We start from the raw sequence: 243,793 nt of genomic DNA, 5'->3' as shown, positions 1-243,793 counted from the left end.
GTCTGAACCGCACCAAACCCAAAACCCACAATAGTTGCCAATATTTCAACCCAAACACACCCAATTCAGGGGGTTTGGGTCAACCTGCACATCACTATTTCTAACAGAAAATATAAAATGTTTATCAAGGTCACTGACTCCAGCAAGCAAAAACAGCTTGAATGTGAACCTTTAGTTTTTTGGAGTTTTTTTGCTTAGAATTCTGTTTTGCCCATCTACCATTTGTCTTCCAATCAGATTTCCTAGCTGCTGCCTGGTTGCTACGGTATTTGAGACTTACCAACCAAATAGCTGTTTGAATTCAAAGCCACAAATAATATGGAATGAATATAAATAGCAAATTGTGTTGCGTAAACGACCCCTTTAAACATGCACCAAAGTTGATTAAAAGCTTAATAATCTAATTAGAACTTTACAATATTTTAGTCTTGCTTATAAATGAGAAATCTTGTCTATAATTGTTCAATATGTGTTTTGTGCATCCTGCAGAAAGAGCCTTATTTTGTTCATATTTGACTTTATTGCTACTTTTACTAAATAAAATTAGATCAAGAACTTGTATCATGCTTTCAAGTAATTTACATTTTGTTTTTAATTACAACAAAGGACACTTATAAATGAGTCATGACCATAGCAAAGTACTGGTACACAAATGTAGTACCTTATTTATTTTTGTCCATAATTTATTAATAAAGCGCTAACAGTTCCCACACAGCTGTACAATCTGAAATGTTTACACCATGAAAGACCAACTATATTAAAAACGCTTGAACGTCCCCAACAAAAAATATATTTTCTTTAGAGAATTTATTCCCATACTCCAGCATTAGGTAGATCTCTAAGCAACACATCCAAAGCTGGCAAACATCAACAAGATTATGGCTTTTTTAACAATAGGTCAAAACAATATGGTGGCATGACTATGTAACAAAATAATTTGTTAAAAACAGCTTAAAACATTAAGTACAACATTCATCAAAACATTTATTTAGTGTGTAAGCAGCTTATATATATATGGCATATGTATTGGTATAATATAAAAGTATGGGTTTGAGAGATACTGCTATTGGTGCAGTTTCAAAGCCTAAAGAATGCTGAACAAGCACACTTCAGCACAATGTGGACGGACCATGAACTTTTGGTTGGAAGGAGGAAGAATCTTAAAGACTTCTTTCTCCGAAATTGTTGTGTTCTTCAAGGAGTGGTATTAGGCTGAGATCTGTACCATATAATATAAAAAGTCCACACATCAACAACTATAGGTTCTAATGATCCACAAAACACCCACCCAACATATTTCGGCACAGTGTTAAGCATAACATGATGGGCAAACCTCAAACTTTTGATTGAGAAAAGGAGGAATCAAAGTCACTCAACTCCTGTGACCTGTGTGGTCTTGCAATCTTGGAATCTCTACCATGTGATAAACACAGCCCACACATGAAAAAGTAATGATTTTCTTAACCCACCCCAGATTAGGAAGTGTTGAGCTTGTTTTCCTTCTGTCAATGAAAAGTAGAAAGTGTACCCAGCTAGTTTAGATTGACATCATTGAACTGGTAATGCACAGCATGTTAGGAGCAGTTCCTGCCCTGTAAAGGGATGGAGACAAAGCACTATCTATAAAATTATGAGATTTTTTTTTAAGTTACATTTTACATCACATTTTTGAATACCATCTTCTCAAAATAGACTTATATCTATATATTGCATAGGGGTATCAGGCGCACTTTAAGTGTCACCAGTCACCTATCCTTCTCAGTTGTATGATAAAATAAATGTTAGTAGCAATTCAGTAATTTCAAATCACTCATCCAGGTTAAAAAAAAAAAGTGGCAAGTTGTTAAATTCCATACTATTTAGAGCTGAAGAAGGAGTCTTCATTTTGCAACTATAAACTGAAGCTTCCAGGAACCATAAATTAGCCTTAAAGGAGAAGGAAAGGAAAAAACTAAGTTAGCTTTATCAGAAAGGTCTATGTAAATACAACCATAAGAACTCACAAAAAAGCTGCACTCAAAAGACACACATTATTTCTTGTCTACTTTTTTGTTAACATGATGTTTGGGTGTCTGACTTCCTCTTTTAGAAAAATCCTTAATTCCCTGGGCCAGAGTCTGTGCAGCTCTCTCCTGCTCCCCCTCCCACAAGAATGCTAACAAATCCCTCCCTCCTCCCTTAGGAATGTGTGATCTGAGCTATAAGGGCTAAAGCTGCCACAGGAAGCTATGGAAAATGGAGGAAATGGCAACTGCTGTCTTAAGCAAACAGATAAAGCTTCTAGGGCTCTTTACTCAGGTATGGTAATACTTTCTGCAGAATAAATATATTGTTCTAGGTGGCACTAATGTGGCAGTAAAATGCCAAAATGACTTTCCTTTTCCTTTAAAGGCTCATGAATCCTTTATTATTTTACAGTATAATTTGAATTATATGGAATTAAGTCAATTGGAATGGAATTAATCAGTCAAATGATAACTATAGCCATACATGTTACAATAGAAGAATTGTGTTGTTTGAAATATTGAGCTTCTTTTGGTTAGTGTTGCCACTGGAAAACAAAAAAACAAACACAGACCTTAACTCCACTTTATTCCTGACTTTTAAAAAATAGATGTTTTTTATTGCTTGTGCTGAAGTATATATTCACAATGCTACACTGCTAATGAACAAAAGTGTTGCATTTTGAGTATATTAACCTTTGACCTTAATAAATAATTTTAAGGTGTGAAACACTGTATAGCTTAGTACAGGGATGTCCAACCTGCAGCCTCACTGTTATTTGACTGTGTACGCTGGGAATTGAAGTTTAGGAACAGCAGCAAAGCAGTTTGGACGAGCTAGGCAAACACTATCTGTATCACTATAGTAGACAACACATACTAAATTCAGAACCATTTAAAATGAAGAATGCACTAGGGTAAACATTTAAGTGGCTGGTAAAACAAACACCTTGCTGGAAGTTTTGCAACAGAATGTACCTTTTGAACAGTATATTCTAAATAAATCCATTATCCCTTATGGAAAAGAAAGCACTGCCAACATTAACTGTGTCACTTATATTAAAAAACTGTTCTTGTTGCAAGCCCCACTCTCCTTCATCATCATCTTCTGGCTCTGCTTCAGAGCAATTGTGTGTGTTTTCATATAAAAATATCTGCTCATCCACATGAGCAGGAGCTAATCTATTTCTTTTTGAATTTACAACATTGGCTGATGAATTGAACAGACGTTCAGGGAAGACTCGGGTAGGTCTTATACACCAGTACTTTTGAAGTACCTTTGGTAAAAGTGGAAACAATGTCAAACGATCAGACCACCACTTAAGCGGATCTTCATTTAGACCAAGAACCTTTTGTGACTTAAAATTACTCAGTTCTTCGACAACCTGGGCATGCCATTCCTCCTGGTCTTCAGATGATCCCGACTGGCAAAAAATCTCAGCCAACATACTGTTGATGCTGCTAGTAGGGGGCGGGGTAGAAGAAGCCATTTTTTTCATAGGGGGCTCTTCTGAAATTGTGAAAACTTTTTCTTCATTTTTAATGTTCTCTTTTCCTTTGTCTATGAAACATTTTGCCTCCTCTATCACTCTGTTCTCAACTTGTGCACGCTCAAATGCAGACAGAAAAGGCAGTTTTTTATATCGCGGATCTAAAAAAGTTGCAACATTTAGAAACATGTCTATTTCTGGTGTCTGCTGATAAGTGGAGGATAGAACTTTAGCAATCACTTCTTTAGCCATACTTATTTCTTTTGGGTCTGTCTCTTTGATGTTTAATGATGTATTTAGCAGCATATGGAGAAGGGGTTTGACCATACTAATTGTTGGATATTTTGACACTGACAACATCTCAGCGACTTGCTTGAACGGCTGTAGGAGGTCCACCAAACCTTCAATTGTATTCCACTCACTAGCTTCTAACATCAGATGATGGTTATTGCTATCTTCCACCAAAACACCTGCAATCGTAAATTGCTGTTCTTTAAGCCGTTGCAGCATCACAAGTGTGCTGCCCCACCAGGAAACACGGTCGCTTATGAGCATGCAGGGAAAGAGATTTTGTTGTTTCTGTTTCTCACAGAGCATGTACATTGCAATGGAGGACTGCTGAAAATACTCAACAAGTTTGCGACATCTGGAAAGCAAGCTAGACAGCTTTGGAAGTTGAAAAGCTTGCTGTATTCCCATATCAAATGTCTGTCCTAAACAAGGCATGTCTACAGGAATATCAAGAAGTGAACATGCCTTAACAATGTCTTTGCTAAAATCAGTTGTAGCTCCAAAAACTTTCGCACTGATTCCCCACTCAATGAAGGTTTCATACAGTACACGTGTAATAGTCTCTGCTTTGTTTTCCTCTGGCACTTCGAATGTTTTTAAACAGCGGGAGTTTACAGATAAACAATTAGAGGGACCAGTAGACATAAAGTAGACTGAGAGGGTCACATATGACCTGTTTTGAGTTACACTCTTCCACATATCTGTGGATATCCCACACCACAAGATATCATTCAGATCTTTCAAAACCATCTCCCGAATAGCATTATATTTCTCTGGCAATACCCTGCTACATATATACTTCCTCATAGGAACTTCATACCTTGGTTCTGCTGTTTTTAAAAGGTTTTTAAATGTAGGTTCATCTAATATAGAAGCAGGGTACATTCCCTCACAAATCAGGCTGATAACAGAAGATGTTAGCTCCAGGTGTTTTTTATTCTCAAAGCTATGGGTGTTTTTCATTATTAAAGTTTCCTGTACAACTTGCTGGGATGATTCTGGCTTTAATTTGGAAAAGGCTGTTGCAAATGCTTCTCTCATTTGTTCAGTATTGCTCTTTACAAATTCACAAAACTCATCTGGGTGGTTTTTCTCAAGGTGATAAGAAAGGTTTGAGGTGTTTCCAGAATAGGCAATTTGGGCCATACAAATGCGGCAGTATATCTTCTTCCACTGCAATATACATCCCTCTGCGTTGGTGTCAAACCCAAAGTACTTCCATACCTTGCTCTTTGCTCTCGGGTGGGCAACTAGTTTAAGGTCAGGTTGCAAACCTTCTGCATTTTTATTCTCCATTGTGTTAAAGCAGCTGTTACGTCAGGTAATCCTTCACTCATTAATGAGTACCTGCTAGAGGCAGGAAGACAGATTAGAGATAATGAGAAAGTAAAAGTTTGGACAGAAAAGTTCAGAGATTTAACAGATATACATTAAAGTATGGTGTATATGGGATTAAAATGGCTTTTATTAAAAACATATAAAATATTTTAGGTGGAAACAGAAAATGGAGATTGCAGGGATGTAGGTGAGATTGTAACATGGAATTTAGATACATTTAGTACAATTTGATTTCCTAAAATGAAAAATATTTGCAGGAAAATCATTAGTCAATTCTGTAATTTAATTGCGAAAGCAATTAAAGATTTGAAAAAAGCTAAATCCCCAGGACTGGATGGATTCTCAGGCCTTTCTTATATAAAAACAGGCAACTCTCCTAACCCCACACCTAACAAATATGTTTAATGCTATCAGATCAGGAGAAACATGTAAGGAGGAATCACTAAAGGCCCAACTATCATTTATACCAAAACCCCGAAAAGATCACCTAGACTGTGCAAACTATAGACCTATATGAGTAATGAATATTGATATTAAACTATTATCAAAGATTCTAGCATTATGCCTCAACATGTTCTTCCCTGGCCTGATCAATTTAGACCAAACAGGCTTCATCCTCAATAGACAAACTACTGATAATATAAGAACTTTACAACTCATACATTATTTACAAACTACAAAACAACAGGGAATCTTATTATCTATTGATATTCACAAGGCTTTCGACTCTATCTCATGGGATTATTTATACTTTATATTAAATAAATGGGGCATTGGACCTTATTTCACCACAATCTTAAAATCTTTATATTGTTTCCCTAAAACTATCCCAAAATGGGGCCCATACCGAGGAAATTTGATTATAACAGAGAGGGGAACTAGAAAAGGGTGCCCTTTATGTCCCATCCTGTTCATCTTTGCAATTGAACCATTAGCTGAACTCATCAGACAAGATAAGAATATCTCAGGCCCCCAAATTGGACAATTAATGCACAAACAGTGCCTTTATGCAGATGATATCTTAATGACTATAACCACACCATTAACCTCCTTACCTAACCTAATTCACCTTTTAGACGCCTTTGGGAACATTTCAGGACTAACTATAAACCATAATAAATCGGAAGCTCTAAACATAACCCTACCACAGCATACCGTTAAACTATTGAAACTAAACTTCAACTTTAAATGGCAAAACTCAGCCATACATTACTTAGGAGTTAACATTCCAAACCAAATAACTACCCTATACCAAAATAACTATACACAACTATGGAAAATGGCGAGAGAAAACCTACAATCATGGTCCAAAATGGACTTATCCTGGTTTGGAATAATCCACGCCTTTAAAATGAACCTTTTACCTAAGATTCTCTACTTGTTTAGAACATTACCAATCCCTATCACAGACCAAGATCTTAAGCCATGCAGAGAAAAGTATTTAAATTTATTTGGGCGGATAAACATCCCAGAATTACCCGACAAACCATGCATACAACTAAACATCAAGGAGGACTGGGTGTCCCGCAACTACAAAACTACTATATAGCAGCAAAACTGATTCCACTAGTTTATATGCATGCCCTAAATGGGTCAATATATTAAAACACCAACTATATCCGATCTACCCCTGTGCACTACTGTGGTCCCCTCCCCTAACCCGCCCCATATACCCAGACCCATTTTTGACTCATTCGATGACAGTCTGGGATAAACATTCTGCCAAACTTATGTCACCAACTCTCCCAGCAGCACCACTTTTGGGCAACCCACTTTTCCCTCCAGGACTTACTCCTGCTTCCTTCCAATGGTGGATGTTACATGGCTTTAACTTTATTTATCATTTTTATTCTCTCTCAGGGCTCAAAACCTGGCCAATAATTCAAAATACCTATATCCCACCTGCTTTGGAAGCCTTTCACTACCAACAGATAAACCATTTTATCCATACAACCAATAAGGATAAATCCACCCTAACCCCCACTTACTTTGAATCAGTTTGCATTAAATATCCGTATTCAAAGAAGTTAATCTCTAATTTGTATAATTTATTATTGAATGTACATTCAAAAAAACCTTTACCTTATATCCAGGCATGGCATATATACCTTAATACTGAGATGACCGAAGAAAAATGGACCCAGATATGGCAAACCACAGCTAACTGTTCCCGAAATACCTCACTACTAGAAACCACATACAAGGTCATAATGCGCTGGTTCCCTCCCGCCTACATAGAATAAACCCTCAACTCAGCAGAGACTGTTTTAGGAGATGCGGCCAGATTGGCTCAATGATGCATATATGGTGGGATTGCCTGAATGTTCAAAGATTTTGGTCTAGATTTAGAATATATAACATTATCTACTCGGTAACACAAATCTGAGGAAAGACCCTCAGAATGCCTTACTGAATGTGAAAATACCAAATGAAATAACCATACCAGATCATTAATAACCTTCATCTTTCTGACAGCCAAGATAACAATTGCTAAGTACTGGAAAACGACCCAAATTCCAATCTTTCACTTTTAAAATAAAATGAATTGGGTTATGGTTAACGAAAGGCTAACTAGCGTACTTACAGATAAACATGAAAAAGTTATGAAGGTTTGGGAACCCTGGTGTACTTATTCCTTTCCAAATGTAAACAATTTATTTTCATTTACGTCCTAGACCAAATGACAAAATAATACTCAAGACGCAAATGAACCAAAGTAAAGTTTATTTGGGTTATATTTGAACAACACTTGCACAGATGTTAACCCCTTTAAATTTTACTTTTATATAATATGGGACCTAAAAGGCAATATTAGTTAAGGATAATTAGTTTTTATCATTAAGAAAACCGTAACTGTTTTTTTTTATATTAGTCTTTCTCTCTTTTTATTCACCCTTTGGCCCCATTATCCACTAAAATGGGACCCCTCTTTCTCTTCTCTATTCCTTTCTTTTTCTTCCCTTTAAAGATATATGCTGTTCATCAGGAAACTTCTTGATATCTAACCTGTAAAAGTTAAAATGCAAATAAAAATTATTGAAATAAAATGCCAAAATGACTTTCCTTGTCCTTTAAAGGCTCCTGAATCTTTTATTATTTTACAGTATAATTTGAATTATATGGCATTAAATCAGTCAATTGATAACTATAGTCATACATGTTACAATAGAAGAATTCTGTTGTTTGAAATATTGAGATTTTTTTGGTTAGTGTTGCCACTGGAAAACAAAAAACCAAACACAGACCTTAACTCCACTTTATTTCTGACTTTTCACAAATTGATGCTTTTTATTGCTTGTGCTGAAGTATATATTCACAATGCTACACTGCTAATGAACAAAAGTGTTGCATTTTGAGTATATTAACCTTTGACCTTAATAAATAATTTTAAGGTGTTAAACACTGTATAGCTTAGTACAGGGATGTCCAACCTGCAGCCTCACTGTTATTTGACTGTGTACGCTGGGAATTGAAGTTTAGGAACAGCAGCAAAGCAGTTTGGACGGGCTAGGCAAACACTATCTGTATCACTATAGTAGACAACACATACTAATTTCAGAACCATTTTAAATGAAGAATGCACTAGGGTAAAATTTTAAGTGGCTGGTAAAACAAACACCTTGCTGGAAGTTTTACAGTAGAATGTACCTTTTGAACAGTATGTTCTAAATAAATCCATTATCCCTTATGGAAAAGAAAGCACTGCAAACATTAGCAGTGTAGCCCAGCTGGTTTCCTTGAAAATAAGCTTATTTTCCTGCTTTATTCTGATTTTTACTGTTGATATAAGGACTGCAGCAGTATTTATAGTAAAAGGAATGAAGGGACTACAGATCCCAGAAGAGGGAGAACGGAGGAAGTGGATCTGAGGACCTGAGGGGTGGAGAGCTGCTAGAGATCTCTGCTAAAGGCCAGAGTATGTGTGGATGCTGCATGGAAGACAGTGACAGAGATCCCCCCTGCGCAGTGTGGGAAGCTGACTGAAATCCTGCCAGCGCCATTCCTAGTCACCAGCTCAGCACTGAGAGGAGACCTGCGGTCCCAAACACGTTGCCTGTCTCACATCCCAGTAGTAAGTGTGCCACAGTACTGAGATACAGGTAGCTAACATATATACATATATATCTAACTGGTGCAGCAGCAGTAACACTGGGACAGCCTGTACAATATAGTTGCCTCACACAGACTCTACAGAAGGAACATGACAAGGGGACTCCTCAATTGCCCTTCGCCTTCAGCCATCCCTCTGAACCCCATTGTTACATACATTAATAAAACACCAGGAGCCGGAAATGGGTTAAAAAGAGGCCACAGCATTTATTCACATTTTATCAAATAAATAGGACCTTGCCAGCCTCACCCCAAGGCAATATTCAAAGCCAGAATTCCATAAGAGATCGCTACTATGATCTGCTGTTCCTTACTAAAGACTTGAGATCAGCACTATGTCATTATATCCACCACTGAGAATTAGGCTGCCTCTACCTACGGAGAGGATGGCCCCAAACTCTGCTACCAGCAGGAGCTGCATCTCCCACCATGAGAGAAGTTCAGCAGCCCTGCTGCCGGTCCTGAATCTGCAGTGCCTCGATGATAGGAAATCCAAGCAAGCTGTCACCTAGCACAAGCAGTAGTAGAGTCTGTATAATCAACCCACAGTGCAGTCAAAGGAGAGAAGCTCCTTTCTCCCTCTTCTAAAATTTCCTGTGCAGTACTCTGGCAAGGTCCTACCGCCACAACGAGCCCAACTGAAAACCTTCAGTTGGGTTCGTCCCCACCATAAATTTATAACTATGTTATAAAACATTTCTTTTTGTATCACACATACTGTACCACAGGATAGAATAAAATTGACCATTAGCTCTATGGTATAAATATATATAATTTTTTTTTTTTTTTAAATATCATATGTATGCAAAACATAAATAAATACTTTCCTTTATTGAAATACCTTTAAATCCATGACCATGTGCAATTACCAACATGGCCAGCTATGGATGTATATTTTTTGGACACGTTACAGCAAGGCAAAACTTCCCATTAGGATGCCTGGCATATCAGCCCAAATAGTTCTCAGCTAGAAGACTTGATGAGCACAAAAAACAAAACCACTGGAGCATTCTATTGGCCAAGAGACTAAAAATTTGTAGCATTAATTTGCTGCAAATTACAATGTATTCTGCCCATATGGTAGACTTGGATGCAAACATGGCTTTTCAAAGGTAATCTGATTCCATCCTGGATACCAAACTTTCACTTCTATTAGTAACAATGGAGCACAAGTCAACCAACCACTTACCATGCCCTCCAGCTGTACACGCCTAGCTCAGAGGGTAAGATCAACCAACCACTTACCCAGCTGCTCTCATAGCTGCCTGTCCTCTCTGTGGAGACCTCCCTCCGGCTGTACTTGCCTCGCTCAGAGGGTAAGGTCATCCAACCACTTTGCCATACTGGTCCAGTAGCTGCCCATCCATACTGTGAAGACCCAGCTCAGAGACCCCAGCTCTGAGGGTAAGGCCAACCACCACTACACCATGCTGCTTCCATAGCAGCCCTTCCACACCTGTGGAGACCCAGCTCAGAGACCCCAGCTCTGAGGATAAGGTCAACCACCACTCCACCATGCTGCTTCCATAGCAGCCCTTCCACACCTGTGGAGACCCAGCTCAGAGACCCCAGCTCTGAGGATAAGGTCAACCACCACTCCACCATGCTGCTTCCATAGCAGCCCTTCCACACATGTGGAGACCCAGCTCAGAGACCCCAGCTCTGAGGGTAAGGCAACCAACCACTCCACCATGCTGCTTCCGTAGCAGCCCTTCCACACATATGGAGACCCAGCTCAGAGACCCCAGCTCCGAGGGTAAGGCCAAACTGCTCCTGTCACTGCTCCTGTCGCTGCTCCCATACACTGCTGCTCCTGTACACACTACCGCAGCTCTGAGGGTAAGGCCAACCAACCACTCCACCATGCTGCTCCGTAGCAGTCCTCCACGTGTGGATGCCAGCTTTGAGGGTAAGGCCAAAACTGCTCCTGTCGCTGCTCCCGTACACACTACTGTGCTTTTGCCACAGCCCATCCCTTGTGTAGAGACTTCCATGCAGCCGTTTGCAAGCCTAGCTCATAAGGCCTCAGCTTAAGTGCCACTCACGACCGCGATATGTATCGTACGAAACCTAGTTTCGTACGATAATCGGTGCGGTGTATGGATGTCAGCGGAGCCAACCGATACTCGCAGGAAGCTGCCTGATATCGGTCGACTCGCCGATCGGCCAGTCAGGTTAGAAATTTTGATCGGGCGCCATAGAAGGCGCCTGACCCAAATTCTCCCTTCAGAGCTGAATCGGCAGAAGCGAGGTAGAATCTATTGTTTCTACCTCCTTACCTGCGATTCAGCCCTGAATGGTTGTGTGGCGGATTCTGACGTGTTTCGTGCGACCGACGGGTCGTACGAAACATCATGAGATCGCCACTGTGGTATGGCCAGCTTTAGGGAAAAGGCCAGTCCAACCACTTTTCTTAGGGCTTGATATTAAAGTCACTGTAGTGACAACTAGCCACAGAAAGAAAGAATAATACCACGTTGAGCCATTGGGGCTTAGTTTCTTGCCTGCTTGTATGCTTACTCCTTTATCGCCCTCCCCCCCAGGGTGAACAAATCATATACTGACAATGGGGAACTGCTTTCTGCCCAGAAAATTTAAAAATAAGTTCTATTGAATTAAAGGCTAGCATTCGTTGCCAGGGAGCTAAGTGATCAGCTTAAATATATATATATACATATATATATATACTCACAATAAACCTATGTCTACCCCCCTGCGCAAATTGAAGCTACAGTAAGCAGGCCTCTATGATATAACTTTGGGGTTGCTAATTCTATATAATTGCACAGATATGGTGAAATTGTATCTACCCCTCAATTGCAAGCTGAGTGCCCTGAAACTGCAAGCGACATTGTGCTAAGCGTATGGTATTTTCACAGGTGCTGTGGCTTTCTTATACAAACCTTTTTTCAGAGGGAATGCTTGCCAGTAATCAACCACCATCCGCCTTCATGGACTACCTGGCATGCCAGCCACCCAACCGCTAGGGATTGGGTGGGCAACTGTAACCAGGCAGCCAATTGTCATAACTCCTGCGGGACCCATGCCCATCAAGCACCTGCCTCGCTAACAGTCGGCTGCATCCCAGCTAAGCTACAATAGGCAGGCTCTGTTTTATATACTTACCCATCGGTATCTGGACTCCTACTAGACTTACTAATAGAGGATTATACTATATGTAGGTTCTGTCTGCAGTAGCAGCAGATTGTCCTCTGAGCATTACCTGAAATCTGTGACTCAATAAATTAGAGGTAAGGATCCTACTAAAGGCTGCTAAATCGAGAACTATATCTATAGAAATACCATGCAATGTACAGACTTATTAAACCAAAGCCTGGGAAAGTTACTGTATTCAGGCTTTGCCCTATTCCTGACTAAGCTCCTCTCTGTAAACTCAAACTACTGCTCTCTGTGTACTTTGATGAGTTGCAGTAGCAGCAGCTCAGTGTCACAGCCTGAATTTCTATATTTAATAGAGAGGATGCCTTTTTGGACCCAGGCTGACTCCCCTGCTGCCCAAGTGACTACAGTGCAATTAACTGCTGTAACAAACACAAGGAAACGACTATTGAGCAGCCTGCCCAAATAGTTCTACCCCCAATGCTAGCAGTATAATGAAGAGTAAATTTGTATATAGTGCAACTAATAACATTATGTAAAAGAGAGAGGTCTGTACATGGTCCATGATACACTCACAGGGGAAATTGTACTGTAATCCCCTCCTCCCTCACTCACTCTCTCTCTCTCTCTATATATATATATCTATATGTGTGTGTCGAAACACAGTAGAATTACTTCTGCCCTAGGTACACAGCCTGAGTGACAAAGTGTAGCCTCTACAGGAATGGCTGTGCAAGATGGCTATCTGGCACATTCTGTATGGGTTAATAATATATAGATAGATGACATCCGCAACTGGATAAGGCCCAGTAAAATTAGAGGTCAAACTCCGACAGCAGGCTGCTGAATCAGATGACTATATCTATAGCACTACTGTATAATACGGTAGTGTTAGTAAAGCAAAGCCCAGGAAAGTTACTGAATTCGGGCTTTGCCTTATTATCAACTGAGCCCCACCTTCAGCTACAGCTCTTTGTATACTCCAACTATAGCTCTCTGTATATTCCAACTATAGTTCTCTGTATACTCCAACTACAGCTCTTTGTATACTCCAACTATAGCTCTCTGTATATTCCAACTATAGTTCTCTGTATACTCCAACTACAGCTCTTTGTATACTCCAACTATAGCTCTCCGTATACTCCAACTATAGCTCTCTGTTTACTCCAACTACAGCTCTCTGTTTACTCCAACTATAGCTCTCTGTATACTCCAACTATAGCTCTCTGTATACTCCAACTATAGCTCTCTCTGTATACTCCCACTATAGCTCTCTGTATACTCCCACTACAGCTCTCTCTGTATACTTCAACTACAGCTCTCTGTATACTCCAACTATAGCTCTCTCTGTATACTTCACCTACAGCTCTCTGTATACTCCAACTATAGCTCTCTCTGTATACTTCAACTATAGCTCTCTGTATATTCCAACTACAGCTCTCCGTATACTCCAACTATAGCTCTCTGTTTACTCCAACTACAGCTCTCTGTTTACTCCAACTATAGCTCTCTGTATACTCCAACTATAGCTCTCTGTATACTCCAACTATAGCTCTCTCTGTATACTCCCACTATAGCTCTCTGTATACTCCAACTATAGCTCTCTGTATATTCCAACTACAGCTCTCCGTATACTCCAACTATAGCTCTCTGTTTACTCCAACTACAGCTCTCTGTTTACTCCAACTATAGCTCTCTGTATACTCCAACTATAGCTCTCTGTATACTCCAACTATAGCTCTCTCTGTATACTCCCACTATAGCTCTCTGTATACTCCAACTATAGCTCTCTGTATACTCCCACTACAGCTCTCTCTGTATACTCCAACTATAGCTCTCTCTGTATACTCCAACTATAGCTCTCTCTGTATACTTCAACTATAGCTCTCTCTGTATACTCCCACTATAGCTCTCTGTATACTCCAACTATAGCTCTCTGTATACTCCAACTATAGGTCTCTGTATACTCCAACTATAGCTCTCTGTATACTCCCACTACAGCTCTCTCTGTATACTCCCACTACAGCTCTCTCTGTATACTTCAACTACAGCTCTCTGTATACTGTAATGAGTTGCAGTAGCTGCAGCTCAATGTCACAGCCTGGATTCCTATATAATAGAGAGGGTACATTTTTGGGCCCAGGCTGACTTCCATGCTGCCTGAGTGACTACAGTGAGATTAATTGCTGTAAAGCTGCAAACAAACAGCAAGAGACTAACAAACAGTCTGCCCAAATAGTTCTACCCCCAAAGCCAGCAGTATAGTGAGGAGTTAGTGTGTATATACTGCAGCTAATAACATTATATTAAAGAGAGAGCCCTGCCTCATGTTTCTACCTGTTCAGAAGATAGGAAGTGAACTCCTTTTGTGACATCACATCCCTATCCTTCTCCACCCCCAGCCCAGCTTTCCCCCTCCTTAACTTATTGCTTCTCACCCAATCACAGCTGCATCTGATTTTTCCAATCTTTAAACATAAACCAGTGTAATCTGGCTGCTGGTCATTCGGATCCCTTGTCATGCAGCCCCTGCGTTTATAGCTTCAGGGCTTCCTATCTGTGTCAGTTGTCACAGGAGATACAGACTGCACCCAGCCCCTGTGGGACTATTAGTACTGACCAACACAAGTGGATTACAGCGAAAACACTACTTAGAATCACAGATAGTTGTGACAGTATACATTTGAAACTAATAAAAAGTTCAAGCGTCCTGGATGTAAATTGTTGTTTAAGGGCCCCAACGCTGCTGGCTTATAGGACATTAGGGGAGCTCCCAAACACCCACATTTTGAATTTTAGGTGTTTATTTACTTTGTTGTTAGAACTTAACTGCTAGTGCAGTTTACATTGCATTGCACTGTAATTGCCATTTCTGCCTGTTTATACTTTCTGCATTTATCTGCATTTAATTTCTCTAACTCATTTTCAGCCCAGTTCCTGTGTAATAAATCTGGGTTTACTTCCTATTTGTGTTGGTATTTACTGGGAATCTTTGGGGTGTCACCACAGTCACAACTACAGTACATCAAGCCATACCCTAGGTTGGGCTACAGCAGCATCACAAGTGTGCTGCCCCACCAGGAAACACGGTTTTAAAATATACAAATGGTTGCATCGTTTATCCTACAAAATGTAATGCTTGTTTCCAGTGGAGTAACTAGTTGCTACTGGGCCCCACAGCAAAACATTGATAAATTGACCTATACTGCCAATATATACAGAAATTGCTCATTAATTATGGCCTCACTGGGCCCTCTACACTCCTGCTCCCCCACCCCCACAACCACAGGGTCTGCTTCCTCCGTAGTTATGCCCCTGCTTGTTTCCCTTATATGTAATGGGCTAAAAACTGCTGAATCTATATTATTCAAAAGCACACAGGTATACTGGGCAGCCTATGTCATATTTTTTACTTATTAGTTCACTGACAAATGCCTAGAAATACCTTTCCATATGTGTTAGTGTTTACTGTTGGCGATTCATACCAGACACCAGTGGAAGTATTTTCAGACCTTTTGTTGCCAATGCTGAAGAAGTTTAGACACGGACAAATCACATTATAGGGTTTTTGTAATAAAATGCACTGTTTGTCTAGGAGCAGTAGTATATGGCAACCAATCAGCAGGTAGCCTTTATTGGTCACCAATTTAAAAGAAAACATATTGGCTTGGTTGCAGTTAGTTACTGCACTTTAACAAACTTTGTGCCTTTTATTACCTACATCAGTGCTGTCCAACTGGCGTCCCGCGTCCCCCCTCTGTGTGGCCCCCCACCTGTCTGGCTGCTTTGATGGTTTACCCTTGTGTAAACTTTAAATGGTCTCAGTACTGTGATTAACTTCAGATTCAGGCTGTAATCCCTCTGTATTGTTTAAATATGTAATCCCCTGTGTAATCCCCTTTTAATCTATGCATTGTTCACCCCCTGCAGTGTTCACACCTCAGACTCAGGCTGTAATCACCCACATTGTTTGTCTGTTCACACCTCAGACATTGTATGTACTGCCTGGCCTATGCTGTCTGTGAGTATGGCACATAGGCAGCATAGGGCAGGGAGGGTATGGCACAAACAGGCAGCATAGGACAGGGAGAGTATGGCACACACAGGCAGCATTTGGCAGCCACAGGCATCATAGGGCAGGCAGAGTATGGCACACACAGGCATCATAGGGAAGGCAGAGTATGGCACACACAGGCAGCATATGGCAGACACAGGCATCATAGGGCAGGCAGAGTATGGCACACACAAGTAGGTGCCTGTGGGAGGTGAACCTGGCAGGGGTTTGTTCTGGGAGTTTGTTAGCAGTTGGAAATAGCCATTAAATGGTCCCTAAGGTGTGTAATTATATGCTGGGGGTTGCTGTGCTATCCACAGGGGAGGAGGAGTCATATGGATTTTAGGGTATGTCTTAATATGACATAATATAATTCTTTCACATATGAATGATGGTTGATATCCCTGCAGTGAGGACCAAGCATTTGAGTTTTTGCTGCACTACCACCATTGTGATAAAATGGGTGTGGTTTGAAGTGGGTGTGGTTTAAAAGGGGGAGTGGTCAAAACTGGCTTCCATTAGCGGCCCTCCACCATGTATGCGCGAGAAATTCCGGCCCTCGGCACCGCAGAAGTTGGACAGCACTGACCTACATAGCTCAGGGGTATAGGTTTCCTTTAAGGTAGAAAAGTGTAGTGCAGATAATGTATGATCCAAACTGTGCGCTGCTGCATGCACACAAAAATGTTAATGCCAGTACAACACACAAATCTGTACATATTGGCCCCAACCACTGCCCTGTGTATGGCGTTTGGTGAATAATGGATTCTTTTACAGGTAAGGGAAAAACCGTAAACTAAGAGAACTTGCCTTCATATCATGTAACACTTATGTGTGTAAGTAGGATGGAAATGAATTCCATGTTACGTAGGGAACTTACAACGCTGAGTTGTAAGCACTGACAATATGAACTACATGCTAGGAGGAGTTGCGAATATTTTTTTCAACACTTTTTCTCTTCTGCCTTGATTGATTTGTAGAGGCGCTAAGAGAAATTTAGTGACCACAAGCTCAGCAGCAGGAGGAGGATGCCATGGCTGCTTTAAGAGGCTTGCCTTAAAATTAGCTTTTGGCTTGGCATTTTTTTTCTGAAATTGTAATTACCAGGTTGCTAGGGCTAGGCTACTCTAGGAACTAGAGAACAAGTTTGATATTGATAAGGAAGATGAATTATAGAGGGTCTGACAAAAATAAGCAATAAAAAAGAATTACAATATAATTACATCTGCAGTGTATTTTTGTTGTGCAGGTCAATGACCCAGACAACCAGACATCATTTTCAGCTGCAGGCTGAAAGGAACCGAATACAAAGGGTAATAATTCATAAGCCATACAAAATAAATCAGGCCAATTAAAAAGCTACTTAGAATAGATCCATCATAATAAAATTTGAAGTAAAAGTGATGGGCAGATAATAATGGAGGTGAAGCACACACTGCCTCCTGCAAAATGTCAGCAGCTGCAACAGCATGATAAGTGAATAAGCCAAAGGGTTAAATTCTCATCCTTAACTGAACCATGACTTCAGAACTGAGATCAGACAAACGTCATGCCAAAGGACTATTTATAAACTTAAAAACCAATTTTACTAGCCACACTCCAAGAACACTAAAGGCTGGTGGCAAATGGGTTGTTTGACTGCCACTACCGTTCACTGCCCTTAATGGTTTTTTTAATGACTATAGATATGCTATAGTGAACAATAGCTTGAGCATTTTTGGTGCAAAGGTCTGCCTGTCACCAATCTACATGCTATAGGTAGGGCCCTTGCTATTAAAAAACATTAATAATAACGTAGATGGCGTTTTTTTCACATCTGTTTTTCCACTGGGTGGCAATAGTGGACAAAACACTCCATGTGCTATGATACTACCTTAAAATGCTGCAGTTGCCAATACCAGCCGGTGCCATACAGAGAGCCTTCCCCACAGCATAGTTGGCTAATAGTGGCCAAAGCAGTTAAACCCTGCATTGCTGGGAAAAAGAAATATCTAGAATCTCACAAATTTCTTTGTATCATTAGCCTTATATAGTTACAATAACAGAAAACCAAATCAACAGGTTGTGTTATAGATAAGGTAAGAATACATATGTTAGGGGTTAGCATAGATATGAGTAAGTGAGATGTCAATAAGGAGGTCATGGAGAAAGCTGAAAATGAAGCAGATGTCAGCGTGGGAGATTTGACTATAAAATGGGCACGTTTGCACAATTTTAAACTAAAGCTGAATAAGTGATATTGCCAAGAAAATAATGATTTCAACAATTCTATGGTGTAAAAGTATTTGGGAGAATAGCTACAGAATATCAGGGATTCTATGTGTTACCTCAGAGTATTTTTTAGGGATGCACCGAACCCAGTTTTTTGGGTTTGGCCGAACCCCCGAATCCATCCCAAGGGATTCAGCCAAATACCGAACCGAATCCTAATCCTAATTAGGATCCGGAAGGGGTAAAACTCGCCACACGCGCAGCGCACGGAGAAAATGTTGTCACTTCCGTGTTCACACAGACATTTAACCCTTCCAAATCCTAATTAGCATATGCAAATTTATGTGAATTCAGATTTGGTTCGGCCAGGTCCATGGAATCGGCTGAATCTGAATCCTGCCGAAAAGGCTGAATCCTAGCCAAATACCGAACCGAATCCTGGATTTGGTGCATCCCTTTTTGTTCAAGAGGCATCCTGCTTCCAGTAAACTACAAGAAGAGAATCAACCTATCTATGGAGATCTTCGTACTTGATCCAATAAAGAAGAGCTAAAGCTTAACAGACGTAGGGTGCTAAACATTTATGTTTTGGGCTTCTATACAGCTTAACAGAAGTAGGGTAGAAATGCTAAACATTTATGTTTTAGGGTTCTGTACCAGCCCACAGCAACTGCAGGCTAGCAGGGAAGATCTGTGCCACCAAAGATGCCCCAGTAGCTCCCCATATTCTTTTCTACTGATTCACTCAGGGTCGGACTGGGGGGTACAGGGCCCACTGGGGCTGCCGCCCCAGGGGCCCCCACACCCCTTGCCGCACCTCGAGGAAAGGAGGCCTGCTGCCTGTTTTTTTTTCCCAGTGCCCCACAAGCATAGTTTTACCCTGGATTCACTGCACATGCTCTGTGCTGCTGCCAGTTACCTGAGGTTAGAGACTGACTCACAATATACTGTATATATAAATTATACAGTGGAGGAAATAATTATTTGACCCCTCACTGATTTTGTAAGTTTGTCCAATGACAAAGAAATGAAAAGTCTCAGAACAGTATCATTTCAATGGTAGGTTTATTTTAACAGTGGCAGATAGCACATCAAAAGGAAAATCGAAAAAATAACTTTAAATAAAAGATAGCAACTGATTTGCATTTCATTGAGTGAAATAAGTTTTTGAACCCTCTAACAAAAAAAGACTTAATACTTAGTGGAAAAACCCTTGTTTGCAAGCACAGAGGTCAAACGTTTCTTGTCATTGATGACCAAGTTTGCGCACATTTTAGGAGGAATGTTGGTCCACTCCTCTTTGCAGATCATCTCTAAATCCCTAAGGTTTCGAGGCTGTCTCTGTGCAACTCTGAGCTTGAACTCCCTCCATAGGTTTTCTATTGGATTAAGGTCCGGAGACTATCACCTATGATGAAGTGCCCCAAACGCACGAAACGCGTCAGGCTTTTGTTTTTAAACATGTTGGAATAAAGTATAAGTTTTTATAGATCCCTCTGAGTCTGGAATGCTTGTCGTCCTTTTTTGAAATTTGGTGAAAATCTCCCTACAGCTGCGGGTTCGGGGCTGCAAGCACCCGGACCACTACAGGACTCTGGTGAGCATTTGTTGATTTCTCTGCTTCCGAATTATTTGCTGATTATATCCAGATCTTAAGCGATTGACTCGGGGTTTCCACACCCGGGTCGGATTAACCGTTTGGTATTTATTCCATTTTCTACTCATTAAATAGGTGGATACATTTAGCCCTGTGGCCAGATTGTGCTAATTATAGCCTAACTGGCTAGCTGGTAATTTATATATTAGCTTAATATATCAGCGACATTTCTTTACTTAGTTTTCGGTAGTTGAGAAACTCAACTTAAGTTTACGCTCTTAGAGCGTTTACAATATTGTCCGGAGACTGACTAGGCCACTCCATGACCTTAATGTGCTTCTTCTTGAGCCACTCCTTTGTTGCCTTTGCTGTATGTTTTGGGTCATTGTCGTGCTGGAACACCCATCCACGACCCATTTTCAGTTTCCTGGCAGAGGGAAGGAGGTTGTCGTTCAGGATTTCACGATACATGGCTCCGTCCATTTTCCCGTTAATGCGAATAAGTTGTCCTGTGCCCTTAGCAGAAAAACACCCCCAAAGCAAAATGTTTCCACCCCCATGCTTGACGGTGGGGACGGTGTTTTGGGGGTCATAGGCAGCATTTTTCTTCCTCCAAACACAGCGAGTTGAGTTAATGCCAAAGAGCTCTAGTTTGGTCTCATCAGACCACAGCACCTTCTCCCAGTCACTCACAGAATCATTCAGGTGTTCATTGGCAAACTTCAGACGGGCCTGCACATGTGCCTTCTTGAGCAGGGGGACCTTGCGAGCCCTGCAGGATTTTAATCCATTACGGTGTAATGTGTTTCCAATGGTTTTCTTGGTGACTGTGGTCCCTGCTAATTTGAGGTCATTAACTAATTCTTCCCGTGTAGTTCTAGGATGCTTTTTCACCTTTCTCAGAATCATTGACACCCCACGAGGTGAGATCTTGCGTGGAGCCCCAGAGCGAGGTCGATTAATGGTCATTTTGTGCTCCTTCCATTTTCGAACAATCGCACCAACAGTTGTCACCTTCTCTCCCAGCTTCTTGCTAATGGTTTTGTAGCCCATTCCAGCCTTGTGCAGGTCTACAATTTTGTCTCTGACATCCTTGGACAGCTCTTTGGTCTTTCCCATGTTGGAGAGTTTGGAGTCTGCTTGATTGATTGATTCTGTGGACAGGTGTCTTTTATACAGGTGACTAGTTAAGACAGGTGTCCTTAATGAGGTTGACTAATTGAGTAGAAGTGTCTAACCACTCTGTGGGAGCCAGAACTCTTAATGGTTGGTAGGGGTTCAAAAACTTATTTCACTCAATGAAATGCAAATCAGTTGCTATCTTTTATTTAAAGTTATTTTTTCCATTTTCCTTTTGATGTGCTATCTGCCACTGTTAAAATAAACCTACCATTGAAATGATACTGTTCTGAGACTTTTCATTTCTTTGTCATTGGACAAACTTACAAAATCAGTGAGGGGTCAAATAATTATTTCCTCCACTGTAAATGTAATAATTCAAGGCTTATTAATAGTTAATTTAGATTCACACCTTAAGATTGGTCAATAAATTTAGTATGTATAGAAAAAGAAAGGCAGAACAAAACCAATGTACCACAGTATGTATAGAAAATGTAAAGTTGGGTATGTTTAGAAGTTTCCCCACATGATAGGGCTTTTCTACCCTTTCAAATAAATGGACATGTTTACAAATATGTGGGAAAGTGCAAAAAAAAAAAAACAATGGATGCAACCAGGCATTGGACAGGGGAGAAGCATAGAAAGGGTTAGGGGGTGAAGCCATAGTAGATAGGGATCTTTTGAGGTTGCTTCTACTCCTTCATAAATGGGCTCTACAGTGTCATAGAGGCTATGCAAGTTAATCCAGTCACAAAGACCAAACTGACCTAAAAAAAGTTTAAAAGGAGGAATGTGTGATTTTTTTGATAGTTTTGCTCTCCCTCCTAGTTCATAGTGTTTGTATATTATCTTTTACTTATTAGGCTTATTGATGCCACTACAACTTGCAGCGCAGCAGCAGAGTGACTGAAGTTTATAAGAGCACAAGTGACATGGCTGAGGGCTGTAGGGAAACTAAGAATATGTAATAAATAGGTTTCAGAAAGGGAATCTATCAGTAATATCCCACTGATAAGTCCTGAATCAAATATAAGAATAAATTGCAAAAGTTTTCAGCGGAATAAAAACAACAACATTTATTGGCTCAAATAAATATGAACATAAACATAACTCATAACAAAAGCATACTATACCAAAACATGACCAGGTGCATCCTAATCTCCTAACGCGTTTCGCACCATGTGGCGCTTCATCAGAGGAGGTCCTTCATCCTCTGATGAAACGCGTTAGGAGATTAGGATGCACCTGGTCATGTTTTGGTATAGTATGCTTTTGTTATGAGTTATGTTTATGTTCATATTTATTTGAGCCAATAAATGTTGTTGTTTTTATTCCACTGAAAACTTTTGCAATTTAAACTAAGAATATGTCTAGACCCACATTAAGTTTCAAAATTAATTATAAAAAAATCTTTTCTTTTAAAAAATGGATTTCAGTGTAGCTAGATTTAGATTTAGAACGCTATTAAAAGATGCATTTTGTAAAAATACATGTTTTTCCATGACAGAATCCCTTTAACATTTTACTCTTTTCCCTGTGCACTGATAGTCATCTTGTAGAGCTTTTGCTGTGTAGCTTCTAGCTGTTGAGGTCTCTGTAGAAACATAGTGCTAGTATGGCTTACTAGCCCTACTTTATCTGGTATATCTAATAATAACTAAGAAAGCACTATTGGATGATAACTAATTAAAGTGGGCACAAAATGACATTAAATGCATTATCTCATTATACATAAAGCTTACCGTATTTTTAGCTCCATTTGCGTCTTTCACCTTCAGCAATGCAAATCCCATGAATTCTTTGATCCTAATCTTTGTGAGAAAGGAAATAAGCAAAGTAAAAAAAATCATTAGCTAAATAAGATTAAACAAAGAACTAATGAACCATTCATTTGAACATGATAGCAATGCTACTCTAGAAGACTCTAGTCCCTCAAACATTCCACTGGCAGAGTATCTATGATAATATTTAATTTAAAGAACTACTGGAGATCTGTCTTCATTTACGAGCTACACATATTTAAAGAGTGCATATAAAATGTGTAGGGTTGGATTTATTAACTAGAATATCTTACTACAGGTTTTTAATTCACGTAGCATCCAGTTTTACACGAGGAATATCTTTACTCTAAAAAAAAATAGATTTCTTTTTCTAACGAATCAGGAACCTTAATTCCTTGGCAGGAAAATAGAAATTCTGCTCTTAAAGTCACCAGGTGTGGCTTTCTGCTGCCCATGATAAAATGCCACCTGAAGACTAAGGCAAGGTTCTCACAATAGTTGTGAAAGCATTCTTAGTGGACTTTATTCTTAGTGGGTTTATCTCATCTGAATTTTTTTTTTAACTTTGGCAAAAGTGATTGTCTGGCAACCTTACATTATTGTAATATTTCAAAAGAAAGGGGGCAGTCCCAATGGAAGATTGGGTTGACAGACTTTCTTACCCTGAAAGAAATTGAAATGATGAAAGATCTACAGTACAAAGCCACTAGTCACCTTTTGGGGCACTGGGCAATCCAGCTCTAAGGTGATATAACAATGCATAGAACAGTATTCAAGCAATAGGCTCCTTTACATGGAGCCACATCCTTTGCCACGCCACATGAATGCAACATATATACACTGACTAATTTCCATATTATTGTACAGTTTTGTTATACAAGTGGATGGCCTAATAGCTCTGATTTCACTGATAATCTTGTCAGCCATTAAAATATTGATCCATTTTCAGCAGTAGCCTTGTGCTCTTTCTTGTTGGCCAATAACCCTCTTACATGTTATAGTGGAAGTTATCAGCAAAGCTATCTGTCCATTTTGGCATATCAAATATGTTGCAATCATACCATTATGCAGTCACCCCAAACATATACACTGACTTCCTATATTGTGGAAACTGACTGAATGGAATGTCTTGAGCCTTTTACTATAGTTGATAGGACTCAATATTATTCAACCAACTAACAATATATCCTTGAAATTACCTGCTCTTGGCACAGTATTTTTTCCTAGCTGACGTTTTATTTTTATTTCTTATATAACAGTTTGAAATCTGTGCAGCACTATGTACAGAAATTTTCAGGTACAATTAGTATTTCCCCAAATAGCTTATATTTCTGTGCTGGGGCTGAGCTACTGAATTTGTGCTTGGCATTCTTGCTTTTCTTCTGTCCTCACAGTATCCAGTCCTTCATTCTCAAAGACATTAACCTATTCATAGTCTCGTTGTCTTGTTGTCTCTGTTTCATTCTACTTTGATAGTCCTAGAGGGTTGCTTCCAATATAAATATTAAACACACTGATCTTAAAACAGGCCAGACGATTAGGTATAGCGTCATTTAGTCATTTATGCAGATGGTCAAACATCATTTTTCCATTGATTTCGGCCAATGGCCTGAGTAAATGGATTATTTATGGCAGGTTACATTATCAGACTTATTGTGATCCTATTGGATTACAGGATGTTTTGTCAAAATGACCCCACTAAGGCAGAGTGAAAGGTGTAGGAGGGTTTCTTAGTCAAGTTCAGGCTTTACCTGGGCAAAAGTATTGGGTAAAATGGACCTGTTTTGGTGTAACTTCTTTGCTATAGTTGAAAAATAGTTGAACCCAAACTTCAATAATGCCATCACTTTCTGTCTTGCTTCAACTAGAGGTATGGGACTATTACTACAACTTGGTGATGTGTATTGATATAGGCTAATCACCAAAATGGAGCATGCAGAGTTGAATCCAGGTCTTGAACTGCACAAGCTCCCATGGCAAAGATTTCAGTGAAGAGAACACAGTCGCACAAGCTGGCACCCACCAACACCACGGTGCTACCATGTATTTTTCAGCCAAGAAAAGATAGAAGCTGTTTGGCGAGTGGAGCAGTTCAGGATGGGGGTGGGAGACCAGTGGAGAGGGCTGGGGTTGTCAGCAGGCCTTTATTCTCCTTTATTATGAATACACCATAACTGTGGTGTATTATGGATCAGTATTCCTAGTGAAGGGCAATAACTAGTACAAATAGGTAACAATGCAATGGCACTTGTGATCTTGTAACATGCTGATGTAATAAAAGGATTCCCACTTCAAATGCTTCTTGTGCTATCCCTCCCAAAAAAAAACTTAACCCATTAATGGTGTGCACCAAAGAAGCCTCTAAACAACAGTAGTCTATGCTGTATAAGGCACATAAAGGAGCTCAAGGAAATTAAAACATAACTGGGCTCCGACAAAGTGCACACATCCTAACATTTATTGCACAAAGTGCAGCTGCACAAGAACTTGCTAAGTGTTAACACCTTAAGGTATTGTCTGTTTTTACTGTGCCTCTTCTATACACCTATTTTGATTGGGGTTCCTGTGTATGTCATTAAAGGGGTTCTTAATAGTTTTTCTCCCTATAACACATTGCTACCTCGAGGCAGCCCCAATAATTCTTGAATAAATTGGCTGTGCAAATCCAAAACTGACAAGTTATTGTGGAATTATAGGTAAAAGAAAAATAATCTCTTAACCTATAGAATACAGATGTGACAGGTATTTTTTTAGCCTACATTTATTGTAGAAAAGCAGTGCTGTGGCACTACAGCTACCAACATCTATCTTCAGTGTCGAAATAGGGTGTCGGGCCCACCGGCGCTACCACCTTTAGGGCACCTGACCCCAGCCATGGAGATCCCCATCATGTACGTACTAACTGCACCCTCTAGTTTCCCTTTCCTCTGTCTGCACCCACCGCATCCCTATCTCACTACTGGGTAAGCAGCAGGTCTGGGCTGGTGGGGCTCACGATGGCCAGGGCCCACCGGGTTTTTTCCTGGTGCAGCACCAGTCCAGTCTGACGTAGTCTATGTTTTATTGAAGTTACGGGGGGATGCTAGTATTTTTTTCAACATTACACCCTTGACGTATTTTTCAACCCCCTTCTGCAAAACAACTTTTGCACTATATAACACCACCACTTTTCTAACTAGAAATGATAAAGTGTAATATACGAAGTCAGCTGATTAAAACAGATGAGCCATAGTTGAATTAATCCCTCCTCATTATGTTGTGTACAAAAATACATTAAACACACAAGCAAAAAAATAGAGGCTTTCTTTTGTGTGATAATTTAAAAATGATAATTTATTAAGGAGATTGGCTTAGGTATTGTAAACAGCCAGTCCAGTAGCTAGAGCAGTGTTTTAAATACAATCAGTTGTTCCTTGTTCACTGATTCATACACTAACCCTGATATGTTAAAAGATGCTAAGTTTGCCCTGGAGCAATAATGCAGAGCAACCAATAAGATGTATGCTTTAAACAGGTGACCAGTATGCTACTTCCTGATTGGTTGCTATGGGTTACTGCACCTGGGCAAACTTAGTACCTTTTATTACATGACCTCCCATTATGAAATATTCCTCTGTTTTTGGTCTTTTTGGCTGCAGTTGGAGTCCACTGTATTAGTTATCGCCTCACATGGTTTTCTGTATATGTGTGGCTTTACACCTTGGAATGGAGCCTAATGGATCGGAAACAGATAGAACACGTTATGATAACTGGAAAATGAAATGTTTGGCACAGATTCTAATGCTCCTAGATCTGGTGCTATTAATATAAAGCAGACGTGGCGAGTATTAAGAATGGACGTAATAATTAAACAGGGTATCACCAAACACTCAAGTAAAAGAAGATAAGTGACTCTCCTGCATTTACTTCTCTAGACAGCAGATTTATTAGGTAAGAAAAACATTTTGGTTAGCGACCAACTTTTTATTCTAAACATAGGAGTAGGTGACTGCTGTTCTTTGGAAATTTTATAAAAACTATTTCATAGATGACATAACATACCCATGATAGCAACAGTCATAGAGCAACTATGTGTCCATATAAAGCCACAGGCTACATACTGAGTAAAAAGCAGTAAAACTGACTGCTAAATGTATTCTGGGTAATGCTGCTACAATATTTTGGGGGTCATATCGCTTCTGGGAATTAATTATATTTTAAGTACTAATTATTTTTTTATGAATTTTACCCCTAATTTAAATTAAACTGTATCTCAGTTGGTCCTAAATGAGGTGATGTGAAACTGGCCTAATAGCTGAGACATAGAAAGAGAGAGGGACTGAGGGACTGGCCAGACCGGGGAATGACATTGACGTAGTTGGCCAGCTTGAATATATTGCAACAATCCCTGTTTTAAAGGGGAGGAGATTTTTGGTAGCTGAATGTGCAATATATTTGTATATATAATGTAAATGTCACAATACAAGGCTAATTAGTAAGTAATTAATTCAACCAAAACACCTCTATATGAGACACTTGTTATATAATTAAAACATCTTGATAAGTGTCAAATTTCAAATACACTACAGCTCACTGTAAGAAAGTTTTATCTGTTCATAGTCCTTCTAAACTCAGTTTATGACACATAAAAACATAGAATGCTTATGATTTCTTACCTGTCACATGAGTGAAATGAACTGAATTTCACTCTGTGAGACCCAAGACCAGTACAATATGTAATTATCTCTAAGGGACATGGGTTTATTTACAGTTTGTGCTACCCGGGCACTCTTGATTGATGATGCCCCCCACCCCCCAGGTTTGACATTGTTTCCTGCTATGAACCTACAGTACAGTCACCAGAGTGAAACCTGGGGATGGGGGGTAAGAATTTTGTGTGCCATGGCACAATTTTTAGGCCCTGCCCACTTTGGGAGACACGCCTTCAATAAACCACTCCCCATATTACAAAAGATACTATATGCGCTGCCACCCTAGGCACAGGCCCTTAAGTGCCTTACAGTAGATCATACTGGTCTGTTAAGGAGGCGTACCAGTAGCTGATAATTTATGTGAAATTTGTGTACAAATATGTAAGATAGCTACAGATAAAAATAAACACCAGTGTTGTAACAAATACATCATTAGAATAAAACAAACAAACATTACAAATCATCCATGTAGCTGGGAAAACTGACAAAGGACTGACAAGTTGAATTTTTGCAGCAGTTGGTTTGTGCCTTGCACAAGAGTCTTTATGATATAAATACATTTTTCTGGTGTTATCAATAGCATTTTTATTTTCCAGCTGTATTTTCACTGAATTATATGCTCTAGTAAGTTCAGCTTGGAGCTATTTTAGTTGTAAATACAAATATTCACCCATGAGATAAAGGTCTTGGGATTCAGCTAGGAGAGTCAGTGCAATGTCAATGGTGTATATTTTCTGCACAGCATATTTTGCAATGGCTTTCCCATTGGCATGTATAAATAAGCACAATATAATAAGAATATAGCAGTTACAAAACCTTACACGTATCAGTCTAAAATAATGCCATGGGTCCATTAGCTATACTGATTGAAACTAAAGCCGATAGCACACCAGTTCATTGATATTTAGGTAAAATCAATCAAATTTCCCGTCTAGGGAAACATTCTCTCTCATTTCTTTTAAAAACCTGTGTGTGAAAGCTCAAGGGTACAATGGTCTGGAGCAATGTTCTCTCTAAGCTGTGCGCTAGTACACACGCACACAGATTTTGAGGCCAACGCACACAACAAATTGAGGTGCCCACAAAGAATTTTGTATGAAAACACTTAGGGGCAGATTTACTAATCCGCAAACGGACAGAAAGCATCCGAACGCGTTTCTTCGTAATGATTGGTATATTTGGGACTTTTTCTTCGCCGCTGCGACTTTTTCGTATGTCCCGCGATTTTTTCGACGCCGTTACAACTTTATCGCGAAAAAATCAAATTGGTTTTTCCGGCATTTACAATTGCTCAATACGAAAAAATCGCGACAGCGACGAAAAAGTCGCGCAAAATACGATAAAGTCATGACGGCGACGAAACAATCGTACAAAATACGAAAAAAACCGACGGCGACGAAAAAGTCGCAAAATTTTCGTTTCCAATCCGATTTTTTCCCATTCGGGATTCGTGCATTAGTAAATTTGCCCCTTAGGGACCCATTTATCAATGTACAATTGTATCATCATACAAGTGTATGATTAGACAAAATTCGTATTGTTCCTAACTTTAGAAATGTGCGTCTTTTCTGTGATTTTTTTTCTTTAATTTCTGCAACTTTTTCATGCTTTGCGACAATTTGTGCAACAAAAACGTATTAAAGTTTCGGAATTCATTCAAGCTTCAGTATTGTGACTTTCTTTTGGCCAGGTTGGAGCTGCAGAGTGCCATTGAACCCTATGGGAGACTTTCCTTGGGCCAGGTTGGAGCTGCAGAGTGCCATTGAGCCCTATGGGAGACTTTCCTTGGGCCAGGTTGGAGCTGCAGAGTGCCATTGAGCCCTATGGGAGACTTTCCTTGGGCCAGGTTGGAGCTGCAGAGTGCCATTGAGCCCTATGGGAGACTTTCCTTGGGCCAGGTTGGAGCTGCAGAGTGCCATTGAGCCCTATGGGAGACTTTCCTTGGGCCAGGTTGGAGCTGCAGAGTGCCATTGAGCCCTATGGGAGACTTTCCTTGGGCCAGGTTTGGAGCTGCAGAGTGCCATTGAGACCCCTATGGGAGACTTTCCTTGGGCCAGGTTTGGAGCTGCCAGGAGTGCCATTGAGCCCTATGGGAGACTTTCCTTGGGCCAGGTTGGAGCTGCAGAGTGGCCATTGAGCCCTATGGGAGACTTTCCTTGGGCCGGGTTGGAGCTGGCAGAGTGCCATTGAGCCCTATGGGAGACTTTCCTTGGGCCAGGTTGGAGCTGCAGAGTGCCATTGAGCCCTATGGGAGACTTTCCTTGGGCCAGGTTGGAGCTGCAGAGTGCCATTGAGCCCTATGGGAGACTTTCCTTGGGCCAGGTTGGAGCTGCAGAGTGCCATTGAGCCCTATGGGAGACTTTCCTTGGGCCAGGTTGGAGCTGCAGAGTGCCATTGAGTCCTATGGAAAGTTTCAAAGTCAGAAAGGGTTTCGTGCCATTTACGATTGTTGGGATATGAAAATTTTGTGACTTCGGATCGCCAATATGTATTTGATCGTTTCAATATGAAAATTTCTGAACTTTTGGAAATTTTCGTATTGAAACAAAAAGAATTTTCGTGACATTTTCAATCACCAGAAAGGATCGTGTTTCAGATTCGTGCTTCAGTGAATGGGCCCCTTAATATTGCATTTCTTATGACCTGAGCACACAGTTCTTAAAAATGCACACACAAGTTTTAAATGTGTGCACTAAAGAAGTTTTTTGTGCACATAGCCGAGAAGGAATCAGAGGTCTGGAGAGACCCCAATCATGGTCAACACCAATTTTGTTGAAGGAAAGGTACAAATGTTAGGCACCCCCAAATCATTGTAATCACTTACCTTATACCCAGGGATGTTGCTGTTGTTAGGAGAAAACTGCACCAGCCCGGGGTAACTGTGAAGAAGTGATTTTTACCTTTTCTTTTCTGTTAAACAATAATTCAAAATAATAATTTCTCAGTAACTATAACTGCTCCTTTTAAAGGGGTTCTCTGTTACTGAGCTGCAGCCAATAATATTCTAAGATAACTTGCAATTGGTCTTTTTTATTATTTGTGTTTTTTCAATGATTTATTTTTTGTTCTGCATCTCTCCATTTTGTAATTTCAGCCAGTATCCGGTTGCTAGAGGATAAATTACCCTAGCAACCAGGGCAGTGGTTTAAATGAGAGACTGGAATATAAATATGAAGGGGCTGAATAGAAGAATTCCCATTTGGAATTTTAGAATCTATTGGGTTGCTAGGGTCCAAATGACCCCAGATACCAATGATTTGAATGAAAGCCTGGAATATGATTAGGAGGGGTCTGAACAGAAAGATAAGTAATATCTGTGCAGCCTCACAAAGCAATCATTTTTTATTTTTGCTGTTGGGGTCATTGACCCCCATTTGAAAGCTGGAAAGAAAAATAATCAATTATAAATTTAAAAAAAAAATATAAAGTAATGGTTACCAATTTAAAAGTAATGCTTATTCTGCATGCTTATTCTAGTACAGCAAAAAAAACCAATGATTTAGATAATGTGTATATGTTCAGAGTTAGGAAAGTGCTTCCATCGAATAGCTGCCTACAATAAGAAATGACATCTCGATTTTACATTAAAGCCCCTATTATATTCTATGGAATGTCAGCCATTGGCCACTTATCTTGGCATATAGAGCATATATATATGGAAGATTGAAGCCAGAGCTTGCCAGAGTGAAATTTCACAGCTCTCTATTCACTGCTATGGGATACTGACATGATTTCCCTCAATCACTGGAATTGTGCCAGTGTCATCATGAAGAATTAGCCATTTTCATTTCTGTAAAAATCAACCCATTACCTATCCATCAGCCCAGGATTTCTGAGCTGTTTGACACTCAGCAATTTCTTACAAAAATACAGCTAAGCTGCTATAGGACAAAGACCTCTGGTAATACAGGTATGGGACCTGTTATCCAGAATGCCTGGGACCGTGGGTTTTCCAGATAAGGAGTCTGTAATTTGGATATTTATTTTCTTATTGGCCTATGATTAAGTGCCCAGATGGGGCACAAAACACATAGGGCTTTGATGTACTTTGCATTAAGTTCTCAATAAATAGTGATTTTAAGCTGCATATTTCTACTTTAGTCTGGTTTTGTGCCAGCCTGTTTCTATCTACAAAGATTCTGTGGTTACTCCCCTAAGCTGAAGGTCTGGGGCACTCAGACCCATTGTTCCAAATGGTGAGTTTTATTAAAACGGGATTGAATTTGTTATATGCATATCTCCATTTCTTCTAGTATTGTTTTGTCTTAAAGGAAAAGTAACACTAAAAACTTTTAAGTACAAAATCTATTCTACCCTGCCTCAATATTGCCCTATCCTGCACACCATCTGCATCGCCTTATTTCAAATGATCAGAAACCATGTTTTAGCAGGTATTTTCTAATAAAGCATTCAAAATAATGAATGGTGTGCAGGATAGGGCAATTATTGGGGCAGGGTAGAATAGATTTTTTACTTAAAATTTTTAGTGTTACTTTTCCTTTAAATGAGGATGAATTTTATCTAAGTTAGGATCAAGTTTAGGATCAAGTTAGTTATGATCAAGTTAGGATAGTTAGGATCAAGTTCTAGTTAGGATCAAGATCAAGGATCAAAGATCAAAGATCAAGGATCAAGGATCTAGTTAGGATCAAGAGGATTCAATATACAATATATGAGGCATTTTTATCTTACTGAGTACAAAATACTTTGATAATATCTTTGTTAAATAGCCTACGTAATATGTTTCTGTGTAATGCTTGTGCCTATTTTATTTCTGTGAACTAGTCAAAAGTTCATTTTGGGTAAACCATTTGTATGGACGAGTATCCAGCACTGATATTTATATCTCTTGGTTGGCATTCCTGAGGGAAACTGGAAAGAATGCTTCTGTTTTAAGACATAGCAATGTAAAGAAATTGAAGTTCATTTAAAAAGTTAATATTATATCAATAGTACCCAAAAGCCAAAAATAATGTAATATGTGTATATGCTAAGGGACCTGACCTGATGTACTATTGAAACACCATGCTTTGAACAGATAGGCAAGTCTCAAGTCTTTTTCTTTAGGGTTGTCACAGTTATACCATAACAGCATAGCACTACATGGACTTCCTTTAGATATAGGGTTAAGTGAAGAAATATGAAACAAATACATGTTTGAGCTTATTGGCCAGGCATGGGGAACAGGGCTGTTTTGTGCCAACAATTTCTGTAGAATGGACCATCATATGAAATAAATATGGATAAAATACAACTTAAAAGAGAAGTAAACCCATGCTTTCATTGCACAGGTCTCCATCTCCCCTAGCACACCAGTCAGACACCTAATAACAGCCCTGTTCAGCACAGCTGGCTGCCACCATAATCTGCTAGCTAGTGATCTACTGGTCAAAACCCTAACCTGCCATAACTCAGCTTGAGCCCAGCCCCTTGATCCTCACTAATTTATTTAGCAGAACAGTAGTAAGCCATGTTGGCTAGCAGATGTTGGGTTGGGACACAATGGGGGGGGGGGTTGGCTGAGGTGGTGATGAATATGGCCTACACATTTACAAGCCAATGCAGGGGGCAATTGGCCTAGAACTGCAGGTATCTGGCCAACCCATGCATCACTACTGCTAGCATCACTACCTGTCTTTGGCTTCCTGGAACTTATGGCCAAACTGAAGCATGTTCAGAGGAAGAGCCTATCTGTTTCTTGATTCCAGTGCCAAGCTACCAGTCCCTAATGAATACAGGCCAGGGAAGTGATGCAGAAAGACATGGCCAACCCCTTTGCACAACTCTGCCCGTTCATATAAAGTGAAGCATGGTTGTTCTGGGTGTCATTTTGGTGTGGTTGCAGAAAGGAGAGCCTGTACAGGGGCCCCATGATCAAAGTGTGAACTTTTTTTTTTATTATTATACAGGAATAAGACCTGTTATCCAGAATGAACTGGTTTTCTGCATAAGGGATCTTCCAGTAATCTGCATCGCCATACCTTTAGTCTATAAAAATCATTTAAACATTAAACAAACCCAATAGGATTGTTTTTCCTCCAATAAAGGTTAATTATATCTTAGTTGGGATCAAGTACAAGGTGCTGTTTTATTGTTACAGAGAATAAGGAAATTTAAAAACCAAACGAATTATTTGAGATCAAAATACTATTTGTAAAAGGATTTTTAGCCCTAACTTCATTTGAGAGTGCAGAGCCATTATTCAAATTGATATATTTTTACAACACGTTTATATTTGTTCATGATGTCATTTTAACCTTATCGTAAGTGCCAGCACCTGGAAACTGCAGAACACTTTGCATTTTGTTTAAATATAGATTTGCTGAGAATGTTTCTATTTTGTGCTGGTTTTTATTAGGATAGTTGCAGTTTGACCAGATGCTCTTCAAACGCACCTTCTCATCATTTTTTTGTATCTCCAAAACACTTAACAGAGGTTCAAATTAAGCTGACATTTAGCTTTGATAGAGCAATGTACTCCGGCCAGCTAAGAAGACCACACAAATACCAATTGTCAGTCAACACATATTTTTTTGTTCCTTGGAAATGTTCCAATGCTACAAAAAACTTCCATTACCCTTTCGGGAAACAGGACGGTTATCTCTTGATATCTACGTCTTCTGACATGGTACACAGTATGTGAAGCATCATTATATTTCATAAAATCCTTTAAGCTTTCAACCCAAAAAGCTCACCACTAAAACTGAATATTAATATTCATCAGGCACTCGCTTTGACCATTAAGAGGATCAGAATTTTGCTTTTAGAATGTATGGAATTCTGCAAGTGTATTGCAAATACTGGCCCAGCTGGGGGTTTTACCCCCTATGGCTGGGCATGGGAGTGTGGCATGAAGCTGGCTTCCTGAGTTTGGTCTGGTGGGCTGTGTGGACAGTATTAGTGAAGTTATAGGGAACATTGGGCTCCCACTTGATTGGTCCACACAGCCCACCTGACAGTCAGCAGACACAAGGTTATTTAAGGTGCTTACCCAGGCTAGCTGTGCAGTCTGGTCAGCACCGGGTGTGGAAATCCCCATCCCACCCACCCCCTTTTTTCGTAGTATATAAAAAAATATATATATTATGTCGCAGCTGTGTATTCTTCTCGGTTGGCCGTAAGTAAATATTAGTTCTGGCTGTGGTCATGGCAGAACTTTTCAGCATGGCGGGCACTGAAAGTACAGTACCTGGCTAAGAAGGTTTATTATAAAATATAATTTACATACGAGATGTTGATATCTGATTTTGGTTATTGAAACTTTGATTTATGAATAAATAAACACCTGCGGCCTTTCTCCACGCATTTCCAAAGTCTGGTGTCGGTTATTGTGTATGATTCATTTATTCTTCAGTAATTATTTGGTGATAGGGTAGACAAGTAAGTATATGTATAAATCTGGTACTCTATGATACATGCCTACTACTCCCATGCTGGTGTCATGGTACTAATAAATTAGTTATTATCCCTTAATAATACAAGTCATTATCAGCTGCCACTTATTTACAAGCTGACTTTCATTGGAGTGCATTGGTCTTCATGTGAAGAACCACTTAGCTTGCCTTAAACGGTAAAAACTTGCCGTTTATTTTCATCACTACAAAACGTACAGTGTTTCCTAACTAAACATCAGAGGCTTAGCACCACAGGGACTCCCATGTTATGTTCTATTGTCAATCACAAGTTACTTTATAAAAGACAAATTAATATTTTATAAAACTCCAGAGGCTAATATAGTGGGAATATATAGCTGTATATATAGAGAAGTGTAAGAATAATACACCACAAAAATGACTTCATTATTTCCAAATAAATTTGGGGGTGTTTCTGTCCACTCTGCTACATAAGTATGCAGACCCCCATGCTGCCCTTGTCACCTCCCTGCTAACCTTTCCTTAAGGTCCCCATACACGGGCCGATTATAGCTGCCGATATCGGTCCCGATTCGGCAGCTTATCGGCCCGTGTAGGGGCAGAACCGAGGGGCCTGGCCGACCAATATCTGGCCTGAAATTGGCCAGATATTGATCGGCCAGGTTAGAAAATCCAGTCGGATCGGGGACCGCATGTGGTCCCCGAACCGACTGCACCATTGTCGCGTGTAGAATTCGATCATTTGGCCCCAGGGTATCGGGTGAAGATCCCCTCGCTTGGCAACATTGCGGGTGAGGGGCATTTGACTGTATGTATTTGGGTGGACATGTTAAACATATAGCAGAGATAGCAACCTGCCTTGCAACTTGCAATCTTGTTACAGTAAAAATCAACAGCATGTAAGCCTTAAGAAAGGGCAAGAGAAGGCCCGAAACGTTGGCTGGTCTTTGACCTAGATCAGGGGTGGGCAAACTTTTTGGCTCACGGGCCACATTTACTCACCCCCGGGCCAGACCAGGCCAGGGCGGGCAGGGCCAGGCCAGCGTTACGGCCCCGTTCGTCTCTTTAATTCCGGCACGCCAATGACACCAAGTCTCGCGTGATGAGACTTGGCGTCGGCGGCGGGCCGGATTAAAAAGGCCAAGGGGCCGGATGTTGCCTGCGGGCCGTAGTTTGCCCACCCCTGACCTAGATAAAGGATCACCTTTTTCACGTTTGCAAATGAAAGTGCCGCAGCATTATTCTTTCTATATGCTCTTTTACCCCTTGCAAGGGTCCCAGCTGCTTGAGCACCCATCCAATAAGTATAAGCCAAGATGGTTGTTGCTCTCTTGACTACTAATATGGTAAGCATGCCTACTGACCAGACACACAGAGGTAAATGCCAAATAATGTCCAAAGCGAGAACGCAGAGGCTTTACGATGAACACAAAGTCCTCATTCAGTTACACAGAAAAGAAGATTTGCCAATAGCGTGATATAGTTTTATTAAAATAAAATCCCCTGCTAAATGCAGGCTACCCACAAACTTCTGAAGCATCACAAAGCATATAATAAATTCAAGTTGGTAACTCAGTCCAAATCTGCAGCACTGTGCGTTTCGTGTGTTGTGCGTCACACTTCCTCAGGAGCTGCAAGCAATTTAATCAGCTGCTTGGACTGATACTCACAGAAAGACCACATGCAACGCTGATAGACTTTCTATATGGTATTTTCTGTCCATTGATGGGTACCTTTAGGTTAATGGTAAATGTAGTTGGTTTCATGTGTAATGTGATCTTAGAGACAGTTCTTACAGTATATTGTAGCAATGTTGCGTAGCTAGGAAAATACCCCATGAAAATGCCATACGTGACCATATAGGTTAGTGTCATATCTTATTTTATATTCCTTTCTTTCCTGCTAAGAGTCAATACCACCTGCTCACTTACTCTCTGAATCTGTCCTCAGAGCTAAATTAATCACACAGGTTGTAAACAGGGTTCTTTAGATAGAACCATAGCATCAGTCATGGATTCCGCTGAGAATAGAAAGGATGGGGGTCTTCAACTGCCTTTGTCTTAACGCATGGCAGATAAGAATTAAGTTATATATTGCTGCAAACAGGGACAACTTTAAGGGGGCATTTACTAATGCTCAGAATTTTTTAGCGCTAAAAGTCACAGGAAAAAAGTCTCATATTTTTTTTAGATTTACTGTGCGACAAATCAGCTAAAACATTTGCAACATACGCCAGCTAAAACTTGCCGAGATCATGTAGAAGTGAATGGCAGTTGTCCCTTCCCTGGAGGATCCTTCTTTGCTTTTTGACACTGGTTTTTTGTGTGACAATTTATTGCAACTTTTTCCCACATGGACCTTTTCAGTTCAGACTTTTTATGTCATGAATGTCAGACATTCAAAATGATTTATTTATATTATTAATAATGACCCTGAGCATTAGTGCAAGAGCACTAAGGGGTGCAAGAGAGTGCCTGTTACTGCATATGCCAAGGTCAGCAGCCAGGTCTAGCTGCACTCTACAATTTCCACTAGATAAAATATTGCACATTTTTTACAGCTGATAAATCTCCTCATTTGTCATTACCTAAAGGTTCCTGTTGGTAACACAAGAAAAGAAGTCCCTTCACCTATATAAACAGCATTTTCAACATTTAATCTTTTAAATTAGCCAAAGGTTTTTCATGTATAGCTTCACTCAAGAAGACAAATTTGCACCACAAACATCTATCTACCCTAATAGATAGTAAGCCAAATCTGTGATAAATTTTACAGTTTATGCGATCTTCTGGCCATTTACCTAAATCATTAACGAAAATTAGGCATAATAATTTTGGCAAATGAAATATGTACGTTTTGTAATGATAAAGTCATATATTCTTTGCAATCATTTTTCCTAGATATTAGGGCTAAAGAAACCTACAGAGTGTCACACTCAGCTGAAAGTATCCCTGTATCTGTTTGATATACTGTATTGGCCAGTTAATGCACAGCCGACAATATATTTTATTTTCTGGACCCAACTGAGCTGTAAATTGTGCAAAGGACGCAGGGAGCCAAAATGAGTACAGGCTAATGAAAAAAATGTTCAGAAAGCTTCACGCCATATTTATGGAACATTTTGTACTGTTAATGCTTCTGCCTCTTCTGGCGGCTAGGAATCTGTCCAAATGATTCGTGAAATCGGCAGAATTTATAAATTGCAGAAGACTTTGCCACCTTCAACCAGGGAATAAAAAAGCAAAGAGGTAGATGAAATAAAAACGGTTAACTATGTACAATACAAAGCATTCCCCCTTGCTGTAGCTTTCCTCTAATAAACTGACTCATCAGGCAGCAGAAACAATTGCACATTTTCTAGTTTGTTCCAATGCGTTTCAATTTCTTACAGGATAAAAAGCATGCCACCTTCCAACAGGTATGTACGAAAGCACTGTGAGCAGTTATAATTCACGGTGTTTATAACCACAGAATGTGCATTTTCATTCATAATTTTGTAAATCTGAATTCTGCTTATAACTTTTATTCCATAACCCTCCATGTAACACAACAAATTATCTAGAACAGTGCTGTACAACTTCTGTGGTACCAAGGGCCAGAATTTTTCTGGTCTACATGGTGGAGGGCCAATAATGGAAGACAGTTTTGACCACTCCCTTTTTTTCAACCAAACCCACTTCAAACTACACCCATGTTATCATCAGTTTTTAAGACCATACCCACATTAATGGTGGTAGCGCAGCAAACACCCAAATGGTTGGTGCTCACTTCAGGGATATCACCCTTCATTTATATGTGAGAAGAAGTGTATTGTGTCATATTAAGACATATTTAAATCCATATGCCTCCTTAGGGACCATATAATATCTTTTTCCAAATGCTAACAAACTCCTGCCAGGTTCACCTCCCATAGGTAGCATAGGGCAGGCAGAGTATTGGCACACACAGGCAGCATAGGGCAGGCAGAGTATGGCACACAGGCAGGGTAGGGCAGGCAGAGCATGGCACACACAGGCAGCATAGGGCAGGCAGAGTGTGGTACACACAGGCAGCATAGGACAGGCAGAGTATGGCACACACAGGCAGCATATGTCAGGCAAAGTATGGCACACAGGCAGGGTAGGGCAGGCAGAGCATGGCACACACAGGCAGCATAGGGCAGGCAGAGTATGGCACATACAGGTAGCATAGGGCAGGCAGAGTATGGCACACACAGGCAGCATAGGGCAGGTAGAGTATGGCACACACAGGCAGCATAGGGTAGGCTGAGTATTGGCACACACAGGCAGCATAAGGCAGGCAGAGTATGGCACACACAGGCAGCATAGGGCAGGCAAAGTATTGGCACGCACAGGCAGCATGGGGCAGGCAGAGTATGGCACACACAGGCAGCATAGGGCAGGCAGTACATCCATTGACACAATGCCAGCACTGCTCCCATAGTTTGTGAACAGGTGAACAATGTGGGCACTTACAGCCTGAGCTGTGAACAATGCAGGAACTAAAAGGTGTGAAAAATAAAGTGGGTTACAGGTGTAAACAATGCAGGGGTTTACAGCCTGAATCTGAGTAGTGAACAATGCAGGGGGCCAGTTCTCAGTACTGATACCATTTAAAGCTTACACAAAGGTAAGCAGTCACAGCAGCCTTACAAGTGAGGGGCCACACGAGGGGGGGGGTGCAGGCCACTAGTTGGATGACACTGATCTAGAACATCTTGTTGTACATAACCAATGCCTACAGGGATTAATGATAATGCAACACTTAAAATGCATACCTTCCTTCATTGAATAAATTACAGAGGGATGTTGCCCTTGGTATAAAGTATATTATACCTTTGGGAGAGTCTTCCTTGGAATGAGTTAAATACAAGTCACATCACCATAATCTTGTTAGTAGCTGTGTGTGAAAGACGTACATGCTAGTAATGACTAAGATACTTAATATGCACGGTAAACAAAAAAACAGTCAAACCAAAATGGGACCACAAATAAAGAATGCATATTACCATAGACTTCACCTCCAGTTGGATAAATATGAGAAAGGATGGTGCTACTTATGCCAATTCTTACAGAAACAAACCAATCCAAATCTCCTAGTCAAACATCTTTCCAATTAAGTTCAATATGTTACATAGCTTGGATACTGACAATACCACAATATTCAGCTGGCTGCTCCTATTGATTATGCAATATATTGGTACTCTGTAGTACAAGTAATTCTGATGTAATGGTGTAAGCAGAGTTAATGATTACCTATTTTATCATGCATATCCAGCCAATAACTAAGAACAAATCAACTAATTGGTCAATTATAATGTAATTAGAAGAATGGTTAAAATGGGCAGGTCAGTGGATGTCGGTAATTGGGCTGTCCTTGCTTCTTTACACTCTTCACATTAATCGGCAGTATATTTAATGTGTCTTGGAACCACAATATGGCATTTCATGCTTCTGCCACTTTCACTTACTGTCATTTTGCAGCAGCAGGCATGGATGCCATGGAGCTTGCAGATAGAGACTAGTACAATACATATATCCAACCTCGGTGTTTGTAGAACTCTGCAGGTATAGAAAACTTCTTTAAGAAATGAAGAGACAGGGTTCAGGCATTGGTTCTGTACCGCATACCTGTCATACATTCATTGTACACTGGCAAGTGTAGGTCCCTGGTAAGGCCTCACCTTAAATATGCAGTGCAATAGTGGGCTCCAGTCTTTATTGAGCTGGAGAGAGTACAGAGATGTGCAACTAAACTGGTTAAGGGGATGGAAGATTTAAACTATGAGGTTAGACTGTCAGGGTTGGGGTTGTTTTCTCTGGAAAAGAGGGGACATGATTACTCTGTACATTAGAGGGGATTATAGACAGTTTTCCCATAAAAACTATTAAGATTAGAGGAACAGAACTTCCATTTGAAGCAGCGTAGGGGGTTTTCACGGTGAGGGCAGTGAGGTTGGGGAATGCCCTTCCTAGTGATGTTGTAATGGCAGATCCTGTTAAAGCCTTTAAGAGTGTTTTTTTTTTAACAAACATAATATCCAAGGCTTATGTGATAATTAGTTTAGATACTGATAAGTATTATATAAGCTTGGTATGAGTGTTGTATATATGTGCACTGGGGTTCGTTTGGAGGGGTTGAATTTGAAGGACTTTGCTATTTTTTCAACCCAACTTAACTATGTTATGCAGCAAACATATCGTTAGAGCACCCTGAAAAAGCTGGAATCAATCTTTTTGCTGCATAACACCAAGGTATTGGCTCCCATTTTGTTCATATATGACTCCATTACCATGTGTGGTTCACTTTTTTCTCAGGGCCCCCATACAAAAAGTGAGATTAGAGAACAACACAGCAAAAAAATCATCCACTTTCTATTCATTCCAATGGAATTTTTAGAAGCATATTTATCAATGAGTTCACCATTTGACGAATACGATTCTAAAAATCCTGCAGGAACAGTGTCGGCCTGGTCTATTGGGATACTAGGTGGGCCTCACCTTGGTGGGCCCTTTGCCTTTTCTGGAGTACAAAATGTTAACTCTTTTTTACCCTTTCCAGGTTCTGCTTGTGTTCCTTTTTCCTGGCTGTGACAAACATAGGAAATAGTTAGTTTAGGAGTCTGTGATGGCCAAATTTATTGGCACAGATAATCAGGATGTTCCAATGAGGCCATTAATTGCATAGAGCTGGCGGGCGGGGGGGTTTCATAGAAAAAAATTGCACAGTGTAAATGGGAGAGCAAGAACTAATAGATTCCTCAACAACTAAATAATCTGGGCTCTAAACAGCACAGGGACAGAGATGTTCCCCCAGCACACTGTCTGTTTGCATTCACTGTGTTGTCTGTGCTCTTACACAGCTTGTACAGCAATAATGCAACAAACAGAACACACAGGAGAGAACAGCTGCGACATAGAATACATCCTGAATATGCCTTTCTGGAAACTGCCACTCTGGTTGCTTTGATTTTTCTATGTATAAAATGTTTCCCATAGACTTGACTAAACTGGAATGTAAAGGGCAAAAAACAGTGCCTTTTAGGCTATATTTATCAGTGGCATTAAAAAAAAAAATACACATCTCAAACAGGGAGTTTTTTAGGGCTCCAGCTGGTGGGCCATGATATGAGGTTTTCTGGTGTGCCCTTGGTGTCCCAGTCCAACACTGCATAGGAATCACTAGGAAGTGGGTGAATTTTCCTGTGGTGAGCTCTAATCTGCTACCCTGACCATGCAAATAACGTTAGATATTCATATTACAAAGACTGTTATTGATAATATTGTATATCATCACAATAACAGACATGGAAACCATTTATCATTCATTGTATTAATAACATATATTGAGCACTGAATGTTTACAGTCATATTCTAGCAGATTAATTAGGCCATAAATAATGTACATTTTAGGTTGGCATCCTTACATCAGACTTTTCATACAGGCATTGAGCTAGCTTATACAGTATGAAAAATAAAAGAAATAATAAGAATAATCAAAGTTTTGCCTATATACATAAAGAAGGGTCACTGTTTGAACACCTGTTTGGAATGTCTGTTTGCAATCAAATACTGATTCCATTCAGCTCTGAAGATGGCTAATAAGAGTGGAACTTTAGTCTGCAGATGGTGTCTGATTCAGCATACACACTAGCCTTGTATGGATGAATTTGCTGAAAATTGTTACAGCCAAAGGAACATATAACAATATCTGCAAAGTATCATTTTCTTGTAGAAATGAATTGGGCACTCTGCTCTCCATGGCTCACGTGGCTTTAGTATCAAACCATATTCAGTTGGCTAGTAAGAAATCCTATTGTATACTGATAATGCAGCCACAGTTTCCCAAGCAAATAGGTTTCCTTTAATTCCCTTTGGGTTAGCATTGACATATTTTTTCACATTGCTAATGATGATTACCATTTGGTAACAATTATATATGTGGTATAATATAGATACAGGTATAGGAACCATTATCCAGAATGCCCAGGACCAAGGGTATTCCGGATAAGGGGTCTTTCCGTAATTTGGATCTCCATACCTCAAGTCTACTAAAAAAACAATAAAACATTATTTAAACCCAACAGGATTGTTTTGCACCCAATAAGGATTATTTATATCTTAGTTGGGATCAATTACAAGGTACTGTTTTATTACTACAGAGAAAAAGGAAATCAGTTTTAAAATTCAGAATTATTTCATTAAAATGGAGTCTATGGGAGACGGGCTTTCCGTAATTCAGAGCTTTCTGGATAATGGGTTTCCGGATAAGGGATCCCATATCTGTATAGGATCCATTATCCAAAAAAAACATTTTTCATAAAGCACTGAAATATGGGAAGGCCATCTCCCATAGACTCCATTTTAATCAAATAATATGACAATTATTCCGTTTTTCTCTGTATTAATAAAGCAATACATTGTACTTGATTCCAACTAAGACATGATTAATCGTTATTGGAGGCAAAACAATCCTATTGAGTTTATTTAATATTTTAATTATTTCTTAGTGGCCTTTAGGTATGGAGATCAAAATTACAGAAAGACCCAGGTCCCAAGCATTCTGCACAACAGGTCCCATACCTGTATTAGATCTCAAAGGGACAGAATGGAGTCTGATGTTGTTATTGTTGTGGTTGATTAATCAAACAAACATATTCTAATGATGTGATGCTTTCATGAATGTGCTAAATTCTTAAAACACATATTCCGCCTGAGGATTGGCAAATTTCTTCAATTTTCCCCTTTCATTGATTTGGTATAACTTTACTAATATAAACTTCCTAATGTTATTCATTTGGGCTGGGCTGGCGACTCGACTGGTGTTGTGAAAAAAGTGAAAGATATAAACAAATTAATTTCACTATTAACAGGCATAAGCAGCAAAATAAAAACTTTTTTTAACCAACGATATTGCTCTCACAGACCCCAGCCAACTGTGAATCTAGATAAAGGGCAGACTGCATTCCTATTCCAGATGGAGTCAGACTGAACCTAGGCAGTAAAGGGTTCCTGGGGTAAGAAGTAAGATACAATTCTATCACAATATATATAATACAATATATTACCAAAGATATTGCAGTTTTCCAACCGATAAACAAGGGTGCCAAATCCTCCCTGGCATTAGGATTTAAAAAGTATAGAGAGTGGGTTAGGAGACCCCACAGTGCACTGTAATGTTTATGTTACAGATACTGACATTTACCAAGCTCCTTTTTTGTATGGCTGCCTTTTGTCAGTTACTAAACTTTTAAGTTTAGGAACTGAGAAATGTATTCATTAAATCAATCCTTATCCTCCTTTTTCCTTACACATTTATACTTATAAAGCTGCTAAACCACCATACCATGGCATCATGTCAAGGTAAATCCCATGTGGTGCTTCTGTTTACCTGTGGTTGTATTCTTTATAGTCTGGCACCAACCTGTTTAGTTGTATATATCATGTGTATATATCATATTAAAAGTTTATATACATTTGTTAATAATGCCACTGTGCAATATGACAGTCCTGTGGTGTGAGGCATCACAGAATGACCGCACTTAATGAAAACCCTGCTCAAATGATGCCTTTTCCTATTCCAGGTACATGTACCATTAGCGTAGTTGTTCTCACTCATACTTGAGTCAATATGGTCAATCAATAGAACTCAATAATTAGATCGTTTGAGCAGTCAAATGTTATATCTAATGTCTTTTAACTAATGCACTTGAAAATGAAGGGTGCCTCTTGCTGTAGAACAGTCTTTAAGAAGAACATCTGAGGGGGTGCATAGAAACTATTGTATATATCAGATAGACATCTTAAGGATAGCTAAATAAAATAGGGCCATACTGGCCTTTGTTGCTCATGCTGACCTGGCCTTGCAAGGCCATTCAGTTCATTAATTACGAGTCCTGTTATTACACTATCTGCAAGTTAGGCTGAAGTCACACGGAGCTACAGGTATCGGATCCCTTATCCGGAAACCCATTATCCAGAAAGCTCTAAATTCTGGAAAGCCCGTCTCCCATAGAATAATGGGAAATAATACAGAATTTTAAAACGTATTTCCTTTGTCTGTGTAGTAATAAAACAGTACCTTGTAATTGATCCCAACTAAGGTTTAATTAATCCTTATTGGATGCAAAACATTCCTATTGGGTTTAATTAATGTTTTGTCGATTTTTTAGTAGACTTAAGGTATGGAGATCCAAATTACAGAAAGACCCCTTATCCGGAATACCCTTGGTCCCGAGCATTCTAAAAAACGGGTCCTATACCTGTACTAATAGCAGCTACTTGTTATGGCTGTAAAAATAGACAATACTGATCATTTACTGGTAATTGCCTATACATGTGTTTTGGCAGAGGCAATTCTCAGTATTGTCTATGGCAGGGGAATTTTCTGGTGTTTAGTAGCTGTGACAAGTAGCTGCTACTAAGTTGCTCCATGTGTCTTCACCCTTATATGTGATCTGAGTGGTAAATTTCTGGCTTGTACATTTTCCAAACATTGTCATATCTAAATATGGCTGTGTAGGTGGCCAAAGGGACAGGCAAAAACCAAGCTAAGTTAGCTTATAAGGATGCACCAAATCCACTATTTTAGTGGAATCCTTTGTGAAAGATTTGGCAGAATACTAAACTGAATCCTAATTTGCTTATGCAAATCAGGACAAGGAAGGGTTAAAGAGAACCTCCGTCAACTTCTGTGTTTATGTGACAAAAAGTCACATGATTTCAAGGATTAGGATTGGTTTGGCTAGAATCCTGTTGAAAAAGGCAGAATCCTTAACCAAACCCTAGATTTGTTGCATTCCTATTTGTTTGTCATAAAATAAGATTGGTTTGTACAATATAATTTTGTAATTAGCAAGAAATGACTAGACAAGAACAAAAAAAAATCATAAGAGGTTGATTAATCTTACAGAGGGAAAGACAGTGTAGAATAAAAGAGTAAAACATGTTGTAAAGCTTCAGTTTATCTAGAATAGCAGAATGTTAAGAAATTATACACTTAACACATAAGTGAAAAGGGAAATGGCAGTGACATATTGGTCAATGGAAAAAGTGCTTCCCTTGGGAAAACAAAGGCAAAAAAGGTTAAAGAGAGTCGGAGAAGAACGTTAGACATTGTGGGAAGGTAAAATTCACAGAGGATTTCAGCAGTAATAACTGGATGTCTGTGATGGGATAAAAAGTCATTTTAGATTACTAAAAGGAGATTACAAACTCATCGTAAGAGAAAACTGGAATTGAAATATAAGGGGGCACGTAGACAATAATGAGTGTATAGGCCTAACTCCTCCAATTCTAAAAAGTGGTTATGTGTGGCATTCTGTGTCTTTTTCTCTCATAAATGCAATATGTTTCCCACTGTTGGATATAAATATGCAAAATATGCTTATGGCTTGTGAAATATGTGGTAGGAATGGTAGCTGGCTTTCCAACAAACTGAATCTTGTACAGTCACATCTTTCTGCTAAATATTTACTAAAATATTGTGAATCAGCTTCCCCCCTTGCTTTCTCACTAGATTACAGCAGCTTCCAGTCTGAAAAAAACCCCCACTTAGGCTGCACGGATAGAGAAGGTCAATTTATAAGGCTAAATTGGATTCCAGAGAAAGTATGAATATATTTCTGATGTTATTGTATTAGTTCAGTGCACAGATTGTATAATGCATGCTTATTATGCTAGTGTAAGATATGTTTGCTGCACTCTGCACTTGAAGTCTAATATTTTATGTAAATGTAAGTATCTGAAAGCACTCCTATTGGTAGAAAAGCTCAGGATACATTCATACATTTATGTAATTAAATATATATTATTACTTTTCCATATAAAGCAGCTCTAAATGTCTAAAATAATGGGCTTTATGGACTTAATTTGTTACAGCTACTAAAAAATTGCACAGATATTCCATCTTCATTCATTATTGAGTAGAATTTCTTACAAACCAATTTTAGAGTTTCCCCAGTCAAGATGTCACACTTACAGGTCTGCAGTTTCCTGGCTGAGATCGCTTGCATTGAGATTTTGTAGGACTTGGAGATATTTGCTTTTAAGAATCACAAATTTTGCATGAATATAAATTACAAATAGTTTAGTTATCAGTGTTTTTCAGAAATCTAAGGGTCTGATTTATTGATACTTGTGTTTAATTTTACCGCAATTCCAGTTTTTTGCGCCAAAACACGGAATTATAGCATCAAACCAAGAATTTATTAAACTAAAAAAACTTGAACTTTTTTTGAGCTTGTAAACTAACCCAAGGAATTCAAGTTTATTCAATTTTATTTAATCAAGTCTTTTATATTTGGATTTTTTAATAAATAAGCAAATTCTCGTTTTTTTTAAATATTTTTTTATTTTGGGTTTATTCGAAGTAGAAAAATATTTAAACCTCACAATTTGAATTTTGATATACAGTATAGGCCTCTATAGTCTCTATAATATTGTATGTTACGGACAACTCAGTAACAGTAACATTTTTTATACTGAATTGTATGGCATACAGTACATTATCCATCTATCTGCAAACCACTTTTCTTTGCATAACTACAGAATATATGTTATGCAAACACTGCAAGGGAAAATGTTTCTGTTTTCTCACCGTCGCTTATGTCAGAATTTCAAACCTTGTTAATAAACTCCTTGCTTTTTCAATTACAATTTTCTTAGTATCCCAAGGGTTTCTTTTCATCATCTCTTTGAAAGAGCTGATATTATCTCTTGCATACGAATGCAGGGTGCAAAGCATCCTCAAGCTTCTGTCCTTTTCTGTCTCTTTTAATATTGCAAGACAAAACAAATCAGTCTTATACTGCAGTGTAGGCTTTCAGTGCACACACGCGTAACACAACTTTAACAACCCCCCGGCCCCCGAGAATTGAAATAGTAGAATCTTTGCAATGTTAACACTATTGGCCAGTGTTTAAATTCTACATCAAAATATATATATATATCATATAAACACACATTCATAGCAAGAGATGGTGAGACTAATTTTAAATGACTGGCTTTTAAGAACTATTATTTAAATTGTGGGGAGAGTCAATTATTTTGCTTATAGATTATTTTGCAAGAAATATATGAATACACAATCAAAACAGCCAAAAGTTGTATAATGCACAAGTCTCCATATTGAGTAAACATACAACTGTTGCCTCTTGTAACCTCCAACCCTCCTCAAAGACTGATCAATACTCCAGCGCTTTGGGCTCTGAATCTCATGATGACTATAACTTGTCATTCATGTCAAGTCTGGGTCTAGTGGAATCAGGCTAAGATAGGTCCTGCTCGGAAAAATAAATAGTCTTGGAGTTCCCTGATAGTAAAGGAGCCACATACAGCATCAGGTATTCTGTCTCATGGAGAGAATCATTTTGTGCTCAATCAGGGTAAAAATATTGGGTAAAGCACACATTTTAACAGTGCTGTTTGGCTGTATTTCCTAATAAATATTGTATTTATTCACATATATGCTAATATTTTTATGTTCTATGAGAATTTTACTGAAACAGATTTTTACCCCCAGAGCTTACAATCTAATTTTAATAATGTGATCCCTAAATACCCTTCATATGGCAACAAATTTTGTAATCTTTGACTGTGAAGATGACTTACCAGGTCACCCTGAGTTCTGAAGGTCAGCTTCAGGTCTTGGCTTTTATACAGTGGCAAGTGAATGGTCCATTTTTTTTTTCACCTTGCGTGGAAAACCCCCTTTCTTACTCTATTGCCCAACATGCTAAATCAAATCCCATGGTCGCAATCCACATCACGGCAGATATACCATAGAATCACATACAGGATCAGCAGAATGGCAAAAATGAACAAAGCTACCAGAATAGCTTTGGTCACAGGAGATATGAGGGACTGCATGTCATCTAGGGGTTCAGACGGAAAAGATTACTTGGCAATTAGTGAAACAATGGCCAAAGCAATTGTCTCCGGTGCCAACATCCAACTGCTGTAGTCAAAGACACAAACTAAAACCTGTGGAGCATCTGCATTGCTTCGTGCCAAGTTGATAGAGATGCAGAAATGGTGTTTTATGCTGGTGAGAAGCAGAAGCTGATGACAGCCGGTCGGTACACAGATTCAAAATATGCTCTGCACACGTCCATCTGAATCTCAGGCACAGAGGATCAAAGCTTCAGCTGGAGCAAAGGAAAGGACAGCGCGAATGAAACTTAATGATGCCAATAATCCTGCCATGGGGGCAGAGCTGATCCTCTTGACTTCTTTTGTTCAGAGCAGCAGCAGCAGCAGGGACTCTGTCACACGTTCAAAGTTGATGACAAAAACAAGTGAGGAAAGCGGCAAGAAGTAATCTGTGGCAGTTCCACAAAAATACGTTAGCGGAAAATACAATGAGGGTGACAGGCAGAAATGGAAAAAAGTGGCAAAGTTGGAGCAAGCAAAAGCATAGAAGGTCAAAGGTGTAAACATTCACCTATGACTTTACCCCCCAATGGGAAGACTGCTAAGGCAGCTATGCTGGTGAGATCTGTGCCATGTTCTCTGATGGTAGCAGGCAGTCATTCAGAATGTGTGATGGAGAGAGAGCTTTAGCATGTGCTGTGTTTGAGACTCCAGGGTATATATATGTATGTGTGTGTGTGTGTGTGTATGTCTGCAGCCAGGCTGCTGCAGACTGTGAACTAGGTTGATTAGTATTCCACCCAGCAAAGTCTCTCCCTCCCTCTACCACCTCAATATCTCACTCCGTCCTCCTCCTTTCTCACTGCAAAACTCCTCCTCTGCTTCTTTATCGTTCTGTAACTGAACGGCACACTCCTAATGGCTGGGTGTCATTACTGTGTTGTGTTTGGGCAGCGTGTTGCACGCTACAATATAAACAAACAAAACACGGCACAGGGATGGCCGGAAAATTCTTACAGCCAAAAAAACATGCAAATCCCAATGAGATATAACCGAGAGATAATTTCATCTGTAGCGGCTGAATAAAGTTCCCTACACTGCCTTTAACCTTGCCCTTAACTCTATAAGCTTTAAGAAGCTTTAAATTTTAATTCCTGATAGTTCAGCAATGCCAAAGAGAGAAGACTGATCTTGATTCTGTGTTTCCATATTCTCACTTTTTCAGTTGCCCCTCTGATATCATTGGCTGCACTCAGAAGCGTATATGAAAGCTCAGTCTGCTGTGGCTCTCAGATAAGCTTGACGTTATATTATGAATGTAACTACCCCCCCACACACACACATCTATACCATGTAAAATTGTAGTTTCCTATTTATAACATATTCATCAAAGTATTCACTATTCTTTAGTTAGTATGTTATTCATTTACCATTTCTAGTGTTACCCGTTCCTTCGATCTTCAAGTATCTTTAAATATTTTCATGGGATGATAGGGGATAGTGGCAATACATATATTTGGAAGCTCATTGGAAATCAAGATAATTGGGCAATGCAGCCCCAGAATAATATTTTTACATCTTCAGAGATTAGAGTAGACGTTGATAGGCTCGGAAATCTGTGCACTTCAAAAGTTATATTTTCCAATTATGTAGACTATATCATTGTACATTGTATATCATTCATTCACTATTTTATGTTATATTTCATTTTATTGTGGTGCTTAAGTTGTCACTGTTTAACTGCTGTCTGGTTCTTAGGGTCTGTCATCATAGCAACCAGGTTTTGAATGATAGACTAGACAATGAAGAGGGCCTGAACTTTAAGATTAAGAATAAATTAAAAATTTAAACAAAACTCTAATTCTTTTTTTTGACTTAAGCAACAAGATAATGTTTGAAATTCCAGGTACAGAGCCACGCAGGGCAATAAACAGTTTTCTGTCCATTTATTGGCTGATGTTACCTAGTATGTTGGTGCCTTTGGTTTGTGTGTGAAATCGAATGGTACGCAGTATTAGAAAAATGTTTTCTTTGAGAGACTGTATTTACACAAAATAATGCTTTAAATATAGGCTGTTTTATGTGACCTGTAATGTTCAATGCTACAGTTTTCCCTGATGCCCAGCACCCTAGGGCAGCATCAGAACCTTGTTGTTCCCTAAGCTACAATTAGCTGTTCTTTAGGGATTACCACATGCAGCATTCCACACTGGATTCTCAGATGAAAATCACTTATCTGGATGCAGCAGGCAGAACCTGAAAGGCATGTCATTTCCCCCATGCCCTTGGAAAGTGTAGGCCTATGGGCACTGATGCATAGATTCAGATGAGCGTTGGTAGTGCTGCAATACTTTGCAGTGCAGCTTTATGCTCCGAGACTCCTTCCTAACATTGCTTGGCAGGTCTAGACTGGGATTCAAAATAGGCCCTGGCAGGCCCAAACAGCACCCACCTGCCCAATAAATGTGTATGACATCTTACAGCAGTCCCTCTGGAAAGGTGCTAAGAAGATGGAGTCGCGTTGACCAACCTAGTCACCCATGTTACCCAACCCATAAGAGTAGAAGAAACACTGGGTAAAACTTTTGAATCCAATCCTGTTAAAAGGAGAAAAAAATGCACTCACATATTACTGATACTAGCCAGTTATTAAATATACAAACCTGTACTGTACCGCTGGCTGCAGAAAAAGAGCCCAAACATCTATAATGGATATTAGGATAACATGATGGGACGACTAAGTCAACTCTGGTGCTTCCATTGTCATTAATGGCATTGCATTGTTTTGTTATTGTATTTTTTGCATCTACAATACAAGCTGTATAAGAGGTAGAAAAAAAATCAGCAGCATTTGTGTATAGATTAACCCGCACATTTCCATTTTACGCTGACTGGAGGACAGAGGCATTACTAAGCAGAACTACAGGCACCAGCATGCACAGCACTTTTCCGCATATAATACCTAGTGCAAAACTGCATAGGCTGACCTTGGAATCAGCTGACTTCTACTTCCCCCTACTCACCTTACTGAGATGCTTTATTGCAGCAGTCCTACTCCTGTATAATGTGCATTCTCCCAAGGTGTCAATGGTTCAACTGGGGAACCACACATCTATATTCTGCGTTTCTAATACACTGATACTGCGCACACAATGCCCGCTTCTAAGTCATTCATACACTTATAAAATCAGAGAGATAGGTAATAATATAATATTGTCTGTACATAATCAGCCTATTATCTATCCATGACATGCAGAAAGAGAATTCACAAGACCAACAGAACCTAATGTACAGTTATCATTTGTGTAACTCTATACAATATCTACCTAGACCACATATAATACATCATTACTTCATATAATGTTGTCTAAAGGTTTTTGTATTTATTTATTATCTGTTATAAATGATAAGTAGGTTTCAGAAAGGGAATCTATCAGTAATATCCCACTGATAAGTCCTGAATTAAATATAAGAATAAATTGCAAAAGTTTTCAGTGGAATAAAAACAACAACATTTATTGGCTCAAAAAAATATGCTTTTGTTATGAGTTATGTTTATGTTCATATTTATTTGAGCCAATAAATGTTGTTGTTTTTATTCCACTGAAAACTTTTGCAATTTATTCTTTCATTTATTATCTGTTATTTATATAGCATCTTATTTTTGCAGTGCTTTACAGAGACTTCACCTTCCCCCTACTCACCTTACTGAGATGCTGCAGTGTAGCAATCCTACTCCTGTATAATGTGCATTCTCCCAAGGTGTCAGCCAACGGTTCAACAGGGGAACCACACATCCATATTCTATGCTTTTTAATTATAATTATTTTATTTTTTTGCAGGATTTTTTCATAAATAATTCTTGTCTCTGTGATCAATAAAAACATTATGGTCCTGAGGCTTTATAGAGTTGTGCGGTGTATGGACAATACACTAGCAGATGGGCTCATACAGAACTGGAGCTGCTTGTGAAAAACTGACAATGTAGCACTGCCTGCTCTAGGAAAAAAACATGTCAAATATGGATAATTTTCTTTTGTTTTTACTGACAAGGTCCTATTTATTGATATTAATTGTTTAATAATATTTATTATTTGTATACAAATGATCATTTACTAATAAGGTTGATAAACTGCACCTAGTGCAACCAGCATTGAGCCTTGAACAGCCTATTAAATGTTAGAAAATGATTAGTTAGTCATGATTGATTGCTATGGGTAACCACACTGGGGCAATTTAGCACCTATGTTGGCAAAATAGTCCCATAGCATAAAACAAAACTGTCAGGTGGGATGACCACAAGATGAAGGGTCAATTGATTATTTCCCCTGTCATGGAAGTACCCAATAGGTTGCTATGGGTAACTGCCTTGAGGTCAGGTTTCTCCCAGTATATCTAGTGGCGAGAGGGGACCTGTGCTGGGCCATACAAGCAGGCCGGATGAGCAGGAGGTAGGCTGTGTTTCAGGAGTAATCAGGCAGAAAGCAAATGGAGTGCAAAGTTCAAAGGCACCAATAGGTGTTTAACCCTTTCCCTGCCAAAGTGACAGCCAGGGCACATAGTATAATAGGTTTGTTTATGATCACAAGCCCCAAAGTATCATTTTGATGCTACAATCACAATTACGGGAGCTCGCATTCACACTATTTAGAAAGATATTTATGAATAAATAGACAAAGACCCAATACAATAAAACCGGCAAACCCTCAAAGTCCCACTTCCAAAACTCACTATGGCAGCATTTGGCTTCCTTCCTATTACTGAGATAAAACGTAAATTTACATTTTTACGTTTAGCACGGTACACATTTTTAACACAGACACACCAGACTCATTAAAAGAATAGATAGGTTGCTTAGCTAGGTTGATATTTATTAAACTTTTCTGGGCCATGAATAAAAAACTGCATATTCAGTACCAAATCTGGTTGTATTATAAACTGGGTAAGCCTTAGCCACTCCCAATTCTTCCCACAGACACGCTTCATTTACCCCTATACCCACATCTCCCTGCTCTGCATGTTTTAATGGCGACAGGTGGGTGAATACAGTAGCTATTATTGCTGGTGACTCCCAGGTTGACTCCCACAAAATTAGTCACTGGGAATGGGAGTTGTACCAAAGTATTGTTGTGCTATTTTGATCCAAGCATCTTCAGGGTGCCAATGACCAAGCACCACCCTCGGACAACAGTTACACATTAACTACTCTCTGAATGTATACTCTAAAGCAGTGCTGTCCAACTGGCGGCCCGCGACCCCTCTCTGTGTGGCCCCCCACCTGTCTGGCTGCTTTAATGGCTTACCTTTGTATAAGATTTAAATGGTATCAGTACTGAGATTAACTGGCCCCCTGCATGGTTCACACCTCAGATTCAGGCTGTAATCCCCCTGTATTGTTTAAACATGTAATCCCCTGTATTGTTCACACCTTTTAATCTCTGTATTGTTCACACTTCAGGTTCAGACTGTATGCACCCACATTGTTCACACCTCATACAGACTGGCACACTCAGGCAGCATAGGCAGGCAGAGTATGGCACACACAGGCAGCATATGGCAGGCAGAGTATGGCACACACAGGCAGCATAGGGCAGGCAGAGTATGGCACACACAGGCAGCATAGGGCAGGCAGAGTATGGCACAATCATGCAGCATAGGGCAGGCAGAGTATGGCACACACAGGCAGTATAGGGCAGGCAGAGTATGGCACACTCAGGCAGCATAGGGCAGACATACTCTGACTACCACCATTGTGATAACATGGGTGTGGTTTGAAGTGGGTGTGGTTTAAAAAGGGGAGTGGTCAAAACTGGCTTCCATTAGTGGCCCTTCTCTAGTTTTTCAGCTTTCTGTTACATACTCATTGTAAGATTTTAGCTCGACTGCAGGGTTTTAGAAGATGTAAAGTGCTTATATTGCTGTTGTACAAACTTCTCTTTAATTATTTCAGAAATATTATGAATATTTGAATGTGACCTGGCCTTTTCTGTTAAAAAGGAACATCAGGAACCTGGAGACGACCCAACAGGGATGCACTGACCTTTGCTGCTTGTGCATATCCAAACAATAAGCTCCAGGCTATCTGTTCTGCCTTTAGAGGTAACATCATGGAGATAAAAAACTGCAGTTAAATATTTTGGTTATATGCTATGAATAATAATATTCAAAATTACATGAAAATTATCTGAAAACCCATTATCCAGAAAGCTCCAAACTACAGAATGGACATCTCCCATGGACTTCATTTTAAGCAAATAATTCTAACTTTCAAAAATGATATTCTTTTTTTTCTGTAATAATAAAACAGTACCTTGTACTTGATCCCAACTAAGATATAATTAATCCTTATTGGGGGCAGAACAGTCCTATTGGGTTTATTTAATGGTTAAATGATTCCCTTTTCTCTGTAATAATAAAACAGTACCTGTACTTGATCCCAACTAAGCCGCATGAATCCATATTGGTGGCAAAGCAATCCTATTGGATTTATTTAACGTTAAATGACTTTTAGCAGACTTAAGGTATAGAGATGCAAATTACATAGTTACGTTGGGTAAAAAAAAGACCAAAGTCAACCAAATTCAACACCGACACACACACACAAACCTATACTGACCTATCTATACACCCACATACATAAACCATATATACCAACATTAATACTAACTGAAGATATTAGTATCACAATAGCCTTGGATAATATGCTTGTTCAGGAACTCAACCAGGCCCCTCTTAAAGGCATTAATAGAATCTGCTATTACAACATCACTAGGAAGGGCATTCCCTAACCTCACTGCCCTCACCGTGAAAAACCCCCTACTCTGCTTCAAATGGAAGCTCCGTTCCTCTAATCTAAAGGGGTGGCCTCTGGTGCGCTGATCATTTTTATGGAAAAAAGAACATCCCCCATCTGCCTATAATCCCCTCTAATGTACTTGTACAAAGTAATCATGTCCCCTCGCAAGATCCTTTTTTTCAGAGAATACAACCCCAACCTTGACAGTCTAATCTCAAAATGTAATCTCCCATCCCCTTTACCAGTTTAGTAGCAGTCTCTGCACTTTCTCCAGCTCATTAATATCCTTCTTAAGGACTGGAGCCCAAAACTGCACTGCATACTCAAGGTGAGGCCTTACCAGGGACCTATAAAGGGGCAAAATTATGTTTTCATCCCTTGAGTTAATGCCTTTTTTTTTATACAAGACAGCACTACTATTTAGTGTGCACCTCGCATTTAGGAATCCCCTCCTTCCCCAGAATCCTATTAGCAGAACATCACTCCAATGTTCAGTGCAGCAGTAAAGAGAGAAACTGGGGGCACCATGGAAACTAAGAATATGTCTAGTCCAACATCAAAATGAAGTATAAAATAATTTGTTTGCTCTTTTGAAAAAAGAGATTTCAATGCATGATTCTGCAGAAGTAGCACTATTAACTACTTTATTTTGTAAAAAAAAAACATGTTCTTTCCTTAACAGAAGCCCATTCATTTTAAGATATTGCACCTTCCTTAACTATAGCATGTACTTTCTAAATCTAAATCTAATCTAAATTTGTACTGGTTTTTGACCTTCTACAACATAACCTAAAATATTAATATCATAAGTTATATGATCATTGATAGGTACCCACATTTTGCCTATCATGCTGTTACAAATAGACTAAAAATAGTATTGAACAGCTGACTTGCTCTTTTCTAAACTCTGTCCATGTATAGCAATGCAAGTGTCAATATTTGTTTAAAAAAATAAAAAGTAAAATTGCATGGGAATCCCTGAAATAGCTAAGATGAATTTAAATACATCTGTGTATATTATTCATTAACAGCTTAATCAGTATATTAATTCTATTATTAATAACACTTAAATATATATTGATCTTTAGAAGAGCCCGGCACAATAGTAATATAGAGATTTCTCCCACAGTATTTCTAGCTAAGCACTAACACCACCTACTGGGATAATGCTGTAATAGCAAATGCTCTCCACTAATCCTGATCTAAATCATTATAAAGCTCATATGATATACACACAGTAATATGTTGTTTTACAGAGAACAAAACAAGATCTTTGATACGGAAGAATATGTTGTTATGTTTTATGGTAAAATTTTATTTTAAGTTGATCATGTGTGCAAATGCAAGTGACATATACACACATAAGGGCTTATTGATGTGTGCAAAGTGCAATTTCAAGACCATATTTTTCCCATATTGCAGCTTTTTTTCCCCAGAATTCCAGCATTGTTTCGGTCACAAGGGGGAGTTGTGTCTAACACAATACATCAAAGTTAGTGCAATTGTACTTGCACTTTGTAGCAAATGTGGCATAATCACAGAATATTTTCAAAGTCCAGTTGGGGTTATTTCTGGTATTTGGCATGTGAGGGATGCATGTGCCCCATTCTTTAGACACAAGTGTGCTGCGCCCATTGGCACACAAGGCACTAAGGGAACCCAGGAGCTACCGCCTGAGCCTACTGCAGCATCGCTCAATTCAGAACAGGAAGGCAGGGTCTGCGACTGAACAATATGGAGGTACAAGGAAGGTATAAGTACCTTATAAATGGTGTTTTATGTCCAACTAACTGTGAGGAAATTTGCAAAAGGCAACTGCGTAGTAAGATGTGTAGTAAAAATATCAGTTTGACATTCTTCTGTTTCCAACAAGGATGGGCACCCTTGATAATGCCCATGGTAACATTCTCCCCTGACGGCCCCCCTGCCACTAGTCTCCTAACACAGCTGCAACCCTGGCCTCGCTAGTGATCTTTTCCTTTCCCCCCTACTGCACTTGCAACATGGACAAGGAAAGGCCAGAAAGAGAGGTAGGCAGGCAGAAAATGCGCCTAGCGCTCCCCTGATATAGTACCCTAGGCACGTGCCTCATAGTTCTGACCCTGGTATCGCTTCATTTACATGTTTTATGTGAGCAGGCCACATAATCTTTACATTTATGCGCTGCCTTCCCCAGGAGAAAATAGCTTGCCTCCTAGGCTACCAATTAGACAGTTCTGCTGAATGGAATTGAAAAGGAATACACTATGCTATAACCAACACAGAAAATAGGTCCAGAAAGTGAATTTCCCAAAAGAGTACAAAGGCCAAAACCCAGAAAAAAAAAACTCAAAGGCAGAATTAGAATGGATGGTAATGAAAAAGTCACCAAGGAGAGAACAATAATTATGACCAATTGTTAACGGTCGGTAGGCAGTATATATACACTGTATATAGCTTCTATTGTATGTCTCTATGGTGTTTGATGCTGTATATAAAGATTAAAGTTTATTATAAGAGTAGGCAGGTGCTAGAACCAAGATATGCTCTTACATTTTAATAATTAAACGGCAGAACTAAATAACTTGCTGAATCACATTGGCACACGCAGTAAAGAGTTCAGCAAGCCAAAAAATACATTCTTTTATGCCTAATGAAAGAAAATGAGATTCTAAGTAACTCAAAGAGGCAGTATTAACAATCATCATTATTAATTGAAAGCAGCTTCTGTCTCTTTCTTCACTGCTGGTCTGATTCTCGTAACAGCGTAGTAATAATTGACTCTCCTCCAGCCAAGACTACTGTAGAGCTGTGAAACCTCTGGGCTGGTACAGTAAGTTCTTTATATATAATACAGTATTTCTAGCCATTATCTTTTTTAGATCGTCTTGTTTAAGCTGGTCACATACCCATCAGTAAAATCATAAGAAATGTATGTGTATGCTCGTCGACCATGTACAAAATGTGCTATAAAAGTGTAAAATCACCATAAACTTAATATGAGCAGATAAATCTTTCCAAAATGCAAATTTTACCCAAAGTATTTTTACAATTTCCTTAATTCTCCTATCACTGATTGGTTAGCTATCTGAAAATGTTCATTTGTAGGAGAAAGAGCAAAGCCTTGAGTAAAAGTAAAAGAATAAGTAAGTAAAAGAATGCAGCAAGCTCTGTTAGAAAAGGAAAAGCTTAGGACTCCCAAATACAGAAAATATTTTGGGCATGTCAGCTGATTTATTTCACTTGGTGCCTTTGTTTAGAGGCGAGGGAACACTGTGCAAGGAGCTTAGAATGTTCTATATGCTCATGAAAACAAATGTTAAGTAAAACATTGTGCATAGCATAGGCAAATAACATCAATAACACCCAAACTAATGTTACTTTTGAAAAAAATTCTAAAGTGCTTCCAACTCCAAAATATGAGTTAAAATGAAAATCCCCCAGTGTTTCGGGGATATATAACGTGGGTAGTTTGCATTAATCCTGGAAGTTAAAATATGGGGGAAAATGGTAATAGAGATATTATAGAATATTTGTTCATTCTTCAAACTAAAGAAACAATTTAATTTAAAAATGTTATAGGCTTTTTTAAATATTTTAAAAAGGAGTATTATGAAATATATATATATAGCTGCGAGTCAGGCCACACGACTGATTGGCCCTAGAGGAAGGTTGCAGGCCATATTTGCTGCCAGGCCAATTATTCCCTAACCTCTCTGAGCTGTTTTAGGCCTACTTTTTGTATATACTGACACTTGTCCCACCCCTTTCAATGACTTCAGAAGAGGTGGGTTGGGCATGGGTATATAAATTGGCATAATGGGCCCGATCAGGCTTGTGTTGGATTAGGGTCAACTCTGTGTTGAAAAATCTTCAACCAGCGCATTCCTACTAAAAAACTAAAATATTTTGCACCCCAAAGTATGTGGCATATAGGCCATAAATGAAAATAGAAGGAGACTTGGACAATCAACTTTAAAGAAAAAAAGGTAAAGAAAAAAAGTTTAAAGAAAAAATGGAGAATAGAACTCATTAGAAAGGATGGTAACTATTACAGGCATGACTGGTGTACAAGCAATGGCATTGTGGATGCAAGGGAAAAGGAGTTTTTTTTCTGGGGTCATAATAGGAGGATTCAGTTGGTTCAATAATGAAAAAAATTGAGAAAAAACATAAAAACTTTTGGTAGGTACCTATTTTGTACAGTGCTTGCTTGCATAATAAGGGACTAATGTACCCTCAGTGGATTTTATGAACCTTGAGCTATCATGGGGTGCATGCTGGGCTTTTCATAAAGATTGGCTGAGTTTAACAGAAATTAATGTTTGCACATCCTCAATTAGGTTCAGTGCAGCCTCATGTAATAACTTATAATAATTAGGCACATTTTGTCCTTGCACTTCCCAAAACACGTCATGGGACAAATAAAGATAATTTTGCACTTTAATCTGCATTCGGAGTGCTCCGAGTTCTCCAAGCTATAAACTAGAAGTCATTACTAATATGCAGAATGTAATAAAAACACAAAAACATAAATAAAATCAATTAAAGCAATAAAATTTCATGATGAACTTGGTGGTAAAAATTCCAGTTCCGCTATTCCCACTGCACAGTTTTTGTTTTACAGGCAGAGACAAACTAAACTTTTAATGCATTATTGTCAGGTTATGTAGAATACTAAATCACAGACACCACAATTCAAAGAGAAGGGTAAACCCCCCCTACTATTTAAAGGAACAGTAACATCAAAAAATTAAAGTGTTTTAAAGTAATTAAAATATAATGTGCTGTTGCTCTGCAAAAAAACTGGTGTTTTTGCTACAGAAAAGCTACTATATAAATAGGCTGCTGTGTAGCCATGGGGGCAGCCATTCAAGCTGGAAAAAAGGAGAAAAGGCACAGGTTACATAGCAGATAACTAGTAGATAAGACCCATATAATGGGGGTTTGTCTGTTATCTGCTAAGTAGCCTGTGCCTTTTCTCCTTTGAATGGCTGCCCCCATGGCTACATAGCAGCTTACTTATATAAACTATTGTAGTCTTTCTGAGGCAAACACACCAGTTGTAGCAATGCAGGACAACAGTACATTATATTGTTATTACTTTTATACACTTTCATTTTTTGGTGTTACTGTTTCTTTAAGCCTTTCTGGGATGCGAATTAGCATATGCTAATTTATGCTAATTCAGATTAGATTCGGCAAAATCCATCGAAAAAAGGCTCGATTCGGCCCGAATCCGGGATTTGGTGCATCCCTAGAAATAATGGATATCCCTTAATTTGTGCACATTGGGATGAATATCAACAAGAGAAATGAAACCTGAAGCAAATGTGGTGTTTGGAAAGGGAAAACTTTTAAACCCTTCTACCAACTAATTAAAGGTTGCAGTTTAATTGCGCTGCTATTTGATATCCATGTGTGTCTTGATATCCAGCAACCCATTTTTTTATCCATTTTTTCTTCTGCCATTACATATGTAAAATAATGTCAAATCTGGAGTTCGGATGGCGAAATTCGCTTTTACACATTTTTTTGGTGAATTTTGATTAACACAGCATAATAAATAGGCCCCAGAAGCTACATAAATAAGGCTATGTTTATTCCGTTATTCATTACTCTAAACACATATAGAACACAGGTAGAATTTGTACCTGCCTTTAGCTTTGTGATCAGGGTTATGTGGAACAGCAACACATATTTTTGCTATGCTTATGTCCTGCGTATGAGTTATAATATCTTGGATCTCAGTTCTGTGCCAACTGTGTGCCATCTCGCACCACTGATCATTAAGCAATATCAGCATCAGACTATAAGTTTCTGCACAGTAAAAATCTTATAGCAGTTATTTCTACTCTGTGCAGTGATCACACCTATGCCCCAGTTAAGGGCAGGCATCTTTCACACATAGCTGAATAATTCCTCGCACAAATACTTTTGCCACACCTAGAGTTATGTTCAGGCCACTGTCCTAGTTGCATTTGTCTCCGATTCATCAGCTATTAACGTTACAGTTGGAATGGGCTTGAGCTAGTAATGTTCTTTATTATGTTAGTAATATCTTATGTAAAATAACAATTGTAGGCAAAAACATCAACTTGAAAGAGAGATATTTGTATTTTGCAGGGCTGCAGAAAATAGTTCAGCTGGAATGTACTATCTTTATTAAACCCTAATGGACTTAAACCCTATTGTACAGAGTGATAATCTAAGACAATTTGCAGTTGGTCTTCATTTTTTATTATGTATGGTTTTTGAATGATTAAGCATGCTATTCAGCACCTTTACAGTTTGAAATTTAAGCAGCTATAATTGCAAGGGTCCAAATTACCCTAGCAACCACACAGTTGTATGAGTGAGCCATTAGCAAATAAATAGGAAAGGCCTGCACAGAAGGATAAGTAATAAATAGTAACAGTAAGGGTAAAGACACACAGAGCTACTAGTAGCAGCTACTTGTTGTGGCTACTAAAATTGATAGTGCTGATCATTTACTGATAATTGTCTCTGCGTGTGTTTTAGCAGTGGCAATTGTCAGTATTGTGTATGGCAGGGTATTTTCTGGTGTTTAGTAGCTGTGACAAGTAGCTGCTACTAAGTAGCTCTGTATGTCTTCACCCTAACAATAAAATTGTATCCTCACAGAGAAATAGTTTTTTTGGGGGTCATTGACCCCCTTTTAAAAACTGGAAAAAGTTGTAAGAACAAGGCAAATAATTCAAAAACTATAAAAAATGAAGACCATTTGAAAAGTTGCTAAGAATTGCTCATTATATATACTAAAAGATAACTTCTCCTGGCACTTTGTCACCCCCAGAGGATTCCCTTCTTTGTAGGACCTAGTTAAGTTCTAAGCCTGCCTTTCAGTATTTCTCTAATAAAGCCTAATTATATTGTCTATTAAATACATGTTCCGCTTAGTGAATGTACTGAACATGTGCGAGAACTAAATATAAGGGTAATTTGCAAATATTACTACTATATCCTGTACTTTAAGTATTTATAAACTTTCCTAATTTTTAATTTTGACTTCTTTGAATACTTAACTCTTTCTAACTCTTTTCCAAAGGGCCCACTGCCACAGTTAGGGCAAATTAATCCAACATCAATGAAATGACAAATATACTCCTAGACAGGGCCGGAACTAGGGGTAGACAGAAGAGGTACCTGCCTGACCCCCCCCCCCCCCAATCGTTGTGCCCAAGGCAGCTGCCTCTTTTGCCTACCCCTAGTTCCGGCCCTGCCTAGGAGTATAATTGTCATTTTAGTGATGTTAATTTGCCCAAACTGTGGCAGTGGGCCCTTTGGAAAAGAGTTAGAAAAAGTTAGACTCCCTGACAAAAATCTGTGCAAGTGACTTCAAACTTCAAACTTAGTTTGCTACAGCATTGGTTGCTTCCCGGGGGTAATTGTATAAAAGCTGAGGCTACTGTGAGGTCAGACAGGCAAACCTACATGTGTTTTGCTGTATATAAAGAACTTTCAATTCTGGTTGCCTGCTTGTGAATAAAACAAAGGCACTTTTCAGCATGACTTTTACCTAATTTCCCTGCCTTTTATCTATAGAAAAATTCCTGCTGCTACTACCAAATGAGTGATTCCCTTAGGAAGGCAATAAGAAGTATATATATATATATATATATATATATATACATATAATAGAAATAGAAAAAAGAATCAGAAAGAAAAATATAACCTTTTTCTGCCCCCCCCCACTCCAATTAACTCTGTATTAATAAAAGGTGCAACATTGGGCTTCACAATCATCTGGCAAGCTGCCAGTGGTGTATATATTTATCCACTTTCCGCCAGGTACCTGTTTTCCAGGTCTAAGCATAGTTTATAACTACAGAATAAGTTTGAGAATATAAATGCATGTATAAAACTAAACAAACACTATGAGGAGTCTGGCCTTTGCTACACCAGAATAGGAAACCTCATATAATGTACTGTATCATCTGAGAGGCTTGAAAGATCCCATTGATGGAAGCTGAACATTATACATTTAGGGGCGTATTTATTATGCTGTGTAAAACTAATTTGCCGAAAAAACAGAGTAAAAAGCTGTGTAAAATAAATGGAAATGATCGCCATCTGAACGCCGGATATTACGCCGTTACTTTCCATAAGTTCCGGTGGAAGAAAAAACGCGTAAAACAATTACGCCATTTTTACGCCATTTTTATACGCCGATGCCTGGCGATGTGTGGCGAATTTTCTCGCCGTTTTTTACACAGCATAATAAATATGTCCCTCAGTGTATAAGGACCTCTTGGTGTTTTCTTGTCTACCTACCAAGATTGCAGCAGAGCCTATGGCCAAGCAAGGCATTACTGAAGAGAAAGATATTTGTAAGTGGGTGTTGCTGGGCACCAACGTCAGACTGGGGTGTGCAAGGCCCACTAAGGCTATTAACACAGGGGCCTCTACAAACCCTCAGTGGGCCCAGCCATCCATATGAATGCTTACCCACCCATCACCATCCCCTTTCCCCCTTGCACACACTTACTTTGTTGCAATCAGGGAAGGGGGGTCAGTGGGTGAGCACCAATATTGCCCCAGGACCAAACGATCAAATTACCCTGGATTCTCCTGATATCGCCCACCCGTAGGTGGGGGATATCGGGAGAAGATCCTCTGCCAGCGTATGGGGACCATAACATAAACATAAACGTTTGAAATCAGATACTGGCACTGTATCAGATACTGTATTGCCTTCCTAAGAACCAAAAGACACCAATCAGATATCTGGTTGATTGATATGGGTTACCAGCCATAAAAACATGTCTCTGTTTCTGCTTGATTCCTATGATGGTATCTCCAGTGCATTCCTTGCTTCCCAATGTACCTATTGCAGTGGTTTGCCTTTGCCATAAAAAGGTGGATTTTGAAAGCTGTTTAATAGATCTGGTTCTAAACATGAGCATTGTCAGTATTTATTAACCCACATGGACCATCAATCAGGAGGATAAAAACCATGCGCAAATCCTATTACCTTAATAACACTGTCAGAGTTTAATTTTTTTTTATAAGCGAATAAAATAGAGTGCCGTTTGAAATGCGTGTTACAATCTCTTCTTGATTTATAAAAACTGATCTAAGCACTCGCAGATCTTTTATGGTGTGCTATTCCTGTTCAGCCTTCCTGCGCATTAATGGGAACAAGGTACATAAAACTACATTACGCATCACAGAACATAGCATCTGGTTGGAAGAGGGCGGTGTGTCCTTGACCTAACCATTGTGACAAAACAGTCTTTTTAAGACAAGAGTAAAGCAATAGTGCATAAAGCTTGCATAAAACAGAAGCTGGGAAAAGGCAACATTAACATATTCAATACTAAATTAAACACATTGTGGTTTCTTACACACTATTAAAGGGATACTGTAATAAAATGAAAACTTTTTATTAGTGCATAGAAACAAATGTGTAATGTGCCAAAACAAAGTTAAGCTGACCATACATTATAATATACGCTTGTTTGGCAAGGCCATGATAAGAGCAAATTTTTCCTCGATATGTCCACCTAAGGTTGTGGATATCGGGCTGATCTGATTGCTTGATCCCTAGGGTCTAGTGATGGGGATACAGGCCATCAGGGCAAGGACATCAATGAGCCAATGCAATCTGCAATCCGATGGGAAAATTAAACTTTACCGATTAGTATCTAGGTGATTTTTGGCCACCTTTAGCTGGGGCTTACAGGCTGTCCTGCTAGTCTTACTAAAGGCTCCCTTGATGGAGAAGATAGGTATATAGGGAGCAGTAGTTCTGGGGAAAGTAAAAGAAAATGTACACTCCTGGGCCATAGGGGGTAGAAATAGAAAGAATGTCAGCTGAAGTGAATATGAGAGAGAGGGCAATGGCTGTGGAGGGGAGATAGATGGGATGCACTTGTGTTTAGTATTATTATGGCCAGAGAGAGACTGAATGTGTAAGGTAAACCACGGAGTATGCCTGGCTATGGAGGGGTAAAGTTTTAGAAAAAAAAGCAACTTAACATTCTGTTACTAGGTTTAACTTAACATTCAGATACTAGGTTTAAGGGTTTAGGGTCTTGATTTGGTTCAGGGGACTGGTTTTATGGTCTTACTACAGATTACAGTTTACTACAAGTTAACTTTAAGCTGTACTTTATAATCACTTCAATAATTTACTATAGTAACCCGAAAGAAATAAAGTCCATTAGGTTTAAAGCGGACCTGTCACCTTAAGAAATAATTTCAAATTGTTTTCTATTGTGTTTGGCAAGCAAAATAAACTTTCAGTTACACTATATAAATTATTTTAATCTTATTTTCTTCAGCCTTGGAATTCACAATTGCAGCAAGCAGGCAGGGGCCATTTTGTGGACACTGTTATCAAAGCAGGCATTGCATCCTGTCAAAATCTTTTTTCTGTTCCAGTATGGGGGACCTGATGTCCATGCACTGGTTACACAATTAGATGGTGAGGATGGAGGAATGTGAGGAGAGCAGCAACATCTAGAAGTTCTGAATTGAAAGTGAAAGTAACTGTCTGCCCCATCTCTATGCCTAAGGCATAGAGGCGGGGCAGGCATTATATGATTGATATGAAATTCTTTTATAATGGGTTTGGATGTGGTAATAAAAAAAATATTTTTGTTTAATTTGAAAAGGACTTTTATTATACAGCTTTTTATGTCTGGGTGACAGGTCCACTTTAAGGCTAGTAACTATATAATTTATTTTCAGCTTAAATTTGTCTTATAGCAATAAAATAAATGTAAAAATTGGTATTTTTCACCCTTCTACAAAGCTGATACTGGCTAAGCTTTAGCTGTAATTAGTTGTAGCTAAGTTGTAATTAGCTGTAATTGTCGCCTTGCCTAGGCCACCATTTTGTTTCAGGCCGGCTCACTACAACCTTTCCTATCACAGCCAATGTTTATTTTCTGTTATAATCAGCTAACATGAAGATTGGGTTACCTTGAACCCTGTGGGTATAGTTTGGCACCATTAGGGAGTGGGTCCAACTGAAAGGGGCAGTTTATAAAGCTCTCCATTACTGAGACAACTTAGGAGGTTTTCCCATAGCCTTTACAGAGCAATATGATAAATATATGTGAGTACTGCTACTACCTTGTACTAGGTTTAATGCTATAGGAGAGTCTGAGAGTATAGTGAATTCACCATCGCTCCTTTTCCTGTACAATCGGTAGTAGTATAGTTCTGCCTGAATGTAAAGGTGCTGAAAGAATTATATATTTCATGTGAACGAATTATGTGCAGGATATGAATAACCAGTTTGGTTGAGTAATGTATGCATTGTATGCATTTGTTTACATTGCTTCCCTAGCAACATTGGTTTGCAACACAGCATTACATACCAACCTTTTTTTCTTTTGGGCACAATAACAGTATATCAGCATTAACAATTTATAATCCTGTATTACTTCTGTCACATGTCAGTGCCCATGCATTGTGCTCCCAAGCATTTGCACTCATGTGTGACCCAATGTAGTACTGCTTAGTAATAGGGGTGAGCAAATCAGATGCAGATTCACAGAAAAATTTGGATTTTATCAATGGCAAAAAATCATGTTTTTTTTCTTGCAGGAACCCCCCCCCCCCAAAAAAAAGACATCCCCTGAGTGCATTTGCTGTGATTAAAAAAAAACCTTTGACACTAATGCATTTGGGGTGAAAAAAATGCCATTTTGTACAAATTTCACCATTTTGAGAATATTTCCACGGTTTCAGAAATTTCCCAGCTATTCGAAATGGGGTTGTTTCACTCATCACTGCTTAGTATGTCACAATAGGCCCCAAATCATACCCTTGTAGAAGGCCCTATAGGAAAACCTAAGTGACCAGCCTGGTACTGCTGATGTCATTGAACATTTTTCACTTACATTGAATAATGGAAAACTTTGACTGGAGACAAATATAATTATAGCTCAGTTTATGAATCATCATTGTTTTTTTCTATGGTATAATTTTACTTTCTTTTGCTATAAAATTAAGATAAAAGCTATTATAGAGCTATATAATATATTATATTTATAGAGACCACTTTAAAGACGCTGCTTGTATCAGGTGGTGATATTTCACACATACACTGTAAATACAATGGTATTTGTATTCTAACCTCTAAGTGTGTGACACTCGCTTTCCATATTACAGAAAGCAGCACGAAGCTCTGCAAGAAGCAGGCAAATGTCTCATAATTGCTGTTTTTTTTTTGTGAATAGAGGGCATGCTGTGCTATGGATAGCCCTGTAATTCAGTTGTTTTCCAACAAACCAAACAGCAAACTGCAGAATAGGGCTTTTTAGTTGGGAAATTAGCACCCTTCATACAACTGACCTGCTGACAACTGATTGTGGGTGCTGTAGTTCAGAGCTTTCAAAGCCAGGAGCTTTGTTTAATTTACAACTGAGCTTGGTCAGCTAAGTATGTGAACCAGTGCCGGCCAGGGCAAAGATATATACAGATCGGTCTGTATGTCACAGTTTTCTGATATTTGAGCGGATTCCTAGATCCGACAGAGAAGTCAAGCCTGCCTGATCAACATCTGGCCAATTTTTAGCCAGGTATCAGTTGAGCGGGTCTGCCGGAGGGCCCCATACATGGACAGATAAGCTGCCTAATCAGTCTGAGGGGGCTTAAATCAACAGCTTAAATCTGCCCATGTAAGACCACTTTAACTTTAAGGGCTGAGGTACACGAGGAGATTAGTCGCCTGCGACAAATCTCCCTTGTTGCAGGCTACTAATCTCCCTGAAATGCCATCCCACCGGCGACAATGTAAATCGCTGGTGGGATGGCATACGCGGCGCCGCGATTTCCCCAAAAGTTGCCTCGCGAGGCATTTTTGCGATTTGTCGAAATCGCCTGCGCAGCGTGTGCCATCCCACCAACGACTTACATTTTCGCGGGTGGGATGGTAGTTCCGGGAGATTAGTTGCCCGTGACAAGGGAGATTTGTCGCGGGCGACTAATCTCCCCATGTGCCAGAGCCCTTAGAGAGAACAAAAGATGGCAAAAGTTAAAAATCACAGATTCACCTATCAGAGAAAAAAAGGGACTGTTCGAAAAAGGTATATTGTCCTTACATTATCACATCTACTGTACATTGCTTGTAACTAAAAACACGCTCTAAGGCTAATGCCAGACGAGGCATAGGGCGGAAAAGCGCTTGCCGAAAATACCGCCCTACGCCTACGCCTGTATGGAATACGCTCGGGTGCAGGCACATGTAGCCGTAATACACATAAAAAAGCGAAACTTTCAAACTCACACATTTTTATGCGTATTTCCATTACACGTGCCTGCACCCGAGCGTTATCTATTAATTCGGGTGCAGGCACAAGTAGGAGGCGTAGGGCGGAATTTTCGGCAAGTGTTTCTCCGCTTGCCAAAAATATCCGCCCTACGCCTCGTCTGACATCAGCCTTACAACCATACTCACCCTTAGGCTAATATCCTACGGAGCGAGTTAGTCGCCTGCAATAGATCTCTGCTACCGTGGGCGACTAAGATCTCCAAAATGCCTTTCCACTGGCACCAATAGGAGTCGCTTCAGCTTTCCGAAGTCGCACAAACTTGCCAGCAGGAGGAAACTTCACGTGATATTGGAAAGCCAAAAGGGGTGCATAAACCTTTGCACTGGCGACTTCTATTATTGCCAGTGGAAAGGCATTTCGGAGCAATTATTCATCCGCAGTAGCAGAGATCTATCACAGGTAACTAAAGGTCCCCATACACGGGCTGATTCTAGCTGCCGATATCGGTCCCTTAGAACGATTCGGCAGCTAATCGGCCCGTGTATGGGCACTACCGACGGGCCTGATCGGGCAGGTTAAAAAATCTAGTCGGATCGGGTACCGCATCGGCTCGATGCGGTCCCCAGACCGACTTTGCCTATACCCGCCGTAATAATTCGATCGTTTGGCCCCAGGCCTGGATTCTCCCGATATCGCCCCCCGTAGGTGGGGGATATTGGGAGAAGATTGCCAAGCGAGCGGATCTTAAGGTGTATGGGCACTTAACTCACTCCGTGGGACATTATCCTTAGGCCCATGCCCGTGATAAATGTTCTCTACAGCTGGCATTTCCAAAATGCTTTCCCACTGGCAATGAAGTAAATCACTGATGGAAAGAAGATTCATGGGCAGATTCAGAAACCTTATGTTTGGATTGCCACTGTGTAAAGACTGTTATCTTATCTAGACAGCTTATACAAGTTATTGATAAAACCTATAATGCTTATCAGAAGCTTTCTTAAGCAAACAGAAACCTCAGGCAACATTCAGCTTGCTCCGGCCAAAAATGATATAAGGTAAGTGTTCTGATTAAAAGTTTTTTTGTGGAAGCAATGGAGGTGCTAGGCTGCACTCAGATATACAGATAAATGCAGATTCCACATGACTGCCTTTAGGGCTGTGGCACACAGGGAGATTAGTCACTGCGCTGGTGGGATGGCATACGCAGTGCCGTTATAGACAATTTCGGAAAATCGCCATGGCACGTATACCATCCCACCGGTGATTTACATTTTAGCCGGTGGGATGGCATTTCGGGAGATTAGTCGCCCGTGACAAGGGAGATTTGTTGCGTGCCGAATAATCCCCCTGTGTGCCACAGCCCTAAAATGGTCTGTTCACTTTTAAATTAACTTTAAGTATGATGTAGAGCAGTGATCCCCAACTAGTTGCTCGGGGGCAACATGTTGCTCACCAACCCCTTGGATGTTGCTCTCAGTGCCCCCAAACCAGGTAGTTATTTTTGAATTCCTGACTTGGTGGCAAGTTTTGGTTGAATAAAAACAAGATTTACTACCAAATAAAGCCCCCTGTAAGCTGATAGTGTGCATAGAGGCTGCCTAATAGCCAATCTTAGCCCTTATTTGGCACCTCCATGAACATTTATGATGCTTGTGTTGCTCTCCAAGTTTTTACATTTGACTGTGAATCACGAGTAAGAGGGGATCCCTGATGTAGAGAATGCTATTCTGAGACAATTTGTAATGGGACTTTATTTATTATTATTTATGGTTTTGAAGTTATTTAGTTCTGCAGCTCTCCAGTTTGGAATTTCAAAAAGTTATCTGGTTCGTACAGTCCAATTTAGCCTCACAGAGCAATTGTTTTTTGGTTGCTGGTGTTTGAAATTTGAAATTTCATTTTACATTTGAAAGCTGGAAAGAAGCAGAGAAGGAAGGCAAATAACTGAAAAGTTGCTATAGAAGGCCATTCTATAACATACCAAAAGTTAACAAAAGCAAAAAATACGAAAAAGTTGCAAAATGTTCGTTTCCAATCCGATTTTTTCCCATTCGGATTTGTGGATTAGTAAATCAGCCCCCTAGTCTAAGATGTGTTACACCTGCCACCGCAGGTCACCACACTCCCTGCTATGATGTCATTGCGCATGCGTATGCAAACATGCGCAGTGAGAAAGGTAGGGCCCAAGGTGATGGCCAGGTTGCCTAAGGCAAATGCCCGCCTTGGCCCGCCTCTGATAATTATACAACCTTTACCTTGTTCCATTCTAATGTCAGGGAGTCATTCTGGGGCTTGAAATCTCCCTGCTTTCCATGGTGGGCCCAGAAATGATTCTGGCACATCAATTCCCAGAATCCATGATTTCAACATGGAACAAGGCAAGGGAGTGGATAAATCAGTGTGCAGGCCTTAGGCAGGTAGGAGAAATGATCCGTGCAAATCAGAAGCAGACTAGACTATGGTTTCCTCTCAAGCTCTGTAATAATGGATATTTGTGTAAAATATAATAAATTATACATTCTTCTTTTAGCAGTTCAGAAAGTGTTTATGCACTTTTTTTTTTTTTTTAACTGGCCCAACTGAATGAGGTTTGGTCAAAAAAGGGGAGTACTTGTTAACTTGTTGGTCAGATATTTTCCAATTTGGCCAGCAGTAAGCCCTTTGTTCGGCTAAAGTACACGAGAAAGTAACAGAATGTAACACAGCTCTGTTTATAGGGGTGTATGTTAAAAGTGACATTGGATTCTAAAAATGTGCGGCCATTATGTGATGTCAGTATGACTTTAATATCCTGTGCCTTTGCTCCCAGACTGTCAACAGCTGCAGAGCTGAAATGTGTGTTTCCTCTTATTTCCAGTGCTGCTGATGGACAAACCTAACAGGAATATACAATATATATTATGATACTAGTATGTGCTTCCAAGTGAGGAAAGAGGAAGAGCATACGGGAAGTATTTCATCATTAAAGATAAGAAAAAATGGAAAAGAAAGAAATGTAAGCCCAGACAATGGTTTTCATTTGTTTGCACCATAGTTTATGTTTTGCATTAGAGTGCAGGAAATTATCATTTTTAATTTAACTGCTATGAAGCCCTGTGTTTTGCTGCTGTTGCAGATTGTGCCACCAGATGTACAGAGAGAGGAGCATCCTGTTCCTGAGAGTTTTTCCACCCAAGCACCTCTAGGATGCTGGAAAAGTAGCAGTCAGTTTTTTTAAAAAGTGGAGCCTTTTAATTCTGGAAATCGGGCCCTTTGAGCCTGCCTGTTTAAATGCACTTAGGGTCTAGTAAAGTCTTAGGGGCTGATTTACTAAGACACGAATTCCGACCGAATTGGAAAAATTCCGATTGGAAAACGAACATTTTGCGACTTTTTCGTATTTTTTGCGATTTTTTCGGCGCCTTTACGACTTTTCGGAAATTATCGCGACTTTTTCGTTACCAATACGATTTGCGCGGTTGCGCGAAAAAACGCGAGTTTTTCGTAGCCATTCCGAAAGTTGCGATTTTTTCGTAGCGTTAAAACTTGCGCGAAAAGTTGCGCTTTTTTCGTAGCATTAAAACTTAAAAGGCGCGACGTTTTGCGCAAGTTTTAACACTACGAAAAAATCGCAACTTTTTGCACAAGTTTTAACGCTACCAAAAAATCGCAACTTTCGGAATGGCTACGAAAAATTCGCGTTTTTCCGCAAAAATCGTATTGGTAACGAAAAAGTCGCAATAATTTTCCGAAAAAAATCGCAAAATACCGATCATTACGAAAAAAACGCAATCGGACGCATTCGGCCCGTTCGTGAGCCCCTTAGGCTCATAATCAGTGGGCATTGGGCCAATACTCCCATACCTGTCTTGCATTGCACTGACACACCAATTCTTATCTTGCATTATAAGGGACCCATCACCTAGACATAAATAGCTATATAATAAAAGCCCTTTTCAAATAAAATATGAAACTTTTTTTTTTTTTTAAATTAACACATCCATACTCATTATAAAGGCATTTAAAAATCCCAGCTGTCAATCTTAAATTGGCTGCCCCGCCTCATTGCCTTAGGCATAGAGGCAGGGCAGGCATTTACTTTCACTTTCCATTCGGCACTTCTTAGATGTCACTGCATTCCTTACATTCCCCCTCCCTTCTAACCAACTAATTGTATATCCCGTGCATGGGCATGAGCATCAAGTCCCCCATTCTGGCACAGAAACAAGATTTTGGCATGATGCAAAGCAAACCTGCCTGCTTGCTGTAAATTGATTGTAAATTCCAAGACTGAAGGACACACATTTCAAATAATATATCTATTCTAATTAAAATTTATTTTGCTTGAGAAACAAAACAGAAACAATCTGGAGTTATTTCTTAGGGTGGCAGGTCCCCTTGAAGCAATCACTAACTGTACCAATGTTAAAAGCATAAAGCCCATATACATTGTTGTATTGCTCATTCACCCCCCCCCCATGCACATTGTCTTAAAGGAGAAGGAAAGGCTAATAAAGAGTTAAACTCAAGCTGCAGGCATACCTTCAGTTGTCTCAATAGTGCCCTTAAGTCTCCCCATACTTCACCTGTTCAGAAGATCAGAAGCCAAACAGGAAAAAAAACCGCTGAGCAGTGTAGAGAAGATTCCCATAATGCATAGCTCCTTCCAGACTTGGCGACTTGTTACTGTAGGCGGTGCATGCGCACACAGCAGGAGCGTCCGGTTGCCATGGCGACGCAGCGTTGGAGAACTCTGTGACATGCAGGTGGGGGGAGCAGGTGCGGCAGAGAGTTTGTGGCAGGAGCGGGGAGCTTGGGGGGGTTTGTGGCAGGAGCGGGGAGCGGCGGAGGCTTTGTGGCAGGAGCGGGGAGCGGAGGGGGGGCTGGCTTGTGCTTTTCAGCCCATACAGACATGCTGGACAAGATGGCGGCGCCGTTCACTGAAACAAGTATGTAGGTTCTGGTATGTGTATCTCTGTAAATCTTTCATTAGGCAAGCCAGGAATTTAGCGTTTTTACACAGCAATAGTAGTACTATTTAATAGTGTGCTGAATAGGTTTTGACTTTCCTTCTCCTTTAAGTAGATTCCACATGCTCATACTGTATGCCAATAACATTTCTCATGTCCATCCTGTATTGCATAGCCATCCCCTTGCCCATACTGGATACTGATGTTGTCCAGCTTGTCTTGATCTCCTGACAAAGCCCGCAGTGGTGATCAGCATGGAGACATGCCAACTAGAATACTACCTCTACATTTAATGACAAACATATTAATTGGTTCATTGTTTTACTACCTGTGCTGGTACAACTAGCTTGTTACTGTCTAATGTGAGCAGTGAGCTGTGAACATAAGAATTGCTATTAATTGCAAGCACTTGCTGCAACATTGTGATGTGTAATCATAAGATTCCGGTCCCAGGGGCGAATGGCTGAGCTTACTGTCCAACTTAACATCCAGCCCCAAATGTCCTTATACTTTAGAGAATAGGTATATTATTTTACATGAAGTCCATATAATACATAACTTCCAACCGTTAAAATCTGTAAACTTTTAAAAAGAAGTTACACATAGTGCCCTAAAATGCCTACAGTTCGAAAATTGTTAAAAGATGTTCAGTTATAACCCTGCCATAGATTGTAAAATTTATGTTCACATCAACACTATACATGCTTTACGTTATTCTATCACTTGGCTGTATGTCTTTTTTTGGGGTGGGGGGGGGGGGTGGCCAAAAGATTTTCTGCAGCTTCAGAGGCTTCTAGTTCAGTTGAAGCTAGTGAATCCAATTCAGCATATGTGCCAAGTGACCTTTACATTAAATCATCTACTGTCAGAAGGTAGTGGTAGCAGTAGCTCTCTGAGCGCTCCAAAAGTGCCTTTGGTGGTGGAAGTACCGCCAGAGGAGTCTACTGCAGCTGATGGAGAGCCTATGTGGGGCCTCCTGGTAACTCTGCCCCCAAATTCATCCTTTTTTACTTGAGTCACTTAAGGTAAGGTTGATACTGCTAACTGTGATGTTCTAGATTTCTTCTATTTAGATATAACAGAGGATATATGGTTCTCTATACTAATTTATGTGCTGAGCAGAAAATTGCCCAACAGACCTTATACAGACATTTTTTGAACTCAGTGATGGTGTCTTACTAATATCAATGAAATAAAAAGGTAATCATAAAAGCCAATATCTTACAAGCCTGTTGGGACACCTTCAAAGTACTTACCATCCCTCTGTTTTCAGCTGTCATGCCCTGAAACTGTTTTTAATGTCATACAAAAAGAATATCAATTCCCTGTTACACTTCATATTACATATGTGTTCATCACGGGAGTCCTGCCACACCATAAAGATGTCATCGATGTAGCGCCACCAGCAAAAACAACGCAGTGGAGAATGGGCAACAGTATAAAGGTACATGGCAAACAACTATCCATTGCAGCCAAACTGTCAGGAATAGGATTCTTAGTGCACATCCTAGTCATTTAAGGGTAATTTCACCTCTTGCTGTTTATAAGAATAACGCAAATTTGTTCCAATGTAACAGGTAGAAAGCAAGAAAGAGAAGAACTGACAGAATGGTTTAGTCAACCACAGTGGCCCGCATGTCATTGGATACTCCACTAGACAAGTGGATTCATTACTGCTGAAAATTGTATCCCTTGTCAGGGGAAATACGTCCCTTTTTATAATTTTTACTTCCAAATGCTCTGCACTGCTCTCCAGTTGGAATATGGCTTTCAGTGCAGCTGAGATACCAGTATTGCAGGCTACAGATGTGCCTCAGCAATATCTGCTGCTCCTGCACCTTCAGATTGAAGGCTTACCTGAGAAGCACTAAGGGAATGGCTTTGACTTGATCCTGTATGGCAAAATAGGCGAATTATCTACAGTATACTCAAAGCTGGAAGATTCTGACATCTTTTTCACAGGCCTTCCTCTTGTTTTCTCATTAAGGTTAATTACCTCAATGTCCTCTGCCAAAAATACCAGCTTTTGAGGCACTAGACGTTTGAAGTTCCTTCAAAAGTCTTCGGGTACCAGAAGGGGACTTAGGACTCCCCTAAGCTATCTGTTTTGGTAAGAAAACACCTCCGCTGCTTTTGGGTCACTGTTACTGGCAGATGTTATAATGACAAGGTTTCTCTGAAACGAAAAGCATTATCAAACCAATGGTTCAACTTGCCAATACCTTTGGGAAAGGCCTGTTCAGGGGGAGGGAATGGCATGGGGCATGGAACCTATACATATCACCCCAAATAAGTGCTCACCATCCACCAAATCCCTGCTGTTCTGCCAGCACCAAAGATGTAGTGGGAAGAGCCGTGTAAAGAGAGTAGAGAGCCTGGGATGCTTGATTCACTCCCCAAGTTCCCGGAACAGGCACCTGAAGCAATTTATCTTGATTAGGATTCCCAGGTGCTGGCAATTTCCCACTCCCCTGGGGATATACAAGGAGGGCCAACTTGTCGATGTGAGCCGGGGTAGAAGGCAGTGGGTTAGAGGAGCCTCTTTGGGAAAGCTCAGCAGTACGCTCCTCTCAGGACTTTTGGACAGGGTTATCTGTTACAATGCTAAGCAATTACTCTCTGTTGTTCTGCTAGTCTGATTGTAGTATTAAATCTATGGTGTCAATTTAAATATAGGTGTAAGGGCAAAGTCAGTCCATGCCCATGCATCTCTCCACCTATGTTTTGACGGCAAGCAAAAGGAGGATCCACTCTTATCAGCAGCTCCATGTAGCTCCACTGACAGACACAGCTGAGTGCAGCTAAACAAAGTAGAGATCGAAAAACTGCAAAACCTGGCATTCTTTAGGCAAGTGCTGTTCAACTGGTGCCTTATGCGTAGATATGTGCCTGCCTTATGCTGCCTGTGTGCCATACTCTGCCTGCACTATGCTGCCTGTGTGCCATACTCTGCCTGCACTATGCTGCCTGTGTGTGCCATACTCTGCCTGCTCTATGCTGCCTGTGTGTGCCATACTCTGCCTGCCCTATGCTGCCTGTGTGTGCCATACTCTGCCTGCCCTATGCTGCCTGTGTGTGCCATACTCTGCCTGCCCTATGCTGCCTGTGTGTGCCATACTCTGCCTGCTCTATGCTGCCTGTGTGCCATACTCTGCCTGCTCTATGTTGCCTGTGTGTGCCATACTCTGCCTGCCCTATGCTGCCTGTGAATGCCATACTCTGCCTGCCCTATGCTGCCTGTTTTCCATACTCTTCCTGCCCTATGCTGCCTGTGTGTGCCATACTCTGCCTGTGTGTGCCATACTCTGCCTGCCCTATACTGCCTGTGTGTGCCATACTCTGCCTTCCTTACCCTGCCTGTGTGTGCCATACTCTGCCTGCCCTATGCTGCCTGTGTGTGCCATACTCTGCCTGCCCTATGCTGCCTGTGTGTGTCATATTCTGCCTGCCCTATGCTGCCTGTGTGTGCCATACTCTGCCTGCCCTATGCTGCCTGTGGGAAGTGAACCTGGCAGGGGTTTGCTCTGGGAGTTTGTTAGAATTTGGAATAAAGTGTGTAATTACGTGCTGGGGGTTGCTGTGCTCCACTGGGGAGCCATATAGATTTAAGGGTGTGGCTAAATATGACATAATCAACTTCTTTCACATATGACTGAAGGGTGATATCCCTGAAGTGAGCAACCATTTGGGTTTTGGCTGCGCTACCACCAATAATGTGGGTATGGTCTTAAAAGCTCTTGAGATAACATGGGTATGGTTTGAAGTTGGTGCAGTTTAAAAAAGGGGGGTGGTCAAAATTGGCTTCCATGATTGCCCTCCACCATGTAAGCCAGAAAAATGTCGCCCCTGGGTACCACAGAAGTTGGACAATTGGAAGTTGTAGATGAACTCAGGTCTGTCAGTGAAGTTACATATAGCTGGTGATGAGAACAAATCTGCTTCACCTGCCTACAAAACACAGGTGGGAGAAAAGTGTACCATCAGTGCCGGATTTATAATGAAGGCGCCCCAGACGCTGCCTTCATTATCTGCCCCCACCCCTCCAGATCTTGCATGCGTATTGATTTAACACACTTACGGAGCACTGGGGACAGGAGGGGATGCGTGTCTTGTTCCCAGTGCTCTGTATGCAAGCAATGTGTATGTGCAGCTGGGCGGCATGCCGTCCCTAAAGTTGTGCCGCCTTAGGCCCGGGCATTTGTGGCCTCACCACAAATCCGGGCCTATGTACCATACACCTTAGCTTGCCCCTCACCCCATTAATAATGGCTCATATCAAATCCATGTCATGCATGACTAGCTGGCAATTTAGATGTTTGCTGCATAGCTGCACATAAATCAGTTCAGTCTGCAGCATGCATCGCTGAATTGCTAATTAGCTATGCAGGATGTGGATTCAATATGTCTTTTATTAAAGGGTTGAGGTGGCAACCTGACGCCCTGGTCTGACTTACAGCAGGGTATAAGATGCAGATGTTCCCAAAATGGGTGGTACAATGGTGTAATCTGTCTGCAAGGTATTGGAATGACTTCATCTGTTCTGATTGGTTGCAAAACTGCAGGAATGATTGGAATTGGCATAAAAGTAGCTTAGTTAGTTTATTTTCAAGCCAAATCAGCTCACTACTACTAGCAAGTAGATTTATATGAACAGCAGAGTTGAAGTTAGCAGCACAACACAGGAAGGCATCATGTTACAACTCTGCCTGCCTTCCAGCAACCCTCTCTTACTCCTATTGCTTCTAATTACTCTGTAAGGTATAGCAACTCACTGCAAGGTATAGCAACTCACTGCAAGGTATAGCAACTCACTGCAAGGTATAGCAACTCACTGCAAGGTATAGCAACTCACTGTAAGCCTTACAGTGAGTTGCTATACCTTGCAGTGAGTTGCTATACCTTACAGTGTAAGGTATAGCAACTCACTGCAAGGTACAACAACTCACTGCAAGGTACAGCAACTCACTGCAAGGTATAGCAACTCACTGTAAGGTATAGCAACTCACACAGAAGCCTCCTCTCCCCGGCACTGAAAGGGTTCCACAGGCCGCACCGCTGTGCCACCTTCTCTGCTCGCAGGAGAGCCCAGCCCAGTGGGAGGGGGACATTTTGGGCTGTGTCTGTGCATGTTCATTGGCTCCATTCATTTCTCGGGCACAGTGTGGGCGGAGCGGCCTGCTGGGTGTGGGGAGTTATTTTAAAGTCTAAAAAGAGGGTGGAAATTTGGCTGGAGGCAGACGCTGCTGCTTGTCGACCTGTTGCACGCAGTCGGACTAAGGAGAGGCGCTTGTGTACATTTGGTTTCTCCCTGTCTGACACCCCCAGTGAGAAGAACCAGCACTATGTTCCGCAGCCTGGGGCTCCTGCTGTGTGTGGCCTCCCTCACTCTGCACATCAGAGGTAACCATGCTGCCCGTGGAAGGGTTAATGGGGCATTATGTACCCAGGGCTGGGGCACTCTTCCTTTGTGTGTCTGGATCTGTACTTGTAGCAGCTGCCAGGCTTCCCGACAACAGCTGGGACTGCTATATATAGGGGGGGGGGGGGCAGATATATCTTTCCGTAGTGCCAGGAGAGGTGCCTAAGCGGGTGTTTATAGGTGGGGCACGGTCAGGGAGGGCATGGGTGGGGTATAAGTGGGGGCAGGAGCGGCATGGGTGGGGTATAAGTTGGGGCAGGAGCGGTCTGGGTCTTTATAAATAAAAGGGGGGGGGGTATAAGTTGGGGCAGGAGCGGTCTGGGTCTTTATAAATAAAAGGTGGGGTGGAGGGAGGACATGGGGGGGGTATAAGTTGGGGCAGGAGCAACCTGGGTCTTTATAAATAAAAGGTGGGGTGGAGGGAGGGCATGGGGGGTATAAGTTGGGGCAGGAGCGGCATGGGTGGGGTATAAGTGGGGGCAGGAGCGGTCTGGGTCTTTATAAATAAAAATGGGGGTATAAGTTGGGGCATGAGCGGTCTGGGTCTTTATAAATAAAAGGGGGGGTATAAGTTGGGGCAGGAGCGGTCTGGGTCTTTATAAATAAAAGGTGGGGTAGAGGGAGGGCATGGGTGCCCTGTGTGTGTGGCTTGCAGCCCGCAGTCTCTGCTCAGTAATGCAGATCACACAAAGAAAACACCTTGTTGTTTTATTGTACTCGGATACAAGTTGCGTGTGTGGCTGGCACAGTGTGCCATTTACATTGTGCAGCTCATTACAGGGGGGAGAGCACTTCCTATGCCAGCTGATGCCAACTTCTAAAAGTACACAGACCGTTACTCATGTGTGTGAGTCACTGGGGAGATGGGCAAGTCCCAGTCAGTTGTGTCCCAGGGTTCCATGGAGCTGCTCTCTCCATAATATCCCATACTCAGGGCTGGGTTCTGATCCCATGATGTCATAGTGGGGCCCTCAGGGGCTGGCAGGGTAGCACTGGGCAAAGCTAGGATGAAATAAAGCATTTTTATATCCTTCTAAACCTCTGGTTAAAACAGAATATCTTTATGTATTTTAATTTCTATTTTAATCAAATATATAGTGTGAAAAATTGTGCATGCATATATACCTTGGAGCCAAAACCTGTGGGTGCACTTGGTTATATAAACTCTTTTCTACAGGGCCCTTTTGTATAGTTTATTGCTCCCTTTGTATGTAATTCTGTGTGTTCAGTGTATAAACCCATTTATAGTACAGCACTGCAGAACATTTTGGTGCTTTACAAATACATGTTAATAATAATAATAGAAATTGTTTGCTGCAAGCTCTAAGAAATTACACTGTATAACTGAGTTCTGCTACTGTATTACTATCATTTACCATACTTATGTAATGAAGCTTGATGAAAATCACACCCAGGTGCAAACCAAGGGAACCACCCACAAGTTTAATTACTGCCTATAATGTTATTAATTAATTAGGTTCCTGTGTGTATTTGGCTGTCTTGTTCTGCAAAGATGGCTACAGGTACTTGATATTCAGATTTTCCTTGTTGATGACTTAGCTTTTTTGAGACTGTGGGGGTCTCTTGTCATTGCCAAGCTGCTACTCCCAAGTCCCTCCCTGAGCCCAACGCTTATAGTTCAGCAACAGCCAGATGCTGTGTTGGGTTAGAAGTATTATGGGCAAGTCTGGGATACTGCTTTTAACACATTCTGGGAATATTCAGCACCTGTGTCTGTGTGTGGGGTGGGGGTATTTTTCATGCTGAATGTGGAACATGTTACAACTGCAGGTTTTTGTATCAGGCTCACATTAATGGTGGTGGTCTGTCCGACACAAGCATCATAATTTGTGGGAGTTGGTTTGTAATTTTATTGTATGTTGTGTGTATGAAGTGGGCTGATTATTTGTTACACGTTTAAGGGCTGGGTAATATTAAAATAATGTCACAAAGTTTATAGAGTTCCTGACAGACCGGGGGACATAACATCCCTTGAGCAAGCGCTTCCAGACAACTCGCAAACAAAGCTTAAACCCTTATTTATATAGCACTACTTGTATACACAGCACAGTGTAATGAAACAACAATATATTTACATTAAAGAATAAGTGTTAAGAGACAAGTGGAAAGAGGCTCTTGCCTTGCAGTCCGTTCAAAGTAAGTGGGTAATGTAAGATGAAAATAAGGGCTAAAATTGACTGTGGTTGAGGCATTACCTCAGAAGTGTTAGATGTTATGGCAAAATGTGCTCTTTAATTTTAGTTCTGCTAAGACTGAGGGAGAATTCTCTATGAAGGAATTTAGGGTTGGCATTCCAGAAGAGCTGTGATATAGGTTTAAGGTGGGAAACAGCAGTGGAAGTAGGTGGGAGTGACCAGGCACAGGCTGTGAGAGGTATAAGGGAGCTGACTAGGAATGTGTGAAGATACAAGACATTATTAAGTACTTAATGGGAAGCCGTGATACAGATTTCAAAGATAGAGGGGCCTGTGAGAGCCAGAGGATTCTAGAAGCAGAGTTTGAGATAAACCGAAGTGCGGAGAGGTGCTCGTTAAAGGCAACAGTCATTAGCAAGTTGCATTAGTCTTGGTGGTAAAGGATGATAGCATGGATGAGTTAAAGCTGTTGCTTGCAAAAGAATGGGGTAGATTTTGGCAATATTGCATAGGAAAATGACCGGTTTTGAATGTGATGTTCAATCAGAAAAGGATTACCCCCAGATAGCGTGCTGAGGGAGTTAATGGGCCTGCCATTGATAGTAACACTGAAAGGAGGGTGGGGCGGGTATGGTGAAAGATGATCAATCCAGTTTGTTAGGTTTAATTTGAGATGGCTTAGATTCAGGAGGGAAAAACTAAAGACCGAGTTTGAAAACTGTATAGACTGTACAAAGGAACACCATACACAGTTCACAAGGACACTTTATGGCAGAACCTTTTGTTAAGTGAAAAAATTTTCTGTTTTGGGTTAAACCTCTGCAGAGTTATCTTTTTGAAAACATTTTCTACTACAGACTCTTGTCTCATTGGCAGTATCACAGCTCCCTTCCATACACTAGCCTTTTATTCTATTCATTTAGTAGGACCAAAGTTTGAGTGAAAGAATCGTTATAGAGGAAGTTCACCTGTGAGTTAACTTTTAGTAAGACGTAGTGAGTGATATTCTGAGAATTTGCAGTTGGTCTTTATTTTTTATTATTTGTGTTAGGAACCAGGAAGTGGGTTAAATGCCAAATGGATTGGTAAATAGGAGAGGACCTTAATAGAAAAAGAAGCAACAACTAAAATTGTAGCAGCAGTTTTTGTATTTGCTGCTGGGCCCAGTGACCCCCATTTGAAGTTTGGAAAGAGTCAGAAGAAGGCAAACAATTAAACAAACACTTAAGGTGGCCATACACGAGCAGATCCGCTCGCTTGGCGATGTCGCCAAGCGAGCGGATCTTCCCCTGATATCCCCACCTACGGGTGGGCGATATCGGGGACCATTTAGGTAGATTATGTGGGCGGCAATGGGGCAGTCGGATCGGGGACCGCATCAACGAGCCGATGCGGTCCCCGATCCGACCAGATTTTCTAACCTGGCCGATCGAGATCTGGCCAATTTCAGGCCAGATATCGGTCGGCCAGGCCGCTCTGCTCTCCCCATACACGGGCCGATTAGCTGCCGAATCGGTCCAAGGGACCGATATCGGCAGCTATAGTCGGCCCGTGTATGGCCACCTTTAGGGTGATGCCACACCAGGCGTAGGGCTGATTTTTTCGGCAAGCGGAAAAACGCTTGCCGAAAATTCAGCCCTACGCCTGCTACTTGTGCCTGCACCCGAATGAATGGGATACGCTCGGGTGCAGGCACATGTAGCCGATATACGCATGAAAACGCGAGACTTTGCATTCTCTCGCGTTTTCGTGCGTATATCGGCTACATGTGCCTGCACCCGAGCGTATTCCATTCATTCGGGTGCAGGCACAAGTAGCAGGCGTAGGGCTGAATTTTCGGCAAGCGTTTTTCCGCTTGCCGAAAAAATCAGCCCTACGCCTGGTGTGGTATCAGCCTTAAACTAAAAATAATAATGAAAAGACAAACTGAAAAGTTGCTTAGAATTACATACTAAAAGTTGTGTTAAATGCAAACCGCCCATTAAGGAAATATGGTTGTGCAGGTCTGCAACTTTTTCCTTTTGTGCCTTCTATTGCTGCATTTATGGACACTTTGATGTAATGATATTGCTAGACTGGCCAAACTGCCCTAAATAGCGTTCTAGACTGAAAGATTATCATCTGTGAATGACTTAAGTGGACACATTACCTGCAACAATGTTTCATTTATTTACAAGTAATTATCTCATTCTGTATAGTGTTTTTATGCAGGCAGGGTGCCTCTCCAGCAGGCTGAAATACAGTATATTTAGTCAATCTTTTACATTACATGTCTACAGATGTGCTGTGTATTGGTTGGTGGTACTGTACCATTTGAAATGATCCTTATGTATTTTCACAAGCTGCTTTGTTGTATGTAAATTTGCATAGTTCCCAGAATACCTAGCAGGACACTGTGTACACTGAGTGAGTGAGGCTAATGTCACATCTGTCCTGTTGTGAAATATTTCTGTTTCTGCTAAAGCTCGCATGCCACCAGACAAATAGGAGGAGATCAGTATTTTCTTGGCCAGTGGGGACAACTTAGTGTGACATGTGACTGAAGGTTTTCATTCATCCAGGTCATGGTATATCTAAGTAAATCTAGTGAGTTGGACTTGCTGAGTGATCATTGAAGATATTTCACTACTCATCCAAGCAGCTTCTTCAGTTCTTCAGAGCCACATAAAGCACAGAAACCCCTAATATACCTATAACTATAATCTTTCTTGAAAAATTAGCCTGATTTCATTGCTAGTGCCAGCAGGTCTAGATAAATCATGAAAAGTGCATTTGCTTATACCGGCCACAGAGTCAGAGTTCACATTCGTTGCTCCAACCAGGTGAATTAGTAGAATGTTTTAGAGATTAGAGCACCTTTAAAGTATCTGCCAAAACAATCTAAAGGCAGGACAGAGACTGCATTTATCCTGGGCTCTAAGCCTGAAAAAAACATTTCTGTTTATATTTGTGAAATGTAGATAAAATGTGCTTGGTCTGGAGTAGTAACCAGTTGGTTATCTGGTAATAGATGTTTCTGATGCCAGATAACCAATTAGAGCTAACAGTTATTGGTTGCAGTGGGTGAATACCCTGTAGTTATATCAGTATTATTAAGTCTACCCATTTTAACTGTCCCTGAGCTTCTCTTCAAAGGGGATCTCTACTCAAAGACTGTTTTGCACTCTAAAAATCACTAATTTAGTGATTTTAAAGTCATGTACAAACACAACATTTTGGACTTATGTCGAATGCATGCTATGTCCATATGTGTTTGAGGCAGGTGCAGAATTTTGCTTGCAACTACAATTCACCCACCCTGTGAGAGTTAAACCCTACAAATAAATATGGATGGAATTGACATATTTTATATGCTGAAATTATTGCACCAGCCTAAAGGCTCCCTAAACTCCGTAAGTGACAGCAGCACAGAGCATGTGCAGTGAAGCAGCAGAAAAGAATATGGGGGAACTACTGGGGCATCTTTGGAGGCACAGAACTTAAAGGAGAGCCTTTGAGTAAACTTTTAGTATGATGCACAGCAGGGGTGACCAATATGTCGATCGCGGTCCACCAGTCGATCCCCTGTGGATTCCTGGTTGACCGCGATTAAGCCGGGGATGCGGAAGTGCTGAGTGAATGTGTACCTCTCACATTCACGCCACACTTCCGCATTCCCCGGTCATCGGTCGATCGTGACCGAAATAAGTCTGGCCACCCCTGATGTACAGAGTAATATTCTGAGCCTATTTGCAATTGGTCTTCATTTTTTATTTGTAGCTTTTTTATTTAGTTATTTCACTTTTTGTTCAGCAGCTCTGCAGTTTGGAGTTTCAGCAGCTATTTGGTTGCTAGGGTCCAAATTACCTTAGCAACCAGGTAGAAGTCTGTTTGAATGAGAGGATGGAGAATAGTAGAGGACGTGAATAGAAAAACAAGTTATAAAAAGTAACAATAAAATTGTAGCCTCACAGAGCAATAGATTTTTGGAAAGCTGAAAAGAGTTAGAAGAAAAAAAAAAACTAAAAAATAATGAAGACCAATTGAAAAGTTGCTTAGAATATGCAATTCTATAAAGGTGTACAACCCCTTTAAGTATAGGCACTATCTTGTGCAGTCAAAATGTATATGTGACTAATGCTTGTGCATTTGGATACAAACACAGTTGCAGCAAAATAAATGTGCACATTACAACTATCCACATATACACTTGCACACACATTGTATTATATAGTCAGTTTGTATTCTAAATCAGTATTTACATAATGGGGTAATTAGCTTTAACAAGATGACAGGGCGTAAATAGTAACTTGCATAGCTGTGGTACAGACTATATGTAGAACATAAATAATAGCTACCATCCCTATGAATGGATCACTTTAGTATGGCAGTTTGGCAAGATCAGATTATCTGCAAGGGTGTATCTCCAACATTCTAGTCAGCTGCTGCTATAGTGAATCTGTGATTAGTTAGCAGTGACTCACAGCCGCGTGGTGACACAACAGAGAGGAATTTGGCACACTGCGTTATGTAGTGCCGGCTCCCTTCTCCCTGCTAATTTTAAACACATGGTATGTTAGACAATGGCGTACTGTATTGTGAGTTCTTGGCCTTGACTTAAAAAAAAAAAAATTAAGCAGCCCTACAGCTTCAAGTGTATCTACTACTACATAAACCATAAACAGGGGCTGCTTACATAATCCTGATTGAAGGTTGTGGTTAGTCACTAGAATGATGCGCAAGAAGGCAGTTACAGTCCGTGCTGGATTATGCTTCATCTCATACATGTATGGGATCATTTATCTAGAAACCCATTAACCAGAAAGTTCAAATTATAAAATGGCCATCTATCATATACTCATTTTAATCAAATCATTCAAAATTTACATACGTATTTCCCTTTTTATCTGTAATAATAAAAACAGTATCTTGTACTTGATCCTGAGAATTATTTTTGGAAACAAAACAATCCTATTAGGTTTTTTGGTGTTTAAATTAAATTAATTTTTTTTAGTAGACATAAGGTATGGAGGTCCATATTTATTGAAAGACCCCTTATCCAGAAAACTTGAGGTCCCGAGCATTCTGGATAACAGGAGATATATATATATATATAATATTGTAGTCAGTTTTTCCATAGAATCTGACCAGTATGTAAGAAAAGGGGCCACAATTTAGCAAAGTAAACACAATTCTGGGACCTCCATGTATGTCTGTGTGGGTAAAATCTAGCACGTGCCGTATTAGGTTGTCTGCGTACAAATCAGTTCTTTCGACACTTCCATTGTTAAAGATATCTTCTAAGAGAGAAGTAGGTTTAAAATAATTAACAGGAAATGTGGCAGGAAATATAAATCTGAATCACAATTTACAGTTGTGACTCAGGCGACCTAATGCAGCATTGTATTTACTTAGCAAATGTTGGGGGTAAGCTATACAGAGTTGTGACACTGATTGCAGGAAGCATTGTGTGATCCTTAAGTTTTGTTGCCTTTTACATTCTTAGGCTGGTCATTCTCTACCCCCATTATAATGTTTCACCACTACTACAAAATATGCTACTGAAAATATATTGCAGATTGCTTGTTGGATACACAAGTTTGCTTTTTTTGCATGCTAAGTAATGTAAAGTCACTATTGTGTGCTCATACTGGGCATTAAAGTACAGGCTTTGACTAAAACTAGCCATACACGAGTGATATAATCTGCTGCTCAGGCTCTACAATACAGTTGGGGAGAGTAATAAATCGTTGCGGTTCTTGCTGGTTGAAGTCCCATGGTATAATTGATATTGCGGGGGAAAAGCATATAATTTAAGAATGTCCATCCATTGACCCTGTAGGTAAACTTCTCCCTTGATGTATATACTGAAAATAATTGTTAAGCAGCAAAATGACTGTGTAAGGGGTATGGTCTATGGCACAAAGGCACCCAAAAATGCTTTTCCCTTTACTTACATGTGGATGTGGCTTAATTGCTGAATAAATTGACAGAATGCATTTTCCAGCAATAATGCTGGATTTGTCACCCAAGGGAAACCGATTTCCCACAAGTGACAAATCTTCCCGTGCCCTTCTGCATGTAATGCTGAGGTTGTTTGCACCAGGTCTTGTAACATCATTGTAATCAGATGTTTCTTATAGTTGATTCTAAGTAGAAACATGAAGGCATGGGAAGTCTTGACTTTGATAAAAAGATTTGTAGGAGTGGAACTGAGCAGGGACTGTTGGGGAATGCCAGATATACAGGACCCTGAACCTGTGATGGTTCACATGTGCAACATAGGACCCATAAAAGAAACTTTAGCTTCAGTTATGTTGTGGAGTAGGGAGTCTTAACTAAGGCTTGTGCTGAACATCATCCCTTTTGCCTGTTGTTTTAATAAAGAAATATCTATGGCTTATGTTATTTCTGGCACTAAACAAGGATATAAATCCAATTTTACTTCCGGCACTTCCTGATCCTGAAGAACTTCAGAGCAGATAAAACTAATTACCAGTCTACTGAAAAGCTCCTGATAATGAGCTGCTGCTTAGAGAGGGAGGGGTTTGTTTGTTCAATGGTAGATAGGGAGCTCTGAACAAATGGTCCTGTTGTCCTGAAGGTGGAGGGCAATGTCAGTGGATGTCATGGATTTTTAAATTAAATTTTCATTTCAACACAAGTTCTATTGTGCTCATTTTTAGCAAGTGTTTTGTATCAACCACTCTCTTATGTATTTAGAGACGCAAACTATGGGAGCTGCATAAAACAATAAGTGCTTGACAGATTAAATAATAACTGATTTCTAATTTTCTGCAAAAAAGTGTGATTAATGATTGTGCTACTATTTTCTGAATGCCTGAATATGGCAGTGTATCCTTTTCTCATTGTTCCTAATTGCTGCCATTGTGCATGGAGAGCAAGCTGGATTAGGTCAGTCAGATCAGTGCTTGATTCAGTGCAAACAAGTGAGAGCTGCCCACCCGTAACTGTCTTAATAACTCCCCGGAGGGGATTCTTGTAACCAAATCGCACGGCGCTGTTACAGGAGCTCTTTGTTCTGAGGCTTACTCATTGTTACTGCAAAATTTGGAACCACACCTTGTAACAGATGGCCCGGATAAAAGGCAGAGATGTTGTTCTTTCCATAAAGTGGGAAAGGGTGTTTTTCATGGTATATAGCAGTCACCCAAATTTTTATCTAAAGGAGAATGCAAGTCAAAATTTAAAAAAAGCATACTGCCCAATAGTCCTCCTATTGTTTAGTAAAAATGCCACACTTTTGGCTAATATATTTACTAAATATTTACTTAGTCACACTTAATTCACATTTTCTATCTGTTTTCTTGAACAGGCAGCCATCTTTAAAAAGGTATTCTCCCTTCCTTTCCCTCCTTGGTTCATACTGCACATGTGTTTCATCCCACCCCCCCCCCCGCCAGATCCGCTTCTGATTGGCTGGTGGGCATGTGTAGCTCAGAACAGGAGACAGGATCAAGTTACACACATGCTCAGAGAATAGGAAGGCTGCCGCTGGCACCTACAGGAAGGGGAGAGAGATTTCAGTGGTGTCACTGTAGTCTTCACATTGCTGTAGGCTGCCAGCACCATATCTCAGAGAAGCAAGCAGGGATCTGGGAATTTAGATATGCAGTAAGTACATAAAAAGAATGCCTTTAGACTTAACTTTTAATTTGCATTAACCTTTCCTTGTCCTTTAAAAAGGCAACATTATCTATCTGTCTCATAGACAGATACAGTTAAGGACACATGATAAAGTTTATTAAAAATAGCTACATAAATATGGAGCCTACCCAATGGGATTTTCAAACCCTCTCAAGGGCTCCACACATGGGCGATAATTGCCCCCGCCGCTTGTCAACCAGGTTGCCTAGGGCGCCCGGTCGGCTCGGCCCGCCCCTGATTTTGACAAAAGTAGTTTCCTCCAGCAAGGCAGGTCTGTCAGTCTGCTGCCTTTTTGTTACATTGTTTCAAATGCCAGAGTCCCCATGGCATAGAATAGAAAAGGACAGGCAAACACTGGTTTTTATAGCAATCATATATACAAATAACTCAAAAACCATTACAAATTTGTAATGAATGTATATTGCAAAGTTGCAATATAACAAAATTAACAATTTAGTTTTCTTTAATTAGGCAAATTATTTTGGGGATTGATATCCTTTAACCACATTGCCTAACAGTGTCTTGTGGACTCTTAGCTAACATTAGTGCTACTTGCATGAGAATAAGAAATTTGTTGTAAACCAAGAGACTTCTGTGTATATTAAAGCTCTGTTTCTAAATTGCCAAAAAGCATACCCAAGTATTCTTTCTTTCTGCATACATTCATGCCGAGAAGATATGTTTGCTTTGCCCAGAGCCCCACCTACCGTATATACTCGAGTATAAGCCGATCCGAATATAAGCCGAGGTACCTAATTTTACCTAAGAAAACTGGAAAAACTTATTGACTCGAGTATAAGCCTAGGGTGGGAAATACAACTGCTACTGCTAAGTTTCAATAATCAAATAAATAACAGATAAATAGATAACTTTATGGAAAGAAAAATGCTACAGCAGCAGACAAAAGCAAGTTTGGGAAGGTTAAGGAAGCTGCCATACTAATTATCAAGTACTTGGACCCCAGTGTACAAGTCCCACCACAGTACTACAATAGTAGTTGTAAGGGCAAAATAATTCTTGATGCTGGACTTAGTACAAATTTAATTTTTGTAAATAACAAGTTATTGTACCAATTACTTAATCTGGCTTGATGTGCAGATGTAACGCGCTCGTTGTGCGCACCCACCCTCCCTTCCTCCACTTGTGTCTGTGCATACATACCTCCCTCCCTCCACATGTGTCCATGCATACCTGCAGTTGCGCGCACTCTGGCTGACTCTGGCTCCTACTCTGTATACAAGGATAAGGAATAAGCCACATCAGGAGTGTCCAACCTGTGTTCCTCCTGTTACCTATTAACTACAACTCCCTGCACCTACTGATAGCTGATACTGAGAGCGGGGGGGCGGGTGCGACGAGCCAGGACCCAGAGTGCGTGCAACTGCAGGTAGGCACGGACACATATACTCGAGTATAAGCTGAGGATTACTTTTTCAGCACATTTTTAGTGCTGAAAAACTCGGCTTATACTCGAGTATATACGGTATATCCACATCCTGTTAAACAAGGGGACCAAAGGGTTTATATGGCTTGTTAAATATTTCTTTGAAACCTGGCATAGAGTATGTCATATAATGAAGGCTATTATATAATGAATATATAATGAATGCTGTTACAAAAAAAGAAAATTAAAGGAAAACTATACCTTAAGAATGAATACTTAACCAACAAATTGTTGATATTATATAAAGTGGCCAATTAAAGAATCTGAATTTATAAATATATTTTTGATCTTGAGCCCCCATTTTGTGATGGTCATTGTGCTTCCTCAGAGATTAACTGAACCGCACCATAGAGATCACCTGACCATAAATAATGCAGCTCTAACTGTAGCAGGAACTGTACAGAACTTTGTCTATTCATTGGTTGGTGTGACCTAAAATGTATGTGTGCCCTTGGTTTGTTTGTGTGCACTGTGAATCATATGATTCCAGGGGGTGGCCCTTAGTACTTAAAGGGGTGGTTCACCTTTAAGTCAAGTTTGAGTATGTTATAGAATGGCCAATTCTAAGCACCTTTCAGTTATCTTTTTTTTTTTTTTTTTTTTTTTAAATATGATTTTTAATTATTTGCTGCCTCCTTCTTTTTGCTGCTTTCAAATGGGGTCATTGACCCCAGCAGCCAAAAAACGATTGCTCTGTGAGTCTACAATTTTATTGGTACTTTTTTTAATTTTTGTTTTCTATTCAGGTCCTCTCATATATTCATGCACCAGCCTCTTAAACAACTTCCTGGTTGCTAAGGTAATTTGGACCTTAGCAACCAGATAGCTGCTGACACTCCAAACTGGAGAGCTGCTGAACAAAAATTGAATAATTATAAAATGACAAAAATTAAAGACCAATTGCAGATTGTCTCAGAATATTACTCTGTACATCATACTAAAAGTTAACGCCAAGGTTAATAACCCCTTTCTTTTTAGGAGTACCTAATGGCACATACTGCTGTTTTATGTTATATATTTTATATATATTTTTGTTATATATATCCTACATTGTTTGGGGGTATAGTTTTCCTTTCAGTTGAAGTGGTTGCTTAACAAATCTGATCACAAATTGTTATATTGCTTCTTACTGATTTTCTATTTTATAAAATAAATTCCTTAACTTAATATTTCTCTTTTCTTTTCCTGGCTGCAACCTACACATACCAGCTGTAAAGCACTGAAGCATTGCTGCCAAACAAGCGGATCTTTGCCCATCCTATGTATTAGGTCAAATGGGGCCCGGGGCCAAAAGATTGAATTATATGGGGTGCCTAAGCAGTCCTGTTGGGAGAGCACCGCTTCAGTGGGGTCCTTGTCTGATTTCCAGACCTACCCATTAGATATCTAGCTGATTTTTCAGAGTGGTGGTGTTTGCAGTAGGAAAAACTTCTCATTATTCTTATAGTTTTTGAGATACAAATGGTTTACTAGTGAAAATGATTTATTATTCATATACTAGAGTTGTTTCCTTTATGATCGCTATTGTTCCCCACTAGCCCATATTATGAAATGCCTGTTGTGTGTGAATCCCCTGCTGACTCATTGGCTTGTTGGACCCTCCTAGCAACAGACTTAAGCAGCCGCAGATGTTATCAACTTTCCTGAGTCACCATGCAGTTATGAATTTATCGAATAAATAATATGAAAAACAATTTGGATATTTATGCCCAAGAATCTAAATGCCTAATGGAGACCTTCAAAAAATATATGATGGGGCCAACAGAGAAACTAAATTGGCTCCTTAGGAGGTAGATAATTACGTTACCATTGCACAGATAATTAAATAATTATAATATATATTGGCTCACGTGCCATATCTTTTGCCATACATCCTAACTGTAAAGGTTAAATTCACTAATTTTATCGTACAAAACTTTGGTATATGTATGTTGGAAGACGAGGCGACCGATATTGTCTGTAGTGCAGGGTGTTTGTTTGTTTTTTTTTTTTGTTTTTTTTACAAAAGCCCCTTAGTTTTGAAAATTTGTTTGCGTCAGCAAAACAGACATTTACAGTAATTTTAATCCAGTTTCTGGGTTTATGTTGTAATTCCCTTGAAAATGCACTACTAATGTTATATATATTTAACAGGTCAAGAAGATTTTGATCTTGATCAAGCTTTCGATGATGATGTTGGTGAGTTGATATTGTAACTGCTTGCCAAAACTTAAATGGCCATATTTTGCCCCCACACACTGTATAAGTAGTAGCTCTGTTTTTTATTGATTTATTTTTAAATATAATTGACTAAAATGTATGAAACTTACTGTGGATAAGTTAGAGGAGAAGGGAATGTACAGTCACTGGGGGGTGATTGTAATCACTTACCTGATACCCCTGGGGCAGTGCCCCTGTCGCCAGAAAACTGCATCAGCTTGGGGTACCTGCACGCAAGCGATCCTCTTCCTCCTGTTTTCTTTCTTTGTGATCCTGGGGCCGACGCACACTCAGTTCAGTGAAAAAGCCAGTTTTTTTTTTGTTGAAGTTTGGCTTCTCACCCTACCACCCATGTGCAAGACAGAAGAAGGATTACTCGCTCACAGGTACCCTGAGCTGGTGCAGTTTTCTGCTAACGGGGGGGTATCAGGTATGTGATTACAATAACTGGGGGGTGGCTAACATTTTGGCACCCCCCCAGTGACCATACCTTTTCTTCTCCTTTAAATATATTCTCTGTATACAGATGCAGTAGCACCCACAGGGACTTTAAAAAAGAACAGAAATACAATCCACCCTCTACAGAAATCTTCCATTACCAACTGATAAACCATTTTATCCGCACAACTAACAAAGACTGTTCTACCCTGACCCCTACTTATTTTGAAAAGGTCTGTATTAAATACCCATATTCAAAAGGACTAATTTCTAGTCTGTATAATTTATTAGCGGGTATACACTCACAAGACCCCTTACCATATACCCAGGCATGGTGTAAAGATCTTAATACCACGATCACTGATGAAAATTGGACCCAGATATGGCAAACTACGGACAGGATAAATCCCCAAGTCAGTAAGGACTGCTTCAGGAGATGTGGACAAACCAGTTCAATGTTTCACATTTGGTGGGATTGCCCAAATGTTCAAAGGTTCTGGTCTAGAATATATAATATTATTTACTCAGTGACGCAAATAAACTTGAGGAAAGACCCTCAGAACGCTTTACTGAATGTCAGAATACCCAACCTCAATAGTCATACTAGATCCCTGATAAGTTTTATTTTTCTAACAGCCAAAATAACGATTGCTAAATTTTGGAAAACAACCCAAATTCCCATTGCTCATTTTAAAAGCAAGATGAACTGGGTTATGGTTAACGAACGACTAACGAGTGTACTTGTGGATAAACATGATAAATTCCTGAAAATATGGGAACCTTGGTACATTTACTCTCTTCCGCAAGCTAATGACTTATTTTCGTTCACTTCCTAAGTCAAACGACAACACAATATGTTAGAGATATAGGAACAGAAAATAAGTCTATTGGAGATAAACACGAACCATATTCCCACGGACGCTAATCTTTCTAACCTTCTTGATTTTTACCTTTAACATGGGACCTTAAAGGCACGATTATATAAAGAAAACTGGACTTAATGATTAAAGAACCGTCATTTATTGTTTAATTTACAAGTTTATTAAGCTGTTTTCTTTTCCTTCTATTCTTTGCCCCACTGTTCACCAAAATGGGACCACTTTCTCTCCTTTTTTCTTCCTTTCTTTTCTACCCTTTAGGATAAAGACTGTATATTATGGAAAATTTCATCTTGATATCCAATCTGTAAAAGTTAAAAAAAGCAAATAAAAACTATTGAAATAAAAAAAGAGCAGAAAATCTTTATTAATCCAATTGGTTTGTCCCTGAAGAAGAGCACATTTAGGCGCACATTTACTAAGACACGAATTCGAATCCGAATTGGAAAAATCCGATTGGAAAACGAACATTTTGCGACTTTTTCCTATTTTTTGCGATTTTTTTTCGGCGCCTTTACGACTTTTTCAGAAAATGTCGCGACTTTTTCGTTACCAATACGATTTGCGCGAAAAAACGCGAGTTTTTTGTAGCCATTACGATGCGCTCGTATCTTGTCGCGACTTTTTCGTATTGAGCGCTCGTAAGCGGCGGGCGAAACTTTCAGATTAGCATGATTTTGGAAGCCTCCCATAGGACTCAATGGCACCCTGCAGCTCCAACCTGGCCTAAGTAAAGTCACCATAATGAAGCTTGAATGAATCCGAATCTTTCGTACTCGGCACGAAGGCTACGAAAAAGTCACAACAAAATACGAGCGCATCGTAACGGCTACGAAAAACTCGCGTAAATCGTATTGATAACGAAAAAGTCGTGACAATTTTCCGAAAAAATCTCCAAATACCGATCATTACGAAAAAAACGCAATCTGACGCATTCGGCCGGTTCGTGAGTAAGTAAATGGGCCCCTATGTGTTTGAAATGTTGGATTAATAAAGAGTTTTTGTTCTTGTTTTAAAGTCCCTGTGTGTGCGGCACTTTCTTCTTTTTATATATATATATCTATATCTATATCATTCATTCATTCAAACAATGTCTTGGAGTGTCCATAATCTAATGCCAAAAATAATTACTTCTGGGGTGCACAGCCAAATTTAATGTTTACCAAAATTATCGTGAAATAATTTTGTTACACATCTATATATCTATATTATAATGTGTATATATGTGTGTGTGTTAATATTTTTTGTTTTTGTAGACGTAACTACAAAACCTCCACTTGCTCCTACCAAAAACACTGTTGGTAAGTTATTTTATACTTTTAGATGTGAAATTCTCTAGGGAGTGAAAAATGTACATGAAATAGCATGCTCAGGATTTTGGCATGTACTTGGGACTTAGAGTTCTTGGGACTTAGCACCCTTCTGAATAGCTAATGAAGCTGAGGGGACAGGCCAATGATGTAAGGAGGTGGGAACTGCCCTCTGCAAGGAGTCGCATCCAAACCATTTTGTCTTGAACTGGACAGGTAGGGCTATGCATTTTAAAATCAGACAAGTGGTAACCCTATTCGCAACACAGATGCATGGCCACATAAAATGTATAATGTACTGAGCATCTAGTAGCTTGTAAAATTATATATATGTTTTATTACTATAATATGCATTTTAGAAAATGTATGTATTGATATTGCAAAGAAAGGCCTTAAATGATCCCTGGTGGTGACCGTACAAATTTGTAAATCCATTCAGCTGTTATTCTTATGTTTTCAAGCACACTGGGATCTTTTGGTTTCTTGATGTAATTTGCCAGTACTCTGAGACTTGTCCATAAATCTGTTTTGCTAAATTTTTACTTCAGGTTTGGCAGAGGGCTTTATTTATATATTGGGTGCCTATTTAGAAGCTGAGGGGTGGGGGTCAAAACCAGGGCCTGGTAAATGGGTCTGCAGATTACATCCCCACCCCCACTGTATTAGTGTGAAAATCTCCACATTTCATGCAAGGTTCTTGTACAGATTAAGTAATATAATGTTGGAACATGCTATTTTTCTTGAGTCTTAGGTTTTTACTTGAATTGTTTCTTAATTTCAGGACATAGTGTCTCCTAACATAATGCTCTGTTAGTATAGTACAGTAGTATTCTCTCTAAATTTGTATGTCATTGGCAATCTCCATTTATTCTTATTTTCAATTTTCTCCAATTTCTAGAACCCAAAAAACCAACTCCAAAACCAAATCCAGGTGGTGCTGATGGTAAGGATCTTTACAAAACTCATTAAAGGTATTCTGAAGCATAAAAAATCAGGTAGCCAAGTGGCTAAATTCATGGTACAGCAGTGAGATTGGGGCCATCATAAGGGATTAATACTGTAAGGGGCCCCATATATTGAATACTAATATCTGTTCCAGGGCAGAGGTAGTATTGTGGCAGCATCAAACCCAGAAACATAACTTTATAGGAATTGGACACAGTGACTGATAGTGGGGCCATGGTAAGCAGCTTTATAAAAAAAAAAAAAAAAACTCATTCTCAAAATGATTTTATTGTACCTCCTGATTGCATTAGTCTAACTGCAAGCATCGGTACCAAGCTTTAGGTAACCTCTGCTTACAATCACTCAGGGGTGATACCCCAGGCCAGTGCTCCTGTAAGCAGAAAACTGCCCTGGCCTGGGGTTCTTCGTAGCCAGCAGTGCTTCTCCTTTCTTCCAAATACCAGGGCTGACACATGAGATGTAAAGTGAAGATACAGGATTTTTTTGTAAAAGTCCGACTTTTCACTCTTGTGAATGTGCACCCAGGCGAAGAAGCAGAAGATGGAGAACTATGGCATTCACTGGAATGCCCTGGCCCAAGTGATTGACTTTCTTTATCCTTTAAAATCCTTTGCAGTGACAACCTCCATTACAAGTTTAGCTACTGTGGCAAATCAAAACAAGAACATCCTGCTTTTACCACATCAGTGTATAAACCACCCCCATCAGAGAACCTGTGAAATAATTTCCTTGAAGGAATGGCACTTCAGATTTCTACATTGAACAAACAACCACATGCACTCCCTTGGGGACCCAGAAAGAGGCCAATGAGGTTATAGCACTTGACAAGCACCACTGGACAGTAGATAAAATGATTAAACATGGAAAACTCCAGACAGGATGTTCTCGCTACATATGACTTAACTATACCCTTTTCATCAACCTCACTAGGACATATGGTACTCAATACCTAAAGTTCATGCTCCATGGCCAGGCTTTGCAAATCCACCATCATTGGAGGATTCGCTGGAGGAGGGCAAGTCCTTCAGAAGCTCCATGTACTGCAAAACGGGAAACCTTCTAAAGTACATTTTAGCATCTGCCACTGCAGCCTTTAAACTACTTTATCAAGTATACAGTACCCTTGTCTTGTGCTCTCTGGAAGCTAACTCAGCCACTTCAAATGGGCATTTCTGTCTGGTAAAGATACACAACATAATTCACTTCAAATACAGTTCCACACTGGATACTGAAGTCTGGTTAAAGCTTGGGCTTGGAGCAATACAATTTTCCCCCCATCTCAATCAAACTAAAGATTGCATACCTGTACATCCATTTTTAACATCAAAATCCCTCTGCTTCTGTTACCAGTTCCAGGCTCTGCCCATCACTCTGTCCAGAGCCCCACCAGTCTTCACTAAGGTCACTTGCCTGGTAGCATACATTAGGCAACAACACCTAACGGTCATCCCCTATCTGAAGGTTTTGCTTGTCTGTGTGCCGCAGAGAGAATTACCACCTCCCTAGTAGCAGATGCCAAATTTTTTAACATCACAGCTGAAAAATAGGAAAAGCAAAGAGCTTCCTCCCCCCCCTCCTTTCCAGACAACCATCATTTATTAGATTCTGTACAGAACTATCTAGTAAATCTTGTAAAACAATGCAACGACAATTATCAGTCAGAGCTTATTGGCCCATGTTTGGGGCCAAATCCCTTGGCCTGGCCTTTGGTATGCTACTGGTTATTAGCCAGATGTATTTGGTAAGATTAGAAATTCTTTTGGGTGAGGGTTGCATTGGTCTGTTGATGCTGATCTATATTGTCCACTATTAGAATTCGATTGTGGTCTGAGGGAAATTGGGAAATAAAGCACTCCTTGGTTGATTTCTCCAAAGGACCAGATTCTATGTTGATCGTTGGATTTAGATACTTGGTTAGCCTTGTCCTTGAACAATAGAATCATAAAGTAGAATCATTGATTTAATGGGCCAGTTTCCTATTGGTCTTTTTGTCAATGCACACTTTTGCCACTTGCAGGGATATTTCTTGCAATGGTGTGCAGTTATTTGGGTGTATTTTGAAAAGGCTTAATTTTGGAAAGTGAAATATATTTTGTTTTTCTTCAGATTTTGATCTTGGAGATGCATTTGGCCATGATGGTAAGCATTTTTCAGTCTGATGGGGGGGGGAATCTGATTTTTATACACTGTAACTAGTTTAAAATGCACTAAAAATAGAATTGGAATCACATTGAGTCTTTTGTAACTAATTTTTTAAACCAGTGTAGGCAGGCATTAAATTTGATCAGTCTACTATAAGGAAGAAAATGAAAGCTAAGAAGTAATTGGTTGCTATGGGTAACTTAGAGCAGTGTAGCACCTGGGTAAGTAAATAAATGTCTAAAGCTTTCAGAAGAGCTTTCATATCCCTAGCACTGAGGTGATGGCAAGAATCTTTACTTTAGTCTCATACTTTACCAATGCTCAACATTTTACAAGGGATTCTGAAATGTAACTAATTCTGCTTATGGCCAGGGGCAGTCTATTTAGGTTACCTCTGCTAAAACAGGGACTGCGGCAGCTCATGTTTGTTTAAGAATGATCATCTCGAAAGGAGGAATGTTCCTTCCTCAATGTTCCTATTCAAATATTTCTATGAATAAAACCGCTTTATTTTTAAAGGACCAATAGCACCAAATAAAGTTGTTAGTTCTTTGTATTCAGTACATGAAAACCATCTGTCTCCATTACCTGTGCTAAATAAGAGCTTGAGGCAGTTGATTCTATAGCTTAGTTTGCTGACTAGAACCCACTAGCAAAGTGTGGCAGAGAGCACAGAAACCTCCTTTTGTAACAGATTCATCTCAAGATGATTTTATGTAAATCATACAATAGTCATAATCCTCCAATAAGCTATTAAAAGTGAAAAGCCCTTTGCAGTTGGATCTTAGGCTTCCAAAATTCACTCTCCTATGCCCCACCTGGAAATCAGAACTGTCATGTGATGTCAAACAAAGCTGCTTATCACTTGTAGAGAGCTCACTGGGCATTCTCATTACAAAACCCCTAATTTAATCATGAATTGTAATGTCTTTTAGAGAACTCCTTTGGGGCTTCCTGGTCAATATAAAATCTTACAGGACAACGATATCTCAAGAAATAAGTCGGTGTGGGAATGTGATATAACTTTTGATGAAATTTCTTATTTTTTAATTTATTTTTCTTAGATAAAGGCAAGGAAACTCCCAAACCTAAGCCAGGTGGTGGAGCTGGAGGAGCAGTTGATGGTAAGATTCTTGATGATAATCAAACCAGACCTGTTTCACTTTTTATGTACCTTTTAGCCTTCCCAAACTTGCTAGTTTGTAGTGTATATATGAAAGAAGAGTAACTTGTTCCAATCTTGTTAAAATATAACTCCCAAACAGATTTACAAAACTGACTGTTTTACTCCTTTCGTTTGATAAATCTAGCAATGAAGTAATGAAACTTACGGAGAAAACCCTTTATTTTTGACAGTGCTTTATCTGTTATTTATATAGTGCTGACACATTCCCGTAGTGTTTTACAGAGATTATACATCATTCACATCAGCACCTGCCCCAGTGGAGCTTACAGTGTAAGCCCTGGTCACATGGAGCATTTGCTCCACTTCTCTCCACTTGCAGTTTTTAGTAAGGTGGAGAGAAGTGACCCCCTTAAATTCACATCTTTCTGTAGTTGCATTGACAATCACAGCTTCCTTTGCAGAGCGGAAGCAGAGATAGGGCCGAAAATGCATGCTTTTCCCATTTTTGGGCTAGTCTCAGCTGTTGCTCCACGTAGCTGCACGCAGGCAAAAGCTGTGATTGTCAATGCAGCTACAGGGAGATGTGTATTAAAGCAGATCCACTTTTCTCTGCCTGACTGAAAACAGCAGGTGGAGAGAAGCGGAGCAAATGCTCTGTTTGACCAGGGTCTGAGGTCCATATCACATTCACACACAGCCAAATAACCTAAGCCTGTGTGATTTTTGGAGTCTGTGAGGTAGGGAGAGCATACAAACTCTTGCATATAGTATCCATCTTGGAATAACCTTAGTACTGAAAGGCAGATGTGCTGCCCACTGAGCCACCTTGCTACTAAATATAGTTATGCATGGATAATGATTTGGACTAAACATTCAAAGATGGTTGGGTAGTTCAAGTTGCCCACATGTATTATTGCATGAATACTAGCTTATTTTTGAGCCTCTCAATAATCTATGTGCTATACTTCTAATACAATAAATGGGCTACTTTATCTTATTTGTTTTTTGCACAACGCTGCAAGTAAAACACTCTCCGCAATCTGGCTAAATTGTGGGGAAAAAATGCGAAAGAAGTTCATTTTCCCACCATAAAACCATTAAGCTGAATCAGCACAAGTATTGTGGTTTTACTTGTGGCGATTTGAAGGTTAGGAAAGGGGAAAGCATTTTTGGGAGATCTGTCACCCACAGTAGCACAGGTTTACCAGGATGGCGACAAACCTTATCTGCCAGTATCGTAGAACTTAAAGGAGAACTAAAGCCTAACTAAGGAAGTAGGGCAGAAATGTTGTACATTATGTTTTGGGCTTCTGTACCAGCCCAAGGCACCCACTTTAGCAGGGAAGATCTGTGTGTCCAAAGTTGCCCCCAGTAGCTCCCCATCTTCTTTTCTGCCGATTCACTGTACATGCTTAGTGCGGCTGTCACTGACCTGAGCTTAGGGACTGGCTCACAGTATACTGTGTATATAGAATATAAATTAAACAGTTAAAGGCTGATTAGTAATTTATTCAGATTCAGAGCCCCATAGCATCAGTTTAAATAACAGACAGAGAAACTAATTTTGCAGCAAATAATTTGCAGCAACCCCTAAGCTTAGCTTCTCAACAGCTGCTCAGAGCCCACTGAGCATGTGCATTGTCCCGGACAGTTCTAACAGAATCCAAGATGGGGAGCTCCTGTGACAACCGTAAAGACCTTTATCATTACTACTATATAGATGCTGAAACTTTAAGCTGGTGCAGTTTATTATATAAAATATGGCATTTCTAGCTATGATCATTTTTAGGGTTTAGTTCTCTTTGAAGTTGGCTTTAGTTTAGGAAGATAAACAGAGGGCAGGTATCATTCATGATTCTTTACTAAAGGTGGCCATACACGGGCTGTTTTATGTCTTTTAGGGGGAACTATCAGTGATGATGACCTTTTTGATCCCGCTGGCAAACCTTTACCTGATGACCCCAAAGGTAAAGATGAAATAAGAATTTATCTAATGCCTTAATTTTATAAAGTAAACAAATTGTTTTGCTCAGATAAGCTAGGGCCTTTTCTGACAGTTGCAGGTCTGGAGCTGTTTGTTGTTTCCTTTTGCTGTTAGTATGAAGTAACCTATAAAGATATTGTTTATTGAATAAAACCAATGTGTGCTGATATTGGGTAAAATTAAACCAATCCTCATTTAAGGTGAAGGAAAAACATTTGCGCCTTTGCTAAACATGCGCAATACAAAGAGCTAAAATGGATTCAGGGTATTCTTTTAATTAAAAAAAAATACATTAGCCCTGTGGCAAACTTTGTAACTTTAATTAGATAACACTTGGATAGGATAGATATGGGACCTGTTATCCAGAATGCTAAGATCTGGGGGTTTTCAGATGAGGGATCTTTCCATAATTTGGGTCTCCATACCTTATGTTTGCTAAAAATAAACGTAAACATTACTAAAGCCCAATAAGATTGTTTTATCTCCAATAAGGATTCATTATATCTTAGTTGGGATCAAGTACAATGTACAGTTTTATTATTACAGAGAAAAAGGAAATTTTAAAACATTTTAATTGATTAAAATGGAGTCTGCTAGATGACCTTCCCATACTTTGGAGCTCTCTGGATAAGGGATCCCATACCTGCACTTTATTAACTCCCAAGTTCTTGGTTACTCAGTATAAATATCAGAGGAAATGATATGTAACGTGCATGCAAAGTGGAGTGCCGTTACAGGGGTTAATAGGACAAATCCTAAAGTCTGCATAAAGTCACATAGTAAAGATTAGAGGTTACATGATGAATTCTGAGCTTGTCACGCTTGCCAGCAATATTATAGCACATTCTGTTTTGCTTGAGTAACACTATAATCAGTGGCTTTCTGGCTTTATTTGGAGCCCCCTTTTCATAAAAAAGGGATGTGCCAATGCTTCTCCAGCCTTCTCCACATGCTGCATTAGCCTTCTTAAAACAACCCTCAATATTTGTGAACAAGAAAAATATTTAGTGAGAAATTACCTGTTCGGCTGCTATGGATGACAGGTGTGGGCCAAACTTTGCCTATATTACTTTATAATCCCACCCAGTGTTAATTCCCTAATAAAGGGAGTTATAGTCGGGCATATACGGGCAATTTTTTTTCAGTTGAATAAGTCATAGCAACCTATCTTATGCTAGTTTTTATTATTTTAACATGAAACATGTTCCCTTGTGTCTTTTTAACGTACTGGCAATTAAAAAAAAAAAACAAATTTCCTCAACCATACCGATATAACTGGTGGTTGAATAGTGCCATATAAAGTTCTAATTTTGTTCCTTTCTGTTTAAATGGTTTCACTAGACCGTGAATATCTACCATCCGCTGGTAGGTTTTATATTTTATTTTACTGTATCTCAATATTCCCTACCTTCACTCTTAAAATCCTTCAGATTTTTTTTTTCCATATTTTGAACACTTTCCTGGCATTCCGAGAAACAAATAGAATGAAACTTGACTGTCTTTTGTTTTCCCCTACTCTTGGTTATATAGTTAGACATGTTTAATGATAGAATAAGCTTCCAACTAAAGAAGGCTGTGCCTCCCAGTTACGGATTGGTGCAATGAGTTTATTTTGCTTTCTAAATCCTGTTAATGGCATGATCTCAACAGCTAATTTCCACCTAACAGATCTTTCTATGTGCTGTACCTACGCTATCCGCTTTGCTTATGCATGCTCACTTACTTAAAATCGTGTTCTTTATTGACCTGTCATAGAGCAGAACAGTAAATCAGATCATCATTTTCTTTGCAGATGAAGGACAGAATGATGAACAACGTAAGTGTTTATCAACAATATTCTTAACTAATCTAAGGCAAAGTGCAGGCACCACTGTTTTTTTTAATGGAAACTAGGGGATTCACCAGATTTTCTCAAAAGGTGATGTGTATTGTATATTTTTCAGGGCCGCAAATGTGGCTGAATTTAATGTTATGGTAAGCAGGAAGTTAGAAAGTTAAGAGTTTTTCAATTTATACTTTCTCAGTCCCAAACTTTGGGAACCACTGGCTTTTAGTGAAATAGAGCAAGCCAGAATAGTGGGAGAAGGCCTTGGTCCCACTTAGCTGCATTATGTAAGGCCCAAGTGATGCAAATTGCCTGTATGAAATCATATTTTCCACTTGCAGCAAAGAGCAACTTGATAGCAGGAATAGTGGGAGCAGTTGGTGCTGCAGCTGTTGGAGCAGTATCTAGCTTTATAGCTTACCAGAAGAAGAAACTGTGTTTCAAAGAATCAAACGGTAAGTCTTTAGAGTAAGCACCCATCGCTATTTTGCAATGCAAGGTATGGTTTCTAATCTCCATGCCAGTGGCAGAAATGCTGAGGGGGGGGGGGGGGGGGGTTTGGGTACTGGTGTTACAACTGCACCCCTGTGGGGCTTTCAAAATATACCACAGCATGCTGAAGGCGGAAGCGAGTAAAGCTATGTGTGCAGGGGGTGAGGGGTCCGGTCTTTATATTTGCACTGCTGCTCCAAGCACTTTCTCCTGGCCTGAAAGCTATGTTTCAGATGGGGGAATAAAACACAAAACAGTGCCCTGGGTAGGAAAAGTAGGATGTCACAATTTAGTTACTTTTGTTCCAGGGCTTCTGACTTGAATATGCGCCATAGAGTAAAATGCAACCAATGAATTTTGTTTTTTCACTAAAATAGTGTCCCTGGGGAAAAAATGGATGTATTAGGCAGTGTGTAACATTGACACCGCAAAGTGAATTTGAGCTGGTAATTGATATAGCCACCAGTTCAACTAATAATATAAAACAATGGATGGAAACTGTATTGCCCCAGATCAGGGCTGCCATTAAGGAGGGTACAGTTGTCCTGTGACAAATGGGGGTTGAGGTGGAAAAATGCAGTGTCAATAAAAACTTGGCTTGTAGTTAGTTTATGAGGGTTCACTAAATCAAGGGTTACATTTGGTGGAGTGGTTTAGGCAGATCAAGAGGCATGCTGGCAGCTTTAATTTTTGTGTTTGGGCCCCTTTTTACTTGTTGGCAATGCCCATGCCCCTATCAGTGTATCAGATTAAGATGTCAGCATGTGGTGCTCTTGGGGGTAAAAGAAAAAAAAAAAGACTACATAAGACATTCCAAGGAAATGGGGTCCTAGGGATAGCATACCTGTTACAATAAATTAATCAATAAATTAACATGTTATTATCCCATTAATACAGCTTTAGACTTCAGTCAAGTGCTTGGATCTATATCTCGTTCATACTGAAATTAGACCCAGTGTTGTATGACTGTGACAATCAAAGTGGCTAGTATGATATAGTCCTAAGAAGTTTATGTATTACTTAACACTGTTGCTCTTTATATTTAAAAAGGTGACCCAGAAAATGTAAACATGGAAAGCTACAAAGGGGATCAAGCAGAGCCACAAGGTCAGTAATAAGTGGGAATAGATTGATACATATTGGTAGAAGCTAAATACATACATGTTCTAATAAGAAAATAATCATTATATAACAGAATATTAAGATATTGCACTCTTTAGGAAGGTTAAAGGGCTATTTGAGTGCCCATTGATTCCTTCTCTTTTCTTCCTAAAGTCTTCTAAAGAGAATGCAAGCATGAAATCGAAATCCTTTCTTCACCAGAAGGATTGACTGTACCTGCTGTTTTGCTTAAAAGAAATATTGTTGCTATAAAAGTTCCTCTAAAGAGTAATGGTCAAGTTACTTTCTTGCCATAGAAAGTAGAATCTATGGCATAGGACTGTAGATTGTCTGGTTAGTGCTCCATGCAACTGCCACTAAAAGTCAGTTCTTTTGGAGGATAGGCCCATGGTCTATTCTCTGGTGGGCCCCTGACTCCCAGTCCGACACTGGGGCTAAGTTATGGCTACAGATATGGGATTTGGCTTGAACAGAAATTTCCACCAAATTCGGACATGTATTCTGGGTCAGGGGGTAGCACTGACAACATCCTATTCAATCAAATGATCGGACATTTTTGAAAACTTCTTAAAATGGAGTCCAGAAGAGGACCACAACCACCACATGTATGACCATTCATATGGTATCTATGTTTTTGAAAAACCAAATGGTAATTAGTAGGTAGGAATCTTGTTTTAATATAGGGATGCTCTAATTTTGGTTTTTGTTTGGTTTTTTTTTGTTTTTTTGCTTGCATTTTAAAAATGATCTAAATACTGTGTTTTCTTTTTGCTTTGTTTTTAGTTCAAACTTCCCTTCTTGCCAAATAATCTTGGAAATGAAGACATCCAATGAATTCTGCAACCCTTTTCATACAAGTGGCCAATTATGGAGAAGCAATATCAGCCATTTAGGCTTTTCTAAAACTGCCTAAAATCCCTAGTAGTAGAACTCCATTCAGGAAAACAGTAGTGCTCAGTTACATAAGATTTGGGTATTGAAAACTGAAAATCATGCGTTGTTTGAGGTGTATATACTTTAGTTTAACTTTTAGACTTTTTTGTCAGATGAGCAAATTTTTCTCTCCCTCCTTTTACTTACTCTATTCAGTATATGAAATATACTGCCGTTCAGTATCAGAAAAATCACCAGCTTCTTATTCATGTAGTAATGGGATAAAAGTAGATCATGTTCCACTGAATGTACCTATGTGTGTGTGTTCTGGGGAATATTCTTCAGTGTTGGTTGTTAAGCTTTATTCCATTTTCCGTTTTTAACTTTTTTTTTTTTTTTGCTCTTAAAAGCATAGGTCAAAATTTGTCTTAAATTCTTGGAGATGTTTGTTCCATATATACTGATATGACTTGAATGTAAATACCACAATGCCTTAATCATCTAGGTCAGCATATAACATATCTACTAATTCCTTAACTGTTTTCTTCATGTAGAAGGCATGTGTTAAGCTTTATTAGCTATATATTCCCCCACAATAGCAAGAGTTTTTGGATTGTTTAACATATAAGGCTTATGTCACTGAGCGCATTGATAGCTGCTACTTGAAGTTGTGGTTAAAAACAGTCTGCTTTTCCTGGGTTGCTTCCTTTTGACATCCACTGGAAACACAAGGGGTTGCAATCATACACCCTTGTGACAATGCCCATGTACTTTCTTTAGTTGTTGCCTTAAACTGTTTGAACAGGTTAGGGTATTGCCACACAGGGTGTTTTGTCACCCGCAGTACTGCGGCCAACAAAGTGTCACAAAGGCTGTAATGTGAATCACTGGTGGGAAAACATACCTGTCGTGAAGCAGCCGGGGGTTTCCTGGTGATGGGGGGGGGATTGTGTACTTGTGTGCTTTATTGGAGTGATAAGGAACCAATCTTATAACAAAAGTACTTCATGTGGAATGAAATAATTTATTTCATGGATACTGAAAATATATTGAGAATGGGTTTTGATATGTTTTATCATCTTGTTTTACTTCATTTATGTTGCTCAGTAGTGTGTGCAATCTCCCCCATATATTGAGGTACACATGTTTACAAGATCACTTTTTTAGACATGTGGGCCACATCCCCCCACATGAATCACTTTTTGTGGTTTTATACTAATGCTGGCCATAAGCTGGATTCCAAGGGCCAGTATACCCTCCTTCCTTAACATTCGCTCAATCTCTATATGATTTTGACTTGGAAAGGTGATGGGTGTTTTACATGAAGAAACACATGGGGGTCTTGCAGATTTAAACGTATTATTGTATCCTATCCTTGTAATAATTTATCACTGATCATATGAAAACAAGCCTTCCATGAGTTTATTTAGCACTATCTGCATGACAAAGACATTTGTCAATCTAACTCCTGTTCAGGTCTAATTGCCAATATTCTTCCACCAACAATGACCTACTAGAATGTCATGATGTAGAACTGGGGAGCATTCAGTCCAAACTTGTTTGGCATTATGTAAACTTAGTATCACCAAAGTGCCATTCCAAGCCAAAGTACCAGGGCAAAGCACCGCTAGTTGCCTGTAGTTAACATATATTTCATGGTTCCATTAAGAAACTGAATAATGAACTTCAGTGCCTTGTCGTTAATTTCACCTTTCCTTTGCCCCATACATCTCCAGGAAAAAGTAGCACAGCAAAAATATGTGGAATTGATGACTGTTAGTTCTTGCTGTGGACAATCGGGGGTGCCAAAGTGGCGCACCTTTGCAGTTTTGGTTGGAAATTGAATCATTCAACTAAGGTTCAGGTGACTGTCATGCCTGTATATAGTAACCACAGAAAAATCTGATTTTATAACCTTAATTCGGGAAAATAGCAGTAAATAGCAGACAAGTCTGGTTTTGCATTAGTGAATATTCTGGCGTTAGTGGGTCTCTTGCCAATTTTGTATCTGTGTGTGTGTGTATATGTTATACACATATATACATATTTTTAGGTGTGTTATTATATACTGCATAAACTCCAAAACCTCATCACTGGAAAGGCAATTCCCAAGTCCAACAATTACTAATTTAAGGTTCAATAATTGTAAATGTTGCCAATTTTAGTATAGTGTGTTTTTGAATTTAGTTTGAAGTGGTTCAGTGGTTGTTTTCTAAAAAGTCAACATTTGTGCATTAAATTATAAGGTTTTTAATTGGATTAAATGTGTATCACAATGATGTGAACTTAGGTCAATTTATTTCGCTGGAATAAACTTTGTTAGCAGTTAACTGTGGCCATTAAAAACATTTTTGTCTATTTCATGTGTATTTTTTTTTATTTTCTTTGTTGTTTGTCCTCAAGTCTGTTCAATGCCTTTAAAGATAAGCAAAAAAGAGGGGGAAAAAAAAGCTGAAGCCCTCTTTAGTGAACCTTGAAGTTTATATGGGTATTCTGGAGTCACATGTAATAACAGCTTTACATTTATGTTAATGGTTTGACTTTTACATTGATTTATAAGTGGTGTCTTATAACAGGCCTTTGTTTTAAATTAAAGGCTTCTGCAATTATTGGTTGATTTTCCCCATAAAACTACTCTATTGTCCCATTTTTTGACTAGTAGTCTCGCATTGGGTATTTCTTACAGGACATGTCAACCCCAAAAATAATTTTTTGCCTATTTGGAATAGAAAACACAATTCCAAGCAAATTTCCAAAGTGAATTTATTAAAACTTTTTTGGTGCTTTAAAAGTTATTTGTAAATGTAAGTGCTATTGAAAGCAGCATTTTCTGAACTCTTGGTTGTTCCTATTTAAAAAATGTTGCAAAGGTCAGTCTCTTCCAGCAAGGCTGGCAAACACCACTTCTAGTAACAATTATATTTTGGGTTGACTTGTCGTTTAAGGACTTTCATGTCTGCACAGCTGAATATTTTGAGAATGAGATCTAGAAAACACTTATACCAAACGCGCCAAGCAATGAATGCAGTGTTGGATTGGCCTGTTGGGGTACAGGAGTTACTCCCAGTGGGACCCTTGCCCTTTCTGGAGCACAAAGCATTAACTTTTTTCTAATTTTTCCAGGTTCTGCTTGTGTTTCATTTATTCTTAGCAGTGAGAAAGATAGGAAAGAGTTGGTGAGTCTGTGATGGGGTAAGAGAAATTACTAAGGCCAAAAATTATTGCCATAGATAAGCAAGAGAATGCAGGGAGGCTAATTATATAAAGCTGGAGGGGTGGGTCTTTGATAGAAATTGCACAGTGTAAACGGGGGAGCAAGAGTTAAACAATTATATAGTCTGAGCTGCAAACAGGACAGACACTTTGGGTCTTTGTCTGCCTGTGCTGTCCTCTATAGTCTGTCTGTATCCACTGTATTTATCTGTGCTCTTTAACAGCTTGTACTAGCAATAATGCAGAGCACAATGCAGCAAACGGAACTCATAGGAGAGCGCCACTTCCAACATAAAATTAATCCTGAATGTGTCTTTATGGAAGCAGCTACTCTGGTTGCCATAATATCTCTGTACTGTATATAATATTTCCCCATATACTTCAGTGAACAGGCATCTGGAGGGCAAAAAACAGTGCCTTCTACCCTGTATCAATCACATTTGAAAAAGTGAACTTCTCAAACATGAATCAGAAGAAAACATTTTAGGGCTTTGGGTGGTGGGCCCTTGGTGTCCCAGTCAAACACTGAATGAACATCTTGCTCCCCGCTATGTACCCACCCACCTTTAACCATAAACACAGTGTTTCCTTTCAGTTTTAAAAATGTAGCACATATCACTGTGCCTGTAACTGACCATTTATGGAGCATTTTCTATAACAATGGTGTTATTGTAAGCTTCTAAAATCTTCCTATCTGTGCCAGTGGTGTAGAATATTCCTAACAGTGTTTTTTGTTGCCTTAAGTTACATTTTGCACAGGCACAAATGTATCACTAGGGGCAAATCCTGTTATTTTGAATGGTACAATGTACGACTACAAAGTACACCCATTATTGCTTAGGCGCTTACATTTCAATACTGCCAACAAACAGCACAAAAGATGCACTTAACTCAGTTGGACAGCACTGACCTACACTTTGCCAGTTTATGATAAGTTATTTGTTTATATTTCAGCCTTGCATTTAAACAACTGCCTGGTTGCTAAGGTAAAGACCCTAGCAACTAAATACTTAAAGGAGAAGGAAAGGTAAAAACTAAGTAAGCTTTATCAGAAAGGTCTATGTAAATACAGCCATAAGCACTAACAGAAAAGCTGCACTGAGTCCTCTGTCAAAAGAAACACAGGGTTTCTTGTCTCTATTTTTGTAAACATGTTATGTTGTCTAAATTTCTCTCTCAGAAAAATCCTTAATTCCCTGGGCCAGAGTCTGCGCAGTTCCCTTTTCTCTCCTGCTCCCACAAGAATGCCAAGAACACCCTCCCCCCCCCCTCACTTAGGAATGTGTGATCTGAGCAATATCCGCTAGAGCTGTAGCAGGAAGCTACTTAAAATGGCTGCTGCTATCTTAAGCAAACAGAGTTTCTAGAGCTGTTTACTAGGGTATGGTAGTAGTTTCTGCAGAATAAATATATTGTTCTAGGTGGCACTAATGTGGCAAATCTATTGGCAGTAAAATGCCAAAATGACTTAAAGTTAAAGTAACTAAGCCATAATAAATGAAAACAAATTACAAAGTCTCAGAATATCCCTGTCTGTGTCTTACTAAAGGTTAATGGACATGGAAACCCTACATTTCCTTTAGTTAGTAAGGAAATGCTCCCATAAGAATCCTCTATGTTGGCATGTATGCAATGTTAAGCATGTTATTTTCTGGATGCCTGCTATTCCACTGGAATTTAGGGTAAACAAATGGTGATTTGTGTGTATTTGCACCTTACACTTTGCATGTACATAAATAAAGGAGCCCTTTTATGTCTTGGATTTTATTAGCAGTCTGTAGCATGATGGCTAGCCTACCTAGCTCTCGGTGCTGCAAATGCCACATTAACCTCTAGGTGACAGTCACACATTGTATTCCAGGCAGTGCTGGGCTAGGGATTTATGATATCTGATTCTGTACTGCAAGTATCTCCAGGATTCCCAGGGCGCTTTCCCTCAAAGAAATAACTTTCTAAGCAATTGTGTGATTAAATAGGCAGGGGTCATGACAAGTTGCTGTATTGACAGCAAGGATGACCCCTTCATTTTTCCAGATCAGCATAAAGCAGAATACCTGGATATTGTATGAGCCACAGTTAATCAATTTAAGCATTTCTGATCTCTTTTGGGTGCTGCTGATATATAAAAGAGTGAATGCAAATGTATATACGATTACATTTTGCACATTAGTTATTCGTATAGAGAGAAAAAACGCATTTGCAATAATGAATGTAGCGCATGGTTATTAGTATAGAAAGAAAAAAATGCATGCGCAAGAATCCTAGGAAGGTGAACACATTACCATGGTGAAAATTAGTTTATGCATGCACATATACGCTAATATGTTACTATGGCAACTATTCGTGTATAAGAAAAGACGCATGCACACAAACGCCAGGAAAGCCTCTGAGGAAGTCGCAAGAGGAAAAGCGCCAGATTTACGTCATCCAGGTACGCCTCATGACCACGCGGTTTAGAACACCGGCTTGGGACATCCTAACCAGTGGAACCGATGCGGACACCTTTGGAGAGACTTTCCTAAAGCATAATGATGGCTTTTAAATTGTGAGTGTCGCAATTTTTAAATCTATATATATTAATAAAAAGGCTTTATGCTATTTAGCACTCCTGTAAATATAAATGGGATTTATTTAAGGCAAGAAAGTTTTGATGTTTAAAGTACCCACTTCTACCTTATAGAGTGCACCAAGTGAAAGATCAATTACACCACTTTCTATCTGCATATGAAAAGGGAATAGCCCTACAAAGAATACTGCACTATATTGTGATTTTTCTTTCTTTTTTTCCTGTGCTTTAAACGCTGGCTTTATATACTACAACCTGTTGATTGCTGCTGATATATAACTGTATGAGCATAGTACATGGCTGGGGGCTGGCAGGGGCTGAGGATACTGGAAGTGATACTGGGAATGGTGTGAGCAATCAGGGTAGAGCTCATGTTAGGGCTGATACATTGATATGCTGGAAGCAGGGTTACTACAGGTCATGGCCAGGGGAAAAATATACTATAAATATTTACTGTATGAAATCCAATAAATGACTCACGAGGTTGCTCCCTGCAGTATTGGTTAGCTGCTGTTTTTAATGTGCACTTGCCAGCTCACACTATTTGGCCCTAAATACTCTCCTATCATATGTTAAAGGTTGTAGTTTAACCCCTGCAACCTTCAACTGCATATTGCGATACTGTGACTTCTACAACTTCTAAAGTGCTACAGTTAAAGCTTTCATTTTCCTTTCCTACAGCTGTTGTACTTATCGGGGCAGATGTCTCTACAGGGGATCAATGGGGTGGTGCGGGATGCACAGCAGCAAAAATAAAATAAGGCCACTTTTTAGGTCACTCCCTCTTTTAAAGGGAAACCCCTGTAATACCCACCTCCTTTACAAGATTTTAAGAAAAATAAAGCATTAGTAATATTTCCCCTGAGTCTTATAATTCACAACCTGTGGGTACTGGTACCTCAACTACATAATATATGTCCCAAGCAGTTGAAATCGCACTTTAAGTGCTTTATATACAGTGATCGAGATTAGTACTGACACACTAGATGTTATGCTTCTGGAGAAGCATTGGGTTTGACATCCTTAGTATACTTTATCCCCCCACCCAAGGAGCTCTCTTACCTACACCAGCATGAGTGGCCAGAAAGGGGGGTGTAGGTAGGAGCTGCTGTTCCCCTTGAAAAAACTTAATGGGGTCTATGCCTTTAAATTAACTTTTTTCAGTTATTTAGCTTTTTGTTTCACAGCTCTCTAGTTTGCAATTTCAGCTGCTAGGTGGTTGTGAGGTTCTTGTTTACCTTAGCAACCAGGCAGTGCTTAAATCAGAGACTGAAGTATAACCAGTATGGACCCTGAATAAATAAATAAGGAATAAAAAGTAACAATAATGAAATTGTAGGCTCACGGAACAATCTTTTTTTTTTTTTTTTTAGGTAGCAGGATCAGTGATTTCAATATGAAAGCTGGAAAGATGCAGAAGAAATAATTAAAAATCTAACAAAGATAAACAATGAAGACCAATAGCAAAATTCCTAGGAACAGGACATTCTATAACCTAGAATGTTATATAGTAACAAGTTAACTTAAAGGTGAACCACCCCTTTAAGAACATAGACAGTGGGTGACTAATGTTACTTTAATATAATCACTGATGCAGCGCACTGTATGGCACTGGAGTGATGTATATAGCCCTGGTACACTGTATTACACTGCAGATGTACATTTGTGGCACTGGCACATTGTGTATGGCACTGAAGATGTACATTTGTGGCACTGGCATATTGTGTATGGCACTGAAGATGTAGATTTATGGCACTACACACTGTATAGCACTGAAGATGTTTATTTGTGGTACTGGCACACTGTAGCACTAAAGATATACATCTGTGGCACTACACACTGAAGATGTATTTTTGTGGCACTGACACACTGTGTATGGCACTGAAGATGTGTATTTGTAGCACTTTATATTGTGTATGGCACTGAAGATGTACATTTGTGGCACTACACACTGTGTATAGCACTGAAGATGTGTATTTGTGGCACTACACACTGTGTATAGCACTGAAGATGTATAGTTGTGGCACTGGCACACAGTGCCATACACAGTGTGGCAGTGCCACAAATACACATCTTCAGTGCCATACACAGTGCCACAACTACACATCTTCAGTGCTATACACAGTGTGTAGTGCCACAAATGTACATCTTCAGGGCCATACACAATCTACAGATGTGTATTTGTGGTACTGGCACACAGTATGTAGACCCAGCACTATAACAACAGACAAACTCTTGCTCCGGCTCCTATAACTCTATGCACAGCAGCACACACTCAGCAATGCAGTACAAAGTGCAGCAGCACCGCCCTGAGCCCGCCTCCCTCCCCCCTCCCATGGTGACTGGCCCCTCCCCTGATCTCTCTCCAGCTCCAAGCTGAGACGTCAGAGATTACTGGGCTACCGGGGAACCTGCACTGCAGCCCGTGTCCCTGTGTCCCCTACACGAATAGCCGTGGGGAAGGTCACCTGGAGGACATAACGTAAAGGCTATTTCTCTGTCAGGATCTATGCATGGTCTCTGTGTGCATGCTACACCGCCGCCGCTTTCATCTGATACAGTCATGCCAGCCAGTGCCCTGTCACGTACAGCAGCAACTGGCAGGCTAATTCAGTGTGTGTGAGAAGAGGGCACATTCGCCTACTGTGGGCTGCCTGAATGGAGACCAGAATCAGTGCTTGCAGTGGGGCAACTGGGCAGCTCCAGGGGAGCAGGAAGGGAGGTGGCACCCTGCTGGCTCCATGTCACCCTGCCAGGGCTCTGTACAATCAAGTTCCTTTACACCACCCATTTGGAGGTTTATATTTTTCTTCAGCGCCAGAAACCAAGCCCAACCCTTCCCTGTCATTACCCCTCTGCCAGTGAGCTGGGTACAAATAGATAGATATCTTGGTTAGAGCTATGCTTGTGCTTATAAGTCCCTGGCACACTGCTGTCTCTGATATTCTGTATACAGTACACTTTATAGAATGAGATGTGTATCTTTTATTGAACCATTTGCATTTCAGGGCCTAGTCCTAGCTCTATTGTGGGGGGATTTCATGCTTACATACAGTAGCAGCCATAGCTTGGTGTTTGCAAAGTTCCAAAGTCATGACTACATTTATATAAGGTACATTATATGTATGCTCCAGAGGTCATTGAGGTTGAATGTAAGTGAATGCAGAAGGGAATGCATATGATAAAGTACATAAACACATTTCATATGCATGCAGAATATAATTTTGTCATCAAACTAACAGCTTCTGTCGTCTATTTCATTTCCCAGATCCTCATTGCTGTCAGCTGCTTTATTAATGACTCCTGAGACACGAGGAAGGTTTTTCTACGCCAGCTGACTTTTCATAATGCCTGGTAAGTTATAGAGTTTGCCAAGTGCCACTCTTATCTTGGGCAGAATCCTGGCCCTGGTATCAAAAGCAAGAGGCCGCAGCGCAGCATATTAACTCATTTTAAACAGCACCATGAATTTGTATGCATGCTGAAGAAATTTGCTTCCGTGAGGATATTTTTATAGATGGGAACAGCTGCACGATGGCGATACAGTATCTTCAGTTGTGTTTAATGATGTGTTTAAAGTAGCCTGTGGTAGTTTAAGGTAGAAGACACATGGGGTGATTAGTCAATTAGATTAAATTTGCCTGGGTGCAGGCACACACAGCCGATATACGCCAGTAAAACACAAGACTTGACATTTTCTGGCAAATTTTGGCTGCATGTGCCTATACCCCAGCGGATTTAATGCTTCTGGGTGGAGGCATATCAGCCTGCACTTATCACCAGGCTGACAGTACACCTTGTGTGCTCTTGCCCTAACTTTCTGTAAAGGGGCTGTTTATAAGCTTTTAATAGTATCAGTACTGAGATTAATTGGCCCCCTGCATTGCTCACACCTCATATTCAAACTGTAAACCCCTGTATTGTTTAAATAATGTAAATAATCCCCTGTGTAGTTCACACCTTTTAGTTTATCCATTGTTCACCCCTTGCAGTGTTCACACCTCAGGTTTTGACTGTAAGTGCCCACATTGTTCACCTGTTCATGCCTGTAGGAGCAGTGCCAGCATTGTGTCACTGTATGTGCTACCTGTCCTATGCTTCCTGTGTGTATGACACACACACAGGCAGCATAGGGCAGACAGAGCATGGCACACACAGGCAGGGTAGGGCAGGTAGAGTACTGCCTGTGTGTGCCTTACTTTGCCTGCCCTATGCTGTCTGTGTGTGCCATACTCTGCCTGCCCTACCCTGCCTGTGTGTGCCATACTCTGCCTGCCTTATGCTGCCTGTGGGAGGTGAACTTGGCAGGGGTTTGTTCTGGGAGTTTGCTAGCAGTTGGATTTAGCCATTAAATGGTCCATAAGGTGTGTCATTATGTGCTGCGTGTTGCTGTGCTACCCACAGGGGAGGAGGATTCATATAGATTTAAGGGTATGTGTATGTATACAACATAATATGATTCTTCCACATATTAATGATGGTTGATATCCCCACAGTGAGCACCAACCATTTGGGTTTTTGCTGCACTACCACCATTAATATGGGCATGATCTTAAAAGCTCTTGTGATAACATGGGTGTGGTTCGAAGTGGATGGGGTTTAAAAAAGGGGAGTTGTAAAAACTGGCTTCCATTTGTCGCCCTCCACTATGTACGCTAGAGAAATTCCAGCCCTTGGTACCACAGAAGTTGGACAGCACTGATGTAGAGCATAATATTCTGAGACAATTTGCAACTTTCCTTCATTTTTTGCTGTTAGTGTTTTTTTTAATTATTTTGAGTTTTGTTCACCAGCTCTCCAAGTTTGGAATTTCAGCAGCTACTTGGCTGCTATGGCACATAAATAACAATAAAATTGTAGCCTCATATCCCTATTTGAAAGTTATAGAGTCAGAAGTAGAAGGCAAATCATTCAAATTCTATAAACAACCAACAAACAAACAAAAATTTAACTTGAAGATGAACAACCCCTTTAAATATATGCAATATTTTATATATTCTAAACCACCTGGCACCACACTGTAAGCATATTCCGGTGTGTTTAGAAACAAAAAGCATTATAACTCAGTCATTAGTAATCATTTAACTACCAATTCAAAATGGGCATTACGTGTAGAAACCTGACATTTATTGCCAGATTTATCGCAAAGCCAGGCAACTACAAAGGCCTAGTAAAAATGCTTAGCTGCAAAACATAAGTGACTCTGTGCTCAATATTTGTACAGTAGGATTAAAGGGTTCAGTGAACCTTCTTGTTTGTATGAAGCATCGCTTCACTTTTTTTTGCAGAGATGGACATAGCAGGAGCTGAAATATGTTGCCTTGCTGTCTATGAACAGGGTGTCTGGCTATTTGTTGTACTGAAGCATGTGGGCAGTGGAGACAATTACAAAATACAAAACCATAGCAAATTGGCATTCCAACATGCTTCCATTTAGATGCATACAGACTTGTTTATGAGGTGTCGCTAATAGACTTTAACACTTCTATACATCAAATCCTTTTGGAAACATCTAAGTTTATAAAAGTTTTTGAACCACAGTCTCCCACCACCACCACATTGTTGGTCTTCCCCATATACAGGGTATCTTTAATGTCGTCCCTACATATAAGCTTTTTCTGACTGTATTTCCACATACAGTCTGGCTTTTGTGCCATATGAACTGGGAAGTAATAATGGGGCTCTATATTAAGTTAGCATGGCCCTACACCCCGGAGGCCTCAATTATTGGCTCCACCCAGTTACCTGGGGCCCCAGGGTGGTTACCTCTCCCAAGAGGAAAAATTGTCCTACAATAACAAATGAATACCCCTACTCCCCAATTATAGCACAACTCCACCTATGATCCACCTAAACCCTTCCCACTTTACTGTAATCACTGCACTTTTTGTGGCCCAAATATTTTACTTCTCTGAGGCCCCTACAGGGCCCCTGACTGCAATACATTCTGTACCCTCCCGATGGCAGCCCTGCACTGGGCCACCAAGGGACCATTGAATGTCATTTTGATTACCATTATAGGTGCACGTAAGGTGGCCTCACACAGATATTCACACAATTTGCTCTGGATTTCTATTCAAAATTGTTTTTGCGGGTAACTGAAATCAGTAATGAACCCTCTGTTGCCTTTTCCGAGCTACAAACCCCAGTACATTTAGCTATTAGTAGAATGTCAGGTGCCCATGCCTGATATAGGTAATTTTGCATTAATAATCAATTTTACCTGATAAAAATAAAAATTCAATATATCAGAGGTTCCCATACTGTGGTACCATTATACAACAAATAATATGGCATGCGATTTTTTAGGTTAAGTAAATTCCAATTGTATTTTCGCAGTGATACAGTTTACAGTGTATTTCCTAATTAATCTAGTCCTGTTTATTTTTCAGTTACAGATCAAGCGTTTGTCACTCTTGGGACAAATGACATTTACTGTCAAGGAGCCCTGGTCCTGGGGAAATCTTTAAGGAATCATAAAACAAGTAGACAGCTGGTAGTAATGATAACATCACAGGTCACCAGCCGAATGAGGTAAGGCATTCACTGTACTATTGGGGTTCGATTGATAACTGGTGCAAACTTTTCTGTTCAGCCCACAAATATTTTATCTTTCTCTTTGAGTTCTGTTTGGGAGTCCTAGTACCTCCTCACCTTGGCTAGAGAGTAGCACCTACATGTGTGTGGATGCATATAAAAAGCGCTGCAATCACTCTAGTATGCCTTTGAGAGGTTGAGCCAAAAAGCCCTATGTTCCTTGTACTTCTACACAGGGCCGCCATCAGGGAGGAGAGGGGGTACAATTGTGCCGGGTCAGTGAAATCTTCTTTGGTAAACTTACACAATTTACGCAACTTCTGCTAATATTGCTTAGAAACTACATATCTTGCCTAGAAACTTAAGTAACTTGCGTATGAAGCAAAAGACAATGCAGAGAACCTTTGCAGTGACAAATCAGTGAGTTAAATGATCACCAATGAATTTAATGAACTTAAGGAAAATTCCACTTGCCCCAATCAATTGACTGACTTATTAGCACATAATTTATTCATTTTAACTATTAATATAAACTGCTTATTATAGAGTAACATCAGCTGTTTATATTGGGATCTACTGTATTTACTGAATTATAGCAACGTCTTCTACATGAACTTTCCAGCAGTGGAATGAATAGTTATTGGGCCCGAGTAACATCATTGGGCCCCTACACTTACACAATTTACGTAATTTATGCAAAAACTTATGTTACTTTCAAAGAAATTTACAAAACTTACATATAAACTCAGCTGACCTCCCAATGAAAATATTAACTTATTAGCACATCAATTATTTTTACTATTTTTATGAACTACTACTGACTAGTTATTGGGCCCCTAAACTTATGCAGTTTACGTAACTTATGTAAAAACTTATCTAACTTCCATATCAAGCAATGACATCGCAGCTAGCAAAGCACATGCAACTTTGTGTTTCCCAAAATAGTATACCACAGAGCATATTTATCAGTAAATGGATTTATTGATTGACTGTAATACTTCTGGTTTGTTTTCACAGAGATGTCCTTAGTAATATATTTGATGAAGTGGTCGAAGTGGATATTTTAGATAGTGCTGATTCTGTCCATTTGTCTTTGATGAAGAGACCAGAACTTGGTATCACGTTCACCAAATTTCAATGCTGGACTCTTACTCAGTATACCAAGTGTGTGTACATGGATGCTGACACAATCGTAAGTAGACTTGCTGGTTTTATAAGCACTGCTTGGATGGAATGCATTTTCCTTTATAGAAATGTAATGGATAGATGGTTGTAGTCCATTTGGCACAAACACATACTGTAGGTACATGTGCACAAATCACTGGCTTCTGCAACTCTCACAATTCCAGTTTGACCATAAAAAAAATGTGCACTCATCCAGAGTGATAGTACAGGTATGGGACCTGTTATCCAGAATGCTTGGGACCTGGGTTTTTTTGGATAAGGAATTTTTCTGTAATTTGGATCTCCATACCTTTTAGGTGAGCTAAAAAATATTTTATATATTAAATAAAACCAAAAAGAATGTTTTGTCTACAATATGGATTAATTATATCTTAGTTGGTATCAAGTTCAAGGTACTGTTTTATTATTACAGAGAAAAGGGAAATCAAATTTAAACATTTGAATTATTTGATTAAAACAAGGATGTGGGAGATGGCCCTTTCTTAATTCTGAAAGTATTTTGACCATACAGACATTTGATCAGGGGCCATACACACAATAGGATGGTTATGCCATATTGCTTAAATGGACCAAATCATTTGTGTTATGGGCTGGTGATGAAATTGGCCAACTGCATTGCTACGTGCAAGGTTAGCTTCAGAGTTTCTATTACATAATACCTATTAAGCTGTGGAAAAAATGCTACTTATGGGAGCTTATGGGGGACACGCCAGTGACTCTTCTCTGTGACTGCCCCCTTTGCCTCAGCTGTGCATTTACTGCCCTAATGGTAATATATTATTTTCTACAGATATGATGATGATGGTTTGGGCCAAATAACCGAATTAGCCCAATATCGCCCACCCGTAGGTGGGGATATTGGGAGAAGATGAGCGGATCTTCGGTTCGGGGACCGCATCAACAAGCCGATGCAGTCCCCGATCTGACTAATTTTCAAACCTGCCCCATCAAGTTCTTACCGATTTCAGGCCAGATGTCGGTCGGGCAGGCCCGTCGTTAGTGCCCATACAGCAGCTAGAATCGGCCCGTATATGGCCACATTTAGTCACATGGGCCCCCTGGGCAGGAGGACCTTCCATCAAGTAGAATGGGGGTTCAAGTTAAAAAAAAAAAAAAAAAAGACCCACACATGCACAGCATTGTCTCTGATCTGCCCCAGTCACACACCATTATGCCAAAAACCACACCCCACACCCTTTGCGTCCTGTGACATTTTACCCTTACTGCTTTACTTTCTGTACCCCCACTCTGATGGGGGTACAGAAACTTGGTGCACAGCCCCAGATAAGTAAGTGAATAATTTATTCATTGTGGCCACTAGTATGGTCACTTGTAAGGGTTAGGGGCGAATCGGCCTGTGTAAGGTCACCTTTACTTTTGGGATCCAGTGCAGATCTCTCCTGTCAAGTTTCAAGTTCACGTTTCAAGTTTTATTGTCATATACAAATAACAATGAAGCATCATTACCGTAATAAATTTTTTGACCCGTGTTCCTCCGAACTTTACATAGACAAAAAAACAAAACAAATATTAAATATAATAAAAGTGTGCAATAAGGTACAAGTATTTACATTAAAAAATGCAATGAAATATTTGAAATTGTGCAGTGAGGATTTAAAGTGGCTTGGCTTAAAGTGACATTGTGTCAGGCACCCTCTCTAAAATAACAAATGCCCTGCCAAATCTATCCTTAAAGAGATACTGACACCAGAAATTAACCCTATTTTATATCTATCATAACATTGTCTTTGCATGTTATTTATAATTTTGCCTTAAAAGTATTTTCCTGATGCTTTTACATTAACTAGTCCGTTAGATTTAGAAGCTATAATTAACAGGTTGAGAAGGAACAATCAGGTTGACAAAACAGTCGGGTGTAGGACCTGCATGTAACAATTACAAAAGAAAACTTAGCAACGAAAAACAATCAACATGAGCTGGATCAACATGAGAGTAGTTTTTTGGTGTCAGTATCACTTCAAACATATCAACACCAGATTTCATTTGATGGTCACTGAAGATACTTGTTTGCTTTGCAAATTATTTATGTTTTAGATTTAAAACTGGAACTGTTCTGCTTCAAGGTCCTTTGCAACATCGATGAACTGTTTGATAGGGATGAGTTTTCTGCTGCTCCAGATTCTGGCTGGCCAGATTGCTTCAACAGTGGCGTATTTGTCTTTAGACCATCGGTGGAGACATTTCACAAACTTCTTCACTTTGCGGAAGTACATGGCAGCTTTGATGGTAAGTGTTTTATGTTAGAAAGCATGTATGCATGGGGTTCAATGAGTTTGGCAGTCATGTTAGAATATTGTCATACCTTCTAGTATAGCATCACTTTACCCAAGTGCTCACCCAAGTCTTGTGCCTGAGCTGGCTCTGAAAGGCGGGGCTCCACTCAGGGGTGGGGACAGTTGTCCTGGGCCCAGTTGGGTTTTGGGTCTTCAAGGGTGTGACCCGGTCATGCTGCACTCACTTTGATTAGCCGGGCCCCCCTGCAGAATTGGTTAGGGAGCATGGGAAATGAGGTGCCTGCATCTTCTTTCCCATAGCAGTTTCTGCATGGCTCCTTGTCACAGAACTCATAATGCAGATGCATCCAATCTCCATGTGGCTTTACTATATAACTGCACGGTCATGAGTGTGCAAAGCCATTTTTTGAAAATTGGGGTTCCATTATACTTGTGGGCAAGAGAGAGAGATACTTTCCATACTTGCCATTTAACTAAATGAGTGGTAGATGTCACCATAGTACAGGTATAGAATCCATTATCCAGAATGCTTGTGACCAAGGGTATTTCAGATAAGGGTCTTTATGTTATTTTGATCTTCATACCTTAAATCTACTAAAATTAATTAATCCCAGTAGGATAATTTTGCCTCCAATAAGGATTAATTATATCTTAGTTTTGATTAAATACAAGGTACTATTTTATTACTACAGAGAAAAAGGAATTCAGTTTTAAAAATCTACTTTATTTATTTAAAATGATGACATGGGCTTTCCATAATTCGTAGCTTTTTAGGATAACGGGTTTTGGGATAACAGATCCTATACCTGTACTTCATAATGCAGTGTATCATAATAAACCTTTAGGATTCTCACACTCTTTGGTACATGGCCACCTACTTAGCCCCTTCATAAGATTTTCATATGTAGAAAAATAGGACCTAGGATTAGACAGTTGTTATATGTGGAACTTTGGAGCTGCAGCCCATACCTGGCTACAAATATGTTGTACTGTTTCCTATGTAGCCGGCCTCTTGCACTAACCTAGATTCCCCTCATACCAAATAACAAAACCTTTTAATAATAATTAATAACTACAAATCTCTGTGGGGCATTAGCTTAATACCAGAATAGAGTGTACTCCTTCCATAATGCCCTGAAACCTTTTCTGATTAGTAAAACTGTACCATCCAGAGGGTTAAGGCATGAAGGATTTTGGCTATAAAATTGCCAATTACAGTACCTAATGCACCTCTGTCATGCTGTACATAGCAATTATATATCTCTGGTGTGCTTACATTTTATTTTCTATTTATCTGTCTTTAAGGAGGTGACCAAGGCCTACTAAATAGCTTCTTCAGCAACTGGGCAACAGCAGACATCAGCAAGCACTTACCATTCATCTATAACCTGAGCATTAGTTCTGTTTATACGTATAAGCCTGCTTTTCTACAGTAAGTGTTACTTACTAATAGGTACAAAGTAATAGAACAGCTCCATACATGGAATATATACATTTAAAAATGCAGGAATGCTCTTTACAGGGAATATGTATGCTATCAGTATTTATTAAGTTAACTACAGTCATAGCTGTAAATTAAAAAAAAAAAAAAACTATAACGGTTGTTATATTTATTTCACAGCTTTCATGCCCTCCCACATTCATTGACCTGTGCATGGGAGTCAAGTGAATGTGATTTGGACTACTATGTGGGCAGCCAGCAAGCCAGACTGGCAAGCTGTGGGTTCTGGCAAATGCCAGATGGTCTGCTGTAAGATACCATAGACAGTCCCTTTTGACTGGTGGGGAGCTGTTTGGGCTTATATGTACAGTACTTGCAATGCCAGGGCTTATTTTGAATCCCAGATATATTTGTGATCAATAAGCGTATACCTCTTACCATGTATGGGCAGTTTAACTTGATCACTTTTAGCCTTGTCCAGTGTTGACCAAATTTACTAAGAAGAGACCTTTAATTATTATCTGCTGTCTGGGAAATAACATCAAGATCAGCCACTGCAGCTTCATATCTGCACTGTTCAAAATGTGCACATTCTGGCTGAAATCTGCCTGTAACTGCTAGTGTAAATTCTTAGTGGCAGTGAAGAATATGTCCTGTGCATATTGTAAACTCTAAATAGAAGATTTAAAACAGGATCTGTGCTCCTTGTAAGAATGCTTTTTCATTAGACATAACAATTTGTACAGGTATGGGATCCCTTATCCGGAAACCTGCTATCCAGAAAGCTCCAATTACGGAAAGGCCATCTCCCATAGACGTAGTTATAAGCAAATAATTCTAGTTTTTAAAAATGATTTCCTTTTTCTCTGTAATAATAAAACTGTACCTTGTACTTGGTCCCAACTAAGATATAATGGATCCTTATTGGAGGCAAAACAATCCTATTGGGTTTATTTAATGTTTCAATGATTTTTAGCAGCCTTAAGGTATGGAGATCTAAATTACAGAAAGATCCCTTATCTGGAAAACCCCAGGTCCCGAGCATTCTGGATAACAGGTCCCATGTCTGTATAACAAAAGTCCCTTTAAAAAAAAACATGAAACCCTAATTCTTTTTTTTTTTATAAACACATCCATACCTGTTTTAAAGGTCTTTAAAAAGCTGTCAATCAGATATTGCCTGCCTCGACTCTATGCCTCAGGCAACCTCAATGAGGAATTTTGTGCATATAGAGATGACAGCGAGGAATGGCACTTTGATTTGTTTTTTGTAAACTTGCACAACTCATTTGGATACAAATCTATTCAGTGTGATTTGCCTGTTTTTAATCCTACTTTATCACATTGCATCCAGTGTGCCTTGCCCTTAAGATCCAGTTAGGGTTTTGATAAGTGGTACTGAGCAACATAAGTAGGAAAATCAATACATCTTAATAGCAGAAAGAGACACAGTGAAAGAGCCACTATTTCACTAATAGCTACTTAAAAATCTAATAGCTGCTTAAAAATGTTAATGGACAAAAAATTAAATGTTTATTGATGAAATAATCCTTTGTAATGGGTGTCAAGAATAAACTCTGCTTATTCGACTATAACATGCCATTGTGTCCCTCTGCACCTGATTTTAGTGTATGCATAAATGAGTTAATCAATGGAAAAATATAATCATTTTCTCCATTCGAATAAAAAAATGGTGTCTCCCTTGCAGGTTTGGATCTGAGGCAAAGGTTGTTCATTTTTTGGGCACACCAAAGCCGTGGAACTGCAAATACAACCCTCAGACCAGATGGATCGTTGAGGATGAATCTTTAAGTGGACAGGAGCACCTCTCTTATCTTGTCCTTTGGTGGGAAATCTATATTTCAGATATATTGCCATTACTAACAGAACAAGAAAGAACAGATGGAACAAACAGTCAACAGGTAAGGAACCTTTAATACCAAATATATACCACTAAAGAGTAACCAGTGTGAATGAAACAACCAGGAGTGCTGTTCAAGGAGGGCACAACGGTTCTTTTTAGTACAGTGGATCTGTCACTGTCATGTACTAGTGATGCAAGGGCAGCAAAAGGTTTTAGGTTCATTCTCTAAATTGTGTTGGTAAGGATTGTTTATCAGTGTTTATGTATGCCTTTGTGGAATTCCCAGTTGCCACTCATGTGCGTGATTATCTGTTCTATAAAATCACTTTTTATATACTGACCGTATGTAAAACGAAATGAGCCACACAGTGCCTGCAATCCACAGTTTGGAATTGTACATTGAATTATAACAGCATTTTTGCTAAGCTCCACAAGGAGGCACTGTCCATCCCATCAGTGGAGCTTCTAGCCTTACAGCCAGTTAAGTTCATAAAACCAAACCCTACTTGCTGTAAAATATTCTTAGCCATGCATTAACCATCCTGCTGGTTGCTACAGACTACTAGAAATTGTGCAAGTATTTAAAAAAAAAAAAAAAAAAAAACACAATAGGATTGCTTTGTTATCAGCATAGACATTAAAATGATTTTGTTTTGGTTTTAATGGTGTAATTTGCATTTCTAAGTTATTATTATTGCAAATAATTCACTCTACCATTTAAAATGTGATTCTTGAACCAACAAAAGAAATGTTTTCAGTTTAGATACTGTTTCTCCTACTCAATTTAAGGAGAAGTCTTGACTTGGCTGAGCTGGACTCGCAATTTTACTATTGGGGCATGGCAGCAATTTTAGCAATGCAGGTGTCAAGTAGCTGCTATCTTGCTATCTTCACATTGTTGTGTTGATCAGTTACTGGGGGGGGAAAGGAAGGGAGGTGACCACTCCAACTTGCAGTACAACAATAAAGAAAGACTGAAGTTTATCAGAGCACAAATCACATGGCAGAGGGCACCTGGGAAACTAAAGGTCCCCACACACCATAAGATCCGCTCGTTTGGCGATGTCGCCAAGCGAGTGGATCTTCTCCCGATATCCCCCACCTAAGGGTGGGCGATATCGGGAGAATCCAGGGTAATTTGATCGTTTGGCCATAACGGTGGGTATAGGAAAAGTTGGTCCGGGGACCGCATCAACGAGCCGATGTGGTCCCCGATCCGACTAGATTTTCTAACCTGCCCGATCGAGATCTGGCCGATTTCAGGCCAGATATTGGTCGGGCAGGCCAGTCGGGAGTGCCTATACACGGCCCATTAGCTGCTGAATCGGTCCAAGGGACCGATATGGGCAGCTACTATCGGCCCGTGTATGGGGACCTTAACAGTATGTCTAGCCCCATGTAAATTTCAAAATTAAATATAAAAAAAATCTGTTCACTCTTTTAAGAAAATGGATTTCATTGCAGAATTCTGCCGGAGCAGCATTATTAACTGCTGCATTTTTTTTAAAAAGTGTTTTCCTGTGACAGAATCCCTTTAATATTTATAAGCAGATTCTACAGTCTTCTTGGTGGTGAAGCATTAATTAGTAGGCAGTAACTAATGTTTCTCCCACAGCTGCCTACCACTAGATATACAAAACAGTTGCAATAAGATACGCACTCCTTTAAGTAACAATACCCAGAAGCAGAGTATCTCTCAAGACTTCTTAGGGTGCTGACACAGAGTTACTTTGGTAGCTTGAGGGCAAAGACACACACAGCACTTAGGAGATAGCTTCTTCCACAGGCAACAAAGCATCTGAGAATACATATAAATGAAAAAGAATGGAGAACAGGTGTCCCTGAAAAGTAGGAAGTCTGCTGCCCTTATTTGAATTGCAAGTATCCCACCATCAGCTGAAAGATACCTATGTTAAAAATATATTTCAATTTATAATTGGTCCTTTGTACTTTTATATTGATAAGTCCTCTGTGACGAACCCATTTGGAGTTTGGACCCTAGACACATTCTCTCTGATCCCTAGTGTTTCCAGCAAATGAAATGCAAACCAAATCCTGATGTAAATGCAGGATATAAGCAAAGAGCAGGTTGGCTCAGTTTTGTAGGAACATTCTAGCACCAGTTACAGGCAAATCAGTTGCTAGTGGAGAATATGCTTTCCCTGAAATATGTTGTCATTAATGCTTAACTTTCTTTTGTATATATGGGGGAGGAGTAGTAACTTAAAAATTTTAGTTGTGCCATCTAGTGTTGAATTATAGTAATGTACAGTTCTAATGTATGTAATGAATGAATCTAAAACTGAAATGAAAGGCCTGATTTGCTATACAAAATGCAAAATGTAAAAGACGGGCTCAAACTGCCATGTTTTTGTACTATGTGACTTGCCCAGTGCTCCAGAAAGAAACGTAAAGACCTGCAAATTTCTAATAAATACCTGCTGCCTAATTACCTACAGTCTATGTCAGGGGTCCCCAACCTTTTTAACTTGTGAGCCACACTCAGATGTGAAAAGTGTTGGTGAGCCACACAAGCATGAAAAAAGTTCCTTGGGGACTGCTGGAGGCTCTAGTTGGAGTAAAACTGTGTTTCTGTGCTTCCAGAACTTACATCCAAGCCAGAAATTTACAAAAGGGCACCTACATTGAGCCCACTGGGAGCAACAAAGGTAGTGGTGAGCAACACAAGCCACTGGTTGGGGATCACTGGTCTATGTCATTCAAGCATATTATTCCAGATGGCAAAAGACAAATATAGAATAGATTTACCACATATACAAAAATCAAGGATGGCTTTAACTGCCCTATACAGCCCTGGTCCCTACACCTACCAAAATAGATAATTTCTTAGTTCTGCCTCACTAAAAATGAAGACTGCCTTCTGTTTGTTTATTCCTTATAGTTTTTAAAAGAGTCTTCATAAAGCAATAAAAGTCATGAAAATGCATGAAACCTCTTTACTTTCATATTCAGCACCAAATTGGAAGAATTGAGCTTCTCGTGAAAAATGAAAACCCGTCTTCAGTTGAGACTCCTGAAAGCACCCCTGGAGATAGGGTGAGTCTTCCATTTCTAGAAGGCCTTGCATCAGGTCAAACATAACATGCATGTTAGAGAAGGAATCCAAACTGTAACCAGTTAAACTTGTCTGTAAGAGTGTTTGTGTCAGTGCTCAGAATGCCTTCTGTGAGATTCCAGCATTGATATAATCTTTACATTGGCATGGCATGAGTTGTTCTTCTCTTTGCAGTCACAAATGTCAGTTATAAATAAAAGGAACATCAGAACAATGTTATTTCTGCCAAGCTGTGCTAAATGGTGAATCTCCCTAGGTCAAATATGACTGCTATAGAGATTTACTTAACTTGCCTCGTTATTGTACCTGCTTCCAGAGGATATATGTTCCCTATCACATAGACACTAGGCTCAGTTTCACCAGCAGCCAACTAATATACATGTATGTTTGTTGAAGGAAACCAGAGTGACCCCTGACAAAAACAAGCAAAACGTACAAACTGCGCTACAGGTAGTGCCTAGTCAGCACTGATCCACTGTATGTATTAGATGGATTGGCCAGGCCTTTTTTTTAATTTATATATACTTTCAACAGTAAGATTAAAATGAAGTAGGCTACCAGGTAACAAAAAGCCTTTTAAATGCAACAGAATGGTATACACTTCTCAAGAAATTCAAATAAACATTTAAATTGCAGGGAAATATTTTTTATTCATTTTGGGTTCTAGACACCTTAAAAAGTTGGGGAGCAAATCTGAGTTCCATTGGAAATAAAGCAAAAGCCAGGTTATCTACAGGCTCCCCAGTAATAGCATTGCTACGTTATATATTTGCATTACAAGCCTAAATATTGGGGATTTTATCTAGACTTCATACATTGTGCGCACAATACATGTAATGACTTGGTGCTAGGGAGAAAAGTGTTTTTGTGCAGAAATATTGGTGCTTTATTTTGGACAGATTAAAAATGTAGCCATTACCCAGTGGGGGTAAAACAACTCTTGATTTACAGAAAGCACTTTTTAGCCAGCTACAAGTTGCCTCTACTTATCTCCCTGTGTGACAGGGACTAAAGGTGTGATATTTCTATTGTACAAATGTAGGAAATATAATGTTGGCTTCTAAGTTTTGGGACTTGTAGTTTACCTGTAAAAAGCATAAAGTTAAAGTAATACTAACGTGCAAGCCTTTACAGGCACAATAAGAACACCATAGGCCATCCAAGTTGTTTCACATTTGTGCTAATGTCTTACTGTCAAGACTTACAGCATCTTTCCCAAAACAACAAGGAACTTGCAGCACAAGAAAATGTTCATATGGTAGTAGAGCTCCATGGTGTAAAAATTTGGCCTATAAAAAGCTTTATGCTAAGTCCATTCTAGCAGCTCTTAATTAAATGTGATGTCACCTACATACTACCTTTATAAAAGGACAAGTGAGCCTCCTCTCCCAAAAAGGTGGTTTCCAAATGTGTGGACATTGTGCATCTTACTGTTTTTCTAGCTACCTGATAGTAACGCTGAACAGCACAGTCTGGATTGCAGAGGTCCAGATCAAAGCTTGGAACTTCCTTGTCAGCTGACCAATGAATGTGTAACTCAAGACAACGTTCAAATGGTAGTATAACTCGGTGTTATAAACTACCATCTGCTTCTTAATCTATCATTTGCTTTATAATTCCCTCATCTAGACCAGCGGCTCTCATCTGAATGAAAAACAATGACTACAATTCAATTAACCACTCCTGCATGACTGCTTATTATACTGATTTTTACAGTGTACAGTGTATGCATTTTAAGTTCTCTATAGTTGCAGTTGCTATGGCCCTGTTCCAGCTACTAGTGTAGGCAATAAAACAACATAAAATTTAATATATTAAGATCATAATATTATCTAATCGCTAGTATTTATTAATGTATTTTTAAAAAAAAAGTTTAACAGTTAAAAAATCATATTTTCAATTAAAAAAAAAAGTGATAAAACACAATTGGATTTTTATTTGCAATATCTAGCATATTCATTTTTACAAATCTTAAAAATTCAAGTTTGGTAATTATTCTGAAATAATTTATGTACTTCTTACACCAGCATTTTTATAATTTCATTTTTGCCCCCCCCATACCTTCATTATCATTTGATTTGCTCTTGATTTCTGTGTTGGTTGTTCATTCATCTAAATTATTTAGGCTTTCAAAATACAATTGCTAAATAATTTAGTATCTCTTTTGCAGACATCGTCCGTTATACATTATCACCTAACACCAAACATTGGGCCAAACACCAAACATTGGGCTAGGTTCAATTCTATGAGAAAACATTATTTGATGGTTTATCACATCAAAATTATGGGTGAGATTCAATTTAATGAGAAAACACTTTTCTCTTAATTCAGTTCCAGATTTTTCACATAGACTTCAATAGGGTTTTCATGTGATAAACAGTGAGGGGAGATTTATCTCATTGCATTGCATCTGGCTCTATAGGAAAATCTGGAATTGAATTAGGAGATAAGCTTTTCTCATCAAATTAAATCTGGCCCATCGTATGCTTACAAAAAAATAAAAATCGTTACTCCTTTTCATTATACTGTCCCTTCCCTCCCCCCATACCATACCTCTGACCTCATTGGCCAAATAAGCATCATATTGATGAAATAACTCAATTGCACTTATTTGAGAAATTACACCTTTATTTGTCATGTCTTAATCCATGGTCAAAATCTATAAATTCAATAGAAAACTATTCAAAAAAATGGCAGATTTGTTGGTAAGGTGAATATATTTTTCTGTAAAGGTCTTCATTTTTCATGCTGCCAAAGAGATGCACAAAATGCCAGCAAAAAATACAAAATATGTTTGATCATTTCAGGCATTGGGTTAGGGACACCATTTTTAAAATGTTTCTGTTTGTGTTGCTGAAGGTACAGCTTGCCCATTCTGCTTCAGAGTTGTCCATCCACGAATCAGAAGAAGAGGCCAGGACAGAAGATGAGCGCAGGAAGTGGGAGCAAGGGCAAATTGACTACATGGGAAAGTATTCTTTTGAGAACATCCAGAAAAAGTTAGATAGATTTTTACAGTAACTCTCTGCCTTCGTTTTTACACTGCCGTGCAACCTTCCCTCTCTCTGCATTATTTATTGTGCCGTGGCATTTTGTTTGGTTTTATATCATGCTTAAAAATCTTGTACTATTTTAATACAAATTATCCAAATAAATTAGAGCTATTTAGTTTTGCAATATATTCTGTCTTTATTATCCATTGCCTCTCCTTATAACAACATAATTAGGCATGTTGGCATGGGCCTTGTCCTTCAAATTCTGTTACCTGCATTTTCCTAATGATAACCAGCTAGGAGGATTTTTAATAAAATTACTTTTTTGAAGGAGTTTTTGCATATATTTATAAAGAATTTCTTATTTTTACATCACAACATTGTCACGTGTAATCTGCCTTAATATTGGAATGTTATTTTTTTAATCGATGCTGATGTTACTATAAACGTTGAGGTGCAAGTCTGAAAAACTGTCAATTAAAAAACATGTTCAGCACCTTTAATGTGTTTTTTCTATAACAAATGGACTGTCATTATAGATATTTATCACTCCCTCCCCCCCTCTCTCTCTCTCTCTCTCTCTCTCTCTCTCTCTCTCTCTCGCTATAGTTCAGTTGATGGACAGAGGTATAAATGTTACTTTAAAGGAGAAGGAAAGGTAAAAACTAAGAAAGGTTTATCAGAAAGGTCTATGTAAATACAGCCATAAGCACTTACAGAAAAGCTGCACTGAATCCTCTTTCAAAAGAAACACAGGATTTCTTGTCCTGTTTTTTGTAAACATGTTCTTAGGGTATCTGACTTCCTCTCTGAGAAAAATCCTTCATTCTTGGAGTCTGCACAGTTCTCTCCTTTCTCCTGTTCCCCCTCCCACAAGAATGCTACGAACTCCCTCCCTTAGGAATGTGTAATCTGAGCTACTAATGGCTAGAGTTGTAGCAGAAAGCTACTTAAAATGGCAGCTGCTGTCTTAAACAAATGTAGAAAGATTCTAGGGCTCTTTACTCAGGTATGGTAATGCTTTCTGCAGAATAAATATAGCTTTCTAGGTGGCACTAATGTGGTAAATCTATTAGCAGTAAAATGCCAAAATGTCTTTCCTTCTAGCAGTTATAAGAGCTCCACATCATTATGTGATTATATTATCTTATTAAGTCATGGATGTAAAGGATGCATTGTTGCAAATAATAAATGTAAGTTGCCGGTGGGATGGCACACGCGGCAGCGCGATTTAGCGCAAATCGCCGAAAAAGCCTTGCGAGGCAACTTCGGCGATATGCGCAAAATCGCGCCGCCGCGTGTGCCATCCCACCGGCGACTTACATTTTCGCCGGTGGGATGGCAGGGGAAGGCAACTCGGGGAGATTAGTCGCCCGCGAACAGGGAGTTTTGTCGCGGTTGAATTCACCCAGGTACAGGCACACAGCCAATATCTGCCGACAAATGCCAAGTCTGCCTGCACTCGGGCAGATTCAGTGCTCCTGGGTGTAGTCATAACTAAAAGATTTTTTTAAACATAGGGACAGATTGTCAGGCAGATAATCTTCCCAGCGTGCCCTTGCTTTAAAGCATGATTGGAATTCTGCTTGATATAGAAGAGGGAGAGACAACATTAGTAGCAAAACATACTTGCACTTTTAAGCATTAATGTGAGCATCATTTTTCAGAATTTTAGCTAGTCGCTTTGCTTAAGCACACCCTTGCTTTACAATTTGTTACACACATTTAGGCACAAAAATAAATAATGGATAGCAAGGCTATGCAACATATCTCCTTCAATCAACTAGAGGTATGGTGATCCCTTATCTGGAACCCTGTCATGCGGAACTTGGCAACAGAAAAACAGTATTACAGTATATATATATATATATTGTTTTTTTCTTTTTCTTTTCCTCATAAGACCTCATCGCTAAGTCTAAAGCAGAACAGGGCACTTTGGAGTATTTTCTTGAACTGTATTTGACCTGGGACACAAGGTATCTGAAGTGAGGAGCATACACTGAAAATTGCACTTATTTATATTTGTAAGAACTTGGCAACTGACAGCCACCTCCCAAAGATTCCATTTTAATCAAATAGTTCAAGTTTTTACAAATTATTTCCTTTTTTGCTGTAATAATAATACAGTACTTTGTACTTGATCACAACAAAGATATAATAAATTCCAATTGGAGGCAAAACAATCCTATTTAGTTTATTTAAAGTTTAAATGTTTTTTTTTTTTTAATTTTGTTCACCTAAAGTCCAGAGATACAAATTATGGAAAGACCTCTTATCTGGAAAACCCCAGGTCCCAAGTTTATTTAATGTTTAAATTATTTTTTTTTTAATTTTGTTCACCTAAAGTCCGGAGATACAAATTGTAGAAAGACCTCTTTTCTGGAAAACCCCATGTCCCAAGCATTCTGGATAACAGGTCCCATACCTGTACTGAACATTCACACTTACCCTTATCCTACTTGGACTACTGCACCCTACTAGTTACGCACCCCCTAGACTCTTGCCTTTTTCACTTTAGTCTTGAACTGTTAGAATATTTCTGCTTTCACTAAAAGTTTAATCTGTTAAAATCTTCTTTTATGGTTTCTGTCACAGAATAGATAATTTATCCATCTTCTATCCAGCAGTCGCAACATCAAAGTATGCCATTACTGCAAAGGTCCCCAATATCCTCTCAGACTTGTACAGCCTGCCCAGTGGTGAGTCCCACTCATCTTTATTAGCATTCAGAATCATCCTCCCTGGACACAGTATATCTACTGGGTATATCGGAGTATGTCTACAAGTTATTTCTTCCAGCACAGCCAGGTGCATAAACAGTTTGAGTAGTGTTGAGTGAATCAGTCCCGTTCGCCATAAAATTTGCAGACCAGCAAGAAAATTCACAAAATGGCGAAAAATTAGCGAAACGCATTTGTTGCGTGTTTTTTTTTGTTGTCTGCGCCTTTTTTGTCACCCGCTTTTTTTGTCGCCTGCGCTTTTTGTGACGTGACCGTGCCTTTTTGTGATGCGACCATGCCCTTTTTGACGCGCGACAAAAAAAAAAAACTAGTCCACGTGACAGATTTTCACCGTTTTTTACTGAAGTTTCACGAAACAATTCGCCAATGGTGAAATGTGGAAATTCGCTGCAAATGCACACCTGGCGAAAAACTAACTAAGCTCATCACTAATTTTGGGAAGTATGCTACAAAACTTCCTTATAAAAGGACCAAAGAGGCTTAGGAACCCGTCTCAAAGAATGCTAAGTTACCAAGATATTGCACGAAATTGGCAAATTTTAGATTTTGTGAGATCATCTGAGACCAGACAGAAGCTCTTCTGGTGCCAAGAATATTCCATGGCAGAATTATTTGTTTCCATGATTTCTCCGTTTCCTACAAACAGTCTTTGCTAAAGGCCTTATCCTGGAAGCTCTAAAATTCTGGCTTTGGCCAGAATTCTTATTTTCTTTAATTCTTCTAATCTGATTGGATGATCTAATGTCCACTTAAAGGCTCTTCTGTTGAATAAAGCATCACAGTATCCCCTTGTGTATCTTTACATAGTTATGTTTGCTTTAAAGTGCCTCGTACCCAGTAACAATCCCAACCTGGCCAACCTTTTCATAACTGAGACCTTCCATACATGATATGAGCTTAGTCACTCTTTGGACTTTTTATTATTATTCATTTCATTAATATCCTTTTTAAGCACTGGAGTGCAAAACCGCCCTGCATATTCTAGATGGTGCCTTGCCAGGGAGTTTAGATTTCTCATATGAATCTTTTAATGCATAACAATACCTTGCTGCTGCTGCTGACTGCAACTGCTATGGCTATTTTTAAATAGTTGCTTCTATTTTAGTCATACTGTATCTCTTGAGCTGTTTATATATTCTAAATAGCGATGAGCCAATCTGTCCAGGTTTGCTTTGGCAAAAAACTCGCAAAACGACAGGAAAATTCGTGAAGCAGCGAAAAATCTGTGAAATGTGTTTGTCTTGCAACTTTTTTGTCGCCCGCGTCTTTTTTTTTGTTGCCTGCGGCTTTTTTTGTTGTGTGCGTATTTTTTTTGCCGTGACTGCGCCTAATTGGACGCGGCCCAGCCCAATTTGATGCAACCACAACTTTTTTTGAAGTGTAATAATGCGGAGATTCGCTGCGAATCCATGCCTGGCGAAAAAAATCGCTCATTACTAATGCTAAATTCTAATTCAGAATGGTCCTTACCCAGTGTTAAAAGAAGCAAAACACCATAATCTGTATGATATACTTCGAATTTGTACTTCTGGATAGTGAAATACAAAATTGTAATTTACCCAATTACAGTATCTCATGGAAAACATATATTTAAAGTGCTGAACATTTTTTTTTTTAATTTTCTGAGCCTTCAACACTACTGAACTGAATACTGTATACTCACATTTTTGCCACTTAAAGATCCATGGAATTAGAAAGAACGCTCTAAAGGATGAGCTGCTCATTCTTTTTGACACCAACATAGTGGAAAAGTCCCACAGCAAGGCTGTAGCCTGGGGTCCCACATATTGTTGAACTTGTACAACTGTTGAGGCACTGGGTGTAAAGATATTTTATGCATTGCCACAGCTTGCTCGATTTCTTGCACCACCTCCTGGTATGGTCCCACGTCATGTGGCAAAGGATTTTTCTCAGAGGGATCACCAGAGAGATTATAAAGAAGTGGTGGATCATGGAGTATGACGCCATTGCCAGAGCATGAGCAAAATTTTGTTCCATAGCAGGCACCGGCTCCTTCTGGAGTGAATTTTGGGGACATGTAATGAACCTTCCAAACTGTATGATCTATAATAGAAAGAAGTATGAAAGAAGTGTGTTCCATCTCAGAGTGAACTACAGGTTGATATCAAAGATAAGCACAAAAACAACAACATATAGAAGATTAGACAGTCATCACATAGAAACATTATTAGACAATGAAATATTACCACCATCTGTTATTAAATGATTATGTGGAATTAAAAATGTATATCTGAGATTAGATGTGATGCTCAGAGATGTATTACAGGTGATGCATTGTATTAAACCCTGGAGTGAGCGCTACAAGCTTGCGATCTGAGAGACAACAGAAACTGAAACAACTAGCAAGAAAGCCGAATTCCCTGGGCCGGCGCATGCGCATTAGAGTGAAAAGCCAACTTTCTTGTTAAAGTTCAGCTTTTCACTCTGATGCGCTGAGCGCCAACGCGGAAGAAGGAAGCGATCATTACAGGTACCCCAGGCTGGTGCTGTTCTCTCCTAACAGGAGCACCAGCCCGGGGTAAAAGGTAAGCGATTAAAGTCACTTGGGGGTGCCTAACATTTTAGCACCCCCAAGTGACTTAGCCTTTTCTTCTCTTTTAAGGTGATTGCAGAAAAAATTTAACTAATCTTGTGCTCAACGTTTTTCCTTAGTCACTGCTTTATTTTTGATTCTAAAAATCTCAACCAAAAAACCCCCAGCTCAAACGTCAAATTGTTAGCTTCTACAGAATTGCAACAGGTATTGGGTAGTGAAGTATTTAATTTGAATTAATGAAAAAAATCTAATTTTAATTTATGTTCACCATGTTTGTTTGTCATTGTAAAGGGTTGTTTTTTATTTTTCAGTTGCCCTCCCTCTAAAGAATAATGTAATGTCCATTTCTATCCACCTACCTTGGCTGGAAAATGTTTCCCTCCTGCACTCCGATATGTTTCAGTATGCCTCTTTAATCACCTCTTTCTCTCAGTGCCTTCCTCTTAATTAGACTATGAATCACCTTTCTGCAGACTAGGCCCCCCAAACTGAATGTTGTATTCAAGGCGAGGTCTCATCAGTAGTAGTATGTAACCTCCTCTGCATATTTATTTTGTATTTTAATAAGGTAAAAAAGAAATATCGGCTAAGTAGAATTGCACCCAATCTTTGTAACAGCTTTTCCAGCACTGAACAAGTATGTCTCTCTCCCCATGTTTGATTACAGTGTAATACAATAAATCCTATGTGCAGACTGGATGGTTTAGATCCCCTTTAACATAGACTGCCCTTTATGTACAAATGAGTTTTAGAGGAAGAAGCAAATTGTTTTACTCCTAATTGGTGCATATGTTATCATTGTGGTGTAAGGCAAAGATAGAAACTGAATGTATACTTACTGCTCTTTTGATACCATCGGACAGTGTGCAGTTGGTCTGTGCAGTAATGAAACATAAAGTCGTGGGGTGACACAGAATCCAATCCTTGCATCAGAGGCACCAGGTCTTTACCGTCAATTATTCTGACATGGTGAAAATGACAATTATTTCATGCTAAATACAAAAACCACATGGTTTACACACTAAATATACAAACAATTAGCATTCACTTTATAAAATCTAAATACACAGACCACCCAACCCTCTTCATTCCACAGTAAAAACCACATGAGCTCTACGTGCTTATCAAATGAAACAAACCCTCAGCAGAACACTCGTGCCATGGTTCTGTTTATGTGATAAGCACTTACATGTCCATATTACACTATGGGTGGCAGTGGGTTACTAGACCAAACGCACACTTGATTACATTATTACAAATATACTGTATACATATGCTGTGCTTAGATTTTGCAACACAGATCAAATTGTGCACCCGAAAATTGTAATTCCATACAAAGTACATGCAGTTTGCTGTGTGTAAAGCACAAACTCACTTGGGGGGGCGGGGTGCCACCATTCAATAACCTTGGACCCCAGACCACTATTTCTCTTTGCTGTAAAACTATCCAGCCTTGGGTACTTTTTATGGGAGCCATGTTTACTCTATTTACCATGGATAGAGGTGGTGCACATTACATTCAAACTACAAATATCACTATTGTGCACATATACTGATTGAGCAAGGAATATGTGTCAAAGTAAATTTGGTTGCCCAGGGTCCCCCCGTAAATTGGTCTTTAATTGGGGCTCATTTATAAACACTACTCCTGGGCAGTAACGTTTAAAAATCAATCAACGATAAGCATTTTCAGCCAGCTGCAGTTAGTACAATGGAAGCAAACATCTGATTGGTTGCCATTGGTTACTGCCCAGAAGCAAATTTTCCCCTATTGTCCTTTAAGGCAAACAATCACATAAAGTATTGAAAACTTGTAATAAGAAACAGTGCTCTGGGAGTAGAGGGGCCTGAGGAGCGAGAGGTGATGTACTGATGTGCCGGGGTGGGCTTGCAATGTGCGATGGTGACAAGTGGGGGAGATATTGGTAAAGTTCTAAATGCAACATGATGAAAATCATTTGATAAATAAGAATGCATCAGATCACAGTCTTGCTTAGTTTAACTGTTATTTGCTGTATGTACATGCATGAGTTAACTCAACAATACTCATTTCCTGTACAGAAATTCAAGAACATTTAAGTCTGCAAAAGCAGTGCAGCTCTGTATTCATGTGGCAGATGGAGTGCACAGGCCTTTGGCCATTGTGCTACCTGGAGTCAAAGTGCAAAAAACATGGCGACTGTGCCTAATTTTTGCAGTTTGTACCTTGCCCTGCATGTAATAAATGACCCCTCATTTCTTTAATACAGTTGAGTTTGCATTTGATGTGTTGCTATGAATATAAAAAACTACAAGTATGACAACTTACTGGTGACACATCACAGTGTGAATGCTTTGAATCTAGGAAAATAAAAATAGGTCTTTGTCCCAAACAACTTACAATCTAAATGAATAATGGGTGATTCAAAGGAGAAATTTGGGGTTGATAAGTACAGCAGGGGACAGAGATAGGCACCTTGGCCCAAAACTCCAGACAATTTGCTTCTTGTTGATATGATAGGATTAAAATTCCAGAAGTAAAGGTGAGAAAGATAGACTGTCTTGCCACAGCCTCTTCTTGTACAGTGTAATAATTCTATTACAAAATGGGAACATAGAGATTAACAATCGTACCTGTCTTCTGGTAATTTGCCTCCTCCAAGTTTGATAACTGTGGTGTATATATCCATGAGGCTTGTAGGTTCATCAATGATGGTATTGGCAGGAAACACACCAGGCCACCGAAATATCCCTGGTACCCGTATTGCCCCTTCTAAACCTCCAATGCCTTTCCCTCCTACAGTACAGAGAATGAAAGTCCCAAAACAATTCTAGCTCAAGAAAATGGTCATCGTGTGTCCATGTACCAACAGACTGCACAACCTCAATTTTCTATAATCCACACATTAAAAAAAAATTATGCCAACACAATATGAATCCTCACTCAGGGCACAGGCATGCACATATCATTCCCCCTGAGCCCTGCGCAGGCGCCTTGCAGCTCCAGTACTGCTGTGTACAGCAATGACGTTCGAGTCACATGAGGCTCCTATATGTCATCAATAAACTTTCCTGCTCCTCCTGCCTGATCTGCTCCATGGCGCAAGCGCCTTTGACTACACATGTTGGAGGGAAGTAATGTGTGGCTAGGCAAGATGGTGCCTGCAAGCTCTGGCTCCATGTAGAAGAAGATAACATCAGTGCTGGTAAAGTAACCAAATAACTGATTTTTGGACAGGGGGTGATAACAATTGTTTTGGGAGATACAGTATATGGTGTTATGTTTTGGTCTACTTTGAATTATCACTTACATTTCTTTGTAAGTAGCCAGCTTGAAACTTAGTTTGGTCATTTACTGATATATGTAGTACCAAATAAATATGGCTATATACAGTAGCTTTCATATGGAGATCTTACCTCTATAAATTCCATTAAAACCTTGGCTTTTAGAATTCATGCCTTCTAAATGTGCCCCATGATCAGAAGTAAAATAAGTAAGAGTATTATTCACCAAGCCTTCTTGATCTATAGCACCGAGGATTTCCCCTGAAATGACACAACATCATTATAAAGCATTCCTTTATGAACTGGCAATCAGTATTAGAGCCTAATATTGAGCTGCATGATCAGCTGTAATCACCCACAGTGCTGGTATTAATACTCAAGTGGTCACTCAGTTTCATTAAGCAACTTGACTGCCAGTAACATTATTGATTGAGAAAGATGCATGATGCCTGGTATAGCAGCGCATATTTGCCTGATGGTCCCACATTGAATTATTTGATGCATAGAGAAAAACAATTTGTTCAGGAAACATTCTTAAAAAAGAACTGCTGTTTCTTGCTATATAAAAGAGGAATATGTGAACCATACCACCTTTTCAATACCTGCTCTTCTGCCTTCTGCAGTAACTGAGATGTTGTTAATTAAAATGTACAAATGGATATTCTCATGCCTAATTGCCACCCCTAGGTCTCCCCAGTCAATTATTATTATTCTGCAGCACTTTAAAGGCATTCACTTCAGTCCCTACTTCAGTCCTCAGTAACTGGATGCTCTGTAGCTAATGAATGTGAGAGCCGGCGGCTCTTTAGCAAACTGTACAGAGTCTTAAACCGGAACTCCAGGATAGGAGCGCAACAAGAGCAATTTTTGGCCAGTTTCATGAAAGTTTGACCTGAAATGTACCAAAAAAGCCAATTCCTTCTATTTTACATTACAAAACATCCATTAATGCACTCTAAAAAATGATGGTTTATGTCCCCTTTAATGCTTTTGGAACCTCTAGACAAGACCACATCTCCGTCATCAAAATATACACACTCTGTATGACTGCAATGCGTTTCCTAGAGAGGATTATGCCATGTTCTCAAAGGAAACACTGAGGAATTGAACATGAGGGGGGATCCCAAACAACTTTATGTTGTCACTTAATTACAATTAGGGATGCACCGAACCCACTTTTTCAAGTTCAGCCAAACCCACTCTGAAGGATTCTGCCGAATCCCGAACTGAATCCTAATTAGCATATGCTAATTAGGATTGGGAATGGTTAAAAGTTGTTGACGCAGTGCGCACGCCAAAAATTTTTCCCCCCTAAAATTTAACCCTTTCTGGATGCTAATTAACATATGCTAATTTATGCTAATTAGGATTTGGTCGGCCAGGACAGAATCCATCAAAAAAAGCCTGGATTCGGCACGAATCCCGACCCTAATTACAATACTGTCCAGCATATCAAATTACAGGTTGGTATCCACCATGTGGAGCCACTGGCTAGTAAGAATTTATTATGGAGAAGTGCAGTTCAACTAATTCAACTAATTCCTAATAGGTAAGTAAGGGTAGGCATTGGAGATATTTGGGCCAACAATATGTGTGTGTGTGCATTTTACTGAAGAGATTTATGTTTTGATTTAAATGTTTAATGGAGATTTATGTAGTATTGGATTGGTTGCACTGAGGCAACATTGCGGCTTCTAATATTGTTTCTCTTGGCCTAACTAAACAATATTTGCAAGCAAAAGTTTGCAGCAATCAATCTAACTAAAGCGCCTTCCTAAATAGTATTCAAGTTATGAAAACATAGAGAAGGGAATAGGCCTGTACAGTATGTAAGGCATCACAGTTTCTTCTCTAAAAGCAGGCATCGAGGAACTATCCAGAAATATTCTCACCTTAGATCTGGGTTGCATTGTGACAGTTTAGAAATACACCTTCAAAATAGCAGCAGTATGTGAAAAAATGCTTGTTTGACTCCAGCCTACTCAGCGGATACTGGGATGGTGGTTCAGTGTGTAACAGTGTGTCTAATCAATTGGTTCAGACCAGTAGGGGTAGGTGATATTATTCTATTGTTCTAATACAGGAAGAGCCTTGTATTAGTTATTTGCATAAGAAAAATAAATGTTTTTATGATTCATTTTTATTGCATTCTGTTAGTTTAAGAAAGAAAACTTTGACTAGCTTACAAGTCTTCCCTTCATGATTGTTTCAAGTAAATTAAGAGGTAAATGCATTTATCTCTAACCTCAGTTAATACAGATGTCATCTTACCAATCATCCAGTCCATTTCTTCAATGTTATCCCCATAACGTTCATGTTTGCTCTTCCCTCTGAACTTCTCAGTAGTAGAATGAGGAGAGTGGATATGCAGGAAAGAAACAAATAATAGAAAAGGACCCTCTTTGTTTCTAAAAGGGATACAATATAAAAATAATTTGGATATACAATAGTATTTTTTTTACAGGGACAACATGTATTTCATAGACATAGCATTTGCCAAGCTTTGAAGGCGATTAAAGCGATACTGATACGAAATAATTAATTTTCAAATTATGAATCTACATACTGTAAAAAGTTACCTATATGTCATGTTGATCTTTTTTCCCTGTTGGGGCTGGTTTTGTATGTAATTGTTGCTTGAAGTTCCTAAACCTGACAAACTGACTGTCCCTTCTCAGCCTGTCAGTTATAGCTTCTAATGCTAATGGCCTACTGCTGCACAAATATGGCAGCCCCCTCATAGAGGAACATGGGGGATCAGATAAGGAATGGAAAAGCATCAGGAAATACTTTTATGGCAAAATTATAAAGCTCATGCAAAGACAATGTTATGATAGATGTGAAAAAGGTTTCATTGCTGGTGTCAGTATCTCTTTAAAGGCATTTTTGACCTCCATGGTTCACTCTGACAGTGCTGTAGCAGTCAAATTAGCCCTCAAAATGTTTGTGTGTTTTAGAGGCCATAAATAGGCTATCCCTATGGAAAAGAGTCAGCAAGTGTCCCTTGTCATATATTTATGCCCTTGGGAAAGTTATTTGCCTCACAGAGGGAGGTTGCTGATAAACACAACAAGGCATAAAAACCAAAATACTGTATGCCATTAACCAAGGCTTCTGTGCTACTGGCGGCACTTCCAATTCTTGGTAAAGGGAATCTTTTGTAAATGTACACCTTTGCAAATAATGCTGTTTTACCTGCTGATAAATGACTTTGCTTCATTCACCATTTTCCCAGCTGTAGTTTCTAAGTCCATTGGCTGTTCAGTGATTTCAAAGTCCCTCATCAAGAAGCAATTCCAGTATCTTAAAAACGCATAGGCTGCAAACCAGTAGGTAAAGTATAAAACAACAAAGCAAGCAAAAATAACAAGAACTTTCCAGGAAACTGGAAGTAATCCCATTCGCTTAGAAACCATAGCTGTGAGCAGTGTCATGGCAAATAGCTGTGCATAAAACTGCAGTTTTGCCCTGAAGGGTACATGGATCTCACTTGGCATGGATTCTTCGCAGTCATTTATAAGTGTATAAGTCAGGCCATAAAAATAATCAAAACCATGATTTAGTGGATGATAGCAAAAGTCATTCTTGGATCTGCAGTTGACTCCCAGGTGCCATTTTCCTGTTAAAAAAGTAAATAAGAAATAGTGTCCAATGTTGATAAAAACCAAAAAGCCACCAGTGCAATTTCTTGGGGTTGTATGGGGCCCTGGCTTCAGTAAGAAGTGCATTGCTTGGAATGATACTAAAAGCCTGCCCATTTGAATGGAAAATATACCCTAAATGCCAGTAGGGTTAGGGTTCATATTACTTAATGAGCATAGGTTATTCACCATAGAGAGTAGAGACCCCATTTAATCTATGCCAACCCCCCAGGATGTGTTGCTTTTCACAATGTTACCTAGTTTATTGCACTGCAAATTTTACATGGAACTTTGCACATGTGTAATACTTGCTTGAAACTGTAGTGATTTTTGTGCCACAAAATAACTGCTTTGTCAGTAACATATTTTATTCCATTAACACCGCTCACCACACCCCTGACACTTGTGGAACACAGAGCTGCTTTTCTACCTGGTCCTGTCAGTCTCATAATTTTACAGGGCTGTCACTTTCTAAGGCCTCATTCATGGGTTCCCTGCTCCCCAACTTCCACTAAGTTTATGGTTCTAGGCTTAACTGAAGCTTCCCCCTTGCCTTAGACCCTCTAGCCTTTACACTCCTCTGCTTTAAAGGAGTTGTTCTTTGGGAGTGGCTTTGTGAATCATTTAGCTTTTTGTTCAGCATTTTGGATAACAGGTCCCATATCTGTATAAGTACTATACAGGCGCTTCTCCTGCATAGTACTGTCTATATCCTGTCTATATTCTTTGGGGCAAGCAATCCATTCTGCACCCATAGGGACAATGATAAATCTTTATAGCCAGGGAGTAGCAAGTAGTAGCTACTAGCCTGCCTATGTGACATTGCTGGCATCACTAGTAATTAATGGGCTTGTACTTGTACATTTGGCTTTTTGTTCAGCAGCTCTTTAATTTGAAATTTCAGATTTTTTTTGCTAGGATATAAATTACCCTAGCAACCTAGCAGTGGAGGGAATGAGGTACTGGAATATGAATAGTAGAGGCCTCTAGGGTCAGCGACCCTCATTTGATAGCTGGAAACAGGCAGAAGATGTAGGCAAACAATTAAAAAACTATACAAAATGAAGACCAATTAATATGTTGCTTGTTCTGTGTCAGAGCTGTGAATTCTATATCATACTAAAAGTTAGTTTGAAGGTGAACTCTCTCTTCAAGACTGAGTCCATCAAGCAATCACGTCCCTTCCCTTTTATAGACTATGGAACTAGGAAATACCTATAACACATGTTGTCCAATGGGAATACCTCCCTCCCACAGGTTACCACCATAGGATTCCTGCACAGAAGGGGATGTTAACTCATTCAAATGACAGAAAAATGTATACATAACAGAAAACATAACAAGCAGAAAACAGTGCCAATAATTTCACATATTATATATATAGTAATTATGAATAAAAACAAACCTATAATCCCGGTTGTGTAACCTTGCTCCTGCAGTATTTTGGCAAATGTTGTTTCATTTGTTGGGAGACCTCCAGACACAGCGGACCACATCAGAACTAAATAGCCTCCCTCATGTCCAGTCATTCCTAGGCGAGTCAAACATACAAGAACAACATGTAACTCTAAATGGTTCACATAGACACTATATAGAAACTTTGAAATAAATGTATATAGAATTTTCCTGGATTTAACATTTGCAATTGACAAGTAGGAGAAATGATGGTAGGGGCATTACATCACAAATATCATAGTCAAAGAGTTCTAATGGACGACTTACAGAACCCTATACCCTCTATATAATCATTTATCCTATATCTGCTTTGTGAACTTTAATAGACGTCCAACAATGGTGCAACGAGATACTTAATTGTCTAACCTTGTAGATATGATAGACACAGCATTTTCTAAGGAATTTGTTTTTCTATGAAATAATACTAAGTTTACACTGGGAAGGATGGCATCTGTCCTACAAAGTACTGTGTGCAAGGCCACCAATGATACTGCTGACTTTGGCGGTAGAGAGGCCTCCCTCTATAAAATCCTCTCAATGGATGGCCATACATGGTAAGATTTACTAAAGGTCCTTAAATGGGAGCTAAAGCTCCATACACACATGTATTTGTACACTGTATGGCCAAAAGTATGTGAACCCTGCCAGTCCAACATCTCACTCAAAACTGAAAGGTACAGGTATGGGACCTGTTATGCAGAATGCTCGGGACCCAGGGGTTTTTAGATAAGGGGTCTTTCCATAATTTGGATCTTCATACATTAAGTCAACTAAAGAATCACTTAAACATTAATTAAACCCAATAGACTTATATTATATTATGGGCTTGGGTACAAAGAACTGTATTATGATTATAGAGACATAGGAAATATGTTTTAACATTTTAAATTATTTTATTCAATTGGAGTCTATGGGAGATGGCCTTTCCATAAGTCTAAACTTTCTGGATAATGGTTTTCTGGATAACAGATTCCACACCTGTATTAATATCAAGCTAGTCTTGTCCTTGATACTACCTTTACCCTCTACTCTGCTTTCCTGCTCTAGACCCTTGTAAGCTTTACACTTTTTCTCTCCTGCATTTTTATTATAATTTCCTATCCTTTCCACCCCTCCCATAGTATGAAACGCCAAAAAACATCAGTCTCCCACAAGTGTAGCCGTAATGATAATCTGTTATTTTAGCTGCACGTGTAACAGGAGTCCAATCGGCCCAACAGCTGCACGGCACATAGCGGGTGTGGCGGGTCTGACAGCCCCAGTTGGAGTATTGTATCACTGCCTGTGTTTGTCTCACAGAATGACAGCTGGGGAATCTTCCACCAAGGATAATGTCCCACTGGTTGCCCCACTGCTATATACAGTATGTACAGTAACATAACAGCAGATGTGATCTCTATAGGAATATTCACCTAATGATGTAGTTTAGTATTTGGCTGATTTTCCCCTTTGATAAATACATTTTTTGAAGAGCATTTGAGATGCATAGCAAATGTTTGGCATGTGTGTGCCCCAGGCGACTGCTGGCGTTTTTATGCCAGTTGATTAGTTCTTATAACTGCCTCCTACTGACTTGAAAGACATGAAAGTGTGACCTCTCCCCCACCCAAAAAAAAAAAAAATTTTTTTGGTAGAAAAGCACTCACACTTGTCTTTATTTACCATAAAAGGTAATGGGAAGAACTGAAGACAGTAAAGGACATTTCCATGCCAGCACAAACATGCTGGTGGGGAATATACTATATATTTTTCACTTTTTTATACCACAGGTATGGAATCCAAAAACCCCTTATTCATAAGGCTCAGAATTACGGGAAGGCCATCTCCCATAGACTTCATTTGAGCCAAATAATTTACATTTTTAAAAATGGATATTATTTTTCTCTGTTATAATTAAACAGTAGCGTCTACTTGGTCCCAACTAACATATCATTGATCCTTATTGGAAGCAAAACAATCCTATTGGGTTTAATTCATGTTTAAATGATTTTTTTTAGTAGAGCTAAGGTATGGAGATCCAAATTCTGGAAAGATCCCAGGTCCCAAACATTCTGGATAACAGGCCCCCATATCTGTATAAGACCTATTCAGGCACTTCTCACACCCGTCTATATTCTTTACGGCAAGCAATCCATTCTGCACCCATAGGGACTATGATAAATATTTATAGCCAGGGAGTATAAAGTAGTAGATGCTAGCCTCCCTATGTGACATTGCTGGCATCACTAGTAATTAATGGGCTAAAAAGCTGTTAGTCCTGTTTTATTATTTTTCACATATATTTCTGGTACTGCCTAAAAAACTGGGCCAAATTGGTGGATATTGTGTGCTATGATCACCCTGTCAGATCTGACAGCTGATGAGGAGAAACTGCAATGTAAAATGGTGAAATACTCTCTTTATCATGAATAGCCATGCAGTGGATGCAATAACCTATTTTCCCCACTAGGTGGTAGTGTCCCCTCTTGCTGGGATTTCACCTTAAGAAGTTCTAGACATGGAGAAAGACCTAGAGATTCCTGTCATTTGGAGGGGACAGAGAGCAGTGGGCATATAGGGAGTCGGAAAAGAGAGCCAGGTCTCTTTTAGCCTGTAAAATATCTGACAGAGAGCTGTCAGGGCTCGAGACTCAGGGTCCAGATGAAAGAATGCAAGTAGTATCTGCAAAGTAGCATGTAAAAGTTACTGAGGTCAGTTAGTAAAGGTAGTCACACTTTACTAGGGAGTGTAGTAAGGCAAGTGCAGTTCTGTAGTTTTAGAAATCCCTTCTGGTGGGGGCCCCAAGCAACAGAGTATCAGGTTGGAGAGTGACATAGGTAAAGCACTTCATCAACTTCCATCGCACCATGCATCTAACTGAACCTTGTTTAAAGAGACCATCTGCAATCTATTTGGATCATCTTGCCAACCAGGGTGCCAGTTAAGCAGTACGGTGTAAAAAAAAAACTGCCTGACCAAAATCTGTGTGCAGATAGCCAGCTATAGCGGCCTGGAATTACCCTTTAGTTTAGATGATGCCCATGTTCTAGTCGATGCAGTGACTTTTAAGTCAGTTTTCAAAAACCAACCCACTACTGTAAAGTATAAACAGATCAAGCCAATTTAGCCTGAACTGACTTTGGGAGGTACAAGTTGTGCCACATCCCTCTGGCCCTGGAACCACAAAACAGCAGGTTTGAAGTGAAGAGACTCCATCGTGATACAGAGATTGATCTATTTTCTGAGAAGGGGCTGCAATAGTGTAATAACAAAGTTAGTAACACTTAACATGCAGCCTCCAGCTGTTGGGCAACTACCATTCCCAGTATCCCCTGACAGCTGTAGTCCTGCGGGCTGTATTATATATAATGGGACCCCATGCAGGGTATTTTACCTTGTCACAAAGTAAGGGAAACCCTACACATAATAACTGTACAAATGACTGGTACTAAATATAAAATGCTCTGGCCTATTTCCCTCACTGGCCATCGCAGTTTAACAGAACAATAATTAATCATCATTAAAAATAAGTTGAATTTGAGCTTTTAGTATCAACCATACCAGATCTGATAGGGTATCGTCCAGTCAAAAATGCTGCCCTGCTTGGGGTGCATAAAGAGGCTGCCGCTATGTGATGTGTAAGTCTGACTCCTTCCCTCGCCAGTCTGTCAATGTTTGGAGTCCTGGAAAGTAATCACATTTATAAAAAGGACCAGTAAACCAGAGAGTGAAAATATATCCTTTTTTCCATTTAAAGTTTGTATCTGTTTGGCTATCCAGCAGCTAAAAATAAGTTCATTCTTTGCACCAGATATTTTTTTATCAGAAAAAGGTTTACATGTTATAGTTATGTGGAAATAAATACATTACATTTGACTTATGTTTATTTCTTGGTTAAGTACTTAAGCTTCCCTTACAGAGATCTGTGCCAGATTTGGCCACCCATGCAGTAGATTAAATCAGGCTGATCCAGTCATTTGGTACCCTGCGACAACTGGATCATATGGAGGCCTATCGTGGTCCATCAGGAGAGGGCTGCATCACTACTCAGATGGGGTCCTTACCTGGCTACATTTTCAAACCTGCCTGATAAATATCTGGCCCATTGTCAGCTATTTTCACTATGTACAGACTGATAAGTTGGCAACTTGTAGTGATGCGTGGGTAGGGCAAAAACCTGCATGTTTACCTGCAGGTCAGGCAGGTTCGGCCTGACATCCACACAACATTTGCGGGTCATGGGTGGGTTCTGGCTAAGCTATTTCTTCTCCCCTGCCTTCATCCTTACTATACCTGCTGCCACCTCCAGCAGCCTCTATTTATAGGCACGCAGCTACTTTGCCCCACCCCCTTCATAAAATCAGAGATGGGGCGGGACGGGTGAGGGTCTATAAATCGAGGTGGATTGCCGGCACAGTTTGGACGCAGGTTGGTAGCAGGTTAGGGTGTGGGTTGAATAGTTGTTGACCCACACATCACTACAAACTTGGTCGGTGGGGGCGATGTAACATGCAGTGTCTCATGGTTCAGCTCTTTACCTAGGAAAGTGGAACAGTTTGGTGGCTCTGAGCATAGGGTATAGGGCTGCTGGCCATTAAAGTGTCACAGCCTCCCTGTGTCATTTGAGGAGTTCATTTACGGTGGAACCCCATTTTACGTATCTGTATCACGTTTTCCCAATATCATGTCTTGTCTTTGGCACTGGTAAACCATGTTCTTTCCTTCCTGGAATTGATATTTTCCCAGATTTTAAGTAGATTTTTTGCGGTCTCCAGGAAAACATGAAAGGGTTCCACTGTATATCTAATGATATGGGCTTTAGCTGCTTCAAAATATACCTCTTCCCACCTCCAATGTGTCCACTCTGTTACACTGCATTCACCCCAGGCCCGGACCAACCCACTAAATAGTGACTGTCTATGGCATCTTACAGCAGCCCCTCTGGCATTTGCCAGAATCCTGCAGTCAGTCTCCTGTATCTGTCTCAATCCTAAACAATCTGAATTGGTTCCCATTCACTCACCAGGTTTTCTCCATTCATCACACAACAGCATCTAAATTTCACAAATCAAATCACAACAAATAAAGGAAAATGCTGTAACGTACCACAATTATTTTTGTCAACAGTTTACCTTAAAGTGTTATTTCCATAGCAACCAACTTCTCCAATGCCAAGATCATCCGCCATAAACAATACAAAGTTGGGTTTGTTTCCATGTGTTTCTGGTATGGTACTGGCCCAGAGAAGCAAAAGCACTGCTGGAAAGAGAGCCATGGTTTTCCTAAAATGAAACATGCGATACAGAACAACACACTTGAGAAATAAAGTTAAACATACCAGTCTGATGTATCAACTACAGGTCTGTACTGTACTATGACCAATTCTAACTCATCAGACAGTGTGTTGGTTTGCCATTCACATACTCCTACTTGTATCTTCATGAATTAAATGGAGGTAATAGGTGAGCATGGGGCACATTCGTAAATGAGCCCTGTGCTAGACTATATCAGACATATTATTAAAAGCAGGCAGATAATGGGTTAATTTTGTGACTTTGACATCATGGCAGGCTCAGTAATGTCCTCATAAGAAAGGCATGCCCCTGTATTAAATCATCTTATGTGCCGCGCACTCTAGCAAATCATTTGGCTGATGAAAGCTGTCAAAAGGGAAAAAAAGGCCAACCAATGACCTGTTTTATTATTTTTATGAGATCATCAGCTGATCCGCAGCTTCACAAGCTCACACTTTTGTGTAGCCAACCAGCTAATTGGCCCATTAGTCACACATGTAGGACCCGTATTTTAAAGGAAAATATGCCTAAGGCATGAGCTTCTCTGTGTGAAAAAATGACTTTGTATTAATCACAAATATATATGCTTACAAAACTTACAATAAAACTTACAATAATTTCAATTATATGCACATCTTTGCCCATAGCAATAACACAACACTCCTGCATGGCTGTTACTTGGGATGGAGGCTGACCATATGTGACTCGGTGCCATTTGTCTACAATGGAATTGCTAGTTGGGGGACCCTCCTAAGGGATCAGAAATCCAGAAGAAATCTAAAAGAAACTACTGGCGCCTTGGGTATAGAAGTCAAACATGTAAACCCCCCTCCCCACAAAAAAATTTAGTGAACTGCCTCTTTTAAATCTTTAAATACCTGCCACTCCAGTTGACAAAAGGTTAATAGTAAGGCTGCAGCATCCACTTAATCACTTGGGATTCCTTCTCTTCCTCTAAACCACTCAGCCCCCTCCCTTAGATAGTGACTTTGGTTCTTTGCTTTAGCTGTGCACTCTGCCAGAGTAACAGAGTTTTTCTCCTAACCTCCTGTCCTGAGCTCATTTTAAACATTACAGGGTTTAGTCCAAGCAGGACCTTTTATCAAAGTAAGTTCTGCCTGTTTAATTCTGCATTGTTCATTGCATATAATTTACAGTGCACATGTGTGAAGGAAATGGCCACCAGATGAAAGATGCTATTTGTTTTAGGAAAATGTGACGGTGCCTGCACATGAAGGGGATATATGCAATACAAATGGTGTGGTTTGGGTGGGGGAGACCTGCCCAACTTATATACATGGTAGGAAAATGTAGGGTTTACATGTCCTTTAAGACAAAAAAGGGCTGACTTTACAAAAGTGAAGGGAACTAGAGACACAATTTAGTGCACATTGGCACTATTTACATTGTTCTCTTGTGTCCATACATGCTTAGCACCCTGCTCTGATAAAATGTGCACGATTGGGTCCATGAAGGCATGGAAACACTGTAATAACCTTCAGCTGGACCTGCCAGTAATTCCATGGCCAGTGTCAGATTGGGGTGTCTGGGGCCCATCGGGGCTGTCACCTCTGGGTCACCTCATCCCAGTCACAAACCAAGGGAGCCCCAGCAGTACTACACTTACTTGATTAGCTGGGCCCCCCTGCTGTGAGTGAGCTGCAGACCTCAGAAGGGAGAGCAGGAGCTCCTGTGCCTCCATGTTCTGTACTCTACACAGCTTTCTGTGCTATATAGGAGAAAGTCCCGGTAAAGCCGCACAGGGATTGGATGGGCAGGAGGGGAAGTACAAAAAGATGTGTACAGAACATGCAGACACAGGAGCTCCTGCTCTCCCTTCTGAGGTCTGCAGCTCACTGACAGCAGGGGGGCCCAGCTAACCAAGTAATAACAGCACCTGGGAGCACGACTGGGTCGGCAGCCCAGGGCCCACTGGATTTTTTCCAGGTGTCTCGCCAGTCCGATTTTGTCCAGACAATTTCAGTCATCTGGAAATTAAAACATTCTGGTTGCAAGGGTGTAATCTACCCTAGCAACTGGGCACTGGTGTGAATGATAGACTGGAAGATGGATAGAAGAGACCTGCATAGAAAGAGAAGTAATACAAAGTAGTAATACAGTTTGTAGACTTACAAAGCAACAGGTTTTTTTTGGCGCTGGGGGGTCAGTGACTCATATTTGAAAGCTGGAAAGAAAAAAAGAAAGATACTGTAGGGTCCCATAGGGTTAAATGTCCCCTATGGCTTTAAATCCCTACAGGCTTAGTTCCCTTAGTTGCTGGGCAGAAGGGAATGTTGGGCGGAAGTAAGTTCATTTGCACATAGATTCCAATTTCAAGCAGGTATGGTGACCACTTTCTGCCTCACTTTGATGTAGTGCTGGGAGAGGAGTGGTACTGCCTGTTTGGTTCCACCTAAGGGTAGGTGTCTGCTGTGAGCCTGGGCCCAAGCCCAGTTAAAGTCAGAGAACAGGGCCCGTGAATGGGGCATTAGATAGTGGCAGGTGTAGCTCCCTTTATAGTACCACTCTAGGGGTGTAAGGCAGTTAGGGTTGAGCTAGAAAGAGCAGTTCTGAGCTCCTACATAGGACTGGCAGTTTTGTAGGTATCTCTCCCAGGCCATATTGCCTGTAGTGTAGGGATCCAAATGGAAAGGGAATCAGGATAGGGAATTTTCTGGGGTGATCCAGGCCACTATGGGGTGTGGCAGAGGTGAAGTGAGATTCCTGCCTCAGGAGTGTCAGCCTGTATTACACTCTGTATGTGGTGTTGCCTGTACCACTTCCCTCAGAGAAGCTGTATTGTGAGTAAACCCTGTGGATGTTTAATAAACACTTATTTTGTTGTTTGCAAGAACCTCTGGCACCCTCTGTTTTTATTTTTGTGTATAGCAGCAAGAGAGGTGTAGTTGCACAACACCCTCACCTTCCTCTTCCATTTAGCTAAGGCCCATTCTGGGTGAGAGAGTACAGTGTAACCCATGTTCTATTGGTACTAGTTTGGGAAAGCAGTTATTGAGCTGAAATAGAGGTTACATTACTAAAATGTAAACTTTTAACTTAAAGGTGAATTACCCCTTTAGTGTATAATTGTGACTCTGAGATAAGAACCATGAAAATAGTATCTTGCAAAGAACAAAAGCCTAAAATGAATGACTAGAAATTCTATATTTTATACACTGCTCTGACTTTACCAGCCCAGAGGATATAGCAGTGTTGTTCCTCAGGAGCTCCCCCATCTTCTGATCCTATTAGGTCATCGTTTGAGTGATTAGTGCTTTGGGCTACATTGGAAAAGCAACCCTTAGGGGCTGGCTGAAATCATCGACACATTTCAGAAAGCTAAGGCTGCATCTTTCACAGAAGTTGATACTACAAGTGGCGTAACTATATGGTACTGGGCTCCCCAGCAAAAAAATCTTTGGAGGGGCCTGTCGCATACCATAAGCCTCCATCTGGTCGTGTCCCCCACTTGTCTTCCCACCCAGTCGCTCATAGGTAAAAGAGATTTCTCTACAGCTATAGAGAAAGCAGACCCTGCGGGCTGGGCCACACTGCCCCCTGGGTACCCCTGAAACCCCCGCAGGGTCTGCTTCTTCTTTAGGTATGCTACTGTCTACGAGGCTGAATATTAAACAAATCTAATGCAGGTTTCACTAGTTTTAATGCTGCCATTTAATGTGAATCTGAATTAATTACTAATCACCTTTGTAAATGTGATATTCTATATATACAGTATATTGAGTCGGTCCCTAAGCTCAGTAAGTGACAGCAGCACAGAGCATGTTCGGTGAATCAGCAGAAAAGAAGATGGGGGGCATCTTTGGAGGCACAGATCTTCCCTGCTAAAGGGCCGTGGTGGACCTGGGAGAAAGGTAAGCCCATACATATTTGAACATGCAATGCATGCCAGAAAGCAGAAATACAGCATGGCCTTGTGAGTTTTTAGCATAGCATTTTGGGGTACCACTATGCAATGGTGAACCTACAGGATACTGATTATTTAACTTTCTGCTTCTGCTGCTCCCCAGTTTGCAATTTAAACCAACAGTTTAAAATACATTTTTCTAGTTACTAGGCTTACTGACCCTAGCAAGCAAATGCCATTCAAGTGTAAAGCAAAGAAAGGTAACCGATTAGAAACCCCAAAACAGGACCAACTACAAAGTTTCATAGAGATACAGAATCCAAAATATTAATAATGGTGAACATCCCCATTAAGCATAAGAAATATAGACTGTGGAACACCTAGAATACAGAGAAATACTGTACATTTCTTCACTACACACATCATCGACCAGTAGGGGTCACCAGAATAACAGCCATAAACCTGCAACCACTCTCAATAAGAATGGCAGACCAAAGAATTAATGCACCTATATTAAAGGTAATCAGTTCAGCCCTTTCAGCTGGATTTTCTAGAAGTGCCCTTGGTTTTTCACATCTTTCAACCTTTTGACTATCTGATATTTATATCTCCTTGCATTCAGACATCCTTGTTATGCAAAAAGATTTATAAGGGAATGTGCAAAGCTGATCTTCATATGCACACTTTAAACTCACTATGCACAAGAAGTACTAATTCCTGGCAGATTTCTAATAAAGTAGATACAGCATCCCTCTGCTGTGAATCTGTGGAGGAACCAGGCCAGACATCAGGGCCGAAACTAGGGTTAGGCAGAAGAGGCACCTGCCTAGGGTGCATTGATTGGACGGCTCCAGGCAGGTACCTCTCCTGCCTACCCCTAACCCGTGCTTCCTTCTCATTGCTTCTCATTGCCCCAGCCGATTGTCGCCGCCACCCCTGCCAGACATGGCAATCTATGGATTCTAGCAACAGTTTCCCAAATCTGCAGCTGCACATTATATTGCAGTTTGTGAGGGCAAAGCAGCTACAAAAGTGCCTATCATCTATAGCTGCATTGCAGATTCATTTCTGCCTCATAGCAAAATGTATCCCATCCAAGCACAGTATGTGTGGGGCACATTCTTACAAAAATACGGGCATTATATGTAATAGAAAACTGGAAGACTATGCATGACTAAGAAACACAAACACATTACAATAAAAAAAACAATAAGAAATAACTTTTTGTTCCAAAACCAAAAGTTAGAAATGACAATACAAATGCATGGAAACTGGACACCAGTGGGATTTAAGAACCATGACAAATTGCACAGAGTGAGATCTGTATCTGTATTTAAAAGGCAGAGATGTGCATGAAATGTATACTCACAGGTGCAGTTCTGAATCTGGTAACCCAGGCAGGAGTATAGTCTGCAGCTGCACAGTAAATTCTATTATGGTGGGCGAAGCGGTTATGGAGAGACTGATCCTAAAGCCGATTTTGCGAAACAACCTAATATTTCTCTGGGGACTTTACTTTCCAGTTCAGTGGATATTCTTTACTCCGTCAATATTCAATCTGTTCCTTTTCTGTATGCATGCCTGAATACTGACACATGGCTAATAATATACTATATGAATGTGTAGCCTAACTTCACTTGTTCTAGGAGTCTTTTTATAAAAACTTTCATGATGTATTTATTCACTTAAGAGGTCATGGGATCACCACTGGCAAGAGAAATCAAATGTTTGTCCAATGGTTTACCAGTTCTGCTACTGTTAAGAGAATCAGTGACCACTGCTCAGTGCAAGTGATTTGTGGCCACAGTTTGTTGTCCCTTGACAGATGATATCTTCCACTGCTAAATGAGAGAGAATTAGGAGGTTGGTGGCAACAAAGGAGACACCTCCATCTGACTGTGAATTAGTCTGGATCATCCGTCATCCATGTATGTGGCCAGATCAATGGTGATATGCAAGCTGTAGCTCAACATCACCGCAAGGCTTTTGTGTAATAGTTTTAGTCTAAACATATGATCAATTGTATAATATTGAGGGCATAATTATCAATGGGTGACAAGACAGTTCACCAGAATAGAATTCCACATCACTATTCATATCCAAAGACTTAGGCGACCTCTGGCAAATTGTGGAAAATTGACTGTTTAACCTCTGATAAATATGTCCCTTGCTGTGCAAGTGAGATTGATTGCTCCACATGATATCTCAAGGCCCATCATACACACATATATATATATATATATAGAGAGAGTATAATGTACTATTTACTGCAATTTATATGGTTATATACTGCTTTTATAAAGGCCTGTTTAAACACAAATTTCCCTAAGTGCACTACCTGATTTCTGGGATGTGAACAAGCTCCTCTGCTTTTTAATGGCAGAGCAGTCCATAGTATGAAAATGTACCAGTTATAGAGATTTAATTTACAGTTTGGGCCATATATAGTGTTGAATATGAGATAAAGTAATTGTGCATGTTTCCTGTTGAATCTGCTGATGCTGTTCTAGGACTAGAGTCTTATGTATAAGGCTTCATGTTGAATCTGCTGCTATGTTTTCTCTGCTACTTTATTTTTACTGTGTTATGGAGTTAGCTTCCTTTTAAGCATTACAGAATTACTCCAGCAGCTACTTGTCTGTGTTACTCTATATTCCATGGACACAACAGATTATACAGTTTGTCCGACACTATGCTGCCGCAAGGTTCTCCTCTCTCCTTCCCTGACATTAAACTGGTAGTTTCTCACATGACGACTGAGATCTGGTTTCAGCAAGTCTAACCGAGACCTAAGACTGCGGCCCATGAATAACATTGCAGACGTGCAGCTTGTAGTCGCATGAATTGCGTTCCGATAGGATAACAAAAACCTTGCCAGTTTATGCTGCAGGGATCCACTGTCGTTTGTCATTGACCGCAGTGACTGTTTCATAGTTTGTACAAATCTTTCAGCTTACCCGTTTGTTGCAGGATGGTATTTATTTGAAGTAGTATGTTTAATTCCATTGCGTTTCATAAATAATTGAAACTCTTCAGAGATGAACTGGGGACCATTATAACTGACAATCTGTTCAGGAATTCCCGTTCTTGCAAACAGGGTTCTCAATATATCAATTGTATATGAGGTACTAGTAGACTTCATGCCGAAAACCTCTTGCCATTTTGAATGGGCATCCACAATAATGAAAAACATCAGTCCCAGAAATGTTCCTGCAAAATCAATGTGTAAACGGTGCCAAGGAGCAGAGGGCCATTCCCATAGGTGAACTGGAGCAGGTTGTGGCATAGACTGTACCTGTTGACATCCATGGCACTTGTTCGCCAGTGCTCTATTTGCTGATCAATTCCTGGCCACCACACAAAACTCCTAGCAAGTGACTTCATTTTTACTATGCCCAGATGGCCTTCATGAAGCTCATCGAGTACTCTTGATTGTAACTTTTTAGGAATAATAACACGAACTCCCCACATTACACATCCTTCATGTATAGTCAGTTCATGTCTGCATGAGTCCTTAAAGAAGGCGCATTTTTCTTTGTTGGTTTTTAGCCCGTATTCTTCCAGCTGTGTCAAAACCCTCTTAAGTTTTCCAAATGTTCTGGTTCATCTGTACCTGTCACAATTATGTCATCCAGATAACATTTAGTATGTGGAATGCCTTGTAGGACTTGATCCATGGCCCTTTGCCATATGGCCGGCGCAGAGGCTATTGGAAATACTAATCTGTTGTATCAGTATAGTCCTTTTGGCGTGTTGATTGTAAGGTAGTGTTTGGCATTTTCTTCTATCTCCATTTGTAAGTAGGCTTGTGCAAGATCAATTTTGCTGAATTTTAGTCCACTGGCAAGAGAGGCAAAGATGTCCTCAATCAAAGGTAAGGGATACTTATCAGACTGTAGAACTGGGTTAATGGAAACTTTAAAATCTCCACATATTCTAACTGAGCCATCCCTCTTTATAATAGGCACAATAGGTGTGCCCCAGTCACTCCAAGAGACTTTTGAAATGACTCCATCTTGTTCTAGACGATCCAGCTCTGTGTATGCCTGTTCAAAGAGCCATCCAAGCCCCTCTTAAAGGCTTTAAGGGAATCTGTTATTACAACATCACCCAGCAGGACATTCCACAACCTTGCAATCTCAAGAACTATTTGCATTGGTCTTAATTCTGTTACTCAATTCTAATGGAAAACAACCACAACTTTGATAGTCCTTCTCAACAACTGTTGCCTATAACTTCACTTTATGCTCAAGGTGTGGCCTTAGCAGGGGTCTATAAAGAGGCACAATTATGTTCTCATCCCTTGAGTCAATGCCCTTTTTTTTTTATAAAAGAGAGTACTTTATTCTCTTTAGAAGACACTGCCTAAAGTTGCACAGTTTGTTATTCACAAAAACTCCCAAATCATTTCCAACTGAGGATACCCCCAACACAATTCAATTTAGTGCATAACTAACATTTATGTTATTTCTGCCCAAAGGCAAAATCTTACAACATGGAACCTCACCCTCTGTGTGGCACTGTATCTAATGCTTTCACATATTCAAAGCAAATAACATGTACTGCCTAGAGCACGGGTGGGCAAACTTTTTGGCTCAGGGGGCACATTCACTTACAGCCGGCCCAGCGTTATGCCAGGGCTGCCGTCAGAAATCACGGGGCCTCTCAGCTCCCCCCCAGCATCCCACAGCTCCACTCCCCAGCATCCTGCAGCTCCACCACAGCATCCTCCCCCCAGCGTCCTTCCCAGCATCCTCCCCCCAGCATCCTCCATCACCCCCCCAGGGACCTGCAACTTGGCTCCCTGCGGCGCGGCTCCCTGCAGCTACTTCGGCATCCTCAGACTTCTGTCTCCACCCGGCATACTTTTATATGGTTGCGCCCATGCGCGCTGACGTCACGCGCACACACAGGGCGCAACCAATCAGGGCCCATATTTCTTTTAAGGGGTGTGGGATGTAGTTTGCCCACCCCTGCCCTAGAGTCTAGACTTCTGCTCATCTTCTCTTAGAAAGCAATTAAATTAGTCTGGCAAGATCTGTTACACATGAAACCATGCTGGCACAAACACATAGTTTTCTGATTTGCAATGTATTCAAGTATTATATCTCTTATTAACCTTTTGAAAGCTTTCCTGCCTAAAGGGTCTATAGTTTTCAAGCTGAGAATGGCATCTTTTTTTGTAAAATGGCACCACATTCGCAATTCCTGGAAGATTAAGTTAAGTGGTTTGCTAAACATACAGCTATATGACATGATACCAAAGGAATGCTAAAAAAATTTTTTTTAAACCATATGAATTGTTAGATATAGAATCTACCTTAAATAGTGCATTTAAACATATTTGCATGAAAAATAGGGAAAATCTGGTTTCTTCCTGCAAGAGTTTCACTGTCTAATAAAAGAAGGAACATGTAAGTAATGACAGAGTCAGTGTGATATAAAAGGCAACATACTCACAGAGCTCCCGGCACAATCTTCCCATTGCTCCTGCCTGCTTCCTGGTTAGGTACAGGGGGAGTGGAAGGAACATAACAGAGCAGCAATATACATGACAGTGGCTGCATAACACCCAGCCAGCAGGGTTGCTGCTTTGACACAAGGGAAATCCTGAGCTCAAATATCCAACTTCCCTGCATAAATATATTATTTAACTGCACAATACTAGCCAACAATATTTATCCAACAGTTTTATCTTTTAATCCCAAAAAAATACATTTAGTTCATATTCATAGATTCATAGAGGCTACTCCGATACTTGCATGGAACCTCTAGCTGTTCCAGATCTAGAACTCCTTGAACCCCCTGATAAAAGGAATAGGAAGGAACATAAGCAGCATGAGTTATCCCCAGCCCTACCTTGGACCCATAACCTGAATTGGATCATAACTCAAATAAATTAAAAGCCAATAAGTTACCAATCACTACCTAGAGTACCTAGAATATTATTAGGTGGGTGCCGCATTACTGTGCTACCCTAACCTATCTGCCTGGAGTGGGAGAAACAAAGTATAGAAAAATTCCCTGATCTTTACCAAAGGGCAACCACACAGAATGACCAATAGGATGAAAAGATGAAAAGGAGATAGGATGAAAAGACAGAGATGAAGCCTCAAAATTCTTTTCAGCTTCAAAATAGCTACTCCACACTGACTGGCTGGATTCAAAATGACAAAATGCAGTACCCCATCTAAATAAATGAATCTCATTTCTGCAGTTTTCTAAGGTTGCCATAAGGAATCATAGGCCCCAATATCCCCACCTTTCCATGCCCCTGAACTCCCTGCAATGTTAAAGATCATTCAAATGATAGTGAAAATGAAATTCAATCCTATATAAATAGCCTGTTGTTTTTACACCCAAGAGACTTTTTCCATAAATTAAAGTGTATCATAAAGTCCCAAGATACGCTGCACTTACTTTATAAAGTAAAATGGTCCCGATCACAAATAAACCATTTTGGTAATTTTCTTATTTCATGGCAAATAAATCTGCCCCTTAATTAATTAGTTTAAAAAAATCTAAATAAATTTGGCCCAATAACAGTATAAATGAAGTGTTAGTATGCATGAAACTAAGCTAGTAATTGTGCCTGTGTTGATTTCCTACTTTTCCCACTGTATTTCATGTAAGCAATCAAAGCGCAGAGGTTAATATTTAAATTAGAGCTAATCATTAAGCTGACTATTTGGTCCAAAATACGCAAGAGAGAATGGAGTTTAAAGGGCACCAAGTTTATTGCAGCATATTCGAAACACAGGGAATGACAATGTAGATATTTTTACTTTAACTGCCAAACTCAGTTGTATTTAACAAAAGCAAAAGGTGACTTGCACATCCCCTAGATATTCACATTAAGCAGTTATATGTTAGAAGGGAGTTTGCACGCAGGTTCTCTTACAGGAAAAAGTCCTGGATAATAGTTCCTTGTATGGTATAGTGTGAAAGGGAGATAAAGAGAAACCAATGGTGATGGTAAGCGGAAAAGAGAGGAGGGCCCCAAAACTGACCAGTTATATGGGTTGGTCACCTTTGAATTAACTTTTAGTATAACGTGTAGAGGGTAATACAGGTATGGGATCCCTTATCCGGAAACCCGTTATCCAGAAAGCTCCGAATTACAGAAAGCCCGTCTCCCATAGACTCCATTTTAATCAAATAATTCAGAATTTTAAAACTGATTTCCTTTTTCTCTGTAGTAATAAAACAGTACCTTGTAATTGATCCAAACTAAGATATAAAGAATCCTTATTGGATGCAAAACAATCCTATTGGGTTTAATTAATATTTTATTGATTTTTTAGTAGACTTAAGGTATGGAGATCCAAATTACGGAAAGACCCCTTATCCAGAATACCCTCCCGAGCATACACCTATACCTGTACTCTGAGACAATTGGCACCTTAACTTCATTTTTTTTTGTAGTTTTTTGTTCAGAAGCTCTCCAGTTTGGAATTTCAGCAGCTATCTGGTTATTAGGGTTCAAATGACCCTAGCAACCAGGTAGTGGTTTGAATGAGAGACTAAATATGAATAGGAGAGCACCTGAATGAAAAGATAAGACATTGCAGCAGCCCCGGTGAGTCCTGCACACTTCAGTCTGGCCCTGCACATAGGTGTTTCGCCTGTATTCTCCTACAGGAGATCTCTGCTACGTTTCACTGCAGGGGAACTTATGATGTTCCCTATCAGGAAGTACTTATTCAGATACATGCAAGCACCAAACCTAGGTGGAGCGCAGGTGCTGTACTTTCCTTCATTTGTAATACAGACTTGTTTTCATAATAAGATAATAATAAACCCTTTTAGCATTTTCCTTTGGTTTATATACACATACTGATCAAATATTGGTTGACAGTTGGTCATTCACTTGCTATTTACATTTAATTTTGTGGCCATCATTCTGAAATATATAACATGAAGAGAGATTTCTTATTGGGTGCTACACTATATATATATAGTAAAGCACTATTATTACAAGGCTTTTATCTGGTGGCATTACCAGTACATACATTAACACACTAAGGCTCTCCACTTCACTATCTATAGAAATATTTGGTGCTTTTTTTCGGGACTTTTTAGAATTGCCCTGTCTGGGGAATCCTCCTGGCCTGCATTTAGTAGATTATTGGGCACCTGGAGTAATGTGTGTACCATGAGACTAATAATATACAAATTAGTGAATATGGAAGGGATAAAACAAGCATGGCTGTGGCTTCCATGTACTGGAAATAAGGCATCAATATGCAGAAGGGTCCAGGAATTCCAAGAAAGGAGAAAGACGACTGCACTTTGGTGTAAGCAGCCTTAAGGGAAACTGTGGGAGTACTCAGCATACACAGCAATAGGACTTGAGTTACTAGATAGTGCAGACGGAGATTTCACTGCCCAAAATGCACTGGGATAGACTTATATTTGTGTGATATATACGAATGAAAGGATCAAACAGTGTTGATTTCAGATCTGTTCTGAGAAAATCAGTCTTGGTGGTCCATTTTGTTATTTAATGGGCTGCCAGATTCCAGGATCCTTTAAGTTAGCATTTATTATGGTTTATTTTCTAAAAACTGGTATAACTTATGGTTTGATAATGACAGGCAGCTGATGCCATGTTTTCTTTTCCTCTATTATGACTCCCAGCTGTATACCTTACCACTTTTTAATGGCTCTGCAAAGTTTTTTTTTTTACAAGGGTTTTGCAATTTAGTCATTAGGAAAAATGAAATATAACCTAGAAATAATTGCAAATTACAGTTAATTTGCCACATCAGAACCTTTCAATTCAAGGTTGCAGTTTGAAAGATAAGCAAGGATGCATGTATAAGCCCAATGATTCCCCAACCTCTGTAAGCCCAAATACTCTGCACAATGGAAACATACAGCAATTACAGCAGATTTAAAGCAGAACACAGTCCCCCAAAATATGCCTTTAAAAGAAGACTGTACAGAACTGAAGAAGAAGGATGTACAGAACTGAAAAAGAGGAAAGTTGTGCTCACCTCAATATATACTGTATAGGACTAGTGATGGGCGAAATGTTTCGCCAGACATGGATTCGCGGCGAATTTCCACATTTCGCCGATGGCGGATTGTTTTGCGAAACGAATGAAAAATTCGCTGTGCATCCAAAAATTGTTGTGGGCGACAAAACAATAGCCACGCAACAATTTTTTTGACGCACAACATTTTCACCGAAACAATGAAAATGTTGCGCGTCAAAAAAAAAAAATTTCCGGCAAAGCGAAACGGGACAGATTCGCTCATCAATATATAGGACATTAACTAACATATATTGCTGTATTCAAGCTGGCCAACTAAAGTCATCAAAGTCATCCCTGGTGTGGCCAGTCCTACACTCATTTTTATCTAATCATTAAGAATTCTACTGCTTCAATATACATTTCTCACAGGGGCCACGTTTTACCTGCAACTTGCTTAATTTCCAAGGTTAAAACTCCCAAATGGTTGCCCTTTTATTGGCCACCAATGGGATCACCTGACTGCAGATGGGGATGATGGGAGCTACAACATGACCTAGCTACTGCTCCTGTATACACTATAGTAAAAAAAAAAGGGGAAAGTTGTGCTCACCAATAAATTGTAAATATTTAGACAGGGTTGCAATGAGGGTGTGACCACAAAATTCCTACAAAGACAAGAGGGAGCCCTTGTTGTTTTGCCAGTTGTTGAGACAGAGAGACCATCCAGAATGCAGTAACAGTGTGAAGGCTGAGGGGAGCTCTGCTTAGCAGTTGAAGTGCCAGCCGGTAAAGAGAGATCTGCTACACTGCTGTTAGATGCCTTACCACCTGCGGATCCCCAGTGAGTGATCCAACTGAGGGAAGGTATTGGAAGTCTCCGTGTGTGTCCCCTGTGTGAGGACAGGTGTTTCTCGTGGCCTCCTATGTGGGAGCGACTGCCTATTGCAAAAGGAGAGGTACTTAGGGGCAGGTAGCGCTACCTGGGGAAACTAAAAGAGCTCTGGGGAAGGGACTTTGCCAGGACTGAACTGGGAAAGGGTATTTCCTCCAGGAGTGGAATCCTCAGAGAGACTGAGCTGAAACCACCCAGGTTTCCAAAGCAGGGTTTAATACTGTTGCATGTCATAATTATTTTACGTTCACACTGATATAAAAAGTTGATATTTGTTGCAAACTGTGTGTGATTCTTTCCTAGTGGAAAACCCCTTGAGGTGTGCTCCTCAGTGTCCACTAGGTGGAGGCACTGCGCTAAAATCCCAGTTCCCAGTACCTTTCACTATTTGCAAAGGGGGCCAAATTTCCTGGTTAAACAAATATACAGCCCAAAATAAGTGAGTGTGCCAAGAAAGGGTTACACACACATTCTCTAATGTATAAGTACTTTATTTACAGGGTGTAGCAGCAATCTTCTTAACAATACCTGACTGTATGAGTGAATCTTCTGCCTGTCCATCTATGAATCTGAAACGAAGCTTGCCATGCACCATATGTATATATTCAATACTTCTATGCAAAATTTTGAGTATTACAATGAATAATATATACACAATATTATTGTATATCTATACTGTTATATATTGTAATTTTTAAATCACTTTATTGTAAGTGGGGCCTTTGTAAGCTCTTCATGGTAGGGACTTCTCTCTTTTAATCCTTCTAAATCCTTGGCACTTGCCATATACTAGAGTACATAAGAACTTTTCCTCCCACATATTGACTAGCACTCAATCCATAGTTGTTCTGTTCAACTATTGTATAAAAATGAAAGTGAATTATTATTTTATACTCTCACATTAGACCAGGAGTTTTAGAAATGTTTGGTTCAGGACTGCCTTTGCCGTCAAACATTAGCTATGTGCTAAAATAATAGGTAATAACTGTGTAAGATAATAACTGTGTAATATATGCTGAGGTAATGGAAGATAATTCATGTGTACTCACTTCGATAACAGTAGGCACCTGGGATTCATTTATTTAAAAGGGAAGACAAATGTAAGCTTAGCCTACCATTAGCTATCTACATTTAACCTAAACATGTTAAAGGGAATTTCCACCCAATAACATTTTTTATGCTTATTAAAAAACATAATTCTAAGCAGCTTCCCAACTATCAGTGTTTTTTTCATGTTGTATATAAATGTGATTGCTATTGAAAGCAGTATCTGTCTGGCTGTTTAAATTCTCTGCACTCCTGGTTGTGTACAATGTACCAGAAACCACTTGATTAGCAGACCTGGGGGAGAGCTGACTTCTGCTACAGAAAGGGATAAACAAACTCTGCTTTTAATTTCTATTATATTTACAAATCACTGAGCAAAAATGTAATGTATATTGGAAAGTTGCTTAGAATGACATTTTCTTTAGTTATAGAAGAAGCAGTGTTTCAGTGGAAATCTCTAGTAAAAAAACAACAAAATGTGCTGCACCATTCCTCTCTTTATTTACCTTTTGCTCACTCAGAGTTAATAGCTAAGTTTAAAATTAACCATAGATGGTTACTTTATATTTAATATATGTAAAAGGTAACATTTTAGTTACAATGGGGAAACCATTGTAAATTATAAATCTGGACCAAATATAATATATCAGTCATGATAAGTGTACTGGTGATTGGTACTGGAACCCTCGGCACTCTTTGGGAGCCCCCATTGATGCGACCCTTAGTTTCCGGAAAACAAACTATGGTTTAAATTCCTGGCACTCATTGTAACAAGTCAGCTTGAGCTTTGTACCCAGCCCAGTACTACAGGAGTTTTGTCTGATTTTCTTGCTGTCAATTTGCTAAAACCATAAACATTGTTATAATATTTGCTGTGAAACTATATTTATACCCAGCATGTTCTGTAAATACAGCATGTAAATACAGCAAACACAAGCATATTAGCAGCAGTTTTTTCAGAGGCTCCATTGCTGGCATTGGGGCTGTTTATAAGGACTGAATTAAATTGTTCTGCATTATAGCGACACATTTTGCACATTTACATAATACAGTGCAAGAGACAGCAGTGCAGCAATTTCAATTGGTCCCGCAACTTGTGTTGTGCAGTGTAAATCTAATCTCCCATAGCACTGGCATATCTTGGCCTATAATTCATTTGTTTGCCATCTATGGAACTATGCAGTTCTTTTGCAATTTCTGCTGTATAGTTGGTCCATATCATTAACACAATAAACTGAAATATGACTGCTAAAGCCCAAGTTCTTTTTGAGAAATTAAAAAAACAGCATGGACTCACCAGGATGTACATTTCAAGAGCAAAATAAATACAATTGCATAATGAAGTTTTGAAAATGACATTGCAGTCCAAGAAGTCTAACGTACTAGGAAATTCTCTCTTTTTCATGTTTCCTGAAAATGATTGCATCGGAGGAAGCAAACTGCTAATGATATTGTATACTATGTTAAGGAACCCTTTGTGGCACACATTTAATTGCAATTCCTTATCCACCCCATCAGTAGGAGCAGATGTGGGACCTGTTAGCCAGAATGCTCACAACCTGGGATTTCAAATTGTTTGATTAAAATAAAGTCTATGATAACTTATCCAATACCCGTAGCAATATCCTTTCTGCTAGAGACCACTGCTTATCCCTGGGTAGAGTACCGGTATGAATAAGGTGGCTACTGGAAGGTTACTGGGCTCTCCAGAATGGAGCAGGGAGACCCACATAACTATTGTGTTTATAGCATGACATGTTTTGAATAAACACAATGAATAGATTGTGAGATCATAGCAAATGATTTGGGGTAACTCCCCTTCTGCAGATACAGCTGTGAGTAAAGGGGACTCATCCATGTGATATATTTGGAATTACTACAGATAGATTGTGAGCCCTTGAAGCAACAAAGCCCCCATTAAAGGGACACTAAACCCTGCTGCACTGAACTGCTCAACCAAACTTTACTCAGCTGTTGCTGGACTACAAATCCTAGAATAATGTAACATATAATGAAGGGTGAGGCATGCTGGGGGCTGTAGTCCAACAACATCAGGGTTGTATTCTTAATTCAATATTGCACAATAAAACTTTTTAGGCCCACGGTAGCATTGATCTGACAGCTGATCTGTGTAAATCTGGCTCTATGTTCTCTGTTCCTGCAATTGGAGTTGGGAGCATTACGTACAGTTTCCCAGCACTGAACAAGTCTGTCCTTTATCCCCATGACTGATTCCTGTGTCATATAATGAAGGGGGAAAATGACATAATTACCTCTATATGTAAGATAACAGAAGGATGCCTGACACAGTGCTGGGAATCAGCATTCCCATTGGCCAATTATCTTGCATCTTTATTTAAGTTTTCAGTCAGTAGAATTTTCATTGGTGAATTGTTTTCCATGTGCAATAATCATTTTCATCAACTTCTATAGAGAACTAGTGGGCGCAGTGGGACAGCTTTACGGTTGGGTTTAGTGTCCCTTTAATAGCACCTTGAGAATAGTTCCACTCTGGTCTGCATTTTAGCACTGCTCTTGGTCTTTTACTAAATGTTTTCATTCCTGGTTTAAACACAAGAGGGTGTAAATAGATAACCTATTCATTTTACTTCCCTTTGGGATGTGAATGCCAGTTTAAAGACAATTTATTGCTGGTAATTTTATGATTATTTTTGTGTATTCCTACCCAAGCTGACACAGGTTCTGAGAGTTTTATTTCAACCAGTTGCACAGTTTATATTATTAGTTGTATTTGGCTAGTGTGCAGTTTGCCTTAAAACCCAACAAGTTGCAGCAAGTTCACAAGGAACACTAAATGGACTCATTATTGTGTCAATAATTGGTACTAGAGTCCAAACATGCTTCTTGCACTTCTGTATAGTTACTCTAAGGGGCACATTAACTAAAATGTGTTTTTTCTGGCCTTGAACCACAATAATTTCTGTAGTTGTAAAATGTCTCGACGATGCTTTTATTGTTCGTACAAAAATATCGCAATTGCGTTCCGAAAGTCACAAAATTTTTGGCCCAAAAAGTTTGTAAATGCTTTCCATGTCTGGCTTGGAAGCCTTCCATAGGACTTAATGGCACTCGACAGATCAAACGTGACGAAAATATAGTCCTAATGAAAGTGTAACCAAAGCATTAACGAATTCTGAAATGTTCACATTCTTTGTGCAAAATAAGATTTTTTGTATGAAAATTTTCGCATACATTCCGAAATGTTCTATAATTTAGAAAAATACAAATATATCTGAAAATTGTATAGCAAATGGGCACCAGTTGCATTTTTTTCGAGCTTTAATATGCGTCCAAATGGCTAAAAAAAATCTGAATCTGACAATTTGCCAGCTAAAACTTACTCATCATGTAGATCAGTGCTGTCCAACTGGCGGCCCGCGACCCCCCTCTGTGTGGCTCCCCACCTGTCTGGCTGCTTTGATGGCTAAAGGTGGCCATACACGGGCTGACTATAGCTGCCGATATCGGTCCCTTGGACCGATTCGGCAGCTAATCGGCCCGTGTATGGGGAGAGCAGAGCGGCCTGGCCGACCGATATCTGGCCTGAAATTGGCCAGATCTCGATCGGCCAGGTTAGAAAATCTGGTCGGACCGGGGACCGCATCGGCTCGTTGATGCGGTCCCCGATCCGACTGCCCCATTGCCGCCCACATAATCCGATCGTTTGGCCCCAGGGCCAAACGATCGGATTATTATTTTTTTTACCTAAATGGTCCCCGATATCGCCCACCCGTAGGTGGGGATATCGGGGGAAGATCCGCTCGCTTGGCGACATCGCCAAGCGAGCGGATCTGCTCGTGTATGGCCACCTTTACCTTTGTGTAAGCTTTAAATGGTATCAGTACTGAGATTAATTGCCCCCCTGCATTGTTCTCACCTCAGATTTAGGCTGTAAACCCCCTGTATTGTTTAAAAATGGGCTCAGGCTGTATTTACTCACATTGTTCACCTATTCACACCTCAGACATTGTATGTACTGCCTGGCCTATGCTGTCTGGCACACACAGGTAGAGTAGGCAGAGTATGGCACACACAGGCAGCATAGGGCAGGAAGGGTATGGCACACACAGACAGGGTAGGGCAGGCAGAACATGGCACACACAGACAGGCTAGGGCAGGCAGAGCATGGCACACACAGGCAGGGTAGAGCAGGCAGAGCATGGCACACACATGCAGCTAAGGGCAGGCAGAGTATGGCACACACAGGCATTATAGGGCAGGCAGAGTATCGCACACACAGGCAGGGTAGGGCAGGCAGAGTTTGGCACATGCAGGCAGAGTATGGCACACACAGGCAGGGTAGGGCAGGCAGAGTATGGCACACACAGACAGGGTAGGGCAGGCAGAGCATGGCACACACATGCAGCTAAGGGCAGGCAGAGTATAGCACACACAGGCAGGGTAGGGAAGGCAGAGTATGGCACACACAGGCAGGGTAGGGCAGGTAGAGTATGGCACATACAGGCAGCATAGGGCAGGCAGAAAATGGCACACACAGACAGGGTAGGGCAGGCAGAGCATGGCACACACATGCAGCTAAGGGCAGGCAGAGCATGGCACACACAGGCAGCATAGGGCAGGGAGGGTATGGCACACACAGGCAGGGTAGGGCAGGTAGAGTATGGCACACACAGGCAGCATAGGGCAGGCAGAATATGGCACACACAGGCAGGGTAGGGCAGGCAAAGTATGGCACACACTGGCAACATGGGGCAGGCAGAATATGGCACACACATGTAGCTAAGGGCAGGCATAGCATGGCACATGCAGGCAGCATAGGGCAGGTAGAGTATGGCACACACAGGCAGCATAGGGCAGGGAGGGTATGGCACACACAGGCAGCATAGGGCAGGGAGGGTATGGCACACACAGGCAGGATAGGGCAGATAGAGTATGGCACACACGCAGCATAGGGCAGGCAGAGTATGGCACACACTGGCAGCATAGCGCAGGCAGAGGATGGCACACACAGGCAGCATAGGGCAGGGAGGGTATGGCACACACTGGCAGCATAGGGCAGGGAGGGTATGGCACACACAGACAGGGAAAGGCAGGCAGAACATGGCACACACAGACAGGCTAGGGCAGGCAGAGCATGGCACACACAGGCAGGGTAGAGCAAGCAGAGCATGGCACACACATGCAGCTAAGGGCAGGCAGAGTATGGCACACACAGGCATTATAGGGCAGGCAGAGTATCGCACACACAGGCAGGATAGGGCAGGCAGAGTTTGGCACATGCAGGCAGAGTATGGCACACACAGGCAGGGTAGGGCAGGCAGAGTATGGCACACACAGACAGGGTAGGGCAGGCAGAGCATGGCACACACATGCAGCTAAGGGCAGGCAGAGTATAGCACACACAGGCAGGGTAGGGAAGGCAGAGTATGGCACACACAGGCAGGGTAGGGCAGGTAGAGTATGGCACATACAGGCAGCATAGGGCAGGCAGAAAATGGCACACACAGACAGGGTAGGGCAGGCAGAGCATGGCACACACATGCAGCTAAGGGCAGGCAGAGCATGGCACACACAGGCAGCATAGGGCAGGGAGGGTATGGCACACACAGGCAGGGTAGGGCAGGTAGAGTATGGCACACACAGGCAGCATAGGGCAGGCAGAATATGGCACACACAGGCAGGGTAGGGCAGGCAAAGTATGGCACACACTGGCAACATGGGGCAGGCAGAGTTTGGCACATGCAGACAGGGTAGGGCAGGCAGAGCATGGCACACACATGCAGCTAAGGGCAGGCAGAGTATGGCACACACAGGCAGGGTATTTTGCACATTTACATAATACAGTGCAAGAGACAGCAGTGCAGCAATTTCAATTGGTCCCGCAACTTGTGTTGTGCAGTGTAAATCTAATCTCCCATAGCACTGGCATATCTTGGCCTATAATTCATTTGTTTGCCATCTATGGAACTATGCAGTTCTTTTGCAATTTCTGCTGTATAGTTGGTCCATATCATTAACACAATAAACTGAAATATGACTGCTAAAGCCCAAGTTCTTTTTGAGAAATTAAAAAAACAGCATGGACTCACCAGGATGTACATTTCAAGAGCAAAATAAATACAATTGCATAATGAAGTTTTGAAAATGACATTGCAGTCCAAGAAGTCTAACGTACTAGGAAATTCTCTCTTTTTCATGTTTCCTGAAAATGATTGCATCGGAGGAAGCAAACTGCTAATGATATTGTATACTATGTTAAGGAACCCTTTGTGGCACACATTTAATTGCAATTCCTTATCCACCCCATCAGTAGGAGCAGATGTGGGACCTGTTAGCCAGAATGCTCACAACCTGGGATTTCAAATTGTTTGATTAAAATAAAGTCTATGATAACTTATCCAATACCCGTAGCAATATCCTTTCTGCTAGAGACCACTGCTTATCCCTGGGTAGAGTACCGGTATGAATAAGGTGGCTACTGGAAGGTTACTGGGCTCTCCAGAATGGAGCAGGGAGACCCACATAACTATTGTGTTTATAGCATGACATGTTTGAATAAACACAATGAATAGATTGTGAGATCATAGCAAATGATTTGGGGTAACTCCCCTTCTGCAGATACAGCTGTGAGTAAAGGGGACTCATCCATGTGATATATTTGGAATTACTACAGATAGATTGTGAGCCCTTGAAGCAACAAAGCCCCCATTAAAGGGACACTAAACCCTGCTGCACTGAACTGCTCAACCAAACTTTACTCAGCTGTTGCTGGACTACAAATCCTAGAATAATGTAACATATAATGAAGGGTGAGGCATGCTGGGGGCTGTAGTCCAACAACATCAGGGTTGTATTCTTAATTCAATATTGCACAATAAAACTTTTTAGGCCCACGGTAGCATTGATCTGACAGCTGATCTGTGTAAATCTGGCTCTATGTTCTCTGTTCCTGCAATTGGAGTTGGGAGCATTACGTACAGTTTCCCAGCACTGAACAAGTCTGTCCTTTATCCCCATGACTGATTCCTGTGTCATATAATGAAGGGGGAAAATGACATAATTACCTCTATATGTAAGATAACAGAAGGATGCCTGACACAGTGCTGGGAATCAGCATTCCCATTGGCCAATTATCTTGCATCTTTATTTAAGTTTTCAGTCAGTAGAATTTTCATTGGTGAATTGTTTTCCATGTGCAATAATCATTTTCATCAACTTCTATAGAGAACTAGTGGGCGCAGTGGGACAGCTTTACGGTTGGGTTTAGTGTCCCTTTAATAGCACCTTGAGAATAGTTCCACTCTGGTCTGCATTTTAGCACTGCTCTTGGTCTTTTACTAAATGTTTTCATTCCTGGTTTAAACACAAGAGGGTGTAAATAGATAACCTATTCATTTTACTTCCCTTTGGGATGTGAATGCCAGTTTAAAGACAATTTATTGCTGGTAATTTTATGATTATTTTTGTGTATTCCTACCCAAGCTGACACAGGTTCTGAGAGTTTTATTTCAACCAGTTGCACAGTTTATATTATTAGTTGTATTTGGCTAGTGTGCAGTTTGCCTTAAAACCCAACAAGTTGCAGCAAGTTCACAAGGAACACTAAATGGACTCATTATTGTGTCAATAATTGGTACTAGAGTCCAAACATGCTTCTTGCACTTCTGTATAGTTACTCTAAGGGGCACATTAACTAAAATGTGTTTTTTCTGGCCTTGAACCACAATAATTTCTGTAGTTGTAAAATGTCTCGACGATGCTTTTATTGTTCGTACAAAAATATCGCAATTGCGTTCCGAAAGTCACAAAATTTTTGGCCCAAAAAGTTTGTAAATGCTTTCCATGTCTGGCTTGGAAGCCTTCCATAGGACTTAATGGCACTCGACAGATCAAACGTGGCGAAAATATAGTCCTAATGAAAGTGTAACCAAAGCATTAACGAATTCTGAAATGTTCACATTCTTTGTGCAAAATAAGATTTTTTGTATGAAAATTTTCGCATACATTCCGAAATGTTCTATAATTTAGAAAAATACAAATATATCTGAAAATTGTATAGCAAATGGGCACCAGTTGCATTTTTTTCGAGCTTTAATATGCGTCCAAATGGCTAAAAAAATCTGAATCTGACAATTTGCCAGCTAAAACTTACTCATCATGTAGATCAGTGCTGTCCAACTGGCGGCCCGCGACCCCCCTCTGTGTGGCTCCCCACCTGTCTGGCTGCTTTGATGGCTAAAGGTGGCCATACACGGGCTGACTATGTATGGGGAGAGCAGAGCGGCCTGGCCGACCGATATCTGGCCTGAAATTGGCCAGATCTCGATCGGCCAGGTTAGAAAATCTGGTCGGACCGGGGACCGCATCGGCTCGTTGATGCGGTCCCCGATCCGACTGCCCCATTGCCGCCCACATAATCCGATCGTTTGGCCCCAGGGCCAAACGATCGGATTATTATTTTTTTACCTAAATGGTCCCCGATATCGCCCACCCGTAGGTGGGGATATCGGGGGAAGATCCGCTCGCTTGGCGACATCGCCAAGCGAGCGGATCTGCTCGTGTATGGCCACCTTTACCTTTGTGTAAGCTTTAAATGGTATCAGTACTGAGATTAATTGCCCCCCTGCATTGTTCTCACCTCAGATTTAGGCTGTAAACCCCCTGTATTGTTTAAAAATGGGCTCAGGCTGTATTTACTCACATTGTTCACCTATTCACACCTCAGACATTGTATGTACTGCCTGGCCTATGCTGTCTGGCACACACAGGTAGAGTAGGCAGAGTATGGCACACACAGGCAGCATAGGGCAGGAAGGGTATGGCACACACAGACAGGGTAGGGCAGGCAGAACATGGCACACACAGACAGGCTAGGGCAGGCAGAGCATGGCACACACAGGCAGGGTAGAGCAGGCAGAGCATGGCACACACATGCAGCTAAGGGCAGGCAGAGTATGGCACACACAGGCATTATAGGGCAGGCAGAGTATCGCACACACAGGCAGGGTAGGGCAGGCAGAGTTTGGCACATGCAGGCAGAGTATGGCACACACAGGCAGGGTAGGGGCAGGCAGAGTATGGCACACACAGACAGGGTAGGGCAGGCCAGAGCATGGCACACACATGCAGCTAAGGGCAGGCAGAGTATAGCACACACAGCAGGGGTAGGGGAAGGCAGAGTATGGCACACACAGGCAGGGTAGGGCAGGTAGAGTATGGCACATACAGGCAGCATAGGGCAGGCAGAAAATGGCACACACAGACAGGGTAGGGCAGGCAGAGCATTGGCAACACACATGCAGCTAAGGGCAGGCAGAGCATGGCACACACAGGCAGCATAGGGCAGGGAGGGTATGGCACACACAGGCAGGTAGGGCAGGTAGAGTATGGCACACACAGGCAGCATAGGGCAGGCAGAATATGTCACACACAGGCAGGGTAGGGCAGGCAAAGTATGGCACACACTGGCAACATGGGGGCAGGCAGAATATGGCACACACATGTAGCTAAGGGCAGCATAGCATGGCACATGCAGGCAGCATAGGGCAGGTAGAGTATGGCACACACAGGCAGCATAGGGCAGGGAGGGTATGGCACACACAGGCAGCATAGGGCAGGGAGGGTATGGCACACACAGGCAGGATAGGGCAGATAGAGTATGGCACACACGCAGCATAGGGCAGGCAGAGTATGGCACACACTGGCAGCATAGCGCAGGCAGAGGATGGCACACACAGGCAGCATAGGGCAGGGAGGGTATGGCACACACTGGCAGCATAGGGCAGGGAGGGTATGGCACACACAGACAGGGAAAGGCAGGCAGAACATGGCACACACAGACAGGCTAGGGCAGGCAGAGCATGGCACACACAGGCAGGGTAGAGCAAGCAGAGCATGGCACACACATGCAGCTAAGGGCAGGCAGAGTATGGCACACACAGGCATTATAGGGCAGGCAGAGTATCGCACACACAGGCAGGATAGGGCAGGCAGAGTTTGGCACATGCAGGCAGAGTATGGCACACACAGGCAGGGTAGGGCAGGCAGAGTATGGCACACACAGACAGGGTAGGGCAGGCAGAGCATGGCACACACATGCAGCTAAGGGCAGGCAGAGTATAGCACACACAGGCAGGGTAGGGAAGGCAGAGTATGGCACACACAGGCAGGGTAGGGCAGGTAGAGTATGGCACATACAGGCAGCATAGGGCAGGCAGAAAATGGCACACACAGACAGGGTAGGGCAGGCAGAGCATGGCACACACATGCAGCTAAGGGCAGGCAGAGCATGGCACACACAGGCAGCATAGGGCAGGGAGGGTATGGCACACACAGGCAGGGTAGGGCAGGTAGAGTATGGCACACACAGGCAGCATAGGGCAGGCAGAATATGGCACACACAGGCAGGGTAGGGCAGGCAAAGTATGGCACACACTGGCAACATGGGGCAGGCAGAGTTTGGCACATGCAGACAGGGTAGGGCAGGCAGAGCATGGCACACACATGCAGCTAAGGGCAGGCAGAGTATGGCACACACAGGCAGGGTAGGGCAGGTAGAGTATGGCACATAGAGGCAGCATAGGGCAGGCAGAAAATGGCACACACAGACAGGGTAGGGCAGGCAGAGCATGGCACACACATGCAGCTAAGGGCAGGCAGAGCATGGCACATGCAGGCAGCATAGGGCAGGTAGAGTATGGCACACACCGGCAGCATAGGGCAGGGAGGGTATGGCACACACAGGCAGCATAGGGCAGGGAGGGTATGGCACACACAGGCAGGGTAGGGCAGGTAGAGTATGGCACACACAGGCAGCATAGGGCAGGCAGAGTATGGCACACACAGGCAGCATAGGGCAGGCAGAGTACTGCCTGTGTGTGCCATACTCTGCCTACCTTATGCTGCCTGTGGGAGGATAACTTGGCAGGGGTTTGTTCTGTGAGTTTATTAGCAGTCCGAAATAGCCATTAAATGGTCCCTAAGGTGTGTAATTATGTGCTGGGGGTTACTGTGCTATACACAGGGGAGGAGGAGACATATGGATTTCAGGGTATGTCTTAATATGACATAATATAATTCTTTCACAAATGAATGACGGTTGATATTCCTGCAGTGAGGACCATGCATTTGGGATTTTGCTGTGCTACCACCATTGTGATAAAATGGGTGTTGTTTAAAGTGGGCTTGGTTTAAAAGGGAAGTGGTCAAAACTGGCTTCCATTAGCAGCCCTCCACCATGTATGCTAGAGAAATTCCGGCCCTCGGCACCCCAGAAGTTGAACAGCACTGATGTAGATGATCAAGTCAATGGCTGAGTTCCCTTTCCTTGTTTACCTTCTTCTGTCTAGAAACTTTAGAGGTTTCTGATTTTTGATGCTGGTCTTTTGTGCGGCAATTCGAAAACGTTACAGATTTCATGCGACAAGTTGAAAAATTCAGGATCTTCTTGACTTTTCTGCAACTTTTCTCACGCTGACTTTTTTATAGTTCAGACTTTTTAGTAAATGCAAGCCATTTGTGGAAATGAGTTAAGTCAAACTTTTAAAAATAACAAAATGACAAATGTTAGAGTTTTAGTAAATGTGCCTGTAAGTGTCATTGTGCCTGTCCTGCCTCTTCTACTGAATGCAAGTATGTCTATTGATGCTGTGGTACCCTAAAACTACCGACACCAAAAGCATGGATGTAATTCCAGGGTTCCCAAAGCAGGTTGGGACAATAGGCGCAGCAGACATGTGGCGAAATAGTCACACGCTAATATGCCAATGCCAATATGATGTCATGCCGAAAGTGATGCAATCCCTACTCTGCTGGCACAATTCTTTATGTGGCCGCAGTTAAGCTGGCCATACACGCACCGATAATATTGTACAAAACCTTGTTTCGTACAGATCCCAAATTGCCACGTGTGTGCAGGCAGAAGAGTGAGCTCAGACCAGGACCTTGGCTGTTGTTCTGAGTTTTGGGATACTGAGCGTGACAGGCGGAACTACCAGGGGTGCGGAGGGTGCAATCCCAGGCAAGCACCCCCTCGGGGCCCGTTGGACGCTTGAGCTGGTGTGAATTTGGCACAAAAAATGTGTCCGGGTGGGGGGGCTTTCTCACTTTTGTGCAGAGTTAATACTCACTGCCTTGGTCACACAATCCCCAGCACTAGGTGAAGCTTACAGTGGCACCACCCCGCAGGATTCTCTGAGCCTAACCACTTGACTCCCTATACTGGTGGCCTTGTCATCACAGGGTAGTAACACTCACTGTCTCCTTGTTGAAGCCTCTGGCTTCTCTACTAACTACCCTGATCCTGACCCTTACTCCTAGAGTGAGCTATTACAAATCTATGCTAGCACTTACTTTACCTACTGGAACTTACCTCCATCCCAGGCCCATTTAGAACCACTTCCTTCACCAAGTGGGGACCAAAATACTGACCCCCTCTAGCCAGTTACTGCACTGCCAGAAAAATAATTTAACACAGGAATGGTAAACATTCCTCCTCTCAACTTTAAATCAGGCCCGACTCTTAGCTGGCCAAAACCTTCCCATGGGACTATATGAAATAAAGGTTGGGAAAACCTTTACCCCTCTATATAAATTAAAAATAAAAAAAACTCTATTCCTGATTCATTAATAGCATTAGGTTTTAAGTTAATATTTAATGAAGAAATACAGGGTGTTATTTTAAAATAAATGTCCATATCTGAGGAGAGGTCTGGTAAGTGCTGCAAATTAACTGGTAAAAAGATATTGCAATTAATATGAAAATATAAAGCAGGCAGTTATGGAAACACAGCTAGTACCTTAATGTACATATGATGTGAATGATACTGGTCTGCACAAAACCATATGTAAAAATCCTGGACACCTTATCTATCTTAATTAGATACACTCTATGATGCCCCAAAACTAGACTTTATACACATGCCAAACCTGACCTACCCTGACCTGTCAGCTGGTATCTCCTCTACGCTCAGCCTTTAACATCCTCATCCAGCTCAGAGCTAAAGTGAATTCCAACTGTCAGGAATATAAAGTAGCAATGCCAGAGTTAAAGGAGACAAGAATATGTTCTCATGCACATAGGCAAGTAATAGACTAAGGACCAACCATCCTTAACTGTCCTAAAAGTTGCAGCCTTATACAGACAAAAATGCTGCAAGTCAAATCATGGGGTTAAGATGATGAAATTGGTTGGGTGCCTATCAATTAGTAGTTATTTGCCCATTTGCCCATAGGCAAATCCTAAATACACTTTCCCCACAAAACTACAGATGATCAAAATTCTAAGGGAAATATTAACTTGAAGGAAGCTTGTATTAATCAGGTACCAAGGGGCTTTCTAGGGCATTGTGGGCCAAGGGCACAGATCCAATTATTGGAACTCTTGAACAATCTTTCCTCAAAGCTTTGAAGAGTATGCAAAAAAGTTCTTTGGTTCTTACCGGTGAGGTGTGAACATAATATTTCTGTGCTTTTCAAAAAAGTTGTATTCTCTTGCTTTCTCTTGTTTGACTGTACAGATTAGGGGGTACATTGCCTTGTGCTCTGCCTGACCCTCACAGAAAATCATGCAGAATCCTATTAAATACACAGATACAAGTCGTCCATTTGTATCTGCTTAAACAGAGGAACAAAACGAGTCCCAGTCTTGTAGACTGGATAGATATTTCTCAAACAATCATCAACTTGTCCCACTGTATTCTATACTTGGGTAGGCTGGAAAGATATATCTGCTGCTTCAAACATTTTCACAGAAATGCTGAGAATATATAAATAAAGCATAAATCATGGAAGTACGACTTGTCTGAAACAGCTGAAAGAGTTTCAACTTTGCACTGAAAATCTCCTATATGAACCCCCAGTCTTCCAGACATATTATGGCAATTCTTTCTGTAGCTCTCTCCCTTCTCACACTAAAAAATCCAGGGAACTCCTTGTGTAAGTCCCATATTAACCATTTCCTGCCTCTTCCATGTGATTTGGTTCATGTTCTTTTGTCCCATGAATGTGGTTCTGTTGGAAAGTGTACAAGAACAAGATAGAACAATGAGAAGATTGATGCAGGGCACATTATAGTAACAGAAATTGAATAATAGTTGAATAATGGTTTAAAGAGCACATTTTTTTATATTTAATCGAAAAATGTACGAAAAATTGAAATGTAAGACTTGGGTATCTGAAAGCTTGCAAGCTCATGTAAAAGTCAATGGGAACTATCCTAGGCACAAGGTAACTGGCATTTGTGAAAAATGTAAAGTAGAAAAAAATATGAACATTACACAAATACGAATTTTGATAAATAGTCCTCCCGTGCATAAAGCAAAAAGTGGTACAGTTCTGCTCCCCCCTTAGTATACCAGCACTTAAGCCAAACCATGTGGAGCTGCATCAGTTTCATCTTGAAAACATTCTTTACAGTAATATTTATATTAAATAAAAATCTTTTAAAGAGAGCACATTAGAGGTTTTCCAGAGGAGTGACACTAACCATACCATACAAAAAGTGTCAAATATATATTTTATGTCCCCCAGAGAAGACTTTCCTTTATTCTCCCTGCTCCTGAGATTAGTTATGATAGGCTCATAATGGTTGTTACTGTAAACAGTATATATACTTTTGAGGACTCTTAGCTGCACTTGAATTATTTTCAACTTCAACAGACACATGAGAATAGGCAGGTGTAGTAACTGTAAACAGCAAACAGCAAGGGAAAGATAGAATTACAGCTTGGCTGATATAGATATACAGTATAGTCTTTGAAAAATGGAATTACAAAATTGAAATTAAACTACATATACGAAGAATCATTATTAATTCCCTATCTTAATTTTTTAGGGTTTTTTTTCTATAAAGCATCAAATGTTTATTACACTAATTCTAGAAAAAAGAATAGAAACTCCAGTCACCAACAGTTTGGAAGCTAGACTCAAACAATAAGATCTACAAAACATTCCAGTCTAGGCTGAGAAGGAAACACAGTACAAGTATGGAATCCAGTATCTGGAAACCCATTATTCAGAAAGCTCAGAATGAATTAATTAATACATTTTTATTAGGCTTAAGGCCTTGTGATCCAAATTACATACTGAGTGACCTGCTGATGGCTAGAGACAGGGCAGAGTGCTCCATCCTAATCCAAATTACATACTGAGTGACCTGCTGATGGCTAGGGACAGGGCAGAGTGCTCCATCCTAATCCAAATTACATACTGAGTGACCTGCTGATGGCTAGAGACAGGGCAGAGTGCTCCATCCTAATCCAAATTACATACTGAATGACCTGCTGATGGCTAGAGACAGGGCAGAGTGCTCCATCCTAATCCAAATTACATACTGAGTGACCTGCTGATGGCTAGAGACAGGGCAGAGTGCTCCATCCTAATCCAAATTACATACTGAGTGACCTGCTGATGGCTAGAGACAGGGGAGAGTGCTCCATCCTAATCCAAATTACATACTGAGTGACCTGCTGATGGCTAGAGACAGGGGAGAGTGCTCCATCCTAATCCAAATTACATACTGAGTGACCTGCTGATGGCTAGAGACAGGGCAGAGTGCTCCATCCTAATCCAAATTACATACTGAGTGACCTGCTGATGGCTAGAGACAGGGCAGAGTGCTCCATCCTAATCCAAATTACATACTGAGTGACCTGCTGATGGCTAGAGACAGGGCAGAGTGCTCCATCCTAATCCAAATTACATACTGAGTGACCTGCTGATGGCTAGAGACAGGGCAGAGTGCTCCATCCTAATCCAAATTACAGACTAAGTGACCTGCTGATGGCTAGAGACAGGGCAGAGTGCTCCATCCTAATCCAAATTACATACTGAGTGACCTGCTGATGGCTAGAGACAGGGCAGAGTGCTCCATCCTAATCCAAATTACATACTGAGTGACCTGCTGATGGCTAGAGACAGGGGAGAGTGCTCCATCCTAATCCAAATTACATACTGAGTGACCTGCTGATGGCTAGAGACAGGGCAGAGTGCTCCATCCTAATCCAAATTACATACTGAGTGACCTGCTGATGGCTAGAGACAGGGCAGAGTGCTCCATCCTAATACAAATTACATACTGAGTGACCTGCTGATGGCTAGAGACAGGGCAGAGTGCTCCATCCTAATACAAATTACATACTGAGTGACCTGCTGATGGCTAGAGACAGGGCAGAGTGCTCCATCCTAATCCAAATTACATACTGAGTGACCTGCTGATGGCTAGAGACAGGGCAGAGTGCTCCATCCTAATCCAAATTACATACTGAGTGACCTGCTGATGGCTAGAGACAGGGGAGAGTGCTCCATCCTAATCCAAATTACATACTGAGTGACCTGCTGATGGCTAGAGACAGGGCAGAGTGCTCCATCCTAATCCAAATTACATACTGAGTGACCTGCTGATGGCTAGAGACAGGGGAGAGTGCTCCATCCTAATCCAAATTACATACTGAGTGACCTGCTGATGGTTAGAGGCAGGGGAGAGTGCTCCATCCTAATCCTTCATGATTTCCCCAACCTTTTTTTTACTAGTGAGGAAAATTTAAATATAAGAAAAAGTTGTGGAGCAACACAAGCATGAGAAAAGTTTCTAGGGGATTACCAATAAGGGCTGTGGTTGGTTATTTGGTAGCGCCTTGTGGACAGGCAGATTACAGGAGGCTCTGTTTGACAGTACACATGGTCTCCAAACTTGCCTCAAAGTCAGAAATTCAAAAATGAGCAGCTGCTTTGAGGCCACTGGGGGTAACAACAATAGGATTGGTGAACAACATGTTGCTCACAAGCCACTGGTTGGGGATCGCTGCTGTAGACCATAACATCTTATAGAATGTTTAAAATTGGTGTGGACGGTATGGTGCTCAACTGGCTTAAATACAGGTCATAAAAGGTTACTGCTGGATTATACTCATCAACATTATTCCCATCACCTTATGGGATTCCACATGGGATCTTATCACCAGTGCCATATACAGCTTGAGGGGCAGAATTTTCTACACTTTCCTGGATTTCATGTGATTCCAATTCCTGATAAGACCTGATTGATTGGTATGGATATCTGCAGTGATGCGAGTTGGCATATGTGTTAGTTTTGGGTGCACATTTACTAATCCACGAACGTCCGAAAAGCGTCCAAATGCGTTTTTTCTCGTAATGATCGGTATTTTGTGATTTTTTCGTAAATTGTCGCGACTTTTTCGTAGCCATTACGACTTTTTCGTAAATTGTTGTGACTTTTTCGTAGCCGTTACGTCTTGTGCAAATTGTTGCGACTTTTTCATAGCCGTCGCGCCGAGTACCAAAGTTTCGGATTCATTCAAGCTACAGTATCGTGACTTTCCTTGGGCCAGGTTGGAGCTGCAGAGTGCCATTGAGCCCTATGGGAGACTTTCCTTGGGCTGGGTTGGAGCTGCAGAGTGCCATTAAGCCCTATGGGAGACTTTCCTTGGGCCGGGTTGGAGCTGCAGAGTGCCATTGAGTCCTATGGGAGACTTTCCTTGGGCCAGGTTGGAGCTGCAGAGTGCCATTGAGTCCTATGGGAGGCTTCCAAAATCATGCAAAGTCTGAAAGGTTTGCCCACCGTTTACGAGCGCTCAATACGAAAAAGTCGCGACAATATACGAGCAAATCGTAACGGCTACGAAAAAGTCGTAATGGCGACGAAAAAATCGCACAAAATACGAAAAAGTACCAAAACGTTCGTTTCCAATCCGAATTTTTCCCATTCGGATTTGCGGATTAGTAAATGCGCCCCTTAGTGTTAGTATTAGCCCCATTTTTTTTACCCTTTTCCTATTTAATTTATCTGAACTTTTTTTTTCTTTTTAATCTCGATTTTCACAGCTGTCCTTTAGAGTCACAGCCTGGATAAGTATCTCCTTAACTTTGTTTTTTTTTTTTTTTATCCAGAAAGTGGGGTGGTTAATTGTCTAATTCACTGGTGGAGTCCACCTTGTCTTTAGGGCAAGTGTTTTTCATCAGAGTAGACTTCAATCTTTAGCAACAAAGGGACTGACTACTTGTGCAAATAACATAATTGATATTTTACTTTTTTTGAGATTTCCGTTCCAGCGTAAAACCATGTCATGCCAAATACAAATTTGTGTTTCAGTGCTCTGAAATGAAAAGTATTACAGAGAGCAGCCTCTGAGGAAAGGATTTGTTTCTCATTAAAATGAGAGAATCGGTCAAGGGAATTCTTTTGCAAGGAATTTTATATAATAACTAAAAAACTGTAATACACATTGATTACATAAATTCTAAATAGCTAAATGGCCAATAAAGCAAATAAAGATAGACGTCCTGCCGTAGCTTCCAGTGTAATTCAGTTAGTGCTCATCAACAGGTATCAGTCCCCGTGCTGGCTGTATATCTTACAAATATATTTACAAGAACCTGGAGAGCACGCTTAATTTGCAGTGAAGTAGTGTAGTTTTATTGAGGTATCTTATAGCACTATAAGATGCTATAAGATATCTCAATAAAACTACACTACTTCACTGCAAATTAAGCCAATAAAGCAAAACTAATTTTTTACCTTTCTGGACATTAGTCCTAACAGTGCTCTGACACTTTGAGGGGAATGTAATAAAAGTTGCAAACGGAAGAAAAAAAAAAACAGCATAAGTAAGAATAAAAATTTGCATTTCACAATGTAATATTGCTTAGGCAGTTAGTGCATTGCTAATTTTAATTGTACATAGTGTTTAAGAAGTGCTTGAAGGTGGTATAATCTTTTGGAGCAGAAATAACTTTTTCAGTCAAAAAAACATTAAGATTATAGATTAAAAGAAGATTATACAATAATTTTTCCACTGTCAAAAGTGAACACTAAATAGTTTCCAGGTTCGCAAAAGCTATATTAAATTTTTGCAAAGGAAAATTTGTTTGTGAAGAGGGACACATATCTGCATTCCCGTTTGTAGGAGAAACCTAAAGGAGATACTTAACCAAATATATAACTGAAGATCTGTGAAATAACACAATCAGCTCATCCCTTAAACATTTTAGTGGTTATTGGTGCAAGGGCATTGGTGCAAAGTTCAAACAACAGGTGCAAACCACCATTGTTTTAGCAAGTAGCACTATAGCTGTAAGTCTTTGAACTCCAGAATGGTGCAGACAAGGAATTGCTCTTCCCCATGAAATGTTCAGTATCAGTGTATGTATGAGAGGCATGTAGGAGTTCCCCAATCTATTGCCTAACTTGTATGCCATTGAGATGTGTAGGTTAGGGAGTACTAATGGGTACATAGTGTAAAGGAGTCCAAAGGCTGCCTTGAACCAACCATCATTGCACTCCTCTGCACCATGCACTATATTTTTAATCTGGTGTGAAGTTCTGAGCACAGTCACACTTTACTGCTGTGCTGCAAGTTGGATTGATATCACCCCCCTCCCAGTGGCCAATCAGCAGAACAATGGGAAGGGAGCAAGATAGCAGCTCCCAGTAGGTATCAGAATAGCACTCAACAGTAAGAAATCCAAGTCCGGCTTGGGACTCCTCCAGTTAGTAGGAGAAACAATAGGTTGCCCGAAAGCAGTTCTAATGTGTAGCGCTGGCTCCTTGCCTGAGAATATGGAATACGAGAGGGCCTGAGCAGAAAGGTAAGTAAAATAAAGTAACAATAACAGTAAAACTGTAGCCTGGAAAATCAATTAAAAAAAAAAAAATGAAGGCATAGGCAGAGAGACTACAGGATAAATATGTGGGAAGTTACTGTGGCTTCTTCGTGGTTCTACCACTAGTGTGGCATACTTACATCATTTTATACCTAATTATTGTTTTGGGCTTTTAATTTTTAATTATGGAGGAATTTTCATATTATTCAGCAACAGGAATGAATGGGGTGAAATTCTTTTGACATAATAATATTGGCCCATCAGGAAAGTACAAATCTACTTTATGCTCTTACAGTTCAGTACAAACATTCTTATTTCCTTGAATTAAACCAATCTACATAAATTATACCAAACTATTTATTTCTGTTTGTTCTTTTTCTTAATTTATTAATTCATAAACATATATTATTGGCCAGGTTTAGCACATACACCGCTGTTTTATTGAACGTATTGTTGTTCCTAACCCAAATTATATTTCACATGTGTTTTTCATTATTAATTTGCTCATGCTATCTAGTGACTCCTACACTGGGAGAGAAGATTTATTGTTTGGAATAACTTTGTATATAGATTTCCAAATTCCAGGATATGAAGCCATTTGGCCACTTTCTTCAAAGTTATGCTAATGCAAGGCTGTGATTTCACTTAATTATCTCTTTACTTAGAAAGGCCCAGGATATACTTTATATTTTAAAATACCCATGTGTCCACTTAGCCATCAGTGGAATAGCTCAGGATCTTGGTTTTTCTCTCAGATTACGACTTGTTATATACAAATATGTACAGAGATGTTTGGCATAAAAGGCAGAAATTAATCCCATTGCCTTCATGAACTTTAAAAACTGTATATTTTTTTTCTATTCTTCTGAATTATTTGTTGATTAACAGAAGGTTTCATGTATTTCATACCAGTCCCACCCTCTGTGTGTTCTTCCTTAACTACATAACATGTCAAGCCTGAATGATTAAATCCCAGTAACAGGATTCAGTATTATAGGCGATTCCTAGAAAAATGAAGGTTAATTTAGATCGCTAGAAATGTTAATGGGTGATTAGCATCTTCATTACTAAGGTAAAGCTAAGCAGGGTATGGGATCTATCATCTGGCCCTCATGTTTGGGACCTGGGGCTTTTTGGATAAGGGATCTTTCTGTAATTTGGATCTTCATATCTTAAGTCTGCTAAAAAAAAAATGTAAGCATTAAACAAACCCAATAGAATTGCTTTGCCCCTAATATGGCTTCATGCAGCTTAGTTGCCATCAATTACAAGGTACTGTTTATTATTACAGAAAAAAAGGGAAATAATTAAAAAATGTCCATGAGGATTCTCATTCATCCAGGTCATGATATACAGTATCTAGTAGAATTAAGTCTAAAATCAACCGGACTTTTCTGAGCTTTTCTTGAGAACGTTTCACCACTCATCCAAGTAGCTTCTTCATTTCAAATGACCCCGGTATTTAAACCCTTAATGGTAGTACAGGTATTGTACCCCTTATCCGGAAACCCATTATCCAGAAAGTTCCGAATTACGGAAAAGCCATCTCCCATAGACTCCATTTTAATCAAATAATTCATATTTTTAAAAATGATTTCCTTTTCTCAGTAATAATAAAACAGTACTTGTACTTGATCCCAACTAAGATATAATAATTTATAATTGTATTAACTTTATAATAATAGTTTTATTGGAGGTAAAACAATCCTATTGGGTTTAATTACTGTTTAAATAATGTTTTTAGCAGATGGCGGGGAGATGGCGCTCCAGTAATATGGGAGCTTTCTGCATATTCCTTTTCTGGATTAGAGATGCCATAAACTGTGCTACAGGTAAAATAGAGCTGTTTTGTATTAAACAGCCTGTAGCAAAGTAAAATATATTCACTTGCTTTTTATATGACCTCTAATATGCAGTGTGGCTTTGAGTTTAGAAAATGGATATAATCTAGCTAAAAAGAGTTCAGGAGCAAAGAACATCAGAATATGATGAATATGAGGTGTCCAATGATACATTTTTTATATTGTAGTACAGAAGAGATGCTAAAGAAGGATATATGTACCTTGAGAGAATTCTACTGAACAAAAACCTCATTTTAAGTGCAAGAGAAGTGACCAATGAAAATGATGATTCCCAGCACTATGGTAGGCATCTTTCGTTTATCTTACATTTAGAGGTCTTTTTTCATTCATTATATGGCACAGGAATCAGACATGGGAATAACAGACAGACTTATTAAGTGATAGGAAACTGTGCTTAATATTTCCAACTCCAATTGCAGGAACAAAGAACAGGGAGCTAGATTTACACAGATCAGCTGGGATTTTTATTGGAGGATTTTTTGCATTTAAAAGCAGTCACTGGCTGTGGAGATTTGGGGAAAGTTTTGGAAAAGTTTTATTGTGCAATATTGCTTTAAGAATACAACCCTGATGTCCCTGGACTACAGCTCCCAGCATGACTCAACCTTCATTATATGTTACATTATTTTGGGAATTGTAGTCCAGCAACAATTAAGTAAAGCTTGGCTGAGCAGTGCAGCAGGGTTTACATTCCCTTTAAGCCCCAAAAACGAGCTGTGGTATTGTAGAGTAGAATGCAGCATGAAGTGGTCATACTGGCATAAGATGTCCAGCTGACTTCTAATAGCCTCTGATTTTACAATAAGGGATAAATTCTTTTTTTTTATTACACAAGTTATTTTTTTATAATACACAAATTTTATTTTTCATTATAACTGGAGACCTCACTAAGCAGTGATTATTATTATATAATACACAAGAGCCATGAATATTCTGTATATTATATCCTCGTAAACAGTGCTTATCAGTTATAATCAGTTATAATCGGTGCTTAGTGATGTAATTTCTGTCACATGACTCACTAAAAACTTGTGTATTATAATAAATAAAGTACCCCCTGTTGAAAAATATGAAGATATTAAAAGTCACCTTGGAGGCCTTTTATATGGTCATGGACCTTGTTCTAATATCCTTATATTTTATAAAAGGGGGTACTTTATTCACTATATATTTTACAGGATGTTTATTGCTATTGCATATTATATATATATAAATAAATTATATAAATATATAAATAATTGGTTTGTTGTTTAAGGGCTGGACCTTGGGCTACGGTTGTTGCATTGGACAGGTAGGAGGAGATGCGGTTATTTATATTATCTGTTAATTAAATAGGTCAAAGCTTTTCTGCAGTGTTTTTTCACATATAATTAACATTAGTCACTGTCCCAGTAGAGCTTGCAATCTAAAGTCCCTATCACATTTACATACAGTAGGGTAAATTTTATCAATAAGCACTTTTTTGGAGTGTGGGAGGAAACCCACACAGACATGAGGGGAATATACAAACTCCTTTAATGGGGCTAGGGCTAGCCTCAAAGCTTGGGAGTTGCAGTAAACAAGCCAATAAAATAGATTTCTGATAATGACTGGGCAATTTGTATGTTTTCCTGGTTAAACCATCAATATACAAATATACAGTACAGTACAGGTGGCACACATCAAAAGGGATGTATTACAGTTTGGAAAATTTATTGGGATCTTAATAAACATCATGAATTACAGCATGTTGCTTTTGATGTGTGCCATCTGTATTTTGTATTTTGATGTCTGGACAATACTTCTGGCAGCAGATTTTACGGATAGAGTACTGCATTATTTTTAGCATTTATTGACAGTATGGACTTTGGAGTATGTGCATTGCTGGTTGCTATGTTTTCAGCTGTTTTTTAAATGTTAACTTAAACCTGTTAAGTAAATAACGTCCTATAGTTGACACGGCATAAGCTTAATTATTATCAATGTATGAGTGTCCATAGAGAAAAGGTCTCAGGGACTGAGGATATCAAGTTATGCAGAGGGTGTTTCTCCACCTCCAGCAGACTTTGCTAATGATCTCAGACAGAGGGTTTAGAAAAGTGAGTTAGATAGGCCATAATTAGGGTTAAAACCAATTTCTTGAACAGTATGATGAACCATACACAGTTTGTGCATGAAAGAAAATGGAGACATTCCTGAGGGATAATAATGAAGCTGAAATGTCAGTGGGGCAAACAATGGGCAGAGTTACACTAGTTTAGTAAAAGTAATCACTGCTGTTATGGGTTTTTGCCTAGGAACAGATTTACCCACTGTTTTCACTTATTTTGCTTTTCATTGTCCTAGGAATATTTACTCTAGGATATAATGGTTACATTTGCTGGTTCTATCATTTTAAATTCCATGTGTTCTCTGACAACTATTTGGAAGAGACAGAGGGAGACAGTTGTCAAAGTAGTCAACAGCCTTTAAAAAGCTTTTTTAGTCCACATATTGGCCAGTTTACATACATGGTACCACCTTTTCTTTCCAATAGACTACCTGGGCAGTGGAGATCTCTACAGAAAGTTGGTGCTGAACTGCCCATTTGTCTACCCCAGGACTGAATATTTAGGGAGATTGAAGTGCCCTACCTGAGATAAGTACCAGGTAAATTGTGAGTATAAGCATACCACTGTGTCTGTTTGACCATAGGAGTCAATAAAACTGCATAGTAGAAAACTAAGAAAGTCCTTACATCAAGGAACATTTATGTCTCATTGGGAAGGGAGAGCAAAATAGAGGGAGGGCACCAGGGAAGGTCTAACTTGATTATTATTAATTATTATTTATAGTCATTATAGCTAGGCAGTTTTTATGATCTTTGAAAGATGCATATTGGTACAGGTATTGGACCTGTTATCCAGAATGCTCGGGACCTGGGGTTTTCCAGATAAGGGATCTTTCCGTAATTTGGATCTCCATAACTTAAGTCTGATAAAAATCATTGAAATATTGAATAAACCCAATAGGATTGTTTTGCCTCCAGTAAGGATTAATTATATCTTAGTTGGGATCAAGTACAAGGTACTGTTTTATTATTACAGAGAAAAAATAAATCATTTTTAAAAATTAGAATTATTTGCTTATAATAGAGTCTATAGGAAATGGCCTTTTCGTAATTTGGAACTTTCTGGATAACGGGTTTCCAGATAAGGGATCCCATACCTGTAGCTTATCTAAGTGGGGTGAGAAGGAAATCAGTGGGCTTAGAAATGCAGGATAGAGCACGGAAATGATTACGTTTTTGTTTTTTTTAAGAAACACTGGGGGGTTTGGGCTTTCTGACATGTAGATAGATATGCCCTGCTGAATGGGGAATTTAGGAATAGCTACACTGTGCAATGCTAACAGACAAATGACTATTTATTAAACATTTTTAAATAGTTTTTGCAGATTTTATGCTTCATGCTTTGTGTTGGGCCTGGAGGCCCTACCCAGAAACAGCATCAGTCAGTGGTACATATTATGATATTATGGAACATGTTTAACTCCAGGGGCTGCTTAAACTGATTTATCTTCCACTAATGCTCAACTTGAATAATTATTTTGTTTTAACAAAGGGGCCTACAGCCTGAAAACCTGCAGCTGGTCAATGCTGGCTATGGTTTAAGCAAAGATGGTACCATATTATTGTATCATAAGCTTATTAATTATGACTTTACTCATCAGCATGTATCAAAGTATTATAGGACAATGTACTCTAAAAGTATATTTTAACAACAAAGAATCCTTTGGTTTTATCTTTTTATGCTTCAGGCTAAACTGAAATGTAAATCAGAGTATGAATCTAGAATTCAGATTGCGCAGAATTGGGAAGATTCTAAAAAAAATTGAGAAATTCTATTGAGCAATAACTATAAATAACAGTGTTGCCTGTTTATAAAGAGACCACTGGCGCCCATATGAAAAGTCTCCAGAAATAACAATGTGGGAGGTACACAAACAAGCCACTGACTTTTGGGCTCTCGTTATGCTTGTGTAGGGACCCATAGGGTTAAGCTCCCTATGGTGTTATCCCTTATCTTTATCTAATCTGTGCTGTTATAGGGCAGAGCCCTCTGCACTCCTATTTCAGTTATTAGGCTACCCCCTATAGGTTTAGCCCAGGTTGACCACTCCCCTTGGCAGACTATATAGTGTCTTGCACAAGGAAGTGGCTTCCTCTTTTGGCCGCATGCTGTGTTCTGGACAGATCCCAACTGAGCCTGGACCAGAACATAGGCCCAGAAGCCATTTGTACCCTAGGGGACCACCTACCCTAGTGCTAAGTCGGGGACAGGGCCCCGTGAACGAGGTAAAGCCAGCACAGTCAGATTCATTAATAGCACCCTCTAGGAGTGGTGATTATAGTCAGCCTATTTAGCAAGGGCAGTTAATAGCCCCAACCAGGAGTTGTAAAAAGGGTTTAGTCCACCCCGGCTCTGTAGTCGTTCTTTAGGGACCGGTTTTATTAGACGCCAGGTACCAGTGTTAGGAGCTCTCCCCTGGACCACAGTCGGCCGGAACACTCCCTTCTGAAAGGTCTATATCTCAGGTGTCAACTAATCCTCTGTGCATCCTCCAAGTGGGTTATTCTGTGCCTAAGTGTCACCTCTGTAGCTTCCACGGTGATCACATATGCTATACTGCTGTGTCTGTGAGTATAACCCTGCTGCACTATTAAGCTGTGCCTTTGCCAAATAAATTGTACTATAGTTCATGAGCAAGAACCTTTCTGGCGTCCATTATTCCATCTGCACCACACAAGCTCTTATATAGTTGTAGTTCAACTACACCCTCAGCTCCAATAATACCTCCCATATAGCGGAGGCCCACTCCTGTGCATTAAGGTCGCATGTAACACATGCTCTATACCTATCACTAGCCTGGGTTTTGCCATATCATAGCCAAACAAGTGTTACACTTGTGTAGGGACCTATAGGCTTAACAATCCCTATAGCTTTAAACCCTACACTTATTTCACTGTTACTGGGCAGATGCCCATGTATCTCTTTTGTTATTTAGTATGTTATGTTATTGGCCCATAAGCTTATGACCATTTCCTGCACACTGTAATAGCGTGGGTCTTTCTCTTTGGCCTGCATCTGTTGAACCAGGTGGATGTACCACTGAGCCTGGGGTCAGCAAGTCCTCAGACGTTGTTCAGCCCTTGAGGGTCCAGTACCTCTATAGAACCTGAGGAGAGTTTAATATATAAAATATAGCATTTCTAGCCATTTTTAGAGTTTAGTTCTCCTTTAAAGTCCTTCAAATAAAACATGAAAATAAAATTATAAAATATAGCATTTCTAGCCATTTTTAGAGTTTAGTTCTCCTTTAAAGTCCTTCAAATAAAACATGAAAATAAAATTATTTTATTTAATAAAACATCCATTCCTGTTATAAATGCATTTAAATATCTCAGCTGTCAATCATATATTGCCTGACCCTAATCTCTGCCTCAGGCACACCAATCACTTTAAACTTTAATTTCTGCATTTCCCAGGTGTAATTTCTTCCCCCCCCCAGTTCCCATTGTCTATACTGTGTTAGTCTGTGTATGGGAGCATGTGTCAGGTCCTCCTTCTGGAGCATACACATGATTTTGGGATGTTACTTTGCCATGATAACAGCTTTCACAAAATGGCTGCCACCTGCTGGCTCTGATTGTGGATTCCAAAAGAAGAAAAGAAACAATAGTTAAATTATTTATTTAGTATAAGTAAAAGTTGTGTTGCCTTTCTAGCAAATTAAAATAGATTTTTGAATTGTTTCTTAAGGTGACAGGTCCCCTTTAAGCACCCTTCTAATAAGACAATTTAATGCAAAATAGAAAGTTCTCTGGCAATCTGTGAACTGGAAAAAATTTGGGGTTAACAACCTCAATGGCAAAATTCAGATAAAAAAAATAAAAGTATTTTTAGCACATCCCATTTCACTTAATGAAAATAATGGGAAATAAAATGACTCAGCTTCCCAGTAGTAATGTTTTCCTTATAAAATCACTTATTAATATATTACAGTTGTCATATTGGAAATCTTTCAGCAACGTCCCTGTTGGAAGCAATATTAAATTTAGTCGAGTCATCTACCACACATTCCTCAGTGTGTGCAAAGCCATATGATAACATTGCCTAATGCCATGATCAGTTTAACTTGTAAGAGCAGGAATAATGTCAAAATCAGATCTGCATCCTTAGCTTTGCAAATGGTGTATCTTTAAATTGTAACCCACAAATACATAACAATATAATATAGACGATACAATATCAGCTCAGGTCTAGAGTGTTTAGAATAACAATGGGAAGATTTCATTGTTCCAATAATATTCTGTCCCAACCGGCCCAGTAGTAGTACATATTGCTTCCAGATTTAGAATACATTTTCAGAAATTAATATATAATAATGCCACACTTTGACCTTTTATAAAGGTGTAACCGTCCGAGCTCGCAGTTTTAGTTTTGTCTAAGTTTCCATAATTGTCAGGACTGTTACAGCTTTCTTTGTTGCCTCCCATAACCCACCTGTTGTTCCAGGGCACGTCCAAGTGGCGCCAGAGTGTGGTGTAAGTAGTGGAAAATAATACAAATTTACTGCAAAAAAGCAAAAAAACAATGTCAGTCGCCGGTGGGATGGCACACGCTGTGCAGGCGATTTCGGCAAATCGCCGAAGTTGCCTCACGAGGCATTTTCTGCGATTTGCCGAAATCCCGCCATCCCACCATCCCACCGGCGACTTACATTGTCGCCGGTGGGATGGCAACTGATGGCAACTCAGGGAGATTAATCGCCCGCCGTGTGCCAGAGCCCTTAGTGGTTTCTCAACAGCTTTCTCTGAAATGCAGAGAGTCAGCAACACTAGGGGGCACATTTATCAAAGTACGATTGTTTCCGAATGCAAAAAATTCATACTTTCTTTAAGTTTTTGTACTGTGCATATTTTTGTGGCTTTTTCGTTAATTTTTGTGACTTTTTTGTACTTTGCAACAATTTGTTTCGACAATTTGTGTGACAAAATCGTATTTTTGTGTGACATTTGTGCAACAAAATTGTATTCTTCGTTCTTTGCGACAATTCGGGCGACAAAATCATATTTTTCGTGCTTTGCGACAATTCCTGCGACAATTTGTGCGACAAAATCGTATTTGTCACAACGACCATGAAAGTTCTGCAATTTTCGGATTGAAACGAAAAGAATTGTATTTCGTGATTCGGATTCGTACTTTAATGAATGGGCCCCTAGGGCTAACTGACTATACAGGAAGGATATAGACAGCTTAAGTTACTGACACTCTAAATTTCAAGCAGTGTTGCTGAGCTTAAGGCATAGTATTAGCTATTACCTAATGGCACATACTACTAAAAAGGCATATTTTTATGAAAAAATAAGGTTATTTCAAATAAAGCAGGGATTTATATTTGGGCTGTTTTATGCAATTTATTTTCATAGCGACCTCCATTGTTCACTGTCTAACACAGTGGTGGAAAGGAAGGGTGGTGGAAAGGAAACTGCTGGCACCCTTAGTGACCATACATCCTGATGCTTGCCAGGGTATGCAAGACACCTCGTAAACACACATATTATAACCTGCACTGGATAAAAAAAGTTGCATCTGGTATTAGAAAATACATATTAAAAAGTGCACTTTCTTATATTTTAGAAATCTGGACTGTTAGGTATTAGGGATATACATTTTCTTCAAGTACAATGCTTAATTTTATAATCCATGCAGGAGGGGAAGACCGCTGAAGAGACAGGCAACTGGAAAAATAATGAGACACAACCCACCAACAGGCAGACATAATGGTGGAGGGAATTTGGGGCCAAGCTGCTGGATAGACATACTGGAAATAACAATGGGGAGACAATATTGGAGAGAAATAGTAAGCCTGGAGAAGAGATTGCTGAAGAGAAATACTGCTGGGATGACATAACTGGAAAGCAGAAAGTGATCACTGTAGAGGTGCAGTTCATTTTTTTAATTGTTTTTCACATTATTTTTGAAACACTCAGTAAGTCTAGTGAATGGCTCTATAATATGAAGATCCCTTACTATAAGTATTCATAAGAATCCCTCAATCTAACAAGGTGTCTGTGTTTAAAATCCTGGGATTAACATCATCACTTACTAAGACAAACTTCTCTCTTAACCAGATGCTTTCCCTGATGTCAGAAGAACCAAAGCATGCAGGCAATGCACAGGCAGCAACGTATAATAATCTTATACTAACCAGAAACATCCAAATGGTGTGCCTTACTAGCTGAAACAAATCACATCCCAGAAAACTACTTTTTGGTAGGCAAAAGCATAACTTATGGCAAACAGCAGTGGGTACAGAGAGCTTCATTTACTACTGGCAAAGACTTTTATCTGATTCATTAAGAATTTTGCTACTTTATTATATATTTTACACAGGGACCGAGTTTTGCCTGTAACTTTATTTCCAAGGTTAAACCTCCCAAATGGTTTCCCTTTTTATTGCCCACCGCCGGGATCACCTGATTGTAGCTGAGAAAGATGGGAGCTACAGCATGGACACTTATCCTGTATAAACCATGGCAAAAATAAAAGGTTATGCTCACCAATAAACCATTTTAAACCATAAGGCAGGGATGCTATGATGCTGTGCTGACAAATATCATACAGACAAAAACAAGAGGTTCTCGGCACTAACCTATTATCAATATATATAGGACATTAGAACGTTTTTGCATAAAGCTGCTAATAAATCCCCTCCTTTTCAACATAGGACTGGCCACTGTTCCTGTGTAAGGATCCCTTAATTTCACTGGAAGTTGTAGTCTAGTAGTAAATATGTCTCTCTGTGGGAATATATAAGCAGGTCAGTAGGACTGTCTATGGGAACATACAAACAAGGTTAATAAGGCTTTGTATGACTGTGTGAGCAACTGTCTGGGGCCATTTAGGCTCTCTATGTAAAAGAATGCAGCTGTATCCAAACAACTAATGTTTACAGAGCCAGATGAAGGTATAAGAGACTCATACAGCCAAAAAGCAAGCAGAAAACTTCCTCTGAGCAGCAATTAAGGCAAAAAATGCAGAAGAATGAAAGACCCTTGTACTTCAACTGGAAAGGCAGTCTTTAACACCATATTGGTAAGTACTGTCTGATTAAAAGGAATAATACCTTGACTTTCACAGCCTTGTTTTATCCTTATATTCCAGCCAGTCCATTGTAACCTCAACTGATCAGCATTTAATTTCACAAATCATGTTGCCTAAAGCTCATTTCGTTACTAATGTCAGCTTCTATAATTTGTAAATCAAAGCTAAAAACCTGGCCCTCCTTGAATTATAGATTCTCTGATTTCAGATACTGCCAAATAATGATAGGCAGAATTCAAAAACACAATATTCTCATTTTAAGCCCATAAACTGAGAAAAGAGCATTAACCACAATATATTGTACTGTTTGCAGGCAACCTAAATTTCTGTGCATATGCCTGATAGTGTAATGCTTTGACAGGGAGTTACTAATCCTCCACTTGGTAATCCTTCCTCAGTGGAGCTTATGGCTGCACATTTACTTATCTCAAACTGCTCAATTCTCCTGGAGCAACTCAAAAACAGCTACTTCTTCGCGGGCGACTAATCTCCCCGTCTGTCACGGCCCTTACTGTGTGGTCCTTACATGCTTAATTGTCCTCTGGTACCCACCTAACATAGATTTACTTCTAATAGAGACACCATGACCTGGATAAATGAAAACCTCCATAGACGTAAAATTAAGTGGTTTACCATATGGACCAGAGGCTAAAATCATTTGGGCACCATTTTAAAATTACTTCTATCCTACACACTAAATAGAAGGAACCAGATGGTTTGTTTACTATCTACCTTCAGTAGATAATGTAATCACTTAGGGCAGTGACACACGGGGAGATTAGTCGCACCGCGACAAATCTTCTTTGTTGTGTGCAACTAATCTCCCCGCAATGCCATCCCACTGGCTAGAATGTAAATCGCCAGTGGGATGGCATACGCGGTGCCATGATTTGCCAAAGTTGCCTCATTTCTTTTTTTCTCTACAGAAATGACCTAAGGCCTGTTCTGTAGACAGCAAAGCGTGGGTCAGTGGACTCCCTGCTGTTTTATTTGCTAGTGAAAAAGAAACCTATAAGTTTTCCAGTTAACTGGTACTAGTTACAATTAGAAAGGTCAGGCCTTTTCATGAACTCCAAGCAATGGCCAGATTTATAGTCACTTATTTCATGAATAATGACCTTCTTAATACTTAAATAGCACCCCAGTGTAGTATTTCTACTGTAAACAAAATCATCTCCTTGCAAATAACCAGCTATTGCCATGTGATCTGTGACTTCAAACGCAACATAAAAATGACAAGCGTGATATATATGTGAATTCAACAAGAGCTCCTCTGACATCTGTTTTTGTGTCCTCAGAAAACCGAGACCAAGGCTGGATAAGGAATGAGACTATGACCTTGAGAACCATATCTATGTAGCTATAATGGTGGGCCTGGGGGGAATGCAATGAGCCATGTTGCAGTTTGCCACTATTTCAGCTCTTAGCACTTTGAAAGCTAGTTTGTTTCAGTCAATAAGCATTTTGGATCACTGCAAACAACAATAATAGCAATTCACAGAACAGTAAAAGATATTTGTACATTGCTGAAGATTACCTGTATTTTACACAGAATTTAATGTGAGGTACTTGGCTGTTTCTAACATATGTAGAATTGGCCTGTGTTAAGGTGGCCAAAAACGGGCCAATACAAGCTGCTTATGAAATCTCTCTGGACTAACTCTGCAGTTTATTGGCCCACCGATGGGCCTAACTAACCGAATGAAAATCAGCCTGATATCAAGTGTTCAGATTCCATTATACAATACTGCAGTGGTGCATCGATGCCTATTGCTGTCCTCATTCAATGGGCCATCGTAGGCACTAATGCATGAGCCAACTATTGGCCCTGCATTTGGATGGCCAACACATGCCCAGATCGACTTCAAACAAGTTGAACTGGCATTGTATGGACACCTTAACTCTCTTGATATCCCAGGGCATGGACCAATGTGAATTCTAAACAATCTCAGTAAAGTGTTAAGTAAAAGTGTTGGTAGGAATATAATTCAATAATAAAAAAAAGTCAGATGCCCTGATGTAATATATATATAAATATGTATTACATTTATAAAAGTCACTGTCATTAATCTAGTGAGATGACAGAAGAAAATTCCTTGCACCAGGTTGTAAACATAACTTGGCCATTCTATGTCATTTAAATAAACTCTATTTTCCATATGCCCAAGGGAAGTAATTATGATGTCACAGTACTCTCCTTAACCCCATGGTGCAAGAAGAAGGCCAAATGAATGGAATTGATTGGGATGGATTAAGAATTAATTGAGTGTTTTTACATTTATGACGTAATACATGCATATACACATATGCTCAAAAGGCCATGCAGAGTGCAAACATATGCAATAAATGCAGAATATTGCTGGAGAATCACTCAGTTAATAAAAATCCCACATTTGAAGGCCATTTATTAAGTGTTTGTGCTGATATATTGGCTCTTGAAGCAGGAAAGCTGGGTGTTATTTCCAGCTCAGCTCTTTTCACCCCAGGCAAGTTACTTTCAGTCGCTTGACTTTTAACACAACATTTTGCTATTTTTTCGGGCACAGAAGAGCAAATGTGGATTGTAAGCATAGTGTGTAAGAGGAACATTTGTTCATAGAAAGCGTATGATGTTTGGTTTCTCATAAATGCCATTTATGAGCATAATCTGCATGCAATTGTTATTAATTGCCCTCTGGGCCTATATCCTTCCTGTAAATGATAAATATCAACTTCTTCCTGATCTCTTATCCTTAGCTCACACCAGAGATATTTTTGTAATGCAGGAGCAAACCCAAGCCTTTAGATCTGTTACTTGAGAATGCTAAATATATCATCTTAATGTAAACAGTATTTCTTTATTCAAATACCACATCTGATTCATCACAACCATACTCTTGCAGTATTTCATGCCAATAAAATTAGATATATACATGTGCATTAAATATAATATACATTTGTATGGATATGTATATTATGAGGCTCTAGCAGAACAGCATTGACTCATGATCATAAGCAGAGGCAAACAATATGAAAGCTCCACGTAGGGAAATGCAACATGTATTCCATTAACCTTTCACCCCTAAATGGGAAGTTTAATACAATTCTAATTATTTTTACTTCTTACTTTACTGTGTAGCATAGTATTTCTAATTATAAACCATGTTGTACACAGTAGGGTTTAGGCACATAAAGTCCAGTACGTATCTTGCGATAATTTTTGATATATTGCCTTTAATTTTACCACTCTGTACAAATAACTTTTCCCCTGCTGATTCATGCAGTTTGCCCTTGATCAACATGATTAGTCATTGGTTTGAAGAGCAGCTGGCTGAAGAGCGGCCTTAAGGCCAACGTATTCCGGAAGGTATTGGGTGTTCTCTCAGCCATTCTTCATAAAGTTGGCAACCTACTAATTCCATGCAGCAGTCAATTGTAACCTCATATTTCACAATAAATTTATTATCATTCCTATTATTGATAATCATATTTTTCTAAAGACCTCCTAATAAGGAGTAATAAGGTGGACATATTTGGGCAGACATTGGCCGCTTTCTTGGCCACTCATGTTTGTCCCTGGGCTCAAAACAATGCCCTCTCAGATCAATATTTGGTGGGGGCTTATAAGCAATTGATCTTGTAGGTCAGAAAGTACTATTTTCCAAGGGCTGAGGTGGATATGGTCCACATACCTGTCCCCCATGTAATATGATTGTTATTCTCAGGACTATGTGGTTGCCCCAAATGGTCAGAATGGTGATTTTGTGACTTTGATAAACTAAAATTTCTTCTCAGATATGGGCAGTAGTAGTGGGAATGACAACAAAGTTGCTTTAATATTGGAAAAGTAGGAGGGCCCCGTAATACTCTATTATTGTCACTCAGATACAATAAGAACGTGTTTTATTTATTATGCTTGGATGTATTAAAGTTCCTTTTAATCAGTTTCAGAGCTAGAACTTTTGGAGCCTGATGCAATGCCTGATTTTTATTGGAATCACAGATGCAGTTTGAATAGTAATTGGGTTTCTTCCCGATGTTTATAGCATCTTCATGGGATTTAACGAGAAAAGCCAAAATAAGTGATATTGGGTTCCCACTGGCAGCACTATATGCATTTAAGCAGAGATGTAAAAACAAAGGTAGGGACAGAGACAAGGAAATGTAAAAATTTTCCCTAGCATTCCATTAACAGTGAATATAAACAGCGGTTTATGGAATCTGATGCACATTTGGTAAGCTACAAAAACAAAAGACATGATTCACTTTTTACACCCCTGGTAACTTTGTACCATGTCAGTGACCCCTAACAAAATGACTGTGTGAGCGACTGCTTCAGGAATTTTGCATGGTTTACAAATAGTTATTTCATACTGTTTTTATCTTTTCAAACAAACAATTTAGGTCTTTAAACATATCATAAAATCTTTAAATCATGTACTGCCCTTTGATATGCTGCATCATGACATGTGTAATACATTACAGGACAAGCTTATAAAAACATTGTAAAATTTTTGCAGCGAGGGCAAGGTAAAGGTATTTATAACCGTGCATCTGGGAAAGGGATGCTGTTTGCAATTTGTGTTTACACAACAGTAATTCTTTCAGGTACGGTGCTGTATTTACAGAAAATACCCTTTAGTAATAAAATGATTTTTAAGAAGAGATTAGAGATGGCCAGCATAGCTATATTTTTTTCTAAACGCTTTCTTTTAAGTCGGTGGGCTCCTCTTCTTTAAATGTGCTCTCCCTGTGCCCCATAATCCTCTGTGCTTGGGCAATCGCAATACAGATATTAGTGAAGACTTTCTGCATCATGCAGGGGGGTGTATAGCAGTTATTTATACCCAATTTTAATTGGTTTACAAATTAATTTAATTTACCATTTATTCTTCACTTTATTTTGCTAAAAATACTTGCAGTTTTTTTTCCCCTTTATACTAATTGACCTGTGCGACCCAGAAACAGACTTAGTTCACAAATTAAGTTACCTAATTGGAACTGCATGCAATTTGTTGTGTGTACTTTGTGTACTGAAATAATTTATTCACAGCTTTAAAGAACCTTTGGGGCTGATTTACTAACCCACGAATCCGACCCGAATTGGAAAAGTTCCGACTTGAAAACGAACATTTTGCGACTTTTTCGTATTTGTTGCGATTTTTTCGGCTTCTTTACGAATTTTTCGTTACCAATACGATTTTTGCGTAAAAACGCGAGTTTTTCGTAGCCATTACGAAAGTTGCGTAAAATCTGGCGATTTTTCGTAGCGTTAAAACTTGCGCAAAAAGTTGCGCTTTTTTCGTAGCGTTAAAACTTACGCGAAACTTTGCACCTTTTAAGTTTTAACGCTACGAAAAATGCGCAACTTTTCGCGTAAGTTTTAACGCTACGAAAAAAGCGCAACTTTTTACGCAACTTTCGTAATGGATACGAAAAACTCGCGTTTTTACGCAAAAATCGTATTGGTAACGAAAAATTCGTAAAGAAGCCGAAAAAATCGCAAAAAATACGAAAAAATCGCAAAATACCGATCATTACGAAAAAAACGCAATCGGACTCATTTCGACCCGTTCGTGGGTAAGTAAATCAGCCCCTTATAGTAGAATATCCTTATAAGCAGTGCTTTGTAATGTCTTCAGTTATAAAAGATTATAACTGTGTATACTGTGTATTGAAATCATGTGACAAAATCAACACCTATATTTTAAGAAATACTAGCTACATATTAATTTGGGTTGAAAAAACCATTGTCTGTCAAGTTCATCCCCCCCAAACAAATCCTAGTGGACACATATACACATACTGATCGAAATATACCCTCACATACATAGCTTTATATATACTGATACCTATACTATATGTAGATCTTGAGATCACAATAGCCTTGGATATTATGATTGTTCAAAAAAATCAGTCAAGCCACTCCCTAAGGAGAACTAAATCCTAAAAATGAAGATGTCTGACTGCAGAGACTTGTTCCCTCCCTTCCAACCTTCTCCCCCCCCATATAAACACATGACACAAGAAAAAACACGCTGATACCAATTTTTTGTGGGTGGGGTTCGGCCACAGCTTTATTAAAGAATACGACTTCCGAAATTAGTCCTTGCCATGTATTCCAACTTTCCCAACTTCACAACAAACTTTTTTGTTATATAACGGATGCCGGCCACTGCGAACGCAGTGGGCATGTGGAAACAACCAAATAAACTGAAATTAAATGGCCAAGGACTATCCCCGCCTTTGCTGTGACATACCACAATTTATAAGCATATCAGATACATTTCCTTTTTTTTTTTTAAGAATCAGAACCTGAAAGAAAAACATAAACATGTGAATTAAGCGAAACTTATTGGCCTAATAATTCACTAGCTAGCCGTGCTTAAACAGGGAGGGGGGGAGGGAGATGACGCTCCGTGCTGCACAGGAGCTGAGACGCTGCAGGGTGAGCTGGCAGGCAAAGGGGAGGGGGTGTTGGGCAGTGACTCTTTTCCCGCCCAGTAACCTGAGCAGTTAACTCTTCTTGCCCTGGAGGGAAATAGGCCCTGGCTAGCTCCACAGTCCCTCAGCGCTTTCCTGATTTAGTTCAGTGCTGTCCAAGAAATGCAGTATTTTATATACTGAACTTATTGCACCAGCCTAAAGGTTTAGCATTTCTATAACATTAATGATTGAGGCATTCAGAGTTGTCACAGGAGCTCCCCATCTTGGATATTGGTAGAAGTGTCAGTGACACTGCACATGCTCAGTGTGCTCAGACAACTGTTGAGAGGCTCATATGTCATAGAAGCTGATGCTTCTACAGGGCTGATTATTAAACTCTGATGCAGCTCTGGTTTCAGAGCTGAATTAATTACTAATCAGCCTTATACTGTTACATTTATATTCTATATATACAGTATATTGTGAGTCGGCCCTTAAGCTCAGGTAAGTGACAGCAGCACAGAGCATGTGCAGGGAATCAGCAGAAAAGAAGATGGGGAGCTACTGGGGCATCTTTGGAGGCTCAGATTTTCCCTGCTAAAGGGCTGTGGTTGCCTTGGGCTGGTACAGAAGCCCAAAAACATAATGTACAACATTTCTGCACTACTCCTTTTTTAAACATCACCCGGCAGGGTATCCCACAGCCTCATTACGCTCACCATGAAAAACCCCCTATGCTGCTTCAAATTAAATTTTTGCTCCTCTAATTTAAAACAGTTGCCTCTGGTGCATCTATGGGATAAATCCCCCTGTTGTAAAAAATTAAGACATTAAAATTCATTATTAAATCAAATATTTAGTATGGAACATAGCTTGGTGCCTCTTGCCTTTATGTATTTATGGAACTACTTGATTACTTCTAATATCCTTACATCGTATGTATGAGTTACATGATTCAATATTTTCCATTGTGCCATAATATAGTGACTCCAGGCAAACAATTACAGCTTTTTCAGATTCATTGTAAAATAAAAAATAATAACAATATACCCTTGGTTTTGCATTTATTCTTAACAGAGTGTTAGATCCAGTAAATACCCTTCTTAAAAAAACATATAAACTAATCAAGAAATTAAAGGTTTATACCTTTCAAGCTGTAGCCAAGTAAAAGGACTATCACTGCCACTGCCAAGGTGGAATCCACAAACTATAAAACTAATTAGGGAAATTAAATAAAAGGGAAAATGTATTTAGTATGTAGGGACCCATAGGGTTAACATGCCCCTATGGCTTAGGCATAGTTTATGCTGTTACTGGGCAAAGACCCATGTATCTAGTTGATCCTTTGCACTTATGCCTTATTGGTTATTTGGGTTGACCACACCCTTTTGCACTCTCATATAGTGTTTAGCAGGAGGGTGGGTCTTCCTCTTTGGCTGCCTCTGTGTTTTAGGTGAAGGTCCACTGAGCCTGGGATCAACAGGGCCCCAGTAAAGCCTTACTTTACCCTAGAGTCACCAACTATTCTAGTGAAGTCGGGGACTGGGACCCCGTGAACGAGGACCAGTTAGATAGTGTGGTAGAAGGGCCCAACAAATGAGAGAAAAAGTGAGTTTTCCCTTCAAGTTCTCCATAGTGGAAGATGTAATCTCTAAGGGAGAGGATGATAAACCGAGAAGGTTTGCTCTGTTTAAAAGGTTGTGCTGTCTGGCCCTGGAAGCTATATGGTTCTGGATAGAACAAGCGGATCAGGCGATCCATTCCAGTAGTCCAGCTCACCTATTGGAGCATACTTTCCACAGGAAGGCTGTCCTGTGGAAAAGGTATTTAATGGTAGGCAGACAGGCATGCAGAGGATCTGGAGCATAGAGACAGGGACACCACGTCTTCAGGCAAAACTCAGGTTTATTTAGAGCCAATTCTTCCCAACAGAAAGATAAGACATAAGTTCATAAACAGTTCAGGGTTGTGATATGTCCCTCCTTCAGGGTTCTCACCTTCCACGGTTAGTTCCACACTCTGGAACCCTCAGGCTTCACCTTAAGCCTTGCTGACTCCTCTCAGCACTCATCCGTCTGGTCCTAACTCCCTCTGCTCCCTGCAGTGGCAGGTGGCACCCCCAGCTCCTCCGGGAGTTCCTGACACAGGCAGCCCTCCTGCCCTGTGCCCTGCTCTGAGAGTGACCTTCACTCAGTCAAGGTTCAATTCCAACTCCCTCTCTCTGTAAATCCTACAGCCCTTTTATTGGCTGCTCACCTGCAGTCTAATCAGGCAGCTCCCTACAGCTGGCCAAATCAAAACCTTAAAGGGAGATTTACTCCAACACAGCATTACCTGCTGTAAAACCAGGTATTTTACCTGGTGCTACTTGTATCCCACTATTAACACTGGTGGAAATACACCAAATAATGACCTTTTCCATTGCATCTTTCACAATAGTTACTCTTGTGGAGCACTTTCTAGGAAAGTGAGATAGAGAGGGAAGGAAGCAAGAGCAGTTTTGGCTCCACCAAGGAAAGTAGCTGGAAGTACTCTTCCATACAGGCACTGTTGCCTCAGCATAGGGCCACGGTTAAGACATAGGAGACAGGCAGTATCTAAACCCTGATCCACAGTCGGCTGTAGGATTCTTAAAGCTAGAGGTATTCAACCTGTGGACTGAGGTATCTATCCTGACTGTTTCTAAAGGGGTACAAAGCTGACCAGGTGCATTTACCCTGCCCAGACTCTAAAGGAGGTGGGATAAACCTTTGTGCATCCTCTCTTTGCTGTCATCATATACCATCTGCATTGTTAATATTTGATCTAACCCTGTATTGCTAATTGTCTCTGACAATAAACCCAGTTCTTCAACTGCAAGAACCTTCTGGCGTCCATTATTGCTAATTTTCACTGCACACAGCTACAGTGAGTTGTAGTGACACTACACCTCTGGTTCCACTGGTCACTTCCATATAGCGAAGACCCACCCTGAAGGACTGAGTCACCTGTACCCCATGCTCTAAACCTATACTAGCCTATACTAGGAGTTACAAGTATAACTTGATTTTTGAGGCATGAATGCCTAAATTCTTCCCTCCAACCCTCATTGCTTTCTCATTATAGGATATTATTGCAAGAGAACGTTCTTCATTGGTTCCATTTATTTTCGTTTTTCGCCATTTTTACTGGAAGTATCAGGCAGCCAAGATCAGGCAACACTGTATTCACTGAAGCGGCCCAGGTCTCTCTGCACATGATGGCTTGTGCTCATTTTTTGTAATTTGCATCCTGTACATAATAAATGACCCCTAATATATATATATATATTTTTTTTTTTTTTTTTTTAAATCTGTATCTATATAATTTTTATGCACTAGCATAACTATAGAGAAAGCAGACCCAGTAGTCACAAGGGGCCTGGGGAATGGTGGCCCGGACCATGGGGTCTGCTCACTATGTAGTTGTATAGAAAACCCTCTCCCTAGCTGCTCGCCTACCTGAGATCGTCTGGTAAAGCGACAATCTTATGGAGCTCACTGTTTTGAGTCCCATAAGCTCTTAGCTGATTTGAATCAATACTTAAAGATCCCTGATCCCTTAGCTGATTTGAAACAATACTTAAAGTTCCCTGAAATTATACATCATCCATATTAGTCTCAGCCCCAGTGGAGTACAGTCACTGTACTCCAAACACATTCACACACATTGAGTCAATTGGGAGAGGAACCAACTAACCTGCCTGAACTGAACATTTGAGCTGAGAGTAAAGGAAACATAATGGAATCAGGAAGCAAAGGTACATTGAGTGTTTAACTAAACATTCCTATACCACTGCATCGCTAAATAAAGAATCTGGTGGATGTTTGCTGACAAGTCTGGCACAGACAGAATTGGCACCATGGTGCAAATATAAATATGTACAAGTAAAAAGTTTTGCATCTTAAACTCCATGCTGCTCGGGCAAAATTACTTAGGACAGCTTCTCGACTTTTTTCTACTTATGTTAAGGTATAAATTATGGAAGAGTACTGGGACCAGCCCAAAAAAAGAAAAATTCTGATGAATTATACTTTTTAAAACTCAAAATTATGACTTTTCAACTCATAATTCTGACATTAAAATGACGAATTTCTGACTTTTAAACTCATAATCTAACTTTAAAAAGTTTAAATTTAAATCAAAATTCTACAATTCATAATTATGAGTTTAAAAATATCCTCTCATTTGGGGAAATGCCAAAAAAAAACAAAAAACCTGTTCAAGACAAAAAGAACACATTTATAAGATTCTTATGTTTTGGTACCATATCCCATCCAAATTGCATACTCTGTTCCCCAACCACCCCCCATCATGCTGCAGAAATTGTGGGGATATTGGCACCCTTCCACATATTTTCTGGTCCTGCCCAATGATATCTCCGCTATGGTCAGAAATCTCAAGACTGTTAAGCAATGTACTACAAAACCCCGTACCGCTCAATAAAACTACCTTTTTGTTAGGTAAACCACTCCCAAAAACTAGCAAATCGTATCAAGCATTGATCAATCGTGTCTTAACTTAAGCGGAGAGTGTAGACGAATAAGGCATTTGAGGCCGGAATTGCTAGATTAACCAATGGAACCCCTCACTTTCTTAAAATTTGGACACCCTGGGAATTGTTCGGTAACGAAGGCTGAAACTCTACTATACCCTTGAAATATACCTCCTCAATATGTGTATTACCGTTTATTTACTTTTTTCTCTCTCTTTCTCTGGAATGTTTGATATTGTTGAATATACCATTGTGATAATTTACATGTACTCTTAATAACTCCATTACAGTCTTGCACTGCATTACTGTTACATATCTGTTTACTTCCTATTATTGTCTATTGAATAATCAACATTGTTAAATTCAATAAAAATATAAGTTACAAAAAAAAGTCAAAATATTGACTTTTTAAAGTCAGAATTATGAGTTTTAAAAGTCAAAATTCAACAGAATTTTTTTTGCTGGTCCCAGTGCTTTCCCATAATAAATAAATACCAATACATTTTTTTTCAAGGATTTTTTTTTTTATAGGACATTTTTTTTCCAGAATCTCATATTGTAGTTTTACAATATCGAAAACTTGCCATAAAAATATTTTACAATTTAAAAAAACTCTCGGCCTGTCAGTGGTATTGTACACATCATAGCAACACAGGCACTGTAGTCTTGAAATAAGAACTAGAGACCTAGCGAGCAAAGAGAGTTTGGTGGCAAAATGCTGCATTGCTTACATATAAACGAATAAACATAAGAAGGGGGCTCTGCTTTAAGGGCAAGAGCTTTGACAGTGCTAGGGCACGCAGGGCAGGCAGAACATAGAGGATTAATAGGAATAAGAAGGGGATTGGTAAGAGAAGGTTTGAATGACACCTGAAGTAAGGTCAGAATGTCATGCCCACCCTCCCCTTCAATATGACAGGTGAAAAGGGTGGGTTTGAATTATGGTTATCACAGCTTGTGGATGAATGCTTGCTAGAGGGTGGGAGCTAGGCCCCAGCATTTGGCACATGGGTGTTAAAGGTGGATGGTAATCTCCTGGGACAAGGATCCCCGGAGGATGGTTTTCTACAGTTTGCCTGCTTGCCCATTGCCCACTTGATGATGCTGCAGAAGGTGGTTGGTGTTGTATTCTGGACAAAGGATAGACAGGCAATGCTAGGGGAAACAATTATTAGCAGAACCAGATGACACATATCAGTTTTTACATGTAACAGCGCCATCTAGTGATCACACATTAACAGTCAATACACAACAGTTGGCATGACAGGCAGCCAATATTGGTGTTTTTCCTTAATTGGCAAGAATTCCATTGAGGGTATAACATGCAATATTGTTTTATGCTGCTGGTTTTAACTTTAAATTACACTTGCACTTTAAATTACTGTTTATATGTATTTATCTTATCTTATGTTTGTTTAATAAAAGCTGTGGCCTGATTACATGCTATCCTGGATGTCTTAAGTGTATATATTAAGGGAGTGGGGAGTGTTAGGTAAAATGGAGAGAGGGAACTGGAAAATGCAGGGGATTGTGGTAAGGGGGCCTGCCAGATTTATGCTGTTCAGTCAAATCCTTAGGGTTATCATTGACAGGAAAAAGAAAGCATATAGGCTGAAAAGTAAAGAAAATATAAGAAAAAAAGGTTCATAATATACTGGGATTAAACCTAATGAAAGGGATAGGAATGCTTCAGTACATGAGTATCCAACAGTGGTCAACAGGATCTTATATAGACTCCTACTAGAACTATTTTATTTCATCAGGCACAAAGAGACCCAGATGGTATAAGGTATGCTCGGATTTAGGTTTTGTCCAGAAAAGAGTTTTAAAACTGATTGCAGTCGGATCAATTGTCATTATAGAACCTGCTGTGGGAAATGTGATAGGAAATGCTGCCTGTGACTACTGCTCCTGTTTCCCTTTACTTTAACTAATGTTAACAGGAAGTCCTTTGTGAGGCTGAGGACTTAATGTAAACCTTATGCCACCTGAAGTGGTTAAAATGGCACATACACCTTTGTAAGCTGTGCCAGAGCCCAGTGCTGGGCTCTGATGGGTGTTTATTAGGCCAAACATGATTGCTGCAGTCATCTATGAACTGTCACCAATTTCAAACCTTTATTACCAGCCCTCGTCCTTCACACGCTGATAATGATGCTGTTTTGGAAGTCACTACCAGCCTTTTTGTTGTCATTTTGATCTGCAAAAAATGACAAATTTATTAGAGTTTTTATTAAAAATGTTTCCAAATTCAAGTTTTCCAAACTCAAATTTTTAAGATCCAGATGAAAAAATTAAACAACTCAAACCTTACGAGGTTCTATAAAAGTCAATGGGAACTGTGTTCCCATTTTCAACATTAATTCTATTTATTTTAAGTTTAAGTGAATGGAATAATTTTCATTGCAAAGTATATTTCCTCAAATTAAAGACAATTTGCAATTGGTCTTCATTTTTGATTATTTAGTTCTTTTGTTCAGCAGCTTTTCAGTTTGGAATTTCAGCAGCTTTCTGGTTGCTAGGGTCCAATTTAACCTAGCAACCAGGCAGTGGCTTGAAAGGAATACTTTTTTAAATAGAAAGATAAGTAATAAAAAGTAACAATAACAATACAATTGCAGCCTCATGGAGCAATAGTTTTTTGGCTGCTGGGGTCAGTGACCCCCATTTGAAAGCTGGAAAGAGTCTGAAGAGCAAATAATTCAAAAACTATAATAGATAAAAAAATAAAGAGCTATTAACCTGAAGGTGAACCACCCCTTTAACACAATCAAGTTTTGCAGATTTGCAGGCCCAGATTTGAGGCAAGGCTACAAAGGCCTGGGCCTAGGGCAGCACAAATTTTTCCTAAACACAAAAAGAACCTGACCCGTTTAGTGTTTACAAACCTTCACACAGGCCACATTTCTACCACAACTAAAGAAGCTAATGATCTCCATATTACAGGCCTAGATGAATTTTGATATTCTCTGCTTTAATTCAGCACCCTTGCTGCTCCCTCCCTACATATATACAAACAATCAATCAAGATTACATTATGAGACAGAGTGACAAAGGCACAATCCTTTCATAAACTCATCGTGAAGGCTGTTATGCTCCGTGGTGGCCCGGGCTGAACAATATTATTGTTTCATTTAGTACAATGCATACACTTGCTAATGTACCATACCAAAAGATGGAATCTGAAAAACTGTTTTTCCTAAATAATGAGTCATATGATTTATATCATTGGGGTCAATGTCGAGGAAATTCATTACTTTTCATATCAAGCAGGTTTTTCTTAGAAATTAGATTATGAGAAAAGGTAAAGGCACCAATACTGACGGGCACATAAAAGTGAACATAGCGTGAAAGATATTTGTGCACCACACAGTCTAAATAAAAGACAAAGACCACAGTGGGTTTGATATAGCTCTTGATAATAGGTCATTCCAAACATGGATGTGCAGAATTTTTTGAACTAAATGTAATTTTTTTACAGAATTTTAGAACTAATTCTTTTGTTTTTAGTAGATAAAAACAAATGATGCTCTCTAGATACAGGAATTTCAAATTCTGATGACCACCCTGTCAAAAATATTCATGAACTTTAAACACTTGTTTTCCTGCTTAACCCATTAGAGACTACAAAGATGCTCAAGAACACTGTTCAGCCAAACATACATAAATAACACATGAACTCCATTATAACCCACAAGGCAAGCACATAAGGTTTTCCTTATCTTCTTTTCATATACATTTCATGGAAAATGGCAATCACATCTGGAACCATTGATGCACATGTATGTTTTGAATGTGTTTTTATTGCTAAAGAGCAAACCCTTAAATACTGACTATGGTACATGTGAGGGGATTGGTCTTTTAGCTGTGAGATCTTTTAGCTGTTGTATTACTTACTCTTTTTAAAAACTGAGGGAATAAGGGCATTTCCATTTCTTACCAAAACATTTCTGTCTAGCATACAAAATGTTCTGTCTGGAGTATCTACCCTTTATGCTTGTCAATTATTTGTAATAGAAAAATGTAGAAAACTTAATTCTGTAATTAATATATCTGTAATAAGTTAATGTGTCTAGAAAATGTAAACATATGTACCATGTTTAGTATTTTATGGGACTGAGGCTTAAGGCATCACCTAGAGATTACTGCTAGAAAACACATGTACTGGAACTAAAATGTGCCGGCTACTGCCACAAACCATTACCATGCATGTCAGTCATGTGCTTCTGCCATGAGGAGATCACTTTCCCTTAGTTGAAATTGGTGAAAGAGGACAAGAAAAAGGATTTATAAGTGATCATTGTAACTTGTGGAGGATTCTTTCTTGATACTTAAAGTGGATCCAGGCTGAGAGCCTTGGGGGCACAGCTACCCTGTCCTGCTGACTGTATATAGGCCAAGGCTTGGTGTGGTCCATTTCACAAAGTATGTAGCCATGCTATACTAGAAACCAGTGCTTTCAAGCTTAAGGCTGATGCCACACGTGGCGTTTTTACGCTGCGTTTTTTCTCAGCCTAAAAACGCTGCACAAGCCACACAGCCCCTGACTATGGCGTTTTTCAGCCTAGTACTGGTGACGCAGCAAATCCCGCTTCCATGGTGCTAATAGTGCAAAATAGTAAAAAACGCCGCGTATTTCTGCTAGGTCTGGCAGCTGCCTTTGTGTATACATAGGAATAGCTTGCTTTGCAAATACTGGCGTATTTCAGCCAATGCTTGAAAAATCCGTGCTAAGGCGTTTTCTAGCGTATTTACGCTTTTTGTGGTTTGCTTCAAGTCTTTTCAAGTTATTTCTATGGATGATGATATCGGGCGTTTTTCAGCCGCTGAGAGAATTAGAAAATACGCAGCGTAAAAACGCCACGTGTGGCATCAGCCTTAACATTATGGAGGATGTTCCCTGGCTGTATGTAGAGAAACACCTGATTTGGATTAAGCAGGACCTAGGCTGATTCTTGCTGGTTATTTAAATCATTAAAACATTAAATAAACCCAACAGGATTGTTTTACCTCCAAGAAGAATTAATCCTATCTTGGTTAGGATCAAGTAGAAGCTACTGTTTTGTTATTACAGAGAAAAAGGAAATCATTTTTAAAAATTAGAATTATATGATTTAAAAGAAGTCTGGGAGATTGCATTCCGGTAATTCAGAGCTTTCTGGATAACAGGTTACTGAATAATGGATTCCATACCTGTACTGCAAATATTGCTTGAATATATTATGTAATATACTGTATACTCAAATATAGTTGTTGGCTGGTAACAGCAGAATTAAACAAATGCATATAAAGAGATGGGTTATTTTATAACACCACCCCCTTATGTATGCACAGTGATAGTGCTGACTTTAAATTGTATTACTATATGCCACAGTCACAAGAGTAAGGATAATCAGTCAAAATGAGAAAGAAAAACTAGTTTTAGTGGTAGTGTTGGTTTTTATGCAAGTGTATACATCATGGGCAGGGGGGTGGCATAATCATCTCCTGTCCTAAATGATTAAAATCAATTCTAAGAAGGACACCCAAACCCATCACTTACCCACATCAATATAAACCCCAAGGGAACTGTTACTATTGCCACCAACTTAACCCTAAAAAACTCCTCATTTAATCAACTGCTCCAGAGCAGAGGTATCTTGTGGCCACAGAGACAGAATCTGAGAACAATTATATTTATGTGATTGAGAAAACAAATAATAATATGCATATATATATATGTGCATATATTTAGCCCTGTACTAAGGTACCCTAATGATTTATTTTCAAATGTTAGTATCTATGCAGTTATTATTATTATTATGAAATTAAGAAAAAAAAGATAATATTTTGACATATAAAGGTCATTACGTAGCGTACATTTTTAATATACTGAATGCCATCTGTAATTTTAAAATCAACCATAGAAAGTCCAAACGACATTCTGGAAAATTCACACTTTGCTTTTATATCCTCCTCGCTTGGTTCTATGACTTTATGACTTTCTAACTGACAATTAGATACATACTATGGAATGCTTATTGCACTTTCCTGGATAAGATCCTGCTTGTGTTTCTTTTTTATATACATTTGGTTGGCTGAGGGATTTTTGGCAATGGAAATTCTGGAAACACCTGGAAAAAAAATTACCTAAGGGACACCATGAAATTTTTTAATTACTGTAGATTTTCCATAATGAAATGCTATTTACTAGAGTGTGTATCTCAAGACTGGACCTTCTGTATGAGTGAGATCAAGCATTAAATCAGGGACTAAACACAAGAATGGTTTTATGTGTCAGGGAGTGTGACGATCTCTGGTGGCCTGAAGCTATTCTCTGATCCATTGCTTGTTCCCTGGAAAAATTGGAAAATATTTTGCAAAAGAAGCCAGAACAGCTACATTTTTCCATATGTTTTTACTACCTTTAATATGTCTCCTAACAAAGCAGCATTGCCAGACTCAAGTGTCTAAGGCACCCTACTGTAACATTGGGCTCTGATTAAAGGAGGCCAGGTTTAATTCTCTTGTTAGCCAATAAACATGGTAGCTTTATTTTATTAAGTTTTGAAAATATATATGCTTTAAAATCAGCTCTTCCAGCTCAATCGTCTGTTGTGATTCCCCATCCACTTTCTTTTTAGAGAGCCAAGAAAGACTTTTAATATTTCTCCGTCAAAATTTGATTTGTAAAAAGTTCACAGGTTACACCCTAGAGAAGCCAAATGGTTGGATCCAGGCCTGTCAGTATTAGCTTGGATGGATGTTTATTTTACATATTTTAGCATGAACAGCTCTGTGGTTCCAAAAAGAAGAGTAAAGTGTTCATGATCCTTGGTTGGAGTAGATATAAGTCCACATACTCCAGTGACAAAATTTGACTAATAATTTATGGTCCGTAAGCCTTTCTCAAGAATAGTGACAATTGTTGGTATAATGATTCCAACTGATGTGACATCCAAATGACCTGAAGTGAAAAGCTTAAAGCTTATGTCATACTGTCGTTTTACTCCAGAGGAAAAAGGGCTAGTCCATCTCACACTTTACATTTGTGTAGTGAATGGATGAGATCTGCATGGGAGTGTGCAAATTTATGGCAGAAGATGCAAACACAAGCATTTTCTGGCCCAAATCTGCCCAGTGAGAGATCTCATTAATTCCTGTCACTTCAATATGGAGCAGGTGTGGGACAGATCAGCCTTTTCTCCACTGATGTTTTTATGCAGAGAAAATGCACAGTGTGATACAAGACTTCAGATTGTGAATATCTATTTCTTTATTAGTTTAACTTCATTGTTAATTCAGCCACAGGCATGACTATTGCCACATGAGTGTCAGGAAATGGATTCCTCCATGCAAGCTGTCAGGTTCAGATCAGGCAGGAATGGGTTTGTTGGCCTTAAACCTGGTCAAACACTGAACTGGGATGGAAGACACAGCAAGAGAAGGACCTAGGCAAAAAGCACAGGTAAGTAGCTTCAACTTAAATTGTAAACTATAATCCAAACCTCACAGATACGTAATTAACTCATTTACAAGCCAGGGGGCGCAAGAGCATGCCCTTTGGGTTGTTGCTTTTTGCATGGAGCACTGGATTAAAAATTTGGCTCTTGATGCAGAGAGCAACATCATGAGATGCAGCCCAGCCATGTCCTTAAGGATAGGGCACGATTTGGGCTGTGCTTCATTCCGTTCAGGGTAGCTGCGAGCGTGGTTTCCTCTTCCTTCTTCACACGCTTGCAAATACGCAGTAGAGTGAAAAGCCAAACTTTAACAAAAAAGTCGGCTTTTCACTCTACTGCGCATGCGCCGGCCGAGGGATTCTGATGACAGAAGGAAGCGCTCACTGCAGGTACCCCGGGCCGGTGTGTTTTTTTCCTAACAGGGGCACCAGCCCGGGGTACAAGGTATGTATAAAATCTTACATTTCATTGTTTTACATGTAAGTTTGTAAAACACATTGATAAAAATTGTTGTAATATGTTTGCAACCTGTTTAGTGGTGCAGAACTCAATCCCCATCTTTTTTCACTAATTTCAGGTGTCCTTTGCACAGATCCAATCTGGGTGTTTGTGCAGTACAGTAAGAAAGATCACAAAGTTAAAAGTTCACATGGTGACCTTGCTCTAGATCAGTGATCCCCAACCAGTGGGTGACATGTTGCTCCCCCGTTCCTTGGATGTTGCTCCCAGTGGCCTCAAGGCAGGTTTTTATTTTTGAATTCTTGGCTTGGGGGCACGTTTTGGTTGTATTAAAACCAGGTGTACTCACACACAAAGCCTCATGTAGGCTGCCAAATAGCCATTCACAGCCCATATTTGGCTTCCCCCAGAAACTTTTTATGCATCTGTTGCCCCCCACGACATTTGAATATGGATTACGGGTTAAAAAGGTTGGGGGTCTCTCCTCTAGATACACCAAAGAAGGTAGTATTGTCACATGCCCCTGCTAGTAAGGCACCAGCCTGATAATGGAATTATAAAATATATAAGAATACATAAAGATGTGATAACTGCTAACTAACCGAAAACTGCATACACAAGCAGTTTCCCCCCAAATTATGCTTAGTGTGCCTTGCCAAATCAGAAAAATTGAGAATTGTTTGTTTAAATGGGACGGTATGGGACAATTACAAATACAGGTATGGGATCCCTTATCCGGAAACCCGATATCCAGAAAGCTCCGAATTACGGAAAGCCTGTCTCCCATAGACTCCATTTTAATCAAATAATTCAGATTTTTAAAATTGATTTCCTTTTTCTCTGTAATAATAAAACAGTGCTTTGTATTTGATCACAACTAAGATATAATTAATCCTTACTGGATGCAAAATAATCCTATTGGGTTTATTTAAAGTTTTATTGATTTCTTAGTAGACTTAAGGTATGAAGATCCAAATTACGGAAAGACCCCTTATCCGGAATACCCTTGGTCCCGAGCATTCTGGATAACGGGTCCTATACCTGTACAAAAAGAAACGGTCAAATTTTAGGGAGGGGTGATTTTGCAATGTTTGTTCATGTAAAAGTCAATGGGAGTTGTCCAAGTTGTCCAATGGGAGTTGTCCAACTTATGTGGCTTTTCAATTCAAGTTTTTTGAGATTTTCTATTTTTTTAGACCCATTGAAAATTATGAGTAGAATACAAATTCGGATTTGAGCTTTTTATCAGGGCTTAATTCAATAGAGCTTTATATATTCACATTTTTAAATAAATAAGCAAACATTTGAGTTTAGTTAAATGTCAAGTTTATTTGAATTGAAAAAAAAACTCTAAAACTCACACATTCAAAAATTGACAAATAAGCCTTTAAGTGTCAGTATCACAAGAAAATCAAACGTAGCCCTGCTAATTTAGAATATCTCATAAGAGCACATTCTATTGAAAACATTTATATAGTGGGGTTCAATTGCAGTGCCTGTACAAAACATTTAAACCTTTTCCATACAATGTTATACTCTTCTTTGAACATTCCCCGCATCTTACAAAAGTATAAAATCAATGTTATATAAGATTTCCAAATAAAAGAGTTCAGAAAATGATCTGCATTTTGTGTAATATTTTCCACTTGCCTCGGTTTTTCGCAGTTTCCTTTTCTGATCACAGAGAAGATTTGGCCCCTCCAGCGAAATTGCGCAGGCCGGAGACACAGTAAAACTTCTTATCTAATCAGAGGAAACGCTGCTTTACATAAAGGCATCATTTGGACGGCACACAGTGTTTTTCCTAAGGCAAGTTTACAGGGGAAGGATATGGTACAGGAGATAAATTGCCCTTCTTTGATGAAATGAAGAAATTACAGCTATTTTAGTGTAAGTGATTCAGTCCAGAATTACCCAGAACAGATTAAACTGTAATGATCTGTAAACACTGATATATAGCCAATTGAATGTGACATCAAATCCTATAATGGGGCTTGAGTTTCTTGCGAATGCCAAAATAAAGGGTTTAGTAACATCAATCAGCAGATATTTACATGGCTGGAACATTTGCCATTTGCCTTTTTCCCTTGTAAGATCTTTTAATGTTAAAAGTTGGGTGATTTTGTTACATACCCATGTGCCCTTAACAGAAGGAAATATTAGTATTCACCTGTATTATATTAGGGACCATAATTGATATTTATACCAATGTTCATGCCACCAAAATGTATTTACTTTTATCTGGTCAATTTGTCCTCTTTATCAGTGCCACCATTTTAATCTTAGCCCAAAGTAACAAGTGATATAACAAATTACATACATTTAGGGGGCTGATCTTACTTATGCTTGATAATTTCTGCCAAGTATTAAGGATGGCTATTGCTTAGTAGAAAATACGGAGCATTTCTGATTAAAAAAAATTGCTTTCCACCAGCTTTCACTTTCAAAAATGCATAATATTTATCTCTGTGAGAGCATCAAGCTTTATGTGGTAGTAGACTTCCTTAATTCGTAATATCTTTTTAGGGGTTGGAGGTTGATCTCAAGAGAATTTCCATTACTGCCCACTGCTAGTTAGCAATGAGCTTTTGCAAATCTTCCCTCTCGAAGCTATACTAGTCTGAGCTCCAATTATTCATGTTTCATTTTCTTTTTGCATTCCTATGGATTAGCAGAGCCAAAGGGGTTTGTGAATGGCTGAAATTGAAGAACTCATGTCTTGTTTTCCCAACTTCAATAGAGTTGTAACTATACAACATCTGAAGAGCAACTACATGAATATTACTAGAGAATACAATAACAATTGTTTACATTTTTGATCTGAAAAAAGGGGAATAAAACTTGAATGAATTATGTGTAATGACATGTTGTCTAGTTCCTTCTTGCCTATATATTATGCTCCAGAACAGCTCTGCACAGGGTTTGGTAAGTGGTCTGCAAGAAGCAGTCAACCCTTAGTACAAGTGATCCATGGGAACACTCCTTACTTAACTCTTCTCCCTTTGGATATACTGTGGGGAAATGATGGAGTCAATTGCATGAGCCCCGTAGGAAATAATTTAGATGGAACATTCCTTCCATCTAATTAGCACAGACATTTCTCAAGAGGGTTCATTAAATGCTTACAAATTGCAAATATCCTAACCATATAGCTTCTTTGAGAACATCCATACTTTAAGCTGTTTGACTGAAGAGGCTAATGGATTTACACAAATTGACATGCTAGTACACATTTTTCCGCTCTGTTGCATGGTGAGAGTGTATGCATCTCCATGCTGATCACTGTCTTACCATAATCATATGTACTATTTTAGTAAATCATCTTGCATTGTATATACAGTAATTGTCATACTTGCCATATCTTGTAGCTGAAAAGAATCACACATTCTTTACTGCAGATTACTGATTGCCAGAAGATAGAGTAAGCAAATATACAAAGAACTTTTGTGACTAAATTAGCAAAGGGAACATTAAGGGATCTTGCTTTATTTTGCCTCCCTGTAATTCTGTAATGAACTTTACCCCCCTCAAGCCACCTTCTGAACTCTCCCAGGATGCTGTGGTATGTTCTGCAGCTTACTGATGAAGTTTAGATGGTTAACTGACAAAACCAACATGGCAGCACCCACCAGCAGTGATATGTCAACTGCCAGAAACATGCAGGGGAAATGCAGAACCAGAGAGTATAGTGTGGGAAACTATAACTATTTCCTACGTGGAAAATAAATATAAGCTTTGTTACCATTTACCACTTTTGATTGAAAATCCTAAAAATGCATGATATATTTAAGTCTCTGTTGGAAAGATAAATGGTTTCCCTAGGATATTAGAAAACAAACAGAAACAATACAACAAATAGGAGTTTAATTGAATTCCATTACAATAATGCCTCTGTGACATCTGATTTCCCATTTTCAATGGAAACATAACTGTAGGAGATTGCTAATATTCATAGAAATGATCTTAAAAGATATCCAGAGGCAGCGAATGAACATCTTTATATAATCAGCATTTGCTTGTATTATCCCAAGAAATGTCTGCGTGGCTGGAATGTAAATTTGATTTGAAGAGCTGATCTACTTATTCCTAATTCTGTGATTAAAATAAAAAAACAACCAGGCCTAGTCACCAATAGGCCTTCAGGCTGTCGAAAACGTAAACCATCTGTTCGAAAATGATCAAATGTAAGCTCAATTACATGGAGTACAGGAAAACTACAAAGATGCTGTATCCTCTTTTTGAAATACCTTTTATGAAAAAATAATATATATTTTTCTAACTTTACCTGATCAGACGTTGGGCAGGCAAAATTTTTATTTATTCTAGGTAACACAGTATGAGTATACTATCTAAAAAAATCTTTATAAAGTCTTACATATTTCATATATACATTTCATATATATATATGTAGCATTATATGTACGTATGATTTTTCAGGGTCAGACAGTGGTATTAAAGAGAACTAAAGCTTAAATATGAAATGATAAAAGCTTGGCACATACCTCTTCTTCTTTCACCTTCTTCTTTCTACTTCTTTCGCCTACCCCTAGCCAGCCAATTGTTGTCCCACTGCCCACATGTCCATTACCCATTACTTCCCCACCTCATTTGCTCATGTATGCACACACGTGGGCATGGGGTGGCGAGGAGGCCGGCCTGGTTGCCTAGGGTGCCCAAACAGCTTGGCTTGATGCTGAGCCCAAAACATAATGTACAACAATGCCCTACTTCTTTAGTTAAGCTTTAGTTCTCCTTTAGGATATAATAGAAATCATAAAGCAGAAAATATAGCTGAGATTATACGGTTGAATGTACAACTCTGATGCAAAATGCAATAACTGAGTAACCTTGTACTGTATATTATATATTCTTTATATACTGTCTACTGTGAGCCAGTCCTACCCTACCATCTTGCTATTCTTTTGTTCTCCTTTATCCTTCTAAGTGGCGGCAAATATAAACTTTATGGCACCAACATAAAATTGCCATTGTGATGGCACCAACATAAAATTGCCATTGTGATGGCACCATAGATGCTTTGTTTTAATATACTGCCAACATGCAACATGGGAAGATAAAAAGGCAAGTTATTGATAAATTGCAATTATCTGTATAACTTTTTTTAGACACACTTACAGTATATCTATGCCCTGTATGCTTTTCTGGGATCTGCTCTAACCTTCTGCAATAGAAATGGAGACCTCTTCAGAACCTTTTGGATAGATGAAGGCGGTTAATTACTAACTAACTGCACCAATGAAATTATCCAGAGTAACCTATCAGAAAGGAGTTTTTATCAGTCAGCTGCCAGTTAAAAAAATTAAGCAGATGTCTAAAAGGGCACTATGGGTGACTGATACAGTTTAGCACTTATGTTGGTCATTAGTAGTAAGATGCATTTGGAACCCTATAATGTATACCTTTAGATCACACTGTCTATTTAAAGTAAGATGAAAGTAAGTAGTGTTTATTTTGCTTTCAATAAATAATGCAGTAACGCAGTTACAATCTATTTTACTACACAGCTGTAATAAACAAATCAGCAATTTATATATATATATATATATTTGGGCTACATCAACTGTAACATTTTTAAACACATTACAAAGCAAGAAATAAAGTAATGTCATGAAATGATTCCAATGTGAAAATACTAAAACAAGAATAAAAGGAAAGATTAAGTGCATTGTAATTGAATTAAATGAAGCGTAGCAGAGGCTGATTGTAAAGGCAATGGTATGGGCTTGATCTGAGAACTGTAGGCATGCTGACTTTTTCCCCAAGCAGTGACTTAAGAGTAGCAGTCATATAGATTCAGAGTACATGGAAATAAATTCTATTAGAATTATACTGTTGTATTATCATGTTTTGTATTCTGTTTTTAAGTAAAAATACATTTAAAGCATTATCTTTTGCTCTTTGTTATTCATTGTGTATTCTTAAATATCGGGTGTTATAAGCAAAATGTTCTGGGGTAGAGCTCCCGTGAGTATATATAGTGTATGCTATTATATCAGAATGATTTTGCAAGATATCATTGCTCACAGGAGACTATAGGGCTCATTTTCAGCTGCTACCACACTTGCAGTCACGCAGTGGCAGTCAGTTGTGCAAATAACCCCCTTTATTAAAGGTACCTGCATGAAAAGGCACTCTATTCACTTCTGTGTAGTTGCTCTTAGCGTCACTTAGCTTTTCTTGCCTTTCATTTAAAAATAAGCGCAATTGTCAGGGAATTGGGCATGCTTTAGGATAGACCTCTGCTAGGAGGTGTCCTCATTTACTTCTATGTGATACAATCGACATCCTGGCTTCTTTAGGTAGGCTTTGTAACTTGAACATTTGTAAGGCCTGTTGGAAGATGCTGTGTTTTGACGCACACACACAAAATAAATTCCCAGTTAGAAATGCTGGTACAGTTACAACTGCCCATTGTATAGAAACAATGTTAAGTGTTTGTTCTGGAAATACTGTAAATGAGTTTTCTGAATACCTCTGTGGGGGTTGCACAAATAAACACTAGTATACACAAGGAAAAACATATTTGCCATGTGCATATTTATTCTAGTTATGAATTTTATTAAATTACCACATTAGATTTTTGTGGGCTGCAATCTATCCTTTCCCTGCATTTTTTCTCTAATCAATAAAAAAACACAAACTCATTTTGACAAATTTGCTGCTAAATATCAAACTACCAGTTTCACTAGTCATAATAATTTTTTTAAGGAAAATGTACTTAAGAGGGGTCCCTATGGGTTGATGCACAAGATATCTGCAAACTGCACAATGGTGTACCAGAACTGCTTTAAGTCCAATGATAAGTAAAGGACCAGAGAATGGTTCAGTTGGCAGTACATATATCATGCATATATCCTATATATGGTTTATATACTGAATAGACCACAGCAAAACAAAAGAAAAAAGGTTATGTTTAACACATATCTAGAGGAAAGACACTAAAAGGCAACAGCCTTTTTATTTCCAAAAAGAGTTACCCCTCTCCATGACTATCTTACCCTTTAGGGCTCATTTATGTCTGCAGACAGAGTGAGCAAAATGCAAGTTTGAAGACAATCTTCGTGTATTTCCAAAGTTTGGCAAAGTTAATGCAGTTGAACGCAATTGTATTGAAGTCCAACTGGTGTCATTTCTGGTGTTCAATGCATGAGTGACATTTGCATCCAATGCTTTAGGTGCAACTTCGCTGCACCTTTTGCTGCAGAGCACTGATGGAACACTAGGGGGCACATTTACTAACCCACGAACGGGCCGAATTCGTCCCATTGCATTTTTTTCGTAATGATCGTTAATTTTGCGATTTTTCCGGCGTCTGTACGATTTTTGCGTAAAAACGCGAGTTTTTCGGCGTCTTTACGATTTTTGCGTAAAAACGCGAGTTTTTCGGCGTCTTTACGATTTTTGCGTAAAAACGCGAGTTTTTCGTAGCCATTACGATAGTTGCGCAAAGTCGAGATTTTTTCGTAGCGTTAAAACTTGCGCGAAACGTAGCGCCTTTTAAGTTTTAAGGCTACGAAAAAGGCGCGACTTTGCACGCAAGTGTTAACGCTACAAAAAAATCGCGACTTTGCGCAACTTTCGTAAAGACGCCGAAAAACTCACGTTTTTACGCAAAAACCGTAAAGACGCAGAAAAACTCGCGTTTTTACGCAAAAATCGTAAAGACGCCGAAAAAAATCGCAAAAAATACGAAAAAGTCGCAAAATATTCGTTTTCAAATCGGAATTTTTCCAATTCGGATTCGAAATCGTGTCTTAGTAAATGTGCCCCTAGGACTACCGTCTGGTCAGGAGGTGGCGGTAGCTTTAGGATTTCTATGCGTTAATAGCCACAGCAGTGCCCAATTCAAAACAGAAGGCAGAACTGCAAAGAGTGCATTTAAGTTTAATGAAAGTGGTGTAAAGCAGAAGAAAAGGTCGCTTTACTGGGGGCTGCCACAATGTTAGGCATCCAGTGATTCTATTCACTTACCTGATACCCTAGGCCAGTGCTTCTGCTAGCAGAAAATTGCACTGCAGTGATTTTAACTTTCCTTTTTCTTTAATGTGCAACTGATTGTGGGGAAAAGCACAAGTTTCCCACTCCACTTGCAGATGTAAATGAGCCCTTTTGTGTTTGTATTTTTATTGCTGGTTTTGTTTGCCATACATACCTACAATGCAGTCAATTGTTACTTGTTTCCAATCATTATCCGTCTATAGGGATCTAAATGGAAATGCCTTATGAGCAAGACCAGCTGAGAAAGCGAAAAAGTGCAGTCGATGAGTAAGTGTAATGTGACCATTCGCATGCAAGCCCAAGTGGCACTTATATCTGACAGCTAGTCATGCAAGATGAAATCCAGAAACTTGGCTCGTGTGTGGCCAGCTTTAGTAATTAGCTTATACTGCTATAGTACAGATTTTATAATGAAAGCAAACATCTAATTTTTGCTGTGGATTACTGAACTGGGGAAGTACTGCCTTCTCTTGCCTCTTTCTTTTTGTTAAAGCTATTTCATATATTGGTTACGATTTGTCCCAATAAGACATACATTTTACTGTGTTTTCTCTTTAAACATTGGCAAATCTTTGGCTTGAGCTTTACAAACTGGTCAATAAATGTGGCATTCAATGTAGACTATATATTTAGCTCAACTGTAATTTTCAAAGATAACTACCATGTGCACATTGCATGTGAAATCAGTGGAATCAAGTATGTATGAAATTATTCACATCTGAAAGGAATATAGATGGCCCTCATTGCCCAGCGAGATGTAAATGCAAATGGGAATTTCAAACATTAAATTACAGAAAGGCACGCATTAATGCTTTGTGTGAATTTCAGTGATTTAAACTCTGTAAGACTATTGCCTATTGACCAGCTAATTCTAAATAAAGTCTAATGATAAAAAATAGCCCTATAAATAAAGTGAACATCCTTAAACAAATTAAAATAGAGTAAAACAGGAATTTCTTGCTATCTGTCGTGCCTGAGTGATTCCTGGCCAGGTTGTGCATCTGGGTTCACACATGTATCCCTCCATCTCTGAGGTTTACCTGTGCAGATCATGGCCAGAATGTAACCCTTCATGAGTATGTATTGATACCAGTGCATGTACATATTGACCCTGGGCAATTTGGAATCAGCACGGAATTGCGTTTGCTTTGACCCACTGCAGATTTGCTATGTGATTTAATCAGTTGTTTTTGCAAAGCATAATGCTGACCATACACATTACAATGGTTGCAGGAAAGATCATTCCTACCCTCCATTGATGTTCAGGGCTGAATCGTCAGATATGGAGGTAGAAACAGTAGGACTTCTACCCCTATCTGATGATTCAGTAATAAATGCAGCTTTTGTCTTGATCGACGAGATGACCGATATCCAAGGCATTTGCAATATCTGTCTTTCCATTGATGCACCATACATGGACCGAATATCGCACGAAACCTAATTTCATACGATACTAGTGGTTTGTTTATGCCTAGCTTTACTGAGACTTCTTTATCTGTGTTTGACCTTCAGCCTGGATTTGAACCTGCACTGCCTGACCTGACCCTCACCTGCTTGCCTCTGTCTAGTAATTAGGATTTGCTGCTTTGGGCTACAGGGCACATTTATGACCACACCGCAAAATTTTGGAAAATTGGATAAATTTGTTGCACAAATTGAAACTATTTATTTGGTGTCTATATCTACTTGAATCCAAAGTCAGTACTTTGTGCTTTGTGCCGGTGCCTTGCTCCCTCTTCCTGTTCTACATGGTGCACAAGTGCTGTATTAACTGAAGAGAATCCTGGAGCTTCATATTTCACAGTGGGCAGAATTAATATACACAGCAAAACTGCACATAAAGAAGGACAAATGATGGCATCCAGACTTTCAGTGCAAATGCATCCAATTAGCCTCAAAATGCAATCAGAATTAAATGTGTTTTGACACATGATCCATGCATCACCCAACACTTGCTCACTCTAGCTGAAACAATATTCCCTAACCGCTACTCCCCAGCTCAGAATTACACCCCACTGATCTGAATTGGCAAACAATCCCTTGTCCAACCATTATTTTGTAAGATTTTATGTCTTTCCAGCAATGGTCACCTCCACCTTAGGGGTTCAACCACCACACTAAAATTCTTTCACATACTAGGATATCTTTTGGATATACTTAACTCTTTCAGAACTCAGGATATACCACACACTCCTCCACAGTAGATCCATTTTTAAAACCATCTTTATTTTATTTCAGTGCAATAAAAGCTTGTTAGCAAAGGTGCAGCGCAAAAGAATATTCACTACTGACGTGTTTTGTACAAAATGCATCCGTAGTGAAAATGATTTTTCACTGCACTTTGCTGACAAGCTTTTATTGCATTGAAATGAAATAAAGATGGTTTTATAACTGGATCTACTGTGGAGGAGTGTGTGGTAAATCCTGAATCCTGAAAGAGTTACGTGAAACAGGAAGCTGCTGTGGGAACATGCTGCTATCCGAATAGGCCCCGGCAGTCATGTGCTTCTGCGCTCCAATCAGAGCTCCATGGCTTGTCCTGATTAAGATGACCATGTGGGCTGAACCTAGTCCCATTTCAGACTAACTAATACCTAGGGGCACATTTACTAACCCACGAATCCGAATACGAATTGGAAAAATTCCGATTGGAAAACTAACATTTTGCGACTTTTTCGTATTTTTTGCAATTTTTTTGGTGCCTTTACGACTTTTCAGAAATTGTCGCGACTTTTTCATTACCAATACGATTTTTTCGTAGCCATTACGATGCGCTCGTATCTTGTCGCGACTTTTTCGTTTTGAGCGCTCGTAAGCGGCAGGCGAAACTTTCAGACTTAGCATGATTTTGGAAGCCTCCCATAGGGCTCAATGGCACTCTGCAGCTCCAACCTGGCCCAAGGAAAGTCTCCCATAGGACTCAATGGCACTCTGCAGCTCCAACCCGGCCCAAGGAAAGTCTCCCATAGGACTCAATGGCACTCTGCAGCTCCAACCTGGCCCAAGGAAAGTCTCCCATAGGGCTCAATGGCACTCTGCAGCTCCAACCCGGCCCAAGGAAAGTCTCCCATAGGACTCAATGGCACCCTGCAGCTCCAACCTGGCCCAAGAAAAGTCACCATACTGAAGCTTGAATGAATCTGAATCTTTCGTACTCGGCGCGAAGGCTACGAAAAAGTCGCGACTTTTCGCGCAAGTAGTAATGCTACGAAAAAATCGCCAGATTTTGCGCAACATTCGGAATGGCAACGAAAAAGTCGTGACAATTTTCCGAAAAATCGCCAAATACCGATCATTACGAAAAAAAGCAATCGTGCGCATTCGGCCCGTTCATGAGTAAGTAAATGTGCCCCCTAGTGTACCCAGCCCTCAAAGGCCACACATATGACAACTAGCAAAACAACAAAGGAAAACAATAATACCACCCATTTATTAGGGAGGGAGGATGCAGGAAAAGGCGATGTATGGTTCTAGCCAGTTAAAATGTTACAGGGTAACCCTTTTGAAATAAAAAAAATCAAACAAAAGTGGTATAAAGGTGATACCTGTATTGCTAACTAAGATAACCATAGCAAGCTTTCAGAACATTTTGATTCCTTTTTTAGGATGGGGATCTTGTTTCGGGCTAACCAACCTAAAATAGCAGGTAACCTAAGTACTACCCCTTTCTTACCCACCTCTGCATCTGTCCCAAAATAAAACTAGCCTATGGCCACTAAGTGGGATTGAACCTGGGTCATGCCGCTCCTCCTCCAAGCCCTGCTGCTATCTGTGACTTCTATAACATGCAATTTTTGTCAGATGCAAAACTGGAAATGTGAAAAAAAATATTTTTCTAGATAAAAAATATGGTGAATTGTGTCCAAAATTGCACTTTGCTCACTGTACTTGTGTTCATAAATGACTCTTTACATCTTAAGCCACTTCTGCCACAATGTTCTGCCCTGTAACCACCCTCAGTGGCTGTTGCCTCCACTGACTCCTCAACCAAGCATGTTACACCTTTCCTGACAAGGTGGTCTGTAAAAAAAGATGTAAAACAGAAGAAAATGAATGAAAAATATAAATATTTGGAGGTTTGTAATGCAACATATAAATGATAAAAGCAAGTGGCAAGTTCTTAAAGAGAAGTATATGCAGTCTGATTTGGTAAAACACAATTGAAGAGACAAATTGTAGGGTAATAAGACAGTGACTCTCTGCAGAAAAGGATTTAGAGGGTTGAAAGATCACATCATGTGGAAAAGTGGAAATGATATACCCCTACGGATTTCTCCACAACAGAAATTTTATTATAAAGTCTTGGAAGAATGTACGCGTTGGAGTGCCAATATCCTTGGGTTCATTTCTGACTGTTGATAAAGCTGCCAAATGCAATTAGAGTTTCCATAGTATCTCTTGCCTATTAAACTTCTTAAGCTACTGCCCAAAATTCTCCTTACAAACTGGCCTGCCAACACCGGCATTTCATCACTTGGAAAGGGCACTCAGTTGTTGCTAAAATAATATATTATCAGTGCTGAAAATGAACATTAATTTAGCAAATCTGCAGGTTTTTTTTTAAGAAATAATTCAGCTACTCTAAAATCTATCCACACCATCTAAAGTGATAAGATTGAACTGCACTTGAAGAAAAAATAGAAAATACAATTCTTAGTATTTTTATCCGTCATTTCTTATAGGATACCATATGAAGCCATTTCAAAATGAGTGCTAAAACTCACGCAAGGCATGTGCTGAGATTCAAAGGTTCCAACATGTTATGACACAATTCACAACAGCTGTCTAGCGATAAAAATCCATTCGGTGGAATGTGAAGCTCATAAAGAGCCTTTGAAAAATGTATGTAAAAAAAAAGTAAGATGGACTCCTTGTGCAGCCATCAAATTCCATATGGGGAACTGTTTCAATAAACCGTTATCTAACATAATCTATTTATGTTTTATCTTGATTGAGATATGGCCTATAATTATATGTTTGGGCCAGGATATACAAACAATTATGTTTTTACTATTACAGCCCACACATCCCTTTTTTCTACACATCATCTATGGCCGAAAGACACATTTCTATTCTATTTCATGCAGGTTTATAACTATAATATAGTGCTTGCAACATTTCATTGATTGTTGCTCTAGTGTGAGCTATTTCCGACAAAGGAAATCAATCTTGATACTGTGGACTACTGTCTTCCAACATTGCACAGAACAATTTTTAGTAAAGTAGCTAATTTATATTTTTTTTTATATGACTTTAGAATTAATTGCATGTTACAAGCTGTCATACTGTCAGGCTTACCGGGACACTCCAGCGAAGACCGAGGCAGCACGAAGACAGTGTCACACAAATGGCTCACACAACCCAAACCTCCCAAGGTTAGAACAGGAGGAAGCAAGAGTGGAGAGAAGCCTGTGCGGCAAACCAAGCGAAGTACCAAAGGAGAAGACAAGAGTGTAGTCAAATAGTTCTGGGTCAAGGGCGGGCAGCGTAGGTTCAGATTTGGAGTCAGGCAGAGGCTGGGATGAGCAGCAAGGATTCAGGGTAAACAGGCAGAAGTCAGCAACAGGGAACACCACAATAACACATCTAGGCTCAGGATAACCACGATAACCAGGCACTGATCAAACACGCAAACCTCTTTAAATAGTCTGTCTTTTGGCACCAATTCACCAGCGCAGTGACGCACGACGTCGCAATGCACTGCATAGGTCTGTTTGATGTGGAGGGGGGAATATCATCAATGACAGTTACCTGACTATACTTTATGAGGAGCACCAGCGGCCTATACAAGTTTCCAATTTAATAATAAAAGTCCTTCTGGCTTTTTTTGCATTTTGCTCTTCAGAGCAATTCCCCATATATTTTGCTACCAGTTAAAGTACATGTCAGTATACAAGCTTTGTGTTGTAAACCAGTTGCACTGTCCTGAATTTTTACTTCTGAACCTGACTCTAGTTCTTTATATTTGGGGTAAAAAAAAAAGTTGCTCTTCTTTTTACTGCAATCTCCTATTAATCTAAACTAAACTATTGAGTTTATCAGAACTAAAAGTCACATTTAGCTTTTTCTTGGTTTGTTATCCAGCCAGCAGTAAACTTCCAGTAGTGAATTAAAAAAAGCCGAATTGATCCATCTGCCATGACCTTTAGTTAAGGAAGGAATAATATGTTCATGTTTAGCTGCCAAGCATTTATTTGCTACAGTAGACTTGATCCCTGAGTTTTTAGACTTCAGTTGAGAAATCAGGGTGTATAGCTATATTAGCGGTCTTGTATTTTAGTTAGTTCGTTTTCCTTGCCTGAGTAAGTATGCTGTCTCTATTCGTGGTGTTAATTTAGAAATTACCCAACAGCACATACTACTAAAAAGAGATATTTTTATGAAAATGGCTTATTTAGATGAAGCAGGGTTTTACATATGAGCTTGTTTATGCAATATATTTTTATAGAGACCTACATTATTTGGGGGTATAGTTTTCCTTGAGTCATCAGCATTAGATTGCAAACCACTTCTGCCAGTTGGAGCTCACTTGTTCTGGCTTAGAGTGGATTTCAAAAATCTTCCAGTTTATGGGTTCTTTGTTCTAATAAGTCATGTTTCCTGAGTTTCTGAGGCTCATGCTTCATTATGGATTGGTCCGCCTTTATTTCATCTGTTTTCGTGGTTATTGTAGTGCGGTTATCTCTAAAGGCTCATATTTTTTATTAAGGTGTTGTATTTTTTTGCTCTGGCTGATGTGGGAATGATGACAATGAAGACTTGCTGGTGGTATCACCGACAGTGACTTATAGGCTTCTTCTCTCCACTCTCCAATACCTCTCCAGTGTAAATGCTGCATCTGCATTCACTCTTTGGGTGAAAAAGCTCATCATGTTTTCAGGTGAATATTTGGTATCCTGGTACCCCGGGGAGGAAAGCTCTTAAATTGTGTGTCTGCTCTCCAAGTCCAACACCCATTTTTGTTTGCTTTTAAAATGAAAGAGTGCAAAAGAATTGTGGTTTGTTTTCTTCATCCACCTCTCAAGTAGAATAATCAATCATAAAGGTTAGAATGAGATAATGTTTACTCCCTCTTACTCTCCTTGTATTGAAAGAAAAAATGATGAGATCATATAAGCAAAGCACAAGTAAGTGATTGGAAATTAATTAAATATCAGGGAGAGACAGCATGAGTGCTTTTCTTTGCTGGCCTATTATAGCTGATAAAGTGTATGCAAGGGTAAGGTGTAAGAATAGCACATATACCAGACCCAGACAAAATGCCAAATAACAGAGGGCCACCAAATGGTCTCAAACCAGAGAGAGGGAAGACCAGAAAAGAGAGACCTTAGTCACCACCTGGTCACCTGTTTAAAAGGAAGCATTGTATTGGTTTCTATAGGTTACTGCTCCTTGGTAAAACTTGTGCCTTTTGTTACATATGGGGGCAGGTCTCTGTCATGTATATGTAAGAGTGTTTTTGACTTACAAATACACTTATCTAAATAGTTGACTGTTGAATGTTAAAGTGTGCATATATATCTGGGGTTTCTACTTTGCCATTTGGCTAATGCCACATTTGGCTTTTGCACAGGTTGAGAATCAGCCACTCTGCTTATATTTGCTGTTTTATGTATCTGCACCAGGAGCCACTGCTTCAGGCCAGGTACAGACACACGGAGCAGATTTCAACTTGAAACATGTAACATTGTGTAAGAGAATACTAATTCATCAATGTTGCTGTGCCACATTTTAATACGATATTTGTTTCAGTACAACCAGTAGGATAAAAAAAGCACAGATGATATTTTTCAAAATCATTATTTGAAATGGTTTCTACTTTCTGCATGTGGCACTTTCCACGACTGAATGCAAAACTTCAAACTACAAATGACAGTGAAAGTAGATTTTTTTTCCCGGTGCACAAATAGCAACAGTATTTCAGTACACCCTCCAGGAGATTTCACATATAATTTTTCATAACACTGAAAGCCCACATAACATATTTTCAGGTTCATTTAGCTCAGAGCAAGGTGACTTAAGCAAAATAAAAGGCGACAATCCATCATTATACTTTAGAAGGACAGCCTTTCCCTGTCAGCTCTAATTAGTATAGGAAATTACTTGTTTATTTAAATGATGTCAAATATGAATGAAATCATAAAAGTCTTCATCTGGTTAATGCATGTTTTTGTGGTGGTAAATGCTGGCGGATGATGTTATGTAAATAAACAGCTTATATCATGTCCAACTACAGGGAGGCCTGAGGCCCTTGAATAAAGTTGTAGCTTTCAGCTATAGCAAAATCTTAAATACATGTTGCAAGACTGGGCAAGCTTTTTAATTTTCTCATCTCTACAAATGGTGTTCAGATGCAGTAAGTAATGTTATCTAGAATGGCTGCTGTAGATTTCACCTATTTATATATATATATATATATATACATATTTTCATACAACATACAGTAATAGCAAAACTAATTTATGAGTTTGTTCAAGTATTTTATCTTCTTTTTTAAATAGTGTCTATGCATATTTTCTATTCTGTACAGTTAAATGACAAAGGTGAACCGGGCAGGTTTAAATTACTATTAATGCGACTTTAGGGTCATTTACAAGAGCCCCAGATACAAATGCTAGAGCACTAGGGGGGAAAACCGATGTCCATGCTCATTTAACCAGATTTTTCATCTAGGATATTACTGCACTCTGCGCTGGATTGAAATCCAGTTCTAGGTACACAACATAGCGCCGGTGCTGGTGGCAAGGGAGCCCTGTACACACCACCAGCCATAGGCATGCAGTAAGCACCATATATTTGCCAGCACTCCCTAACTTGATCAATTGTTTGAATCAATTGTTTTGTAGAACGAAGGAGATGCCAATGATCCTCCTTCTGCCTACCCCTCATGAATACAGTGCTAAATGCAGGCAGTGCTGTATTCACTGGTTAAGTGCAGGTCCCTGTGGTCCATTCTGGAGCACAAAGACCCTCACCTGTGGGCTTGTGCCTGTATTTCACTCTTTGCAGCCTGCACACTGTTTGTAATTCACCCCTTTTGTCTCCAATGTATTTTCTCCTTCATATTAGGGCTAAGAAAATGTCAGACAGGGATTGCTTTTGAACTTTTACTCCGACATTCCACAATGATAAAAAAACTGTTATTGCCAGAGCAAACATGGCAAGTGATACAGTGTTGCGAAATTATTACATATTAGGTTAATTTTTATGCTCTGTTATTACATTAATGTAAATATGGAGCACGTCATGTCCCACCAAACCCAGGACAACCCTACATTTTAGCTAACAAAATAACACTGAAAGCACATTCTCAATCATACTGAATGACTAAATCCTAATGTCCCTTTGCAAATATTTGTGATAGATGCCTATGACTAACATACACTATACAACAAATTGAAACGGAAACAAAACTCCTTAAATGAACTATTATTCTCTACCATAATGCATCTCATAAATGCACTCTGGTAATCTCATCAAGTCACAACCTCATTCTTCTTCTACAACCCATCTCATAAAAATCACTCACTGGTAATCTGTTCTTACATTGGCTGGATGCCTTCTTGGCTTTCTGATGCAAAAGTGCAATGAAGCAATGTAGACAATGAGTGGTTTAGCTAGACATATTGCAAAGATGAGTACAGTTAAGCACATTTCAAGGACAGCAGCACATCTTGTCAGTCCTACACCTCTTCCTTGGCACCACATAAGTGTATTTTTTTCTGGTGCTTTAATTCCTGTCTCTTCTTGGATGTAGCCTATCTGGTTACATATTCATCACTGTGGAATTTAAGCTCCGGAAAGCAGGGAAGATTTTTTGGTACAAAAAAGGAAATTAAATGGATTACCATCCTCTGTTCATCTAAAATGTGCTAAGAATATTGCAAAGTGTGAATAATTGGACTCATCTGTCACCCAAGTTAAACATTAAAACACTGCAAGGCCAGCATTGCTGGAATACTTTCCGATGACCCCTAAGCCATTGTGACTTAGGTCTGTCTCTAACACCAACCGATAGCAACTTTTCTGTATAATCAAGGGTGTGCCTCCCTTAATAACCACCCACCACATCACATGCTGAAAATTTGCACTGGACCCAGGAGAAAGACTAAAAAGTTGTGTTTGATTACTATTAAGACATCTGATTGTTGAGCACATTTGTCTTTTATATATCTTTCCTGATATTCACTGTTGGTTTAGTGCTTGTTACAGAATTCCCTTTATAGTCCAGTATTTGGTCAGGTTGACCTTGTCCCACAACAGGGTTCCTAACACACAGGCACATACTTATTACCACTATATACTTTGCTATAGTTCCAGTAACATCTAACACATAACATCTAGGTCGCTCCTAATTTTTGTTTAAGCTGCCCCATTCATTGGTGCAAGCCCCATAGCCCCATAGATACATCGATTAAAACAGCATTACACATAACCACATACTGCTAATTTGTGGCCCACTACATAAGCAACAGCAATCAATTTTAACTAACTTTAAAATGCTGGTTAATATAATGAACAAGGTAACCTATTATTTTGTCCCACGTGAAAGTCATATCCTTTTTGCTTAAATATGAATGTACATTTCGGCAATGCTGTCCAAATTCAATGTTACAGCAATCCTCATAATTGAAATGAACACACTACAAATGGCCCAAAAAGCTTTTTATATAAATATTTTTATTCTATCTTGAAGTCTATACAACGGCAGACTGACTGCATAATTTATCAAATTCTTATATGCCTTAAGGCAATGTAATTCATATTCTTCATATTTCTTTGCTGGGACCTTAGTTTAGAAGAACGTCCCCTAAACAAATTCATGTAAGGTTGAACAGTTATATTTCAAGACTGATTAGACTTTTAACAAGGAGACTATGCAGATATTTTTTTTTTCTTATGTGAAATTCTGTACTCTATAAATGTACAGAAACTGGAGGCAAAGTGTTAGAAGCTGCATTATACCCCTATATATAGGAAAAAAATATTGTTTCAAATATACAACTATACAAGATGGACAACAAAAGAAAACACTACATGTACAAGGACTTTTTGTGCTGTTTAGCTACTGCTCTGCTAAGTGCCTTACTAACCCTGTCAATCATAAAGCAACATTTGTGAGTCATAATAGGACAAGTGTATAAACTGTAAAGGGAACTACAATGAGCACTTTTGTACATCCAAAGATACCAAGTAGTTTCTGCTCAAATAGGAGGTGCCAAAACAAAATGAAAAATTATTTGCTAACTCTACAAAATGAGCTCTAAGTAGGCCAAACCCTGAACCAAAAAATCTGAAATTAGTTAATTCCTATATACACTTTTAAGGTGGCCACACACGTGGCGATCTGACGATCTTGGTCGCATGAAAGATCGTCAGATCAGCCACTAACCTTCAGGGCTGAAAGTGCAGATAAGGAGGTAGAAACAATAGGATTTCTACCTCCTTCTGTCGATTCAGCGCTGAAGGCAGATTTTGATCAGGCGCTTCTAAATCTTTTAACTGGCCCGATCGGCGAGTCGGTCGATATCAGCAGCTTCCTGCGATATCGGTCAACTCGCCGACTTGGCAGACACGCACCGAATATCGTACGAAACGAGGTTTCGTACGATATTATCGGCGTGTGTATGGCCAGCTTTAGTAATCTAGAACAAATAAGTGTTCCTTTGTGGCTATGTAACTTTTTGTTCTGCAGTTGTTTAAAGGTTTTCCTGGAAGGTATGGTCCTGTTTATCATAGCAACTAGGAAGTGGTATAAATGACAGACTTGAATCGAATATAAGAGAGTTGGAACAGAAAATAATATGAAGTCATGTAATTTATCATGTTGGTTGCTGGGATTTGCTAAGCCCCCAAGAAACAGTATTTTACTATGGCCTGATTTGTAAATATATTTTTACCTTAGCAATGTTCATATGAAACGTGACATAAATGTTTAATATAAAAAATTTAGTTTTGCAACCGTGTAAATTTTAAGCATATATAGTACATACAGGTCACCATAAATTGCTTCCCATTCACTAGAAAGGGAAGAGCCAAATCAAGTCATTTTAATCACCATTAATGGCATGTGGTAAAGCTCCTGATTTTTTGCAGCATCATTTGTTTGCTGAGAAAAAAGTACATAAATGTTGGGTTTATAAAATAAATTAAGAAATGTAAAACACTCAGTCTTAATACTTAAAAAACAGTGTTTCTATTCCTTTCTCTAATCAGCAACAGGGCATATTAGAAAAATAAACTCAAATGACGTGAATGAAATTCCACAATTTATCTTTTGTGGTGAGGTTAGATGCAAGAAAAAATATTTCTAATATTTGCTTTTGACCTAAAAGTATAAACGATGAAGTTTCTAAAATGTAGAATTTCTCTGTGCTTTGGATTAATAACAGCCAAAGTTTGAATATCCATAAAACATAATAAACAGAATGTTTATTCTGAATCAAATAGACCTATAATGCTTGTATAATTATGGGTAATTTCCTGAATTCTTGGGGTGCCAAGGACTAGCTAAATTACGCTACTCTTCTGCTATAATAGACTTTATGAGTATCAAAGACCTGCCTCCTTTACAATAAGTAGGATTAGATAATGTCTCACAATACCCCAGAAAGAAAGTGTCCACCTCAATAGTATAGAAAAGACATTGAAAATCAGGGCTGAAGGATTATGTAGTAACTTGGAAGCCTACAAAGGCAACAAAACAGAGTTAAGAAGTTTGTTTGGGCTAACCGGACTCCTGCAGAATGGAAAAAATGTAATGTGGACTCATGAATCTTAATTTCAAACGAGTCATCACGATATTTTTTTGTACCTTTTCCAACCAGGTGAAAGAATAATTATTAGTGTTTAAAAGCTATAATGTTGCTGGGGCCGTGCACAGAATTACATTTTGAATCAAAGGAGCTACCGCAATCTTCTTTAGAGCCATTCTATACTTATTTACTCAGGGCTTCATTCATGAAATAACGAGTTTGAATCCCGAATGGGAAAAATTAGGATTGGATACAATAATTTCTGAAGATCGCAAATTACGAAAAAATTGTGTTAGTCACGATAATATTGTATTGGCGATCCAAAATTTTTGTACTGAATGATTGTAAACAGCGGGAAAACCTTTCCAACTTTGATCCTTCTGTGCACGATTTTGGAAGCCTCCCATAGCACTCAATGGCACTCTGCAGCTCCAACCTGGCCCAAGGAAAGTCTCCAATAGGGCTCAATGGCACTCTGCAGCTCCAACCTGGCCCAAGGAAAGTCTCCCATAGGGCTCAATGGCACTCTGCAGCTCCAACCTGGCCCAAGGAAAGTCTCCCATAGGGCTCAATGGCACTCTGCAGCTCCAACCCGGCCCAAGGAAAGTCTCCCATAGGGCTCAATGGCACTCTGCAGCTCCAACCTGGCCCAAGGAAAGTCTCCCATAGGGCTCAATAGCACTCTGCAGCTCCAACCTGGCCCAAGGAAAGTCTCCCATAGGGCTCAATGGCACTCTGCAGCTCCAACCCGGCCCAAGGAAAGTCTCCCATAGGGCTCAATGGCACTCTGCAGCTCCAACCCGGCCCAAGGAAAGTCTCCCATAGGGCTCAATGGCACTCTGCAGCTCCAACCCGGCCCAAGGAAAGTCACTTATAGGGCTCAATGGCACTCTGCAGCTCCAACCCGTCACGATAACAAAGCTTGAATGAATCCGAAACTTTCGTACTCGGTGCAACAAATTTTGTCGCAAAGTACGAAAAAGTTGCGCAAGGTACAAAAAAGTCACCGAAAATATCCATGGAGCCTTCTAAAGAACGCTCGGAGCATTTGTGGATTAGTAAATGTCCCCCTTAGAGTGGTTCCTTGTGATGCAACAGGAAAAGCATACTTCCAAGCTCTATCAGAACTATTTAAGGTAGATGAGAGAAAGGTGAAAATAATGACCTCAACTCCCACTGAGCTGATTTGGGATGGATTGGATAGACAGGTCAAAATGAAAGGGCCACAGTCTCTGTGGGAATGTGTTGCGCTATAAAAACAGATAACAAAACTAATGGAGATCATTTGTTGGTATTTCTGCATTGGTGGAGTGAAGTTTTAGCCTGCAAGTGTACCACCAGCCCATTCTAACTTACTGTCCATTCTGCCCATTCTGACTGTCAGTTACCTATAGGAAAGTCTATATAAAGTAGGTCTCATAATGGCCTATCTAATGAGAGGATGCAAGTGCCACCACAAATTAGTTGGAATGTCATAATTGACCTAAAGTTCTCTATTTGTATAATAACTCAGGAATTCATAATATGTACTTTTCAACTATGAAACTCAGCAGTGTTTAGATTCTAAAAAAAAAAATATCATTATAAAACAACTCTCAAAAATGTTAACTGTCAAAGAATATTTTTGTTTTTTTGTGCTAAAACAAAATAATTAAAAGTCAAGATGAATCAAGATCATTTTCTAAATCTACAATCCTATAGTAACTCTGACATACATAGTTCAGCCATATTAATGAGGTGGAGCAGGTAGCGGTGGCTATATTAGATTCAGATGTACGGTACATAGAACATAGTACTGTAAAAGGCACTAGTAAAAGCCTACAAAGGCTGATTGTTCCTAAACTGCCATGGACATCGTACCCATGTTTGCGTAAGGAAAGTATCAGATCAGTAAAAAAAATATACATTTTGTACAGAGAAGTTCTATGATTCAGCTCTGGATTTCTTTTTTTCAAAATAAGGACCCTGGAGGGTTGTCTATGCCAATAGCATTCTTTAGATGTATATAATACTTTAGAATATCAGTCACATCTGCTGTGAAACTGGGGAAGGTCAAAATCAGACTACAGAGATTTTCATTCATAATAGCATTAATCATTTATAGCTACCGTTTTGTGATGTATTTGTTTTCGAATTGCAAGAGACAGCAGATGAATTTAGAGTTTTTGATGTTAAAACCTTTGATTATTATTTCACATAATGAAGATGATCTATAAAGAGTGTTTCACTAAAGTTTATGGCTGAATATAACTTAAATTTATGAAAGTTGGGTTTTTGTTAAAAAAAACTTCATAGATCTATATCAGCATGTCAGAAACAGCCTATAAAGAAAAAGCTTGTGAGCAGAAAGTATCAGCCAATGGGCTGCAGCACTGGATTCAAGGAAATAGAAAGTAGTCGAAAAGGAAATAGAAACTGTCTACACATTTATGGCTACTGTCCCTTTTAACCATGTAACAATTTTATAATTTCTTGCCAACAAAAAAACACTGATATTTTCTACAAGCCCCAAGTGTTTTATACTAGTAACTCAAGGGACACAAGTAATACAAGTGCCATATCAGTAAGAGAAGTCTACAACAGTGATATTCATCAAAAGCAGACAAGGAATTCTTACTTTTAACTAATTATATTTGGATACAAATAATAAAGGTTTCGATAGTCTTTTGTTATTTGGAAAGCAAATATGAAATAAAGTTATGGAAAAAGAACATTGTAATGACTAATGGTTTAGAATAAATGATTTTTTAATGTATTTTTTTTATATGTATCACCAATTCCATTCATTGAAGGTGTTGCCCCTTGCAGTCCCCTATAAATGCACTTGGCCCCACCTCCTGTTGCGAATTTTGAGCAAATGCATTCATTGACACAGGGGAACCCTGGAGCTACAGCTACCACTGAAAATGGTGGTAGGTCCAGGGTTCCCACAGTGGCCTGTGTCAGTGTGTAATTTTATGGTTATTTTATGTCTGGGCCCTTGCAGAGGTGGGTTTATGGAGAAGTCGTTTTCTCAGTCATAGGGGCTGATTTACTAACCCACGAATCCGACCCGAATTGGAAAAGTTCCGACTTGAAAAAGAACATTTTGCGACTTTTTCGTATGTTTTGCGATTTTTTCGGATTCTTTACGAATTTTTCGTTACCAATACGATTTTTGCGTAAAAACGCGAGTTTTTCGTATCCATTACGAAAGTTGCGTAAAAAGTTGCACATTTTTCGTAGCGTTAAAACTTACGCAAAAAGTTGCGCATTTTTCGTAGCGTTAAAATTTAAAAGGTGCAAAGTTTCGCGTAAGTTTTAACGCTACGAAAAATGCGCAACTTTTCGCGTAAGTTTTAACGCTACGAAAAATGCGCAACTTTTTACGCAACTTTCGTAATGGATACGAAAAACTCGCGTTTTTACGCAAAAATCGTATTGGTAACGAAAAATTCGTAAAGAATCCGAAAAAATCGCAAAACATACGAAAAAATCGCAAAATACCGATCATTACGAAAAAACCGCAATCGGACTCATTTCGACCCGTTTGTGGGTAAGTAAATCAGCCCCTTAGTGTTCAGTGGCAGTTGCCCTAATGTTTTAAGGAGAAGTCTTATCAAACAATTAATAGAAATAATAGAAATTATGATGCTTCATTTGCCCATGGTACAGATGCAAATTCTCAAGTTTTAAGGGCGCAAAAGTGTACCCTTAAAGTTCACACTTAGAGCACCTGCACCTGTACCATTGGCATATGCTCAGCTATTAGCGTGAAGATTGAATATACTGCAACAACTAAATGTGAAGTTCAGTGACAATTATCCCACAATGGCCAGATCACATTACATGGATAGATTAATGATTTTTTAATGATTTTACTGATTTTGTGTATTTTTAATCCTACCAACCTTTAGAATAAACTCACTGCACACATGACGATCAGATTTCTCTTCTTGCTGAACACATATAGGAATAACCTTAGGAATGTTAAAAGAGAGAACTAAATGTCAGATTACTGTATTTTCCAGTTGGCGATTGTTCCATTTGCAGCACTATGATATGACATTGTGCATGTGCTGCTTCCAATGTTCTAGTGCTCTGCTGCACATGTGTTGGTATGGTATGACACAACTACACTTGAGTAATGACATAAAGGATACCCAACTTGCCCTTGTGCATTGGTGCCCATAGGCCTTTATTTGGACTACAATTCACTTTAGCTAACTGCTAGGTTATTTTGGTCTTTTACTCATATCCAGCATTCTTGTACCCTTTGGACTGACTCCTCCTGACCAGACGTACGTGATTCCACTGAACTCTGTTATCCTCACCTTTGGCCTGATTTTTATTTACCCAGACTGCCCAACTACTCTTCTGATGGCTCCTTGGATACCAGAACTCAATTCACCTAAGCGAGCTCTGTGTGAGGTGCTTGTTAGCAGTTGATCTACTAGGTGAGGTTGATCTACTTGGTGAGTTTGATCTACTAGGGGAGTTTGATGTCATACCAAAAGTCAGACAATCACCTGGCCTTTTGGTGCCATTGATAACATCAGGGGTTGAGGCTAATCACTTTAGGCCATAGTCTGTTGAAAGTAAATGAAAGAACCAATAACAAAGAAGGCAACATTTGCACAGATACCTTGCGTTATGGTAGGTGGCAAAACTAGTGGCTAGTTTGAGTGTTCACAGGAGACTTGTCTTTTTCCAGATATAACCACCTAAATAATTATTTCACTTGGAAACCATTCATTAAAATCATATAGGGAGTCACTGCAGACATTCTGAGAAAATAAAGTTTAGTAGGCAGTGAGTTCTCAGGTGAAATCCTCCCTTGCTAAGATGTACATTTAGTATATACATTAACCATATCTTTCATTTGCTACTATTTAACACTGATAGGCCCTCCCTAACCTTTTGCAATCACCCGTGCACTCTAGCAAATAAACATAAATAAATCTAATATCACTCAAATCTACTTACACTATGACCATACAAATACAAAGCTCTTATTAATTCTTATGTCTGACTTTTATAAATGAGTTATTAAATTACTTAAGAATTAATGATAAAGGGGTTATTTGAATCGAATTGAAATGAGGAAGCCTAATGAGAAAAAAAAAAACAGAGGAGATGGGCATACCATATGTAAGTGTTTACACAAAATAATAGTGAACATAATGGAGCTTTTCAAGTTTTATTTACATCTGGTTATGATGGGAGACATGTTCTTGGGATGTAGGATCAGTATAGGGGAGGGAAATAATGACTTTTAAGCATAATTTTCCTAATTAGAGCAATTGGAGGAAATTTACTTGTTATGTGCAGCAGGCAGAACTTGAATACTCCATAGACCGATGCTGGCAGAATTAGCTAAGAGCAGAAGAGTACTACAGTGTTAGCTTAAATCATATTTAATAATGAACAGATTATTAATAATTAGTTTTTCTGTGCATGAAAAAATGTATAAAAAAGCATATTAAAAGAATATGGTGTATTTACTTATTATTGTCATGCCCATGTATCATTTTAGAACAAAATCTAAACGTTACATGGGCATTAGTCGCTCTGAAATAGAGTTCTGTGTACGCACTGATGTTTTCCCAACACTACAAGGTATTTAGGTAGTATATCACTTTACTGATCTACTTTGAGAAAGGCAGCCAAAATGTCAGGCTCTTTTTCAATAAACCGCATTTGATTGCAGAAATCCTGAGTGTGGTTGGTGTGTTATGCACTGCACCCGTGCAACTAATACATCACATATGTGAGTACCAACATTTACTGATTGATTCATATATGGGGCAGATTTACTAAAACTCTAAGGGGGCCATTTACTTACCATCAAATTTATTTTTCCCATTCGGATTGTTAGCGGTAAAAGTCACTTTGTGATGTTAATCCTGGAAGGAACACTTATTATTTCACCAATATGTATGGATAGTCATATTATTCATGGTTTATTATATGTAGAGCTGGCATATGTAAAAGAAAGAAATTAGATTTTTCACCATTGGTAGCAAATTCCTTCACACGTGACACCTACCACAAGGGCCATTATAAAGTAAGGAAATATTAAAGCTGATTGGAGAAAAGCCAACTACGGCATCAAAACAAATGACCAACAGAAATCATCAAGCTTTCATTTTGACTACCAATGATTCCAGATAGAGAGCCCCAAATATGTCAAAGGTTTTAGTATTTAGAGATTAAACATCCAGAAGAGGCCCAGTAATTTTGTCCATGGAGAATCTGCATCCTAGCTTGAATGCTTTCTGAGAGGATGTACATTATTTATAAGGCATATTTATTTATACATGCTACTGTAGTCCAAATCAAGAAGATTGTTATTCTAGTATGTTGTATAAAATAGCCAATGCATAATAAACTTTTCTACTCTCAATTAACTAAATCCAATAAATGAATGTATTTAGATGATGTTCTCTGGGCTCTGGAAGCAATTTTTGTATAAATGTCCCGTGAGCAAACAAAAGCCCTAGAATAACAAATTGTTGGGAAAGCAATCAAGAAACTCATGTAATGTTTATATTTCCCAGAATCTCTGTCTCTTAGCTGCTATGGCTAATATGAAAAAGATCTGAGGATTGATAAATAACTTAAATTGCACAGAAAGTCCTGAAGTTACAGTTTAACTTCAATATTCTTTACTTAAAAACTGTGCCATATATTGCTATATCGCAATGCTAAGGCTGCACACTTTGTATCCCCCATTGTGAGCTGCTTCTGTTATCATCATAAGTCTGCCTGTCAGACGGCCAATGCAAAACTGACAGGCAATGGACACACACGACTGCATTTCTTTTCCATCAGAATCAACCATTTCATTTTTTTATTCCACATCTATTTTCTTACTATTTATATTGGTAGAAGAGAGGGAAATGTGACAAATCAATGAAATGTAATTTATCATTCCACGCAAGTATGGGTTGTATGGAAATTCCAGTAGCAATGATGTGCAACAGCACTGTACTTCATTCAAGGCTAGTAGTTCAGTTAGGTAAGTGGTACCAGGGTAGTACGGGACCTTTGCCAGATAGGATCACAAAGTAAGTTTAACATTAGTCCCTGTTTTTAGGGGACTGACTCTGTTTCGAGTTACCTGTCCTCTTGGAAAATTGACCCCGGCAATCATCCCCACCTCTAAAGCTGCTCCCAGCAATTCCCATGGTAATAAAGCTGCCCCAAGCCAATCATTGCTATTGCAGGACAGGAGGAAGGAAGGAGTGATCTTCTGTCACCTGACCTCCTTGCCTCCTTCCACATCCTCCATGCCAGATTTTCTGTTGCTGAAGGAAGGAATCTGTATAACATTATTTTGGAGCATTTCTAGGGAATTATATCTAGATTAAAATATCTGGCTGTGATGTTGACCAGGTATTTGACAATGGGGAAATGGACAAAAATTAGGCATGTTGCACCTTCCTGTCCCTAGATTTCACTTTGGAAATCTGCTAACATTATCACAAAGGGCATTAAATACAGCTAACTTGTAAAATCAATGGGACCCTTTCTCCTCTAACAAGAGAACGTAAGATATCAATTTTAAGATAAGCATTAGAGGCAGTATTAACATTACTAGCAACAGAAAAGGGGCTTCACAGCAAGACATATTTTAGGGTATCAGATAACCAACTAGATATAATTTATTATCCCTACCTGGTACCCTACACAGATGAATTGGTTCTTTTATGGCACAAAATATAAGGACCTTCCAGTTAAGAGGTAGGCCAAGGAGGCACCCACATTTAGACTTATGTTTTAGTAAAACCAGGCAGCAAATAATTGAAGCAGGTACTCTTAAGATTAGATACAATTTATTTTTTGGGGGTTGTTTATAATTGAGAATTACAGAAAAAGTGCTTGGCCTAAAACAACTTCACATGCTTTTTAGTGCCACATTGTAGCCATGGCCATTTTATTTTGAATATATACATTTTACTAAACTGAGCTTAGGGATGTATAGAAAACACAATATCCTCTAGAATGGTGCAAGTTCTTTTACATGGTCTTGGCCTATAAAACAAGAAAAGCTGATTGTGAAGTTTTAGTTTTATGGTTTTAAGTACTGTTCCCTGTTCCTTTGGTACACACAGCAATGAAAAATGACTGCAGATTTTGTCTCTTGGGACACATATGGATTTTTTTCAATACAAATTACCTGTGCATTACTTCCAGATTTCCTACTGCTTAATTAACCATAACTAATCCATTTGACCTTTGGCCATGTGACTAAAATGAACTAATTTTACTCAAGCAGAGAACCTATGTTGGCATCTAGACATGACCACACAATTGACTATGTGGCTGTATGTTTCATTGTATATGTGCATATAAAAACAACAACAAAAAGTTTTTTGTGGATTTTGCCCATAGTTTTTATCTGCAGTGAACACAGAAACCTTGTACTTGATCCCAACTAAGATATAATGCATCCTTATTGGTGGCAAAACAATCCTATTCGGTTTATTTAATGTCTAATTTATTTTTTAGTAACTTAAGGTATAGAAATCCAAATTACAGGAAAACCCCTTATCCGCAATGCCCCAGGTCCTGAGAATTCTGTATAACATGTCCCATATCTATATAGTATAAAAAAAGAATATAGTAGTAATAGTAATATTTCATCTGATGTTCCACCAAAGAAAAATTCTGGCTACTGGGCCCCTGCAGCCCCTAATGCCTAATGGCTAATGAATATCAGTACAAACATTGACT

General features: G+C 39.6%; 4 protein-coding genes across 20 annotated transcripts; 2 read left to right on the top strand and 2 right to left on the bottom strand.

Annotated features, from left to right (window-relative positions):
* Positions 1–629: 629 nt before the first annotated feature.
* LOC105945140 (zinc finger BED domain-containing protein 1) lies at positions 630–79,193 on the bottom strand. Of its 9 annotated transcripts, none has more exons than XM_031896690.1 (3): positions 79,030–79,112; positions 23,076–23,139; positions 630–5,134 (listed from the first exon to the last, which is right to left on the bottom strand). In XM_031896690.1, the coding sequence occupies exon 3, from the start codon at positions 5,078–5,080 to the stop codon at positions 2,999–3,001; it is 2,082 nt and encodes a 693-aa protein (XP_031752550.1). In that variant the 5' UTR covers positions 5,081–5,134; positions 23,076–23,139; positions 79,030–79,112; the 3' UTR covers positions 630–2,998. The 9 variants fall into 9 exon arrangements, with proteins under 9 accessions (XP_031752550.1, XP_031752551.1, XP_031752547.1 ...); XM_031896691.1 differs by having other exon boundaries at positions 630–5,131; XM_031896687.1 differs by having other exon boundaries at positions 23,076–23,144; positions 79,030–79,110.
* On the top strand, positions 79,191–108,402 carry cd99 (CD99 molecule (Xg blood group)). Of its 4 annotated transcripts, XM_002941001.3 has the most exons (12): positions 79,191–79,423; positions 92,823–92,867; positions 95,461–95,505; positions 96,413–96,457; positions 98,587–98,619; positions 99,687–99,746; positions 101,650–101,715; positions 103,074–103,097; positions 103,525–103,548; positions 103,899–104,012; positions 105,100–105,156; positions 105,955–108,402. In XM_002941001.3, exons 1-12 carry the CDS (start codon positions 79,366–79,368, stop codon positions 105,978–105,980), a joined length of 597 nt encoding a protein of 198 aa, XP_002941047.1. In that variant the 5' UTR covers positions 79,191–79,365; the 3' UTR covers positions 105,981–108,402. The 4 variants fall into 4 exon arrangements, with proteins under 4 accessions (XP_002941047.1, XP_012813066.1, XP_002941049.1 ...); XM_002941003.5 differs by lacking the exon at positions 99,687–99,746 and having other exon boundaries at positions 79,239–79,423; XM_002941002.5 differs by lacking the exon at positions 103,074–103,097 and having other exon boundaries at positions 79,241–79,423.
* A 5,776-nt stretch (positions 108,403–114,178) lies between these two features.
* On the top strand, positions 114,179–131,677 carry gyg2 (glycogenin 2). Of its 4 annotated transcripts, none has more exons than XM_031895926.1 (10): positions 114,179–114,322; positions 115,092–115,177; positions 118,216–118,357; positions 119,378–119,552; positions 121,630–121,792; positions 123,106–123,232; positions 124,950–125,163; positions 128,079–128,162; positions 129,624–129,737; positions 131,041–131,677. In XM_031895926.1, exons 2-10 carry the CDS (start codon positions 115,171–115,173, stop codon positions 131,200–131,202), a joined length of 1,188 nt encoding a protein of 395 aa, XP_031751786.1. In that variant the 5' UTR covers positions 114,179–114,322; positions 115,092–115,170; the 3' UTR covers positions 131,203–131,677.
* Positions 131,678–135,416: 3,739 nt separating this feature from the next.
* arsh (arylsulfatase family member H) lies at positions 135,417–159,501 on the bottom strand. 3 transcript variants are annotated; one of them, XM_031896685.1, is made up of 10 exons: positions 159,431–159,501; positions 149,944–150,093; positions 148,373–148,494; positions 144,783–144,908; positions 142,932–143,355; positions 142,008–142,144; positions 139,869–139,997; positions 139,086–139,248; positions 137,312–137,433; positions 135,417–135,979 (listed from the first exon to the last, which is right to left on the bottom strand). In XM_031896685.1, exons 2-10 carry the CDS (start codon positions 150,084–150,086, stop codon positions 135,636–135,638), a joined length of 1,710 nt encoding a protein of 569 aa, XP_031752545.1. In that variant the 5' UTR covers positions 150,087–150,093; positions 159,431–159,501; the 3' UTR covers positions 135,417–135,635. The 3 variants fall into 3 exon arrangements, with proteins under 3 accessions (XP_031752545.1, XP_002941046.2, XP_004911799.1); XM_002941000.5 differs by having other exon boundaries at positions 159,427–159,474; XM_004911742.4 differs by lacking the exon at positions 159,431–159,501 and adding an exon at positions 155,340–155,582.
* Between the last annotated feature and the right edge of the window lie 84,292 nt (positions 159,502–243,793).

Source organism: Xenopus tropicalis, chromosome 2 (genome assembly GCF_000004195.4).
Source record: "Xenopus tropicalis strain Nigerian chromosome 2, UCB_Xtro_10.0, whole genome shotgun sequence".
Lineage (NCBI taxonomy): Eukaryota > Metazoa > Chordata > Amphibia > Anura > Pipidae > Xenopus > Xenopus tropicalis.
Note: the sequence above shows the minus strand (reverse complement) of the source record. Positions and strands in the feature narration are given on the sequence as shown.

What these genes read in the sequence shown, in the direction of transcription:
- gyg2 (XM_031895926.1), top strand. An exon ending in ATGGAACAAACAGTCAACAG is followed by an intron (nt 125,164 to 128,078) that starts GTAAGGAACCTT and finishes TTTCATATTCAG; the next exon opens with CACCAAATTGGAAGAATTGA. An exon ending in CTCAAGACAACGTTCAAATG is followed by an intron (nt 129,738 to 131,040) that starts GTAGTATAACTC and finishes GTGTTGCTGAAG; the next exon opens with GTACAGCTTGCCCATTCTGC.
- arsh (XM_002941000.5), bottom strand. Translation starts at nt 159,455, where the DNA reads ATGGGAAGATTGTGCCGGGAGCTCTGTGA. An exon ending in GCAAAGTCATTTATCAGCAG is followed by an intron (nt 142,145 to 142,931) that starts GTAAAACAGCAT and finishes TATCCCTTTTAG; the next exon opens with AAACAAAGAGGGTCCTTTTC. An exon ending in CCGATGGTATCAAAAGAGCA is followed by an intron (nt 135,980 to 137,311) that starts GTAAGTATACAT and finishes TTTCTATTATAG; the next exon opens with ATCATACAGTTTGGAAGGTT.
- LOC105945140 (XM_031896690.1), bottom strand. Translation starts at nt 5,080, where the DNA reads ATGGAGAATAAAAATGCAGAAGGTTTGCAACCTGACCTTAAACTAGTT.
- cd99 (XM_002941001.3), top strand. Translation starts at nt 79,366, where the DNA reads ATGTTCCGCAGCCTGGGGCTCCTGCTGTGTGTGGCCTCCCTCACTCTG. An exon ending in AGATGCATTTGGCCATGATG is followed by an intron (nt 98,620 to 99,686) that starts GTAAGCATTTTT and finishes TATTTTTCTTAG; the next exon opens with ATAAAGGCAAGGAAACTCCC. An exon ending in GTGTTTCAAAGAATCAAACG is followed by an intron (nt 104,013 to 105,099) that starts GTAAGTCTTTAG and finishes ATATTTAAAAAG; the next exon opens with GTGACCCAGAAAATGTAAAC.